Raw genomic sequence first — 288358 nt, forward strand, 5'->3', positions numbered from 1 at the left:
ACCAACAGTATCATTCCACACCCATAAACCGTGATAGTTATTTGTTATACTTTTGTAATTATAAATTAATAGAATTTCAATCATCGGGAGAACAATTATACTTATCTTCAAAAGCCTAATACGTACAATAATTTTTGAAGGGCCCCTGTACTTATTCGAAGTACTTTCCTTAGTTGACAATTTAAAAATATAACACTAACCAACAGTATCATTCCACGCGCATAAACCGTGATATTTATTCGTTATACGTTTGTTATTATAAATTAATATTATTTCCATGATCGGGCGAACAATTTTACTTATTATCAGAAGTCTAATACGAAAGCTCAACAAATTTTCGAGGACGATTTTACTCAGTCTAAGTGTAACGTAGAAAGACATTTTAGAACCATAACTAGGACACTTACTTTAATACAGACGCATTAACAACTGGGAAGAAGTCATTTTTTATCGTTTATACTAATTATCGATTGATACTGTAAGGTTACATGTCGATGAATATCATCTAATGTTGGTGTGTTCTATTTTACTTATGAAAGAGAAAATTTATGTTCCAGACTGATTTTTGTAATTTCAAGTGAATGTAATTTCGGTAACCAATTTATTTGAGATACTGTTGTCTGAATCATCCCAAGGACTTTTTTACTTATTCACAATAATCCACATGATTGACAATTTGACTTGACCAGATTGAGTATTCTACTTATTCAGAATATACCGCTCAATTTCCAAAGTAATATTCAACGTTATATACAAAAATATTATTTGTTTTTCAACTGAACACTAATATTATTAATAACGTTATTAAAGTACTCTTTTACTTATTCGAAGTACTTTCCTTAGTTGACAATTTAAAAATATAACACTAACCAACAGTATCATTCCACGCGCATAAACCGTGATATTTATTCGTTATACGTTTGTTATTATAAATTAATATTATTTCCATCATCGGGAGAACAATTTTACTTATTATCAGAAGTCTAATACTAAAGCTCAACAAATTTTCGAGGACGATTTTACTCAGTCTTAGTATAACGTAGAAAGACATTTAAGAACCATAACTAGGACCCTTACTTTAATACAGACGCATCAACAACTGGGAAGAAGTCATTTTTTATCGTTTATACTAATTATCGATTGATACTGTAAGGTTACATGTCGATGAATATCTTCATATGTTGGTGTGTTCTATTTTACTTATGAAAGAGAAAATTTTGTTCGAGACTGATTTTTGTAATTTCAAGTGAAAGTAATATCGGTAACCAATTTATTTGAGATACTCTTGTCTGAATCATCTCCAGGACTTTTTTACTTATTCACAATAATCCACATGATTGACAATTTGACTTGACCAGATTGAGTATTCTACTTATTCAGAATATACCGCTCAATTTCCAAAGTAATATTCAACGTCATATACAAAAATATTTGTTTTTCAACTGAACACTAATATTATTAATAACGTTATTATAGGTCTCTTTTACTTATTCGAATTACTTTCCTTAGTTGACAATTTAAAAATATAACAGTAACCAACAGTATCATTCCACACCCATAAACCGTGATAGTTATTTGTTATACTTTTGTAATTATAAATTAATAGAATTTCAATCAACGGGAGAACAATTATACTTATCTTCAAAAGCCTAATACGTACAATAATTTTCTATAATTTTTGAAGGGCCCCTTTACTTATTCGAAGTACTTTCCTTAGTTGACAATTTAAAAATATAACACTAACCAACAGTATCATTCCACGCGCATAAACCGTGATATTTATTCGTTATACGTTTGTTATTATAAATTAATATTATTTCCATCATCGGGCGAACAATTTTACTTATTATCAGAAGTCTAATACGAAAGCTCAACAAATTTTCGAGGACGATTTTACTCAGTCTAAGTATAACGTAGAAAGACATTTTAGAACCATAACTAGGACCCTTACTTTAATACAGACGCATTAACAACTGGGAAGAAGTCATTTTTTATCGTTTATACTAATTATCGATTGATACTGTAAGGTTACATGTCGATGAATATCTTCATATGTTGGTGTGTTCTATTTTACTTATGAAAGAGAAAATTTATGTTCGAGACTGATTTTTGTAATTTCAAGTGAAAGTAATATCGGTAACCAATTTATTTGAGATACTGTTGTCTGAATCATCTCAAGGACTTGTTTACTTATTCACAATAATCCACATGATTGACAATTTGACTTGACCAGATTGAGAATTCTACTTATTCAGAATATACCGCTCAATTTGCAAAGTAATATTCAACGTCATATACAAAAATATTTGTTTTTCAACTGAACACTAATATTATTAATAACGTTATTAAAGGTCTCTTTTACTTATTCGAAGTACTTTCCTTAGTTGACAATTTAAAAATATAACACTAACCAACAGTATCATTCCACGCCCATAAACCGTGATATTTATTCGTTATACGTTTGTTATTATAAATTAATATTATTTCCATCATCGGGAGAACAATTTTACTTATTATCAGAAGTCTAATACGAAAGCTCAACAAATTTTCGAGGACGATTTTACTCAGTCTTAGTATAACGTAGAAAGACATTTAAGAACCATAACTAGGACCCTTACTTTAATACAGACGCATTAACAACTGCGAAGTAGTCATTTTTTATCGTTTATACTAATTATCGATTGATACTGTAAGGTTACATGTCGATGAATATCATCTAATGTTGGTGTGTTCTATTTTACTTATGAAAGAGAAAACTTATGTTCGAGACTTATTTTTGTAATTTCAAGTGAATGTAATATCGGTAACCAATTTATTTGAGATACTGTTGTCTGAATCATCCCAAGGACTTTTTTACTTATTCACAATAATCCACATGATTGACAATCTGACTTGACCAGATTGAGTAGTCTACTTATTCAGAAGATACGGCTCAATTTGCAAAGTATAATTCAACATCTTATACAAAAATATTATCAACTGAACAATAATATTATTAATAACTTTATTAAAGGACTCTTTCACTTATTCGAAGTACTTTCCTTAGTTGACAATTTAATAATATAACACTAACCAACAGTATCGTTCCACGCGCATAAACCGTTATATTTATTCGTTATACGTTTGTTGTTATAAATTAATATTATTTCCATCATCGGGCGAACAATTTTACTTATTATCAGAAGTCTAATACGAAAGCTCAACAAATTTTCGAGGACGATTTTACTCAGTCTAAGTATAACGTAGAAAGACATTTAAGAACCATAACTAGGACCCTTACTTTAATACAGACGCATTAACAACTGGGAAGTAGTCTTTTTTTATCGTTTATACAAATTATCGATGGATACTGTAAGGTTACATGTCGATGAATATCATCTTATGTTGGTGTGTTCTATTTTACTTATAAAAGAGAAAACTTATGTACGAGACTTATTTTTGGAATTTCAAGTGAAAGTAATATCGGTAACCAATTTATTTGAGATACTGTTGTCTGAATCATCTCAAGGACTTTTTTACTTATTCACAATAATCCACATGATTGACAATTTGACTTGACCAGATTGAGTACTCTACTTATTCAGAATATACGGCTCAATTTGCAAAGTATAATTCAACATCTTATACAAAAATATTATCAACTGAACACTAATATTATTAATAACTTTATTAAAGGACTCTTTCACTTATTCGAAGTACTTTCCTTAGTTGACAATTTAAAAATATAACACTAACCAACAGTATCATTCCACGCGCATAAACCGTTATATTTATTCGTTATACGTTTGTTATTATAAATTAATATTATTTCCATCATCGGGCGAACAATTTTACTTATTATCAGAAGTCTAATACGAAAGCTCAACAAATTTTCGAGGACGATTTTACTCAGTCTAATTATAACGTAGAAAGTCATTTTAGAACCATAACTAGGACCCTTACTTTAATACAGACGCACTAACAACTGGGAAGAAGTCATTTTTTATCGTTTATACTAATTATCGATTGATACTGTAAGGTTACATGTCGATGAATATCTTCATATGTTGGTGTGTTCTATTTTACTTATGAAAGAGAAAACTTATGTTCGAGACTTATTTTTGGAATTTCAAGTGAAAGTAATATCGGTAACCAATTTATTTGAGATACTGTTGTCTGAATCATCTCAAGGACTTTTTTACTTATTCACAATAATCCACATGATTGACAATTTGACTTGACCAGATTGAGTACTCTACTTATTCAGAATATACGGCTCAATTTGCAAAGTATAATTCAACATCTTATACAAAAATATTATCAACTGAACACTAATATTATTAATAACTTTATTAAAGGACTCTTTCACTTATTCGAAGTACTTTCCTTAGTTGACAATTTAAAAATATAACAGTAACCAACAGTATCATTCCACACCCATAAACCGTGATAGTTATTTGTTATACTTTTGTAATTATAAATTAATAGAATTTCAATCATCGGGAGAACAATTATACTTATCTTCAAAAGCCTAATACGTACAATAATTTTTGAAGGGCCCCTGTACTTATTCGAAGTACTTTCCTTAGTTGACAATTTAAAAATATAACACTAACCAACAGTATCATTCCACGCGCATAAACCGTGATATTTATTCGTTATACGTTTGTTATTATAAATTAATATTATTTCCATGATCGGGCGAACAATTTTACTTATTATCAGAAGTCTAATACGAAAGCTCAACAAATTTTCGAGGACGATTTTACTCAGTCTAAGTGTAACGTAGAAAGACATTTTAGAACCATAACTAGGACCCTTACTTTAATACAGACGCATTAACAACTGGGAAGAAGTCATTTTTTATCGTTTATACTAATTATCGATTGATACTGTAAGGTTACATGTCGATGAATATCTTCATATGTTGGTGTGTTCTATTTTACTTATGAAAGAGAAAATTTATGTTCGAGACTGATTTTTGTAATTTCAAGTGAAAGTAATATCGGTAACCAATTTATTTGAGATACTGTTGTCTGAATCATCTCAAGGACTTGTTTACTTATTCACAATAATCCACATGATTGACAATTTGACTTGACCAGATTGAGAATTCTACTTATTCAGAATATACCGCTCAATTTGCAAAGTAATATTCAACGTCATATACAAAAATATTTGTTTTTCAACTGAACACTAATATTATTAATAACGTTATTAAAGGTCTCTTTTACTTATTCGAATTACTTTCCTTAGTTGACAATTTAAAAATATAACACTAACCAACAGTATCATTCCACGCCCATAAACCGTGATATTTATTCCTTATACGTTTGTTATTATAAATTAATATTATTTCCATCATCGGGAGAACAATTTTACTTATTATCAGAAGTCTAATACGAAAGCTCAACAAATTTTCGAGGACGATTTTACTCAGTCTTAGTATAACGTAGAAAGACATTTAAGAACCATAACTAGGACCCTTTCTTTAATACAGACGCATTAACAACTGGGAAGTAGTCATTTTCATCGTTTATACTAATTATCGATTGATACTGTAAGGTTACATGTCGATGAATATAATCTAATGTTGGTATGTTCTATTTTACTTATGAAAGAGAAAACTTATGTTCGAGACTTATTTTTGTAATTTCAAGTGAATGTAATATCGGTAACCAATTTATTTGAGATACTGTTGTCTGAATCATCCCAAGGACTTTTTTACTTATTCACAATAATCCACATGATTGACAATTTGACTTGACCAGATTGAGTAGTCTACTTATTCAGAAGATACGGCTCAATTTGCAAAATATAATTCAACATCTTATACAAAAATATTATCAACTGAACACTAATATTACTAATAACTTTATTAAAGGACTCTTTCACTTATTCGAAGTACTTTCCTTAGTTGACAATTTAAAAATATAACAGTAACCAACAGTATCATTCCACACCCATAAACCGTGATAGTTATTTGTTATACTTTTGTAATTATAAATTAATAGAATTTCAATCAACGAGAGAACAATTATACTTATCTTCAAAAGCCTAATACGTACAATAATTTTCAATAATTTTTGAAGGGCCCCTGTACTTATTCGAAGTACTTTCCTTAGTTGACAATTTAAAAATATAACACTAACCAACAGTATCATTCCACGCGCATAAACCGTGATATTTATTCGTTATACGTTTGTTATTATAAAGTAATATTATTTCCTTCATCGGGAGAACAATTTTACTTATTATCAGAAGTCTAATACGAAAGCTCAACAAATTTTCGAGGACGATTTTACTCAGTCTAAGTGTAACGTAGAAAGACATTTTAGAACCATAACTAGGACCCTTTCTTTAATACAGACGCATTAACAACTGGGAAGAAGTCATTTTTTATCGTTTATACTAATTATCGATTGATACTGTAAGGTTACATGTCGATGAATATCATCTAATGTTGGTGTGTTCTATTTTACTTATAAAAGAGAAAATTTCTGTTCGAGACTGATTTTTGTAATTTCAAGTGAAAGTAATATCGGTAACCTATTTATTTGAGATACTGTTGTCTGAATCATCTCAAGGACTTTTTTACTTATTCACAATAATCCACATGATTGACAATTTGACTTGACTCTTTTACTAATTCGAAGTACTTTCCTTAGTTGACAATTTAAAAATATAACAGTAACCAACTGTATCATTCCACACCCATAAACCGTGATATTTATTCGTTATACGTTTGTTATTATAAATTAATATTATTTCAATCATCCGGCGAACAATTTTACTTATTATCAGAAGTCTAATACGAAAGCTCAACAAATTTTCGTGGACGATTATACTCACAAGGAAAGGTACCCAACCCGAACTCACCGATTTTGATGATTTTCATATATGTTGTAGAACATAAAATAATAAGAGACACGTATTTTTTTTTATCGGCTAATTTTCACTTTTAAGGGGTAAAAACCTCCCCTAAAGTTAATCCCCAAAAAGCGTTTTTTTTAAATATCTCTGCTTAAAATTAATATTTTTCAATGAAACAAATTGGAGGTTATTTCTTACAAAAAGAGCAAGTATTTCATGGTGATTTGAAGAGTAAGGGTAGCATCCCCTATTTTTTAGGGGTCGAAAACATATATTTTTTGGCATAATTTTATAATAAAAATGTTTAAACCGACTAAAAAAAATTGGAAAAAATGTTTAAACATCCTTAATAACAAAATTTAGTTGACGTCTTTCGGTGTTTTCATAAATATTATCCCTAAGGGGGTAAACCACCCCTAACACAAAATAACTGTAAATATGTAATTCAATACATAATATTTCGTAGAAAGTTTGTATATAGAGGTTTTCGAGGTCGCTGATTACAAATCTGTTATCAGATTTTGAAAATTCAAAATGGCGGATCCAATATGGCGGACGGAAATATCGAAAAAAAATTTTATATAATAAAAAAGTTTTAAACGACTAAAAAAATTGGAAAAAATTTGTAAACATCTATAATAAACAAATTAAGTTTTTCGGTTTTTTCATAGATACTTCCCCTTAGGGGGGTAAAACACCCCTAACACAAAATAACTATAAGTATACTTCAATCCATAATATTTTGTAGAAGGTTTGTATATAGGGGTTTTCGAGATCGCTCTTTACAAATCTGATATCAGATTTTAAAAATACAAAATGGCGAAACCAATGTGGTGGACGAAAATGTCGAAAAAAAATTTTAACTTTCAAAAAAACTTGTTTACAAATGTGTGATCTTTGTAGCCTGTACATGTGAACTAAAGAGCCTTAAACCCTAAACCCCTAAAGAACAAATAGGCTAAATGGTTGTGCTTTTTAACCAAACGACTCCAAACCCCTAACCTCCAGACAAGCCGAAGGCCTATGCTTTACCGTAGACACGAGTATAGACATATTACCGATATTTTATTCTATCATTTTGTATGTAACAAATAACGTCTCGTTTTATGTTTCAATCAAAGATTATTTATTTTTCTGCTTTTATAAATTAGCATAATTTCAAAAGTAATTTCATAAATTATAAAGTATTTCATAAATTGCATAATTATATAATTTTATAAATTCAAAAAGTCCACACTTTTTTGCAAATGAAAAAACATAGGTTAATAAAATTAGTTTATCAAACTCTTTTGCGTTTTGTAATAAAATTTAATGTTGTCAAACTTGGGAGTTTTTCATTGTTACAATTATTTCGTAAGCCGAAAGTTTTTTAGATGAATTCTCGAAGTAATGATTATTGTATCTATAGTAAAATATTTACAGTCTGGAATTCCATAATAATACTATTTGCTACGATTTAATGAATTTATCAAAAAATCTAAATTTAATAATAAATATTATTCTAATTATTATTATTATTTTTCATTATCATTGCTATTATCAGTATTACTGTTATTATTGCTATTGCAATTATGCTTATTGTAGGAATATAAGGATCCGGACGCGATAAGGTGGCACGAAGTAAAGAAGCAAAGACAGAGTATTAAGTAATAGAGCGTAGCGTAACTTTATTATTAAAGTAAACTTAAACAGAGCGGGACAAGAGCCGAAGGCGTGCGTGCAGCTCGACTATCTCGTAGAGAGTGAGGCGGCGAGCGGAGAGCGCCGCCGAGCTCAGCGCCGTATCACGTGGTTTTGGTGGCGAGCGCTTCTAGAGTCGCTGCGACGCGAGGGATCTGCCGTCGGTGTCGGGGGAGATCGTACACATATTCCAACACTCCCTCCCGATTGTCCTCGACATCGTTTCCAGGCTGACCCTTAGTTATTCTGTAACATGAAAAATCTGTTAATTTCCTAGCAATAATCTGGATAATTTGTTATGGCTATCAGAGGGCAAAGGCTTGGTAAAAATATCCGCTCTTTGCTCCTTTGATTCTATCCATTCTATTTTTACATAATGTAACTTGACACACTGCTTAACATAGTCCTCATACACTCCAGCCATGTGTCTCAACTTATTACTTCCATCCATCTTTGTGCAAGCGACTGCTGCTTTATTATCACACCATAAGATGATTGGAAAGTATGTCATGTTTGGAATCACTTTCAGAGATAAACTTATGCTAATTGATTCCCTACAAGCATCACCCATTGCTACGTATTCAGCTTGACAAGTTGACAAAGCTACGTAGCTTTGCTTGTGGGTTCTCCAGGCTATTGCATCTCCGTACAGCGTAACTACATGTCCGCTTGTCGTGAGCGAGTCTTTACAATCTGCAAAACTTGCATCTGAGAATGTTTCCATTCCGTCCTTCAGGCCTTTGTAGGTCAGCTGCCAATTCTTTGAGTAAGCAATGTACTTGAATACTCTTGTTACCATTTTCCAGTCGTGTTCAGTCGGATTTTGTTGGTGTCTGCTTAACATATTGACTGCGTATGCCAAATCTGGCCTGGTGCCGGACATCAAGTACATGAGAGATCCAACCACTTCTCTGTATCCACGCTGGTTTATAGCTTTGTCATTTGTTGATTCTTCCTCTCGTTGTTTTCGTTGTCTGTTCAGCACTTGATTTGTTACCATGGGGGTTGATTGACCTTTAGCTTGTGCATATCCAAATTTCGTTTGCATCTTATTTATGAATTTAATTTGGTCCAGTTTTATGGTCCTTTCCTTACTGTTTCTTGTTATAGTGATTCCCAAGAACTCTTTAGGTTCACCCAGGAATTTCATATCAAACTTTTTACTCAGTTCTTTCTGTATTTCTCTCATCTTTGGCTCGTCATTGCCTGTCAGCAATATGTCGTCAACATACAGCAGCATGATTATGCGGCTTTTGTCTTCGGCGTATATGAACAGGCATGGATCTCTACTGTTCGCTTGGAATTTTAGTTGTTTAGCGAATTCTGAAAAGTATTCATTCCAATTCTTTGGACTAGTTTTCAAGCCATAAAGAGATTTGTGAAGCTTCCAAACTTTCGTTTGTTTCTGATTTTCGTATTCTTCAAAACCGTCTGGTATTTCTAGAAATATATCCTTTTTTATAGGGCTGTGAAGAAACGCTGCTTTTACGTCCAGTTGCCACAGCACATAGTCGTGTTTATTAGCAATAGTCAGTACAGCTCTTACTAGTGCAAGTCTTGACACTGGTGCGTACGTTTCACAAAGATCATACAAATTTGAATCCTTGAAACCTCGTATGACAATTCTTGCTTTGTAGTCGGGGTATTTTGTTCCACTGTCTTTACGTTTGAATACCCATCTCGAATCCAGGATGTTTAACTTTTTACCGTCGCAGCTAGTTCTACTGACTACTTCATATACTCGGTTTTTCTGAAGTGCTTCTCTCTCTTTGTTTATGACTTCTTGCCATCTATCTGCTTCTGGTGATGATACAGCTTCTCGGTAAGATTTTGGATCCCCATTAATACCTGTCAGTAGTGTATACAATTCATATTCACTTAGGCCTTCAATTTTATCCTGCATTTTTTCTGATTCTGACGTACCAAGCGTCATCAGTGCATCTGGGTCGTATATGTTTAGACCTTCTGTTTCACCCTGTGCTTTTTCAGCTGATACAATTTTCTTACTTTGAGTCTGCTTCCGAGTCACTGGTCTGTGATTTATTTTTGAAATAGGTTTCATGGCTGTTTTCTGATTTTCTTTACGTGGTCTACCCTTTTTCTTGGGTACCTTAATCACCACTTCCGGTTGATCTGGGCTTTCTTCGTCGAATTCAAAAAGCCAGGTTTCTTTATTCAGAGTATCGTTTGTTATTGTCCAATTCTTTATATCTTCGGGCTTGTAAATATCTCCAAATACTTTGCTTTCGATGAATTGCACGTTCCTGCTTTCGTATACTTTACCATCTTCTGGGTTTAGTAACAAGTATCCTGTGTCAGTATATCCTACTAACACTGTTTTATTCGAGAGCTTATCGAACTTAGTTTCCTGTTGTCCTTGGACCTTGGTAAAAGCTACACAACCAAATCTCTTAATCTGATTTATGTATGCTTTTGATTCTGGGTTGATCATTAGCAAAGGTGATTTAAGACCAATGGACTTGTGAGGCGTCAAGTTATACAGGTAGGCCGCTGCTTTTACAGCCAGATCCCAGGCATTTGCTGGTAGTCTAGAATCGTACATTAGGGCCCTGGTGATTTTCTGTATGGTTTGATTGTAGCGCTCTGCTATGCCGTTTAACTGTGGAGTGTATGGACAAATTGTTCTGAGTTCAGCACCATATTTATCCAATACCTTCTGTGTCTTTCCGCTGGTAAATTCTGTTCCTTGATCACAGTCTAGGTAGCAGAATTTTTCATCTCTTCCGTATATATTTCTACATTTCACGACAAAGTCATCTATGCATTCGGCGGCGTCCGACTTTTGCTTAACTGGGTAGGCCATGGCAAAGCGTGAATAATTATCTACTAATACAACTATGAACCTACAGCCTTTCGGATGAGTAGCCGGTGTAATCGGTCCCATAGTGTCAGCACTGACCCGTTGCAATGGTTTCTTGGCCATCTCTTTGTTATTATCGAATTTCGGTCTATTCATTTTCGCTACTTTGCATATTTCGCAATCTTTCAAACACACACCATGATCATTTTCTCGGAATTGTTTAATGTCGGGGTATAATCCTTTCAGAAGCTTTACTTTATTCAGAGCCGTATGTCCTAATCTAATGTGCCATAAATTAATGGTATTTATTACGGTAGATTCGTCACCATTTTCTTTCCTTTGATTTGCTGAATCTATGACTGACTTTTCATCAGCGAATGTCACCTTTTTCTTAACAATCTTTTCATTGCTTTCATGGGCAATTAGCGCACCCGAGGGCATCTTTTGTATGTTATCTAATTTTGGCTTTAAATCGATTATCCAGAATGGATTCTCAAACTTTCCTTCTAGAATCTTTTCTCTCGTATTTGGTTCGTAAACGTTTATCGTTTTGTTATCTAAATACACGCACAGGCCCTGATCTGTAAAGCGTTTGAGTGACAGCAGGTTTTTTCTCAAATTTTCTGCGTATACAACATTATCTAGTTTTATTACGTTACCGTTAGATAGTTCGAATTTAACTTGGCCTTGATTGGTTGCGATTATGTTAGATCGTTTGTCTTTATTGGCACAGCCTATTACGCGCTCAGTCTTTTCGTGCAGCTGAGTCAAGATGAGTTTAGAATTTGTCATATGATCTGTCGCGCCTGAATCTACGATAAATTTTTGCGTCTCGTCGTCCCATTCATTCAGACTCACATTCATGCATACTGAATCAGTATTGGTCGTACCTTTTGCAGGAGTGCCAGGTCGTCTGAAAGGTGACTTTGATCGAGATCTGCTATGCTCTCTCCTCTGCTTTCTCTTTGGAGAGATACTTCTGTTGCGATCAGTCGCTCTCTTTCGTGGTGGCCCTTTCCGTGGTTCACTGCAGTCTACGGCGATGTGCCCGAACTTATTGCAGTTAAAGCACTTAGGCTCGTCGTGCTTGCAGTCCTTGGACAAGTGCGCCGTGCTACCACATCGCTCGCACCGTTTGTTGGGCCTTTCCCTACTTTTGTATCGTTCGTCAGAGGAACGGTTTCTTTCCTCTGCGAATCCGAGCAGGGCTGATTTTTCTGGGGTTCTCTGTTTCGAGTTGTCAATCTGGAAAATTAAATCTTTTAGTTCATTGTAAGTATATTTCCTACCCGTACCATGGCTTGCAACGTTCTCTGCCGTAATGATCTCTGGGTAGGCTTGCTCTACTGCGTTGAACAGTAGACTTTTCTTTGCCGTATCGCTCATTTTTTCTATGCCTTCATTACTTTCATACTTTCTTACGAGGTCTTCAAACCTCAAGCAGAAGTTAAAGGCCGTTTCTTTATCTTTGTTGAGCTTTAAGTTGAAGAGTCGTTTCTGGGCTGTATGAGCATTAATTCTCAATTCATTCTTTTTAATTTCTTTAATCTTATCCAGTAATTCAACTGGATCTTTTATGTTCATCGTGTATAGGTGATACTTATCATCAATTCTGTTCAGAATTATCTCGCGTATGATATTCTTATCGTGTTCGAGTTCATCTAGACAGATCAGACTTTGATTGTTCTTTTCGAAGACGTAGAACAGTTTTCGCGACTTTAGCTCTGAGAATAAGAAATCCTCAAAGGGGGCATATTCCGAATCTAATTTTAACTTGTACATTCGCGTGATGTTAATCTGTTTCAATTTTGCGTCATTTATACTCGTGTTACCTGAGTTCATTGACTTGAACAAATTCAGCTTATTCAGTTGCGTTAAGTCTTGATCAGAAAAACGTCTACTTACATTCAAATCGTCGAGCGCGATTCCAAGACGTTCGGCGGATTCAACGCGCCAATCTTTATATGGCGACTGTTCTCTCCTTACTTCATTTTTCTCGTTCCACTCGTACGAGTCGGCCACTAGTGTGGACGAGCACCTGGGTTCAGCAGGTCCGAGCTCCCTTGGTCCAGGAGCCAAGAGCGTGAGCGGATTGCGGTTGGCTGGTCGAAAGCCACGTCCGCGTCCTCGTGGATGCAGCTTGATCGGTTCTGCCGGGCGTGTACAGCTGACGATGCTTGGCTTGTTGTTGGCTGAAAGAGTTGGCTTCTCCTGCCAATCTTTTACTGCCTGTCCATCCTGCCCTCTGAGCTTCAGACTATCAACGGACCTCATCAGTTGCTGTACATCTCCGCTGATCTTGGTTGTGAACCTTTCGAAGTTTTGATTCATCTTAGCATTCTCCTCCACGAGGGACTTCATTCCTTCTACCAGCCTTTCGCTGAGCTTGACTTGAGCCAGGGTGCTCTCACGCAACAGCTTGGTGATCTCATTCATGCTGTATGTCTGGTCGTCATCCCTGGGCGTGGACGTAGTGGCTCCTGCTCTCCCTGCGTCGCTGTAGTGGCTTACGGGTCCTCTCAACCCTACCACTCGGTCCTCTGTAGCTTTCAACACTTCCAGGAGTCTGGCTGCTTCTTCCAAACTGAGGATGTTCATGTCTGTAAATATACAAAAAACGTTAGTCTGCGGTTGAGAGGATACCCCTGCAAAGCTCCCTATACTTTGTGCACAAGTATCGGGCCACCTTGCTGTCGGTCCAGTCACTTTTCGACAAAGTTCCCAAACTGACTTAGTCTCTTTTTGCGGAATGTGTGCCTAAGCACGGCTCCCACAGTCCGAGACCCACTAAGCACGAGAGCAGGTTTGGCAGATCTGTGTGAGGGTCTAGTTTTTGAGCGTGGGACACTGACTAAGTATCTGTACGTGCGCACGTACCAAGTCACATTCGTGGGTTCGTGTTAAACCTCTCACAGATCCGCACAGACTTCGTGTCGTACGTTACGTTGGCTAGTAGCCCGTCAAACTTTCCGTACAAGTGTAGACTTACATATAAATATTGTTATTTATGACTTTACTTCATTACCTAGTTGGAGTGTTTCGTCCCTAGAATTCATTAACCAAACGCCTCCGCCGTAGAGTTGAAGATAGAAACTCTCATTTGGTTCTTTGTCCTTCAGGTCGTAGTACTCCAGAATCTTGGCGCGTATGTCATCCCAGTCAGTACTTGTGCTACGTGCTGTCGAAAGATTTTGTAATTAATATTCAAACTTAATTTATTTTGATAAACCAGAGTCGTTGTGTTGAATTAATTCTTCGCTTAATTTATTGCAGAGTGAGCTCGCGCACCAGCAGCCCCACCTGCGCGGTGTCTGTAAACAGTGCAGCTCGCAGGCAGACTTACACTAGATGCGAAAGCCGACGTTCACGTTTATCGCGTTAAATTTCTTTATAGATGATTTTCTGCTAGTTTAATACGTTAAATGATTGCTTAGTTTACCCATGCATCAGCAGCCCCACCTGCGCGGTGTCTGTAAACAGTGCAGCATGCAGGCAGACTTGCACTAGATGCATAGGTGTGCGTTTAAGAAATTCAAAAATTGCCGCGCAACAAGTGAGCGGTCACGTGAATTCGTGTGTGCTTGCGCACAATCTTGTATTGACTTCGCTTTACGTTTGAGTTGACTCAGCGCGAACTTTTTGTGCACGTATGTATGCGTGCGCGTCCGTGTATCGTTTCCGCTACGTGTGATTGTAATGACCGCAACTCTCCCTCCGTTTTCATGCACGCGCGTGTTAACCTATTACGAGCCAGGTTAAACTAGCGTCGTCTTTTTCTGCGTGCGCCTGAACTTGCGCGTCGTCGTCGTGAGCCGAGAGCGCGGCAACGGCGGCTCTCCCTCCGTTCCGTATAGCTTACGTGCAGGAGAGAGGTGAGGCGGCCATGTTGGCTCGGTTGCCTAGCAACCCCCTTTTCTTTCGCCTGTTGCTTCGTACCGGGAATTTTTACCGCGCGTTTCTGTTCGTTTGAACTTCTCGGAAATGCGTTTTTGTTTTGGTCGACTTTCTTTGTTTAAGCGCGTTCGTATTTTCGAGTTCTGACAAGCCGAACTGATGCAACACTGATTCGCGCCTTTCTCTTTTCCGCGATTTTCGCGCCTTTTCTTTTCTAATGCGGCTTTTTATCTCGCGATTTTTATTTTTCACTTCACTTTTCTTATACACTCGCGTACCGCTGATTTTACTTCACGAGTTTCATAAGCACGTTTTTATTTTATGCGTACTTACGTGCAGTTTGCGGGTTTGCCCATTTGTAGGATTTTCCGGCCATCGTGACTTTTGCCTTTGTTTCTCAGCTTAGGTCGTTCTCGTGTCTTTGTACAGGTGTCAACTCGTCTCGACTTCTCTTGGCTTTTCTTCTATTTTTTTTTTTCGTGTCACTTTTCACTAATTCGCGCAGTGGAAGCGTACTGGGCCCATAACCTGTAGGAATATAAGGATCCGGACGCGATAAGGTGGCACGAAGTAAAGAAGCAAAGACAGAGTATTAAGTAATAGAGCGTAGCGTAACTTTATTATTAAAGTAAACTTAAACAGAGCGGGACAAGAGCCGAAGGCGTGCGTGCAGCTCGACTATCTCGTAGAGAGTGAGGCGGCGAGCGGAGAGCGCCGCCGAGCTCAGCGCCGTATCACGTGGTTTTGGTGGCGAGCGCTTCTAGAGTCGCTGCGACGCGAGGGATCTGCCGTCGGTGTCGGGGGAGATCGTACACATATTCCAACACTTATTCTTCTTCTTCTTATTATTATTATTATATTACTATGATAATTTTTGTTATTGGTAAAAATACATAAAAGAATATTAATACTCGAACTTCATTTGCAATTAAAGAACACCTTGTTATTGAAAGGGAATTTTATATGCATTCATTAGTTTAATGAATGTTATCGTACATTCAATGATAATTCCACAGATAAATGTCTTTCACTCATAAAAGTTGTTGACAATATGTGCGAATAAGTATGTTCTTTTTTTAGATTGTTTTCATCGAGTGTTTACCTCAGCTGCCTGTGTTATTTTTTAGGCAGTGAGTGAGTTTTGTGGGTATTCTAGTTCGATGCCGGAAAGTACGAATAGTACGTCTTTTTGTTTGTCAGTGGTATCATACAGTTGTAGAAAATTTTCTTTAGTGATTTTTATAGATTTATATTATTCAATTTCAAAGTGAATAAAAGTTGAATAAAACCAAAAATAGAGTTTTCCGAACATCACAAAGTGGAACGAGAATTCTTCTCCAATGCATAAATTAATGATTTGATTCAATTTACATTCACTCGTTTTATTTTGGTAGAAATGTAGCAGTCGTGCCTTACATGCAAAAACACAGCTTGTATACATTTTACCGCTTGTTTTCATTTTAGATTGAAAAATGAAAATTAATCCGTTAAACGTTCTAAACTTATTATTAGCATACTTTCAAGCGTTAAACATACCAGATAGGGTCACGAATTATCACGAAACAGAGTTGGCCGAAAAAATAAAAGAAATTTTAATAGATGCAACACATGATTTCAACGATGTAGAAATGATTACTGATGACTCTTTGGATTTTCAAGAAGAGTATAAAGACCATACTGCGGAAATAATTGAAGATGAAGTGCAACATCATTTTCCTGATCCGGATATAGCACCAACAAATCAATGTACAGCAGATAATGAAGAACTAGATTTTGAATACAAAAAAAGAGCTGTAGAATTTTGGAGAAGTAGCAAAACGAAGCAAAATTTAAGTCTCAAAACAGTGCAAAACAGATTCAAAAAAGTATCATCTATTAGTCAGCTACGTCGTTGGGCTCATTCAATTAATAAAGGTGGCATGTATAGAGAAAAAGTAGCACAAATTTGTCAGTATTCCCTGGATAATTTTCAAGCAGCTCTCGACAGTGGTTCAATTATCCATGATGAAGATATAATTCGATGGGCCTTACAAGCTAAAAAAGAAATTGGTTTTGATGATATTAGATTCAAAGCTTCTAAACATTGGTTACTCAAATTTAAGCAAGCACACCGAATAGTTTCTAGGAAAATAAATAAGTTCATAACAAGAAAAACACTAGAAAGTAGTGCAGAACTTACGGCTAAAGCTGAAGCATTTATCGATGACGTTAAATCGTGTATACCAAGGATTGGACTCGAAAATTTGTATAATACAGATCAGAGCGGATTTCAGCTAGAAATGCATTCTGGAAGAACATTAGCAGTAGAAGGAGAAAAGCAAGTGCAATGTCTGGTACAGTCAATTTCAGCAACAACGCATAGTTATACTATACAGCCACTAATATCAGCTACTGGACAACTGTTGTCACCGCTATTTCTTGTTTTCAAGGAACCAAGTGGCAAGTTTGGCCCTACTGTACAACAAAACATATTTAGACCAGAAAACGTGTACGTGGAAGCATCCAAATCTGGAAAATTAACAACAAGTAAGGGAACTAATAACAATTTTTACATTGTAATATCGTTGATCAGTTAATTAGTAAGTCGTTTAATTGCAGATCACTTCAAAATCTGGTTGGAAAAAATATTTTATCCCTATGTAGGCCATCACTCAATACTATTACTTGATTCTTGGAGTGGTCATTGTGACAAAGTTATAGAAGAAACAATGCCACAAAATAAAATTATTAACATAAAAAAATTCCAACTGGAACCACAGGAAAAATACAACCACTTGATGTCTATGGATTCCGTATTTGGAAAAAATTTGTCCGAACATTTTCTGATAAGGTAATGTTAATGGATCATGATATGAATTTACATGTGAGAAATAATATAATTAAACTTCAATCATTGGTTCACAACCAACTGTCTTCACCGAGATATATAGATTTGTTTAAATATTCCTGGTATAAAAGCGGTTACGTCAATGAAAAACCAGATAAATTTGATAATCCTATAGATTTCAGTTTTGGAAAGTCTTGTGCAACACATTGTGAAATAGAAGGGTGCACAAACATTGCAATTGTACGATGTGGTTGGTGCGAAAAAGCATTGTGCTTTAAACACTTTTATGAGGACTACCATTATTGTAAAAACATCGTAAAATAATATATTTTATGCTCAATACAAAAAATGCACTATGGCAAAAGATAAAAGATTGTAGATTATTATTATACTCTAATATTATAAACAAAAATACATTATAAGTTGAATTTACAATAAAGGAATTTCAATAACATTCTGATAACAATTTCTACGGAAATTATAAAACTGCTTCACATACAGAATTTTCTTGTTTACAAATTTAGGAATTTGAGGTGGTTTGGTTAAAAAGCACAACCATTTAGCCTATTTGTTCTTTAGGGGTTTAGGGTTTAAGGCTCTTTATTTCACATGTACAGGCTACAAAGATAACACATTTATAACAAGTTTTTATGAAAGTTAAAATTTTTTTTCGACATTTTCGTCCACCACATTGGTTCCGCCATTTTGAATTTTCAAAATCTGATATCAGATTTGCAAAGAGCGATCTCGAAAACCCTTATATACAAACCTTCTACAAAATATTATGGATTGAAGTATACTTATAGTTATTTTGTGTTAGGGGTGGTTTACCCCCCTAAGGGGAAGTATCTATGTAAAAACCGAAAAACTTAATTTGTTTATTATAGATGTTTACAAATTTTTTCCAAATTTTTTAGTCGTTTAAAACTTTTTTATTATATAAAATTTTTTTTTGATATTTCCGTCCGCCATATTGGATCCGCCATTTTGAATTTTCAAAATCTGATAACAGATTTGTAATCAGCGACCTCGAAAACCTCTATATACAAACTTTCTACGAAATATTATGTATTGAATTACATATTTACAGTTATTTTGTGTTAGGGGTGTGGTTTACCCCCTTAGGGGTAATATTTATGAAAACACCGAAAGACGTCAACTAAATTTTGTTATTATGGATGTTTAAACATTTTTCCAATTTTTTTTAGTCGGTTTAAACATTTTTATTATAAAATTATGCCAAAAAATATATGTTTTCAACCCCTAAAAAATAGGGGATGCTACCCTTACTCTTCAAATCACCATGAAATACTTGCTCTTTTTGTAAGAAATAACCTCCAATTTGTTTCATTGAAAAATATTAATTTTAAGCCGAGATATTTAAAAAAAACGCTTTTTGGGGGTTAACTTTAGGGGAGTTTTTTACCCCTTAATAGTGAAAATTAGCCGATAAAAAAAATACGTGTCTCTTATTTTTTTATGTTCTACAACATATATGAAAATCATCAAAATCGGTGAGTTCGGGTTGGGTACCTTTCCTTGTAAGTCTTCTATCTTACCTTCGGCATTTCACAGGCTGAACACAATTCGCCGACCTTGAACTCTGCAGGGCAACGTCGCTTGTCGAAGTGTGCCGCCTGGCAGTCTTGCGCTACTTGCGACAACTCTTTTGCCTGCTTGTGCAGGGCCAGGAGCTTAGCGAGCCGTTTTTGTCACTCGCTGATCCCCTTTCGCTCGATTGCCTGTCGGTCTTCTTTGTGCCTTAATGACGCAGGTGCGTTTAGCTGCTTGCTAAAATTAAGCATCGCGGGCGTCAGTCCAGTCACCGCGTGTACTGCCGTATAATACTAGAACGCAATTTCGTTCATGTGCTCTTCCCAGGTACGATGGTTACCTTCGGCGTATGTTGCTATCCCTCTATCTACCCTTTCTACGAGGTTTGTCAGCGGATGATACTGTGCCGTTGTCGGAATGAAATACTTTGAGTGCCGCTAACACAGCTCTTTCGTTAGCTTTCTATAGAGGCACGCACTCGATCCCTTCAAGTGAAAAGATCTTAGAAAATCAGGGCATACTCGTGCTTGTGCGTTGTCTGTGGCATGGGACCCATGATGTCCCCGGCCACCATCTGCCACGGTCTACGAACCACCCGCTTCCGCATCAAGCCGGGGCGCGGCCTTAGTTCGACCTTGCTCTGTTGGCATAGTTGGCAGCGTTGCACGTATATCGATACGTCTCTGTACATGCGTGGCCAGTAGTATAGTTCTGCTACTCTTTTATAAGTATTTTTGCGGCTGAAGTGCCCTGCCGTTGGCTGATCATTCTTTTAATATTTTTTCTTGTTGTTCTTTGGGCACTACCAGCTTCCATGCCTCTTTGTCTTCTCTAAGCGCGTCTACTATATACAGGATCCACCTTGTACTTGCCCCCCCCCCCCCCTCACAATTTTCTAATCCAGAAAATTTGTAGGATTGTCGCTGACCTCTTTAAACTTAGCTTTGTACCATTGTTTTTACGATGGTGGATCCTGGCTTATCATCGCTATTTTGGGCTCTGTCTCTTTATACATCCGAGACAGGGCATCTGGCATATGATGGTCTGCGCCCTTCCGACAGTTAATCATGTATTTGTGACCCCGTTACTCCAGCGCCCAGCACACGAGTCTCCCGGTAGGGTTTTTTAAATTGCAGAGCCAGTGAAGGCTGCTGTGGTCTGCTATTACTTTAAAGTGATAACCCTCTATATATTGGCAAAATTTTTTCACCGCGAATATCACAGCTTAACACTCTCTCTCTCTTTCTCTCTCTCTCTCTCTCTCTCTCTCTCTCTCTCTCTCTCTCTTTCTCTCTCTCTCTCTCTCTCTCTCTCTCTCTTTCTCTCTCTTTTACTGCATAATTGCGCTCTGCAGATGTCAGTACTCGGCTTGCGAATTCGAGTAATCGCTCCTTTTCATCGACCTCTTGTGTCAACACTACCCCGATTTCCCTGTCGCTGGTGTCTGTCTAGATCACAAACTCCTATTCAAAGACTGAACTGTGCAATACCGGCGCCTAGGTGATCAGGGCTTTAATCACGTAAAATGCTCTCTGTTGTTCTTCGCCCCATATGTACGGCTAATCTTTTCTCGTCAGCCGCGTCAGCGGTTCTGCTAGCGTGGCATAATTTTCTAAAAATCGCCAATACTACGACGCCATCCCTTAAAACCGTCGCAACTCTTTCAAGTTTTTCGATACAGAGTAGTCAATTATCGCTGCAATCTTGTCGATATCTGGTCTAAAGTCGTTTCTGTTCACTAGCACGCCGAGGTATTTTACGTCATCTCTGCAGAATACGCTTTTCTCGCGGTTGTTTCTTCGCGCACTGTTAACCCCGCGTCTTTTATTCGTTTCAGCGCACATTCGAAGACCCTCATGTGCTCCTCGAACGTTTCCGTGACAATTATCGCGTCATCTAGATACGTGAACGCGTGTGGCTGCAGCTTAGGCGTAATAACGTGGCTCCGGCTTTGGATTATCCAAAACAATCCCAATCCGGGCACTGTAAATGCCGTATATTGTTTACTCTCCTTGCTCAGCGGTATTTAGTGATACGAGCTATTGATATTTATTGTAGATATGTAGCGTGCCTGCTGTAATTTTCGCAGTATAGCATTAATCTGCGGTGACGGGTACGCGTCAGTAGAGAAGGGCAAGCCCAGGCAGACAAGTAGGGGAGGTAAAGGAGGGGAGGGTGGCGCCATGGCTCGTCGAGGCAAATCTAGTTGGGTCTCGCGGTGGGGGGTGATGACGCAAGAGCGAGTGAGTCCTGGCGGGGCCCCTTGGGGTGGGGATCGTGGCGGTCAAGAAGGGTCTTGGACCGCGTGTAGTACTTTTTTTGTTAGTGTGTTATTATATGCTAAAATGGATACTTGTTTTATGCACCCGTGGACTATGATTTGCGCTGGTCCTACCTCCGCAGGTAAAACAGTGTTTGTACAGAGATTTTTAAAGCATCTTGATGTGTTGGCTAATGTGAAGTTTGATAGAATAATATTTTACTATAGGGAATGACAAGAAATTTATAGAGTGGAGAATGTAGAGATGGAATTTTGTGAAGGATTACCGCGGAATGAGGACTATTCGAACGATCCGGAAAAACGAAAATTGTTAATAATAGATGATTTGATGCGCGAGTCAGCGAATAATGGTACAATAATAGATTTGTTTAGTAAGGGAAGTCATCATCGTAATGCATCGGTTATTTACATATGTCAGAATATATGTCACAAAGGGCGGCACGATATATCGCTGAATGCGAATTATGTGGTTTATTTAAGAATCCTCGAGACCGTGCCCAGATTCAGCATTTGGCTCGTCAACTATACCCCGAAGATTCCAAGTTTTTGCAAGAAGCTTATTATGATAGTACTATAAAGCCGTATTCTTATTTAGTTATTGATTTAAAGCACCTGAGGTGTTACGTTTCCGTAGTTGTATGTACATTTGTGAGTGTGGATTGAACGTATTAAAAGGTGTTGTATGTTTAAACGTCACGGAAAAAAATAAGCTGAAAAAGTATAAAATAATTCTGCGTAATTTAACAAAAGTTAGAAAACGAAAAGAAATTCTTGGAAGAGTAAAAAGCGCATTATTGTACAAAAAGGAGGGAGTTTTCTAGGCTTTCCGTTGCCACCTATTTTGGATCTTTTTCTAAACGCATAAAAAATGGAAAGAGCACGAAAAATGGTTTTGATTCCTCAAGAAAGTTTACAAAAAATGCAAGCAAGTGTAAAAACAGCATCAATAAATACTTTGCCAGCAGCAGCCGGCGTACAAGAAGTTCCAGAACAGGAGAAAAAAATTAACGAGTAAATCTATTCAAACACCTGGAGATAAATTTTCACGGCTTGATAGCGAAATGCGTCAGATTTTGGATTCAGGAATATATACGGCAGATTGTGACAAGTTCAGAGATTTTCTAGAAATTTTACAGAGATATCTATTTTTTATCGATGAAAAACGCCGGTTTGACGATAAGAAAAATTTAGCAGATGGTACAAGTGATGAAAAAGATCAAATGAGCGATGAGTACATTCTTGAAAGTGTGCCAAAATTATACAAAAATAAAACAAAACTTTTATTAAATCATTTGAAAAATAATAGTAACCGGATAAGTTGGAGTGCAACTGGTGTTGTAAAAATTGACGGAGAAAAAATAAAAAATTCAAACATAATTGACTTGGTAAATGATGTAGCCAGAGCACGTAAAAATATTAAAGCCGTGGATCGACAACAGTTTGGTGAATTACTTTTTACAACCCAGATTCCGAGTGAGTTCATTGGAAATAGTGAATTTTTTAATCTCAATGGTTCTCTGTCTCGCAGTGGTTTTGAAAACGAACTCGAAAAAAGTTGAAAAAAAAAGTCGTCGAGAAGAAGACGAAGACGATGACGAAGAGGATATCGATGATTTTCAAAACAGTAAAAGTGATTCTTCGTTAATAATGGATACAATTGTAGCAAAAAAAAGCAAAACGACGTCAGCAATAAAAAAATATAGTTCTCGAACATCTACTCCTATAACTAAACGTTGGAATGAATTACGTTTGAAATGACATAATAATGATGTAAGAAATTGAGAAACAATATTTTGATCCGGGGCATGTGGTTGGCTTTACAGGAGCTATAAATTTAATAAGTGCGAATAAGAAAAAGATACCAGCATCACGAATCAAGGACTGGTTGACAAGACACGACACTTATACACTTAACAAACCTATTCGAAAAAAATGTCCACGTTTGTACTACGATGTTTTGGGATTGGATCACGTATGGGAAACCGATCTCATAGTTCTGTCATCTCTGAAGAGTCACAACGATAATTATTCATATTTGCTAGTAGTGATTGATGTTTTAAGTAAATATACTTTTGTCGAGACGTTGCGTGACAAAACCGTAATAGAAGTGACTAAAGCATTTAAACAAATTCGAAATAAAAATAAAAATCGCTGTCCTTATATGTTGCAAACGGATGCGGGAAAAGAATTTGTTGGTAGAGAATTTCAAAAGTTTTTAAGTGAAACGGGTATACAATTTCGTGTAGCGCGTAATCCTGATGTAAAAACCGCAGTTGTGGAAAGATTCAACAGAACGCTAAAGGAACGAATGTTTCGCTATTTTACCTATAAAAATGCGAAACGTTATATTGATGTACTGCAAGCTATAGTTCAGAGTTATAACAACAGTATACATTCAACGATAAAAATGAAAGCTGCTACCGTGACAGTTTACAATGCACCGGAAGCTAGAAAAAAATATGTTGGAAAAATCTTTAAAACAACAGGTTATACGGAAAAGACCGAGATATAAAGTGGATCAGTATATTCGAATTAGCAGAGAGCGTAACATCTTTGAAAATGGTTACGAAAAAGGCTGGAGCGAAGAGATTTTTAAAATTGTTAAAGTAAAAAAACGTAAAAACTTGTTCATCTATGAACTGGTTGATTTAGAAGGTGAGGAAATTGAAGGATTTTTCTACCCAGAAGAATTGAGTTTGGTGCACAGTGAAAGAGTATCGCGAGAAGAATATAAAATAAATGAAATCTTAAAAACACGCGGTAAAGTAGCTAAAAAGGAGTATTTCGTAAGCTGGATTGGTTATCCCGACAAATTTAACTCTTGGATTCTCGCAAGTGACGTAACAAAGCTGTATGAATCAATCGGAATTCACAGTAGTGCTCATTTACGTTATAAAGATACGTTAATATCACCTGCAGAAGGGAAGGATAATTTTCATTTCCAGCATGGTGTATATAAATCCGTACAGGCTTTGATTGATGCAATAAAAGAAGGCTTTAAAGAACATCACGACAATCAAACGGCTAAAGAATTGCTTTACGATGAAAAAGGAGGTTACGTTACTCTAAGAGAGTATCCGGAGCTTGTAGAAAAGAAAAGCAGACTTGGAAAGCCTGTACAACATATTCTTGGTTTTGGAAATGGTACCTTTAGAATTACACTGGAGTCGGAAACTAAACCTTATAGAGATTATGTAGCTAGCCAACCTGCTACTTTCAAGGGATTATAAATACGGTAGTACTATTGTTAAACGATATCCACCTGTTAATTATATACCACTTTTGAACAGTCGTTTCCAAATTATAGATATTGATATAAGAGATCAATTTGGGAGTTCAATACCATTCGAGTTTGGAACGTTGACCGTTGCACATCATTTTAGAAGAGAATTTTAAAAATGAATTACTACGACACATATTATAGTGTACAGAGTGGTGGTAGGGGACGCGGTATTGCGAGTGTGTATGTAGGCTCGCGAGGGCAGCGCGTGGTATTGGTTCCTTCCTGGGTGGACTATTTCGACTAGCATTACCATTTTTGGCGAAAGGAGCCCGAGCTGTCGGCCGAGAAGCCTTGAGAGAAGGTATAAATGTCCTCGACGATGTGACATAAAATAATATGTCATTTAAGGATTCCCTCAACAATCGCCTAGCCGAGTCTGGACTGAAACTAAAACGTAAGGCTAATGAGAAAATAAGCGAACTTATGGAAGGCTCCGGCTTTAAAGGGATGATGCTCAAACGAGCGTCACAGTTGCACTACGTCAGTCGTGCACGCAAGACCGCTAATAAGAAGAAGAAGAGGTGAACTAGCAAGAAAAAAACAAAAGCTGTAAAAAGACTAAAAAGTGGTAGAAAGAAGAAGAAGAATTATTATTATTATTATTACTATGAAGGGGCACCACCAAGATCTCTGGCACTTATGCTGTAACCCCATTGTACCACCCTTCTTCATGGCATCCCCTACGCAGGTAAGCCTGCCCTTCTCCAGAAGGTCAATATGGCTCCCGCGTCGAGTGCCCTAATCTCTTCATACGTGTGGGGAAAAGCTCCCCCAAGCACTGATCTCTCAGCTGCGCAAATTTTGGGCAAACAGTCAGTACATGGGTAGGCGTTTCTTCCGCCCCCTCGCACCACCTGCATATACCTCCTTCCCCATCTTCAGACCGTGGTACCTTAAGCGGATGTGCCCGGTCACTATCTGCGTCAGGAGTCGGGAGTTATTTCTGCTGCCTCCTGCGATGCACTTGGTCCAGCCGACATTGCTGCAAGACAAAGCTGCAAGTCTATCTGCTGTTTCATTACCCCTGATCCCGGTGTGCTTTGGGACCCAGAGCAGCCTGACCTTGTTGTTGTGAGCGGTCAGCTGATTTACAACCACTTTGCATTCCCAGACCAGTCTGGAGGTCGTCCTATGCGCCATAAGTGCTCTAAGTGCCGCCTGACTGTCTGAGCAAATGGTGATAATTATATCCCTTGCGCCGAGTTCAATGTTCCTCTGAGCGCAGGTCAGTATAGCGTATATCTCGGTCTGGAAGACGGTAGCATACCGCCCCAGGGAAAAGAAGGTTCCCCTTCCATCCCTTTGGCAGTAGTACCCCGAACCAGTGCCAGTCTCTGCTCTAGAACCATCTGTGTACTAGACGCCCCCAGTTCCTGGTAGACTGTCCCTGCGGGCCTTCCATTCTTCTCTTATCGGTATCACGACCCCGTATCTTTTTCCTAAGAAGTAGCGCGGAATTCCGGCAAGAGACCCACCCCACCCGGGAGCCGGGTTTGCCTGGTGCCTTGTGTCCGGCGTAGGCCAGACGAGGTACCAGGACGGCCCTGTATAGCCACAGTATAATCCGGGGACTTAGTCCCCATGTACTGCCAAATGCCCTGCGACATGTCCAGAGAGCCACCAGGAATTTATCGCACTGGGCCGTGAGATGCTTCTCCCAGGTTAACTTTTTATCCAGAACAATGCCGAGGTACTTAACTGAGTCCTTTACCTGTAGGGCGACTCCAGAGAGTTTGGGCGCTCTGTAGGCATCTAACTTGTACTTGCGGGAAAAGATCACCATTTGACTTTATCCGGGTTAACCGAAAGTCCCGTCGAGCAGCACCATCTCTCCACTTTCCTTAATGCAAGCTGCATGGCGTCCATGGCTGCGTCAATTTCACTTCCTTTTATCAGTATCAGGAAATCGTCCGCGTAGCCTTGAGCATAGCAGCCCCACCCATTCAGCGCTTCCTGTGGCCCATTTGCCGCCAGGCACCAAATGGTGGGCGACACCACCCCGCCCTGCGCGCATGTTGCCGGAGACCGTTACGGTTCCGAGACTCGAGATCACAGTCCTACGTGTAAGCATGCCTTGAAGCCATTTTATTTAATGGCCCAGGCATCCCATGCAGTCCTGCCTCTTTGACAACTGCTTCGATAGAGGTGCAGTTAAACGCTCCCTCTATGTCTAGAAATACTCCCACCATTACCTCCCCCCTTTCCAGCTGCTCCTCAATACGCCAAACCGCCGAGTGTAAAGCAGTCTCTGTAGAGAATCCCGCCCTGTACCCATGCTGGTTAGGGTGAAGAGGAAGCACAGTTAGGATATCGTCTTGAATAAATCTATCCACCAATCTTTCTAGTGTCTTAAACACAAAGAAGTTAAGACTTATAGGTCTATAATCCTTGACGGTGGTGTGACTTGACTTCCCTGTCTTAGGAATAAACACAACCTTGGCCGTTTTCCATATTTCAGGTACATGAGCCAAAGCTACACTTGCTCTGAAGAGCTTTACTAAGGGGCCAACCAGTTCCTCCAGCCCCTCTTGAAGGAATGCGGGATAGATTCCGTCGATGCCCGGCACCTTGAAGGGTTGAAAGGTCCTTATGACCCACTTGACCTTTTCCGGTGTGACGACCTTCGCCGCCAGATCCCATGCCGCTCTCTGCTGCCTAATCCTACCCGAGCTCTTATCCCCCATCTCATGGGATAGCCGAAAGCCCGGGAAGTTGGCTTCCAGAATTAGTTTTAAATACTCCTCTTCCGAGGTTGTGTATTATCCTGTAGGCAGTCTGATTTCTTCAAGCCATACCTCAGGATTTTTCGCAAGTATCCGGAGGAGCCTGGCCGCGTCAGGATATCATCGCAGTAGTCCCTCCATCCCTTGATTCTCACCGCGTTGATGCGGATTTTATATAGCCTCTAGGCTTCTCTGTGTATCCGCCAATCGACACTATTGCGAGTATTCTTGGCCTTGTTAAAGGTCCTCCCCGTTTCACGTCGCAGATCCTCTAGCTCCCGGTTCTACCATGGGGTACCCCATGTTCCCTTTGGGATGGCCCAGGGACAGCTTCTCTGGAAAGAGATGTTTACTATCTTACCTAGCTCAAATGCTCAGTGATCAAGCTCATCCGTTGTTCCAAAGCTTGGTTTGAAGGATTGAAGCTCGTTCCTAAGGTTTTCCCTAAAGAACACCCAGTCTGTTTTCCTGGGATTCCTAAAGGCCCTTGTTTCCAAGCATCTTTCCTTCCATTCGAATTGGAATGTATCTGTGGTCGGACAGTGAAGGTTCGTTAGATATCCGCCAGCTGCCCACCCACCCCTCCATTCCAACTGTACACATAGTTAGGTCAATCACCTCACTTCTGTGTAACCGAACTGTGTGTAAACCGAATTGTAGAAGGTAGGTTCTCTGCCCCTGTTCATAATACACAGACTCGTCGTTACCAGATACTGAAGCAGTGCGTCGCCCCTGCCGTTACTATCCGAACTGCCCCAAACTATGTGATGAGCATTAGCGTCGCATCCCAGTATAAGAGGAATGCTTCGCTGTCTGCAGTGTTCAACAAGATCTTGTACCTCCCTTGATGGGGGCTCTTCCTGAGAGTCATATGGGAATTAGCCAGAGGAAGAGAAGAAGAATACAAGAGGAAAAAAAGTGAAAAGTGCAGTGAACAAAAAGCGTAGGAAATCTACTAAAAAAAAATAAAGTTTTGGATATTTTCGATTAAATCAAAAATTTTAAATGTCTTTCTTACATCATTCAAGCTGCGAGTGCTTAAAATCGGAGCTTGATTTGTTTTCACTACCAATGACCCAGACCACTATCGAATCATCATTATGTGTGGAATACAAGCCTGTTTCATCACTCTCCGATCAAGCACCTTTAGAATTTTTAGTCGCCGCAGCAGGCGAAGAGTATATAGATTTAGCTCATACTATGATCAAACTAAATGTTCAAATAACACCCCACAACAAGGAAAGGGATGCGAGTGTCGCACCTGTGAACAATTTCTTGCACTCAATGTTTAGTCAAGTGGACTTTTTTTTTCATTCAAAAACTTGTGACGCCGTCTAATACACTGTATCCTTATAGAGCGTACATTGAAACTTTATTGAATTACGGACCTGATGCAAAACTTCGCATCTCTCGACGTCGTTATGGGGAGCGGATACAGCCGGAAAAATGGATGAGAAGCCTGCCACTGATTGTGCGAATAAAGATCTTTTAAGTCGTAAAAAATTTACGAGCGATGGAAAAGTCGTTGATCTTTTAGGACATCTGCACATTGACGTATGTAACCAGGATAGATTTCTTTAAATGGTGTAGAAATGAGAATCTGTTTGGTAGGTGCAAAGGACGCTTTTTGTTTGGTCATAATTTTGGTATTAATTATTTATCACTTTATATCGATGGTCAACAAGTGCCGGGTAAACCGTTACAGCCAAGCTTCTCCGCAGCTGCGCCTCTTTACGTAGACTGTTACCACACTCTTTATTCTGGTACTGGAATACACTTTGCAAATGAGGGAAATGATATCGATAGAACAGAATATCCCGATGGCTTTTGTTTGTTTGCATTCGATCTTACCCCCGACATGTCTGCTCATTGCGATACGCATTGGTCCTTAGTCCGTAATGGAAATGTGCGTATCGGAGTGCGTTTCGATAAACTATTAACACACACCGTAAATTGTATCGTTTATGCTGAATATGACAATATTTTAGAGATCGATTCTATGCGTCAAGTTATTTTAGATTACAATTCATAAGATGTGCGTAACAGTAAGAACGAACGAACGAATCACAGAACTCTGCAACCTCCCTCTTTTTCGTTAAAGTTCTGCGTTGTATGCAGGAGGGAGAGAGGGAGAAACCGTAAAGAAGGGAGAGGGTCTGCCTATATAACCTCTCCGGATTTTGAAGACTGTTAGTTAATCTCTAGTATTTGAGAAAGAAACAGTAGATAGCTACAATAGATTTTATTATTGATATCCAAGCTTTTCACGATAAAGAAGGGTTATTTTTACCCAAGGAGATTGCTGTAATTGTAGTTGACCGTAATTTTATCGCTTATTGGATTGTGAAACCACCGTGTGATTACAACGAATTACCCAAGGGAATAATTTCGACTAATTCTTATCTTTCGTGTTATCATCACGGTATAGAATAGTACGATGGTGAGGCCGCGTTGGAGGACATTTACCCGTCGTTACGCTATATTGCCAGAGAAGCACACATAATTTACACACGTGGCTACCAGAAAGATAATCTTCTAGAGCGTATTTTGGGGAGACATATTACAAACCTTGAAGAATACAGCTGTCCATCCTTTAGAAACTTATCCAGTGTGGACGATCATATTTTCATGTATCACGGAGGAAAATCTGAATACCTTACGTGTGCATTGGCTTACACATTCAGAGTGCGCTCATGGTTGAGAAAGGCCTTATACGGTCACAGCGCAATCGACACGAACGAGCAGAGAAAGAAGAAGACGAGCCCAATTGAAAAACCTCCTCGAAGAGCACTCGTGGATGGTGCTACATCTTCGTCGTCGTCGTCGTCGTCATCAGGGTCGTCTGTAGCACCTCGTAAAATCAGTGTCAACAACAACAACATCAGCAAAATTACTATTTCAGTTACTGCCACACCTGCCGAGGTTATCGAATCTTGTTTTGCTGTCATTGTTGAAGAAGAAGAAGCTGCTGCTGCTAGTCGTGCTCGTGGTACTGGTGGCGGTGGTAGTGGGGCAAATAGAAAAAAAAGAGAGGGAGAAGTAGAAGAAGAGCCCTACTACTCGAAACCTTACGATGAACTCACTACAGATTCAGCAGGCACTGAGGGGCATATGAGCACAGACCGTCAGTCTTCCCAGCAGACCGGTTACCCAGGGTGTGGACGAGACCGGTCGCTATTATTGCTAATACTCAAGAACATCATCTACCTGGTGCTCACTGGATAGCAATTTTTGTCGACAAAAACGGTCATGGCGTTTATTTCGACTCCTACGGTATACAACCAACCGTATCGTATCACCTTGACGGATTGTGACAAAATTGTAGACTATTTTCGTGGTCTACAAGCCGGTTGCAGAGTTTCAATTCCAATGTGTGCGGCAATTATTGTGTGGATTTTTCTAAACTCTTTTGTGGCGACACAGGAAGTAACGACAAATTATGCATGGTAATTTTCCGAAAAATTATGAAAAGTATAAAAAAAATAAATTTAAAAGTGTATCAAACTCATGTTCTTATTGCATTCAATCTTGTAAATCCGAATCTTGTAAGAAAACGAAAAGAATCTGACTTTTGTTAATTTACATTACTACGTATTCAAAATTTATGAGTGAATTATATAACCGCATGCATTCTAGATTTAAGAATTTCTCATGTATTACGTATATGTATTTTTAACAATCAACTGATTAAATACATTTTTTTCAAAAGAAAAAATTGTAGTTGTGTTTCAAATTATTTTTACGTGAAATACGTATGTTTATTTATTTCCTCCTCCTACCCCGTCTTAAATTTTATTAATATTCTTGTCAAGAAAAAGGTTAAAAGACAGAAAGAGAAAAACAACTTTGATAGATTTTTCGTTTACTTTTATCATTATTATTTTTATATGAAATGTATATATTATTAACGCAAAGTATCTGATGGCCAGATTGGATGATGCATTCCGGCGAGATCATTCATGGCTGTGTCAAATGCGACAAGCATTGGATTCACATGAACCATACCTACACCTTCCTTGTCCACACTGCTTAGAAATAAGTAAGCTGAATTGTCGAATAATCCTTTTTGTGCAAAAACGCATCTTAGAATACGGTTTACGGTGACCATAAAAAATATTTCAGCAGAACGAGGTGACCAGTGGAGACCATTTGTCGATATGGGCATGACGAAACCAAGTCCAGTTAAAATTGCTCGTGGAGGTAAGGCAAGAAATCGAGCTTCTAGCAGATAAATGCTACTTTCCTCGTTTGACTCAATCAGAGTCACACATGTACCATTATCTATTAGTCGGCATCGTTGCGGGCATCCTTCTTCGGTTACTCCTCCTAACCATCTTCCCATTATTTTCACTGCAATTATCGTGTTTCCCTAAAATGAAAAAAAAATTCTATCACTATATTATCGTAAAAAATAAATTTGGATTCCTCATTCTTCTTCTTCTTCTTTTTCTTACCGTGGAGTTTTTCCTTGTGTAACACTGGTGAATCAGATTTTTCCATTGAAATTGTAAAACTTTCTTCACAAAAATATAACAACGACTGTGTACTATAATAATTTAACATTTTTGCCTCCAATTTTACGTATGTGGCATCTTCTTCTATTAATTGTATATGGAAACAAGATGGTGGTTGAAACGCAGACACTCTCACTTCATGAACTGTATGAATCAAAGGATCCATGTCCCGTGCAAGAACTCCACGAGGATTCATGATGCAGGAGTTGCTACTTCTACAAACTGTCTACGTATGACAGATTTTACTAGAGCAAAAAAAAATTTGGTTTCTCCCCCTCTCTCACTCTCTCTACATCTATTGTTGCTATAGCGAACAAAATAATAGGGTGAGAGAGGAAAGGAGGGGGAGGAAATAGTGAAGAAAATCATACATGCTCTATACGAATTTTCGGTTCAGAGCGCCACTACAGGCGTTGCTTCTATAGTGGCGCATGTCTCCTTGTAAAATATTGGTCAATTGCAGTGCGAGAAGCGACTCCGCTGGTCATTCACCTGCGCCGGGGTTAAACAGCTTACCTGCGCGTCGCCTGAAGGATGCTACTATTTTATAGGATTTAAGAGATTGAGTAAATAAAATTGGATATAATTTTTATTGTTAGTTTTTATTCATGTATATAACCATATGGTACAGAATATCGATGATTAACAAATTGTCTTTTTTTTCAAAACAGCGCGACATTTTTTCGTTTGCTTAAAACTAATAATGTCATTGACTGATGTTCGACCTATATGGAAATTCCTAACATATATACAATTATTCGCGCCCTGATCCTCATTTACCTCCTCCTCTCCCTCCTGCTCCTCTGCGTCTATAATATCGAATTCGTGATTTTCCATCATCTCTAAAACAGAGTCGAAATTTATTTTTTGACTATTTTCGTAGTTGAGTCGGATGCCCTTTACTTTACACGTATCAAAGGTTTCGCCTTTGGGTGCACGCACTCTATAGGCGTAGAATTTCGGACCACCCGAAACAAAGGTCTCGATGTAAGAGCCCTCTCCGTACTCTTCCAGTTCATCCGTTAATTGGCCTAACAGAGACCCGATTTCTGGTTCGTACTCATCATGCTCACCCTTTGATACGTATATGACGGATTCGGTATCATAATACAGTACCCGCTCGCCTAAATTTTCGAGATATTCATACAATTTTAAACATCCTTGCACAGATGTGTAAGCGGCTATCACTACATTCGTATTTCGCGCCGAAGTAGCTACTTCTGTTTTTAACTTACTGGCTGCATATATTACATTCTCGTTAACTAAAACTATTCTACCTACTTCCTATTCCGGGCTAGTTAATAATTGTAAAAACTGCTCACTCGAATTAATTATTTCGTTGTTTGGCAAATTACCTCATTGTCCAAATTTCCCCCATAAACTATTTAAACAAAGTTTTGCAACCGAGCGCATGCCCGGATTTTTCTCTATTTTTTGAGGATCTAGATCTATACCCTCCTTTTCTTTATAATAGGCGATGTAAGCCGCTTTACTAGCCTCATCCGTGCAATTACGTGGCCAGCCCGAGCTCTCCTGTTTTAACTTTAAAAATAAGTTAAAGTAATCGGTAAACAATCCGCTTGTCGCGTCGTCTTGATTACCGACTTTAGGGTCGTACTGCGTTATCTCGTATTGCCAGATAACGCTGATATTTAAAATTGTATAACCGAGTTTTAAACTTTTTTTAATCTCGTCCGATACCCATGTACCGCTTAAGGCGCGAGCTTCCGGCGTTACGTGTGTACATGGGACTTTGCTCAAAATTTCACAAGTTCTGCATAAGGGAAAAAGTAACCGATTATGCAGACGATACGGTAGCACAGGATGAAAGAGTTTACGCGGCGGTAGAATCGTACATTTAACTAAGCCCTCAACACGGTCAAAATGTTCAAAATTTGGCCCAGTTAGTTCGAGACAGTCGGTGCTGTTATATACGCGCGGGTGTTTTATCGGAAACTTGCCTGTTTTACATACTTTATATAAGGTCGCAATGTTACCCGTGCGACCACCGTAAAAAGCATCTCGCAGATTGAGAATTTTATTATGAGCGATCGGGTGATTTTCGATTAAGCGCTTAAAAGCGTTTAAAGTAGCTATATTCGAATTAAAGTCATGCTCCCACATTTCAACCAAAATAAAACCATTTGATCTTATTTTAGCTGAAATTGCTACGGTACTCTCATACTTTTGATTGAGAGTAGTCCGATCTAGAAGAGGCGCATCGCGCCTCGTTGGATAGCAGATCGGACAGCCATGAAATTGGTACACTGTACCGGTTTCTGGATTTTGAAGATCCGCTAAAAACCCGTCGACTTTTATGCGACCGAAAAGGGTGTACTCCCGTCCACGCCCGGCATGAATGATTTCCCTGCCTACCTGCTGCTCAACCCATAACAACCACTCTACGGCATTTTGGCTATGTCTATCGACGCGCACATAACCTTCGTTGCTTATAAGACCTATCAAATTATCTTTTAGGAAATTACGGGCATAAGCAAGAGAGCACGAGCTAGCCAAAGTCACGCTTTCCGTGAATGGACACAGATTAGCGCAATCTAAAAATATATGTCTAAATTTTAAACAAGCTAATCGTAAGACAGTTACATCTTGCACACAATAAGAGACTATTTCTCTTCACATATTGAACTCTTCTCTAATTGATACTTCATTGTACCAATTAAAAAAGTGTTCACGCTCCTTGTAGCTCATCGCATCCGGTGCCTAATATTCGGCTGCCGGATAAGGACCTTCGTAATCCGCGTTATCATCTATATTAAACAGATGCGGGAAATATCCTTTCTTTGCTTCTTCCGGCAGACCGAACGAAGCTGTCAATGCGGCAAGTTTCATAGGCATAAAATTTATGCTATCTATGAATTTCGTTTTACCGAAACTTATTAAAATTATTTTTCGTCCTAATATTTAATTTTTCTTAATTACATAATTAAGCTCGGAACGCTACCGGATTCTTTCACAATTCGATTCTCTACAATGTCACGTAGAACGAATTGTGAATCAAATCGCTTTTGCGTTATGCGCAATGCAGATGATGTTTTTAAAATTAGTTTTTTTCCGCAAAACTAAATTTAAAAAGCTAGAAATCGGCTCTTTTGTGAAAACATGGTGGCGAAGGCCACAATAATTGTAAAATTGCATCGTTTTCATTTAAACACGACGAGCATGCAAACTGCGCCACGCATAAATTTACTACGTGTAGGTAAACGCTATTTTCACCCTCTTCTCTTAGAACGGTGTTTTGCGTCGTCTCGAAATCATAGAAGACGAAAAGAGTTTCCGGGTGAAAATTTGTTGTTGTCGTAACTACACCTGAATTTTTTTTAGAGGTCTAATTTGCATGTAGCAGTTGGCATTTTTCTCATGACTGCTTTACAATTCGTACAGTACATATTTTTGCAATTATGTTTATTCGAGTCAATGTCATAAACATAATGACAAAAAGTACAATACTTTACGGATTGACAAATTGAGCGTCGCGCATTTTTCGATTTACTCATCGTGTACGAGCCAGGAGCCTTGTGATTTGCGAAGCACTGTGGGTTTTTAAACTCACGGTGGCAATCGTCACAAGTTATGGCCGCACCGGACACGCTGGTGAAGTATTGCACGGTATGCAAAGATTTTCACATTTATGATGAAAAGGCCGCGTATATACTGTGTTACAATCTTCACAGTAATATCGCTGATGCTTTTTCACACATAACGCAGTCAAGTTTAAAATCCTCTCTTAAAAAAACGATGGCCTTTGTTGTGAAGCATTTAATACGTGATTATGATTGGTTGCTGGTTGGTTGCCTAGGCACCGAGATCAGAACCGCGCTTTAAATTCATCCTCCTCTCTTAAAAAAATGATGGCCTTTGTTGTGAAGCATTTAATACGTGATTATGATTGGTTGCTGGTTGGTTGCCTAGGCACCGAGATCAGAACCGCGCTTTAAATTCATCCTCCTCTCTTAAAAAAATGATGGCCTTTGTTGTGAAGCATTTAATACGTGAATATGATTGGTTACTGGTTGCTTGCCTAGGCAACGAGATCAGAACCGCGCTTTAAATTCATAACCCTCAAAACAGTCATAACTCATAACCCTGGTAGAAATGTTTGAGGTGTTTAAAATGAAATGTGGAAACCTTGATAACAGATAAAATATATGTAATATAACTAGCAAGAAATTTTAGTAAAAATTAATCATTACCAAGAGTGTGTAGTATTACAACATGTGTATTGAAAAGTGGCACCCTAACCCTATTTGAAGTAGTAATAAAGAGTGTGAATATTATTTAGTTTTTTTTTTTAAATATCAGTGAGAAGTTCAATTAAAAGAATAAAGAGTTTGAAGATATACTGTTTCTCTGTGCCCAAAGTCGCCCACGGTGAGGTTTGAGAGGTGAATTTAAAGAAAAGTTCAGTATCTGAATCAGTAAGTTTAAATCTATCATTATACAATGCTCTTTGAATTGTAAAAAGGCTACTAGACAACTAAAATATGACACTGCCACTTCCTATGCTACCTAGAAATATGTAACCTAGATGATTCTGATTTAACTGTTTTTCTGGTTTCTAGCATATTTTTACACGGAGAAAGTGATAAATGTTTTGGCTTTTTTGTCAAGGTTCGCCATTCCACTCGACCCAATCATCGGCATTAGTCCCTAGTAATTCCATGCACGCCTCAATTATTGCACTTGCTTCTGCTGCTGCGACTGGCGGCGATAGTGCAACACGGCCTGTAAACCACAAATATTTTAAAATGTGCTACACGTTTAAAAACAAAACAAAAGAAAAGTTTATCAAGAATCATAGAGTTTACTTACGGTTTCGCTCTGCAAGCACACGCAATGGACCTCGATTACGTGTGTAGTCCCAATGGTGACAAGCTTTACACACTTGGCCGGCTAGTCGAACCAGCTCTTCATTTTTTCTATACAGTGGGTAGCACCGGCCTATTTGTCGAGGCCGTGCGTGGCTGAACACTTTTTCTGTGATTTTCAGCAAGCCACGCTCGCTTGCTTGTTTCACGCACTTTTGCCACTTTTTTGCACAAACAATCTCTCCACGTAATAATTGTTGTCCAATAAATAGTGAACGAGACGCCACACAATTTTTCGGAGAGACATTTTTAGTCTTAGACACAGAACGTAGTTTGCACTGCGCAAGCGAAACTCAGAGTGACCTCTAGATTTTCCCGAGATCTCGTCCACCCTCGAAAGAATTTTATTCCTCAGTGTAAAACAGTTGACATTTTTTATACACTTTCCACAATACAGGTGCATCAGTGCCCTTTTTTTACATAATACAGGGATGCCCTGAGTATCCCCTCTTCTGGACCTGTGGCTCACCTACGCTACCACCACCACTCTCACGCCAAGTCAGGTCATCCCTTGTATTGGACCGCACGCGCCCCCCTTCACCCTCTACTCTGAACCGTTTACCACCAGTATCCGGGATTTTCTCGCAGTGACACATCCGTACACAGTTTACCTCTCGCTCTATCCAGTTACTCGATCTTTGTGGAATTTTTTTTTCATTGACGTCCTAACTGGAAAAACTCTCCATTTTTTTAACCTTGTGCATCGCTGTAAATTCACTGTGCAGTTCAAGATAGTGCTTTATTTACTTTATTCAACAACAACATGGCTGAAGCTATCTTACTTGCAAACCTGGAAACGCAAGATGTTGTTGCCGAAGAATTCAACAGTGAAAGAGCAAAAAATTACAGTCGTCCGCTTCTGTTTGCCTCTAAGTATCTTCTAAACAAGTCAGGATCGAAGAAACTTTATACCGTCTTGGAATACGATGATTCCACACGAAAATACCAACCGATTATTGAACTAAAGAATACTCAATATTCCAGAGGGCTCAGAATCGATATCGAAAGCTGGCTTGAAGTAGAAAATAAACTAGAGGATATTTCGATGTATTTGAAATGAAACAGTGTTGCGTTATGTATTCAACAACAAGAACGTATAAAGCTGAAAAAATGGACATTATTCTAACTACTTCATACAGGATGAAGTCAGTGATGTTCGTGCTCCAACAACAGCTACAACAAACTCAAGAATCTCTTTACGTCCAAAAGAAGAAGAGGGCCTTGATGCCATCAATAATACTGCAGAAGCGGACATTTGATGGATTATTGAACATTGTAGTGTGTGTAAATGAGCGTTATAGGCGTTTAGAACGCGTATTGAATGAAATTAATGAGTGCAAAAATTTGTTACGCGACGAACTTGCTGAAATTTTAACGTTGTATGACTACCATAATACTGAACGAAGCTATGATATTATTAAAAGCATAGTTATTGACAAAAGAAAACATTTTAAAAAACTCTTACCGAACAATTCTTGTTTTCTTGATAATTATTTTGAAATGATTTTCACCGAAATGATAGTACTTCATAGTGACGTTTTTCACGATGAAGTTTACAATATTTTCTGTAATCAAAATGCTCAAAAAATATAAATAAAAAATTTATTTACATAATTTTGCTTTTAAAAATTTTTAAATTTCACCATCCTTCTCACAACTACCCGATTATTTAAAAAATGTTCTATTGAAAACATACTATATACATCAATCTTTAGTACAAAAATTAATTTTAACAAAGCTTGTAAAATAAAAGCCTTCAGTTTTATTTCTCCGAGAAACACACATAATAGCATTTCTCTCATTGCTTTTTCTCATAGCTTTCCTCCAAATCGCACAAAATTTCACCCTGTCAAAAAAAGGGTCTATCCCTCTATACATCATGTAGGAAAAAAATTCTGCTGCAGCTCATTGCTTTAACGCCACTTACGTAGCTCGGTATGCTATATAAAAAAAGGGTCAATGCCAATGTCGTAGCTAGCCAACAGATAAACGCACTTATTGTCCTTTTCATTGTGAAAATGACCTCCTGTAGCGCGGGTGCGATCCCTACACCCGCACGGTCCCTACAGTACCCCCCGCCGGGGACGCGCCGCCGCACGTGCGACGCTCTTACGTCATCACCTCCCACCAGAGAGGCCCAACTAGACTTGCACCGACGAGCCATGACGCCACCCTCCCCTCCTTTACCACCCCTACCTGTCTGCCTGGGCTTGCCCCTCTCTACTCGCGTCACAGCGCGTGACTGTGTTGATTTTCCTGAAATCAAAAAAATATCAATATTTCCCGTTAGCTTTTCGCACCATCTCTACTGGGCTCAAAAATACACTATTTGATGGTTCAATTATTCCTGCTGCGAGCATAATTCTCACTTGCTCGTACATTTCTTCGTCTAGTTTTCTCGAGACCGAGAAGTATTTCTGTTTTATCGGTCTCGTTGACTGCATGTCTATTGTATGTTCGCTATCGCACCCCTTGATCTCGTGTAAGAACTTGTAAAAGATATTACGTAATATCTTATGTAAGATCTTGTACACAAACTTGTATAAGATCTTAAATTTATATTTGATTAATATATGCGTCTTGGCAGAGGACATGGCTGGCATCGCATAGAGGAGCAAACAACACCCGAGAAGAGACGCAATCCCAAGACTCCAACGTCTTTACAAAACATCTAAGAAGCGGGCAGTACAATAAATTGTCACATGTCCGAACGGGACCTGTGAGATAGATAAAACAGCAGTCTGTAATCATTTCAATAATTTAACTGCTTGCAGAGACGGAGGAGAGGAGTGGTCTGATCTATTCGATCGGAAGAAACCATCTGCAGCGAGTAACGAGGCTCTTAAATACATCCTCTGGGACCGACGGAATCACCTACTAGGATCTGACAAAAGCTGATCCTGGAGCCTACGTACTCACCGCGATGTTCAACACCATCCTGCGTCTAGAAACGTCACCAACTTTTCTTGAAAAGAGTCGAACACCATCTTTCTTCACAAAAAAGGCCTCGGACGTCTCAAACTGGAGATCTATTTCCCTCGGAGACACGGTAGCCAAGCTCTTCGCTGCGATGCTGCCAAGCGGTGACAAATATTGTGGGACAAACGATGTCGCAGATGCGGTTAAGACCTCAAACGCTCTCTCATGTGCTGAATCACTGGCGCCCTCACTCGGCGGCGAGACAGAGCCGGCACAACAAACTGCAGGACAGGCTGGTAAAAGCAGCTAGTAGTTGCCCCTGGACTGTCAAAGTCAACCATACCTTCTAGGGCGTCCATGGCTTAAATGCGACCCTTAGATCTTCCATTGTCGTTCACGATGATGTCAACCGTCTCATCGCCGTCGCTGTCGTCACTATGCCGTTCGAGAACCACCTAGATTCTTTCAACGGCGCCCACCAGGAGATAAAAGCCGAATATGCATCTCTGGCTAATCGACTGACGGACAGTGGCTTCAGCGTCACGGTGGAGGCCTTCATAGTGGGCGCCCTGGGCGCGTGGAACTCAAGAAACAAACAGGTCTTAAGCCTCCTTAACATCAGTCAGTATTACGCGGCACTGACGAGGAGACTTATGGTGATTGATGCCATACGATGGTCCAGGGGCATCTACGTCGAACATGTGAGTGGCATCAGACAGTACTAGACTGTACTATCGATTAAAAAAGTCTGCTTGTATCTTATTTATTTAACTGTGTAGCGTCCTACGAGTGTAGTTGTCCCCGTCCTAATTTATTAGTATTGTCTTGTGTAGTGTTTATAACTGTGTGCACGTCTACTACTAACTTGTTTACTTATTAATTTATTTATCTTATTACTCTTATATTTATTTATTATAACCAGAGGTCGACTGCTCAAAATAAGCATGGTCTGGCAGGCCAAGCGCCATGTTAATGACCCCGTTTTAGAGGCAGTTATTTGATAAATATAATTTTTCTTATCATGAACGTAAGATCTTATATAAGAACTCATGTAAGATCTTACGTAGATTCGTAGGTTCATGGTTGCAAATCTATGATATGATCTTGTGGACAAGATCTTATACTAGATCTTATCTCAGATCTTGTGAAATAATTTCAATAGGGATATAATGAGAATTAACCAGTTCAAAAAGATTTTTACACGGAAAAAGAAAGAATAATTTTAATATCATGTAGATAACTTGTATCTGATTGTATACTAAATAAGAAATTTTTTTAAGAGAAAAGCTTCCTCCTGGATCTTTCGCTTTCCTCAGTGTCAGTGGCGGGTTTGCGTAACACATGCTACAAATTCGTAAACGATACTTGTAATCTAATAATAAGTGAAACATTTTACACAGCATGACGGTATCTTTGCACGAGCTCTTTAATAGTGTCACTTAGGTCAGACGTATCAAGTGGCGCGGGAGCGCCACGAAGGCGAGTTTGAGAAGCAGACGACGCCGCGGCGCCCGTGACACTATTTACTTCTATATTGGTATCTCGAATTTTCAATTAAGGAAATAAATTATTTATCAGTCACGTACCCAGCTAATTTTGATAAATGTTTATACTGGTATGCCAAACTATGATTTTAAACCAAAATATCAGCAATAAACCAGCTTTAACATAATAAACAAGTATGCAGGTGAACAAAAATGCTGAAATCACTTGCTTAATTTTTCTTCAGCCCAAAAAGTGGTAAGACCGTTAAGTTAGCTGCGTGCAGTTTGACCGAGTGGTTAGACTGTGAAGTTGGCCGTACAAGCTATTGAGCCTACATTGTCTGCTACTCTGCTTGAATTATAAATGTGTGCTCCGTAGTATTCGGTGTTTTGGTGTAAAAATCTTTCAAGGAAGGTGTCTAGATAAATAGGGTGGCTGATGACAACGTCTAGGTGGTGCGCTCCGTGGTTTTTGGTGTTTAGGTAAATAAATCATACGAGGACGGCATCTACCCTGGTAAAAAATAACTTATTAAATCCGATTCGAAAGATAATAGGGTTTAATTGAATTTCTTAATCGGAAATTATCGAATTAAATGCTATTTAATCGATTAAAATCTATTTAATCTGATTATAAGTTTTAGTCGGTCTTAATCGGATTTAAACAGTTGTGTTTTTAAATAAAATGTTATATTTGTTGAAAAATACAACTGATTGAATCCGATTAAAACCGACTAAAAGTTATAATCAGATTAAATAGATTTTAATCGAAGGTGTCTAGATAAATAGGGTGGCTGATGACGACGTCTAGGTGGTGCGCTTCGTGGTTTTTGTTGTCTAGGTAAATAAATCATACGATGACGGCGTCTAGGTGTACAGGGTGGCCGATAACGAGTTCTGGGTAGTTCGCGCCGTGGTTCTTTGGTGTCTAGGCGTAGAAATAATTCGAGGGTGGTGTATATCAGAACAATCAGTGATCTCATGTTAGTGATAAAAATGTTACAAAAAAGCTTTGATCTAAAGGTGCTAAATATGCTTATATTTTATTTCTACGACGTCGAATATGAAATACTCAAAAAAATTTACTAAAAAGGATTGAAATCTCTAAAAAAAATTAACTTTTAAAAAAGTAAAAAGTTAGGCAAGTTTGATATATTTCGCAACAAAATTACAGATTGAAAAGTACTAAGATCAATCAAACAAAGTCAAGTTTATTATATTTAATCGTGATGAAGCAAGGAACAACTCTCAAGATAATTACTACGTAACTTGCCATGCCCGTTTCATTGTACTTATGGTGTTTGTATGACGTTCTAATACATAAAAGGAAATTTTAGTTGTTCACCAAGAAACAAAATTAAACGGGCATGGCAAGTTACGTAGTAATTATCTTGAGAGTTGTTCCTTGCTTCATCACGATTAAATATAATAAACTTGACTTTGTTTGATTGATCTTAGTACTTTTCAATCTGTAATTTTGTTGCGAAATATATCAAACTTGCCTAACTTTTTACTTTTTTAAAAGTTAATTTTTTTTAGATCCTAATATACTGTAATTTTAGGTCTATTTCTTGTAAAAATTTATTTAATTAATGTAAATTATTGAATATACAGCAAAAACCTTTTAAATTAATAATATACATATATACATAAATATATCATTTTGGTAATAACAATTTTCACCAGTCACTTTGAGCTTTTATTTTTCCACTATGCTTTTTTTGCCGAGCTCTAGAATTCTGAAACCAAACTTGAGTGACTCTTTTACTAAGTCCTGTAACATGAGCTATACGCTCTAAGTCTTGCCCATCTGGATTACTATCTAATTGAAAATTAGCTTGTAGGACTGATAACTGCTCTTCAGTAAAAGTTGTTCGCACGCGCTTAGTTTTGTTTCCTTTGCAGCTATGTTCAGAATCACAATCCTCTGATGATGAAGTATTATTTCCTTCGACAGCGTCTAAATAATGAGCTTTACATAATAATTTCGCGTCAATTAAAGCAAATTGTTCTCCTGTTGAAAGTTGACGAGAACAAGCATCGCAAGCAAAACAAGCCAAATGATAAACTCGATCTCTTGCACGTCTGACCCAATCTCCTGAGCCAATACTGCGACTACACTTCGCGCATCTAGCACCAAAGTTTCTGAAAAATTTAAGGTTAATAAATTAGTTTTGAATTTGAATATTTTACAAACGATATATGTATAAATACTTAATAAAACTTGCAATTTTGTAAATATTAATAAATTTGTTTCAACACGTGCATGAAAAATGGCCTTTTTCATGCATGATAAACCAATGGACAATCAAGTTTCTCAAGCAGCGGGAGGAAAAGTACTTTTTGTAAAATATGCAGGGTTTCCGCGTTTCTTAGACCTAAAAAGCGGCTCCAAAGTGACCTTTTTTTGACTGCTTTTTGAACAATTTTTTAATAATGTGCGACGTTGCAAACGTCGCAGCCGTGTCGATACGGGGGATCTCAGTCGATGCGGCCAAGCCCTGAGTGCGCGGAAGAAACAAGCGAGTCGGCTTGTTGTTTTCGGTGCCGGCCTGTCCTAGCTAGCCTAACTAGCTAACGTTAACGGTTAGCTAGCCTTGTCCTAGGCTAGCTAACCGTCAACGTCGGCGCGAAAGCGAGCATCGTTGGGGCGAGAGCAAGCCTCGTCGGCACGCGCGCTGATTGGTTCTCCGCATGTCGCGAACCAGGCCCGACGGGCGTGAGAGGAGAGTGAACGCGAGAACGAGCGAGAAATGCGCCAGTCCTCTCCCGACTGTCAACGGAGCAGGTCGGTGTCTGGGAGAGTCCGTGTGTTCTCCTTTGCTCGTCGACCCGAGAGAGAGAGACTCTGCGTGACCACGTTGTAGGGAAGGGCTGGGCGAAATACAAGTGCAATAAACTATAACTATTGTGTGTGATTATTTTCCCTTGACCGAAACGTGACGATCGCGCCAAATTCTATGTTAAAGAAAAATCCTAGCGCATGCTAGGTTCTAGGTGTTGCGCACCTGTGTTGGGAGACACAGCGTCGCAAATGATTGAAACATGTACTGACACATATACGAATATCGTTATATGTATCATATATAAAACTAATTTCTGCTTATAGGCACAAAAACGCGGAAATTAATACATGCGTTACAAAAACTATGGTGTGCACCCAGAGCTAAGCAGGTTTTTTGACCTTGTGTGGATATTGTAGAACTCGTCTGCGGCTCGTAAGTCGTAATGCAATCTTCACGGCTACTTGACACTTAACCAGGGGACATTTCACCAGGTGACATTTCACTAGGGACATTTCGCCAGGATGACATTTTGCCAGGGCGAAAATAAAAGTTTGTCAAAGAAAAATAGCTTCGTTACCGCAGTTTGTTTCTAGTACTAAGTTGCTTTAGTGACTCGCATGCTTAAAAAAATAAACATCCATTACCGCCCTGGGTTTGTTTTGCAGTTGGTTCAAGTACCGAGTTGTTTTAGTGACAGACTCGCATGCTTAAAAAATAACCATACTCACCCAATTACCGCCCTCGGTTAGTGTTGTAGTTGGTTCCAGTACCGAGTTGCTTAACCCAATAACCTAATAAGTAAAGATGGTGGGTAAGTACGCTTCGCGACCTGCTATTTTTATTTGGGTTGTTCAGTCGACTTGCCCGCCATCTTTACGTGGGTTATCGGGTTAAGTGGTTAAGGAAAAGTGGTTGTGCTGCATTTTTGTTCTAGTACCGAGTTGATGACTTGATGACGCGAGAATACCTCAACATCGCCAACTCGGAGTTGCACTAAAAAAAATCTTTCTCGTAATCTCTCAATTGGTATAGTAAAATATCAACCTACAGAGTTGTCCAGGTGAAGAAATGCGTTAAAAAAGCATTATATACGATTCCTGGCGAAATGTCGCACCTGGCAAAATGTGATTCCTGGCGAAATGTCGCACCTGGCAAAATGTGATTCCTGGCGAAATGTTGCACCTGGCGAAATGTGATTCCTGGTGAAATGTCGCACTGATGAAATGTCGTTCTGGCGAAATGTCATCTTGACGAAATGTCCCTGGCGAAATGTCGCCTGGTTAAGTGTCCTTAGGTGAAGTGTCCAGATGCGATCTCCACACTCGGTCTAAAAAAAGCCTATTTTACACTCCTGGTATACAATATACTATTATTCAAAGCTTCACTATAGTAGTCACTTTGTTTCCTAAAAAGCAGCTTTTTATTCTCTCGTATATTTTTTGTCCCGCAGTTGCGGGAATAAAGTGACTTTATTCCGGCAAATGCGGGAAGAAAATATTGCTTCTAAAAATTTTTTAATTTTGTGAAAAAATTAATAAATTTGTTGAAAGATTGATAAATTTTTTGGAAAATTAATAAATATTTTGAAAAATTAATAAGTTTTATTAAAAAGTTAATAAGTTTTATTAAAAAGTTAATAAATTTTATTAAAAAGTTAATAAATTTTATTAAAAAGTTAATAAATTTTATTAAAAAGTTAATAAATTTTATTAAAAAGTTAATACATTTTTGGCGATGCCGGGTGGCGCCCGGACAGGGCCCTACACTGAGAAATCCTTCGGGCAGTGGCTGCACATAGCATGAACAGCAACTGTACTATGAGCTTCGCCCGGCAGCTCTCCCAATTTCAGGAGCGCTACTGCCCCGCTAGCTGTTATTCTGTCGAAATTCGACGGTTTCAATGCGACAGCAGCGCCTTACGAGAGAAAAGAGTACTAGACAGGAGCATTACTGCACTATTTTTGGGCAGCAACTGCCCTAAATTTGTGGAGAGACAGTGCCTTTACTGCACGATTCACTCGGGCCAGGGCAGCAGCCGCCCCAAGAATTTCTGAGTGTACCATAGACAAAAGGGGAGCCTCACTACCCTTTCCTGGATGCTTTTTGAAGACGACTTGCGCTGTGGTAGAAGGCCAGAACTCAGGCCTGCGAGGCATAGAATTTAGAGAGAAAGATGAGTTGAAGAGTAGATAAACAAAAATTATTAAAAGAAACAAGATAATACGTACACTTACGAAGAAAAACTTTAAGACTTCAGACACCCCAAAAAGTGTCAATGAAACTTATTCCCCTACCTAGAAAACAGACGACAACATCAGTCTGGAAAACACAAGCACAGGCGCCATGGATGCGGCTACTTTGAGCACAAGGAAATAAATACTCTAAGTTTGAAATAAAATCCAGACATCAGAGGAGAATAGTAAGAAGAGTTATAAGCAGATGCGAGAAAAACTAGACACGGTGGACGCAGTAGTGTCAGTTGCGGCCAGAAGCTGGTCAAACATGAACAAGTAGCACTAAACAAGAGTAAGGAAATGAGTTTTAAACTAATGCTGAGCCAAATTGAAACTCCAACGGGGCTGCAGCTTATCGAGAAGAAGGGCAAATCGATGCAGCCGGTAATAACGTTGATCCCGACAAAATAGTCAACAACAAGAATGACGTTGGTTAAATCGGGAATGACGCCAAGCAAACGGAAGAAAATGTCTCCAAGCAAACTGGAGGGGCATCCAGAGAGTCACAAGAAGAGAATGAAGAAAAATAATTAGGAAGCCTCTGGGGCAGGCTGATTTAAATCCTCGATGCAGAAGCTAACAGAAGAAGGGGAAATGCTGTAGCAGGGGGTAATCTCTCTCTCTCTCTCTCTCTCTCTCTCACTCTCTCTCTCTCTCTCTCTCTCACTTTCTCTCTCTTACTCTCTCTCTCTCTCTCTCTCTCTCTCTCTCTCTCTCTCTCTCTCTCTCTCTCTCTCTCTCTCTCTCTCTGCTCCTAACCTACAAATCTGCGTGGTTTGGCTTGGCTTGTTTTCTCACTTGCATAGCGTCTCTTTCTCTCCGCAATCAACATCGTGGCGACATCTGCTGCATCGTGGGAGAACTTTCAAGGCGTCTTCACACTGATCGAGGTCGGTACTTCCACGCTCTTTCCACTAACGCTCCATCTAGCCGTAAGAGTCACAACACCTACTCTTTCACTCCGTCGATAACTTATCATCCTCCTATAAATATCTGCTTTACGGACTGCCAGTAAGTTATCGACGAAAAATGAGTGCAAACGGTGAGAAGAGTGTGGAAGTGCCTTTTCAATCATGCAGTAGCTGTAAACAACCCATACAGCACAAAGACCACAAAAAGTGTGAATTTTGTGGTGTGTACTACTACGTCAAGTGCCAAAACACCATCAATAACGAACGTTCCTCTCCGCGGTGTCTTTACATAGGCGTCCCGCAGGGTTCCGTCTTAGGTCCCTTGCTGTTCGCATTGTACATTAACGACATCGGTTTCTGCCTTGATTCCGAAGTTTCCCATCTTATCTATGTGAATGACTTGCAAATTTACAGTCAATGCCACCTCGAGGAGCTCGATTCTTTATCAAACAAGATGAGTGCTAATGCCGAGAGGATAATGGGCTGGGCTGCGCAAAACAAGCTTAAACTGAATGTTAATAAAACCAAAGCAATTGTCCTGGGCTCCCCTTACTACATAAATTTACTTCCCTTAACAGCTAACACTTTCATTAATATCGGGGGTGTCCAGGTCAGCTTTGAATCCTCTGTGCGTAATCTGGGATTGGTGCTTGACTCTAAACTCGCGTGAAGGGAGCACGTTACACAAGTGTGTAAGCGTGCTCACTCACTAATGTACAGGCTCTACTTTTTCAGAAAGAGTACCAATCTCAGGTTACGCAAGCATCTTGAGCAAGCGCTTGTATTTCCGATCATCGACTACTGTTCTCTTGTATACTGTGAACTGACGCAGAGGCTCGTGAATACAGGAATTCGGTACATCTATGGTGTAAGGAGAGATGAGCACATCTCCCCGTACAGGCGGGAGCTGCAGTGGCTAACCACTGCCGGACGCAGGAAGTACTTCACAGCTTATTTCTTACGTAAAATGTTTAACTCGGTCGTACCATCATACGTACTGGCTTTTTTTGACTTCGTCACACTCCGGCCTGTGAGGGGCGAGGTGGCACCTCTGGAAATTCCTGATTTCGCGACGGAGACGCTGAGGAACTCGTTCCATATTAGCGCTTCATACTTATGGAATAACCTGCCATCACACATCAGAATCACTTCATCCGCCGTCTCTTTCAGAAAACTTGCTAAGGATCACTTTTTTCAACTTGAAAACACATAACTTGTACACACTTCACGTACACGCACACACCTACTTTCTCGATCATTCCATCTTCACTATCGCCACACATTCACACTATACATACTCTAAACATGCCTCAATCTATTGTTTTTTGTTATTTTCTTACTTTGAATGCTGTAAACTTACAATCGTACAATATACTACCGCTCAATCTCCTTCTCGATCCCCGCACTCTCCACTTACTCTTACCTCGTGGTCGCGCCAGAGTAAGGATCACTTACACTCGTCTCCTACGGCTCCCGCTTCCGGATGGACCTCCTCCCGTCCTCGCACGTTGTCTTCCTCGGCTTCGCTCTCTGGTACTCTCCCGTCTTCTCCCTCGTCAACGTGACGCTAGACCTCGAGGCTATCGTTTTCTTCCTCGGCTTCGCTCCTTCCCTCTCGTCTCTCTCCACACCCTCCACACTCTCGCCCGCTTGCGAACGACCCGCTCAGCGAAGATCTCTACTCCCACTTTCTCAAACTCCACGATAGACTCGTCTTCTTCTTCGCCAACTCTTTGCTCGGAGGGCAGTAAACTCCCCGACTCGTCCGCCTCCCTCTCACACTCCACATCTACTGCGGCGACGAAGGTCTCGGTGTTGGCCGACGTCTCTATGGGCATCAGGCCACTGGGAACCTCGATCATCTCCCCGGACGGCATCAGCTGATCTCTCGCTCCTGAGGGTGGCGGTGCAAATCTCGCTGGCCCGCCTGCAATTCTAGCGGTTGGTTGCTGAGTGACGATCGGCCGCATCCCACCGGCGCAGGGCCTTTCCTTCTGGACTCGTCCTCCAGCTGGTGCGGCCGCCTCGGGGTTTTCCTCGTCGCCGTTGAGTAGCAGGTCCTCCATCTCGCTCTCTTCGACGGCTGACAGGCCACACAGGCCAAACTTCCACACCATCGGAGTACCCTGCAAACTTAAAAGAGAATCAGGCGCTAGTCACGATTTGCAAGAGCTTCGACGAGGTATCCACCGTCGTAGCTCCGACACATCCACCTTCGCTATCCTCCTACTCGCGTCCTGTCCTGGTCCCGGACCTAGTCGATAGACGGTCGGCCCCAACACTTCCTCTATGACAAACGGCCCTTCGTACTTCAGCACAAGCTTAGCCGAAAACATTTTAGACGCGTCTGATAAAGGGTGTGTCTTACGCTCTACTAGATTTCCCACGAAAAACTTCACGTCCTTTCTCCCCTTATTATACTCCCGTGCTTACTTCTCGTGCGCGTCATCTATGTGCTTCGAAACCAGATTTTTATCCTATCCTCCCAGTCTCTCGGCTCTATTCTACTTACTCCCGCTCTATCCTCCATCTCTCTACGTAGACTAGCCACCGGCTTCGGATGCCTCCCGAAATTTAAGAACGCCAGCGAAACTTTAAGAGACGACTGTACGGCCGTGTTGGCCGCATACCGAAACTCGTATACGTGTACGTCCCAATTTCGATGATCCTCTTTAACGAAGCTAGCTATCATTGTTTTTAGCGTACTGTTACTTCTCTCTACCGGATTAGCCTACGGATGATACGGCGGCGTCGTTACGTGTCTAACCCCATACTCTTTCAACACAATCTCCAGGTATTTATTATCAAACTCCTTCCCATTATCCGACAAGAAGTACTCGGGCGTCTCCCATCTGAACAATATTAACTCCTCGAACGCGCGCTACTGTTTTCCCGTCTGCTTTTCGAATCGGTTCAACCTAAACCCAACGCGTAAATAAATCCTGAAAGACTATTAAGTACTTATTTCGCGACTTACTCGGCGGAAATTTCATTAAATCTGCAGCCACGACTACCCACGGTCTCTCCACGATTCTTTTCCCTAGCAATCCTTGCTTTCCCGTCTGCGATACCTTATACTTCTGGCACGTTTCGCACCCTCTCACAAAATTATAAACATCGTGATAGAATCCTTTCCAATAATACTCTCTCGCTACTCTATCGTACGTCTTCTCCACCCCTAAGTGCCCTGACGACGGCGTGGAGTGCGCTTCTTCCATAACTCTTTCGCGATGCTCTACGGGCACGACCATTCGCCAATTCTCATCTCGATCGACGATTGGGTCCAGCATCGGGTCATTTCGGAATCTATACAACTTCCCGTCCTTGACTCTCCAGTTCGCGTATTCACCATCCCCAAAAATCTGCACAACTGCTTAACATTCCTCGGCGCCGGAAAATTCAACACTGGCTCTACCTTCTCCGGATCTGGTCTCAATCCGTCCTTATCTAGTACGAACCCTAAATATTGAATTTTCTCTACACAAAATGAACACTTTTTCTTATTTACAATTAACCCCGCCTCGTTCAACTTCCGCAACACGCGTTCCACATACTCCAAGTGCTCCTCAAATGTTTCCGTCGCGATTACGAGATCGTCAAAGTAGCTAAAAACGTATGGCTCCAACTCCGGTCCGAATAAGAAATCGAGTAAACGCTGCAGGGTCATAAGCGCGTTGGCGAGTACGAACGGCATTCTTTTAAATTGCCAGAGCCCCGAACCCGGTACAGCGAACGCCGTGTACTTTCGACTCTCCTTCGCTAACGGAATTTGAAAATACGCTGCTTTAAGTCGATTTTCGACAAGTATTGCGCCTTCCTCAACCTGTCGAAAATCGTGCCCATATTCTTCATAGGGTATGCATCTTTCCTCATTCGCTTGTTCACGTATCTATAATCAACACAAAATCGAAACGTCCCGTCGTCCTTCGGCACCCGCAACGGTGGACTCAAATAATCGGTCGCGGATCTCTCAATAATATCCTCGCCATATAACCGCTTAATCTCTTTTATGAACCACTCCATGACACTGGGCGACCGTCTACGCCAAGGGTCTCGCACCGGAGTCGGATCTATCATGAAGATGTGATGCTCGGCCATCCAGGTTATCCCCGGGCCCTTCAGCTGCTCGGCGAGCACTCTATCGATTACCCTCAGGACGTTACCCCTCTGCTCCTCGCTAATCTCCATAATTCCCGCGCACTCCGCAAAAATAACCGTATCCTTATTTTTCGTTGCTGACACAAAACCATGCCACGGTCCCTACCACACTTGCCAAAGTTTCTTCCCGTGTCTCGTATCAACATCGAACTCGTCGCAAAAATCCATCCCGAGAATCGCGTCATGATCGAGATCAGGTACTACTTTAAAGTCTATGCCTCTCGCATGCGTATCTATCTCTACTGAAGCGCGCATAATTCCCTGTACTTTGCTCATTTTTCCGGTTGCGGCACGCACTCGCTTATTGATAGGCTTAAACTTTTCTTTATATTGCTCAGCCACACGCAGCGAGATCATCGATAAAGTCGCACCAGGATCTAGCAACGTGAGGGATCGCTTCGCTCCTAAATTCAAGAACATATAATTTCGATTATCAGCTGCTACTCCGACCACGTCAACGTCTCCTTCCTCTCCATTTCCTCCGGACTCTAATTCGCTCGCGATACTCACAGTCAGCTTTGACCCTTGCTCTCCCTTCCCCTCGTTTTCACGTTATTTTTGCTTCGCTCCACGACTCAGTTCCTCAGCTGCTGTTTCTGCCGTCGTGCCCTTCTCTAGCACGTTAATAGCGTTTTCAATTACCAGTAGTCTCGCGAAGGCCTGCTCCTCGTCATCACTCGAGTAAATCAACTCCGGGGCTGCTTTACGTAACTTTCTCCCGCTCGGAAGCTCGCGCTCGCAAGGACTCTATCCCTTTTCGCGAAAACTCGTCCTCGGCCCACGCTGGAACGCCGTCGACGCGAGGCACTGACTCCGCAAACGCGCTATTGGAATCAAGCTGCCACAATCCTCTTTGCTTCAACAGCTGCTTGATCTCTAAGGAGTTAGACGTTCTCTGGAGTACGTTAGCCGTAGCACTCCCTTTCAGTGCGTGTGGGCCTGCCTCCGCCTCAGACGCCGAAGACGAATCAGTTGATTGTGCCCTAGAGTTGAAATGCACGATTTTCCTATTCTTTCTAGCACGCGCCCATGAACTCTCTTCCTCGCACACTCGTCTGCGCACCGCTTGCTCCACTAGCTTCCTTCACTCCATTAAAATTACTCGCACGAGCGTTATTCACTGGACTACTCGCTTCTGCTCGCGGCGTACCTCGGTTATCGCGATTTTGCGAGCTGCCTTTTAGCGACGCGGCCGGCGAGTTAGGTCGCACGAATTCGCTCGGGCCTGCGTTCTGAGCAGCCACTGCAGCGAATGTGAGATCGGGCTTAACCTCACTCGACACACTTGCTCGTCTCTCCCGTGGCTCCACTACACTGCGACTTGCTCGCGCTCTTCCCCTTGCTACTCCTTTTCCCACCCGCTACGTCCTCGACTCCAGCAGCTTCGTCTTCTTCGTCCTCCTGAACCGCGGTGACTTTAGGCTTACGCGGTCCCGTGTATGCGGCGCCAGGCACTCCCATCTTGTTGGCGGTCGGCGGCGGAAGGTAGCGCGTGTCGAGATCCTTCTGTCGCTCATACAAAAGTACACAATGCTCTATGTCGTCCAGCGACTCGGTCACCTTATCGCCTATCGCGTGGCGGTACTTCATGTGAGTTATCCCGTAAGCTAACTCCACTTGCTCGCGCTCGGACGGAGGGTGCTCAATTTGCTCCAGGAACTCTTCCAGATCGTCCGCTTTCTCATCCCCCGCAAACTGCGCGATTCTCCAACTCTTAAGAGTTTTCACGGTCTGTAATCTCCGATTCGCTAGCCGCGCGCTGTCTATACTGTAATCGTCGCTTTCTCTCCTATCGTTGTCTACACTACGATACGCCGGCCTAGTCTTCTCTCTCACTCCACCTATATTTTGCCTCGATTTTTCCTCCCGACCCCGTCTCCCGTTCACTAAGCTGGCTCTCCGACCGGTCACTCCACTTATAGCCCGCAATATACGCATCTCTATCTAAATCACTACGTCTCGCCGCACCTCCATACTCTCCAAATTCGGCTATAAAGGCACGCTTCGCCTTGACGACCGGACTGAGCTTGGAGTCGAGCTCCGGATTTCGTCAAATCCTCAGCTGGCGTATACCATCGCGTATTTATATTCACCTGCGCTAATATGGGGTTCGCCGGAGTTGCAAGCCCCTTTGTCTCGCCTCTCACTCTAATCGTTGCACCATTTGTAGCCCCTCCCGAAGCCAGGGTGAGCCGCTGTTGTGGTCCCGCAAGCCCTGGTTCCTGTTCGTCATGCATCTCTCGGCCCTGTAGCATATGCACCGAATAATGAATGTACTGGCACACGCGTGCTTATCATCACCCGACGCATCGTGTAGCTCAAATTCCCCTCTCAGTCCCTGTGCTCTAACATCCACTGAGATGAAGCCCTAAAAGCGCTGCCGTCGCTCGACTCTCCTGACTCTGGCAGCGGCGCTTGTCCCGCGTCATCGATAACTTCTCGCTTTCGACTCTCTCGCACGTTGAGCTGCGCGGGCTGCTCTACTACCAACTATGCCGGGACGTCTACTATATACCATGACACTTAATCAGCGGTCGGATTGCTTTCATGAATTATCGCGCGAACAAGTCTGTCCCGCAAAGACTCGATGACCCCCGGGATACTGCAGCGCCTCTCCGTCAACTCTGCTATCAATACGGCCGGCGGCAGTAGCGCGACTTCGAACTTAATCATCCGATTATGCCGATCTTTTAACACTTCCCTCATCGCAACATCGTGTCTCACCATGATCTCGAATCTCTTTTTTGCTCTCAGAAGCTCCGCGTAGCTTCTCCCTTCCCTCGAACTCCACTAATCTCTCTCTCTAACCGCTCGAATTCCTCGCTTAAGTAAACTCAGAAAAGGTGGAAGCATGCAGTCACAGTATATGTATATAAAAAATATTTTGTATACTTACTCTAGCCGCCACTATACTCTCTCAAGCTATTCCCAATTCTCTCTACACAGCACACTTACACTAAACTCTCACACCACGGAACTCGGCCTCTAATATTTCAAACAACAATATTCCGATCGCGATCTAACCTGGCCCCACGTTGGGTGCCATTTGTGACAAATCCGCAAACAAATTTTCCCTTTCGTTATGCGGCCCCTTATCCGCGTCACTATAATTTATAATCCTCCAGATCCCGGCCTGGATCTCAGAGAGGGGACCGCTGGATCAACCCGAATCAGGATATTCGGGAATGTCAGAAAAGGCGTAGATGCAAATACAGTTAACTCTCTTTCTTTATTTCGGTCTTTAGTTACAATTAATTTCACCGCGATACAACACTACAGCTCTAACCTTCTTCTTCTCTCTCTCTCACTCTCTCTTTCTCTCTCTCTCTCTCTCTCTCTCTCTCTCTCTCTCTCTCTCTCTCTCTCATTAACGCATACACACTCTACCACTCAATCTCCTTCTCGATCCCCGCACTCTCCACTTACTCTTACCTAGTGGTCGCGCCTGAGTAAGGATCACTTACACTCGTCTCCTAGGACCTATGGACCTCCTCCTGTCCTCGCACGTCGTCTTTCTCGGCTTCGCTCTCTGGCACTCTCCTGTTTTCTTCCTCGGCAACGTGACGCTCGATCTCTCGACCTCGAGGCTGTAGTCCACTTCCTCGGCTTCGCTCCTTCCCTCTCATCTCTCTTCACACACACCACACACTCGCCCGCTTGCAAACGACCCGCTCAGCGAAGATCTCAGGCATCAGAAGGCACTCTAGCAAGAGTTGGTCTTTGAAATAAAGGACCTTGATATGCTCACCTCTGAGCAGGATATAAAAGATGCCCTGCGAAGGAAGTTCACTAAAGAATTCGGAAAAAATAAACTGGTGGACGAGACTGCGACAAAAACGTTGCTAAAAACCTACGGAGATACGTAGACTGCTGTTATTTAGCTGCCAGCCCAGATGGCCCGACAAGCAATCTCATGAGAAAGATCAAGTTGGGTTGGGTAAACTGCAGAATAAGGGAGATAAGATGAAAGAGACTACCTGCGCGGAGAAGATGAAGTAGAAACTAGCGGGCCACACGCAGCCTTACGGCCGCGGTGGCTTGCCGCCTTGCATCGCTTCGCGTTTTGCGTGTATGGCACGACCGCTGACGCTCGCGCTGCGCACTCGCTCGATCCACCAGTGCTCACGCTCGCCTCAATATTGCAATCAATTAGAGCTTTTGGGCCAGATAGGACGTGTCACATCGAAATTGTTATTCAACTATATTTACCTAAAATCGTTTCTAGGGTTGTTATTTATGTATAAGCGTTTTGAAAAAATGTTTGTCACAGTAAAAAGTTGTGTTTTTAAAATATCTACAACTTTTACATTTAAGGTTTTTATGTAAAATGTATAGCCCCAAAGTTTTATGATAAATATTTATTTATTGCTATAAAAATCGATTTTTACCTGTTAACTCGAATTAAAAGCATTTTCACGCTCAACTGTCAGTAAAAAAAGTTGTATTTCCTCGAGATTTACAACTTTTCTATCTAACTTTTTTTTGTAGAATGCATAGAATTTGAGTTAGAGCCAAAAATCGTTTTTAGCGATTTTTGGATGTGACCGCATTCTGCGTATACATGCAGAATCAAGCCCAAAATGAATTTAGCTCCTCTCTATTACGAGAGGACTTTGCATACAAAATTTTAGCCCGATTGACAGAAGGGGCAACAGTTGTAGGATTCGCAGATGATATCGCAGTGGTGGTAGTAGTAAAAGAGAAGGATGAAATCGCAGAAATCGCTAAAGAGGCTATTCGAATAATTCATAAGTGGCTAATTGAGACAGTTCTAGGGCTTGCTAGCCATAAAATGAAGGCTATCCTTATATCTAGCCAAAAGAAAATGGAGACGATAACGTTAACGGTGGATAGACATAAGATTGTTTCCCGACCAACTATTAAATACCTAGGCATCACTGTAGATGCAAAATTGACATTAAAAGAACATCTAGCTAGTGAAAGATAGGTCAGCAAGAGTTAATGCTGCTATATCACACTCAATGCCAAATGTAGGAGGGCCAACGCAGAAACATAGGTTACTCTTAGCCAGTGTCATCACATCGATTATTTTGTACAGGACTCCAGTATGGGCGAATGCCATGTTGGTAACAAGTTATGTACGAAAGATATAAACAGTGTATAGGAGAAGTGCGTGAAGGGGCACGTCGGCTTACCGTACGGTATCGGACGATGCGATCTGCATCATAGCAGGCATGCCACCTATTGACCTTTTAGCAATGGAAAGGAAGGACGTACTCGAGGTAAAGACGCAAATTATTGATAACACGCAGAATAAAATCTGGGACCCTGCAAGGAAGTAGACAATGACTGAGTGGCAAAAAAGATGGGATTCCAGTAATAAGAAGCAATAGACACATGGCCTCATACCAAGAATAGAGGACAAGATACAAAGAGAACATGGAGAAGTCAATTACTACCTCACGCAGTTCTTGTCGGGGAACGGATGCTTTCGAACTAAGAAGTAATATTTATAAATTTTATATATTTTAAAATGCATTAGACCTGTAGTTGGTGGCACAAGCTTAATGTCTTGCATCGCTTCCCAAAGCGTTTTGCGTATAAGGCACTACCGCTGATGCTCGCGCTTCGTGCTTGCTGTCTGATGTTTGTTACCTCATTATATTTAAAAAGAATCAGTTAAAAAAACATTGATCTTTAATCTCTTTCGTATAAAATTAAAAAATGTGTTGGACATGTAATCTTTTATTTGCAAAATTAATTTTAAATATTATGGAAAACCATTATTATTTCAAAAAATTAAAAGAAATTATTGCTTCCTCCTAGACGAAGCTTTGTAATAGTAAAATTTGGAGTTTCGTCCAAACTTCTAGGAAATACTTCTTGGTGTGTTAGAAGTTCAACTTACGTGTTTTTAGAAAATGTCCGTATGGATGTGTGTGTGTATTTATACCTTAATATTTCTAGAACTACTTCGTCAATATCAATTAAATTTGACATGCATATCTATTTTTGGATTCTGAATTCGGAAAAACAGTTATTTTTTATTTTCTCAACTATTTATTTTTTATGGCAATTTTTTGATTTTTGAAAAACACAATTTTTTGTTTTTTGATCATCCTAACGTTACAAACAATTCAGCTTAAATGCATTCGAAAAAGAATAAAATTACCTACTTTTTCATGTTTGGTCTTTGGAATCGACCGCTTTGTTCGGCAGATAAAATGAAAAAAAGGTGATTTTTTATTAAATTTATATCTCTAAAACTAAACATAACCTCACGAAAAAAATCATGTCGATGGGTCACATGTCAAACTATATACCATTAAAATTTCAAGCGATTAAATTACGTATTTTTTAATAATAAATCGAACACTGGAAAAAATGAGTTTTTTTTGTGCCTCGATTACGGACGTAAAAAGATCTTGTCGCACTTGAGATTTTGGGAAAAATTATATATTTTATGTTTTTTGGCTAAGTTCATTGCGCAGCTTTTGTATCCCTCTAAAGCAATGTAGTCAAATGCTTCAGAATTTTATTTGGTAATGTACTATAAAAAAGATATCTGCTGCTAAAATTTTAAACGATTTCGTCAAGCGGTTCTCAATTAAAAAGCTTACCAAAATGTTAGAGAGCCAAAGATGACAATTTTGGCAATTTCTCTGGGTTTTCAGCACAAATTAATTAATTCATAGCTCCTCAGGAAAGCGTTTTTTGCTATAGACATAAATATACTTGTTTTTGTAAAATTTTTTCACCTTTTTAATTAAAGTACCCTTAAAGTCATATATATATATATATATATATATATGTTATACCTATCTTATAAGCCATTTAAACCTTAATATTGTTGAAAGTAAGCTTTTAATCCGGACTCCGACCACCAAAAAATTCATGGAGATACCTTTTTACAGTGCAAAAGTATGGGTCCTAGAATGGCAGAGACCCTGTATCATTAACTAAAAATAAAGATATCCATAAATTTGTGCTAAAATTTATATTTCAAGCCTGTGGCAAACCTTAGCAATTGCTTGAAGCATTTCTAAAAAAATCACAGAGGTGGAAAACGTCAAAATAAAGAAAGTCACAGTCGGAGAAAACTGTTCCTCAAAGTCCATCATTGACAAAAATTCAAACCTTAGTGATAAATTATTTAAATACATGTTTGCTTATAGAAATAAACTGCGTCACTTGGATCATCGCCAAAAAATTCATAGAACTTGATTTTATTGTTACAAATATTCCTACCGAAGTCGAGAAATCGTAAATCTATTATATTTCTTACAAAAATTAACCTAATTATTCACTGACTTTGAAAAATTATGATCGAGTCTATGATTTATGTTATAATTTTTTGCAAGAGATAGTTGAGCAGGCCTTTTCTATGCTCCACAGTGCAGACATGGCCCTACATTTCGAGCGCCCATCTCGCTAGGCGTCCGGTAGGATTATGGAAATTGCATAGTAACCGCAAACTACTGTGGTCCATGATAACCTTAAATTAATATCCCTCAATGTAAGGTCTGAACTTCCGTATAGCCCAGATGACAGCGAGATATTCTCTCTCTGTGACACTGTAATTCCTCTGGGTTTTCGACATTGTGCGGCTAGTGAATTGCAAAACCCGCTCTTCTCCGTTGATTACTTGGAAAAGTACCGCGCCGAGACCGGTGTCACTGGCGTCCGTCTGCAACATGAACTGCGACTCAAAATCTGGGCAATGAAAAATCGGTGTAGACGCTATCAGCGCTTTCACTTGTTGGAAAGTGTCTCGCTATTCCGCCCCCCCCCCCACTCGTATTTTCTGCCTTTCTTCGTCAGGCGATGGAGCGGTTCAGTGACGGTCGCGAATTCTTGCAAGAATTTGCGATACCACGACACCATTTCTAAGAAACGTCTCAGCTGTTTTATGTTTTTCGTCGCTGGATACGCCACAATAGGCGCTATGTTCTCTGGATCTGGCCTAAAACCATCGTGATTAACCAGGACGCCGAGGTACTTCACTTCTTCTTGGTAGAAGATACTCTTGTCCTGGTTGATCGCCAATCCAGCCGCGTTCACTCGCTTGAGCACTTTCTGTAAGTACTCAAGATGCTCTTCAAACGTCTCTATCGCGATAATGATATCATTGAGATACGAGTACGCGTATGGCTTTCTGGAAGTCGACGCAAAAACGATATTGCCCATTCGCTTTGCGCACCATCACTACCAGGCTTGACCAAGCACTGTCAGAGGGTTCGATGATTCCCGCAGCAAGCAACTTTCGTACTTGTTGAAACATCTCCTCCTCTATTTTTGGCGACACGGGATAATATTTCTGTTTCATTGGCCTGGCCGATCCAACGTCTATCCTGTGCCCAATAAATTGCGTCCGTCCGATCGTACAGTTGGATTTAGGCAGGATGCTGTCCAGCATTTTGCGAATCTGCGCATGCTCGTCGTCACTGACCTACTCGAGCCCAACCGCGGCGATATCTATCGCCCCTGCTGTAGCTATCGTAGCCACCTGAAGTTGGACAATCTTTCGCTCCTTCTTCAGATACAGGACATTTTCATTTGGATCATATACTGCGCCGAACAGGTATCCGAAATTCATCCCAACTAGACATTCGTTGGTCGCTTCGGAAATGATCGCCACCGTTACGTCGCGTTGTACACCCGCGACGTCGAATAGCAAGTCTACGAATCCTACGATTGGCAAAGTCAGACTATTTGCATACTGTGCTTGACGGCTATCGCGTTTTCGCAAAGGTCGACCACAGGCGCTAGCGATCTGGAGTCCCGATGACCCCATCACTGTCATAGCGGTGCCTGGGTCGTAGAGAGCCCTTACTCTAAACCCTTCGATGCCCACTTGTACCCATCAGCGTGACTCATCTTTATTTGTCAATATCGTCGGCTGGCAAGATTCGCTGGACAACAGTGCGACCATGCGATCAAAATCGCCTGAGGTTTCACGCGAGGTATCGGCTACGTCCTTCTACACGTGCCTCTCCTCTACGGGAGACTCCTCGCGCGACGGTTCAAGAGGAGAAGTAACCTCGCCTACTCCTCCTTTTTGCCGTTTCCCTTACCCGAAGGACAGTCTCTGGCAAGGTGGCCTTTTTCGTGGCAGTTGAAGCATTCTATTGGCCTCCTCTGCTCCCTTTTGTCCGATTGACCGGAACCCTCGCTAGACTTCTGGCTTTTGCGCTTCGGACTAGGAGACTTGCCTCTCTCTTTCCTAGGTCCGGAGCGTCCTCGCTGAGGGGCTGACTTCTTGCTGCCTCCTCCAGCGTTGACGTGCTTCGCCGGTTGCGCTATCGCCGTAAGCTTCGCATCTAGTAGCTGGCTTAGGGCGTCGACTATTATGGGCAGTGCGTCGGTCGGATCTGCCAATCCTACGGCTGCGAGCGGCGTTTTAGCGGGACTTTCGCGTCTCGCTCTTAAAGGCGCATTCGGGGACGATTGCTACTCCGGATTTTGGAGGTGCTCGATATGAGGCTTCGCAGGCCTCAACCTCGACCGCTGCCTCGAGTAATTGCTACACGGTTGTAAAATCTTACCGCTGAAGTCCTCGTTTGAGAGCGGGCAGCATATTATGGTATATCCGATCCAGTTGCTGGCTAGCGTCTCGGGGTTCCATTCTCCGCATAATGCCTTGCAGGTTGTTTACATAAACCCGCACGCGTTCGCCAGGCCCCTGCGTTCTCGAAATTACTTCGCTCAGTAACTTCTGCTGGTAGCCCTGCGTCTTCCCGTACCATCTCTTAATACATTCGCAGAAATCGTCCCAGCTGAACCATTCTCCCTGTTCAGAGAGCCGGTTTTGTAACCACTCGCACGCATTGTCCGTCAATATCTATTGAAATGACGCTAACATCTGCGCGTCTGACAGGTCGTCCAGCCTTCTGCGTCCTTCCATGCGCTGCAGGAAGTTCTCGACACTCAATAATGAGTTCCCGCTGAACTTAATCCCCCATTTGTTCACCGCCGGACCGATGGGCCTGTTGCTCTGTTTTCGCGACCTATCGTAGCGCTTGCGTACGCGCGTTCGTCGCATTCGCATTCCTCCCCCCTCCCTCCTAGAAACTACTGAAAATAGAGAGGATTTGCCGGGATCTAAGGGTTGGAGGCTCCACCAGCCACTACGACTACGTATCTTCGCGTAAGCTGCTATGATTCATGTAATTTATACTGTATATGTCTTGAAAATTCACATGATTGGCTTTCTGTGGAGCGAGTGTCACGAGTTCTGTGAATTACTCTCGCTTGCTGGTAGCTTCACCCTTGTACTAGACGCTATTTTAGTCGGCCATTGTGACATCATGGCCCCCATTTTGCACATCAGTGCCTCATCGTCGCGGTATTCTTAGCTATCAACTGACTTAGTAGGTCATTTTGAGCTACAGAATTTTGCGCTGATATTTCGTGACGCTGGGCGTATTGTGCGCTGCAACGCTCGTCTTCACCGTATCCCCTGTTTTGCAGACGATTGCTCGTTGGTGCAGCGCTTTGCTGAGTTCTGGTGTCTGATCCGCCAGTCACTGCTGCTGCGCCTATGTCTGCGCGTGGTGCTGTGACCTTCACAGTGCGTACCTTTCCGTTTTTGAAAACGATTTTATATCGGTCTTCGCTCGCCGTAGTTGTTGGCGTTGTCGTCGTTGTTGTGGTTACTGTTGTGACCAGATTTTCTGTCGGCACCTCTGTCGTGACGATTCTATTCGGGTCTTGACTCTGCGCCTCTTGCGCCGGTAACCTGGTTTGGTCTTATGGCGCCACCACTGGCGCTTGTGCCTGTCTGCTCTCCTAAGCAACTGGCGTTTCTGCAAACGCATCTCTCATTGACAACGCATTTAGTAGTTCTAGATTAGGCCAAATAAGCACGAATTGCTTCTGGCGCGGGCACTCGTAGCACCGCTGTGCTTTCACTTGCAACGCAAAGTTTGTGCTTCAGGCATATACGTACTAACACACCCGAAAAAAAAAAATACGAAAAAACACTAAAATATTTTTCGCGGAATTACGCGTATATCTCGATCTACGAGTCGAGAGTGTTCTCTTCTTGAAAATTCTTGAGGTCTTCTTGGCTAAAAACTGGGCGTATACTGTTCCGCGTGTTCTCATAGAAGTGTCTATATGTCTCGCGCCCGCCGCATTCCCGTAGAATTGCCTTTATGTAGCGCCGCAAGCGCTTCCACTCGATCTCACACATTCGCGCTGCTGTGCGCTTCGCTCCACTATAGCGTGCGTGGACTATACTTCGCGGCTACACGCGTTCGTCTTGCTGCCTTCTGCTGTTTAATTGTTAATAATTAAACAGCTTACAATTTCGCGTATACGCTCTGCTTTCACACCAGACGTAACAAAAAAAATAATTATGCAACTCTCTATCCTAACGAGAGTGCTCTAAAATTCTCCCGACAACAATTAAAAAATTATTCGACTCGTAAAGCATGCAATACTAGTGTACGCTTCAAGTTTCACTGCTCCCAGTTATTTAATTCTACGTCGTGTGACAATATCGGTAGATATTTGTTCTCGGGTTGGTAACAAAAATCTCCGATTATTATTCACAGACTTCTCGCGAATTGCGTTCGAATTATTCGTATACGCCGCACGAATATATTCAAACGCCGCTCATATCCGCTTGATTTAAGCGCGACGTAAACAAGGCGATGCTCGTGTTTACGTCGCTTGCGCGACTTTCTGAAGTCACAACGATGTCTCGCTCGCGCTGAAAATCGCGAAAATTATAAATTTTACGCCTTCCTTCCTAAACATCCCACTAACTGGGCGCCAATGTAACAGGGTGTACTTTTACGATGAACGAAACGCTAAATAACAAGATCGCGTTCCCTCGTTACGACGAAGAACTCCTCGATGCCCGCAAAACACCCACATTGCATGCAGCTATCACAGCTGCTTCTTGTTGCTGGGTTTACGCACCGTCTGGTGCGTGCACGGCTGCTCAATTGCGTTAAATAATTATAAATGACGCCCGTGGAAGCGGTGGTTATCGCAGGAAGGAATTGGGATCGGAAGTGAACGAACGAGGTCGAGAAATAATGAAAAAAGCACGTAAAATAATAATACAAGGTTATATTTTACTAGCACGTCAAAAACGTAAATTTACAAAAATCAAAATCGAGTTCGCGAGTCGCCGGAATATTCGTATCCGTGAACGCGTATATCGCGAGAAGGTCGCGTGCGCTGGATCACCCTTGTATGGATGATACACACTCGCACTCACGGGATCACATTCACTGCGCGTCTCACAAACCTTATTACTCTTGTGTACAGGACAATTGACCCTGGATGCGCTCGCTGGAGTTGCACTGCTCGACCAGGTAGACAGGACTGGACTCTGCACTCACTTGCACACACACGCGCTTCGAGTTGCTGGGCACAGCACACGATAATAATCACGAGCGAAGTCGCGTGTTTACGAGTTGGAAGCCGAGAGCTATCTGAGCGCGCACCTGAAGGATTAGCCCGCGCGCTCGCTCTTTCTATCTTTCTCTATGCGGCGATTTCAGTCATAAATACATAATGGGTGATATGAACTCAGACCTGTTATCTGGTTCAGATGACGCTGCCACCATCAAGGGTCTATCTGAGGAGATATCTCTTCAGATTATCCAGCATGGACATACGCTTCATACCCCATCTTCTCACACTAGGATTAACCTAATCATGACCCACGAAGACGACACGATCCTGGACTCTAGGAATGAGTGGCTGCCTAGTTTTGGCAAGCATTGTGCCATAGATGTCTGGCTCGACATCTTCTCTCCCACTCCAGTGAAAGAGACTTTTTCTTACCGTGACTACAAGAGCATTAATACATCTACTTTTGTTGACCTCTTGTCTTGTTGCGACTGGACAGCCATGAATTCCATTGAAACCGATTGATAGCGATTGATGAATTGGCACCGTTAAAAACGTTAAAAAATATGCTCCTTGGTCTTGACCAGAGTTGAGGATTCTTATTGATAAACGCAATGCAACACTCAGGCGCTATGAACGCACGGGGAGAGCGGAGCTTTTTGATGCGGTTCTTCGACTCACCAATGAGGTCGACATGCGTTCTGCTCAAGAGCATGAATCCTTCCTTTGACAACAACTCTTGGACGCTCTTGATGACAACATAAATATTTGGAAGGTTATGCGTCATCTTGGTCTTCTGCCTGGGCGTAAGGAGGAGGAGTTTTTTGGTTTTACACCGGGTGAGCTGAATGAGCACTTCGCGGGAATATCGGTATCATCCCTCAAAAACATAGACAATGCAATGGACACTACTTTACTTGCAAGCGAGGAAGGCTTCACCTTTATTCTAGTCAATATGAGCGACGTTGTCCTTGCTATTTTACACTTTTCCTCGTAAGCGAGGGGTGTTGACGGTGTCCCATGCCGGGTGGTCGTCAAGGACCGCCCTCCCAATAATTGGCAAGTTTATTCTTAATTTATTTAACTGCTCCTTCGCTCAGGGAGTCTTCCCAAGTATTCGCAAGCAGGCACAATTGATTGCTCTAAGGAAGACCAGTGCTCCTTCCAATTTCACCGACTTTCGTCCAAGTGAACTTGGGTACTTGGCCTCATTTTTCAATAAGTACAAGCTAAGACTCTTCGACAGGGGAGTTCCTCCGGAACTAAGCATATCTACTGTGAACACCGAGACCGGGGCTAGAGCCTTCCAGGTCCAGGGTGTTCGTTTCTGGAACTCTCTCCCTTCTACCCTGCGAAATCTACCATATCTCGTCTCCTTCAAGGGGGCACTGCGACGGCACCTGCCGGCCGCCGAATCGTGACGACTCTGAACCCTCTGGCGCAGCGTTTGTAATCTAGTCTGACTCGGCCTATCAGCCGTAATAATTTTTCAGTATTATGTACTCTGATACTAAAGGTGGAATACAGATAGGTCTATGACCAACCTCACATGTACAGCGTAAGATAGAAAGACAAACAATTGGACCTTCTAATATGCTGTAATTATATTTTTTTATTCTCTATTTGTTAGTTTTTATGTGACATAGTCTTATGTGATCGCAACGAATTTGTATTATTTTTTTGCTTTAAGCAAATAAAGTTCTATCTATCTATCTATCTATCTCTTTCCTTTTGCCGAATTTGCACGAGTTTTTATTTGCGCGCGGGAATCGACGCTGTTTTGTCGTGGCGCAGCGGTACTCATACCGCTACGAGTTAGCCGCGATACTCAACTCGTTACAATATATATATATATATATATATATATATATATATATATATATATATATATGACGTTTCACGTCAACCGGACCGCCAGTGCACCCAAAATTTGGGTTAACCTAACAAGACGTTTGAGGTCTCAAAATGATCGTCTGGTCAAGGGCTTTTGAAAAAGTTCTGGCCTTTTCAAAAATCCAATGTGGCGCATAAAATATGGAGCCTGAAACCCACGTTTTCATAGCACATTCAACAAAAACAATAGTAAAAATGTTCTAATTTGTGAAGTACCCTACCAAAAAGCATGTACAACTCATGATAGGACATAGTATTGACAATGCTGACGGAATTCCAAAATCAAAAATGGCGGAATCAAAATTGTGAACATTATACCTCCACCAAACCCGTGTTACCGCAACAAATGATTTTTGATCAGTTTAAAGTATCGATATGGGGGTTTTCAGGGTCACTGAATCTTATTTTAACCTCGACATTTCAAAATTCGAAATGGTGGATCCAAAATGGCGGACATTATACCATCACCAAACCAATTTTACCGCAACAAATGATTTTAGATCACTTTAAAGTATCGATACGAGGGTTTTTGGGGCCACTGCACCTTATTTTAACCTCGAAATTTTAAAATCCAAAATGGCCGATCCAAAATGGCGGACATTATACAACCACCAAAACTATTTTACCGCAATGAACGATTTTAAATCAGTTTAAAGTATCGGTATGGGAGTTTAAGGGGCCGCTGAATCTTATTTTAACCTCGAAATTTCAAAATTCAATATGGTCAATATAAACTGGCGGATATTTGTCATAACCCACCCGCAGGCTCTCTCGCGAAAAGCCCCTGCTAACGCGCAACCCGCCGAACACGCCACGCACGCTGCAGCGCTTATCACCGCGGCGCGCCGCTAGGCGGCTGCGCATTACCCACAAGTGAAGTAGCGTCGCGGAGGGCACATAAGGAGGCCGGGTCCAGCGCTGTACCTCGCCCCTCTTCCAACAGCCTAATGCTGCAAGTACACGGCTCGTATCCAATGACAACTTGTGCAAAGACTTCAGCAAATAAAACTGTTTTGTGGCAAAAGAATTTATTGCTTTCAAGTGATTTATTTCATCCCTCTTTTTTACCTACACCCCCAACCCCTTCCCACGTTTAGCAACCCATAGAAAGGAATATTTTCTTCATCGGCGACTTTTTCTCCAGCAGTCTTTTTCAGGATAGTTGGTGAGCAAGTCCATCAGCGGCTTTATTCTTGGGCGACTTTTTCTCCAACAGTCCTTTTTAGGATAGTTAATAGGTACATTAATAGATACATTGGCGACTTCTTCTTCAACATCCTTTTTAAGGCAGTTGTTGAGTAAGTCTTACTTTATCGGCAACTCCTTGTTCAACTGTACTAGCCGTAATTTTGTTATTTCTAACATTTTTTTTGTTTTGGTTGTGCTTTCTCATATCCTACAACAATGTCTTCTCCTGCGAAAAAATATCGTATCGATAGATGAGTTAATCCATTTGATATTAATACAGGACACAGCAAATCTCTTAGGAAGATCTCCAAAGAATTTCAAGATGTCTATCCTTATTATCCAACATCTTCACTGATTTGTGATACATGTAGAAAATCCTTTTACAAACTACATGATTTGTCATCTCCAAACGTCAGTATGAGTGTTGATTTTGAATCAGAGACTGACTCACCTTCGGTTTCAAACACGGATGCACCTATGCAAGATGATCTTACAGATATTTTAACTTGACTTTAAAACAAATTCCAATCCCTGCCGGAGAACGATCCATTACGTGTCAGTATTCTTACTATTTTGCCCGAACACTGGGCAATACGTAAAATTATGAACCAATTTGGTGTGTCTCACAGAATGGCTCGTAAAGCAAAACAGTTAAGAGAATCAGATGGAGTTTTGGCTTCTCCTGTTTCAAAACGTGGAAAAACATTACCTGCAGAAACTACTCAGTTGAAGATTTTTACGAAAATGATCTTAACAGCAGAATTATGCCAAATAAAAAAGATACCGTCAGTATTTATTTATATGGTGACGTTAAAATAAAAGTGCAGAAAAGATTATTACTTACTGATATTAAGAACCTTCATAATCAATTTAAAGAACAGTTTCCTGAACATCCGATTGGGGTTACCAAGTTTGCGGAACTGAGACCAAAATGTTGTGTCTTTGCAGGATCCTCTGGTACACACAGTGTATGTGTATGTACGATACACCAAAATTTCAAGGCGATGATTGACGCAGTAAATATAGAAAAAATCTCAAACAATATTCTGAAGAATTATAAAGATTGTTTGAATTTCGTTCTATGTGAGGATCCCAAACCAAGTTGTTATTTGAATGAATGCAAATTTTGTCCGGACATTCAAAAGTTTTTTAATTACGTTGAGAACATTATTGATGAGCACAATATTGATCAAGTCATCTTCAGCATGTGGCAATCAACCGATAGATACACTTTGATAAAACAATACCTAACATCGCAAGAATTTATTGAAACTTTATGTTCTAGCCTAGAAAAGTTGATGCCTCATCACTTCATCGCTAAGGAACAATCAAAGTTTATTTCTGGGAAGAAAAATAATCTTTCAGGTGAAGAGGTTCTTGCTCAATTGGATTTTGCTGAGAACTATGCTTTTACAGCTCAAGATGCTGCACAGGCATTTCATTTTAATAATGATCAAAGTACGATTTTTCCTGCTGTTGTTTATTATAAATCTTAAGGCAAGCTAAAGCATTTCAGTACAGTATCTATGTCCGACTGTACTACTCATGATGCCACTGCAGTATGCATAATGCAGCAAAAGCTTATACCTGAAATTCGCAAGGTTTGTCCCACAGTAAAAAAGGTAATATATGCTACTGATGGTGCTAAACAGCATTTTAAAAATCGTTATCAAATGAGTAGTTTAATGAGTCATAAGAGAGATTTTGGCGTTGATGCTGAATGGCACTGTTTTGCAACAGCACACGGAAAAGGTAGTTGCGATGGAGTTGGAGCGATAGTAAAGAGAGAAGCTACAAGAGCGAGCTTACAAGCTACAAAAAATAAAGCAATTCTAGATGTTAAAGCTCTTTATTAATGGGCTAATGAGCGATCATTCAATATAAAATTTTTCTTATACACCAAAAAAGATCACGAACAAACTCGTCAATTCCTAACAAAGAGATTTAAAAACTGTCCACCTGTCACAAACATACAAATGGGGCATGGATTTATCCCAGAAAATAATGAAACGTTGAAAGTCATGCATTACTCAAATGCCAATGAACCTAGGAACAGAGTAATTTATGATATCGGCGAAAGCCATTTATCACCAGTAAAAACTCCACGAACGAGGAGCCAGAATTGATAAGAGTGCACAAAATGTCATTACCCCGATAACATCGCGTGCCGGGCATTTTGGGGTCACGCATGCTGAACGCTCATGCCGTCATTGTGACGTCCCCAAGACATCTTTCGTTGGAATTTTCAACAATTTTTTTCCCCTGCCATTCGGGAAATCATAATGTTGACATTTGGCGGCACAGCGTGCCAGCACGCGTTCTCACATTGCGACGGCACGAAACTTTGTCAGAATGACGGCCATGAGTGCCGGCTGTATGACACCGGCACGAACAAAGGCAAAATGTCGGCATTTTGCGGTCACGCTGTGTTGGCACTCATGGCAGCATTATGACGACATTTTGAGAAGCTATATGACGGCATTGTGCCTTCGACCCGTATTAAAAATTTATTAACATTTGGCGCTGTCAGAGTGCTAGCAGAATGCCTGCTGGGAGTGTTGCTCGCCATGACAGCATTCTGTCGGAACGAAATTCCCGCAGAATGCTGGCTTTGTTAGCTGCGAAACTTAGAACATTTTCAGCCGCACAATTCACGAAATAAAGCTTTTCAATGTATTATATTTTAAGGCTGTTGATTTTATTAATTTGGGCTATTATTTATCCACCGGACTTTGTTCCTTGACAATTTTTATTAATTATATTATTATGACTACTCTTTCATGACTACCGAATTTATAGCAGCCTGCCAGTTTCGCGGCTTACACGAAATAAGCGGCGAATATCGATGTTGTTATCGCGTTGATAATAATTCTGGTTATTGTTTATTACGATTACTTGCAACTTTATTAACATCAACAGCTGCTCGCAGTACATAAGGACACAATTAGCTATGACTTGTAACAAGTGTTCATGGTCGAGTGGTAAAGTGCCAGTCTGCTAACCGAAAGGTTCAGGGTGGCCCATTCCGTGCAGTCTCAGTGCCGTCATTCGGCCGACATCATGTTATCGGGGTAAAGATTGATTCATTTGGCTAAATTATAATTTTTTTCATCCACGCAGGCATATACATATACACAGAACAATAGAAAAATGTAAGTGCAAAAACCGCAGACAGATAATTCTAAATCTAATAGACCGGAAAAATATAAGATTCATGTGCACAAATACTGATTCCGATAATACATTTATAACCATTTACCTCACAAACCCCCATATCGATACTTTAAATTGATCTAAAATCATTTGTTGCGGTAAAATTGGTTTGGTGGTGGTATAATGTCCGCCATTTTGGATCCACCATTTCGAATTTTGAAATGTCGAGGTTAAAATAAGATTCAGTGACCCTGAAAACCCCCATATCGATACTTTAAACTGATCAAAAATCATTTGTTGCGGTAACACGGGTTTGGTGGAGGTATAATGTCCACCATTTTGATTCCGCCATTTTTGATTTTGGAATTCCGTCAGCATTGTCAATAATATGTCCTATCATGAGTTGTACATGCTTTTTGGTGGGATATTTCACAAATTAGAACATTTTTACTATTGTTTTTGTTGAATGTGCTATGAAAACGTGGGTTTCAGGCTCCATATTTTATGCGCCACATTGGATTTTTGAAAAGGCCAGAACTTTTTCAAAAGCCCTTGACCAGACGATCATTTTGAGACCTCAAACGTCTTGTTAGGTTAACCCAAATTTTGGGTGCACTGATAGTCCGGTTGACGTGAAACGTCCCATATATATATATATATATATATATATATATATATATAGCATGAAAGGGCCTTTATCATATGTAAAGTTGAGTAGATGATTGTGCATTTCGAGTCATTCACAATGTAGTAAAAATTGTTGGTTTTTCATTAATTTTTTTTATTTTTAATGATATAAGGATCTGGAAATATTGGCCATAAGCTTATTTTCTACATTAATTATGAAATATGTGACAATCCGAAACATGGGCTTTATGATTTTCATTTTTTGCAGCTTGAGCTTTTTTAACCGCGCTAGGAATGCGCGAATATCCATTCTACTTTCAGACATGAAAAACAAATATTCTATACCTTATGAGTTGAGGAATAGTACATTCCCACGTAAAAAGTCCCACATTGTTTTCACGAGAAAACTATGTGATTTCTATAAAGTTTTCATGTTGTTACTACGTGGAGACTACAAGGAAATTATGTGGAAATCATGTGTGATTTTGCTGTGATGTGACGTCCTGCGACGTATTGCATTTAAGAGGGAGTGAGAGCTAAAGCTTCGCAAATGCGCCACGGGATATTTATTATTTCAAATGCCAAAAAAAACTAAAAGTCGGATTGACCTTTTCTTTCGGTAGAATGATTCACTGATCTTAACCCTATGGCGCTGCGCTCATTATATTGATGAAATTTCGAATTAAAAAAAGTAAAATTCGGGTTTGAGGTTTACGCTGCAATCGCGTAAACATCCGCTCGTATTTCACAACTTATAGAAAAACTAAAAGTCCGATTAACATTTTCTTTCGGTAAAATGATTCATTAAACTCGAACACTATGGTCCTCTGGTCTTGGTCTTTCGTGGCTAGCTTTATTTATAAAGTTACATGAAGTAAAAAAACAGGATTTTTAGCTGCGACGGGGTAACCGTCGAAGTAGGAATCTCTCTCTCTCTCTTTCTCTCTCTCTCTCTCTCTCTCTCTCTCTCTCTCTTGCTCAAGCTACTCTCTGTCAGAACTGCATTAGAATCCACCAAGAGAAGGTATTCATTAGGTTTTGAAACACAGCCTGGAGCAGACTCCCCGGTAGTGCCGAGAATCAGAGTAGTTTTCTTTCTTCTATTATTCGCAACGAAATCTTTTTAGAATACGAGACATCATCCGAACGAGAGAAAGGAAGTATAGTCGAGAATATATACAGAGGTAGAGAGAGAGAGAGAGAGAGAGTGAAGTATTTGTTTAAGAATTTCATAGTTATACTGCCGGGAGTAGGCTTGCTTGAGTCGCGGAGCCATTGTGTGTAACCGTCGGAAGTTTCGTTTTTCGCGAAAGCGTATCGAATGGATTTCAGTTCGCCGCCGAATTTTAGCCGATGCTTTGTTGTGAACCGCATACCTAGTTAGAAATAAAAGACTTGTGATTTTGAGTGCCAAAATAAAGTGTCATAATTTTTCTTCCGATTTTATCTACTGCCAAATCTACTCAGAGATAAGAAGTATTTAATAGCCGGCAACGTGTTAGTGAATTTTGTCTAAAGTGAAATTCGTTCGACCTAACGCCCGTTTGATAAATACGGTCGGGCGATATTGATGCCAGTATAAATGTGTGAATGGAGTAATCTCACGCCTGATTTTCCCAGAAAAATCCACATCGTTACATAACCCCCACATCCCCTTAAGCAATATCAGCGGAGTCGTTGCGAAGCCAAAAACTGACGACTCAGATTAATAAGTAGATCAGCGATGTTAATGAGTATCCCCTGTATACGCCAAGCGACCAGTTGTAATCATACACTCGATCTGGACTCTTGTACGACGCTCCTATCTGTCAACAAGAGTTATCCGGGCTTAAGTCGCGATTCCGATACCTATAGAACTTTATCTTGAATAAATCGTGAAGGTCAATTAATTGCCCAAGCAAATTTTTTACGAATTAAGCTAGATGGAAATGACTTAAAAACTAAGTGGTAACCCTGCAAGAAATTTTCTTTATAAAAAACCGTGAACTGTAGTTATTTTTCGTGAAATTAAGTGATTTTTTGTACAATTTTGTGAAAACTTGTAAAAAAATGTTATTTATTGTCAGAATTCGGACATTTTGCACAACAAATTACAACATTTCACGACAAGTCACAACAAATTTATATGATTTTTCACAAAAAATCACAAATAGTCACAAAAAATCACCACAAGTTAATTGTTTACGAACAAAATAATTACAACATTTTACAACAATTTACGAAGTTTACGATTTTTTACAAAAAATCACAAAAATCAATTTTTTACAAATAGTCACAAAAAATAACAACAAATAAAATAATTTTTCAACTAACAAAATAATTAAAACCTTGAGTGGGTTGCTTAAGGGCTCTCAATTTTTACCGACCAAGTCAGTAGTACGATTACACGGTAGAAAAATATTTGAAACTAATTAAAACTATCAACCGTGTTTTAATAACTTTTAACCTTCATTTACATCTTGGAAGTAAACAGAAGAGTAGCTCAGTGGATAGAGTGAAGGACTGGCAATCGAAATAATTATGGTTCAAATCCCCACAAGGAATTTTTTTCGACTTTTATTCGTATTTACACGACAAAAAAAATTTCCGGCAGGATACCACATTGTTCTCGGAAGTTTTCCACGAGGTTCCCATATGTGTTTTACATAATTCCTACATAATACCCATATTGTCTACTAATAATAATATTTTTTATTTTTTGTTGGTAAATAAAGTTATTAAAAATAGGAATTTTCGAGCTTTGCTGCCTAGTTTAGGTACTACCATCTGGATGATAACGTCAAAACTAAGCGCCTTAGCTAAAAAATTTCTATTTTTAATAACTTTATTTTTAACAATAAAAATATTAACCCATTAAAAACCAGGCAAAACCTGGCAGAGATATCGAGAAACGAACTGTGCCATCCTTTGCATAACAAAAAAAAAATACCCGTATTTTTTCTTTTGTCGATCACAATTGTTTATAACAAATTATTTAAACAAACATCCCAAAATGTTGTAATTTTGCAAAACTGAATGCGGATATCGATTCTACGGGCAAAAACACGACAAAAACCTATGTAACGTTTTTTTGTCAGAGTTCAATTTATTAGTCTAAAACAGGAACAAACTTTTCACATGTAAATCATCCTTCTCATCCGTCTTAGATGTAGACCTGCGGAATACCGTAGTGTTGCATGCTACAATTGGATGAGCTTATTTTTTTTCAAAACCTTCCGTGTTAGAGATCACGTTTGAGTGGCAAGCTAACGATGGTACATCAATTGAAAAAAAAATTATCTTTCGAAACGAGACTTTCGGAATAGAACTTTTCATAAAAATAGATCACATTATTCTGTGTCGATAAGAGGTAAAAAATGGACATAGTGTCTTTTTATGCGACTTATTCAAGCATCTTTAGCGAACGCTACGGTGATTTACAATAAACTCCATCCGGATGAAAAGAAAAGTTCCAAAGATTTGTGAATATTACATTCGGAACCTATCATCAGTACGTATTCCAAGGGAAAAGAGTTCAAGAAGTTTGTGAATATTACATTCGGAAGCTATCATCAGTACGTATTCCAAGGAAAAAGGGGAAGCCTGAAAATTCTTCAGAACACATCATGAAACAAGGAAGTATGAAAAAATGCGGGATAGGTACGTGTTCCACGAGAACTGAATGGTTCTGTACGAAATGTTGCAAACCTCTTTGCAGAAAACACAAAGAAGATGACGGCAATGAGCCATAATTGGGTTCATAACTTGGAAACTCTGACAAACAAACGTTACATAGGTTTTTGTCGTGTTTTTGCCAGTAGAATCGATATCCGCATTCAGTTTTACAAAATTAGAACATTTTGGGTTGTTTGTTTAAATAATTTGTTATAAACAATTGTGATCGACAAAAGAAAAAACACGGGTATTTTTTTTCGGTGATGCAAAGGATGGTACAGTTCATTTCTCGATATCTCTGCCAGGTTTTGCCTGGTTTTTAATGGGTTAATTTTAGTTTTAGCAGACCACCCTAATAGCACACAATATTTTAAAAGATTTGTATATTTTGAAAAATTTTAGGACACCTAACATTTTCAAGACAATTTAAAACTATGAAATAATCATTTTCATAAAATATATGACCCAACGATTTATAAAATATTTTCAAAATATGTGGTTGTAAATATTGTAAAGGAAAAAATATTTTTGGTATATTCTAAAAAAAATATTTTCGTTTGATTTGGGCATAATTTTGAAAGAAATATTTTATCGAAATATTCGCATAAATCACTATAAATATATCTAAAATACATTTTTAAAGATTTTGTAAATATTACTGGAATACATTTCAATTTCGTTCGAAAAAAATATTGAGATAAAATATAGATTACAAAAGATTAGACATTCAAAATTTTTAAACTGAGATTTTGAAATGAAAAAAATTTTTAAAATAAAAATGTTCAATTAAAATATTGCGTCAAATTTGTGGTCAAAATATCGCACAAGGGATATTTTTATGATTCCCAAATTTAGATTTTTAAAATCACACCTTTCTAATATTTAGGAACTCAAAATTTTACCTTTCGTTTGTGACGCATTTTAAAATATTTTATAAATATTATGCGGATACCTTTTTTATTTGGCAGAAGTAACATATATTGATAAAATATTTTTATACATTTTTATCATCTTTCCAAGTCATATTACTCAGCATTATTTTGCAATATTCATAAAACAATTTTTTGAAATGTAAAATTATGAGATTATAATACATTTCTCAGAAATATTTCAAAATATTTTATAAACATTATAGAAATGTAACGGACGGAGTGGAGACGAGTCGGAAAGCGAAAAAGAGTAGACGCGGACTTGAACCGTGGACCCCAAAATTAACAAGCAGGAGCTCTAACCGTTAAGCTAACATCTACGATGCAAGCCCACGTGAAAATATTATATGAGATTTCATTACGAATTTCAGATATATGAGATTTCATATAGATCTCATTAAACTCTCATGTAGATCTCAATGACCTCTCTTAACGAATTTCAATTTTCACGTAGGAGCGCATGCTATGCATCGTAATACGGCTGTGCGGACTCTTATCGCTGACTCGTCTTGCAGCACGCGTGTGTATCTGTGAAAGGGCTAATTTTTTTTATTTTAGTCAAGATGAGTAAGAGACTACATTCGGGTAATGCATGTTTATTTATTCTGCTTCCTACCTAAGAAAGCCATGTAGGTAATAGTAATTTTTAGAGTTTGTGTATCAATTATGTGTATACACATTCAGAAAGTGTGTTTCGATTCAAGTCGAAAAGTAGTGTTTTTGTAATATGTACGTACGGGCAGATGTATGTATGTGACAATGTGTGTGTTCGTTCGTAGACGCCTATATTTCAGCTTCTACTCATCAGTGGATTTTAAATCACCAAATCTTATTTTCTTTGTTTTTACTGTAGCATAATGTAAAAATAGTCCGTTTTGCTTTCTCGAAAGCTTTGTAACAGCGCCAATTATATAGAATTAAAGATTCTTATAAATTTTGATATTTTTGAGGTTCCTGCGTCCGAAAATATACGTTTTATCCAGTTATTACAAAGGTTATTTAAGTAAATTATCTGCTATATACCTTAAAGAGAATATCTATCAACCTATCTTTTTACTGCGGCCATACTGAAAAAAATCGCGCGATTACTCCTGTGATTGATCACGCGAATAATCGCGCGATTAATCGTGTTAATTTATCGAACTTTTTACAACGCGATTAGTCGCACGATTAAACGCAGGATGGATCGCGCAATTCACCTAAACAAATTTTCGAATAAAATAAAATTGTTTGAAATACAAAATTAGTTTGCGGGGTGACCAGTATAGGTTTTACTATCCGGATTTAAACACCTAAATTAACCACCTCGCTTTGCATTTCAAACAATTTTATTTTACTAAAAAAATTATTTTAGATGAATCGTGCGATTAGTCACGCAATTAATCGCACGACTGATCGCGTCGAAAAAATTTCGATAAATTAACGGGATTTATCCCGTGATCAATCACTCGAATAATCACACGACTAATCGCGCGATTTTTTTTTCAGTAGGGGGAGAGTTTGTATTATTGTTTATTTTGAGAAAATATCGTTTATTTTACGTTTATACGTAAAAATTTTAGACAATAAGACGATTAATCTTTTTAAGTCAACTTTTACTTAGCCTCGCATATTACAACTTTTTTTAAATTCTTCTCAAAAATTTAAACCGATGATCTGAATTTTTTTAATTATATTGACCCTTTTAAGAAGTATGTAACGATTTAAAATTAAAATAAAAAAAGATCACTCCAAAAAGGCGCAATTAATTTGCAAAAAGAAATTAACACATTACAAAAAACTGTATTAGCGACACCCTATTTTAATATTAAGACATTTTTAATACCAAAAATATTTTTTTTTAATTTATACACTTGAAGAAATAATTTACAAAAGTACATAGTAAGTATACGATTCCGAAATCATTGTTGTGGTGCATGAGTGACATTTTTTAAGCGATAATTCTAAGTTTATCCACAGCGTAACGAGTAGAGTGCCAGACTGTCGCGCAGAAGGTCACTGGTTTGAATCTTCGTCACGTCAAGGTTTTTTAATTCTTAATAATGTCTTTTCGATTGTTCGTAATGTCAAGTGAATGATCTTTTTTGCTATAGGCATTTAGATATTTTTTTGGAAAAGCTGGTTTCAACTTTAATTTTATCTTAGCTCGTATAGCACAAAAAGAACATTTACTTGACATTTTTATATTTATAAAATTCACTACTTTCGTTAGTCTTTTTCTTGCCAAGGTTTTTACTGTTAAAAAAAGTTTTTTTAGGGATATTTTATATCGTTTACAAAGCATATTGTTCTTGAAATCTTGATCTATTTGATAGACAACAACTTTAAGTTAAGTAAGCCCTTCATTAATCAAAAAAAATGTTGTTGCTTCATTATGATTAAATATAATAAACTTAACTTTGGTTGATTGATCTGAGTTCTTTTGTATCTGTTATTTCGTTGCGGAATATATCAAACTCGCCTAACCTTTTACTTTTTTAAAAGTTAATTTTTTCTTTTTTAGTGACTTTAGTCCTTTTTAGTAATTTTTTTTTTAATATTTCATATTTCTCCTAAAAATAAAATATAAGCATCTTTAACACCTTTCGACCATGGCTTCATTGTAACATTTTTATTACTATGACATAAAATCACTGATCGTTCTGATACACTACCCTCGAATGATTTCTTCACCTAGACACAATAAACAACGGAGCGCACCACCTAGACCTCGTCATTGGCCACCCTGTACACCTAGACACCACCCTCGAATTATTTCTACACCTAGACACAAAAAACCACGAAGCGCACCACCTAGACCTCGTCATCGGCCACCCCGTACACCTAGACACTGCCCTCGAGTGATGTATTTACCTAGACACAAAAAACCACGAAGCGCACCATCTAGACCTCGTCATCGGGTATCCCGTACACCTAGACACCACCCTCGAATTATTTCTACACCTAGACACAAAAAACCACGAAGCGCACCACCTTGACCTCGTCATCGGCCACCCCGTACACCTAGACACTGCCCTCGAATTATTTCTACACATGGCAATAAAAACTACATATAAGCGAGCATGCAGAAAACGGATGAGAAAGCAATATCCATCTGTATATAGCTGTGAGGCCAACTTCACGATTCAAACACTTGTTGTGGCTAACTTAACGGTCTTAACATTTTTTTATTTGAGTTGAGCATTTTGTGAATGACACATTCGTGTATTTTATCAAAGGTAGCTGTTTTTATCAATATTTTTGTTGAAAATCATAGTTTGGCATAATAAAACATGATAATTTAAAATACATTAGAGACAACAAAGAAACGCATTTATTTCATTGTAATGAAAAATGCGAACCCCAACATAAAAGTAAATAGTAGCGCGGGCGCCGCGGCTTCGTCTGCTTCTCAAACTCGCGATCATGGCGCTGCCGCGCCACTATATATATTCGAATGAATCCTTTTAAGGATGAAAGATTAGCTTAATATATTTCAATTAAATAGATACCAGCAGATTGCGAATACGCGCAATACTAATGATTTAAATGCAATCAAGATTTTTGTTGGAGGTTAGAAAACTCAATTTTAAAGTATATAGGGTTGCCCTGTCCTAAACCGAATCGCGGCCTTTCTTGCCAATGCGGCGCTATCGCGCCTCTTGATTCATAATATATGAATTACGAAAACTTGCATGTCCCAAAAACATAAGTGAAATGTTCATTAAACCTTGCGAAAATAAAATTTACATATAATTTTCAAACTATTTCTGTACATATTTAAAATATTTTTATAGATTTTGCAAATATTAACAAATGTTCGTCTAAGGTTGGGCAGCAATTTGTCAATGAAATATTTTTGTAAACTTAAAAAATATTACAAAATATAAATTAAATAATATTTGCAAAACATTTTTAACATATTTTAAAATATGTTAAAAATGTTTTGCAAATATTATTTAATTTATTTATTTATTTAAATACCATATACATATGCCTTTAAACGGCATCCTATAGAGGCAAACACAGTTGCCTGTACATAGGGATGGCATACATGAATATTAATACTAATAAACTTAAAACTACTATATAGAGTCAAGATAACGCAATCAACGCTATCATGTCCTTATACTTTTCCATAAAAAAGTTAACAATATTAAAATATATAACATCCAAAATAATTCTTTCCTATAAACATCTTTAGTTTTCTTTTAATAAAGACTTTACTTATTGATAGGTCTTTGAGATCATTCGGTAGAGTATTAAATACACTCACAGCCACTTAATAGCTACTTTTTTTGCTTACTGTTTTATCAATTTTAGGCAATGGTAGATTCTTGTTTCTTGTATTATTTGTACTTCTTACATATCTGTCTCTTAACTCGTTATAATGATACACTATACACTCTAGTTCGAAGATTTGCCTTATAGGTAGAGATTGGTTCTGTGTTATATAACAGTTTTTATTTAAAATTCAAAGTATATTTTTCTGTATACCTTGAATTAAATTCAAATAATTATTATAAGCCCCACCCCATGCAATTATACTATAGTTTGTAATACTTTGAAAGAAGGCATAATGTAGTAACATTAGCGTTTTACCATCCATAACTTTCTTTAGCTTCGCAAAAATAAAGATTAAATATATTGTTGATTTTATAATATAATTTATGTGCTTATTCCACTTCATGTTATAGTCTATTATTAATCCTAAATATCTATAACTGTCTACTCTATTTATTACATTATCACCAATTTTGATGTTTAAGGTGCTAGGCACACTATCACAGTAATTGACATATGCAATATATACGGTTTTGTTTACATTGAGCGATAATTTATTTAGGTTAAGCTGTATTGCCACCTTACAAAGATATTCATTTATTCTTTCTTGTGCAGCTGACCACGAGTTATCACATGAAATGATAACTGTGTCATCTGCGTAAGATAATATAGTTTCATTTTGCATATCTATCAATAGGTCATTAACGTATAATATAAAAAATCAAGGGCCAAGTATGGTTCCTTGTGGAATCCCTATCGTAATTTCTTTGTACTCACTCTTGCAGTTAATTATTTTTACACATTGTTTCCTATCAGATAGATAGCTGATGAGTAATTTTAATGCTTCTCCTCTTACACCGTATCTTTCTAATTTGTCCAGCAGTATACTGTGATCTACAGTATCGAAGGCTTTAGCCAGGTCTAAGAACGCTGTTATAATCGGTTTACTTTTATCTAAGTTTCTATATATAATATTTGTTAGACCGTTCCTCTCTTTCTTATGAAGCCAAATTGTTTATCAGATATTATTTTGTGCTTCATGATAAAATTATAGAGTCTATAGTATATGCTTTTTTCAAATATTCTGGCAAGGTTAGAGGTTAGCGATATTGGTCTATAATTGCTAATACAATTACTGTCTCCCGACTTATATGTAGGTACAATATCCGCTTGTTGCAATGCATTAGGCTAGATTGATTTCTGTATGCTTAGATTAAATATATACTCTAATGGTTTTAATAAATGTTTAGATAAAGTTTTGATAGTTATTGCACTAATATTATCTACCCCACCAGCCTTCTTTTTCATTGCAATAATTATATTTTGAATTTCATACATATTAGTTGGATTAATACAAATTGAGTAGTTATTTCTAACTGGCAGCTTCAATTACTCTAAGTCCATTTTTTTAATTTGATTGCTTAAATGTATTCCTACATTACAGTAATATTCATTCATAGCGTTCGCAATAGTAGTCCTTTCCTCAATTTTCTGATCATTAACTATTATACTATCAAGTGATTCTCCTTGCTTCTTTTTTTTCTCTAATTTATCATTTATTATGCTCCAAAGCTGTCTTGAATTACCACTACATTTTCTAATAGCATTATTTTCGTATTTATACTTAGCATCTTTAATTACCTTGCTCAAAATTTTTTCATAATTTTTATAGTCCATTTTCAGTTTTGTATTTGTTGGATTCTTTTTCCATATGTTATATAACATCTCTTTAGTTTTGCAGGATATTAATATTGCTTTGGTAATCCATTTTTTCTTGGGAACTGAATCTTTTTTGTTTTTATTGGAATATTTTCTATCAGTCGCTTTTTCAACACAGCTTTGGATCATACTTATTAATTCGTTTATAGCTTGATTAGGATCGTTTATTTGTAACAATGAGACCCACTCAACTCTTTTTGCGATATTTATTAACTTGCAATAGTTAATGCAGGCTAATTGATTGAAATCTCTTTGTATTTTGAATTTGTTAATACTTATAAAGAGTGGGTAATGATCATTGAACGAAATATTTAACTTAAAAGACTCCAACTTAATATTTCTCACTTTGGCGAAACAATTGTCTATACGCGTACCGTTCTCACTGTTCTGAGATGGTCTTGTGATTCCTCTAAATAATGGAGTATATTCATTTTCAAAAAAATTATTCAGAAATTCTTGAGCAATTGTCTTTTCAGCTAAACCAATTTTGTCATAATTTATATCCCTTATGTCAATATTGAAATCCCCAAAAATACATTGATTTTTTATATTAACCTGTTTAGACAGAAATTTTCCTACGGAATTAGTAAATTCAGATTTCGATATATCATGACACCTGTACATAGCAGAGATCCTAATTGCCTCACCTGACTCTAGAAAAGTATCAGAACTTACAACACTTAATCTATAAATTACTTTTATTTTAGTTATTTCCTGTATATTTTTTTATATAACATGACTCCATCAGCCCTATTAATTTTACTATCATTGTAATAGCTTTTATAGCCCTGTAATTGATAGAAATTGCAAGATCCATGTTTCCGTACATATTATTATAATTGGTTCTACTACCAAGCTTTCAATAAATGATTCTAATTTCTCGTAATTCGTATTTAGACTTCTTATATTTACACACAAAATTAAGTTCTTTTTCGTCGAGATACTCTTGTTGAGTGATCTGATGTTCTCTGCATCACGTTCTATGTTGTATATATCTTTAAAGTTGAATTCTTGGGCCATTAGTTAATCCTTATTTCTTATTTTATTTGTTATACGTGTGTTAACTGAGTTGAGTGATGCAAAAAACATTCCAGATGCTCGCATAGCTATAGCCTTGCTTGAAGTATTTTCTGCTATACCGATATATCTCAGTAGTACACTCGACGACATCTAACGGTAAATATGTATAAGCATATGCTCTTTCAATCGCTCCTGCTTTTAACTGGATTATCTCTGCCTTTATCTGCCTTCGGGCTCTTTGTTTATAGTTTCTTGCACGCACTTTTTTGCAAGCTTCGGACTGTGCTAATTTTTATTGGCCGGGGTTCGACGCTCGCAGAGAAATCTTCATCGTACTGTTCATCGACAAGGCATCCGTGTGTGAAGACCCCCTGTAGCCATCTTGGCATCACTTCTGGCTTTTTGACACGATTTTCCTGGAACGAACTGGGAATTCCAGCTTGACTGCACATTGACTTCGTCCACTTGAGTCTGTATTTTATCGTTTTTCGGCTTTTCTTCGCATTTAATTGCACTTTTTGTGTTGTGCCTCGTCTGCGGATTGTGATTTTAGCAATGTCGCTCAATGGAAGCTTTTTATCCGTGTGCTCCTCGGACGGCAGAGTCATGCCGATAGATGATTCGTTGGTTACCAAGCGTAATCCGAGATTGAGCAGTTGTATCGGTTGCGCATATGTGAACTGCGTGCGTTTTGGTCAAGGTGACCTTGACTGTGCAAAATGTAACCGTCGCTTCCATGAGAAATGTGCTGGCTTGTCGGGTTGTGTTAAGTGTAGCGATGACCTTGACAAGGTGGTCTGTAACCTCTGTCTCGGACCTTCGACTTCTGTTTCCTCTGGCCATCTGAGCATCGGGGGATCGCGTGTGCCTGCCTCGGTCCCAGTGTCGGCTGCCGTCGGAGCGTCTGAGTCAGTGGTGGCGTGTCCTGCCCCCGCCCAAGCCTCAGTTTTCGATGATAAATTTGAGGAGCTGAAGAGCTTGCTGCAGGGTAGCTACACCAGCATCAGGGAGTCCCTGACTGGTATTGACGACAGGTTTGCGCGCCTGGATTCTCAGCTGGAGCAGAACAGGACGGAGAGGCGTGCTATATGTGAGGAGGTTGCTAAGCTGGACGCCCGTTTGAGGGCCCTTCAGGAGCGCCCATCTGCTGTTCTGGCTGATCCGGCTGTCGTGTCTGGAGACGGTCCTGCACCGCTGCCCGATGGCCGAGTTGTCCAGGCTCTTGCCTCTCTTGACTCTGCGTCGGAAGTTCAGGACCAACTGTACCGCTCACGCAACCTCCTTCTGTACGACGTTCCAGTTGGCGAGTCTGACTCTGATTTGGCGACTGTCAGGGTGATCTTGGGCAAGATTTCCAGCCTGGATCTTGATAAGATCAGCGTTAGGAGGTTTGCCAGGCCGACCTCTCGAGGGACCTTCCCTCCAATAGTTGTAAGGTTCAGCACCAGTTTTGAGGTGATCCGTATTATCACACATAGAAGTCTGCTTCCATCTGGGATTTCTGTTGCCGCAGACCTTACACCAGCCCAGCGCGCACGTCGTCGTCAGCTGCTTGAGCAGGCAAGCAAGCATAATCTCGACCATCCTGACAGGCCCAAGACTGTCAAATTTGTTCAGGGCAGTTTAGCTCTCATTGACGCCAAGAAGAGACAGGGGTTTTTTCTTGCCAACAGGCATCAAAGCTAATTGTTGTGTTGCGGATAAAGCCAAGCTCACCATCTACTACCAAAATGCCCACTCACTGGTAAATAAGCTAACCTATCTTCGTTCAAATCTTCTTCAACTGGCTTATTTACCGGATATCATCTTTTTTACAGAGACTTGGCTGCAACCCGCTGTATTATCTGCCGAGCTCGGACTGGTTGGCTATCGGATTTATAGAAGGGATCGTGACCTTCAGGCTGTTGGGGTCACAAGAGGTGGTGGCGTTCTTGTTGCTGTAAGGAATCACATCAACTCCTCTGAATTATTTGTCGAATCCTCACTCGAGCAAATTTTCATCAGAATTTCCCTTCCAGACATCACCATGATCCTGGGTGCGGTCTATCTTCAGCCTAATTCCGATACGACACGATACCAGGAGTATGTCGATGGGCTGGAGATCGTCGCTGAGGCCAATGCTGATTGTCAGCTTGTTATGGTGGGAGATTACAACCTTCCTTCCGTCAAATGACACTCAAATCCACTATAGTTTGCTCAGACTGGCTATGTGGGTTCGGGTCATCGCATGAGGGCTGAACTCATCTGCGGCTGTTTTTCATCTTTGGGACTGTCCCAACTTATTCCACCACATCCATCGAAGGACTACTCGTTGGACTTATTGTTTGGATCTCCTGATTTCATCGATCTCTTTGAACGGAATGAACAGCTTGTGCCTACCGATGGTCATCACGTTCCGAGTGCTTTTAATGTTAATATTTGTTGTGATAGTGATTTTGTACCTGTGTCAAAGCGTAACTTTTTTGCTGCCGATTACGAATTAATTGTTAACCATTTTAGTGATGTGGACTGGGATTCGAACCTTTCTAGTGACTGTCTCGATGATATTTTATGCGGTTTTTATAATGTTGTGGGCACCTGTATTAGCAAACAGGTTCCTCTGTCGAGATCGAGTCCTAGTACATATCCTGTATGGTATGATCGAGAACTTATACGTACTATTAGAGATAAAAAGTTGGCTCATAAAGCGTGGAAGCTCACTGGCGAAACCAGCGATGAAATTGAATTTAAGAGGCTCCGCGCCGTTTGTATCCGGATGTCGAGATCTCGGTACCGGGATTATGTTCAATCTGTGGAAACCGGCCTTAGGTCCAACATAAACGCGTTCTGGTCATTTGTCAGGGGTTTGAAGGGCGAGGCTGGTATTCCATGTACAACGTATCTTGATGATTTAAAGGCTGAATCGGAGCCTGAAACGGTTAACTTGTTCTCCTCCCATTTCAATTCAGTTTATAACTGTATTCCATCTAGCCCTTTGAATCGTCTTCTTGACTCGCACGAGCTTATTTCCAAGTGTGTAAGTGTAAGTGTCTTGGCGGAGGATCTGCGCCCTATCGTCCGTGAGTTGAAATGCATGGCGAACCCTGGTCCGGACAATGTACCTAATGTTTTTGTTAAGCGCTGCTGGCCAGTCTTGGAGAGGCCCATAGTCGAGATTTTTAACAAGATGTTGGCTAATGGGTATTTTCCTAAGGCGTGGAAGCGTTCTTATATTTTTCCGGTGTTTAAACACGGCGATAGACACGATGTCAAAAATTATAGGCCTATTTCTCTCATCAGCTGCATTCCGAAGCTTTTCGATGCGTTTTTGACTGACGTATTTTCCCAGCGACTACTTTGTAAGATCACTGCTCTGCAGCACGGCTTTCTGCCTGGCCGATCGACCTTAACTAACCTCTTGATTTTTAATGACTTTGTCTCTGATGCCCTTGAGAACTCGGTTCAAGTGGACTCTATCTATGTGGATTTCTCTAAGGCTTTCGGTAGAGTTGATCATGGCAGGTTGCTGGCTAAGCTGTGGAACTTTGGTGTTCGAGGTTCCATATTTGATCTATTGTCATCTTATCTTTCAAACCGCTATCAGTCAGTCAGAATAAATAATAGTGTGTCTCCAGCTGTCTTGGTGTCGTCTGGCGTACCTCAGGGCTCTCACCTGGGTCCTTTACTGTTTTGCATCTATATTGATGATCTTGTGAAGCAATTTCGCTTCGCGAATGCCCTGTTGTACGCTGACGATGTCAAGATTTGTATGCGTATTCATTCGGAAGATGATGTAGAGAGACTGAGGGCTGATCTTAATGCTTTGGGCGGTTGGGCGTGCGAAAATGGCCTGGTTATAAACGCGGCCAAGAGCCAGGTTGTGTCATTTTATAGGGGCAAGACGCAACTACAGTTCCAGTACGAGCTTGACGGATCGGTTATTGCCCGCACGGAGGTGGTTAGGGACTTGGGGGTTTTATTTGACTCGCGCTTAACCTTCGGACCTCATGTTGATTACGTGGTCTCTAGGTGTCGTGGGCTGATCGGATTTGTGAAGAGAACTACTCGTGACTTTTCCAACATATCCGCTATTCTTTATCTTTATAATACTCTGGTCATGCCTACTTTAATTTATTGTTGTCAAATTTGGTCTCCATACAATCAAATTGCTATTAACCATTTAGATTCCGTTCAACATAAATTCATTCGTTACTTGGCCTACAGGTCCGGCCAGCCCATTGCGCCTATTGATCACGATTATTCACTCATTGCGACATCGTTGGGTATTCCTTCGATACAGTCAGTGCATCGGTAACATGATGGTCTGCTTACGTTTAAACTTTTGCGTAAATTTATGATTTGTCCGTCGATTTCCGATCTTTTCTCAGTGAGACAATTATCCTATAATTTGCGTAGCCATAGACCTATACACGAGCATCTGGCGCATTCGAACTTTGGGTTCTATTCGACCTTACCCAGACTAAAGTGTGCCTGGAATTCTCTCCCTCAACGTATCACTGTCATTGAGCAATTGTCGGAATTTAAAGTGAATCTCAAGTCATTAAATCGGCATTTAGCTAGGTAACTTGGTGTATATTATCTTGTTGTTTTATATTGTTCGTTCTATTCAATATTTTATGTACATGAATTCGATATTTTTGTAAAGGCATTCTTGCCCGTTGATTTATAAATAAACAAATAAACAATAAACAGTACAGGTTGTATCGTATAATCAGTAAGGTCAACTTCCTCAGTAGTACATGTTGTATCGTATAATCAGTAAGGTCAACTTCCTTATCTTATTCTGTAGAATACTGCATGCATAGCTATCTGTTGCCATATGTTCAGTATGATATTGAGTTTTGTACTTATTATTGCTGAAGATACAATAAGGATAATTTAATTTATTACCCGAACAATCTGTAGTCTTATGATTACCTACACATTTTAAATATGTGTAATTATTTGTGTACTTAAAGCCATTTTGCCCATATCTACCGCAACTAAAACATGGTTTAACGTTGTAATAGTCATGCACCGTACAGTTTTGATAACCCACGAAGATCCTGTTTTTATTTTCTCTTACATGTTGATACAATTCAGCAGGGATTTCTAATATAACTGATTGTAGATGAGTTTTAGAGTTATCATATGAGTGCAATACTCTACACTTCTTGTTAAATTTAGTAAAATTCCTTTTATTTATCTTCAATTTTTTTATTGTCTAGGTTTTCAAAATTATTTATTCCAACTACTTTCACCTTTGAATTCTCTATTATTTCGTTTATAACATCACAACTTTCATCAAGCTTTTTCTTTAATACATTATATGCTTTGCTTGCACTTTCTTCTATTAAACAATCTACTATTATTATTTGCTCTTTTTCTTGATTAGTTTTTTTGCTTGTATACTCTTATCTTTAATGAGATAGTGTGCAACCACCTCGTTTATCTCGTCAATAGAAAATTGTTTAGTATCTTTATTTTTAACTATGATTTTTAAGATTCGTTTTGGCTTGTTATTAGGCATGGCACTCGAAATTACTTGAGCATAGGTTTTGTTTTTTGAGCTATTTATTTCACTTTTCTGCTTATCAAGTAATTCTCTCAATAATTTATTTTTTTCTATCAGTTCTTTAATTAATTCTTTTAATAGGGGCATTTTCACACTTCAAATTACTGTCTATTTTTACACTATTCTCATCATCATCATCATCATCACTATCAGCTTCAGACTCACTTAATTGATCACTTTTTCTCAGATCGTGTGCTAGTTTAAAGTGAGCAATGATTAATTTAGCTTCATTACTCAGCACATTCGTATTGACTTTTGAGATTAGGTCTATTTGGTTATGTTCCGAACATAATCCTAGAACTCCACTAATTTTTACTGCCCCATCTATTTTAGCAAAATCACTAGTATGAAAAGGCTCCTCACATATTATACAAATAACCGTTTTTACTTCCACTTTTGGATGACATTTATAGAACATTGCTGTCTGTGAAGTCACCGAGCCTGCGCTCGATGACTCCATCTTGGTATATATGTAAAATAATTTTAAAATAATTTTAAAATATTTTTGTGCTGTGATATGGGTATTTTGTGGGAATCAAGTGAAACGCATATGGGAAATCATGAAAAACTTCTAAGAACCATGTAAATACCACATGGTTTCACGTCATTTCATCTAGCTTCTTTTATAAAAAATTTATAGCTTCAATTAATCATGTGGGAGCCATGTAAAATTCATATGGGAACCATGTAAAGGCTTCTACTAGGATCCTACAGCAAAATCGCACATGATTTCAAAATAGTTGCCTTGTAGTTCTTACATAAAAATCACATAGAAACCACATAGTATCCACGTGAATACCAAGCGGGATTTTTGACGTGGGTTGTGCAACTAGAGGGTAAAATGTTTGAGCACGGGTGCAAATCATCCGAGGCTAAAAAAGCCACCCCCCTTCGGCACCATGCTTCTTATAGAAGGGCATGCATTTTTGTGTAAGGAAAGCGGATGGCGGATCGGACATTTTGAGTCGTCAACTACACAAATAAAAATATTTTAAACTAAGTCAACCAAAGGCGTAAAGTGGGTTTTATTTTGACTTAGTATGGAGTTTCCAGTACAAGCCGAAAGCGAGGGCATTTATGACCCGGATACGAGTACAGAAACCACACAAGGTCAAAAAGCCGACTTAGACCTTGGTTCATTTCATATTTTCTGTCACATAAGTATGAATTTTGGGGTTATTTTGGCATATTAAGTGAAGACCGGATGTAAAGCTTCGCAACGCCGCCACGGGAAATTAAGTATTTCCAATACAAAAAACAAAACTAAAAGTCTTCCTACTGAAAAAAGCAGATGACAATGAACTGATTATTAGCTGATGATCAGCTGATAATCTGCTGATAATCGTGCCAAAACTTCAGCTGATTATCAGGTGATATCAACTTAGTATATTTATTTAAGCTGATAGATACAGATATGCGTTAATATGAAATAAATTGCTAATGATAATCAGCTGATTATCAGGTGATAATCATAACAAATTTTTAACCTTCAGTATATTTTTCGAAGTCTTTTTAAATAATTGAAATTTATAAAATTCATATAAGAAGGGCCTAATATGGTGTTATCATCCAGTTGATAACACCAAAACACTGGCTGTAAGCTGCAAAATTTTTATTTTCTTATTATTTGATTCAAACAAAAAAATTGTTGAATATTAATAAATAACAATTTTGCAGCTCACAGCCAGTTTTTCGGTCGTCTACGGGTGTGTTCCCTAATCATTGGTCGGTTGGTCATTTGCTCATATCCGAATCGTTCGGTCCACAATGTTCCACGTTCCGCCATGTCTCAAATTGCACCACTGCAGCACTATATATTTACAAATTAACTATCATATTAATTATTAACCAATTAACTATGAGGCTGAATTTATAATAATCATTACCAATGATTTTGTTTTTAAATGTTTTATTAGTACCTATTTAGTAAAATCGGAGTAAGAAAAGACAAATTATAATAGTTAAAAAACATTCCAAAACAAAATCATTGGTTATCATTATCATAAATTCAGCCTCATAACAAATTTTGTTAATAACAAAAAATTGTTAATAACAAAATCATAGTTAATTTGTAAATATTGTGCCGCATTGCTTGGCAGTGTTGCAATTTGAGACGCAGCGGAATGCGGAGCATTGCAGACCAAACGATTCGGATACGAGCGAACGAGCGAAATTATATTTTAATTTTCAAAGACTTTTCGTCAGGATTTTTAAATATATTTTAACTATTTTCATTCGAGAGAGGATGTACTAATACTTACTTTATAAGCAATATCGAGTCCAAAGTTGAAAAAGTAGAAGTCGTCAAAATCTAAGTTGCAGTTCTTTACTGAAAATTTGAGTTGTGCGAGTTTTCGTATGGACCAGCGATATCTGATATGACCTTTTTACACGTTATTTTAAAAATAATTAACTTTACTAGTTTCGTGGTCTTTAGCGTGTTTCTCACCAATAAAAGACATATTCTTTGCATGATAATAAGTTATTTTATATTATAATGGGGTGTAAATGCAATCAACGAATAAACGCTAAACAATCGGATCGAGCTCCCTCGTTGCAGCGGAGAGCTCCTCGACGCCCGCGAAACACCCACGTTGAATGCGGCTATCACAGCTGCTTTGTTTTGCTGGGTCTACGCACCGCCTGGTGCGTGCACGGCTGCTCAACTGCGTTAGATGATTATAAATAACGCCCGCGGAGGCGACGGCTATCGCAGGAAGGAAGTGGGATCGGAAGTGAACGAATGAGGTCGAGAAATAACGAAAAAAGCACGTAAAATAATAATACTAGGTTATATTTTACTAGCACGTCAAAAACGTAAATTTACAAAAATCAAAATTGAGTTCGCGAGTCGCCAACAACTTTGCGACTTGCCTCGTCGCCGGAATGTTTGTATTTGTGAACGCGTATATCGCGAGTAGGTCGCCGAATCACCCTCGCGTGGATAATACACTCTCACACTCATACGATTATTTTTACTGTGCGTCACACAAACCTTTCCTTTCTTGTTCCTTATCACGGTTGACTCTGGACTCGCTTGCTGCAATTGCACTGCTCGACAGAAGCGAAGTTGCGTGTTGATCTTTCTAAAGCCGAAAGCTATCTGAGCGCGCACCTGAAAGATTTGCCCGCTCGCTCGCTCTCTCTCTCTATCCCTCTCTCTCCTATTGCCGAATTCCCATGTGTTTTCCTTCGCGCGCGCGATTCCACGCTGTTTCGTGGCAGCGCAGCGGTACTCATACCGCTACGCGTTGGCAGCGGTGCTTGACTCGTTACAATATATTATATAAACTTTTCTTGAAAAATTTGTTTTTGATTTCGATATATTGTATTAGTATATGAATATGTAACTAGTATATCAGCATTAACATTGATCTATGTTTTGTCAGATCCGTACATTTAGCAAAAGATTTGTTATCAGCTTTGATATACAAAGTTAATTTAATCATACTTTGCTGTCAATCAATTTTCAAGTGAATGATTTTTCCAGATGCACCTTGGACTGCTTAGACACTGAAAAAACGAAGTGATCAAGTGTGTGTGTGTGTGTGTATGTATGTATGTATGGGTGGTTCTTCGAGAAATCGAAGATGAAAATTTTAATTTTTGCTCAAACTGTACATATATGTTCTATATGTTGTACCTGACTGTCAAAAAAAAATTTCAGCGCGATTCCTTCATTTGCCTTCGGGTTCTAGCTGGTTGAAGTTGAGGTTTTAAGCAATTTTTGCATTATTTGCCTATTTTCAATGATTTGTAGCTTATAAGGGATGCATTTTTAACTAAAACTATCCAGATCCTTTTTTTGGGGGAAATTTTTATGTTGTCCTGTCTTTCACAGGCGACGTCGTCGAAAACCATAATTGAATGAGGCAGTACGTCGTCAAGCACCACAAGGGTATCATGTTCACTGAAAGGGAAGTACCGTATGCCAGGTAAAGGTCGCAAAAGCTGCTCGAGAAATGTCTACTTGGGCTGTTTTAGCGACTTTGAATAAATGTAAACGTTTTTAAACTTAAGTCCATTGGGATGCGCTATGAGAGCGAGCAGTGTATTGGTTTTACCACAATTTGATGGTCCACATAATACTGCCCGAATATTGTCAGGCAGTAATTTTCCGTGACGTTTTTGCACTTCCTGCTGCTCTGCTAGGGTATCGAAATTCGACACTGGCAGCTTGATTTTTTGTTTCTGGAAATCCATGTGAACGCTTTATCAGCAGGAGAGCAACTATCGCTGTAGCTATAAAAAACGCGTTTATAATGTATTAAGATCAGTCGAGAGCTGTTTTCTCATGCGTTATGATCGTACATAAGCAGCAACGGCAGAAAGGTCATGGTTAATTGAATACGCTTATAAACAAGCTTCCAGTAGAGCTGCATCTTTCAGGATATCAGTACTGGGGACCTGGTACTAAACTAGCAAAGCGATTACCACGTGGAGATCCTGGAATCAATACTCTTGATAGAGCTTGCAAAGAGCACGATATTGCCTACTCACAGGATCGAGAAAACGTTGAAAGAAGAAACGCTGCAGATAAGATTTTGTTTGCAAATGCCTGGGAGTGAGTCCGAGCGGCAGACACGGGAGTTAGCGAAAAAGCAGCTGCTCTCACCATAGCAGGTGTCATGAAAGCAAAATCTATGTTTAGAATGGGTCTTAAACGGCGACAAATAAAAAAAGAAGCCATCTATTTCACTGGCTTAAATAATTAAAGCTGCTTCTACTTTTGCTATTCAAAGCAACAACTCTTACTCAGTCATTCGCAGCGCTCTAAAAGGTGCTCGTCAAGCAGTGAACAAGGCTGGAGGCAAGAAAAATGTACGCATTCAACGTATGCTGCCAGTTCCATCTAAAATTGCAGGATTCCTACCATTGCTCATTCCGATATTTGCCAGTTTAAGTGCAACAGGTGCATTAGCAGGTGGCGCTGCTGGTATTGCTAAATCAGTGGACGACGCTAGTGCTGCAAAACTACAGTTCGAAAAAAGTCAGAGGCACAACAAAATGATGGAAGCTATTGCGCTCGGTGGTAAGGGTCTCTATTTGAAACTTTACAAAGAGGGCTATGGTATGTACCTCAAACGTAGGTAAGGCTTGAGGAAAAAAAAACTTCAAATTGCCACAATGTGCATTAACTGACGCTGATCTTCTCAAATATGTCCGCATCCTAAAAATTCCATATTTTTAGGGTGTTTATATGCGAAATGCGCTACCAGCCTGTGGACCGAACTATCGCGAATCAGCAATAGTCAATCTTGATGATAAAAACAAACTTGGCACGCACTGGGTCGTCTATCGAAAACGAGGCATCAATGTAGTGTATTTTGACAGTTTTCTAGATTTACAACCACCTCAAGATCTTATAAAGTATCTAAACGTGAGCAGGGTCAAATACAGGCAATAATAAGTTTCATGTGGGAGAAGAAGTGATAATTTTGCCTACAGGCAGCTACGAACTTGAAGACATCGAGAAGAGCCTAACACCAAAAGGCATAACACTCAAACTCAAGCCGAATAACAACACCCTTCGTTGGATAATCAGGTGTAATTGATCAATTGATTTCCAGCCAGAAGATTCTATTGGTAAATTGTTGGGGTACACGAGCCGTGTATTGTTACCAAATACTGATCACGAATCCGACCTGCTAGTAACCATTCTCCATTATCAAAGTAAACGCTTTACGTGCTAAGTGTAATATTATGTCTGGGACATACATAAATGAGCGTAAGGTGCACACCATACACGAATTCTTTCCAGCTGTCTCACTAGGCTACAAGATTATTGAAGTTCCATAGCCTATTATTTACCTACCAGTCACTGTCAAGACTATAAATAACTTGCAGCTGCACCTCGTCGATCAAGACGGTCATTTAGTTAATTTTCGTGGTGAAGTCATAACAATTAGATTACACATCAAATCAGTCTGAGCATTATGGGTATTGAGCAGTCAGTCGTCGACGAGTGCTTAAAGCGATAACACGTCAAAACATACAGTTTCTAAATAGTTTAGGTCTAAAAGAGTTCCTTGGAAAAAAATAAGTTGCGTAATATTTTGCTGCTTTCAACGAAATGGAAGAGGTGCTAAGCATACAGTCACCTGTCGTTTTTGAATCTATTGCACATTACACGATTCATGCGCATCAGCCCTATACTTTATCAAATTTCAACAACAGTGATGAAATTCGCATTGGTGTACAACATTAAGATCTATGTGTGCTACCTTCGCGCAGTTCACTACATATATGCGGATAATTGCAAAAACCAGATAGGACTGTCCTCACTGGTACAACGTTTGTAAACAACACTATATGCCATCTATTCGAGCAAATTTGGTACGAACTTAACGCCATAGAAATTGATCGATGCAAGAATGTGGGCTTGAAAAGTCTCATGAAAGGATTCGTATCATTCAATTCTAGTCAGAGCTCAGCGATTGAAAATGCCAACTGGCTCGATATCGCAGAGACTCAACAGTTGCACGATAATCGCTACTTTGATGTATCAATTCTACTTACAAGGAAAGGTACCCAACCCGAACTCACCGATTTTGATGATTTTCATATATGTTGTAGAACATAAAAAAATAAGAGACACGTATTTTTTTTTATCGGCTAATTTTCACTTTTAAGGGGTAAAAACCTCCCCTAAAGTTAACCCCCAAAAAGCGTTTTTTTTAAATATCTCGGCTTAAAATTAATATTTTTCAATGAAACAAATTGGAGGTTATTTCTTACAAAAAGAGCAAGTATTTCATGGTGATTTGAAGAGTAAGGGTAGCATCCCCTATTTTTTAGGGGTTGAAAACATATATTTTTTGGCATAATTTTATAATAAAAATGTTTAAACCGACTAAAAAAAAATTGGAAAAAATGTTTAAACATCCTTAATAACAAAATTTAGTTGACGTCTTTCGGTGTTTTCATAAATATTACCCCTAAGGGGGTAAACCACCCCTAGCACAAAATAACTGTAAATATGTAATTCAATACATAATATTTCGTAGAAAGTTTGTATATAGAGGTTTTCGAGGTCGCTGATTACAAATCTGTTATCAGATTTTGAAAATTCAAAATGGCGGATCCAATATGGCGGACGGAAATATCGAAAAAAAATTTTATATAATAAAAAAGTTTTAAACGACTAAAAAATTTGGAAAAAATTTGTAAACATCTATAATAAACAAATTAAGTTTTTCGGTTTTTTCATAGATACTTCCCCTTAGGGGGGTAAACCACCCCTAACACAAAATAACTATAAGTATACTTCAATTCATAATATTTTGTAGAAGGTTTGTATATAGAGGTTTTCGAGGTCGCTGATTACAAATCTGTTATCAGATTTTGAAAATTCAAAATGGCGGATCCAATATGGTGGACGGAAATATCGAAAAAAAATTTTAACTTTCAAAAAAACTTGTTTACAAATGTGTGATCTTTGTAGCCTGTACATGTGAACTAAAGAGCCTTAAACCCTAAACCCCTAAAGAACAAATAGGCTAAATGGCTGTGCATTTTAACCAAACGACTCCAAACCCCTAACCTCCAGACAAGCCGAAGGCCTATGCTTTACTGTAGACACGAGTATAGACATATTACCGATATTTTATTCTATCATTTTGTATGTAACAAATAACGTCTCGTTTTATGTTTCAATCAAAGATTATTTATTTTTCTGCTTTTATAAATTAGCATAATTTCAAAAGTAATTTCATAAATTATAAAGTATTTCATAAATTGCATAATTATATAATTTTATAAATTCAAAAAGTCCACACTTTTTTGCAAATGAAAAAACATAGGTTAATAAAATTAGTTTATCAAACTCTTTTGCGTTTTGTAATAAAATTTAATGTTGTCAAACTTGGGAGTTTTTCATTGTTACAATTATTTCGTAAGCCAAACGTTTTTTAGATGAATTCTCGAAGTAATGATTATTGTATCTATAGTAAAATATTTACAGTCTGGAATTCCATAATAATACTATTTGATACGATTTAATGAATTTATCAAAAAATCTAAATTTAATAATAAATATTATTCTAATTATTAGTATTATTTTTCATTATCATTGCTATTATCAGTATTACTGTTATTATTGCTATTGCAATTATGCTTATTCTTCTTATTATTATTATTATTATATTACTATGATAATTTTTGTTATTGGTAAAAATACATAAAAGAATATTAATACTCGAACTTCATTTGCAATTAAAGAACACGTTGTTATTGAAAGGGAATTTTATATGCATTCATTAGTTTAATGAATGTTATCGTACATTCAATGATAATTTCAAAGATAAATGTCTTTCACTCATAAAAGTTGTTGACAATATGTGCGAATCAGTATGTTCTTTTTTTAGATTGTTTTCATCGAGTGTTTACCTCAGCTGCCTGTGTTATTTTTTAGGCAGTGAGTGAGTTTTGTGGGTATTCTAGTTCGATGCCGGAAAGTACGAATAGTACGTCTTTTTGTTTGTCAGTGGTATCATACAGTTGTAGAAAATTTTCTTTAGTGATTTTATATAGATTTACATTATTCAATTTCAAAGTGAATAAAAGTTGAATAAAACCAAAAATAGAGTTTTCCGAACATCACAAAGTGGAACGAGAATTCTTCTCCAATGCATAAATTAATGATTTGATTCAATTTACATTCACTCGTTTTATTCTGGTAGAAATGTAGCAGTCGTGCCTTACATGCAAAAACACAGCTTGTATAAATTTTACCGCTTGTTTTCATTTTAGATTGAAAAATGAAAATTAATCCGTTAAACGTTCTAAACTTATTATTAGCATACTTTCAAGCGTTAAACATACCAGATAGTGTCACGAATTATCACGAAACAGAGTTGGCCGAAAAAATAAAAGAAATTTTAATAGATGCAACACATGATTTCAACGATGTAGAAATGATTACTGATGACTCTTTGGATTTTCAAGAAGAGTATAAAGACCATAATGTGAAAATAATTGAAGATGAAGTGCAACATCATTTTCCTGATCCGGATATAGCACCAACAAATCAATGTACAGCAGATAATGAAGAACTAGATTTTGAATACAAAAAAAGAGCTGTAGAATTTTGGAGAAGTAGCAAAACGAAGCAAAATTTAAGTCTCAAAACAGTGCAAAACAGATTCAAAAAAGTATCATCTATTAGTCAGCTACGTCGTTGGGCTCATTCAATTAATACAGGTGGCACGTATAGAGAAAAAGTAGCACAAATTTGTCAGTATACCCTGGATAATTTTCAAGCAGCTCTCGACAGTGGTTCAATTATCCATGATGAAGATATAATTCGATGGCCTTACAAGCTAAAAAAGAAATTGGTTTTGATGATATTAGATTCAAAGCTTCTAAACATTGGTTACTCAAATTTAAGCAAGCACACCGAATAGTTTCTAGGAAAATAAATAAGTTCATAACAAGAAAAACACTAGAAAGTAGTGCAGAACTTACGGCTAAAGCTGAAGCATTTATCGATGACGTTAAATCGTGTATACCAAGGATTGGACTCGAAAATTTGTATAATACAGATCAGAGCGGATTTCAGCTAGAAATGCATTCTGGAAGAACATTAGCAGTAGAAGGAGAAAAGCAAGTGCAATGTCTGGTACAGTCAATTTCAGCAACAACGCATAGTTATACTATACAGCCACTAATATCAGCTACTGGACAACTGTTGTCACCGCTATTTCTTGTTTTAAAGGAACCAAGTGGCAAGTTTGGCCCTATTGTAGAACAAAACATATTTAGACCAGAAAACGTGTACGTGGAAGCATCCAAATCTGGAAAATTAACAACAAGTAAGGGAACTAATAACAATTTTTACATTGTAATATCGTTGATCAGTTAATTAGTAAGTCGTTTAATTGCAGATCACTTCAAAATCTGGTTGGAAAAAATATTTTATCCCTATGTAGGCCATCACAAAATACTATTACTTGATTCTTGGAGTGGTCATTGTGACAAAGTTATAGAAGAAACAATGCCACAAAATAAAATTATTAACATAAAAAAATTCCAACTGGAACCACAGGAAAAATACAACCACTTGATGTCTATGGATTCCGTATTTGGAAAAACTTTGTCCGAACATTTTCTGATAATGTAATGTTAATGGATCATGATATGAATTTACATGTGAGAAATAATATAATTAAACTTCAATCATTGGTTCACAACCAACTGTCTTCACCGAGATATATAGATTTGTTTAAATATTCCTGGTATAAAAGCGGTTACGTCAATGAAAAACCAGATAAATTTGATAATCCTATAGATTTCAGTTTTGGAAAGTCTTGTGCAACACATTGTGAAATAGAAGGGTGCACAAACATTGCAATTGTACGATGTGGTTGGTGCAAAAAAGCATTGTGCTTTAAACACTTTTATGAGGACTACCATTATTGTAAAAACATCGTAAAATAATATATTTTATGCTCAATACAAAAAATGCACTATGGCAAAAGATAAAAGATTGTAGATTATTATTATACTCTAATATTATAAACAAAAATACATTATAAGTTGAATTTACAATAAAGGAATTTCAATAACATTCTGATAACAATTTCTACGGAAATTATAAAACTGCTTCACACACAGAATTTTCTTGTTTACAAACAAATTTAGGAATTTGAGGTGGTTTGGTTAAAAAGCACAACCATTTAGCCTATTTGTTCTTTAGGGGTTTAGGGTTTAAGGCTCTTTAGTTCACATGTACAGGCTACAAAGATAACACATTTATAACAAGTTTTTATGAAAGTTAAAATTTTTTTCGACATTTTCGTCCACCACATTGGTTCCGCCATTTTGAATTTTCAAAATCTGATATCAGATTTGCAAAGAGCGATCTCGAAAACCCTTATATACAAACCTTCTACAAAATATTATGGATTGAAGTATACTTATAGTTATTTTGTGTTAGGGGTGGTTTACCCCCTAAAGGGTAGTATCTATGAAAAAATCGAAAAACTTAATTTGTTTATTATAGATGTTTACAAATTTTTTCCAATTTTTTTAGTCGTTTAAAACTTTTTTATTATATAAAATTTTTTTTCGATATTTCCGTCCTATTGGTTCCGCCATTTTGAATTTTCAAAATCTGATAACAGATTTGTAATCAGCGACCTCGAAAACCTCTATATACAAACTTTCTACGAAATATTATGTATTGAATTACATATTTACAGTTATTTTGTGTTAGGGGTGGTTTACCCCCTTAGGGGTAATATTTATGAAAACACCGAAAGACGTCAACTTAATTTTGTTATTAAGGATGTTTAAACATTTTTTCCCATTTTTTTTAGTCGGTTTAAACATTTTTATTATAAAATTATGCCAAAAAATATATGTTTTCAACCCCTAAAAAATAGGGGATGCTACTCTTACTCTTCAAATCACTATGAAATACTTGCTCTTTTTGTAAGAAATAACCTCCAATTTGTTTCATTGAAAAATATTAATTTTAAGCCGAGATATTTAAAAAAAACGCTTTTTGGGGGTTAACTTTAGGGGAGGTTTTTACCCCTTAAAAGTGAAAATTAGCCGATAAAAAAAAATACGTGTCTCTTATTTTTTTATGTTCTACAACATATATGAAAATCTTCAAAATCGGTGAGTTCGGGTTGGGTACCTTTCCTTGTTAGTATGATTTTAGGTTTTGCTGAAGATTATCGCAAAATCGTTGTTAATGCCAAACATGAGCTCATTCTCGCAAGATCAAATTCTGATGTAAATTCTGTTGTGCAAACGCAAGTAGTTGCGGCGAGTTCAAATGTTTACGAGGATTATCAAGTTAAAATCACCAAAATTAAATGGCTGATGCCATATGTGGCGCTCTCGGATAAACATAAAATTAAATGGCTTAATCATCTAGAAAAGGATTGACCTGTTACCATGAGTTTTTGTAGCTAGAACTATATGATTATCTATTACTACCCAGTACATCAAAACACGTATGGACTGTTGAGACTACTAATCAGCTAGAGAAGCCTTGCTTATTCGTTATTCTCAGCTTTCAGATAAATCGCAAGGGACGAAGAGTGGCTAATGCCAGTCACTTCGATCATTGCAACATTAGTAACGTCAGACTCTTTCTTAACTCTCAACACTATCCATATGGAAATCTCAATCTTAATATTACTAATAATCAGTATGCTCTACTATATGACATGTATGACAATTTTCAAAATGCCTACTATAACAAAGAGGTAGAACCAATGCTGGAAAAAACTGACTATCTGTCGTGTGCTCCTTTTTGGTCATCGATTGTTCAAAACAAAATGAGTCATTGAATATGTGTTCTATGTACAAGGATTCAGAAAGCCTGTAATCAGATTTTTCGTCAAGGAATTTGCCATAGTTCTACTCAATTCGTACTTCAAGACATTGGTGTCTTTTTTCAAGCCGCCCACACCTTGGCGCAGACTCACAGCCAAGTACAAATCTGAAAATCTCTGGCTGGAACGTAATTATCATGGACTATCTTGGAATTCAGGAGATGAGGCCTACGAAAAGCTTGAAAATGTGTTAAAAACTGTTCTACATAACGCGAGTGCTGTGTATGTCAAAGGAACTGACAAGAAGCAATGGCTTGAGAAATTCAATTTTCACGTAGTCGATATGGGTGAAGTGGGCTTTCCCTCATTACAAAGGCTGAACTATGATATTTTAGAGGCTCTTTGTCCACATCACAAATTAGTATTTAAGGCAAACTGTGCGTACAGAAATGTATTGTTGCTGAAAATATTTTATCACAATAATACACTATTGCTGAAGAGATCACTTAGACAATTTTATCGCACAAAGCATCTATCGTTTATGACTTCGGAAGATATCACATTTTTGCCAAGAGAATTTCTCATAACGCTTGCTGCTAATAGCATCAAGCAAGTTGGGGATAAACTACCAAACATTTAAAGCTGGACTCAGAAATTTAGAATTGGTGAAATTATAATGCCAGTAATTATAAACAATCTACAGACGTCGACTATGTTTTCTATTAAATAATGTTGTAAATAAATAAATAAATAAATGAATTTATTTTACTTGTTAATATTAAAATTATTTAACCCTTCACTATACCTAATCCATGAGCATGCTATCATTTATTTATTTATTTATTTATTTATTTATTTATCCAGAGTAAGTACAATAGATTGAAATACATCGATTATACAAAATCATTACATAAAAGTAATTCAGCAGAGGAAAATTTCCTGTTCGCCAGTCCGGAATACAAAATGACTTAATAAAACTAAAACTAAAATGTGTAATTGCTCCGCTGTGTTTGAAATCCAGTAGTACAATCTACTAGAACAACCCAGCGTTGCAAGTCTTCTTTCAAATCTTCTCTCATTCACCAATATCTCACTAGCATAGATCTTGCTGTCGTGAAACTCTGAGTTGACGCATTTCTGATTCTTGCAAAAATGATCCTCTCCATGATATTAAGCCTTGCAGGACATGTAAGACCAACAGCACAAGTTACTCTATAATATGGGAACATTTCTTTATGTTGATTTGCAGAGTCATATTTGCACGGCGCTGTGAAAACTATCTCGTCTATAATTACGATGTCTTTATGTGGTGGCTGTCTTTCTAGCTTATCCATCGAGTTTGTGAATATTTGCTTTCCCCTCATTCCTCTGTCGAGATAAAATATTACTTTATTTGATCCTAGGTAGTTAAGATCACCATATGACATGCGAATATTGTTTGACTGCAATATAGGCTGCCCAGGTGCTGCCGCCACCTCTGATAGTAAAGCTTTCGTATTATTATTCTCAACCATTTTATCAATCTCAGTGAATACTGATTCGATTGGTTTTTTTATCTCCTTAATATGTTTTATACTATCATCTTCTACCTTTTGCTCCTGTTTAACAAAATGTATGTGTTTTGTAATAGAGGGTTTGGGTACGTCACAATTTTCACAGTTTTCTGCCAGCATAAGTTGTTTGTTTTGTTTCTCTGCATTTCCTAGAGTAGACTTGTAAACCTTATCTTCTGTTGTTGTAGTCCTAATAATCTGTTTCTTTTCTGTTTTGAGTTTCCACGTATTTATAATCTTATTTGTTATCTGCTCGATAGCTCTTTTATTTTCTGAAGTTAGGTTATTCATTTTCTTCCAATTGTAGTTAGATATTCGACGATGAGAGCGATTATGGTGCAGTATACACATGTTATTTGCGCATATGTATGTTCGTATGTTAAGCTTCAATTTATCAAATGGACTTCCAATATGGGATATGCATATTCAATAATTGTCTTTGTTAGAGGTGAAAATTCCTTATTTTGTATATTTTTGCAGTTAGATTGTATATGTTGTTCTAGACAACACTTCGAGTTAAAAAAGTAATTTATTCTTCGACAATCAATTTTTATTGTTATGGACGAATTAGTTTTATTTTGCATTATAGGCTGTTTTTTTTTATCCACTTTTTAATTTTAACCTTTCTGATGTTGTTGTTTGTTAAATCCGTAAGTTCTTTTGGTAATTTGTATACTTTTGTGCCCAGTGGTTTTATCTGAATTTAAATAGTTATCCTGTAGTTCTATATAATGGTACATCAGTGATTCATATGTGAAAGTTTGTTCCAAATTAAGTGGTTGATTATCAACTAAGAATTTATTCTTGTTTACTATTTTGAGTAGTTTGTTCTGTAGACTTTGAAGACATCCAATTGTGCTTGTATATGTACCACCCCAGGCTATGATGCCATAATAGGTGATGCTATGAAACAGTGCATAATATAGCATTTTCAAATTCTCGGTAGACATAATTCTTGAAAGCTTGTAAAACAAAAAAGTTAAATATTTAGTTTTGTTATATATGTAGTTAATATGAATATCCCATTTCATGTTGCTGTCGAAAATAATGCCGAGACATTTAGCGTCATCAACTCGTTTTATTTGTTTACCATGAATATTTAAGTTTAGATTTTTTGGGATACTAGTAGCGATATTACCAAATTCTACGTATACAGTTTTTTCTGTATTAAGTGACAATTTATTTAATGCCAGCCAGTTGACTATATTATCAAGGCGGTTATTCATTTTTGCTTCAACATCTTGCCAATCATTACCTGCAGTTATAACTGCGGTGTCATCAGCAAAAGATAAAATTGTGTTGTTTGGCATGGTAACTAGTAAATCATCGATGTAGATGATAAAGAGTAATGGCCCAAGAATAGTACCTTGAGGTACACCCATGCTTAGAGTATTGAAATGGCTTACTTTGTTATTTACTTTTACCCTTTGTTTTCTGTTGCTTAGGTAATTTTTTATAAGTTCATGACTGATTCCTCTAATTCCATAGTTATATAGCTTGTCAAGGAGAATTTGGTGGTCCACCGTATCAAACGCCTTGGCTAGATCAAGGAAAGTGATTGCGATAGGACTGCTTTTGTCAAGTTGATTATAAATCTGATCTGTTATTTGGTAGAGGGCATCTTTAATACTTCTGTTTTTCCTAAAACCAAATTGCTTATCTGAGAACAAGCTACATTCATCAAAGAAATTTAGTATACGTTTATGTAACAATTTTTCGAAAATTTTTGCAATATTAGATATTAGCGAAATTGATCTGTAATTGTTTAGTAGATATTTTTCTTTAGCTTTGTGTAAAGGAATAATTTCTGCAATTTTTAGAGCTTCTGGCCATATTGCCTTTTCCAAACTCAGATTAATTATGTGAACCAGAGGATCACAAATATACTCGTGATTTGTTTTTAAAGTCAGAGTATTGATGCCATCAATTCCACCATTTTTATTTTTCATATTATTAATTATTTCATGTATTTCTTTATAGTTTGTTGAGTGTATAAAAATACTTTTGTTGTTCATTGGCGTCTTTATTTTCCTTGTAACTGCTTACCTATGTCGCAAAAGAAGTTGTTCATATGTTCGGCCATCTCATTTGCATCAGTGTTTTTTTTGTTGTTATTTATAATATAATTAATGTTATTGCACTTTTCAGGATTCTTACCCATTTTATTATTAACAAATTTCCACAAATTCCTTTGATTGCACATATTCATTTCTATCTGTTTTTTATCAAATTCTTCTCTTGCTTTGTATATAATTCCATTAAGTATTTTGACATAATTATTATATGCTTCTTTTTTTGTTAGATTCCTCTTTTTTATTGCACGATATCGTTATTGCTTTCATTATCCAGTCTTTTCTTGGTTTCATTTTATTCTGATTATTCTTTCGCAGTTTATATTCGGCCTTTTTTGTGCACGTTTCGATTTTTAGAATTAGGTCATTTGATGCCAGATTTGGATCTGACATTAATAAGATGTCTGACCAATTTACCCTTTCTGCAGCTTTCCTTAGCTTGTTGTAATTTATCTTTTTATGTTCTTCATGACTAGAATTGTTTTTAATGCCCTTTAGTGATATCATTATTGGGTAATGATCATTGAAAGGGACACTGAGTGTGAAAGTTTTGTATTTTATCTTGCTTAGTTTAATAAAGCTATGCAAGAGCCCTTATTTATATTAGTAGTCGATGGTCTAGTTATGCTGGTTATTCCCGGGTAATACCCATTCTCTAGAAATACTTGTAAGAATTCCTGGTCTACCACATCTTGATTTAAAATATCGCAATTAAAATCTCCTATTATTAAGTTATTTTTATATTTCTTGTTAAGTTTTATAAGGTTTTTGATGTTTAATACAAATTCTGTTTTGCGCATATCATGCGATCTATAAATTGCTGATAATATTATTTCTTTATTATTTGTTAAAGTAATTGTAGAGTTGATAATCTTGAGATTGTTTATTTGAATAATTTCTGTTGTTTCAATTATGTTTTCACTTATGTATATAGCTACTCCATTTGATTTATTTATTCTATTATCATTATAGTACATTTTATAGCCTTTTATATTAAAAATTTCATATTTTTCAAGATTCCAAGTTTCAGTACAAACAATAATACAGGGTTTTACTTCTAGGCTGTTTAAAAAAACAAGTAGTTTGTTATAATTTGCATTTAAGCTTCTTATATTAATACACAAAATTATTTCTTTATCATTTAACAAGTGCCTATTTAACATGTTTATATTATCAAAATTGTATTCTTGATTAAGGATATCCTTTTGAAAGTCTATATCCATAACCTTTTCTTAGTATTCTTGGATGGAACTGTTTGTATGGGCGATGTTAATGACCCTGCTGATGTGGCACTTGCTAATCTTGTTCCTGTACGTGTTACCATTTGTCGCGAAAATGTGCGCTCTACTTTACCGAAGAATCTTTGGTGAGTAGGCTGAATTGGATAGTCTGTCATTTCAATGAATTTTTTTATTTTATGTTTTAGAACTTCATAATTATCACTATCTATGGCACTATGATTGATGTTGTAATTTGTCTTATATTTTTTATTGCTAAATTCACAGTTTGGTCACGTATTTGTTTCACTATTGCACTGAGCAGCTTCATGCAATTTATTATTACGGTATCTTTATTTTTATTAATGACATTTTTAGTTTGTATGGATTTATCCTTGGTTAAATATTTGACAATTGTATTTTCTAAGTTAGTGTTGTCATTTTCATTTATTTTCTTGACAACTAATTTAGACACTCTTTTGGGTTTGTGTTTGCTATTGTTTATTGAACTTGTTTGTAATGCCTCAGAAAATGATTTAACTTTGTTAAAATCAGTGTTATTGATTCTTTGTTTTTCTTTAATTAGTAATTCGTTTAGTAGTTGATTTTTACCTTGTAGTTCATTGTATAATTCTTTTAGTAAACTGTTTTCGATTTTTAGTTTTTCATTTTCACTATAATCATCAATAGTACTGTTGTTTTCATCGTCTTGTTTCTTGCTGAGTTCGATGTCATTTAATATTTCACGTTTGACTTCTTCTCTGTTTTCATACTTCAGCCGTGCGATGAATTCGCAGGCCTGCTGATTAAGTGTGCCATATGGTAGCTTAGAGGATAGAGCAAAATTCCGGTGCTCCTGGCAGATTACAAATGAGCTGTTTAGGAATTTCACAGGACTTCCAGAGTTATAATTTGACACAAATTCGTTCGTGTGATAGAAATCACCGCAAAGTATGCACACTACTGCACTTGCTTTATTGGTTGGATGACATTTAAAGTACGTATTATTAAGAGCGGCATCGGGCGGCTCATTACCTCCCGACGCCATCTTCATGAATTTGAAAAATAAATAAATAATGTAAAAGCAATTTTACGATTCGCATCGCTGACGTGCAGCATGTGAAAGAGAGATAGCTGCTGTTTATTCACAGCACTACATATTGTAGTAAAGAAGATGTGCATATGCTGCTGTGCTCTCAAAAATACGAATATTATGCGTAGGTAAGCAAAACATCAGGTGTCATCTGATAACCCTAACTGCGCGCTCGCTGGCTGCTCACGTACTCTGACGCACGACTGCATCGCCCTGCGAAATTTTTCCAGGACATTTCTATGGGCTGTGTAATTCTACAGCGACAGCCTCTGACCTTAAGCAACCTCCTAGAGACAGCACGAACCAGGAGTCTGCTACCGACATTACCCGTCCTATCTTCTGACATGAGCGACCCCCCTACCCAAGCTCCGCCGGTCCTGGCTTTCTCACCTGCACAGGTAAGTTGAAAGGGTCGAGTGGTGAGGGAAGGTGCAGAAACCCTCTATACTAGATACTTCGTTTAGATATTAATTTTATCTCATCTAGATTATAATTTGAAAAACCGCTGCCAATTCATTGGCACGTAGCTTCCCTCAACTAAATTCATAGGTCCAATAAATAAAATATTGTTTTAATATACAGTATATCTGCCTGCTAATTTTTTTTCAGTTTTCGATTTATTACTAAAAAAATAAGTAGTCAAATTACTTGAAATTTTAATGGAATATAGTCCGACATGTGACCCATCGACATGATTTTTTTCGTGAAGTTATGATGTTCAGTTTCGGAGATATGAATTTAAAAAAAAATCACCTTTTTCATTTTATCTGCCAAACAAAGCAGTCGATCCTGAGCACCAAACAAGAAAAAGTAGGTAATTTTATTTTCTTTCAAATGCATTATAGCTGAATTGTTTGCAACAATAGTATGATTGAAAAAAACGCAAAATAGTGTTTTTCGAAAATCAAAAAATGGCCATTAAAAAAAAATAGGTGATAAAATAAAAAATAACTGTTTTTACCGAATTCACGATCCAAAAATATGTATGCATGTCAAATTTTATTGGTATTGACGGAGTAATTCCAGAAATATTATGGTATACATACACACACACACACACACACATCCATACGGACATTTTCTAAAAACACTTGATTTGAACATCTAAGACACCAAAAAGTATTTTCTAGAAGTTTTAAAGAAACTTAAAATTCTACTATTACAAAGCTTTTTCTAAGAGAAAGCAAAAACTGATGAAATTACACTAGATATTAGAATTCAATTTTTATATCAAAAAGATAGATAATTTTATTCTTTTTCATTTACATACAAAACAATTTACTTTGTAACGGCCACACGATCATTTAATTCAACTGAATATCCATGAATCGCGGCCTTGTAGACATAAGACTGCGGTTATTTGGGCGATAGCCCTTCTCTCTCTCTCTCTCTCTCTCTCTCTCTCTCTCTCTCTCTCTCTCTCTCTCTCTCTCTCTCTCTCTCTCTCTCTCTCTCTCTCTCTCTCTCTCTCTCTCTCTCTCTCTCTCTCTCTCTCTCTCTAGCTTTGGTCGTCTGTTCCAGGTGAGTCTCGCTAGATAGTAGCCAGCTGAGCTAAAATAGCTCTGTCGTGCGGGTCGCCGACTCCCAGGCGCCTGCCTCACTGGAGCCGCGCAAGAGTGACGCGGTCACGGTCTCTCAGACGCATGCTTCACCTGAATCATGTAAACCGCATGTGCAGACCGCTGTCGCTCTCACACCCAAGCCTCGACTTGACGACTCGTCTCAACTGGAGCCCGTGAACTAGCGGAAGACTCGCGAGAAGGGTGCGCCATTAGGAGACAGTAACCTCATGGGTGGCTTTAACATTCTTATCCCGGTAAGCACGATGGAGCTTTTCTTTCAGCGTTTCGACATGCTCCAGGATCAGCTTGATGCGTTAAGGGCTCTTGCGAGCAGGGGTTCGGCGCCACGTGGTGTCTTCTCCACCCCAGTGGAAGGGGGCGCCACAGTCGATGCGGAGGAATTAAATACCCGTATCTCTGCTCTTGAGACCCAGTTATCCGATAACATCAGTGCGTCCAACAAATTGTTGGACGCGAACAAGCTGCTCCTGGACGAAAATAATAATCTTAAGAACGAGTTGCTATATACGCGACAAATGCTGGAGAACGTCCATCGTGCATGCCGGGACCCCGACACGGTTCCGAAGCCTGTTTCGGACTGTGGTTTGCTCGCTTCGGGCGCTCATGTTCTCGAGTCTGAGGCCGCTGAGGTAGTGAGAGCAGGTAAATGCTCCTCTCCACAGACGGCTTCAGCTGGAGGCGCTCCGGGGTCGGGAGGGGGCGTAGCTGGGGTGTGCGAGGTCATTATTCATGGTTTATTAAAAAATAGCAATACACTCAACGAGAAAATCTCGAAACTAGCTGCCTTCGCACTGCTCAGCGCTGTCCTCCCTACTCTGAAAAAGAGCGATATCGTGAATATTCGGGTTTTGCGCCTGCGTCGACCAGAAGGGGTTCGGAGGGCCGATGTTAACGCAAAAAATCCGGCGAGGCGTCGTAGCGCTCTTCCCTCAATCGTGGCCAGGTTTGTTGGTCCGAGGCTGGTCAGGGACGTTATGCGAGCGAAATGCGCGCTAGCTACCAACTACCTGACCACGGACGACGTCAGGCCTGGTGTCTTGGGCCCGGAGGCTGCTGCCTGCCTGACTGGACAAAAAGTATTTATTAATGAGATGCTGTCCCAAGAAAAATTTTTCTTTTTAAAAATTTGAGGCCCATTGCACAGGGACTGGGCTTCAAATATGTCTGGCATGCGGGCGGCAGGTTCCTGGCTAGGCGCAGGGGAGGGGCGAGCGCGCGCACGTCTTTGCGTCTGCTGCCGATTTGCAAGCCATTCTCACGGCGTGTCAGTCCGGCTCGAAACAGACACGGCGTCAGACCGCACACACGACTGTCACAAAAAATGACCAAAATACCGACACTACTTCACGTAATGGACCTGAGCTGGACCAGACAAACAAATCGGCAGCAACCTCGCCAACATCGTCACCATCATCGGCGTCTGCAATATCTGCACCGTCATCATTGCAGTCGTCACCATCGTCATCATCATCGACATCGCCCTCGACGTCAACTGCGCACTCCACATGATTGGCCAGGCCTCTCGACAGTGCGCCGGGGGCTAGGAGATGCTTAAGGGCGGGCTTTCTCAATGTAAACTCAATTAGGGCTCGCATTGAGATAGTCCGGGATTACTTGACGGAGCATCCGTCGTACGACGTCTTTGGCTTCGCGGAGACATGGCTGGGTCCGATTATGGATGACAGCCTCGTTGACGTCGCGGGATATACTATCATCAGGCAGGACCGTAATGTTAATGGAGGCGGTGTCGCCCTATTTGTACGCAACGGGTTCAAAATTACAAAGCCTGCTTCATCTGACACTTTGGGTATAGGTAAACCTGGAATTCCAGAGTACCTTTTCTGTAGCGTACAGAGGGGCGACTCACCTCCAGTATTGCTCGGAGTTATCTATAGACCTCCAAAAATTCCGATGCAAAAGGACTCGGACCTTTTTAGTGTCCTGCGGGACCTATGCGGTGATTTTAGTCATAAAATCATTATGGGTGATCTGAACTCCGACCAACTATCTGGTTCAGATGACGCTGCCACTATCAAGCGTCTATCTGAGGAGTTATCTCTTCAGATTATCCGGCATGGTCCCATGCATCATACCTCATCTTCTCACACTTGGATTGCCCTAATCATGACCGAAGAAAACAACACGATCTTGGACTCTAGGAATGAGTGGCTGCCTAGTTTCGGCAAGCATTGTGTCATAGATGTCTCGCTTGACATCTACTCTCCCACTCCAGTGAAAGAGACTTTTTGTTACCGTGACTACAAGAGCATTGATACATCTACTCTTGTCGACCTCTTGTCTTGTTGCGACTGGACAGCCATGAATTCCATTGAAACCGATCTGGAGGGCGCTTTAAGTGCCCTTAACAATAATCTAAAATTAGCTATTGATGAATTGGCGCCGTTGAAAACGGTTTGCCCGCATAAAAAGTATGCTCCTTGGTCTGGACCAGGGTTGAGGATTCTCATCGATAAACGCAATGCAACACTCAGGCGCTATGAACGCACAGGAAGAGCGGAGCTTTTCGATGAGGTTCTTCGATTCACCAATGCGGTCGACATGCGTTCTGCTCAAGAGCGTGAATCCTTCCTTCGCCAACAGCTCTCAGACACTCTTGATGAGAACAGAAATATTTGGAAGGTAATGCGTCATCTCGGCCTCCTACATGGGCGTAAGGAGGAGGAGCTTTTCGGTTTCACGCCGGGTTAGCTGAATGACCACTTCGCGGGAATATCGGCATCACCCCTCGAAACTATAGACAATGCAATGACCACTATTTTACTTGTCTACTCCGATCCCGCGCGTTATTCGAGATAAACCTCGAGATCGTATTTAAGCAGCATCTTGAGAGGGCGAGCAATAAAGCAGCAAAAGTCGGTGCTGAACTATCGCGACTAATGCCAAATGTAGGTGTGCCAACGCAGGGCCGAAGGGTACTCCTAGCCAGTGTAACTACATCAATTATGTTATATGGTGCTCCAATCTGGGCGGACGCTATGTTGGTGAAGTCCTATGCACGAAAGCTGTCAACAGTTTATAGGAGAAGTGCATTGAGGGTCGCGTTTGCCTACCGAACAGTATCAGAAGATGCAGTGTGCGTTTTTTTTAAGTATGCTGCCTATTGACCTCCTAGCAACAGAACGAAAGAATATATACGAAGAAAACCGGCGTGGTGACAATACTTAAAAGGAAGTTTGGAAATCCACAACGGAACAAACCCTAGCTGAGTGTCAAAGACGGTGGGACTCCAGTGGAAATGGGCGATGGACGCACCGCCTCATAAGATGTATTTTTGGCTGGTCCAGTAGACGACACGGGGAAGTGAATTACTACCTTACGCAGTTTTTAAGCGAACATGGGTGCTTTTGAGCCTACCTACACCGCTTCAAGATAGAGGATAATCCAAATTGCCCAGTATGTTTGAAAACAAACGAAGATGCGGAACATGTCTTCTGCAACTGTTCGCGATACGAAATAGAACGAGAGGGACTCGAGCGGTACCTTCAGGCTAGGGTGACCCCTGAGTCAATGATGACAGCTATGCTAGCTTCAAAAGATAGCTGGTGCGCAGTAAACAACTACACAAGGACTATTATCAAGAAGGTTAGAAATGACGATGAGAATAGAAGGGAAGAACATGGCAAAACAGCTAAGTAAAACTGTTGCTAGACGAAGGCCACTAGGTAATAGATACAAAACTTTCCTCAAACTGATGCAGAGGAACATAGGTCACAGAGTTGAGCTCTCACTCCCCCTGCCTGATGCAGAGGAACGTAGGAGCTAGGGTTGAGTACCTTTAAGTGCTCCTCAGACCGATACTGAGGAACGTAGGTAACTGAGTTAAGCCCAGACTCCCTCACCCGATGCAGAGGAACGTAGGTGTCGGGGTTGAGTCTGTCTAGAGGATGGCCGATCGATGCTACTCGAAGTAGACGACCGGACGATGCGGCAGGAAGCAGACGGCTGGACGATGCAGAATGAAGAAGACGAGTTTGATCCAGAACCCCTAATCACCTTGGTGGATGGGGGATGTACAGAAATGTCAAACTTTAAAGAAGAAGCCAAAAAAGGCTAGTTAACGGGCCCCACGGAAGTATTGTTCAACGATAGTACCTGTGGGGATCCGGTGTCGGAGGCCCACTTGTGCAGAGCTTGCTCTGCCCACATAAAAAAAAAACACATATCCATTCGCACGGACATTTTCTAAAAACGTATGATTTAAACTTTAAACACCTCCAAATGCGTTTTTACGAAGTTTTAGCGGAACTGAAAATTTTACTATTACGAAGATTTCTCTAAGAGGAAGCAAAAAGGCCATTTATCAATTTTGAGCATGTTTAATGACCTGTAGGGGGTAGTCTTTACTTGTTAGTTAACGAGAGCAAGGCGAAATAATTTTGCTGTAGATCAAATCAAGCAAAATAGTCACATAATTTATATTATTATTGTATCAGAGACTAGCTAATGAGCAATATAAAACTGTAATGATTGGAATAATATATAATACACGCAAGCCTTTACAATGACCTATGTACTTAGAGTCTGTTTACTAATTATTTTATTTTGATGATTATTACATCTATCCATTCTTGAATTTACAAATCATCTACTTACATTACGTAGTCCTGTCTGCAATATATTTGTGTATTTCGTAAAAAACAGGAGTGTTGATCATGAAGCGGTTTGGAGCAAGCACAGCATTTGAGACACTTTGAGTGCCACGTACGTCCTCCTACGCATATTACTGTACGCTCGTGTACATTTTCACCACATCCACCGCAGTCCATTTCCATTGTTCCATTATCACTTGATTCAGTATTACAATCATTATTAATAGCAGAACCATTGTCGGTGTTTCTGAAGGTAAACAATTTTTCAGTTTTTTTGTTATCCAATGTTTTATCTGCCTATAATAAAATTATTGTGAAATAATAATATTATTATAAAATGTTTGTTTGTACAATACATAATTATTTATTTATTTATTTTTGTAAAATACAATAATATTACACACCTATATGTAGCATAAATAGTGGATGAATACTAGTTAGTGCTATGATAGTACATTATGCAACAAGGGAATAATGTCATGGATTTTTCTTGCGAGTGGGTTCCAGCAGAAGTTCACGACTTAACTGTGTAGCCACTTTGTTGAAATGTGGAACTATTTTCCTCATTCACCTATTGTTAATAAGAAACAAAGCATTTCTAGGCAGAGACCAAGAGATTTAAATATTCAAAACATTCGACATTTAAAATTTTTTAAATTTCCTATTTATTCAAAATTTTTCAACTTATAAAAACATTTTAAAATTTTGTTAAAATTTTTAAGGAACCCTTTTTGATTTAGTGGGGAAGAAAGAACTTTATTTCCGCAAATTTACTTCATCCTTGCTTATTCACTGTTAATCCCGCTTATTGTATATTAAAGGAAATAAAGAGCCTATATAGTCCTGCTGTTACATACGCTGCAGGTACATAAAGTGGCTATTATAGTTGAAACGTGATTAGAAGATTGAAGGATATTCATGGCATAAATAGTCCGATACGATACGGTCCGTTTTTGACTTCTAAAAGGCAGGTTCACAGGCCGGAGTTTCACGTGAATGTCAAAGAAAGCCAAAACATAGGATGACACAGCCAAGTTAAACATTTTTTTTTTTAGAAAGCAGGCAATAAAGTACTTCCGGCGTCCAGTGCTAGTGAGCTATTGCAATTCTTGCCTGTATGGGAAGATGTGATCATTCCTCTTTACACCATAGATGTAACAAATCCCTGTATTTACAAATCTCCGTAATTTCATGTCAAGTTCTTGTGTTAAGTCATAGTACACAAGTAAACAGTAGTCGATTGTAGGAAATAGGAGTAAACTTCTGGCCACATCCACTACCTCCTGGACCACCTCTATGGTGGACTTTTCTCTCCAAAATCCTTTTTGTTTTTCGGAAAGCTCACCTGGTTGCAGCGCTACATGTAGCCGTGGTCTTATCATCTTTTACAGGGGTTTTCCGGGAGTATTCAACATGCACAGCAATATGTACGACGTTGCCACGCCTGTTGGGCCTTAGTTCTTGCCTATTAGCACTAGTCTCGCCTTCTTCCAGCTGAAGTAAAAAATTCCTACACGGAGGAAAAAGTTGTATATACAAAACAAGAGTTCTGGATGGCTTCACGCCACCACATTAAACAACTCGGCTGGTATCCTATTCAGTCCTAGCGTCTTCTTGCTTTTTATAAATTTTATCGCTGCATCAAGTTCTGATCTTATAAAAAGCAGGATCTCTAACTTCGGGGGTTCTCGCAGGCTATCCGGTCATTATGGATGGTCTGGGCAGAGGGTGCGGACAATTTCGTCCATAGTCGCTGGGCTCATAAGAGCGTCCTTAGCAAAAGCATGCAAGTTAAACGCAGTCAAGCAATTTTGTCCGTCCACCAATATGCAGAACGTCTATTGCCCGCTGCATTTTTTATTAGCACCGCCTCTTTGCAAGCTTGCTGGATCAGATGCATAACCGCGTTGACTACTAGTTCTGCTCGCTCTAAAGCAGTCGCACTATCCGTCATCTTCATCAGAGTTCGCCCACCGCGTTCTAGGACCTGAGACAGCTTCTTAGCGTCCATGTTGTCGACGTTTCACTTGCGGTACTGGCACCCTGGGATTACCTCAAGTGGCTGGTCCACACGTATGCGGAACGTAATGAATTGGTAATTGCTGGCGGTAAAGTCCTTGGTCACCTGCCGATCCCTGGTGGTTTTCCTGCATATGGGCCTTCTGAAGGTTAACGTGGAGCCAGTCTGGACACTATGTCCATGACTCATCCACCTCTTGAGTCTGGATGAGGTTCTCCCCACTCGAGAGCTTTCCCGTTAAAGTCTCCGGCCATTATCAGCTCTTCCTCTTCATCTCTGACCGCGTCCTCTAGAGCGTCTAGTTTTTCCTGCGAGCGCCCGATTTCCTCATTTGGAGTAAAGAAGCAGCTGACATAGGTCACATTGCCGCTCCTCACCCAAAGGAAGCTGCTACCAGGTCCATGGCTATTCGTTAACAAGAAGGATGTCAGCATCTTTTTCGTGACAGATCTGGCTCCTCCTATGCTGACACCTGTAAAGGCGTTATCATACTCATAATTTTCCGTCCGCTTTCCTTGTTTGTTTGGAGAATCTATGCTAAAAAAATTCTTCATCCTGATATGTGTCCGACCACCTGAATTCCTCCGTCTATGTGGGCAACTGACATGGCCTCAACACATAACTAAAAGCGATGCTAGATGGGTATATCATATGAGGATATAGCACGCGCTACCACCCTAGGATACCTCCGCTCTCTCGAATTTTACACCCCGAACAAGATGTTCGGCTCTCTGGAGAGTCTATGGCAGGCGTCAAGCAATACCACGCACTCGCCTAAGTGGAGTGACCGATAATGGCTAGATGCCGGTATACATTCGTTTCTTATTTTCGCTCTGATTCTTATGTGCCGTTCATTTATTCACTCGGGTTAATTCTGCTCTCGTAAGCCCATTACCTGGCCGGCTGCGTAGATGGAAAAGCTGCCAGTCCTTGTGTAAAGGTGCAAACAACAAATGGGAATAATAATAATATACAACGTTTTGTTTAAAGTTAATACAATATATCACTTATGTATGAATTCAGTTTTTCAAGAATTCGGTGATTAAAATTTGCATATCTCAGAAGTGATGCATTGTATGAACTTGACACTTGATATCCAAGCCCCCACAATGTGGGCAATATATTTCTGTGATTTAAAGAATTTACTACTACTAGAAGGTATACTTTGTTACAAAGGACTTGCGTAAAATGCGTGAATTTTGAACAAACTAGATCTTTCGGTTCTAATAAAGTCACCAAACTTTATAAATATCTACTTCTATCTACTATTATATTAAAGTGCTTAATGTACCTGTGTGCCGTGAAGCCATTTACATCTTTTCTCAACACTGACATGTATTATTTGTGAATTATTATTTGTAATACAAAGCGCACTACTTACTACCGGATACACTACCGGATTTCTTGTAAGCAAAAGCATCATACATTCGGTTAAAAGTTTCAAATCCGTCAATGATAGGCTCTCGTACATCATTATCGAAGGAGAAAGGTATAGATATGTATTTATTAATGCACACTGTCCTACGGAGGACAAAGAAGAAGAAGCTAAGGATCTTGCGACGCTGTGCCTCCCAACACAGGTGCGCAACACTTGACGCCTCGTACGCGCCAAGATTTTTCGTTAATCTCGGGATTTAACGTAATCGCCGACGTTTGGGAGAACGTGGGGGAAAGAAGGAGGAAGTAATCACACAATTTATTAAATTGTATTGCACGTATATTTATCCCAGCCCTTCCTTACAACGTGGTGGCCGTAGCCGCCCACACACAATAGCCACGCAGAGCTCGCCGTCACACCTCTACTCTCATATACACGCGCGCGCCTCGAAGCTCTCGCCTCTGACGTCGCGCAGTCTGACCCGTCTGCTCTCTCTCTCTCACACACCCGAATTTCGGCTCGGCGCGACCCGCTCTAGTAGCGACACGGCCGGCGCGCTCTCTCTCTCCCGCTCTCTCTCTCTCCCGCACGTATACTCGCGAGCACAGCGCGCGCTCACGGCAGCGTTGTCGGCCGAACCAACGCGGTCCCCCCTCTCTACTCTCGAGCACGCACACACGTATCTGCGCGCTCACTAACAGCTCGCGCCAGCGGTCCCGGCCTGGCGATGCCTGAACCGACGCCGGCGTAGCTATCTGCTTTCCCCTCCCTTCTCTACTCTCTCCCGCTCTTCTCGGAGCTCGCGCGCACCGACTTTGCCTCGCGTTGGCAGCAAGCCCGACCTGCTGCTACCGAGCAGCGAAGATTTCTCGGACGCCCCGATGCTTCTCTCTCTCTCGCTCTCGCACTCATACACTCTCCCGCGTTCCTTCTACGCTGCTCTGTTCTCTCCTTTTCCCGCTCTCGCGCACGCTGGTCCGATGCCCCGCGTAGATGACGTCGAGGTGTGCGCCCGCACCGCACACCGCTCTCTCGTCTCGCTCACTCTTTCTCGTACACACCCGCGGCTTTCTCTCTCTCTCTCTCTCTCTCTCTCTCTCTCTCTCTCTCTCTCTCTCTCTCTCTCTCTCTCTTCTCTCGGCGGCCTAATGGCTCGCACCAAGAGTATCCCGAGCAACCCAAGAATTCTTACCTGGTGTAGGAGAGACGAACACCAGTCTCTCGTCCCCCAGTGGAAGCCTCGCTAGCCCAGGAGGTGCTGGCTCCCGTACTCTTTCTCTCTCGCTCTTCCTCTCTCTCTCTCTCTCTCTCTCTCTCTCTCTCTCTCTCTCTCTCTCTCTCTCTCTCTCTCTCTCACTGCAGACAGGGGAATGAAGGCCTGGCTCCCGTTCCGGCTTCCTTCCTCTGGCTGAATGGCTGGACGGTCGTCTCCGGGGAGGGATCTCTTCCTCAGGGCGATGGTCCAGGTCATGGCGCTGCTGCTCTCTCTCTCTCACTCTCACTCTTCTCGTAATTCCCTCTCGCGCGCTCTCGTCACGTCGAAGTGTTATCGACAAGGCTCGGAAAGGAACTGCCGAGCCGCTCTGCCGCGCGCGCTCGGCGTCTCGCCGTCGGCCGTCGGGCCCGGCTGATAACGTAGCCCGATTGGCTGCGCGAGGCGCGAGACGTGCTAATTGGCTGCTCGTTTCGCGCCAGCTCGAACCGGCGAGCTCCCCCCTTGGGTACGTCGGCCAGCGAATTCCACGAATTCCCGGGACGTAACTCGCGTCCGAGAAAACGCGGGCCTCGCTGGAACCGATCGCCTTTTCTTCCTCGCATCGAGTGAGGTTGCCGCGCAAACAACAACGCGCGATTTGCTCGGCTGCGACGTACAATGTCGCAATCTCTATTACGAAACTTTAGAGCAGGTAATCGACCAGTTCGCGTCTTACGACACAAGAATAGTATCAGGCGATTTCAATGCTAAAATAGGTAGGGAGGAAATGTTTAGGCCTACTATAAGTAAGGAAAGCCTGCACGAAGCCAGCAATGATAACGGTATTAGGGTCATAAATTTCGCGGCGGCAAAAGATCTTATAATCAAAACTACGTGTTTTAAGCACAAGAACATACACAAGGCAACGTGGACATCGCCGGACGGGGCCACACAGAACCAAATTGATCATTTCCTCATTGAAAAAAGACGTCATACTAATGTTCTTGACGTAAGGGCTTACAGAGGGGCAGATAGCGACTCGGACCACTTCCTAGTAGTAGCCAAATTAAGAGCTAAACTAGTAGCGAATCAAAATAGTAAGCGAGCAAACAAGGTAGAAAGCTTCGATATTGAGAAACTACGAGATAGAACAGAGCGAATTAGGTACCAGATAGAAATTAATAACAGGTTTCAGGCACTTGAAGAAGCAAACACATCGCCGGAGGGGAATGACGAACCGAATAGCTTATGGGGGGACATCGAAAAAACGGTAAAAGAGGCCGCGAACAAAGTACTGGGTAAAAAGAAAAAGCCAAAGAGCAAACCATGGTTTGACGAAGAGTGCGAACTCTGGTTTGAAAGGCGTAAAAAGGCTAAATTAGATAGCTTACAAAATAGAAGCGATAGGACCGTAAAAGAGTATTCTAACGTAAGGAAACAGACGAGCGCGATCTACAGAAATAAGAAGCGGGAGTATCAAAAGAATCTTATTAAGAGAATAGAAACTAACAGCAAGGAAAATAACCCCCGCGAAATGTACAGAGGGATTAACGCCATCAGAAAGGGTTTTAGGAGTAGAGCGCAATTGATGAAGGACGAAAACGGGGACCTCATAACAAATGACAACGAATTACTGTCGCTGTAGAAAAATTATTTCGATAAATTATTAAACGAGCACGAACATAGCGAAGAATTAGGGGACGAAATTCACACTGCTGAACCCCACGTGGAGGAACCGAGCTACCAAGAAGTAGAGGCCGCGATTAAAAATCTAAAAAACATTAAAGCCGCGGGAAATGACTCTATACCAGCTGAGTTACTCAAATATGGGGGCGTCGAGCTCACTTTCAAAATCTATTAACTAGTATGTGCCATCTGGAAAAATGAAACAATACCCGAAAATTGGAAGGAATCTATCATTATACCGATTTTTAAAAAGGGGGATAAGACAGACTGCAATAACTATAGGGGTATTTCACTTTTAGCAACGTGCTACAAAGTTCTGTCAAACGTAATACAAGCTAGACTCACTCCATTCGCGGAAGATATAGTAGGAGATTATCAGTGCGGATTTCGGCGCAACAGATCGACGAGCGATCAAATGTTTGCCATAAGACATTTTTTAGAGAAAAACTGGGAATTTTGCGAAACCATGCACGAATTATTTATAGATTTTCGAAAAGCGTACGACACTATTAAGTGAAGCAAAATGTATCAAATTCTAGTACTTCTCGGTGTACCGAAAAAACTCGTGAGATTAATTCAAATATGTCTGAACGGAAGCACGGGAAAGGTCCGAGTAGGCGGTAATGTATCAGAACCCTTCATGATACGCGATGGTTTAAAACAAGGGGATGTGCTCTCTACGGTGCTGTTCAACTTAACGTTAGAGTATGCCGTTAGAAAAATGCAGGTTAGCCAGCTGGGCGCAACGCTTAATGGAACAACGCAGATACTAGGCTACGCAGATGATTTAGATATACTGGGGGATTGTAGGGAAACGGCAGCAAGAAACGCGGAAATCCTCATAAAAGCGGTGGAGTATACAGGGTTAGAAGTGAGTGAATCAAAAACAAAGTACATGATTGTGGATAAGCTAGGCATCTGCAGAGGGGAGGAAGATCTCAGAGTTGGGAATTTTACTTTTAAAAAGGTTAGCGAATTCAGGTATCTGCGTACGACCATAAATGATAGAAACGAGATTAATGTCGAAATAAATAAGAGACTCCATTCGGTTAATGCTTGCTCCTACGCCGTGAGTAATTTACTTAAGTCGAGGCTGTTGTCTAAAAACGTTAAAATAAGAATATACAGGACAATAATACTGCCGGTGGTTCTGTACGGGTGCGAAACGTGGGCTCTCACTAAGCAGGCGGACAACCGTTTACGCGTCACCAAATATTAACAGAATAATAAAATCGCGCAGATTGTGATGGGCAGGGCACATAGCGAGAATGGGAGACGACCGTACGGCAGCGCGTGTCATGAAGGGCAGGCCGATGGTAACGCGACCTCTAGGTAGACCTAGACGTAGATGGGAGGACAACGTAAAAGCGGATCTAGTAGAAATAGGACGGGTGGGTGTCGATCGGAGAGGTGCATCTTGGGTGGGGTTGACACAAGATAGGGCAGCGTGGAAGGCTTGCGTAGATGAGGCGATGAACTTTCGAGTTCCAAATGCCATGTAAAAAAAAAAAATCAATTCACATATTACAACAGTTTGGCCGCCACCACCGCCACCGGTTAAAGAATTCTCCCCCTCAATTTTCCCCCTTAATTTTTCCCCGCAATTTCCCCCCTCACTTGCTCTATCTCACCTACTCTCTCGCATTTACTCTACACTGAAAAAAGATAGGCTCACCAGGATGGCCTGCTTATGAACCGGTGCGACGCGACAGGTTTCGGGCTCAGGGGTCCGATTGAACCTAGCGATATCTCGTAAAACAAAAGAATACTCGCAGAAAATAGGCTTGTGCAACGCTAAAAGTAGACAATTGTTCGTTGTCTTTCGATATATTTGCAATACATTGTTTACTTCAATCGAACCCATAGGGCCCCTTCTCGGTAAAGTACGTGCTCGCTTGTGGACCGCAGTACTCTCATAACTACTTGTGTTGAAATTTGAGGTTCTATTTCCCGACTGGAAATAGGAGGTGGCGCTGCCGTGGGCCAGCATTGGTTGCCCTACTGCCACCTAGGGACTGAACATGGCTGCCACAGTGGCACCACTGTAGCATGTAAGGGGACGCTGGCACGCTAGCTGAAAATTAGCTTGGCTGGCCGGTAGTTATTGATATTTATAAATTGCAAATAACTTCAGTTGATTTTTACTTACGCAACAAATAACGCATTTACCACGTTATATCATCACTCCCTACGAATAGTAGCGCTGTTCAAATTTCCCGTCATAAGTAGCACAACTCATTTCACGCACGCTAGACTAGCACAAGACAAACTTTCTCACAACTTAAACAACGAATTTCTATAAAAATTTCCCGATTTTTGCGAAACTGTCCCTAATGAACATTTTTAAATATTCACAATTTGCAACTTTTTACTGAATTTAAAATTGTTTTAACAAATACAATAAGTTTTTACAAACATGTTTTTTTAATTATTCACTTTTTTTAGAAACCTTCTAAAATTTCTGAAACCTTTTTAAATTTTGAGGTTTGTCTGTCTTTTTCCAAGGGTTTCATGACCTTAACCAACAAAATAACCCAATAAAAACGTAAAATACTCACATTTTAAGTAATATAAAGTCGCAAGATGTGCTTGCTCTTGACCGCATTTCTGAACTGTGCTACTCTTCGCGGCAAATCGTGAGTTCTGCTAGTTTTTGTTTGAAAATTTGAACTGTGCTAGTCTTCGTACGGAGCGACGATATTATCCATAAATAAACGATACAGCGATAAATTATACACTTTACACAGCAAAATTAGTTGATTGAACATGCGTATGTCAGATTAGATTTCGAGGTTATGACAGCCGTGGCTTGAGCGCGCAGTACGAATGTGCCACGTCAGCGAACAGACCGAACAGACGCAAACTTACACAAGACGACAGAATGCATCTGCGTTTAATATTTTACGCGCATGCGCAAACGGCGGCATCATTACCCGAGTGAGGTAAATCGTGCGCGCCCGCGGCGGCCTAAAGCCGGGCCATGTGGGGGCACCATTACATTTTTGATGTGGGCCAACCGTGGCAACCACAGAGGAGCCATCTCTTTTAGCGTGACAGCCCCGCTAACATTTCCAGGTGGGTTGCGAGCTGCGGCATAGCGGCGGGAACGCTATTATGCAGAAGGGGGCACTATACGTCCCAACACGAAAGGACATCAGTCCAGACCAGCAGAGGACAGCAGACGCGCCAATATTTTTCAGTGTAGCTCGAATCGACATCTTGTAAAATATTTTCGTGAAATATGTATGCAATTCGCAGATAGAATAGGGTTGGATGAGTAAATGAAAATAGAATTCAAGATATAGACAAAGGTTTAACAAGAGAAAAAATAGAAAGCTAGCTAAAGGTAGAGATCGCGACAGATATACAAACAATTAAAATGCAATAATTCGTAAAGCTGTCGATTTAAATGAAACATTTTAGAAAGACAGATACAGAGATCGGAAATAGAGATGAAACCTGAAAAGAAAGATATGCAATTCGGGATCAAGATGGTGTTAAAGAAAATAGTTAGAGTTGAAGAAAAAGAATCAGATTAAAAGTTTACAATCAGATTTCGGGATATCGATGGCTTTCGTGATAGACTCAGAGATAAATGTAGAGATGGAGATGAGTAATAGGGATAAAGTTTGAAATACAAAAGGCGTCCTTATAAAGTAAGGAACACAAAAGGCGTTCTTACTTCCGAAGGTGCGCATAAAAGTTTAGGTTACAGATAGAATATTAACATAAAATTTGTTACTTTTTAAAGAGTTTAAACAATTATTGTCGATTATTTTCAGACAACTTTTTTAAATAATATTTTTTTGTAAAACCCTACATTCATTTGGAAACTATATTTATTTAAAGCATATCTATTAGTATAAAAGTGCCCTTCGAAGCCCAAATTTTAAGTAAATCTGCGGTAGCTGAAAAATGGAAATTCTGAATTTTGGCCTTCGAAGAAATATCATACCTGATAATATGGCACATATAAACATGGTTTTATATTTCTTACATTATACCTGAATATATTTAATAGTTTAATTCATTTTTTAAACAACTTGGGAAGAATATAAAAAAAAATTGAATTTTCTATCTTTTGACTATTGAAGGTGTATTCGTCCCCTTAAGATACGGCTGCTTTTCCTGTTTCACAGGGTACGCAGCGCAGTCTCAGGGAACGTTGCTGTCCATTTCTTAGTAGCAGCCAGCAACTCGACCTGTACGCATCGGCTTTTGTTAGACCGCAGCGTCCCTTTACGAGCCGCAGCGTTCCCTGCCATCAATGTCCGTAGCTGCCATATACAGGGGTACTGTACCCGGCACTGAGCGCTACGGTCCCTCTCTACGAAGAGCATTGCGCTTCCGTACTTATGACGTTGTAGGTACAGCTGCGATTAGAAATTCTCCGCGTAGACCCACATAAAAAGTTTTAAAAAACACAGAGGCAATAGACCGGGTGTCAAAAACAAAAAGAAAATAAAGAAATAAAGACGATGAAATTTGTATAGAGATAGTAATAGAGAAGCAGTTTCAAAACATAACAAAATAATAAAAATATAGATTTTAATATAGATGAAGTTCAAGCTATAAATGTTAATATGGGTAGAGATGTCGATTCCGACAAAAACTTAAAAAAAAAAAAACGTAATGACGTAGATCGGAGATAGATATGAAATCTGAGAATAAGGAGATAAAGACAGAAATCAGGATAACGATGAAATTCGTGATAGATCCTGAGTCGTAGTTAGATGTATATGGATATCGATGTAGTCAGAAATAACGATAACATTAGACATACGTATGAAAAAGAGGACTGATACATAAGTAGATAGACAAAGTTCAAGATAGAGATACAGGTAAGTCGTTAAGATATAAAAATGTCGATCTACATAATAAGTTAAAGAAAAACAGAGAGATAATTGGAAACGCAATAGATACGGCATTAGAAATTAAACTAGAGATAAAGGTAACGATAGATTATCATTAAGCGACAAATTAGTTTGAAAATGTATAGCAAACAGAAATAGAAATCGCGACAGAGATCAACGTAGGTAAAGAAACCAAATCGAGAATGAAGATGCAATCTGTGAACAGTAAGATAGAGAAAGAAATAGGGATGATAAAGCAAAAGGTTCAAATGAAAAGCTCAAGATAGAAATACAATAAAAATTCGGGATACCATTGGCATTCGTGAAAGATTCAAAGATAAAGTTAGAGATAGCGATAAAGATAGGAACAGAGTTGGCGTAGATTATAAGTGTAAAATATGATATTTAGATATAAAGTACAAGAGAAGGATAAAGAAAAAGGATAGGATAGATTTTAGAGTTGTTAATGGATAGTCAGAGAGATGAACGAAGAAGTAAAATACTAATAAAGAGGTAGATACATAGTTAAAGTTTAAAATAGAGATAGAGGATTAATAAAAGGATAGATATAAATAAAATTTTGGATAGAGATCGGTAATCTGGATAGAGTTAGACATGAAAATAATATAAATTCAGATCAATATTAACGAAAGAAAAGAGATGGTGATACAGATAATGATAGCGATGGGATCAGTGATAGAGGTAGAGAAAAATATGGTGTCAGGAATAAGAATAGTAATATAAATAAACTCTAATCAAATTAGACTTAGAGACATCAAGGTAAAGTCAGAGATAAAGACAGCAATAAAGACGGATACAAATATTATAAGGCGTAATAGCTAGTACAAATCAGAATTAGGTCTGAGTCCGACATCAGGATAAGGGTACAAGTAATTCAAATATGAAGATACAGATGGAGATACTGATTGAGTTAAAGTAAACGATATAAATTAAAAAAAATTTAAATATATAAAATTTAAAATATTTAAAAAAATTTTTATAATAGTTGTAAGCTTGAATTTTGTCATAAATATTATATATTATATTTAAAATTTTATCAACATTATAGCTTCATTTTCGAATTACATAGAAAATTTCGATTATCAAAATTTGCACTTGGGGGTTGGTGAGCGAAGCCAGCAGGGGGAACCCCCCTTATTATATCTAAAATAGGAGATGATTTATTTGTTTATTATAAATTTATATATATTTACTTCTACTATTACATTACAGTATACTTAAGGTTTCTGTGTGCCGTGAATCCATTCACATCTTTTCTCAATAATTGACATATTTTATTAGTTTCTTATTAATTTAATATTTCATGATATATGATATTTTTTTGTATATATGTTATTTGAATTATCATTATATTTACTTTTATCCTTGAAACTTGAATTTTTCGGAAGTAAAATTGTGAAAATTTTTTTATCGTTACCCTGGATAATGCTACATATAATTGACCATAACTGAAAACTGGATTTGGTGAACAGACACAAACTTTGTTAAATGCTAATCTAGTTTTTTTGCAACGTTTACAAACGTGCATCAGTGTTTGTTCGAGAGGACAGAGGCACAAGCAGCAGCAGTACGTCCGGCCTTGTGTAAATATAAACATAGCCTAAAACAGTGGTGATTCGGAGTAGCATGGTGCGCACAAACTCTCGCGAATCTGTCTATTGTGCGTGATTGCGCATGATTATGCGTTTATCAAAGAACCTTCGCGCTATTGCTAGTGTACCGCTCGACAAAATTAATGTATTTAATACTTAGGCGCCGAACACCTGCCAAGACTCAACGCAAGCACTTGCGCGGATCATTACAGACACGACGTGTGCATCAGCGAATATCTTTTGACCCTTATTTCATATCGGTGGACTGGAAACTGGGCACGGGCTAATCGCTTCAGGACATGCAGGACTGCTACAACAGAGTCTAGCAAGCTCAACACCGTGATCCACGGAAAATCTATAAGCTCTTCTTCAACTTCACGAGCTCTCACCGCTCGTGCTCGACGACGATCCCGTCCTCCGCAATGCTGACCTCCACGTCTATGGTTATTTGACTTGTACTTCAGCCTCCTCAATGGTAACTGTATGCTCTCTCAAAAATCTCATACGCTTGTTTCTTCGAAATGAGTCGAAAATTAACAACGAGGTCTTCCTTCTTCTTCCGTTACAGCAGTTTCAATCTCGACATAAGCTGGCTGCGACGCCACACTGAGAAATTCTTCGGGTAGTGGTTGCACATATCATGAACAGCAACGGTACTATGAGCTTTGCGCGACAGCTCTCTCAATTTTAGGAGCGCTACTACCCCGCAAGCTGTTATTAAGCCGAAATTCGGCGGTTTTGATGCGGCAGCAACGCCATACGGAAGAAAAGAGCACTAAACGGAAGCACTGCTGCACCATTTTCGGGCAGTAACTGCCCTAAATTTTCAGGTAGACGAGCTAGTGCCTTTAGTGCACCATTGACTCGAGCCGGGCAACAGACTCGATCACGCCCCCCCCCCCCCCTTCCGAATTCGGCCAGTCCTCACATATATATTATCTATCTAGTATCTAGTATTATATTAAAGTGAAGACTTTCACATTTTTTTCCAATAACTTAACATCTAGGATATAATTTTACAGGTTTTAAGGACGATCAACAAGCCGGAGACAGCCGGAGAACAGCGTTTAGTGCCCGAATTGTAAGTTGAAACTTGCTCAGGTTGAGCCCTGACCTTTGTCCAGCGTGCCGCGGCGGTGAGTCAGGTGTGAGTGAGAGAGAAAGAGAGTGTGTGAGCAGCATTATCGAGAAGGCGTAGTTCGCGAGAGATCGGGAAACGCGGCCGGATTGCCGAACGACAAAGAACCGCGTTGGCTCGATTCGAGGAATTGTGCGTGAGCGTTGGGCCGAGGGAAGGGAGAGTCGCCGTGCGGTCGCAGACGAGCAGGCCGTAAGAGCAAACCGTGTGAGCGAGAGAGAGTGTGTGAGTGAGCGCGAGAGCGTGCACGACTCGAGCGCGAGCGAGCCGCGACGTCGGAGAGGTGTGCGGAGGCACCGAGCCTCAAGAGAGGTAATAGCCGAGTTCAATAATAAAAAGAGTCATAACGAGAATTCAACGTGTTCTGATTTTCCGACCCTTACACACCGCTGTAACCCGAACAGCGGAATCCTCGCGGAACTCCCTCCGAGATCTACTCAAGAAATAATAGTGTCAAGGCTTCGAGACAGGGTTGAGATGCGAATTCTCACCCCACGTCACAAATAGTGCGTATTAATCTAATCACGCGCCGCAAGCTTATGTCACTGACGTAACTGATTAAGGCAGAGCCCGCAAACTGAAAATTTATGAATTTTCTGCAGTTGCAATATATAATAAAAAACTTAATGAGAAACTTCAATTAATCTAATTTTTTTCATTAATCGAACTACATTTCTTACATAGTTTGATCACATAAAATGAATTATGATTCGAAAATTATCCATGTCGAGTCCATTAACTGTGTTTTGTTTGTAATTAAAACTGTTTATAAAACATACATTTTATTTCTAGACTATATTTCAGATACTTCTAATAAGTTTGATTGAAAAAATGTAATGTAGTAAAGTAAACGGTTAGCCGAATTTGATTTATTCTAAATTACAGTGCATGTCAATAATAGTATGTAACATAATAATTTCGATTAAAACAAAATTACAGATCTAAAAAGAAATATGATCGATCGAATAAAGTTAATTATAGTATATTAAATAATATAAGTAATACAATATTATAGTAATATTACAATATTATTTTATTTATAATATAACAAACACAGAATTGTTATGATCAATTAAGTTCTGAATCAAATAATTGCTAACTAAAAACTTAAATAATATATTGATCAGATACAAAACATTCTTGTGTACTTTTTACGTATCTTACCATGCCTGTTTCATAAATATTAAACTGAGCCCATTATTAAACATAACAATTTTGAGTTTCCGTAATATTATGTTTGCAAAAATATTGTTATAACTTGACTTACTTTAATTAATCTCACTTTATTTTTAATATGTAATTTTGCTTTAATTGACATACATACCATTATATTACATTTGAAAACTCTTTACATATTATGTTATTAACATGCACAAAAAAATAATCAAACTCGCGCAACCTTTTAATTTTGTGTGTATATCATTACAATATCATTTTTTTTTTTAGATTTTCTTTGGAGCTATAAACATTTATACCTAACATCAACTGAGGGACGTTAGGAGGAGGAGACACTCAGCGCTCAAGACTATCAAGCCGAAAACGGCGCGTTAGACAACGAGAGCCCGAGAACGAGTTTGCGACGGAACGTCTCATCAAGTTTGAGGACGAGGAGAAGGTGATAGTCGACCGCGAGGAGCCGACGCGGCCCCCATAGATCGGCAGTTCCGAAAGTCCGACCAACCTAACCGCTCGAGCTTAGCATACCCGTGACACCCGTCCACAAATCCAAGCCTACCGCTGCTGCCCGCCAGCATCAACAAGACCCTCACGTCCTAGATAATCAAGATTGCTCAATAGCAACAGCAGCAGGTCCTCAAAGACAAGATACGCAAGATAATAAGGCTCTCGAGAAGTCGTAGTAATTCTGAACTTTAATGAAACGCATTAGGCGCGAAAATCAGTACATGCGTTACAAAAAATATGGTGTGCACCAAGGGCTAAGCGGGCTTTTTGGCCTCGTGTGGTTGCAGTACTCGTCTGCGGCTCGTAAACGCCCTCGTCTTCACTCGTACTGCAAACTCTACACTCGGCCTAAAAAAGCCTACTTTACGCCCTTGGTACACAATATACTATTAAAGCCCTATATATATGTTAAGGCTACCTTATTTGCATTTTAAACCTTAAAATGTGGAAATCTGAATGTTCGGCCCGGACTCCGTGAACCTTAATATAGTAAATAGATTTTTATAGTAAAAAAAGTAGCTGTAAAGTTTCACAATAGGTCTGACTTTCTACGAGAAGTTATGTAGAAAACAAACATGATATAATGTCTAAAAAGTGGTTTTATATGCAAATTTGACACTTATAACCTAGTACATTTCATGTCTATCGATAATAACAAAGTTACGCAGCTACTTAGCTTTAAGTACAAGTAAAAAGTCAGTACACAATAAGAAGTCTACCACAACCGAAGCTGGGCTTGGTTCGTAGCAACATATCATGGTATAATTTTAATTTAAAAGTGATGAAAATGAATATTTAACTTTTATACCTATGCTTATAAATTGGATTGTTTCATCCAATTACTATTAAAATAGTCATAAAGATGGCTGCTGGAACTAGAAAAGTATCTACATAATTCTCAATATGACAGTGGACATACGTTTTTTGCAAAAAATAAGAATATCAATTGGTAAATTATAGATACACAATAATCTAGTATTGATATTTAAACTTTTCAGTCATCATACATTTGTAAACTTTAAATACTATCCCTGTTGGAAAAAGTTGATAGAAGTCGATAAGATTTCTTATTGGCTTGAATTGTGAATCTTAATTCAATTTTTTGCTGTAGGGCTTGATAAAAAGCGATATAGGTCGATATAAGTCGATATAGGTCGATATAGGTCGACTAATCTCTATACGAAAAATTACAATTGAAATCTATAAAATTTCAAGATGATCTTAAGTCTATTGATTTTAATTGTAATTTTTTATATAGAGTTTTATCAGCCTATATCGATACATATCGGCTTAAATTGTTAAATGTTTGGCCTTGCGATTTGTTGTTTGTCATGACATATTCTAATCGTACTGAGAACTGTCGTCTTGTCATTTCAAAAGATTGATTGATTTTAATTGTAATTTTTTATATAGAGTTTTATCAACCTATATCGATACATATCGGCTTAAATCGGATTTTATCGAGATATCATGCAAAAAATGGAATTAAGATTCACTATTCAAGTTGATAAGAAATCTTATCGACTTGAATGGCGAATTTGATCGATTTCTATCGGCTTTAATTGGCTTTTTCCAGCAGGGATCTTGCGCCACAAAAATTATTATTTTATACTTAAAAAAACTATTGAAGACAAAAATATTGAAGTTTGTACTGATTATGTTATATACTGATATTATATCATGGTATGTTGTGCTACGGGCTAAGCCCAGCTCTTGAAGTTGTGAACTATTTGTTGCTTACTGCTCTTTTACTACTCAGCCGTGTAACTTTATTTGTATCAATAGACTTACAATTTCCTGAGTTACATCTGTCAAATTTGCGTATAAAACCACTTATCAGCCATTATATCATGTTTGTTTACTACATAACTTTTAGTAGTAGGTCAGACCCATTCTGAAACTTTACAGCTACTTTTGTACTATAAAATCGTACTTTTATATTTTATTGAGGTGGTCGGAGTCCGGATCAAACATTAAGATTTTCAAATTTTAAGGTTTAAAATGCAAATAAGGTAGCCCTAACAGATATATAGGACTTTAAATGTATGTTTAATAAAAAATTCAGAAAATTTCAGAAAAAAAGTACTCAGGTAGTTTTAGTTAACAATGCATCTCTTATGAGTTACAAATCATTGAAAATAGGTCAAAAACGCAAAAATTGCTTGAAATTCCAACTTTGACCAACTATAACTCGAAGCCAAGTGAAGGAATCGCGCTGAAATTTTTTTTTGGGAATAAGGTACAACACGTAGAATATATATATATATATATATATATATATATATATATATATATATATATATATATATATATATATATATATATATATATATATATATATATATATATATATATATATATATATATATATATATATATATATATATATATATATACAGTTTGGGCGAAAATTACTTTTCATCTTCGATTTCACAGAGAACCACCCATACCATGCAAGAGAAAAAAGTATTTGCGTGTGTTGTAATTCCATCTTTTAGCAAAATCTTGCGCGATACTGGCTACGGAAGATTTACCGTTCTTTTTCATATCTATATGTTTCGTGTCCAAAGATATAGCAATGTTGTAAGCAGCCATCATGTCCCTAATGTAGCCAGACTTGATTAGATGCTTCTCGGAAAGTGTACGCAGTCCACGGCCAATGTTGGTGTAAGGCGTACTCTCTGCGAATAGTTATTAATTCGTAATTGTGTTTATGTGTACACGATTAGATTTTTCATTTACTAAATTTACATATTGTTTCCCGCTGCATTCTCTTACTGTGGCTCTTCTAGTTATTGTTTTATGCAGGATATTTCGTGAGTCTGAAATGTAGTACTTTTGTATGTAGCTACTTTTCGTTTCAAAAGAAGAGCTAAATCTTTCCACGCAGATCAACATTATTTTACAGGTAGGTATAGTTCTATTTTATTTAAAAAAAAAATTATAATAACAAGCATCTTATTTTAAAAGTAACTAACCTTAAATATAATTTCAGATTTATTTGCATTAGCTTAGACAACTAAATGTTTTAACTAAATTAAAAAATTTGTTATATAAGAATTTTAGTTACATTTAGGTAGATAGTACAGCATGACAGGTATTGATATTTATACAATTTTTACAGACCATGAATAAGAACATTGTCCAACCAGCCTTTGCGGCAATTCATTTTTATGATAACACAAAAAACCGCTGCCAATTCTTTGGCACGTTGCTTCCTTCAGCATTATGGATCGCTTTAATATCTAAATTGTTTTTACTTCATTTATATATCTATAAAGTTTTTGTACTTTTCTGTTTGAAAGATAAAATTATTTCGAATCAATTATATATACATAATCAATTATAATTCTGGAGGTATACGTGGGTGCCTTACGCGCGAATTGACATTCGTCACGATAACGCGCTCCGATTGCTAAAGAGAAACAAACAGAAAAAGGAACTCTGCACGTTGGAGTTAAAATTCCTCCTTCCCGTTTTTCTCTGAATATGCTCCATGAAATGACAAAATTAAAGTTGTCTATAGTTATGATAACATTCAATAATCATGATTTTAAAGAAAAGTTCAACATTAAGCTATGTCAGCCCGGAGCCCTCCCCCTTTTACCGTCAGCAGACCCGAGCGCGACTCTCTCTCTCTCTCTCTCTCATTCTCTCTCTCGCTCTCAATACCATACCGGCCCCGAGCTCGAACGCACGTGCGCGACTCTCGCTATACCAGCCCGTAGCCCCCCTCTCCTTTTACACTATAGTAGCTCCTGAGCTCTGACGCAGTGGCTCCCGCCGCTGCTGTACCGGACCCGCTTCTCTCTCTCTCCCCTCTCTACGCCATGCTCGCGCGCGTTCTCCAAAGCCGCCGTCTACTTGTTGCTCGCGTATACCTGCTGTTTGGCTTTTATTGCCCTAGCGCCGACTCTGATCCTTTCTGCGTTGTAATAATATGTAACATGTATGATTTCTTACTCAAAGCCTACTCTAAATTTCAGCTTTGGGGTTTATTGATGGGATTTGTACACATTAAAATAGAGAAATTTTTGTTTGATACACTTTTATATTTATTTAATAAAACAGTAAAAATTGAATACATTATATATTTATGTGTGTGTGTGTGCGTAGAACAATAAAGCATATTTACAGCTTAGACACTAACGATAGGAGATGAATAAAAAAAGTTATAGAGGAAACATAACGTCGTGCATCTTTTGCGATTCTGGCTAAGCCAAATGCATAGATTTCTGTTAAAACTACATTTAAAACGTCGACGCTTACAGTGGAAAAATTTAAGTTTGTCTTAACAATTTCGTCGATTTTATATTTATGAAGGGCGTAATATTGTTTGAACAAGTTTACATTTTTCAGAATATCACGACATAGTTCAGCCTCTTCTCTTTTCAAAGCGTCTTTTATATAATATTAAATTGAGTCCACGCCGCGATTAACTAATCCTGATAGCTCCTTGAGCTGTTTAAAACGCAAATCGATGCACTCTTTTACCTGTCTTAAGCCAGCGAACGTTTGTTGATGCATAATTACACTAGGCGGACTCTCGTATTTTTTCTGATTCTTGCACGCAGGCTCTGCAGGTGGATGCTGTTGTATTTCCTCGTCATCACCGTCGCCGCCGATACTGCTGATGAACTGCTGACCATTGTGGGTTGTCATTTCTGCTGTAGGTGGTGATGTTGGTGTTGGCCTCTCGTCGATGCTGATGGCCCTTGCTCCGAAGTTGTTTGTGAATGTAACATCGTAATTTGGAAGAAGGATCTTGCTAGGATTTCCAAAATCCTGGTAGAACGTGAAGAAGTGATTCAGATATGCATCCATAGCCTCCATCTGATCTTTGATCACTTCCAAGCTGTGTGTGTCAAGTGCCACATACTTGGCTAGCGATCCATTGGCACAAATTTTTAATACTGCTCTGTAGTAACCGTCGTAATACTCTAGGCTTATGGTTGCGCGCATGTCGTACGGGTCGCTTCGATGAGGACTGGCCACAATTGAGTGTATCCACGTTCTGATTTGATAGGCTCAACGCAGTGCGCAAAAAATTTTCTTGTTCTCGAATTTCTTGATACCATGACTGGTGCACAGCAAGACGATAGGAAATTGCATATAGAGTTCATCAAACAAAGGCGCACTGATATCTTCTAAATTGATGATTCTTCGAGCCACTACTTTTTCGAAAACTTGGCTTTTGCCCGGCCACGCACGTATATACGGCGCGCGTCTTTCACCAAGTTGCACATATTACGGCGCAGATTCTTAAAGGATATATCTTCGTCGTGCCACTCTAGACCGTGTACATCGAGAGTGCAGTAATTATTCGTCTGCCGCATATCCGCGGGTAATTCGGTAAAACTGCACGGCGCGCGAATGATCTAATGACCAACTATACGGCTCTGGAGAGATAAAACTCCGACTTCTTTGGGAATAAATTTTTTATTTATATCCCGAAAGCCTTGAATATCGATCATGTAGTCCGTCATGATGATGATAATGCTGTTGCTGCTCCAGTACATTAGGTGCTGGCTGTTTCGAAAGGGAGACTAACTGCAGGCTGTCAGCGCAATCGCCTTTTGAAGCACGTATCGAAAAAAATTTTTTTGAGGCTCTGCGATCGCGTGTGCGTGCGCATCAAGCGCTAAAATTCGTTACGATTTGGCGGCTAGAGTCGATTTCCAGAACGTTGTCGTTCTCTGCTTAAACGATACAGTTGATAGCAGTGAGAAAAGCCGTCTTAAATCTCACTTCTATGCGTATGCTACCCGAGCGCACGAGATTCCAATGTATGGCACAGTGTGCCGATAAATCAGGAGTGAGATCGAAGGCCGTCAAAAAATTGCCCTTGTAATAGTTGTAGCGATTGATGCCAAAACCTTTGTTGAGAAAATGCACGCCTGTGCCTGTGTAAAGTGTTTGAAAAGTGTCAATGAAGAGTTTGTCAAGACCCGTAAAACGTGCCTGCAAAGGTTTGCATGGAATTTGTACGCCGTCGACGTAGAGAGAAATATAATTTATAGAAAGGGTTTAACGCGCGGTTCCCGTTGAATGCTTTGTTTTTCACAAAGCCCGAGATTATTCTCTTCGGCAGCTGACCGTGTATGACGTTGTCGATCGAATAGCCCAATATTCCCGAGTATAGAGTAAACGACTTAACTTCGACTCTAGTTATGGGATATTTAGTCGTAGTTTTCGATAACGCTTGCGCATGAGCCAGTAAAACTCCAGGACTGATTTTTACTCTGCGAACGTATGAGTGTAGCTTCTTTGATGCTGAGTTTGAATTTTCCTTTGGCTGTCGCTTCCATCAGACAAAAAGCATCCATACTCCTTACTAGACGTACGCGCATTTCTACGCCATTAATCAGCATTTTATGCTGATTAAAGATGTCGTGAAGTAGATGTCTAATCATGTCAAAGTATCGTCGATTCTGTGTAAAATGGAGCGTAAAAAGATCCAGCTCGCTGGACATGCATTCCGTCGAGTGAGAATGTAAAAATGCCATTTTTACCCCAAACTAAATAGGTCTAGGACCGAAAATATCCGTAACACTTCTCAAACTCTGCTGCTGCTGCTGAGCACTTCTCTTTTTAGGCCTCTTTTTCGTTTTTCTCGTGACTGTCTTCTTCTGTCCTGCCGTATGTTGTTTGCGTTTTTTGGTAGAGCCGATTGTACTCGATGTACGTGTCTTTCCCAACTGACGCCTTCGATGCATTGCGCGTGATTTATGACCAGAGCCTTTTATTTTAGTACGATATTTGAACGCCTCCTTGAAATTCGAGCCGTTGTTTGTAACGTCGTCCAATACGTTGATGCCTGTGCGCACAGCCTCTTTGCCCATAGCTCTGACACCGGAAGCTATGTACGGAAGAATTTTGCGAAATATACCTCCGAGCCACGCACCTACACCTCGTTCGCGCTGAACCGGAATAGACGTGTCTCACTCCTCCACCTCCTACTTGCTTGTCGTAGTAGCGTACGTATTGACTCATCGTGACATAGCGTTGCACTCTCTCTCTCTCTCTCTCTCTCTCTCTCTCTCTCTCTCTCTCTCTCTCTCTGTAAGTATAGATAGACGTGCTTTACATCGCTCTCCCTAAAGCTAGGATTTTGTCTGCCTTTATTTGCCTCCGGGCGTTATTTTTACAGACCCTTGCATGCGCTTTTTTGCAAGCTTCCGAGTGTGCCATTATTTATTGGCCTGGGATCGGTGCTTGCGGAGAAAACTCGATCTGAATATTCACATCAGCAAGGTAGCAGAGAGTGAGACTCTTGCGGCCATCTTCGCTTCACTCGACATTTTATTCCTGGACTTGGCTTTTTCTTCCTGGACTGACTGCTATTGTGCTGGCGACCAGGATTATTGGATGCTCTTCCTGTCCCAGCTTCGTCCAGTGACCCTGCCTACCCAGTCTCAAGTTTGTGTGTGGTGAAGTGACTTTAAATTAACTTTGCGCAAAATACATGCTGACCCGATATCAGCTGAGGTGCTTAGTGTAATTATAGTGTATATAGTTGTTTAATTATTAGAAATTTAATATTTTTCATTTTTATTGTGCGTTAAATTGATGTGGTTGTGGTAGTTGTCAGATAATTAGCGCCGGCAGTGTGTGGAATTAGTGCGTAGCGAATTTAAGTGGCTTTGTAGGTTAGGTTTATTCGACCACGTGGCGATCGAGTTTCGTTATATTTCGTTTTTGTTCTTGCGCAGCTTCATAGATTGTGTTTGTAGGTCGTGTTGGTGTTAGGAAAAATTCTACTTTCTTGCAAAAGTGCTGTAAAAGCTTTTTTCGCAATTTTTTTGCGTTGTCTGTCGTAGATTGTTACAACACCATATTAGCTATTACTTGACAAGTTATAAATTTTCTGCTAGATGCCAAGGTGTAGGAGATGTAGTAACGGTGTCGTAAACAAGCGTATCACGTGCCTTACATGTAAATTGGTATTTCACGAGAAGTGCTTAGCTAGATTTGCGTTTTCTAAAGTTTGTAAACCGTGTTGTCTTGCGACATACAACACGTTTGTGGATACATCTACTGTAAATCATCCAAATCCACCTAGCCTTAAGGAGCGTGAGAATTTATTCGATCTAGGTCGCGATTTACATTCTGAATCCGTGCTTAATATCAGCTCGATTAGCACCAGCTCGGTCTTATCAGTGAGAGACGGTGTTGGGCAGCCTCACGCTGCAACGAGTCTAGATCTTCCGTCAAACTCTACATCTTCCGCCATGGCTACATTGCCACGTGACTGGGCTATGATGTCGCTTGATGATAAACTAGCATCAGTCTTCAATCTCGTTGGCACGGTCCGCTCGACTACTGACATCCTCGTTACCAAAGTTGATGCCCTGGCTGTTAAGGTTGATGATCAGGGTAAACGCATTGAATTACTAGAATTCGAGAACGATTCTCTGTGATCTGAGGTAGCTAGCTTGAAGGAACGGTACTCTCGAGGCACAGCGAAGCCTGAACTTAAGGTAGTCGGTATACCGGCATCATGTCAACTGCCACCTTCTCAGATCACCGAACACTTGTTCGTTAAGCTAGGTCTGACTCCAGCGGATCTCAACGATATTTTTGATATTAGGGAACTACAACATAGGCAGGGATCAGGGTCGTCCCAAAATACTGGCCACAAATCGTTGGTCATCGAGTTTAAATCACTCTGCGTACGTAACAAGGTCCTAAAAACGAAGCGTTCGTATGGAATCCTAAAAATGTGCGATATTGTTCAAAACGGTAGTAGCGATATTATCAACATGTACGAGATGTTATCACCGTTTGCTCATGGTTTACGAATGGCTGCGAAGACACGTGCTCGTGAGAGAGGGTACAAACACGTGTGGGTTCATGATGATAATGTTCTAGTACGTAAGGATGATAACTCGGCGATTTTAAACATTGTAACCATGAACGATATTGAGAGCATACAATGACGTTTTACCGTAAATTCGAACCGGGTTGATGTATTACCTTCAAATTGTGTTAGTAGCCCAGCAGAGCAATTTTGTCAAACTCTACGTATTGCACACATCAACGCAAATTCCATTAAAGCACATTTAGTTGAGATTGAAGCTTTTTTATTTCTTAAACGTATTCTTTGTATTTCTGAGTCGTGGCTAACACCTACTCATGACTCCTCCGTTTTTGATATCAAGGGCTACAACCTTATTCGTAACGATAGAGGGTTGAAGAGAGATACATCTGGTTCGAGTCTACGAGACTATATTCAAGGAGGTGGCGTCGCGTGTTACATTCGAGATGATCTACGTTTCACGGTTGTCGATGCCCCGCAGATCAGCCATATTAACGATACTGAGTATCTATTGGTTAGTATTAATTCTGTAAATAAATTATTATTAGGTATAATATATAGACGGCCAAAAGGGAGAACCTTGAATGATTTCTTTTCTACTGTGCAAGGATTCTCTCACTCGTACAGTAGTATTGTATTAGCAGGTGACTTGAACTCCAATCTGCTTGTTGACGATTACTATAGCTCTAACCTAAAACGGCTGGTTTTTGAGCAGTCCATGCACATTGTTCCCTTTGGCGCAACGCATCACTGTGAGAACTCACACTCTTGGCTTGACACTTTTATTGTGGATTCACTTGATAGGGTGATCACATTTGAAAAATCTCTTGCCCCGTTTATTAACGGTCATGACTCTCTTTTTATTGAGTATGAGTTTGACACTCCTAAAAAGCGTGATTTGGAAATTGTCTCAAGAGATTTTCGGAAATTTTCTCCAAAGCAATTCGCAAGCGAATTGCTGGCTAGCCTTACAATTCCCGAGGCTGCTCATGCTGATGTGAATGAGGCTTTGGATCTCTTCCAATCTACATCAGTAAAGCTATTTGACTTATACGCACCGTTCACCACTCGTAAAGTGCGTAAACAGCCATCACCGTGGATCACCAAGAACATAAAAGATAAATGTAAGGAACGTGATCATGAATTTAAGCTGGCAGTACGTTCGGGAGACAGCCGTGTGTTTCGACACTACAGAAAATTAGACAGTAATGTGAAGAGTGAAATTAAAGAGGCTAGGGATTCTTACATCATTCAAAACTGCTCAGACGTATCTAAAACTTGGAGCATATTGCGTAAATTTGGCCTGGTTGGTAATGTTCTCAAATCTCCACTTCACTTCTTCTCAAAGGATGAGTTAATTGATTATTACTCTTCGGTCACCACTATCCATCCCCCATGTTCTATTGATACACTCAGGGTTATTAGTGATTCCGTCGACTTGGAGGTGGGTAAGTTTGAACTCTCCTTACTTCAACCTCTTGAAGTCTATCAGGCAATGCTAAAATGCCTTTCTAAGTCAAAAAGCCGCAGCTGTGATGGTCTTTCCTTGACTTATTTTGAAACAGTTCTAGCTGATATAACTCCATTTCTTACTGATCTATTTAATCGATCAATCACATCAGGTATCTATCCAGAGCTATGGAAAAAGTCACAAATTGTGCCCTTAAGTAAAGTCGCAAGCCCGAAATCGACTACTGAAACAAGACCCGTAGCGAATCTGGCCCATTTTGCTAAAGTCTTCGACTCACTAATAACACAACAAACTATCGCATATCTTGAAAATGAGTCTATTATCTCCCCTCGCCAATCAGGCTTTAGAGCAGACCACAGTACTGAAACAGCTTTGCTGAGGATTGTTGAAGACATTCGACGAGGAGCCGATCGAGGATTGATGACCTTGCTGTTGCTTTTCGATTTCAGACGTGCCTTTGATTCCATAAATCACGTACTACTATTACAAACAATGCGTGATATAAATTTATCAGCTAATGCTATAACGTGGTTTCATTCATACATAATTGGTCGTTCCCAAGCAGTAGTTGATTTAGATGGCACAACTTCGGCTTTTAAAATGAATACCTCTGGTGTTCCTCAAGGGTCGTCTCCTGGGCCTATAATATTTCTTATTTTTATAAATCTTATCACCTCAGTTTTACGCCACTGTAATTCAACGTGTATGCTTTTTGCGGACGATCTACAAATTTACATCCAGTGCCACCCTTCTGACTTCGAGTCGACAGTTTGTAAGTTGAACGAAGATGCGAACGCTGTTGTCTCTTGGTCGAGAGACAAGGGACTGATGCTTAACATCGCTAAGACAAAAGCAATCTTGTTAGGTTCGGTACAACATCACATGCGATTGAAGAAGGATCTGATTCCACCTATTGTGGTTGACGGTTGTGTGATACCTTTGTCTGATACAGTCAAAAACTTAGGCGTTTACTTCTCAACTACTCTCACATGGAATGCGCATATTAGTCAGGTATGTGCGAATGCTCACTTTGTTTTGTATCGCCTTCGATTTAAGTGTTATAATTTATCATATGCTCTTAAAGCTCAGCTAGTGAGCACTCTACTCATGCCAATTTTTAATTATGCGTGTCTTGTCTACTATGACTTACCGGATTATCTTGGAGTAAAACTTCAAAGGTTGTTTAATTCAGCAATACGCTTTATTTTTCGATTAAAGAAGGACTCTCCATTAGCACCCTACTTTGCTAGATTGAAATGGCTTTCCTGAACACGTAGGCGTGAGTATTTTTTAGGAGTAAAACTGTATAAAATTTTTACACGCCATAAACCGCGGAATTCCTAAAATCGCGGATGATACACGTAGATTGGCTCGTAATCAGTCATCGGCTTTCTCGATTCCGACACCGAGGACAGAACTGTATAAGAACGCTTTTTCTATCCAGAGCATGTATTTCTGGGACGCTATTCCGTGCGCAATTAAACTATGTAACACCGTCGAAACTTTTAAAGTTCGTTTATACGAGTATCTATTAAGCCTCGAACAACGTTACGTAGCATAAGTGTTTAGCGTTTAGTTAGCATACACATTTGTATTACTACTTACGATTTTATCCATAATATTTGGTTTTTCTTGTAATTTCTCACCGTTATTTTTATTGTACTTTTCTGGTTCTAGTTGCGAACGAGAGAGAGCAAAATTACTCTTATAATCTGTATATTTTATGCTATAATCTTATACTATGTACATTCTTCGCCTTAACACCTGTATCTTTCTGTATGTACTTTGAGTTCGCCATACGGTCCTTGACCTTGGCGTTAATAAATATTATCAGTCAATCTCTCTCTCTCTCTCTCTCTCTCTCTCTCTCTCTCTCTCTCTCTCTCTCTCTCTCTCTTTCAGGAAAAGCACCAATCTCAGGTTGCGCAAGCACTTAGTGCAGGCCCTCCTGTTTCCTCTTATAGACTATTGTTCTCTCGTATACTGTGACCTGACGCAAGAACTCGACCTAAAACTTCAGAGGCTCGTGAATACAGGAATTCGGTACATCTATGGTGTAAGAAGAGATGAGCACATCTCCCCATACAGGCGGGAGTTGCAGTGGCTAACCACAGCCGGATGCAGGAAGTATTTCACTGCTTGTTTCTTAAGAAAAATGTTTAACACAGCCGTACCATCATACGTACTGGCATACTTCGACTTCCGCGTGACACTCCGGCCTGTTAGGGGGGAGTTGATACTTCTGGATATTCCGACATTCGCGACGGAGACGCTGAGGAACTCGTTTCATATCAGCGCCTTATACCTATGGAACAACCTACCATCTCACATTCGTAACACTACATCTATCTCAGGTTTCAAGAGACTAGCTAAAGAGCACTTTTTCGAACTTGAAAATACAAACACTTGAATTTCTTGTACACATTCACGCACATGCACACACTCACACACTCTCGCATAACCCATCTTCACATTATCATACTATCACAATACACATTTTTGCTATACTACTACTCCTGCTGTATACAATTTATCGTACAACATATTGTACGCAAAATAAAACTAATCTAATCTCTCTCTCTCTCTCTCTCTCTCTCTCTCTCTCTCTCTCTCTCTCTCTCTCTCTCTCTCTCTTTCTTTATTTCTCTGTCTCTAGCGATTACGTTTAAAGTAAAGCGTAACCGTCAGCGTTCCATATTCGAATGGTATTTGCACTCCGTGCTGATCCCTTATATTTATGACAATCGAGCGAAAGCTGTGATTTAAAAGTGGAATATAACGATATTACTGCCGAATTTGTACTTTGCACTATCCACGGAAACTATACGCAGTAGAGCAGCTTGAGTGTCACCTACAGTGTGTGGCTCGCATACATCCGTGTACACGTAGAGCTGATCGGGAATAGCTCGGGAAAGCGATGCTGGTCTGTTTCCTAGCGTGACTACACTGCCCATTGACAACGCGACAAAGGTGCTGTTTTTTCGCCGAGTCTCGGAATCTGCGAAACCGAAAATACAGCAAATTTTTTCATCAAACGTTGTCTGATGCTAATCAACGCAGGCATACTTGCGCTGTAGCATGTAGTAGCCCTTTTGAAAGGGTGCAACTTTGAGACGCAGATGTTCGTGAAAGGTGGCTTATTTATTTATTTCCTTGGCTAGTTGCTCGATATTGTCGTAAATACTGTGCGGAAAATAATACGTTTCCTGCTTTGCGTTTTCCGACTGTTTAAACGTGTAAAAGGCGTGTGATTCTTGAATGCGCGTGACACTGCTTGGCACGTGAATTTCGACGAGCGCAACGGACCAATTCCCGCTGAGTCTGTGCTCACGCGAGAGCTGCGTTGTAAAGCAGCTGGTGGCGTTTTCGTTGTAGTACATCATACAGCTGTTGCTAGGCAGAACTAGGTAAAAATCGTTTTGGTCTATTTTAAAATTTTTTGTACCTCAGAGGCTTTGATCCACGAGTTGAATTTGTCTGGATAGCCAGCCCAGTTGACGAGTAGCTGCTTCTTCGAGCCACGACCCTTTGTACAAATTACGCGTTCTACTTTGAATTGCTCAGCAGCATCAAACATGCGTTTTGTGCCAACGTGAGCTAGCTCCTCGAGATAGAAAAAGCCGTTAATCTTCTCGCCGTTTAAATCTTCCAGGATAAACGTTGGTAACTGCTGTCTGTTGGATATGCGCTTAATCTTGAAAACTTCCTCGCTAAAATTTTTTTCGTATCCCTTCTAGAAAGTATTTTTCGTGCGACTAATGCGTACGTAAGATCCGGGCTCATATTTATTGATTACACCTGACGCCATCTTTCTGAGATTCTTGTAAGTCGATTGCAGATGAGCTCTTTTCGCTGAATTTTCGCGCGCTTTCGCAGCATTGTAGATGCTCACGTCACAGAGATGCATCTTTCTACCGCTGTGTTGCGTATGATTGTAAGCGTCAATGATTTTCTGTGATTATGAGAAAAGTATCGCCACATTCGTTCACGTATAGTACGGTTTAGTCTTTCCACCACAGCCGCTTTGATATCGGGGTTTTGAGCTGTACGGAAATTGATGTCGCGTTTTTTCAAAAATCCCTGATACGTCGAGCCTACAAACTCCTTACCCTTGTCGGATTGTAGGAGTATCGGGACGCGTCTGTCGCTGCGTTCGAGTCACTACGAGTAGATAACTGTATTCGTCATTGTGCTCTTTGATCGTGGTTAATTGAAGCAAATCGCACTCCTATACGTCGTCGATGTTGCTCACGTTTTAATTTAATCGCGGACTATTTACGCTTATCGGGTCGGTGAAAAGTATAGGCGTCTTGATTACTAAGCCACTTGTATATACGTTATTTCTTTCGCGTGTCAGCTGCGCTAAATAATTTGCCGTTTAGATTTACACGCACGGCATTGCGCGCACCCGCGTAACCAGCCTCGTGCGAGACATCGTAGTATTGCTGCTCGTACGACGACGACATGCTTAAAAGTTTGCGAGACGTAGCCACTTGTTCTTTGCTCGATTTCTCGTCAAAGCAGGCGATGCCGGTGATTCACTGCTGCTAGCGTTGTGTATTTCCATTAACGCGTCGATGCTCTCTTTACTAGGCAGTCGTCGTTTCGCCGTATTATTCGGCTCTGTCAAATTTTTACCAATTTTCACTATTTCCGGGTTTCCAATCAGCTTTATCGGTGTGTCGACTGTATTGATAAATTTGGCGAAAGATAAACGGTCGATGGGCACTTCCGACTGATCCAGTGTTTTTTTCCTGCGTGCGACAACGTCGCTAATCAGTTCTATAATGTTGGAATCTAGTATTGGCCGGCCGTCTATACTGACTCTGCCAGTGCTATCCCACTTGAGACGATCGCCGGCAACGGTTTTCCAGTGTTTCAGCAGAAGGCGATTTTTTTGAGCGTAACTCTTGGGCACACTGACGAGTATAATTTCTTCAGTTATTGGTGCCTATGTGGCCTCTATTTCGTCGACGTCGCGCTCGTAATCGTGTTCAGCGTTACGTTCGGAATCTTTGAAAAACAGATACCGCCGTAGTACTTGTAAATAGTTTTGACATTTTTCACGCTCATCTGTAAATTTATTCGAATGTAAAACTGTGTGCATCTCGGAATCGAGTCTCGAGAGATTGTCGCCACACACTTGAACAGAGTTTTCACATGACTCGTTTACTACTAGCGCTGCTGCTGCTGCTGCTGCTGGCTGAACGTTTTGCATGCGCGAAGACATATCTTCGGGCACTATAATAATTTTTCTGGCACGATCCATTTAAGTCTTCCGCTGCTACTGACTTTGAATTAAATATCTTCGAGACAAGAGCCCCGATAATAGGTGCGAGTAGAAGCGGCAAAAAAGCACCACCATGCTGTACGAGTACTCGTTTCTTTTTCTGCCAATCGCTGACAGAATTCTTATTATTGCAAATCGTCAATTTTCTCAGCACGTTTTTGTGCTTTTTGAGTCGTCGTTTATGCAAGTCTTTGATTTTGATTACACCTTGCAAGATATTTAAAGCCCACTCGCATATGCAACGCACGAGTCTCTTGTCGGCTGTGCATAAAAGAGCCGTACGTTGTTGACCGTCCGTGTGACAAAAAGTGTTCAGTACAGCTACTCGTTTTCTGTTGAAATGCTTGGTTTCCAGCGCAGCCACAGGTATTCAACAGCCAGCCTGTCTATACCGAGAGGTCTGCACACCTATTTTGTATTTTTACTTTTTACTGAATTTCGGCACGTAGGCGTACCGAATATCGTCGCTTGGGAATATACACGTGCGAACCCTATAATCGTCCACGGCCGCTTGAGTTAGATCGAGAAAGAGATACGAGTCAGGTCCGCGCATAGCATCCACGTAAGCCTCCTGCAGAAACCTCAGATCTTCCGGATAAATTTGTCGCGCGAGATGCCGAATCTAAGCTCTGTTGTGAGGATTTTTAAATATAACAAGATACTTTGAATTTAAACTCATGTCGCGCTGAGACTTTCCCCGGTGAAAAATATTCTGCGTCACCAGAAAGACCGACAAATTCAAATGATGAGACGAACGCAAGAACAAATCTAGAACTATATCGTTCGATGATTCTTGCATCAAGTCGTCGAGAATCAGTAATTTTTTCATTCCCGTATCTACGGAGTATTCGCTTCGCTACGGGAGTCCCTCTTGAAACTCGATGGGAACAGCAGCACTCCCACCAACTTTGAATTCACTGCAGTACGACACTTGCCACTCGGTATAGTAGAGCAGAATCCTGTTGAAGCGAGCATCGCACATCTCCGACAGATGCTCGAGAAATTTTTTCAGAAACCAGCTTTTTCCAGCTTCTGTCGGTCCTGCTATGCACGCCGCAAAAGGAGGCTTCCAACGCGTATCTATCTTTTCGACTAAAGCGCTCTTTTCCGAAAAGCACTTTTTATTAATATTCTTCCTCTACCGCAGGGGGCGGCGGCAGCAAGCGCGAGCGCGGGCTCCGTATACGCGTGTACTCTCGTGGGACTGGTATACGCGTATACTTACGCGGGCCGCGTATACTCACGCGGGCCGCTTATAAGCGTATGTTAGCGGCCACGAGTATCATCCGTGGACGAGCCGTCTATACGCGTGCATGTACGGCTCGCCTATAAGCGTGCGATGATGAGTGGGTAAAGGAGAGAGAGAGAGAGAGAGAGAGAGAGAGAGAGAGAGAGAGAGAGAGAGAGAGAGAGAGAGAAAGAGAGAGAGAGAGAGGAGAGAGAGAGAGAGGTTTTATGGAGATATCTGTTTGTGGTAGAGAAATGAAGACTGCTCTATGTATTCACTCATATCACAAGACGTAATCTGCAGATTTGATCCGGATGAAGGGATGCTGTGAATAATCATCTGTGCAGATATGATCCGGTTTTTAAAGATATCTGTTTGTGAATGTAAAATGTCGACTGCTCTATGTATTCACGCATATCATAAGACGTAATCTGCAGATTCGGTCCAGATGAAAGAGATGCTGCGAATAGTTATTTGTGCAGATATGATCTGGTTTTCGAAGATATCTGTTTGTGAATGTAATATGTCGACTGCTCTATGTATTCACGCATATCTATCATAATATATATATATATATATTATGATAGTGTTAATATATCGCTACAAAATAAACTTAACCATTACTTTTCTAATATTAAACAATTTATTATTAAGTATATCTAACATTTGGATTTTAAATATAGTTTCGGTGGCGATTATTTGGCCAATATTTCTAATTTTAATATAATTATGTTGAATTTACATTTTATTTACAATTATCAATATAACATATGATATTTAGTTTCAAGTGATAACTTAGTTATTTAATATGTAATTTAAATTTTAGTAATGTACTATTATTGGAGATAATTTAGCCGATCAATAGAAAAGTAATATTTTAACAATTTATAATTAATAGGGATTACGCAGCCAATCAATATAAATTTAGATTAAATCAGGATCTATTGTATTTCATACGGTACTAAATTCTCTTGAATTCCCTTGCAATTTGGATAAGATCTCATTGTTATAAAAATATCTGGTTTTCCGTCGACTTGTAGTTAAGTCATTGAATTTAAATAATTTTGTTGTATTGATTTAGGACAACCGAATAATAATCTAAAAAGTGAGTGGAAGAACTCAGAGTGAGTTCCGACAAGGAAAGGGATCGAGTGAGTGAAGGGTTCTTTAATTAAAAACACACTATTTCGCGGTAAAAGAAAAGTGCACTTGCTGTGGCGTAAAAACCCTCAGGAATCAGAGGGAAAAGCCTCAGCAAGTGTAAGCTTTATTGAAAATAAGAAAAGAAAATTATACAAATTAAAGTAAACAAGTGACTCTAGAGAAGAAAAACGTATCCAAACAGACGCACGTAGAAACGCAAAGACGCGAGGTACCTTTGACGCACGCAGAGAGCTTGCTTACCGCAATATCGCAAAGAAATAAACTCCAGCTGAAGAAGACGCTGAGCTGGCCTTGCTGTAGTCCGCCGCTGCTTCTGTCCTAATCCCTGAGGTCTGGAAGCTGGGCCTGGAGAGCGAGAAGATGGTCCGCAACCGTTTACCAAGCGCGCCACGACCTCTCGGGGAACCAGACGCTTGGCACGAGAGCAACAAGGTGTTGCCGCAGCTCGCTCGCCCTGGAAGGAACCAGCGAGCGGGGCCGGCGGCGCGCCTTCCTGCTAAACCAATGAAGCATGCGCGCGCTACTCAACGTCGCAATGGAGAGCGCGCAGCGGCTCGAAATTCATAAGCCTAAACTTACATCTATTCTACTTATCTAATTAAAATTGAACTGAACAACTACCTATATAAAATGATGGTAACATTTTTACAATTCGAGGATTATCAATATTTGCCCGATTGGAAACGTAATCCATTATTTCTTTATACATTTCAATTCTTAATTGTGCTTGGTAAATACCTAAGTAATATAATCGACAACCTTCGATCCTTATCCAAACAACAACAATGAATTGTTGTGATAAATTTTACAAATTCGAATAAGGATTAAAATCACTACGTATGCTTAATATATATGAATAAGACTGTAGTGTAGATATATTATTATTTTTATATTCTTTTTTGTACATTTTATATAAGGTTACCATCCTGGATGACCAAAAAGAAATATCAAAGGATATGTCATTGGTTCAAGATGTTTTCTGAGAATATTTAATTATTGTAGTTTTTCAGTTTTTGAATAAATATGTATATCACGGTCAAACGGAGGTTAGCCATCATTTCCTATATACAACAGCAACTTCATTTCATGTTGCGAAATACGATTTATTTTTTGTATGATTATCACGTGTTAATGACATTACTATTTCAGGAGATGTTATATTATTATTACGAGCATTAATATTTTCTTCATTTTCTACTTTAAACATCATTTTATATGCTTTTGCATAAGGATTGTTTAAATACAAACAAGTACATACAAATTCTAATATGTTTGAATTGGGTTTATCAATTTTATAGTTATTTGCTTTATATTTATTTGCAATTTCATTGCCAATAATATACAACTGGCCATAATTCGGGCCTTCTTTTTCATTCGGATGCAATAAATATGAATTGTGATATACCTGTCTACATATCTTTAATACTTGTGGCCCCGGATTGTTATACTAATTTGCGTTATACTAATACGTATACTAATTTGGACCCAAAACTGGTAAATGCAAATGAATCATTGTAACCTCTTATATTTTTCTTAAAATTAATACTTTTTGTATTATTTTGAAATAATAGATCCTTCAATTTTTGAAGATATGATGTGTCATCAACAAAAATAACCTTATTTTTATGACAACAATGATTGTATTTGTTATCATAGGATATTGCTCCTTTCAAATGTTTTGCTTTACAAAACTCACTTTCGTCATCTTATATAAATATATATATATATATATATATATATATATATATATATGTGTGTGTGTGTATATATATACACGAGTGGTTCTCTGTCAAATCAAAGATAAAAAATTGTTTACTTCTTCAACCCACAGTAAGTATGTTCCAGAAACAGTTCTCAATGCAACTAAATATTTTAGATTTTTAAATTACTTTTTACCAAAAAGTAATTTAAAAATCTGATAGTAGTAATTTAAAAATCTAATCTTTAGTCAATTTTGTAAAAACCCTCAAAAACTGGTAAAAAAAATTAGATCTATTTTACGGTAGAAATGTTCTTCGAACTGAAATCATTCAAGTTACCAAAAAAAATGTCTGTCTGTCCGTCCGGATTTTTTTCGCATTTATTCTACAAAACTTGATGTATTTTATGAAAAAAAAAACTGTTGATTGGTAAAAACAGGTACATATGATAAAAATATATATTTCTACCAAAAAACATTTTCAAGTTTTGGTCCAGGTAGATTAGACGCTGTGAAAACAATTTTAAAAAAAATTATATTTCATCTATTTTGTAAAAACCTTCTAAAACTCGTAAAAACTGAACAAATTAAATTTATGTTACGGTAGAAATGTTCTTTGAATGTAAATCATTAGGTTACTGAAAAAAGTCAAATGTATTAAATTTCAATTAGTTATTAGCAATAAAAGAATTTAAAAAATGTCACTCTGTCCGTCATATATATATATATATATATATATATATGACGAACAGACTGACATTTTTTAAATTCTTTTAATATATATATATATATATATATATATATATATATATATATATATATATATATGGGACGTTTCACGTCAACCGGACCATCAGTGCACCCAAAATTTGGGTTAACTTGATCATAATTTTTCAAAGCCAGTGGATAACTAAATTAATTTTTGTAAGAGATATAATATATTTACGATTCCTCGACTTCGGTAGAAATATTCGTAACAATAAAATGAAGTTCTATGATTTTTTGGCGATGATCCAAGTGGCGATGACGCAATTTATTTCTATAAGCAAACATGTATTTAAATAATTTATTAATAAGCTTTGAATTTTTAGTCAATGATGGACATTAAGAAACAACTATCTCATACAGTGACTTCCTTTATTTTGATGTTTGCTACCACTGTGATTTTTTTAGGCATGCTACACACAATTCATAAGATTTGCCACAGGCTTTAAATATGAATTTTAATCATTTTAGCACAAATTTATGGATATCTTCATTTTTAGCCAAAGATACAAGGTCTCTGACATTCTGGGACCTATACAGGAACTTTTGCACTGTAAAAAAGTATCTCCATGAATTTTTTGGTGGTCGTAGTCCAGATCAAACTCTTACGTTCACCAATTTTAAGGTTTAAAGGGCTTATAAGATAGGTATAACATATATATATATATATATATATATATATATATATATATATATATATATATATATATATATATAATGAGTAATGAACAAATAAATCTTCCATTTTGGATATATATGGGCAATATGCAACAGTGCGCTATCCATTATTGATAATAATAAACAAAGAAAATATGTCAGTTATTGTGAAAAGTGATGGATGTCTTCATGGCAAACAGGTACATCAATTGGCGCGGTAGCGCCAAGAAGGCGAGTTTGAGAAGCAGACGAAGCCGCGGCGCCCGCGCTACTATTTACTTCTATGTTGAGGTTCGCATTTTTTATTACAAAGAAATAAATACGTTTCTTTGTTGTCTCTAATATATTTTAACTTATATCATGTTTTGTTATGCCAAACTATGATTTTCAACAAAAATATTAATAAAAACAGCAACCTTTGATATAATACATGAGTGTGTCATTCACAAAATGCTCAAATCAAATCAAAAAATGTTAGGACCGTTAAGTTAGCCGCAACAAGTGTTAGGATAGTGAAGTTGACCGCACAGCTATATACCGATGGATATTGCTTTCTCGTCGGTTTTCTGTATGCTTGCTCAGATGTAAGTAGTTTTTGCTACTTACATCTAGGTGTAGAAATCATTTGATAGTAGTGTATCAGAACAATCAATGATTTCATTTCATAGTGATAAAAATGTTCCAAAAAAGCCATGGTCGAAAGGTGCTAAAGATGATTATATTTTATTTTTAGGAGAAATATAAAATACTAAAAAAAAAAAAAATTACTAAAAAGGACTGAAATCTCTAAAAAAAATCAACTTTTAAAAAGTAAAAGGTTAGGCGAGTTTGATATATTCCGCAACGAAATAACAGATTAAAAAGAACTGAGATAGATCAACCAAAGTCAAGTTTATTATATTTAATCATAATGAAGCAACAAAACTTTTTGGTCAATAAAGGGCTTACTTAACTTAAAGTTAAGTTATATAATGATCTCGAGATACTCACTACGTAACTTGCCATGGCCGTTTCATTTTGTTTATTGGTGAACAACTAAAATTTTCTTTTCATGTATTATAACGTCATAAAAACACCATAAGTACCATAAGTACCACTCCGTACTCCATTACACTCTGAACTAGTGCGTCGAAAAGCTTTATTCTCATCTTCCAGTTATCTTTGAAGATTGCCTCACCTATCCCCCATATCGTGCCTAACGCAGCAATTGCCTGTCCTTTCACTTTCTTGATTTGTTCCTCTTCCTTTCCGTTTTCTTTCATAGTGTAGCCTAAATATTCAAATTTCTTCACCACTTCTATCTTTTCTCCATTCCACTTCAACTTCTTCCTCCGTTTCTGAATATTATAATCTTTGTTTTCTCTGTATTCAATTCTAGACCCCTTTTCCTTATGAATCCCTTAAATCTTTTTATTATTTGTTTTAGTCCACTCGCGTTTGATGCTAAACGCACCACATAATCTGCGTATTAAATCGACCATAATTTTCATTTTCCTAGAATGATTCCGCCTTTCTGTATCTTACTTATCTTTCCTTCCAAGTCTGTTATTGCCAAATTAAAAAGTAGTGAACTTAGCGAACACCCCTGACACACCCCATTTTGCGTATCGAAGCTGCCTATATTCCTTTCTCCTATATTCACTACACATTCCGTCTTTTCATAAATCTCTTTAACCCTTTCTCTTATCTTCCTGCTCACTCCCAGTCTCTTCATCATTATCCATACTTTCTTCCTGTTTATTTTGTCGAATGCTGCTTTTATGTCTGCAAAGCAGGCGTACACCTTCCTACCTTTTTCAGTTTTTCGCTCAGTCTGTCCTCTTCTTCTAGCTTTTTCTCCATTCTCCCTCTTATCAGTTCTGCGTATATTTTATATTTTGTATCAATTAGGGTAATCCCTCTGTAGTTTTTGCATTCACCCTTATCTTTTTTTTCATACATTGGTTTCACTGTCCCTTTACTCCATTCTTCTGGTAGTTCCTCTCCTTTCCATATTTTTCCCAGTATCTCCGTCAGCTCCTCTACCAGACCCTCTTTCTCATATTTCCATGCTTCGTTCTGCATTCCATCTTCTCCTGGTGCCTTTTTCTCCTTTAGCTTTGTGATTATTTCGCTCACTTTCTCTACTTATATCCCCTTTTCCTCCTCTTTTACCCCCCTTCCTGTTGACTCTTCTATTTCCCTGATCCCATCGCGCTGCATTTCCCTCTCTCCCAGTTGTCCTTTAAAGTGTTCTATCCACTTTCAGTCTTCTATCTCCCTATCTACCTGTTTTCTTTTCCCTTTTCTCCTTTTTTTAACTATATTCTAGAATTTCTTGCCCGATCTACCCTCTTTTGCTTCTTTTATCTCTTTCATCAGTCCCTCTTCTTTTTAGGCACGATCGCGACACGGAAGTGCCTTATAGTTTCATGTGCGAAAAATGTGTGAGATGCGATATCTCACGCAATTTTCGACCGATCGGGCTGAAATTTTAGGAGAAGTCTCCTTTTGCAAAAGCTAAAAAACTATTTTTTTTATCCCGATCCTCTATGTCGTTTTGAAATGCGGGCACAATTTGTTCGATTTTTAAGCTTTTTTTTAATAAAAATTTTCCTGTGATGCGATTATCTCGGAAAGACTTTAATCAATCGGGCTAAAAATTTGTGTGCGAACTCCCCTCGTAATACTAAGCTGACAGATTTTTTAGCTCTAAGTCGAATTCTAAGCATTCTACAAAAAAAGTTAAATAGAAAAGTTATAGATCTTTGAAAAATACAACTTTTTTCCATTAACATCAAATCATGAAAATGCTTAAAACTCGAGTTTACAGCCCAAAATAGATTTTTTACAGCTAAAAACCAATTATTTGCCATAGAACATTACGGATTTACGTTTTACATGAAAATGTTAAATATAAAAGATGTAAACATTTTCAAAATACAACTTTTTACCGTGGAAAACATTTTTTTAACACTTTTTCACATACACAACCCTAAAAGCGATTTTTTGATACATACATTCAATAATAACTTCGGTGCAACATGCCCCATCCAACCCAATTATTTTCAGCAATTTTACTTATTATTAAAAGCTGAAAGTTATATTTTTTGCCTTTATCTCATACATATTATGACGGTAGCTCGGCCGTCATTATTATTTTAAGTTGTTTGTTGTTTATGCTACTATTCACCGTTTCCGTCGGCTGTGCAGAAGGCACTAGATTCTACCGACTATAATCTATCCGCGCACAGACGTTTGAACACGCGGCGGTGATAGTAGTACTCAGGATGTGGATTCAAAAGGAGGAAAAGTCAATGAACTGTTTATTGGTGCTTGGCTTACACAAGCGCGCCAGATGGGCGCATGCCAGCTACCAGCATGTAGTCGAGGTGAGGGAGAGAGGAGGCTTAAAGTCGCCCGAGTAAGCGAGAGTTGATAAGAACTAGTACTTACAGATGTACGTGGCCGGCATGGCTGTTCTAACCCACGCGAAGATGGTCTCGGACGGATTGTCCTCGGTTCGGTTGACCTCGCAACCCTCGCACACAATAATCGCAATCGCAGAGTGTCTATTCGCGAAACGGAGCGGAGCGAAGACAGACTCGGAATGGCTCGCTAGCGCGAGCACAGATTTACCTATGCCCTCTGACACACTGTTGTCAACTCTTGACAGCAGTGTGCGAGCAGGTGGCAACATTGTACGTTGCTGAATTTAAATCTCTCTCGATGCTTATTCTCTCTCTGTCTCTCTTACTCTCTCACATGCTGCGCCTTTAGTAGCTGTAACAACAGAAGTATTATACAGAATGTTGATTCTGTCCCGGAGAGACGTCGTAACGTGCTCAACGTGCGTTAATTGCACTGGCAACCGTTACAATATATACAAAATTAAACCACTTTTTTAATTAAATTTTAAAAAATGCATAATACAATCCATGTAACTTGGCATCATATAACGACGTACGCTATATTAATTAAATCTTTTAAGCTGAATCAGTACAATTCACTTTCAAAATTCAAGTGTATATACTGAACTAGAAAAACCTAAACTCAATAAAGAAAATTGCTTAGATTGAAGAAAAGCTCTAAGTAGCTTACTATATCCCTCTAAACTATGCTAAATACCTAAACAATCAATTTTCTAATATTCTAATTGAAATCCTACAAACGAAATATCCTTTTGTTTACTTCCTCTTGAAAACTGCGATACAAAAGTGTTGTATTATTTATCTGAAATGAAAATAGAATAAAATTAAAATAAGATATATTTTAAGAATATCTACAAACAAAAATAAATAATTTATACAAATACAAATAAGTTACTAATTTTGATGATAGTGTTGATTACCACCAGAAGAATACCAATCGAAACTTTGCCAACAATATTGAAAAAAAACAGGATAATACTGTATAAGCATCGTCAGGCATTACGAACGCGAAGCGCGAGCGTCGGGCGGCGTGGCGCGCTAGTTTTCCTGTACATGCTCTTTAATTCTTTAATGGCTCCCATCATTTCTTAATTATTTTTTTGCCTTCTTTATTTCTACTTTCTTTTTTCTTTTTTCTTCATCCCACCATCTATTCCTTTCGTTCTTCTTTCTCACCCCTCTTTTGTTTTGTATCGCGTTCCTTATTTTCACTTTCAGTTCTCTCCATGACGTCGCTTCTCCTCCCTTCTCCAGCCAGCTCCTGTATTCTCTAATGGCCTTCTCTGTCCATATCGCTCTACAAGTTTCCTCATTTAACACTTCTACTTTTCTCTCTGTGTCTATCTCTATTACTAGCGCCCCATGGTCCGATTCCATTCTGTCTTTTACCTTCATCCTTTTTATCTTTCTCCTTCCTTCCTTATTTACTATCTCGTAATCTATTACCGAACATCCCATTCCTCCCACATATGTTATTTCCCCTTTCTCATCCCCTTCTATGTTATGGTTTAAAATGGACAGCCCCATCTCTTTTAACCTATCTAGCAACTCTTCTCCTTCCTTGTTTATTGTTCTAGCCTTAGATTCTCTCCTTTCCTAATTTCCCTCCTTATCCAGACCTCCCCCCAACGTTCCTCCTGTCCCTCCTGTCCTTGCTCCTCCTCCTGCCCTTTCTAGCATTTCCTCTATCTCTTCATAATTCTTATTTTTCTTCTTCCTCATATATGTCGAGCCTATCCACCATTCCTCTCATTTTATCCTAATCTTCCCCCCTAAAAATTCTCCTGATCTCCCTTCCAACCATTCAACTTTACCCTCTTTTCTACTTTTCCTGACTGCCATTATCATTCCTCCCTTCAGCCTACCTCTGCTCCCTCCCTTCTTTGCCTCTCTTACCTCTACCTCATATCCTTGTAGCCTCTTCCTTATATTTCCCTCTCTCCGCCTCCTGTCCACGTCTCCTGCAAGCATATAACGTCAAATTCCCGTAGAAATCTCCATCCTTCCTCGTCCACTCCTTTCAGTCCTGCCACGTTCCAGCTCAGCACCTTCAGGCTTTCTTTTTCTTCTCTTTCTCTCGGCCTTTCTTCTTTTCCTTATTCTTGTCTTCTTCCTCTTTTTCGAAAAAGCTGGTCCTCTCTCTCGTTCCATATATACTCCTCGTATCCCACCGTCAGTTTGTTCCTTCCTACTTTCACCGGTCTCCCCTCTCTTCTCCACTCTCTGGCCAGTCCATTCAGCTTCTCTCTATTTCTCAACATTTCACTATATAAATAAGTGTTTTCAGCCACTATAATAATTAACCCTATTGAACAATCTCACCTGAGATTTCAACTGAGATCTAACATGAGATTTTTCAATAGGGTTCATATCAGCTGTGTGCACAATATAGAAAACTGAGGAAAAGCAATGTGTAACTATATTACGTAACTTGTTAACTTGTGTGCGGCTAAATTCACGATCTTAACACTAGCTGTGTGCACAAGTTAACTTCATGATCTTAACATTTGTTGGGCTGAAGAATCCGAAGAAAGTGATTTGAAAATTTTTGTTTAGTAATATTTAATTATTATATTGAGAGCATTGTTTTATGAATTTGATTATACGCTAAAAAAATTAAGATTCAATGATGTTATTACTTGTATTTGATAATTGGAAATTTGACAACCTAATATAGAAGTAAATAGTGTCACGATGGAGCAAGATGGTTTATGGCGTTCGTAAGGTTAGCATTTGGCGCAGATTCCTTTATAGTTTCAGTATCTCTTTTATAGTTATATGTTTTAGAACGCGCATTTTATGAACATCTGCAGAAAGCAGCACGTTGATGAGCTTCTGGTGATCTAGGCCTAGGGCTCTTGCTTTTTTTACAAGCTCAGCATTGAGCTCGGCAGTGTGCATCTCGCGCTTCCTGGCTTTGATGTTACGTACCATCGCATGAGAAGACATAATGACGGTAAGGTGACTGGCCAGATTGGCATTGACTGCTTTAAGTCGTTCTATGGTCTCAGCTGTCGCAATATCCCTGCTTTGGACTGTGAAGTCTAACGCAGAGAGTAAGGTCTCCTGGATGTAGTAAGGACCAGTGATAACTACGACCTTATGTGAAATATGTTGCTGTCGCTTGATCTTCTGCGTACGCTTACACTACTGTGCCCGCATCACACTCGTCTCAAACAATGCCCCCTCCCAAAAAAAAATATATATGTATTTGTACAGGAATTTGTAGCATTGCATACAGGAAAACATAATTTTGCTTTATCGCTGACTTAGACTTTTGATTTATATATCTGGGGCTACAAAAACCTCAAGTTTCAGAAAAATGTTTCATAATGATAAGACAAAATCGCATGGTGTACTTTACTCTGAAACGTAAATTTGGAATAAATTTTGAACAAATGCTTAAAGAAATTAATCTAAATGTCTTATCCGCAAGTGAGTGATATCTTTTATATACTTATAATAGTTATCCATTGAAAATTCTAATCTAAACATGCCACTTTGTGAATTGCCAGATGTAATCAGGCACGATGTCCCTAATCACGAGGGTCACGATACGAGTGATATAGTGGAAATGGCGCAGTAGTAGAACGCGTGTTTAGAAATTTTAAAAACGTCGTATCAATCATCGATTTCGATTCTTATTATGTCTCACGCTATTACATGGTGCTTAAAGAAGAGTTTGGAGGTGTAGGACCGTGAGAAAATCAATAGTTTAAGACTAGTCAATGAAGAAAAGCTCATGCATTTCCAGCGATCCTGTTATGTAGAGTCGAAATGCAGAAAATATTTGATCCTAGTAAGAAGTTGTAACGCGGTAAAACGTACGTTGTTATGTCGGTAATCAAGATAAGAATAAGAGTAACGCAACAGGGCAGCCATAGTCCTACAACTAAACCATGGCTTAATAGTAGAGTGCGCGACTAGAGACCTCAGTAGCGTGGAATCGATTCCTGATCACTTTTTTCTAATCTAAATTCTAAATCCTGTATGCGAAATACTAAAATAGAAAATGTATAAAAATGTTTTCGTAAATTCCATAAGTTAATTTGAATTAAGGTAACAATACTGTACCGTGAATATTTGATTTCCTTTAATTGAATCAATACTTTGCGTAATCATCTCATTTCTGATATCATGAACATAATTTTCTTCAAAATTATAAATTATTGCTGAACGTTATAAAAACTGAAACAAAAAAGTATCTCAACAATATATATATATATATATATATATATATATATATATATATATATATATATATTTAATAAATTATTTCATGTTACACATTTCGTGTTACTCATAAACAAGAATAACTATAGGTTTTGGGGTTGAGCCTCAGTAGTGTTTTCGTTAAGCCTCAAACTCCAATGCAGCTTTTAGCCTTTCTCCAAATATTAGTATTGTTTCAATTTAATCTTTTTAGGCATTTTAATAAATATGAACCTATAAACTAGATAGTTTTTTGTGCTATCGATTTTGTACCCTGATGATTGGGTACCCTCCTGAAACTAAGTCACCCGGAGAAGCCGCACCATACAGACTGCTACGCTGCTAAAAAATTTAGGCAAGATCCTTGCCTAAGTGAATGCATAATCTGCGTAAGGATAGACCGAGTCATGAAAGAAACAAGTAGACTGGCAGAACACTAATACGGCTTTAGGAAAATGCGTTCTACCCTGAACGCTGTCAACTTAGTGATCGACACTGCCTGATCAACGATAAAGGGGAAAAGATGAAAAGAAAGATGTAATAAGAAATAAAAAGGAAAGAATCCAAAGAAGGATGAAGAGAACAGCACAGAAGCCTATAAAGTCACAGGAGGCATCCGCTGGGGGTCAGTAATAGACCCACTAATATGGAACATTATGTTCGATGGAGCTCTGATGCTAGAGCTCCTCAAAAAGGCAATAATATAGGATTTACGCATAGCATTGCAGTGATGGTTATTAAATTTGCAGATGACATAGTAGTGGTAGTAGCAAAGGATAAGGATAAAGTAGCAAGAATTGCTAACAAGGCTATTCATGTAATTTAAAAATAATTGATTCAGACAGGGCTGAAGCTTGTCAGCCATAAAATGAAGGCTATTCAGGATCAACCATTTAATGCCTGGGTATTCAAATAGCATCTTACTATAACGTAAGATAAAACCGCAAGAGCTGGTGCTGCTCTATAACGATTGATGTCAAATGTAGGGTGGCCTATTATTTGTATTGCAAGCCACGAGGTAAAGTGGCTTTTGAATGCAGACAGCTTTGTATAGAGCAGTACTGTCGCAAAGTACTTCATTCTTTCTTTAACTTTTTACCAGCCCAACGTTTGGTTGGATTCAACCCAACCTGTCTATCTGCTTCCGTAACCCTATGCTATTGCAAAATCTAAGAGACCTGAGCCCACAGAGAGCTCTGTTAACCTCTTGGTTTCCACGTAAACTTCGACTCCATGACTAGGTCCCCAAGGTTAGTTATGTGTCGACAAAGGGTACGGCAACACCATTTTGCACCTTAACACCAGTCAAATAAATCATTGTGGTTTGTACACTGAAAAACCAGCAATGGAGAATTTGTACCGTAATGTTCGAAACATAGCATGCGACTCGGTGCTGCCGTCGTGCTGCGCGACGGCATAGTTTGTCTTCCACTTTCAGGTGAAATTGCCCTAAACAGTACACTTACTATACCGCCGAAAAAGTTCATCAACTCTCAGGGAAGCTTGTTAGAGCACAAAGAACTCACTGACACAGGGCGTACATGCGGTTACTCCCTAGTCGTTTGCGCGGAACTAGCAATCTACTGACTTTTTGAAAGTTTATGTAAGTGATAATAGTTATTATTTATATAGACAATCTCTAGTAAAATCGTTGCTAGGTTTCTGAGTAGAAACAGGCTAAAATTGTTCAACATCGGTAGCTTCCCGCAAACGGATCTCGCAAGAAACCCGGTACTGCCGACATGAATTTCGTATGCCGTACTAGCTAAAAACCCAAGAATGTGTGAAAATATTTATTGACATTATTGATAACATCTTATGTGCGAAAAAATATATTATGATGATATCCTGATAATATCTGAGAAATATTTCGCCAAGAGAAAGTAAGATTACGAAACGCAAACAGATGATGGCTAGGTCTTCAGGGTCGCCGATGACGGAATTCAGGGCCCGCATATAGAAATGCATTTTTCGTCGATATCTCGTAAAGGGAGGCTTTTCGTGAAAAACAGATGAAATTTTTGCTCCGTACATGGGGCTCGAACATTGAATTTCCATTCAGATAATATAGTCAGATTTTTCAATTTGAGGTTAGGAATCCGTTTTCCGTTTTCGAAACGATGCGCCCTTCTTACAACTCCATAAAGCTAGAGAATGACGTCTACAAGTGAGCTTTTCACAAGAATCTGTGAAGCGCACTTAACTTAATTAATAATGAGCTTAAGCCCACAAGTTTTCTTACGCGCAAGGCACTTGTTTCTTTTCGCACCAGGAGTAGTTGTTCTGTCCTACGTACGGCAACTATCTCGCCCAAGCGTCGCGAAGTAATTTTTCTCCCGAAAAGAGGGGAACTCGTGTGCCGACAGTGAAGGGAAAAATGCTGCACCGTCGGAAGAACAAATAGAGCGCTGCTGGTTTACCAGTGTACTTTCGTTTTGTATCCTATACTCTGACACTATAATTGCAATAATTTCTATCTCTAACTTGATTTCTTCATACATACTTTTATCTTTTCCAAAAAAAGCTTAATTCAACTAAAATGGCTCGCTAATTAATTATTAGGCAACCTCGTAAATCAACGATTTAACTCGATATAAGCCATCCATCATCAAATAGTTGAAAACATTCGAAGTATAGTTACCGGAAACTCATTGATGATTGATACATTAGCTGACATTTGCATAGAAAATGTGTATGTATTTCTCTACTAAGACCTAGACATCATCTACGAAACTCCCAAGTAACTTGCTTTTTATTTTCAAGCTTACATCAACACATCACAAGTCTATCAAAAGCCATAAAGTCCGCTACCTTTATTAATTTTTTTCATGGAATACCTAGTCATTGTCTACGAGTCCCTGGTAAAGTGTCCCTATAAACGCTTTTCCAATTTAAATACCTGGATATGTCTTAAGGGGATGTCGGAGCAAAAGTTGCGTGCCGGTACCGCTAGTGTCAGGTGGCAACTTCACATTTCCAAGTTAAATAGTATTAATATTAGAAAAAATAGACAGTTTTAAAATGTAAGAAGAGCAGAGCGCAATTGCTATGATTACTAGGTACTATTTTAGCTCATTACCCTTAAGCATAAGCCCTTCGCTTATGCAAAAGTCTTGAAATACAAATGTGCTTCTCGTGCTTGGGTAAGCGTCATCTGATCGCTTGACTGCTACTAAGTACCTAACCACTTACAGAGATGGCGCCATGGGGATTCAACGCTGCATCTCTTGCATGAGATTGATTACAGGCTGAAAAGAGCGAGTCTTATTATTTAAATAAAAGAGTAATCAAGTGTTACTATTGCCTCAGGGAAGGTAATAGCGTTATACTATTGCACAATAGGCTCCGCCTTATGCGGTTCCTTCGTGTCTCATTGTTCGAGAGAGACCGGAGTAGAAGAAAAGAAGTCAGGTTAATTTTGAGGTTAGCACGCTTCAAACGCTAACGGTCGCTGCTGATTTATCAAGAAATATCCCTCGGTTTTACCGGGCGGATTTTAAGTTAAAAAATGACGACAGAGAAAATGGATAGTGATGCAGATGCTCACTCAGAAATAGATTTTGGAGCCAAGAGAAAGTTAAATGAGATAGATGAGAATATTGACCGAAGGGAATATAAGAAACAAACGATAAATGAGATAGAAACCGGAGAGAAAAGTTTTGATAAAGATGGATATTCTGAGAATTGCAAGGGTCCTTACCAAGTATGGATTAAAAATCTTAGTCCATCAAATAAAGTCTTTAATATTTATAAAGTGGGAAAGATAGTAGTAAAGTACTACAAAATAGTGCAAGAAGTAAAAAAGGACGGACGCTTTAGAGGTATTTAGAGGTATTATAGTGTTCAATGACAGAGAGGAAGCTAATAAAGCATTGGAGGATACAATTTTCAAGGATAATGATATGACTACATTTGTCCCAGGATTCAAAAAAATGAGAAAAGGAGTCTTGAGAGGCATCCCAATAGATCTTTCAACAGATGATTTGAAAACGGAGATCATGTCTTCTCTGGAGGTTATAAATGTTAGTAGAATGAACAGAAAGAATCCTAACAGTACAAACGATGATGATAAATGGATACCAACTACATCAGTAATGGTCACCTTCAAAGGAGATTTTCTTCCTAAAGAAGTTAGTATTTGCCTTGTTAAAACCAAAGTTGATCCGTACGTAAGAAGACCTATGCAGTGCTATAATTGTTTTAAATTTGGCCATATGGCTAAAACCTGCAGAAACCAGAAACGTTGTTCTATGTGTGGAGAGTTACACCATGATGAGGGTTGCTCAGGTGTAACCCCCAGATGCGCAAACTGCAAGGGTAGTCACAAATCTATTGACAGCAGATGTCAAATCTATGAAAAGAATAAATTGCTATGCGAAAGAATGGCTTATGACAATTTGTCATACGCTGAAGCTCATGCACGGATTTTTGGTAAATCCAATGCTCCAAGACTGAATAGACTAGACTTTCCTAATCTGAGAAATAGAACAAATAAAGAACCAGAAGTATTCAACAATCAGACACAATTACAAGATGGGAATCAGAATGCATCCCAGATTCAACCCAAGGATAATATGGGACAAAACATACTCTCACCAACAATAACAACAAAATCGACTTCGACAACGATGCCAGTAAGGAATTATTCAAGAATGAATGCACAGCAATTCTTCTACACGAACAACAATACCAATACCAACAGCCAAACGAGTACACAACTGAAGGGAGAAAAAGAAAAGGACAAACCAGCCAACCTACCATCTACAAATCAGCCTTTGAGAAATTCACTACAAACATCACAGACAACGCTATCTCGAATGAGTACTACGGAGAAACTACATGCTAGGTTAAGTAATAGTACAAATAATCTTAAGCCCCTAAATAAAAAATCATCTTCACAAAACCAAAAAACCTAACCTTTGGTATACAAGTAAGCCAGTTAGATCTATATATCATTAAATTTATTGATTATTATATTCCAGAAATCGTTTATTGTTTTTGTGTTTTTAGACTCTACAAATTTTAAATTCATGGACAAAAATTTAAATCTTAAAATTTTACAGTGGAATTGCCGAAGTATAACTAATAAATTAGATTTCCAGAATGTTGCAGGTAAATGTGATGTAATCCTACTAGTGGAAACTTGGTTAAACTCTAATTCCCCATTATTTAAAGAATCTCATTTTAATCTGAAAGGATTTGAAACGGTTAGATTTGACCGAAGTTTTAACAAAGGAGGAGGTTTAGCTGTTTGCATTAAAAAAGGTATAATTTTCGAAAAGATAGAATTGGGTTTTAAGGGTAACTCACTCGAGGTAGGAGCAGTTACTGTTGACTCTAATTTGGGAGAAATATTGTTTACCGTTTGCTATAGAGCTCCAAATACTGATAATAATATTTCAAAAGTAGAATGGTGTAAGCTTACCGACACGGTTAAACAGTATGGAAGCAAACACTTTATTTTGGCGGGGGATTTTAATGCTCACCACTCCGTATGGGGGAGTTCAAAAGAGTGCTGTAATGGAAAAGTAATAGTAGAGAATTTGGACCAGGGTAACTTTATTTTACTTAACAATCAAAGTCCTACTCACGTAAAAATTTCGAATTCTGGATGCTCTTACTCAAATATTGATTTAACGATTGTTTCACCGGGACTAGCTTTAGTAAGCGATTGGCAAGTTTTAGAAGATAGGTGGGGTAGCGATCATTTCCCAATATTTTTGGAAATGAATGCGAATCCAATTTATAAGCAGAAAGTAGAATACAGGTACAAATTAAAAAAAGTTAACTGGGAAACATTTTACGATATTTTGGAGGAACATAAACATTATTTTAATAGTTTGGAGTTTACTAACTCAGACATTATTTCTAAATATAATAATTTTGTTGAATTCATTGATAAGACCATTATAGATTCATATTCTAAAGACGATGACAAACCTATAAGCACCAGTAATATTAGACTCAGAAACAACTGCTCGTCTAGTAACCCACAATGTATTTGGTGGAACGAAGAATGCTCTAAAGCGATTCGCCTAAGAAAAAATGCTCAACTATCTATTAAACACCGGTTTACAATAGAAAAATTCATAGAAGTTAAAAAAACGGAAGCTTTAGTAAGAAAAACTTTAAAAGAAGAAAAAATGAAATCGGTCAGAACTTTTTGTGAATCAGTTAATCCGCGAACAAATATTCGTAAGTTTTGGAACAAAATTAAAATGTACAAAAATGGTATCAATAGAATCCAAAATTCTACAGGAAATAAAAAACAGGAAAACAGTATTAAAGACACAATTGAGAGTTTGTGTTCCTCAAAAATGAATGTAGACAGGACTTTGAGAAACATAAATGGGATGGAAGAACAAGAACATGATAGTTTTTTAGACTTTCCATTCTCTTTTGAAGAGCTTCAATTTTGTTTAAATAACACAAATACAAAATCTTCCCCCGGAATAGATAAGATAGATTATGAGATCATCTCAAACTTACCTGAATTTTATCAGAGAATTCTACTCGAGCTTTATAACGACATATTCCATTGTAAAGTATTTCCAGAAGATTGGAAATCGTATTTAGTTAAATTTATTCCGAAAGGAACCTCAGACAAAGTGAGACCCATATCACTGGCCTCTTGTATGTTAAAGGTTATGGAGAGATTAGTTAAAGAACGATTAGAGTGGTGGTGCGAAACAAATGGTTTTTTAGCACAGTCGCAAATGGGATTCCGAAAGGGTAAAGCTTGTACTGATAATCTAAGCATTTTGACATCGGATGTACAAAAAAATTTCTTTCAAAAAGATACAGTAGCATCTCTTTTTTTAGATGTAAAAGGCGCTTATAATGATGTAATTCCAGAAATTCTTATCGACGACTTAATAGAACTGGGAATACCAAAGAAAGTAGTTTGTTTTATAAGTCACTTAATATTATAGCGAAAAGTTTTTTTTTGTACAGATAGCGAAATTATTGAAAGAACTATAAATAAAGGACTACCTCAGGGAAGCGTTTTAAGTCCTCTTTTATATACAATTTACACTAGAAAGCTTGAAAAAATTATTGATATATCTTGTAATATATTACAATTTGCAGATGATATAAGCATATATAATAAAGAATCTAATTTAAGTGTTGAAGAAAAGACACGCAAACTGGAGACGGAAGCATCTAGAATTGTATTGTTTTTAAGAGAAAGAGGACTTGAAATCGCCCCCGATAAATGCGTACTTGTAATATTTCATGATTCTAATTATAATTATTATAAAGATATCCAAATCAGTATTAATAATATATCAGTGGGTACTTCTGAACATGTAAAGTTCCTAGGTATGTACTTAGATCGTAGACTTAACTGGAAAAAACACATCTCATATGTCACTGACAAATGTACCTCTACAATGAAAATTCTCAGCTGTTTAAGAAGAACATGGTGGGGAGCGGACCCATCATCCCTTTTGCATTTATATATAGCTTTAATAAGATCAAGAATAGAGTATGGTGGATTCCTCATCTCACCATGTTCAATCTCGGATTTCAACAAATTACAGAAAATACAAAATACGGCAATTAGAATTGCACTCGGCTATAGGATGAGCACGCCGATTAATGTAATGGCTGCAGAATCAAAAATTCCGTATCTAAATATTAGAATGAAGGAATTAGGATGTAAATATATTGTTAAATGTCTTTCAAATGACAATAATTTATTAATTAAAAATCTAGAAAATTTGTTAGAAATAAGTGAATCATACGCATATCAACATAATTATAAGAAATCACTTATAACTGAATGCTACCAAGAATTCCGTTTTCTTAATTTGTCAATCATAAGTTCAGAAACACACGTAAAATATGTAGGTAAATTTGAACACTCTTTATATATGCCAAATATTGATTTGAATAGCGGTAAAAAGATAAGCAATTCCAAAGTTCCAAACAGTAAATTCGACAGCCTATTCCCAGTAAAACCAAACTTAATCCATATTTTTACTGATGGATCTAAATTAAATGAGAACAATGCATCATCTGTAGGCTTCGCCATATGGAGTGAAGATCAAGACTTTAACAGTGCCTTTAAAATACTTGATAAAGCATCAATATATACGGCTGAATGTAAAGCACTTATAAATGTAATAGATAAAATCACAGTTGAACGGGATTGTGAATTCCTTGTGTTCTCTGATTCACAAAGTGCCTTATTAGCTTTAGCAAATAATAAAAATAGGTGTTCTCCATTAATTGCAGAGCTTAGACAGAAACTTGCTTCTCGAGCTGAAGAAAATGTTAAAATTAAATTAGTTTGGATCCCAGCTCATGCGGGCATTAAAGGGAATGAAACTGTAGATAAAATGGCTAAGAATGCTGCAATTGATGGAAAACTTCTAAACGACCCAATACCTTACTCAGACTTCTTTGCAAATATTAAGGAAACATGTAAAAAAGAGAACCAAGATATAATTACTAATTTAGGAAAAAAGAAAGGAATTTTTTACTTCGAAAATTTTGGTGATATTGAAGGTAATAAACCTTGGTTTAACAATACAAGGTTATCCAGAAAAGCTATAGTTTCGTTTAACAGAATAAGATGTGGTCATAGTTCTCTCAACTCGAGTTTATTTAAACATAAGATAACAGACACAGACAAATGTAAATGTGGTGAAGCAATTGATACGATAGAACACATTTTTTGGAATTGTAATTTATTTAATGAACAAAGGGAAAAAATGTTAAAAGAATTAAGAAAAGAGTGCCAAACAGGCCCTTTCTCTGTGATAAACCTATTAGCTATAAAAGAAAAGAATATTTTGTATGTTTTAGGAGAGTTTATCGACAATATTGAATGTAAAATTTAAATTTGGTGCCAACTCGAAGATACTACTATACATGTAACGATTAAAGATGTATTATACTCGCCAAAGTATTAAACTATTGTATTATACACACATCATGTAAAATAGGGCAATGTAAAGTACTTAAAGCCAATAAAATTAAACAAAACAAAAACATCTCTTGCATCATTTCTAGTAGAGATTTCGCTATTTATTTTGAGATTCTATCGCAAAATAATTTTATAGGAAATTTGACTCGTATATAATATGTTGCTAATACCCGTTAGCAAAAAATAATTTTCTTGCGAAAGGTTTCCAATTTCTTAAATCTAAAATATAGATATAATAATTGAATTTAATTTTTAATTTACGCTCGAACACGCTGCATCAAGTGAAATAATTTACGAGTGAAGAAGAAATTACTTACTTTTGTTGAAGATACATGCTAAATCAACGGGTTAAATTAGAAGGACAAAGTCTTGGGTAAGAGGTATAGTTCGTTATAGGTTTCTCCTGTATAATCCTGGATAACATTCATAGTGTAGTTTAGACTTTATACGTGTATTTCAAAACGAGATCCCTGCGCCAATACTCGCCGTCCTTCTACACCATAGCTACATTACCATTACTGCTAATATTGTCGTATAGTTTATATATTTAACAAATGAATAATGTTTTCCGAAGTTCGGCTACCCAAGTTCGTTGAATTATACATAAGATCCTTAACAAAATATTATGTTGCAAGTACCTTCCATAGGTGTACTAAAACGCCTAAAGAGGTAAAAGTAGTTACTTATATGGCAAAATGGTATTTAACATATTTCATTTTCATTAGTAGGAATTGTATATCATCCATTTCAATCAGAAAAATTTTTCGTCGATATGCACTGACAGATCAGTTTTTTTGCTATATAATTATTTTACTTTTTTGTCAAATATTAACCCAGTTCAAATTCTTTGAGTTTTTAAGACAATTCATTAATAGTACATTACGATACGTGAGACTTAAATGGTTCTTGTTACCCGAGCGCAGCGAGGGCGCTAAGCGCCGTGTAAAACTTGAATCATTAAAGTCAAGAGTATCGTATAAAATTTTATAGCACAGACTGCTAAAATCCGCAATTTGTTATTCTTGAAAATGTTGCTAATGCAGAATGCGATTACGAGGTAGCGTGTGCTTGTATGTTTGTTAATAAAGGAATATTAATTTTAAAAATTTATCTTTCAATATTTATAGTTAGGACATATTGAAAAGAATACGTTTTGTAATTTAATACTTATGTTATAATGCATTTATAAACTCAATAATAGAACTTAATTTAGACATGAAATCAATCTTATTTGCCATACCATGCTCAAACAATCTAATTTTGACATGCAGTATGGTTTATATTTATAAAGAGTTATGAAATGCAATAATAACCATTAACCATCAACAATGAGGACACCGCGCAAGTCGGCTCAAAATGCATAGAAGAAGCTTCTATAAGCCTACAGATAAGGAAGGTAAATCAGAGGCGAGTTTGACAGGAGAAGAGCACAAGAAGACTCGATATACTAGAGCAGAGAATTTTTACTCTGGTTTTCTAATTGGCCCTTCCTGCAACGTCACTTGCATTAAAAGCTCCAAATAAGGCAAGGAGCTGCATCTAAGCCTCCTAATTGGCCAAACATCCACCCCGCCGAGAAGACAAAAATCATAGATCGCCTCTGCTACGAGAGCATAAAAGAGCCCAGCAACAGGTCTTCATGTCCTCAGTCTGCTTCAAAAATCGTCGCCACGCGAAAGCTCTGCCCGACCCCGGTCTGGTATAACCTCTTGGAACTTAGAATATTTTTGACAGTTCGGGAACTTATAATATTTTTTATTATTTAAAACTTAGAAAAATATAGGTCGTGCAACACTTATAAAATTTTCCACTTTATCCTAATAGCATACTTACGTTGTTGTTTATCATTCTTGACAAACCGAAATAATTAACAAAACGTTAGATAGTTGCGAACGAGCGTTATATTCAAGTTGTTTAAAATTGAATAAAATAAGAAAAAACGAAATCGCGAGTGTATTTTGAACCTGGAAACTCCTGACTCCTTGCGAACCAATCCACCCTCGCATTTACTCCGCTTCGGAAGCTGAGCCAAAGCTGCTGATAGGACTTGCTAGGAGCAGAGCGAATCAGCAGCAGAAAATATAGAAAGGTAGGTGACACATTACTAAACAGGCTGCACGCCTTTATTGCGCATCACTTCTCTCTTTCTCTCTTTCTCTTTGCGTTTCATAAAAAGTTAACCGCACCACTCGAAAGCGTAACGAAATATTAGTCTGCGATACAACCATAGCGATAAGAGTAACGTCTTATTTCATCGACTGTCAAGATATAATTAATTTAAATTATTCACCTCAGTGCGGGATTCCAATTAAAAATATACAAGGGCGATAGTAGTTTCAAAAAACTTTCCGGCGGCTGCTGGAGGCTGTTCTTTCTATCATATGTCGTCCTCCGTGCTCATAAAGCAAACCAACCCGTAGAGTTACTGTCCGGTGACAACTTTCAATAGTTTAGGACATAACAGTAAGAAAACAAAATTTTGAAGCTTAATATCTTTGAAACTAATTGGTTTTATAAAGAGCCCAAAGAAAGGGATCAAGGTGCTATATAATGCTCACTAAAACCAAAATTTTTAATTGATTATTGCCTTTTTACTCCAGTTATCGCGTCATGTAGAAAAAACGACTCATAGTATACAGGGTGAGAAAAAAATTTTTTAAAGCTTCATATCTTTGAAACTAACTGGTTTCATAAACAGCCCAAAGAAAGGGATCAAGGTACTATATAATGCTAACTAACTCCAAAATTTGAACTTGATTATTGCTTTTTTACTCGAGTTATCGCGTTACGTAGAAAAACTACTTTTTTCAGTTTTTGATGTTTTTTTCAAGATTTGTCCCATAAAATAACTTTAAAAAAAAAACATGATGATTGAAAGTTATTACGACTATATTCCACTTAAATTTTAAGATTCAACATTTAGTTTTCAAGTTAAAACAATTTTAAAAAATTGCGCAGTATATTTATGGTGTATAATAAAAGAACGACGAACGATAATATTAATTTTCGGCAGTAAAAAAATAGGTAATTTTATTTTCTTTCAGGTACATACTAAGCAATTTACTTTTATTAACTTTTCCAATAACTTTATTAGAAAAAATTGAAATATCAAAACTAAAAAATCACTATAAAAAAACGCGTACTCCTAAGTACGCCAGAGTAACTTTTGACGAGTCTTTATTGGGGTATAATAGTGAGTGAAAAGTATTTATTTAGAAAATACCTCAGCATATCGCAAGAAGGTGAGCGCGATCGAGAAAGAATCTAAACCAAAAATACCTAATTCTGCCTAAGTCATGTTCTTCGAGTTAAAATTAAGAATCAAAAGCATTACTCAAACTAATCCACCCCTCGCTCCTTGGGTTTGAATAAATAAATCTAAAAGCAAAACCCCAGAGCCTACATACTCTTACGCGCTTCGAGTTGAAATAAAAAATATATCATTTAAATAGTACCTTGGCAGAGAAAGGCGAGCGAGAGCAAGAAACAAAAACAATAACACTAGCTCATGCATACTTTATTTTAATTATATTGTTTTGAGTTTTTCATTGCTAAGCTTATCGTCCTCCAGTTTGCCGCACTATACACATTTTAAATTTTCAAAGTACGGAGGTTTAAAGGTTTGGGTTTGGCATTTTTTTCTGCGTAGTTTGCCTTCCTCTGATGTGCTACAGTTTTTTGTTTTAATTTTTGGGATGCGTTGGGTAAATGTATTTGAGGATTTTGATTTAGAGTTTTTCATTGCTTAGCTTGCCTTCCTATGATTTGCGGCAGTATATTACATTAATTTCCGGGGCGCAAGAATAGTGGGGTTTTAAATATTGGGTTTAGGATTCTTCCTTGCATAATTTCCCTGTTGGAAAAATATGACGCCATTAAATGACGTTATTAGGCGTGTTACAAATTACGAATTTTTAGGAATCATTTCACGTGTCAAGAATTTGAACAAAAAATCATATTTTCATTTTTTTTTTTAACCTGAAAAATACAAAAATGACTTCATTCTCTGAGCAAGCTCATTTTATTAAAAATTAAGACTTACGATTAAACAAAAATTATAATAGGTATAACACCACAATCAAAGATTTAAAAATGAATTGTAACAGGGCTGACTTTCCCGACCGAAGCGTGCACAGGCGATGATATCGCAATCCCGCGATGCGACGGAGAATTCTTTTGACGCCTGTGATCTACTCGCGTTGCAACGCAGCTCGCTGCGAGAGCTGCTTCGTGAACGTCGTGCTCGCACATGTTCTATCCCTCCGCACTCTCCTATACGGAGCCGGCTACTCAGTGGAGGCAGCGGTATTTGCGGTGAGGACGTAGGACGACTCGTTTCAAAGGGGGATGGTGTTACAGACACACACGTCTGCAACGCGAGGTGCGAGACGAGTCAGCGATAAGAATCCGCAGAGCCGTACTACGATGCATAGCATGCGCTTCCATCGTAGACGTTAGCTCAGTGGTTAGAGATCCCGCTTGTTAATCTCGGGGTCGGCGGTTCAAGCCCGCGTCTACTCTTTTTCGCTTTCCGATTCGTCTCCTCTCCGTCCGTTACACAGAAGAAAACGATTCAGGGAAAATGAACGAATCCCGATTAAGATAAAATAAAGATATAATATCGTCGCTCCGTACAAAGACTAGCACAGTTCAAATTTTTAAACGAAAACTAGCACAACTCACGATTTGCCGCGAAGAGTAGCACAGTTCACAAATGCGGTCAAGAGTAGCACAACTCGCGACTTTATATTACTTAAAATGTGAGTATTTTACGTTTTTATTGGGTTCTTTGGTTGGTTAAGTTTATGAAAACCTTGGACAAAGACAGATAAACCTCAAAGTGTTAAAAGGTTTCAAAAATTTTAGAAGGTTTCTAAAAAAAGCGAATAATTTAAAAAAATGTCTAAAAAGTTATTATTTGTATTTGTAAAAACAATTTTAAATTCGGTAAAAAGTTGTAAATTGTGAATATTTAAAAATGTTCATTTGGGGACAGTTTTGCAAAAATCGGGACATTTTTATAGAAATTCGTTGTTTCAAGTTTGAGTTGTGCCAGTCTTCGCGGGAAATTTTGAGTTGTGCTAGTCTAGCGTGCGTCAAATGAGTTGTGCTACTTATGACGGGAAATTTGAACAGTGCAACTCTTCGTAGGGAGCGACGATATACTGTGCGACTAATCTTATTTCTACACAAGTATGCACCGTGTCACATCAATGTCGCCTTGGCGTGAAAAGTATCTCGCAAAGCATACGCGCGCGTGAAAAGGAAGGCCGCTACTCGGTGCCGCTGCACCAAGTAGCAAAGCTGTAACTGCTGCTACTGCTGAGGTAATACAGATAAAAGGGCTTAGCCCTACTTACTCGTAGTCGTCGTTCTCAGTTGGCGCGTACCAGACACTCAGAAACACTCTGGGCCAGTGATGTTAATTGCTCACTAGCAGAAGCTGACGTTCTCTAGTTCGATCGCTGGTCGACAGGCCGGGTGGTCCTTCCCTATGGTAGCAGGAGTTGGCCGAAGCGTCTTCTTCTCGCGATCACACACTCTCTCACTCTCTCGTACGCTATCGGTTGTCGCTCGGTGTAGTCAGTCTCACACATAAGAGCTGACGCGTTCGCATCTATGGCCGCAAGCTATCTGTCTGTCCGACGGATTGTGACTCATACGCGAGGCTCCGACTCTCGCCTTACGCTTGCGCAACGTCGCGTTTCAACAAATATATATCCACTTTATACAATGCCGGTCACCCATCCATTTATAGAACCAATGAATCAATGCTTGACTTTTTGATCAATTATCTACACTTCTATACTCAAAGCTACTAGTACAGTGTGTGATGATGTATTCTGTCAAGTAGGTTAAAATCATACTGTCGTTCTTTTGTTTTGGGTAAAGGTATAAATGGACACCTGGACACTTTCGCTGACAAGTATTTACAGCTATAGACTCGAAAAACTACAAAGCTCACTACTTCCTGACTATTCTATTGAATAGGTAGGATTTGAATGATTTATGTAGTAGAAGAGACTGTAAAGAAGTTAATAAACCTCTCACTGTTAGTAAATAAAAGAGAAAATTGCCGTTTGCTTATTGCGCATTTTTAATAATAAAATTATACGTCGTATGATGTAACACCTGGGGGCCAAGTTATTGCAATAAGTTAATTGCAATATTAAAAACCACTGCCAATTTTCTGGCATGTAGCATCCTCCAACTGAATATATAGTTCCAATAGATAAAATTTTGTTCAAATATACAGTATATTAATGATTTTTATAAAGTTATTCAATCCTAATTATTTTACTAAAAGAGCAATTATTTAGGCAAAAGACTATCGTAATCAGAAAGATTTAATAGTCCCTAAAATCTTAAGGCGCACGCTCTTACCGCTGAGCCAACCACGCACTAAATAACACTACTAGCTGTTAGACGGGCGCTGCTCCTGTCCACCACCCGTCTTTTAAATATCATAGGGTCCTCATAACCTCATAAAACCATACATTTTTTCAAAACATTCTGAACTTTAGTTAGCGACTTGTAAGGTTTAACAAAAATAGTAATTTTCAGTTATACAGGGTATACAAGGTGAGAGGCAAAGAATTTGAATCTTAATATCTTTAGAACTAATCGGTTTCATAAGCTATAAGATATTATCTATATTTATTATTATAATAATACTAAACTAGCAACGAACGCTCGCTTCGCTCGCGATTTACGAATTACTTGTAATGATATTTAATTATTTGACGTGTCATTATTAAATATACTATTAAATATTAAATTTACACTTTATGATAATTTCTGACCAATTAAAAGCAAGATTCCAAAAATGTTCCACCAGGATTAACTACCGTCAAGTACAAATAAATATATTCAATACAGCCAACATTCAATAAAAGTTATAGCTACACAGGACCTGTTTTAAAATAATAGAATAAAATGGAAATAAATTTTAATTATTAAAAAATGTTTTCAAACTTTGTAATTATTTGATGAAAGTATTATTTATATTAACAGAATATAAGAATAAAATAATATTAATTACAAATTTTTTTATTTACATTTATAATATAATGTAAATTGTAGGATTATAACAATCATAACATTTATATTCTGTACTAAAATGTGATACATAAGATAATATTTACTTTTATATTAAATGATAACGATATCTTAAATCCCTAGTGAAAACCACTGAAGAAAACAGTTATAAACTGCAGATGACAGCAGGAAAATTTCGGAATTGAGACACAGACAACAATAATCTTCTGCTCTTTTAGTTATATTTAGTTTTCTAGAGTTTTCTCCGTTTGGCTTCAGTTTTTTTTCAAGTATAAAACTTTACAATTTTGTAAATGAATAAAAAATGAATACAACAGACAATAACTAATAATTTTTTGAACCAATATTTTTCATAAAACCATATTGGTGTTTGGAGATCATGTCATTATTTTGGATAAAATCATATAGCCTGTTATAGATAATTCTTTCGAAAATTTTAGCTACATTAGATATAAGTGAGATTGGCCTATAATTGGTAATGTTATGTTTTTCCCCTGCTTTATATATTGGGACGATCTTGGCCTTTTTAATGCATCTGGCCATATAGCTTTTTCAATGCACAAATTAAAAATATGCGTAAAGGGTACCGCAATATAATTACAAATCACTTTCAAGGTTTTAGCATTTATTTTGTCCACTCCACCATTTTTTATTTTTAATGTATTGATTATGTTTTTTAATTCATTCGTGTTTGTAAGTTTCATAAAAATTGACTTTGCATTAAAATCCGGTAGTTTAAATTCAGCATCATTGGGTTGCACGATATCATTACTCAATTTCTGGCCGATCTCACAAAAAAACGTATTCATGTTCCTAGCTATCTCAACTTTCTCTATAACTTTATTGTCATTTATCTTTATATAACTTATGGTTTCATTAGATCTTTTTTTGCCAAGTTTTTTGTTTATGATTTCCCAAAGTTTTTTGGGATTATTGGCATTTTTTTCGACTAGTTTTTTTATCATATTTAAATTTGGCGTCTTTAATAACTTTCTCTAAGATTTTGAAATAGGTTCTGAATTCAGTTTTAAGTTGTTCATTACTGATATCCAACTTCCATAAGTAATATAAGAAATCTTTGGTTTCGCACGATGTAATTATGGCATCAGTGATCCAATTTTTCCTCTCCACCTTTAAGCTCCTGTTTAAGCTTCCTTTGATTCATTTTGGATAACTCTATACATTGTTTAATCTCATTCAACAATTTATCTGTGGCCAAATAAGGATTCTGCATTGTGATAATTTTATTCCAATTTCTCGTTTTAGAACTATTTAATAATTTTTTATAATTTAAAACTATTGTTGGTTTGTTATGTACTATTTTTATTTTATTGAGAGCTATAAATATAGGGCAATGATCTGTTATAGATAGTTTAAGTTTATAAGTAAATGTATTTAAGTTATCAATTTTTATCAAAATATTATCAATGTAAGATCCTTTTTGCAATGCCCACAGGTGGCCTCGTAATTCCAACGAATCCAGGAATGTATCCTTTATTGAAGAATTTACACAGGAATTTTTGGCTCACATGATCGCATTCCAATATATCAATATTTAAATCTATTACTAAGTGATTTTTAATGTTCCTCTTCTTTATCAAATATTTATTTAAATCTAATATAAACTTAGTCTTAGTTATGCCATGGCATCTGTACATGGATGAGACTTCAATATTGCTATTATTACTTAAGTTAATTTTTGTATTTACAATTATAATCCTACCCTGTTGAACAATTTCTGTGCTCTGACCTAAGTTCCTATTTACAAATACTATAACTTGGTCATTCCTATTAATCCTACTATCGTTGTAGTAAAACTCGTATTCATAGTTGCTTCCAATCAGTTAAAAAAATGTATGATTTGCCTGCTCAAATGTTTCAGAAAGAACAACAACAGACGGCTTAACGATCAAACTTTCAAAAAATATTTTTACCTTGTCAAAATTTGCATTAATGCTTATTACATTTAAGTGCATAATTATATTATTTTCGTTGCTAATCGCCTTGTTTAGGTCGCCAATACTACTGTATGTTTTTTCTTTCTGCATTGAATCCTTTTGAATTATATCTAAATAATCAAAAGTATCCATTTTATCAATTTAAGTTTTACTGTTTTTTACCTTTTATTTTTCGCTAGAGCAGCTTGTTGTTGTGGTGTTTTGGCCATCTTCAATTGTTGAAGCTGTTGCTGCTTGGCTGCCTCACTCCTATCTTGTTTATGTTTTGTTGATTTAGGTGGTTCTTCTAAAAGCTGTTTCCTTGTGTTGTCTGTGGATGGGTTATGTGTCTCTGTTGCAGTATCACGTTCTCGATACACTTGATGCACCGCTGGTAAGGTAAGTCTGATAGGATAATCAGTGGAGTCTATGAATATGCTTATTTTTTTCTTAAGGAAAAAATAGTTCTTAAAGGATGTTGCATTGGTTTGTTTCACTAGCAACGTGATTAGTGTCAAGCTTTGTCTTGTATTTGCTGTTTGAAAATTTACAATTTAGACACTTAATGGTGTTGTTTGTGCAGGTACTGGTCTGTTGCTTTTCTGCGTACTTAAGGCATACAGAATTGTTAATGCATTTGTTACCGTTGTGCCCAAATCTTCCACAATTGTAACATGGCTTTATATTTATTGAGTCATATACTTTGCAGTTCTGGTAGCTAACAAAAATCCTGCTTTTGTTCTGCTTGATGAATTTGTATATCTCAGCAGGAACCTCCATTAGCACTGTAGTTAGGCTACTAAAGTTGCTTTTGTACATATGTAGTACTTGCCCCTTGTCTATAAAACTTCTAAAATTTCTCATGTTTATATCGTCCTCTATGTCCTCCATTTCCATGTTACTATAGTTATCGATTCCGACAATTTTAATTTTAGGATTTTTCAACGTATCTTTCCTAACCTCACATATACCTTCGAGGTTATGTTTTAATACAGATTCAGTTAGCATAGCACTTTCACTGTTTAAGCAGTTAATAATTAGTTTTTGTCCTGCAATTTACTGACTAGCTGTTTCAAAAGTAAGTTTTCATTTTTTATTAGCTTATACTTTTCTTCAATATTGATGTCGAGTTCCTCCGTTCCTGTAGTTGAAACTTCAAGTAATAATTCTCATCCTACTTCTTCTGTTTTACTCAATTTTATTTGAGCAATCAGGAATCTTGTTGCTTTGTTTAAACTATCCTCATCTATCTTTGAGGTTAAGTTTCTGTCGCTGTGTTCTGGGCACACTATTAGGTATTTACTAATAATTTTAATGTCAGTTGTTTTTTATGCCAAACAACTGAAATGATATGCCTAGTCACATATGATGCAAATCAATGTTGTTGCAGTTTTCTGGTTGTGGCAAGCAAAATTCGAGATACACTTATCGGGAGGCATCCGCACTCCCGCCATGTTGATGACGTATTTGATGACTACATTTAAGTATATTTATGTATATCATTAATAACATGTATTTTTTAGCAGCAAGGTAAGTGAGAGAGCAGAGGGCTTTACGAACACAGAGTGAGAAAGAGCCACGCGCGTGAGGGCGTGTGTCGCCAAGAGTGAGAGTAAGAGAGAGTGGGGCGAGAGAAATCTTGTGCTACCCATGCTGTCACGACAATTAGCATTGTACCGCCGAGCCGATTAGACGCATTCTTTTTCGGAACCGCTTAGCATTGTGCATCGCGTGCGTGCGTATCCTGGAGGATTGTTGCTGCTTCCGAGGCGTGTCCCCAGTGTGCCGCTGGGTAGAATAACTATCAGTGCAAGTTCGCTCAGCGTGCCGGTTACGAGCGGTGCAGCCGGTTGCCGCTCGTCTTCCTGCCTAGCATGGGCCACGGTCACCCGCTTTGCACCACTCCAGTCAAGGCTACGAGGCGTCCCTTGCGAGTCTGCACGAGTGCGAATGTAAGTACCTACTTGATCGCTATTCTCACTCTCTGTATTGTTGGCTCTACTTCGTATCTCTCTTGCCTCGGGCCTTTGAACTTTTTTTTGCGTTACTTAAAGCCAACTCTTGATTTAACTCGCTCTTGTCATTTCGTTCCTGACTCTACCTTTTTCCCGCGCTTCTCTCATATCTATTTTTCGGGACTAAGCTGCGTAGCATTAAACTCACGACGCCTCTGCAGACTCACGTGTTCGAGGACAAGCACGTATAGCAAACTGTGCTACAGGTCAGGCTTCGTACAGCCTACAAGAGGCCTGCAACAAGCTGCTACAATTTTCTCTTGCTACACCGTCGATGGATGGATTTTCCATCAACGAATATACACGAGAATAAATAAATCCGTTATAATGCAATTTTACAATCTATTCCAAATAAGTTAGAAGAAGTCTTAGCATTATTAAAAACAATTTTAATCTTTCAGATTTTACTTTTCAATAAATAATAAAATAAAAGGATTTAAATTTTATTATTATAATAAATATTTATTTTGAATATTTATTAATTTAGTTATTTAATCTACTTGAATTGGAGCACGACCAGTAGAAAACCTATTAATTATAATTGATCAAATTCTATCAATTATTTATTTTTTATATTTTTTTATTAGACCAATATTTGTAAAATGAATGGATTCAATTATTTATAAATAATTTTTTAGCTTATTTAATGTTTATGTTTCGAAAACATAGGAAAGAAGTAAATTCTTCTAATAATTTAATAAAATATATATTTAAATTTAGTTATTATTGAAATATATAACTATATAAAATAAAATTTATAAATTTATCTCATAATAGTACATTACGATACTAGTGAAATAAGTCGTACTTTACGGCACGGCGTGTATACATATAAGCACCCGAGCACAGCGAGTGCGCTTAACGCCGTGCCATGAAGGACGACTTATTCCACGTGTATAGTACGATATTTTATAGCACTAAATAGAATAAATCCTCTGACACGCTTATCCGTGGAATAAGTAGCCCTTTTTTGTAGCGTGAAGTTAGCGTGCGAGCGTAGCGAGTGCGATTATCACGGTGTATAAAAGGGCTAGTTATTCCATGGATAAGCGTGACATAAGTGAGGATTTATTCCACACAGTACTATAAATAAATTAAACTATTATTTGATATTATTATTAATCATTAATTAGTTTTTATTAATTATTAATATAAAAATAAAATACCTCGTTTGATCAGAACGAGGTATGACTCGACATTATTTCAATAAATCGATCGCAGATATTGAATAAATTAAGAATACCAATTCTATAATTTACTAATTAAAACACTTTTAAAACATTCGTTTAGTTATTAAATTACTTATTAAATTACTGCACTAATAACTATAATTATTAAATATTATTTGTATGCATACTATTATTTCCAGTACGGTTTCGGCTTCTTCTGCGATTTCTCAGAAACTGTCCCAGTAGTGGGTGTTTATACGTAGGTCAACCTTTGCAGTTCTGGTCTCAGATTTTTATGTAAGAGGCCTAGTTGTTTTTTCAGACTTGGTTGTGGCTTCATTTCCTTCTTCATGCCTTCCAGGCATGTGACAAAATTGCGCACAGGCTCGTTCGCGCCTTGGTATCTTCTCTCTGCGTCCGAGGCCAGGCATTATTGTGTAGGTAAATATATATTAAGTTGAGAGGCGATGGCTCAGTAGGCAGAGTGTCAAGCTAGTAATCCGGAATTTCTGGGTTCAAGCCTGACTCTCGGCTTTTCTGACATCGGGACACCTCTATGTTTACATACGTTTGTATGCGTTATACACATAAGTGTCTTATAACGTCAAAGCTCCAGTGGTTCGGATCCCACTGTATATAGTTTCGTACTGTATAATTAAACTGTAGGTCTAGTCGAGATGCATGTGCGCTACATTCCGATGTGATGCACATGCACCGCGACTATAGGGAACCTCTTTGGCCGGTACCATTGTATGGTATCGGGCAGAGGGAAGAGCCATATAAGACTCTTCGTGAAGACTTGAGAAGGCTATAATATATAAAAAAATATATATTAAAATGTCGAACAGGCTTTGTACGGAGCCCGAGATTCGTTAAGAACTGACTGTGCGCGCAATACACTGCTTATTCAAACCCTTGCAGTGTTTCCTAATTTAGATTTTTGTTTCACACATACAAGCAATGTAGAACGAACGTATATAAAAAAATAATTAAAAAAAAAGTTGGAAAGCGCCTGTCTGCTCGGAATGTTGTTGTAAGTAAATGAAGATTTTTTATAGACTGAATAATTAATGTCTCATCCAGTTCACTCTTTAAGTTGAATGTTTTTGTTATGTATTTTTCATTATTAGGTATGTCAATGTTCGTGAGATTTATAAACCATTTTTCGCAGTTCGGCTTTTCCTGCTTGCGCACTAAGTGCTTGCGTTTCCTGAAAAAGTAAAGCCTGTACATTAGTGTGTGAGCACGCTTACACACTTGTGTAATATGCTCCCTCCACGTAAGCTTAGAGTCGAGCACCAATCCCAGATTATGCACGGAAGATTCAAAGCTGACCTGGGCACCCCCTATGTTAATGAAAGTGTTAGCTGTTGAGGGTAATGCGTTTATGTAGTAGGGAGATCCCAGGACAATTGCTTTAGTATTAGCAACATTAAGTTTTAGCTTATTCTGTGCAGCCCAACCAGTAATCCTCTCAGCATTGGCACTCATCTTGTTTGATAAAGAATCGAGCTCTTCGAGGTAGCATTGACTGTAAATTTGCAAGTCATCCGCGTAGATGAGATGGAAAACATCGGTATCAAGGCAGAAAGCGATGTCATTGATGTACAATGCAAACAGCAGTGGACCCAGAACGGACACCTGCGGAACGCCGATGTTGAGACGCCGAGGAGAAGAACGTTCGTTATTGTCACCAACGACGGCCTGCTCTCTACCAGAGAGGTAGGAGGCAAACCAGCGGATGACTTGCTTTGAGAAGCCGAAGGTGGATAGCTTTCTCAGGAGCCTGACGTGACACACAGTGTCAAACGCCTTGCTAAAGTCAAAGAGAAGGAGTAGTGTTACTTTCTTTTTGTTTATCCCAGCTCTGGCATCATCAGTTAGCTTAATTAGGCCAGAATGAGTGCTGTGACCAGTGCGGAAGCCTGTTTGAAGGTTGTCTAGTAATAGCCTTGATTCAAGGTATTCTGAGACTTGCCTGTGCACTAGCCACTCCAGAGCCTTGGAAAGAAAGCAGAGAAGTGAAATCGGACGGTAATCACTCAGGGCTGTTGGTGAACTGACTGTGTTGAGTGCGCGCACAAGTGACATTTTCCAGGCAGATGGGAAGCAGGGTTCGCTAAGGGACAGGTTGAAAATATGACTTAGTGAGGGAGCAAGAACCGGCAAAGCTTTTGAGATGACAACCTGTGGGATGCCGTCGCTCCCCCTGGCCTGAGTGTCAAAGTGCGACACCGCAGCCAACACGTCCGATTCCGTTATAGGTTTGAATTCGAAATGTTCCGGGAGGTCAAGACTTTCCAGGGTAACAAGATAATCCTCAACAGCAGGAGCCAGCGGATCATTTGAGATCGCGCTGAAATGCGTGTTGAGTTCATCTGTGGTGAGTCTAGATGGTAAGGGGGCCTTGGTGGCAGAAATTCCAAGTTTCTCCAGCTCTTTCCAGATCTCAGCAATATCGGTCAAGGTGGACAGGCGTGAATAGTAATAATTCAGTCTGGCCTCCTCGACTTGTTTGTGAGCATAGTCTCTAGCTAATCTGTAAACGCGTCGATCTGATTCGAGCCTGGAGTCCCTGAAACGCCTGTAAAGTCTATTGCTCTCGGATACAAGGCTACGAAGAGCCGCAGTGTACCACGGGTGACGTTGTCGTCCTGGTGTCACAGTCCGCAATGGAGCGAGGTGGTTGATGGCGTTAGTGAGGTTAGCGTTGAGTAAAGATATGCAGTCGTCAAGTGATGAAGTGGTGAGAGATGACCAGTCACATTCGCTAAGAAAGTCTCTCAGCTTCTTAGCGCTGATTCCTTTAAAGTTTCTGTATGAGTATGTATTTGGTACGTAGCGTGGAATCTGTACGTCGAGAGTGGCCGTGATAAGGTCGTGTCCGTTGATGAAAGGTGCGTCTGTCTTCCAGTATGACTGCAGGCGATCCTGCTCGTCGATTAGGCACAGATCAAGCCAGGTGTCAGAACCCTGTTTATGGTGCGTGGCACCATAGGGAACGGACGAAAGAGAGTTCTCATCAATGAAGGCCCTGATGAAATTGGCATCTTCAGATGAGGATAGTTGGTCAGAGTTAAAGTCCCCCATTATAACCTTCGTGGAGTAGTTGTGCATGTGAGTTGTTAGTTCGTTAATAAAGTTAGAGCCTTGGAAAAAAGGAGCATGAGGTGGACGATACACAACCCCCACGAAGATGGGAGAAACTCCCTTGGCCGATATCTCACAAAAGAGGTATTCAGGCTTGCCTGGCTTGCCGGACCATTCACCGTCGGATGATGAAATAACACTAACCGTCAGAGATTTGTGTATATAGAGGGCCACACCTCCACCGTTTCTTCGTTGCAGCGTACGAACAATCTCCCGTCCCTGACGAACGTTCGGCAGCCCTACCTCCTCTTGGCTTCCAGCCTAGCCCGTGAACGCAGCTTGTGGACGTCGGTGGGGAGTAGCTCATTGATGTTTATGAGCCCTTGGTGGTCAGGGCTCAGAGCTTTGGCCTCCTCCATCACGGTTGCGTCCAGCTCGTTGGTGTGGAGCTTGCGTTTACGAGCTTTGGCAACGACGATTGCTCGTGCTAGTGCACTCGACGAGAGGGTGACGGCCAGTGGTGGCAATCTGCCGTCACTCCTGGCGGTGTTCCGGGGTGCATCGAGCCTACCCATGACCCTGACGGATGCAACATCTCTCCGCAGGACCGTTGGGTCAAGTGCGTTTATGACTGCAAACGCGAGAAGATGCAACGAGATCTCACGGGTGTAGTGCAAGCCCGTGATGACAACAACACTATTTGAAGTCTGCTCCTGCCATCGTTTGACCTCAGCCAGCTCACTGCGGAGGCTGCTAATTTACGCAGCGCTGCTGCTGTTGTTGCTGTTGTTGTTGTTGTCCTGCTGCAATGCTGGGCTCCTCGATGAGAGATCTTGGACTTGTGCCTGCAACTCGGTGATGGTGGACTCAGCATTAAGTATGCGAGTCTTGAGTGCAGGCAGCTCATCGAGGGCCTTTAGGCGCTTCTCCAGCGGGCTAAGACGTTGCTCATTTCTCGAGATCCTCTCCGACACGATGTTTTGTGTCTGGATGGCTTCCGCATGAGCATTGCGGATGTCATCGAGAGCTTCACGAATGTCCTTCAATGCAGCTTCGATGGTTGGTGGTGAGCGAGCTGGTGAAGTACTTCGTGAAGTGTTGGCTGATGGTGGTGCCGATCTCGTCTTCTTCATCCCCGGTTGTTTTGGGGTGGTCTTAGCCGCTGTTGTCGCAGTCACCCCCGCCGCCGATGTTGACCTGGGTCCCGCTTTGGCACCCTTGGCGTCCACACAGGGAGGACAGGCTATAAACTGCCTATCGTTTACCACGACTGTCTTGATGTTGATGGTGTTCAGACATTTGACGTGGTAATGGAGCTTGCAAAAAGCACACCTTTTCGCCTCCTTGTGCTGAATAGGCTGTTTACAGCTGCCGCATTGCCGAAAAGGCACTTCCCCGCTCTTTTCGCCGTTTTCACTCATTTTCGTCGATAACTTACTGGCAGTCGGTAGAGCAGAAATTCGTGATGTGATGTTGAGTTATCGACGGAGTGGTAGAGTCGTTGTTAAAACTCTTACGGCTAGATGGAGCGTTAGTGTAAAGAGCGAGAAAGCACCGACCTCAAACAATGTGCAGACGCCTTAGAAGTTCTCCCTCGATGCGGTAGATGTCTCCTCGATGTTGATTAGGAGCGGAGAGAGACGCCGTGCGAGCGGGAAACCAAGCCAAGCCGAGCCGAGTAGATTTTGAGGTTAGAAGCCGTGCAGAAAGTTTGTGCAGAAAAGATGTTGAAAATAAATTGCAACCTTCAGCGATTTATATGTCGTCGTAAAGGTTGCAAAAAAGAGCGTGCAACAATCTACAACAAAAGAGGGCCCGAAGGCAAGAAGCGGCAGAAAAGCAGTGCGAAAGTAGGAGCAGAATGAAAAGCTGTCAAAGCGACTCACCAGAGAGAGAGAGAGAGAGAGAGAGAGAGAGAGAGAGAGAGAGAGAGAGAGGAAGAGCGAGAGAGAAAGAGTACGGAAAGCCAGCACCTCCTGGGCTAGCGAGGCTTCCACTGGGGGACGAGAGACTGGTGTTCGTCTCTCCTACACCAGGTAAGAATTCTTGGGTTGCTCGGGATACTCTCGGTGCGAGCCATTAGGCCGCCGAGAGAAGAGAGAGAGAGAGAGAGAGAGAGAGAGAAAGCCGCGGGTGTGTACGAGAAAGAGTGAACGAGACGAGAGAGCGGTGTGCGGTGCGGGCGAGTGTGTGAGTGCGAGAGCGAGAGAGAGAGAAGCATCGGGGCGTCCGAGAAATCCTCGCTGCTCGGTAGCAGCAGGTCGGGCTTGCTGCCAACGCGAGGCAAAGTCGGTGCGCGCGAGCTCCGAAAAGAGCGGGAGAGAGTAGAGAAGGGAGGGGAAAGCAGATAGCTACGCCGGCGTCGGTTCAGGCATCGCCAGGCCGGGACCGCTGGCGCGAGCTGTTAGTGAGCGCGCAGATACGTGTGTGCGTGCTCGAGAGTAGAGAGGGGGGACCGCGTTGGTTCGGCCGACAACGCTGCCGTGAGCGCGCACTGTTCTCGCGAGTATACGTGCGGGAGAGAGAGAGGGAGAGCGGGAGAGAGAGAGCGCGCCGGCCGTGTCGCTACTAGAGCGGGTCGCGCCGAACCGAAATTCGGGTGTGTGAGAGAGAGCAGACGGGTCAGACTGCGCGACGTCAGAGGCGAGAGCTTCGAGGCGCGCGCGTGTATATGAGAGTAGAGGTGTGACGGCGAGCCCTGCGTGGCTATTGTGTGTGGGCGGCTACGGCCACCACGTTGTAAGGAAGGGCTGGGATAAATATACGTGCAATACAATTTAATAAATTGTGTGATTACTTCCTCCTTCTTTCCCCCACGTTCTCCCAAACGTCGGCGATTACGTTAAATCCCGAGATTAACGAAAAATCTTGGCGCGTACGAGGCGTCAAGTGTTGCGCACCTGTGTTGGGCGGCACAGCGTCGCAACGTGATCTAAGAGCAACTGAAGGGGGAAACCGCTTACCCCTTCCATGTAGCGTGTTCTCAAAAATTCTGGTTTGCTCACTCGCTCTAGAAAGTACAATCATACACTCAAGAAACATGTTGCGCTTTCCTGACGAAGAAGATTCTTCACCGCCTAGCTCACAAACTTGGGATATAGTGTATTACCTTTCACCAACCTCACCGTCTTGGCATGAAGGAAATTGTTATGCTTTGCATCTGTAGCGAGTATACTGTATAGTAATAAAATACCTCGGCACATCGCAGGAAGGCAAGCAAAATCAAGGAGGATTAAAAACACTCAAATGCTACTTTCCCACGCGTCTTCAGTTTTAGACGAGAGAACTATTTTTTAAAAAATGCTCCGGTAAATCAGTGGCAGGTGAGCGAAAGCGAAAAAGGTGAAAACAAAAACCAAAATTACTTTAACCCACCTACCCTGTGCGCCTTGAATTTTGTCAGAGAATATCTGTTAAAAAAATCCGTCGGTCAATTAGAGAAAGGCGAACGAGAGCGCGTAAGATTAATATTAAATAATAGCACTCAAACCCACCTACCCTACGCGCCTCCATTTTCACAAAATAATTTTGCTTCCTCCTAGAAGAAGCTTGGTAACTAAAATTTTGAGTTTCGTCAAAAGTTCTAGATAATACTTTTTGGTGTGTTAGAAGTTCAAATCAAGTGTTTTTAGAAAATGTCCGTATGGATGTGTGTGTGTGTTTTTTTTTTTTTGTGGCGTAAGCAGATCAAGCTCTCCACAAGTGGCCCTCCGACACCGGATCCCCACAGGTAATATCGTTGAACAATTCCGTGAGGCCCGTTAACTAGCCTTTTTTTTGGCTTCTTCTTTGAAGTTTGACATTTCCGTACATTTTTAATCCACCAAGGTGATAAGGGGTTTAGGATGAAACTCGTCTTCTTCATTCTGCATCGTCCTGCCGTCTTCTTCCTTCTGCATCGTCCAGTCGTCTACTTCCAGCAGCATCAACCGGCCATCCTCTGGACAGACTCAACCCCGACACCTATGTTCCTCTGCATTGGGTGAGGGAGTCTGGGCTCAACTCAGTTACCTACGTTCCTCAGCATTGGTCTGAGGAGCACTTAAAGATACTCAATCCTAGCTCCGACGTTCCTCTGCATCGGGCAGGGAAGTGAGAGCTCAACTCTGTGACTTACGTTCCTCTGCATCAGTCCGAGGAGCATTTTGTATCTATTACCTAGTGGCCTTCGTCTAGCAACAGTTTTACTTAGCTGTTTTGCCATGTTCTTCCCTTCTATTCTAATCGTCATTTCTAACCTTCTTGATAATAGTCCTTGTGTAGTTGTTTACTGCGCACCAGCTATCTTTTGAAGCTAGCATAGCTGTCATCATTGACTCAGGGGTCACCCTAGCCTGAAGGTACCGCTCGAGTTCCTCTCGTTCCATTTCGTATCGCAAACAGTTGCTGAAGACATGTTCCGCATCTTCGTTTGTTTTCAAACATACTGGGCAATTTGGATTATCCTCTATCTTGAAGCGGTATGGGTAGGCTCAAAAGCACCCATGTTCGCTTAAAAACTGCGTAAGGTAGTAATTCACTTCCCCGTGTCGTCTACTATTCCAGCCAAGAATACACCGTATGAGGCGGTGCGTCCATCGCCCATTTCCACTGGAGTCCCACCGTCTTTGACACTCAGCTAGGGTTTGTTCCTTTGTGGATTTCCAAACTTCCTTTTAAGTATTGTCACCACGCCAGTTTTCTTCGTATATATTCTTTCGTTCTGTTGCTAAATGGTCAATAGGCGGCATACTTGTAATAAAGCACACTGCATCTTCTGATACTGTTCGGTAGGTAGAAGCGACCCGCAATGTACTTCTTCTATAAACTATTGACAGCTTTCGTGCATAGAACTTCACCAACATAGCGTCCGCCCATATTATGGCACCGTATAACATAATTGATGTAGTAACACTGGCTAGGAGTAACCTTCGGGCCTGCGTTAGCCCACCTACATTTGGCATTAGTCGCAATAGTGCAGCACCGACTTTTGCTGCCTTATTGCTCGCCTTCTCAAGATGCTGCTTAAACGTTAGTCTGGTGTCTATGGTGATTCCCAGGTACTTAATGGTCGGCTGAGAGTTTATTTTGTGTCCGTCCACTGACAGCGTTATTGTCTCTATTTTTTTCTACTGGATATAAGAATAGCCTCCGTTTTATGGCTAGCAAGCTCAAGTCAAGTCTACTTTAGATAATCGTGGATTATACTTACTGCCTTGTTAGCGATTTCCGTCACCTCTTCCTTTTGCTTTGCTACTGCCACTACTGCAATGCCATCTGCAAACCTTACAAATGTTGCACCTTCGGGTAGCTCTAGCCTAAGTACGTCATCGTACATGATGTTACACAATAGTGGGCCGAGCACTGACCCTTGTGGGAACCCTCCGGTTACTTGATAGGTTTTCGTGCCGCTCTCTGTGTCATACAAAAAGGTTCTGTCTTTCAGGTAGTCAGACATAATGCTTCTTATATATGCAGGTACCTCTTTTTTCCGTAGTGCCTCCTGTATCTTGCCCCAGCTGGCTGAGTTCAACACATTTTTAACATCCAGTGTGATAGTGGCACCTTTTCTTCTGTTGCAGTTCTAGCGGTGTCAACTACTAAGCTTATGGCATCAAAAGTAGAGCGTTTTTTCCTGAAGCCGTATTGATATTTCGCAAGTCCGCCTTGATTTTCAATGATTTGGTCCATTCTAACGCCGATTATGCGCTCTTAGATCTTGTCCGGGGTGTCCAGCATGCAGATTGGTCTGTATGAGGAAGCTTCTCTAGGTGGCTTATCTCCTTTTGGTAGTAGCACCAGGCGTTACTTCTTCCAGTTCTTAAGAAACGTCCCTTCTTTAAGACATCAGTTGTACAAGTTCACAAAGACATCAGGGCGTGCCTGTATTGCTTGTTTCAATGCAATATTGGGTATGATATCCAGGCCTGGAGCCTTGTTGTTCTCTATTCTTTTGCATGCAGCCAGTAATTCCTCTGTGGTGATTGCTGAAATGATTTTGTCATTCGCCTCCGCTTCAGAAATAGCTGTTACTTCTAGTTGAAGGGGAAACAGTGTAGTCACAATACGATCTAGCATTTCCGGGCTTTGGGGAGGGGGGATATAACCTCCCTTTATCTTCTTCATTACCACTTGGTAGAGTTGCCCCCAGGGGTCCAGCTCGACCTCGTCCTGTAACTATTTCAGGCACTGTCGTTTATTCTCTCGGATTTTCCTCTTGAGTATCCGTTCAGCATTCTTCATTTCTTTATTCAGGGCATCTACTATTTCTTTACTACGACCAGTCTTGTAGTATTTCTTCCTAGCCCGCTGTTTCCGTCTTCTGGTTCGATGACACTCTTTGCGGGCCGCGACAATTTCTTTATCCCACCAGTATACTGGCGGTCGTCTATTGTTGAGAGTTCTTCGTGGCATCGTTGCGTCGCAGGCTCGGGTAATATTTTCCATTACCCGCTCGACCTTATCAATTGCAGATCCAGACAGCTGTATTTTTTCTAGAACCTGCTGGAATGTCTCCTTACTCTTTTTGTCGTTGCCCTCCTGTTCAATCTCTGTTTTGATATTCTTATCTCAATTATTAATGCTTAGTGGTCACTATTTGTGTAATGATCGCTCACCATCCACGATCTAACTGAGCCAATAAGGCAGCTGCTGACAAACGTGAGATCTATGGTGGACCCTGCGTCTCCTCTTTAAAATGTGTAAGAACATCCCTGGTTAACTAAAATTAAGTCAAGGAGGACGAATGCTTCCAATAGCGCTTGTTTGTTCGTCCTTTGGCTGCCCCATTGTACTGCCCAGGCGTTGAAATCGCCTGCTATCATTCCTGGTTTTCTGCCTACAACATCCTGTACTATTTAGTCCAACAGTTCTCTGAATTGTTCTATTGACGTGTTGGGTAAAGCATAGCACCTGTAATTGTGTACGTCTGCGACCTTAACGCGTACGAATCCTTTATTACGCCTTGTTATTTTTTCCTAGAAAGTGGTGTCTCCGCATGCCCATATCGCCGCTTTACTAGTACTGTCCATATCCCACGATGGTTTGTCCAGGTCTCTGTATTGTTTACAGACAATGGCTATGTCGATTACTGTCTCGCGGACATACTGGCTCAGTAGGTCCTGTGCAGTCGCGCAGTGATTCATATTCAACTGCACTATTTTTATTTTCTTTGTCTGTCAGTGGCTTCTACTGCAGCTTGGTAAACTGGGCATGCATAGCTACCAGTTGCATGGTCTCTCTTTCCCCCTGTGCCTCTTTTGCAAAGTACACAGTTGGATTGGTTCTTACACTCTTTTGCTTTGTGCCCATCTTTTTCACATTTAAAGCAAAGCTTACTTCTGTCTTCAGATACTGTGTACTTTCTACCGATATGGCCAAAACCTAGACATTTATAACACCTAAGCGGCTCGTCTTTGTGGTTAGCTACCCGGATCCTACAGTTGACCCATCCTATTCTGATCTCCTGTAGTTTAGTGATCTTAGCCGCTATTTCAGCTGGTACCCGTATCACTGCAATCTGCGTGTCAGCACACGTCTTTCACAAAGATCTTACTTCGATGGTTTCTTCTTCCTGGAGTGCTTTTATTGTGGCGCCTTTCACTAGTACCGCTTTAACTGCTTCTTGGAAGTCCGAGGTTTTGACTTCTTTTGTGCGTTTGAGTTCTATCAGAAGATCGCCTGCAACTGTTCTGCGTATTTTATTTATGCTATTTACCAGTGTGTTAAGTGACGGAGCCGCTTTCATTTTGGACAAAATGTCTGCATAGCTCTTTCCTTTTGCAGCCTTGATAATTAAAGCATCCGGTCTGGGAGGTCTTGCCGGCTTCTGTCTATTCTTGCTTTATCCTCTTTGCTTGCCTTTTTCTCCTTCTTCTTTGACTTTCTTGTGACGACTTCTTACCACACTGTCTTTTCAGTTTGAGTAACTGCTCCTTTGTTTCCTCCACTTCTATCCTGTGGAGTAGTTAGGACTTCCTCTGTTGTACCCGCCTTCCGGGATTTGAGACTTGGGGTTGTCTGGGTTTCCCTCCCCTGTGTTCCCAGGCGCTGGCATTGCAGTAATTTATCTTCTGCGATGCAGAGATTCTTATAGCTCGCTCTTATGGTTCAGGCAAGGTCCTTAATTTGCTTGTGCACATTGTGTCTGCTCCTGACATACTCCATCAGTTCATCGATTCTCCTGCCAAGGCGATCCAAGTGGGCGTTTCATTGCGTGATGCATGCAGCTCTCTTATCTCTGCATCAACCTCCATTTCCATATCACCTGCGTCTCTGCATGCAGCAGTGGTTAGGTGATAAACCTCTGCGGCTTGCAGGTGAGTTTGCCCCCCCCCCCCCCCCCCCCAAATCCATGGAGCCAGCGTCGACCACCGGGGCTTTCACCCGATCGGAATCGACGGTGGGACTGGGCACTGTGGTTTGACCCGCTTGGTGTAGTAATGTTATTAACCCACTATCCAAGTTTCATTTATCTTCGGGGTTTCTTCCCCTAGCCTGTTTGGTCTACTAACTAGTTTATTTTATGGCTGTTTTTTGATTTTTCAAAAACACTATTTCAGAACACGTGCATCAAAAAGATCATTTTCGGTGCCTATTAAGAGGACCAAAAATTATCCGAGCGTCAGACAAAAAGTAGAGAAAGAGTACCTGGTCATAATACATGTATAAATTAACCCATTTTTGCCTCCTATAAGGTAGTTTGAACTGTTACAATGCCGCTACCCTAAGCGGGTCTTGGGCGTTGTCGTCCAGTTCGGACGGGTGGGTGCCTATCACCACTACACAGCGCGTCCTTAGGTTGCGGATAGAGGAACAGCCCCTGAGAAAGAGGTTAGCTGCGAATAAATTGAATAAGCAGCCGCGGACAGCCGATAGGAACAGGCGTGGGTGTGATGAGCCCACACTGTCGAACGCATTCATCTAGAAACACTATGCAAGCACCACAACAACAAAAACACTTCACATTAACTCTTATCTCTCAATCTATCTCTTTCATCACACATTACAAAAATGGGCAAAAATCCTGCTGCCGAGGAGGATGCGGGAGCGATGACAACTGCCCCGAAAGGGGATGTGTAGAATGATTCGTCACCTGGTCTTACGCGGTAACGATGCCAGCGAAGGCGCGCTGCCTTGCAGGGGGGCGTTAGGATGCGAGAATGAAACCGTAGTGTGTCTGACGACGAATTGACACTGTCCTCGTAAAAGTCGGAAAGCTCTCATACTTAGTTCTAGAGAGGTATGGGGGTTATCACCTCTAGAACGGTGGACTCACCTGCGATCGGAACAGGATCCGAAGCGCGCGGGTTTAACATAACATCATGGCTCAAAAAAATCAAATCCGAACCAAAAGGGACTTAAGGGTCGGAACTTGGAAAGTTCGCAGTCTATACAGAGCAGGTGCGTTTAAAGAACTCGTAAAGGAAGCTGATAGGTACAATCTAGATTTGGTAGCAATACAGAAATCGCGGTGGCCAGATGGCGGAGTACTAGCATCGGGTAACTTCACGTACCTGTATGGGGCCGGGAGTGGGGGATCTCTAGGCACCGGATTTTTCGTAAGCAAAGGCATCATACATTCGGTTAAAAGTTTCAAATCCGTCAATGATAGGCTCTCGTACATCACTATCGAAGGAGAAAGGTATAGATATGTATTTATTAATGTACACTGTCCTACGGAGGACAAAGAAGAAGAAGCTAAGGATCTCTATTACGAAACTTTAGAGCAGGTAATCGACCAGTTCGCGTCTTACGACACAAGAATAGTATTAGGCGATTTCAATGCTAAAATAGGTAGGGAGGAAATGTTTAGGCCTACTATAAGTAAGGAAAGCCTGCACGAAGCCAGCAATGATAACGGTATTAGGGTCATAAATTTCGCGGCGGCAAAAGATCTTATAATCAAAACTGCGTGTTTTAAGCACAAGAACATACACAAGGCAACGTGGACATCGCCGGACGGGGCCACACAGAACCAAATTGATCATTTCCTCATTGAAAAAAGACGTCATACTAATGTTCTTGACGTAAGGGCTTACAGAGGGGCAGATAGCGACTCGGACCATTTCCTAGTAGTAGCCAAATTAAGGGCTAGACTAGTAGCGAATCAAAATAGTAAGCGAGCAAACAAGGTAGAAATCTTCGATATTGAGAAACTACGAGATAGAACAGAGCGAATTAGGTACCAGATAGAAATTAATAACAGGTTTCAGGCACTTGAAGAAGCAAACACATCGCCGGAGGGGAATGACGAACCGAATAGCTTATGGGGGGACATCGAAAAAACGGTAAAAGAGGCCGCGAACAAAGTACTGGGTAAAAAGAAAAAGCCAAAGAGCAAACCATGGTTTGACGAAGAGTGCGAACTCTGGTTTGAAAGGCGCAAAAAGGCTAAATTAGATAGCTTACAAAATAGAAGCGATAGGACCGTAAAAGAGTATTCTAACGTAAGGAAACAGACGAGCGCGATCTACAGAAATAAGAAGCGGGAGTATCAAAAGAATCTTATTAGGAGAATAGAAACTAACAGTAAGGAAAATAACACCCGCGAAATGTACAGAGGGATTAACGCGATCAGAAAGGGTTTTAGGAGTAGAGCGCAATTGATGAAGGATGAAAACGAGGACCTCGTAACAAATGACAACGAATTACTGTCGCTGTGGAAAAATTATTTCGATAAATTATTAAACGTGCACGAAAATAGCGAAGAATTAGGGGACGAAATTCACACTGCTGAACCCCACGTGGAGGAACCGAGCTACCAAGAAGTAGAGGCCGCGATTAAAAAACTAAAAAACAATAAAGCCGCGGGAAATGACTCTATACCAGCTGAGTTACTCAAATATGGGGGCGTCGAGCTCACTTTCAAAATCTATAAACTAGTATGTGCCATCTGGAAAAATGAAACAATACCCGAAAATTGGAAGGAATCTATCAATATACCGATTTTTAAAAAGGGGGATAAGACAGACTGCAATAACTATAGGGGTATTTCACTTTTAGCAACGTGCTACAAAGTTCTGTCAAACGTAATACAAGCTAGACTCACTCCATTCGCGGAAGATATAGTAGGAGATTATCAGTGCGGATTTCGGCGCAACAGATCGACGAGCGATCAAATGTTTACCATAAGACATTTTTTAGAGAAAAACTGGGAATTTTGCGAAACCATACACGAATTATTTATAGATTTTCGAAAAGCGTACGACTCTATTAAGTGAAGCAAAATGTATCAAATTCTAGTACTTCTCGGTGTACCGAAAAAACTCGTGAGATTAATTCAAATATGTCTGAACGGAAGGACGGGAAAGGTCCGAGTAGGCGGTAATGTATCAGAACCCTTCATGATAGGCGATGGTTTAAAACAAGGGGATGGGCTCTCTACGGTGCTGTTCAACTTAACGTTAGAGTATGCCGTTAGAAAAATGCAGGTTAGCCAGCTGGGCGCAACGCTTAATGGAACAACGCAGATACTAGGCTACGCAGATGATTTGGATATACTGGGGGATTGTAGGGAAACGGCAGCAAGAAACGCGGAAATCCTCATAAAAGCGGTGGAGTATACAGGGTTAGAAGTGAGTGAATCAAAAACAAAGTACATGATTGTGGATAAGCTAGGCATCTGCAGAGGGGAGGAAGATCTCAGAGTTGGGAATTTTACTTTTGAAAAGGTTAGCGAATTCAGGTATCTGGGTACGACCATAAATGATAGAAACGAGATTAATGTCAAAATAAGTAAGAGACTCCATTCGGGTAATGCTTGCTTCTACGCCGTGAGTAATTTACTTAAGTCGAGGCTGTTATCTAAAAACGTTAAAATAAGAATATACAGGACAATAATACTGCCGGTGGTTCTGTACGGGTGCGAAACGTGGGCTCTCACTAAGAAGGCGGACAACCGTTTTAGGGTATTTGAAAATAAAGTCTTGCGAAAAATATACGGGCCGCAGAAAGATGAGGAAACCGGGGAATGGAGGAGACTACACAATGATGAGTTACACAATCTGTACGCGTCACCAAATATTAACAGAATAATAAAATCGCGCAGATTGGGATGGGCAGGGCTGGTAGCGAGAATGGGAGACTACCGTACGGCAGCGCGTGTCATGAAGGGCAGGCCGATGGTAACGCGACCTCTAGGTAGACCTAGACGTAGATGGGAGGACAACGTAAAAGCGGATCTAGTAGAAATAGTACGGGTGGGTGTCGATCGGAGGGGTGCATCTTGGGTGGGGTTGACACAAGATAGGGCAGCGAGGAAGGCTTGCGTAGATGAGGCGATGACACTTTCGAGTTCCAAATGCCATGTAAAAAAAAAAAAAAGGTAGTTTGAACTTAGAATAATCTGAGAATCGGAAACAGAGTGGATTCTTTTTCTTCATTTTCTTACTAATGCTTTAAAATGTCAATATCTTTTTAAAAAGTTTCCAAAATTTTTTTAAATGTTTCAAAATTTTCAAATTTTTACAATTTTTGAGAATTTTCAAAATTATATATACTGTTACCAGTGAAGAGTGCGACGAACAGTGACAGACCTCGGGCTTAAACCGAGATACTCTGGCTTGCAGGGTAGACGTTTTGTCGTCGCGTCATGGCCGCCACCGCATTGCACTCTTCTACTCGCTCTCTTATAGTAATTAGACACCCGTGCCGTGTATCCACACGTGACACGTCCGGGGCCCAGACGGATCGACGCCCCCGTCAATGAAACGCGCGCAGCACTGCAGAATTTTTCTATTATCGGCACGTGTCGCTCGGATCTTCGTGATAACTTCATTCTTCACAGGACGCAACACACATATTAGACGCATTATTTTTATTTATCCTAGTAGATAATACAGGTAACTGTGAACAGACAGTCCACTTGTAGACGACATGGTAAGATCCCACTTCATAGACACCAGAAAATGTTACGAGTAAAGAGTGCAACGAAAAAGTGACGGACCCCGTGCTTGAACCGAGATCCTCTGGCTTGCAAGGCAGATGTTCTGTCGTCGCGCCACGACCGCCACTGCATTGCACTCTTCTACTCGCTCTCTTATAGTAATTAGATACCCGTGACGTGTATCCACACGTGACAATACATATACCTACATACATGCAACTCTAAAAACTCTATTCCCGATCCACTTTATAGGCGATAGAAATAGCTTTTCTAATATACTTGTTATAAAAAATACGGTAAACAATAAAGGGCTAATGTGCTTATCCAGACTCAGATGATGTGTGAGCGCTTGTGTCCGTCTCGGGCTCAAACATCTTCCTCGCTTGGAAAAGCCCATTTTCGCCCCTAGTTGTACAATGTACTATTTTGAGTTTTCTTCAATCATCCCATTGTTACAAACAATTCAGCTATTCTGCATTTGAAAAAGAATAAAGTTACCTACTCTTCCTCGTTTGGTTCTCGAAATCGACATCTTTGTTCGGCAGATAAAATTAAAAAGGTGATTTTTTAATAGAATTCATATCTCTGAAACGAAACATTGTACCCTGACGAAAAAAATCATGTCGATGGTTCATGTGTCAAACTATCTTTGATTAAAATTTAAAGTGTTTTGACAACTTATTTTTTCAGTAATAAATTAAAAACTAAAAAAAAAGAGTTTTTTGTTCCTCGATTACGGACGTAAAAAGTCCTTATTGCACTTAAGATTTTGGGAAAAAGTAGATATTTTATGTGTTTTGGCTAAGTTCATTGCACAGCTTTCAAACCCCATGGTTCTTAAGATATCAAGGTTTCAATTTTTTTTTTTGCAAAATTGTTTGATTCCTTATATCTCTAAAACAATGTAGTAAAATGCTTCAAAACCTTATTTAATGATTTACCATAAAAAAGCTACCTGCTGCTAAAATTTTAAACGATTTCGTCTAGCGATTTTCAAGTTAAGAGCTGAAATGTAAAAAACATTTTTCTCAAAACTTTTGCTTCCTCTTAGAGGGGTGTCGTTGCACGTCGTTAAAGTCCCTCCCTTGTAAATTTTGCGAATTTTTTTCCACTCACCCGCTCATGATACATTTCTTTTAGACCCCTCGTTCTGATAAGTGCCATAGTATTTTGTTAAGAAAATTGCTTTTTTAACAAAATAATTAGAATTAATAATATCAATTGGTAAAATTTTTTATTCTTTTTTTTAGTTCAGTCAGTTCATTATTATAAAAAATAGATCAGATCCAATATTATAAAAAATTACATTTTTTAACACACCCCAGCATAAAGTTAGTACTTTATCCCCGGCGAGTTGGGAATAAAAAGCTACATGTATGTATATAGAAACGGAGGATTCAGAGGAATAACAAGAATCAACGACGAATTTAACATCGGCTACTATATCTATAGCTATGGGGAGCACTGAGCTTATTCCTCGCTGTTATAATATATGCGACAGCAGAGCATACGATTGCCCTTGTGCGTCTCGACTTAGATTTTAGCGTTTTTGCGTGTGTGGATTATTTATTTGAAAACAATAAAAAAGCATTAACATACTGTATATTCAAACAATATTTTATTTATCGGAACTACAAATTTAATTGGAGGAAGCTACGTGCCAATTAATTGGCAGGGGATTTTTTGCTTCCTCCTAGAGGAAGCTTTGTAATAGTAAAATTTTGAGTTTCTTCAAAACTTCTAGAAAATACTTTTTGGTGTGTTAGAAGTTCAAATCAAGTGTTCTTAGAAAATGTCTGTATGGATGTGTGTGTGTTTTTTTTTTCTCTCGGAGAAGAGGTGTTAGGGAAAATCTTAGAAAGACCATAGCGTGACTTTGTTTATGGGGTCGTCGAAACAGCCCCATCCGCAATGTCCGCCGTGTGTCGGATTCACACCAACTAAACCCATCCTTTTTACGGCCAGATGAAAAACACCCAACCGTACCAAGGAACGCCCTCTTTGCTTTAATCGACCCTCGGTAAAGGTGCACCTAGCTCCATCTTTTGTGCCTTTGTTCCCCGCGGTACGACCGTCGAGTAGTGCTTCGTGGGGGGGAAGGGGGGGGGCAATGGCTTTTACGCCCTCTTCTAATTGATGTGGTCATCTTCACGTTTCTTCTTTCTGCGTTGTCCGAGCGTCTGCTTCTTTCCGCATCGTCCGGTCGTCTGCTACGCGCGGCATCGTTCGGCCATCCTCTGGACAGCCTCAACCTCGACACGGCTTAGTGACATTCGTCGAGCTATATTTCTATTCCGCTGTTTCGCCTTGTCTTTGCCTTCTTTTCTCTTCGTAATTTCTAAACTTCTTGAGGATAGTCCTTACGTAGTTGTTTACTGCGTTCCAACAATCCTCCGACGTCAACATAGTTGTCATCATTGACTCAGATGTCACTCTGGTCTGGAGATAACACTCAAGTTCTTCTCGCTCCATTTGGTATCGCGAACAGTCACAGAGAACATGCTCCGCATCTTCGTTAGCGTCCAAACAAGCTGGGCAGTCCAAACTGTCGTCTAATTTAAATCGGTGCAGATAAGCCCGGAAGCATCCGTGCCCGGTTAAAAACTGTGTGACGAAATAGTTGACCTCCCCATGTTCTCTTCCAGTCCAATCCTTTATTTTTGGTATAAGGCGATGTGACCATCGCCCTTTGTCACTAACATCCCATCTTGTTTGCCATTGTCTTCTTTCTTGCTGCATCCCAGATATCCTTCTAAGTTTTGTCACGTGTTCTTCTTTTAGTTTGGAATACTTCCTGACTTTCCATCGCCAATAGGTCAATCGGCGGAATATCAGCAATAATGCACACCGCATTGTCCGATATTGTACGGTAAGCGGACGCCACTCTTAGTGCACTTCGTCTGTACACAGTGGTTAGCATTCGGGCATACGATTTCACCCGCATCGCATCTGCCCATATTGGGCCTCCATATAGCATAATCGATGTGGTTACACTGGCTAAGAGTAACCTTCGCTTCTGAGTTGGGCCTCCTAAATTTGGCATCAATCGTGATATAGCAGCGCCGACTTTTGCTGCTTTATCGCTGACTATTTCCAGATGTTGTTTGAAAGTTAGTCTTGCATCGATGTGATGCGCATCTCATGTCCATCTACCGTCAGTTTAATTTCCTCCATCTTCTTCCTACTAGATATAAGAATAACTTCCGTTTTGTGGCTGGCTAGTTCCAAACCCGTCTCTGTTAGCAATTCGTGTATTATACGGGTCGCCTCTTCCGCTATTTCTGCCACCTATTCTTTATGTTTCGCTACTACCACTACTGCTATGTTGTCAGCGAAGCCCACAACTGTTGCTCCTTCAGGTAATTGTATTCTTAGTACCCCATCGTACATGATGTTGCACGTCGGTGGGCCAAGCACTGACCCTTGGGGTACGCCTCCTATAACTTTATAGGTCTTGGTACCGTCCTCCGTGTCATATAATAGAATTCTGTCCTTCAAATAGTCGGACATCATTCTTCTTATATATAAGGGCACATCCTGTTTCCGGAGTGCTACGTGTATTTCACTCCATTTAGCCAAATTGAATGCATTTTTGATATCCAATGTAACTATGGCGCAGTACTTCGTTTTTTTCTCCCTTTCATCTTTTTCCCTCTATTGCTGTTTGTACAGTGTCGATCACTAGGCTAACTGCGTCCAGGGTTGAACGATACTTCCTAAAGCCATATTGGTGTTCCGCTAATCCACCTTTTCCTTCTATAAAATTATCCATTCCGATGTAGATTATGCGTTCCAGGATCTTACCCTGGGTGTTCAACATGCAGAGCGGTCTGTATGATGAGGAATCCTGGGGTGGCTTCTTACATTTTGGCAGTTGCATGAGACGCTATTTCTTCCAGTTTGTGGGGAATGTTCCCTCTTCTAGACATGCTGCACTTGACATTGTACAAGTCTACGAAGACCTCTGGATGAGCATGGGTGCCATGCTTCAATGCAATATTGGGAATGCCATCCGGCCCTGGGGCCTTGTTGTTTCCTACCCTTCTGCAGGCGGCTAACAATTCCTTAATTGTGATCGGTGGAACAGCCTCTTAATTCGCACATCTTTCGATGACACTTGGCTCTTCCAGTTGCCTGGGGAACAGTAGTCACTATCCGGTGTAATAGTTCCGGGCATTTTGAAGGAGGTACGTAGCTTCCTTTAATGTTCTTCATTACTATTTTGTAAGGTCGACCCCAAGGGTCCTGCTCAACCTCATCCTGTAGTTCTTTGAGGCAGCGTCGCTTGTTTTCGCGGATTGTATTCTTAAGCTTCCTCTTAGCGTCCTTCATTTCTTGTCCGCGGGCATCTACTATTTCCTTGTGTCTTCCGGTTTTATAGTATTTCCTTTTGCCCGCACTCTCAACCTCTTTATCCCACCAATAATACTGGTGGTCGTCTACAATTGGGCACTCTTCTCGGCATGGCCGCGTCACAGGCTCGTGTGATATGCCCCATCACCTATTCCGCCTTGCTGTTCGCCGTCCCCGAGAGTTGCAATTCTTCTAGTACCAGTAGAAACATCTCCTTATCATAATCCTTCGTTTTCCAACCAACTCTGTTGGTCCTTGTACTCGCGCTGGAACTCTGCTCTGATTATCTTACCTCCATTATTATGGCCTGGTGATCAGTATTTGTATAGCGTTCACTCACGGTCCACTTGTCAATTGAGACAATAAGGCAACTACTAACAAAGGTCAGTTCTACAATAGATCCTGCGTTTCCTCTTCTAAAGGTGTTAGTGCTACCCTGATTAACTAACACCAAGTCCAGGAGAGCAGATGCTTCTAGTAGTACTTGTCCTCTTTGGTTAGTCCTTTGACTGCCCCACTCTACGACCCATGCGTTAAAATCGCCTGCGATAATTACTGGCTTTCTTCCTACAATATCCTGCACGAGTCGATCTAACTGCCGCTCGAATTGTTCGATCGGTGCGTTAGGCGAAGCATAGCAGCTGTATACGTGTATTCCTGCTATCTTTGCACGAACAAATCCTTCCTCGCTGGTCAACATTTTTTTCTGGAATGCCACGTTCCCACATACCCAGATCGCTGCTCTGCCACTGTCGTCTGTTTCCCACGATGTCTCGTCCAGAGCCCTGTATGGTTCATATATAATGGCTTCGTCGATCTCCGTCTCATGAACGTACTGGTTAAGTAAATCCTGTGCTGTCTGGCAGTGATTCAAGTTCAACTGCACTATCTTTATTATCTTCGTTTCTTCAACTTCTCTACTGCCGCTCGGTATACTGAGCATGTGTAGCTACCAGCAGCATGGTCACTTTTCTCTGTAGCTCCTCTTTCTTGGCAGAGAACGCAGCTCGGTTTGTTTTTACAATCTCTTGCATTATGTCCTGCAACTCCACACTTGTAACAGAGGTTACTTCGATCCTGTGGTTCTGTGCAGTTTTTTCCGATATGTCCAAATTCTAGAGATTTATAGCAGCGAAGTGAACGTGCATTCCGCTTTATCTCTCGTATTCTGCATACTACCCAGCCTATCCTGCTTGTCTGCTTTGCGATCATCTGCTGAGCCATTTTTGCTGGTATATGAATGACCGCTGTCTGCGTATCGCCATATGCCTTGCGCACAGACTTTACTACCGTTTCCTCCACTGCATTTGAGTCGCTATCTTGAAACTCTCTCCGTAGCGCTTCCACGATGTTCTCTTTAGTAGTTAGAACATCAAGGTCCTTTACTTTAAAGACCTCTACATCTTGAAGGGTTCTTACGGTGACAACCTCTTCTAGCACTTCTTGCACCGCTTGTCAAAGTTCCGTTGCCTTCCCTTCCGATGTTCGTTGGAGTTCCAAAAGTAGGTCAGTAACCGCCGTTTTGCGTATCCTATTTACGCTATCCCCTAGCATCTTCAGTTTTGGGTCTGCTCTCATCTTTCGCAAGATATCAGCGTAGGACTTCCCGTCGGTAGCTTTTATTATTAGAACCTCCGGTCGGGTTGGTCTTGCTCTTGGCGGCTTAGATTTTCTAGTGCCTTTCTGATCTACAATACCATTGTTAATCTTATCGTCTTTTTTCTTTATCTTCTTTTTCTTTCTTGTTTCCACCCTCTGCCAGGGTGGTAATGTCCCTGTTGTGGGCGGTGGGCACTGAGTAGTGCTGGAAGTCGTCGCTAGTGGCGCATGCTGGCCATGCTTTGGCATTTTGTCCTCTTCTTTTCTTTTCTTATTGGTCCCGTTCTGTGTAGGAAACCGTTCATTCCTCTTCTTTGGCGTTTCTACCTCTTGTTTTTCTTCTGAGGTCAGCGAGGTCCGTGAGCTATTTGACATCATCAGTCCAAAGTTAGACTTGGTCTTGCTCGACGCTTCTCTAACGCTGATGAGCCGTTTGCAGAAAGACATGACCTTCCTCATGTCATCCTTAACACTCTTGCGAATGTTTTTGGCTGAACCTACTACAGCATCCGTCTTGTCCAGATGGTTCTGAATCTTGTCCATCAATTCTTCTTCCGCACGATCTGCTGTCTGAATTTTAGACCATACCTCGTATATTCCCCTGTTTATGACACCATTACACCCTGATGCGTCACTTGAGGCTAATCTTCCTTTGAGGGCCGAGTGATTCACCTCTATAACCTCCTGTCTTGTTTGAGTAAATTCGCTCCTCCAACATCCATGGAGCCTGCGTTGGCCACCGGGGTTTTCACCCGATCGGAACCAACGTCGGGAGTGGGCTGTAAAGCTTGACCCGATTGGGGCAGTGTTTTAATTTACTCACTGTCCATGGTTGATTTATATTCGGTGTTTCTTCCCCTATCCTGTATCCTAGGAAGGAGCCATTTAACAAGGTGCTGTCATACGGGCCAGATGAGCCTTGTTTATTTTAACGAGATTGCTAATCCTCCCCCTCCTCCTTCCCCACCTCTTGTTTGGTGGGGCTCCGGGCTTGGGACTGGCGTAGCAGAGTTGTGGGTGTGTGTTTGGATATGTGTGTGTATGTATACCGTAATATTTCTGGAACTACCCCGTCAATATTAATTAAATTTGACATGCATATGTATTTTTTAATTCTGTATTCGGGAAAACAGTTATTTTTTATTTTCTCTACTATATTTTTTTAATGGCCTTTTTTGATTTTTGAAAAACACTATTTTGCGTTTTTCTCAATCATCTCATTGTTACAAACAATTAATCTATAATGCATTCGAAAGAGAATAAAATTACCTACTTTTCCTCGTTTGGTGCTCAGGATCGACCGCTTTGTTCAGCAGATGAAAAAGGTTTTCTTTTTTTAATTCATATCTCTGAAACTAAACGTCATAACCTCGCAAAAAAAATCATGTCGATGGGTCACGTGCCAAACTATATCCCATTGTAATTGCAAGTGATTTGACTACTTATTTTTTTAGTAATGAATCAAAAACTGAAAAAAAATTAGTTTTTTTTTGTACTTCGATTATATTTTATGTGTTTTGGCTAAGCTCATTGCACAGCTTTTAAACCCCTATGGTTTGTAAGATATCAAGGTTTCAATTTTTTTTCAAAATTTTTTAATTCCTTATATCTCTAAAACAATGTATTTTTAAATCTGGCGGCAATTCGGAGGCCAGCGATCTTTCTCCAATCTGCCAATGCATTTATTTAAGACGTATTCTCTGATAAGACTGGAGGCGCACAAGGTGGATGGGTTTTAGTATTTTTATTTTGGTTTTAATATCGGGCGCTTTGCGCGTGAGGTAAGGAGATTAAAGCATTTTTGTTTTAGATTTTATCCTTGCTTTTCCTTGCCTTCCTCCGACGGTATGAAAGTACAGCGCCACCAACACACTCGGCGCTTCAACCGCCCCAAACCTTGGTAGCCTGTCGCTCCCAACCTTGAAGCGCCGCGCGCTCGCCTTAGTACTCCAGCCGCTCCAGAAATGTTTTAACTACGAAGTTTCGACTGTAGCAGTACAATTATTAATTTTATAATATAATTGTTTAAAATTATTATTATTAAAATTTTTTTTTTTTAAACAAATATTTTGGATTGTTATTAATAAATCTTAATTATTAATATTTTAGTAAATTTTGGTGTATTTATTTATTTAATATTAATATTTTAAAATATAGTTATTTAAAATCTAGATGATGTAAATCTCCCCCTCTTTAACAATGATTAAAAATAAATTATATATATATATATATATATATATATATATATTATGGGACGATCCATGTCAACCGGATCAGTACTGTGTCCAAAATTTGGAGTGACCAAAAAAATCGCCCGAGGGCTCATTTTGAAGCTTAGGACATCTACTTTCAGATTCCGTGTGCGCCTTTGCAAAATCAAATATGGCAGTTCCAACATGGCGGCTGGAAACTCAAGAAAAATCGAGTTTCCAGATTAAAAAGCTTGTAAAAATAAAAATTCGCAACCAATCTAGTTATTTTTTGGCTCAAATTGTAGCTGATGGACGCACTTTGAAAGCTGGGGTGGTGGGTTGGCACAATCCAACATGGCGGATCCAATATGGCGACAAAAAGTCTAATAAGTTTGACAAATTTTTATAATCAACCGATTTGCATTAAATTTGGTACACGGGAGTTTTTAGGGTCGTTGATTACAAATCTGAGGTCATATTTTTGAAATTCAAAATGGCGGATCCAAAATGGCGGAGGGGTTTTTTGAGAATCAACAGATTTGTATGAAATTTGGTAAAACTCGTCTTCGTGGCGCTCCCGCGCCACTTGATGTGGGGGTTTTTGGGGTCGCCAGTTACAAATCTAAGGTCATATTTTTGAAATTCAAGATGGCGGAACCAATATGGCGGTCGGTTTTTTTTCATATGTGAATTCAGATTTACATAAATTAAGTTTTTAAACTATAGTATTATAAGTTAACTAATTAATATTCCAATGTCAAAACATCATTTTTATTTTTTGCAGTAGAGTACCTTTTAATTATAAGTCTATTATCGGTAGTGGGTATAAAAGCATGACTTGTTTGAATTTTGGGGACAGCAGGCGGATTAGAAAATAGTCTGTTGAGTTTTTTAATTGTTTTTTCATGCTCTTGTTTGGTGTAATAAAAGAACTTAATATTTTCAAACTTTGACTGTGCCCAAGTGAAAAGTGTGCTTGAGTTTAAAAGAGCGTCATTTGGTTTAGCCTGTAAACTGTATCGCGTCGCTGCAGATTTTAAACAAGCTCCAAGACCATCGCAAGCACATTTTCCATGCGACGTAGCGTTGCAGTGCCATTCAGCCTCAACACCAAAATCAAGTTTATGATTCATTAAATACCTCATTTGCGTTCTGTTCTTAAAATGCTGCTTCGCACCATCGGAAGTATAATATATTTTCTTGACTTTAGGACATACTTTTTTTATTTCTGGTATTAACTTTTCTTGCATCAAATATACAGCTGCTGCATCATGTTTTGTGCTATCTGAAAGTAATATATTGCTTTGATTTTGGATCCCAATTTCAGAGCGATAATAAAATACGACCGGGAATACTGTACACTGGTCGTTGTTGTAATGGAAAGCCTGCGCAGCATCTTGTGCAATGTATGCGTAATTTTCTGCAAAATCACAATAGACCAATACTTCATCTGCTCGTAAATTTTCTTTTTTTTTAGATATAAATTCTGTTTGACTTTGAGATATAAAGTGATGAGGTATAAGTGTTTAACAATTGTTCAACAAAATCTTCTGCTGACAAACATTGTTGTACAAGAGTGCATCGATCTGTAGATTGCCAAGTACTGAATATTATTTCTTGAACATTATGTTTTTCCAATAATTCCAAAACCAAATCAGAGAATTTTTCCATATCAGAACATCTTGTGCAATTCCGCAAATGGCAATCAGGAGTCGGCGTTTTGCATAAAATGTAATTTATGCAATCCTTATAATTACTCAGTTCAATTGCAGAATCTTTTGTTAACATTTTCAGGTTCGCAGCATCAATCATCGTTTTCACATTCTGATGTATAATACAGACACAGACGCTATGCGTACCTGAAGTACCAGCAAGTACGCACCATTTAGGACGAAGCTCGGCAAATTTAGACAGACCCAAAGGATTTTCCGGATACTTTTCCTTAAAAATTCTGTGCAAAATTTTTATATCGTAAAGCAGTAAATGCTTTTGTTTCCTTTCCTTTCTCTCATTATTTCTTATGGAAACAGTATCCTTTTTGTTCGGCATAATCCGACCAATTTCCTCAGATTCATAGAAGTCGATTACTTTTGAGACTGTTTCTTCGTTTAAATTTTTTCCTTTCTTGAAAGGAGGAATTGCTAAGACGCCACCAGACCTTTTCAAGTTCTTCGATTCACGTGCCATCCTAAAGGAACAATTGAATTCTTCTGCGGTTTCACGGATAGTCCAAGAGCCTGGTGCAATAGTGAGTATACTTTTTCGCAGAGGGTCGTTTTCAGGTAAACTTTTGAATTTATCCTTTAATCCATTTAAAAGCTCTTCTGAAGATTCCTCTCTCGAAATGCGAGGCTTCTTGGTAACAGAGACATATGGATCGTCTGGTATCTCAATGTCACTAGCGGTATTCTCAGTAGACTCGGTTTGAAGAAAATCCTCAGCAGTAACATCAGAGGCATTACTTTCATGAGAAGCATCCTTATGTTGGTCGTAAATTCTTTTCCTACAACTGTGGCATATTTTTGATGCTGGACTTAACGTTGGAAACATTTGTGAAACAGACTTACTAATAGTACGTAAGTTTGTTCCAATATGACCTTCAAGCTCCAATGGGTTGATACATCTTTTAGAATGTACCTTTGCGTTGTTAACATTCGCCATGTTGTATTGTATTATTGATGCTTCGATTTTTAAAGAACCCCCCAATCTAACTATCCTGAAAAGGACTGTTACTAGTGAACCCAGATGTTGAGAAGTCACATAAAACCTCAGAAAAAGGACTATCCTGAAAAGGACTGTCGCAACTGAGAATACTGGGCACAAATAAAACTTAAGAGAAACTCGCCAATTATCCTGAAAAGGACTGTTGGAGAGTAACCACCGATGTTCCACACGCACCTGAATTACAATATCAATAACTATTCTGAAAAGGACTGTTATTGAGTGCACCCAGATGTTGTGAAGTCACCCAATACCTCAGAAAAAGGACTATCCTGAAAAGGACTGTCATTACTGAAAATAAAGGGGTTAAAATACAGGTGGAAAATAAAGGTTCGAAATTTACCACCACTATTTTGCACACACTTGGAAATAAATTTCAATGACTGCCAAAAATATCAAAATTGTCAACCATACTCATATCCCAAACAAATTTATTTATTTCTGGTTGGTCATCCGTCATCTCGTGGATGCAGATGAACTATCGAGATATTAAGTTTATGCTATACAGTTTCTTGGGGTCATACGAATTAAGTATACTGGGTTTTAGGCATCGCTGATTGCGAAGATCATATTTTATAAATTCAAGATAGCGGACGGTTTTTTAAGAATCAACAGATTGGCACCAAATTTAATATACGGGGATTTTTGAGGTCGCCGGTTATGAATCTGAGGTCATCTTTTCCAAATTCAAGATGGAGGATGCGATTTTGAAAAATCAAACGATTTCCGTCAAATTTAATATATGAGGGTCACTGATCACGAATCAGGCGACAGATTTCCAAATGCAAGATGGCAGATCTAGGATGGTAAACGAGATTACTAAAAATCACAGCACAGTGTGTTATGGCAAAAAATTATTTAAATCTGAAATCGGATTCATCATTAGCCACCCCAAAAATATCCATTTACCAAATTTGGTGCCAATCGGTTGATTCTCGAAAAAAACCGTCTGCCATATTGGATCCGCCTCTTGAATGAAGAAAATCTGACCTCAGATTCGTAACCACCGACCCCAAAAAACCCCATATACCAAATTTCATACAAATCTGTTGATTTTAAAAAAACCGACCGCCATATTGGTTCCGCCATCTTGAATTTCAAAAATATGACCTCAGATTTGTAACTGGCGACCCCAAAAACCCCCACATCAAGTGGCGCGGGAGCGCCACGAAGACGAGTTTTACCAAATTTCATACAAATCTGTTGATTCTCAAAAAACCCCTCCGCCATTTTGGATCCGCCATTTTGAATTTCAAAAATATGACCTCAGATTTGTAATCAACGACCCTAAAAACTCCCGTGTACCAAATTTAGTGCAAATCGGTTGATTATAAAAATTTGTCAAACTTATTAGACTTTTTGCCGCCATATTGGATCAGCCATGTTGGATTGTGCCAACCCACCACCCCAGCTTTCAAAGTGCGTCCACCAGCTACAATTTGAGCCAAAAAATAACTAGATTGGTTGCGAATTTTTATTTTTACAAGCTTTTTAATCTGGAAACTCGATTTTTCTTGAGTTTCCAGCCGCCATATTGGATTTTCCAAAGGCGCACACGGAATCTGAAAGTAGATGTCCTAAGCTTCAAAATGAGCCCTCGGGCTATTTTTTTGGTCACTCCAAATTTTGGACACAGCACTGATCCGGTTGACATGGATCGTCCCATTATATATATATATATATATATATATATATATGGGTGTTTCTCTGTAAAATCGAAGATATGACAATTTTTATTTTTTCCTAAACTGTATATATATGTTCTATATGTTATACCTGACTCCCAAAAAAAATGTCTGCGCGATTCCTTCATTTGGCTTCGAGTTCTAGCTGGTCAAAGTTGAGATTTTAAGCAATTTTTGCATTTTTAACTAAAACTACCTTGATACTTTTTTTTGTGAAATTTTCTGAATTTTTCAATAAAATACTTTTAAAGCCCTATATATATATATATATATATATATATATATATGAGTGTGTGTTTTAAGGCTACCTTATTTGCATTTTAAACCTTAAAATATAAAAATCTGAATGTTTGATCCGAACTCTGGCAACCTCAATACAGTAAAAAGATACCTTTTCATAGTAAAAAAGTAGCTCTAAAGTTTCAGAATGGGCCTGACCTTCTACTAGTAGTTGTGTTGAAAACAAACATGATATAATGGCTAATAAGTGGTTTTACATTCAAATTTGACACTTATAACCTAGTAAATTTCATGTCTACCGATACAAACACATGTTGGCACAAAATTTATTTCCACTAGAGTTTGATTTTACAAATTCGGCATACACTTTCACACTTTAGTTATTACAACGTCACAATTCTATAACACTTTTTAACGCATTCATCATAGTAGAACACTCTTTACCAACTTTTCTGTACTGCATATTTAATTTGCGAAAAATGTACTATGATCCATCATCTATGCTATTTTACTTGAAATTTTATGAAACATGTATTAGTACAGTGCGACTTAAGTGTAACAAAAGTATAATAAAACTATTACATCTTCACAAAACAATTTTACTTTTTTCACGGTTATGTCACTTTTTATGAATTGTTTAAGTTTGAAACGCCATTAATATTTAATAATTACGATACGTATATACTGTAAATATGGCTCAGAATTAAGGGTGGGAACTTGGAATGTTTACAGTTTATGCAGAGCGGGCGCGTTTGAAGAACCCATAAAGAAAGCTGATAGGTACGATCTAGATTTGGTAGCAATACAGAAATCGCAGTGGCCAGAAGGCGAAGTACTAGCATCGGGTAACTTGACGTACTTGTATTTAGCCGGGAGCGGGGGCTGGCACCGGATTTATGGTAAGCAAAAGCATCATACATTCTGTTAAGTTTCAAATCCGTGAATGATAGGTTCTCGTACATCATCACCGAAGGTGAATAGTGTGTGTATATATATATATATATATATATATATATACACTGTCCTACGGAGAATAAAGAAGAAGCTAAGGATCTCTAATACAAACTTTGGAGCAGTTAATCGACCAGTTTGCGTCTTACGACACAAGAATAGTATTAGGCGATTTCAATGCTAAAATAGGGAGGGTGGAAACGTTTAAGCCTACTACAGGGAAGGGAAGCCTGCATAAAGCCAGCAATGATAACAGTATATAAGGGTCCTAAATTTTGCGGCGGCAAAAGATCTTATAATCAAAACTACGTGTTTTAAGCACATGAATATACACAAAGTAACGTGGACATCGCCGGATGGGGCCATGCAGAACCAAATTGATCATTTTCTCATTAAAAAAAGACGTCATACTAACGTTCTCAACGTAAAGGCTTATAGAGGGACAAATAGCGACTCGGATCACTTCCTAGTAGTAGCCAAATTAAGAGCTAGATTAGTGGCGAATCAAAATAGTAAGCAAACAAACAACGTAGAATGCTTCAATATTGAATAATTACGAGATAGAACAGAGCGAATTAGGTACCAGATAGAAATTAATAACAGGTTTCAGGCACTTGAAGAAGCAAACACATCGCCGGAGGGGAATGACGAACCGAATAGCTTATGGGGGGACATCGAAAAAACGGTAAAAGAGGCCGCGAACAAAGTACTGGGTAAAAAGAAAAAGCCAAAGAGCAAACCATGGTTTGACGAAGAGTGCGAACTCTGGTTTAAAAGGCGTAAAAAGGCTAAATTAGATAGCTTACAAAATAGAAGCGATAGGACCGTAAAAGAGTATTCTGACGTAAGGAAACAGGTGTGCGCGATCTACAGAAATAAGAAGCGGGAGTATCAAAAGAACCTAATTAGGAGAATAGAAATTAACAATAGAGAAAATAACCCCTGCGAAATGTACAGATGAATAAACGTCATCTGAAAGGGTTTTAGGAGTAGAGCGTAATTGATGAAGGACGAAAACGGGGACCTCATAACAAATGACAGCAAATTATCGTCGCTGTGGAAAAATTATTTCGATAAATTATTAAATGTGCACGAAAATAGCGAAGAATTAGGAGACGAAATTCACACCGCTGAACTCCTCATGGAGAAACGAAGCTACCAAAAAGTAGAGACCGCGATTAGAAAACTAAAAAACAATAATACCGCGGGAAATGATTCTATACCAGCTGAGTTACTCAAATATGGGGGCGTCGAGCTCACTTCTAAAATCTATAAACTAGTATGTGCTATCTGGAAAAATGAAAAAATACCTGAAAATTGGAAGGAATCTATCGTCACACCGATTTTTAAAAAGGGGGATAAGACAAACTACAATAAGTATAAGGGTATCTCACTTTTAGCAACCTGTTACAAAATTCTGTCAAACGTTATAAAAGACTCACTCCATTCATCGAAGATATAGTAGGAGATTATCAGTGCAGATTTCGGCGTAACAGATTGACAAGCGATCAAATGTTTACCATAAGACATTTTTTAGAGAAAAACTGGGAATTTTACGAAACCATACACGAATTATTTATAGATTTTCGAAAAGCGTACGACTCTATTAAGTGAAGCAAAATGTATCAATCTAGCACTTATCGGTGTACCAAAAAAACTCGTGAGATTAATTCAAATATGTTTAAACGGAAGCAAGGGAAAGGTCCGAGTAGGCGGTAATGTATCAGAACCCTTCACGATATGCGATGGCTTAAAACAAGGGGATGGAAACAAGATTAATGTCGAAATAAATAAGAAACTCCATTCGGGTAATGCACTCTTCTACGCGGTGAGTAATTCACTTACGTCGAGGCTGTTGTCTAAAAACGTTAAAATAAGAATATACAGGACTATAATACTGCTGGTGATTCTGTACGGGTATGAAACGTGGGCTCTCACTAAGCTGGCAGACAACCGTTTTAAGGTATTTGAAAATAAAGTTTTGCGAAAAATATACGGGTCGAAGAAAGGTGAGGAAACCGTGGAATGGAGGAGACTACACAATGATGAGTTACACAATCTGTACGCGTCACCAAATATTAACAGAATAATAAAATCACGCGAATGGGATGGGCAGGACACGTAGCGAGAATGGGAGACGATCGTACGGCAGCGCGTGTCATGAAGGGAAGGCTGAAGGTTACGCGACCACTAGGTAGACATAGACTTTTGAGATTTTCGAAAATAACAGAAAAATGAAAGAATTTTACGTGTTTTGGTGGGGGGGCCAAGGTGGGGGGGTGGTGGAGGGGTGGTGGGGGGGTAGTGGGGGGTGGGGGGGGGGAGTCTTGACAAAATGACTATATAATATAGGAAGATATATATATATATATATATATATATATATATTAAAATGGTTTGCTTAAAAAAATTTTGATCGCAGTTTTTCTTCGACCTTTTCTCAAGGCATTTCCATGCTAAACAATGCTTATTTCGGCTATTGTATCGGCGTTTAAACATCTAAAATTTATCGTGGCAATCCTATGCTTAAACAGGTTCCATACTGGGAAAACATGTCTCGGCCTATATTATGAAAGTCCAAACTTCAAACTAAACCCACTCTAAAGGTAAAAATCATTGAACGTTCCTAATGTTGAGAACCATGAATCAAATTGGTTTATATCACAGATTATTTCAACCTCTGCACGTCGCGTTACTTTTTTTAAAAGTATGCTAATACCCTTACGAAAAAATCCTGCATGCAAATTTGCATATATGACTGCATAATTCTATGCATTTTTAACGACAAAAGTACCTACATAAAAATCAATAAATGTTTATGCACTACTGTCTGCATTAATGTTTGCATATTGCACTATATACGATTATGCATGTTGTATCTTATTATGCCTGTATAGTGGATTACCTGCACAAATTTCGCGTGATTTGTGCATGAAATTGCGCATGTTTTTATGTACGAATCTCTGTATAAAATTCTTCAAAAACTATGTTCTTAGCTCGATTTCTATAATAATAATATGTGTATAAGAAATTTAGTGAAAGACATTTTTATCATTTCATTTATTGTGCACATTGTTCTGCATATTGTTTCACATATTGTTCTTTCGATACAACCCTCACAAAAATGACATGCAGAAAATCATGCAAAAAAAACTGTAATTAGTCCTGCACACATGCGCTCTGCAGAATTTAATACATGTATTTCGTATCGATTTCCTGCAGAAAATCATGTAGTGTCAGATAATATGTTATTAATACTGTAGGAAACTTTTTGGGGATTTCTATACCTTACAGAAAAATTTCACATAATTTCCTACATAATAAAATATAAAATTTTGTTTTCTGGCTCCGGAAAAGAGCACAATAGCTACTGCTTGACATGATTGCAGGTGATAGCTTTTTGCAGCTCTCATATTTTTTATTTGCCCAGAATGTTCAGATAATTATCGACTTAAGAGGCGAGCCATTAAACAAAATTTTATATTTTATTATTTAAAAAATTATGAAGGAGTTTTCTGTAAGATATAGAAATCCCTGAAGAATTTCCTGTAGGATTACTTAACTCATTTTTTGGAAATTAACAGCATCATTTTCTGCAAAAACCTCTGCACGATTTTCTACAGAAACCATTGCATAATTTTCTACAGGAACCCCTGCATAATTTTCCGTAAGAATCTCTGCATTATTTTCTATAGAAAATTGATAAGAATCGTGTAGAGATCTCTGCAGGGTTCACTAAGAGTTTTCTTGCATGATTTTCTGCATTAAGTGTTGTAAAGAAAGAAAAATATGTAAAATTAAATGCATGCAACGAATGCAATGAAAAGAAGTTATTTTAGTAAATTTTCTATACATATTGTAGAAATTGAGACATTCATAAAAACAAGCACAATTTCATGCACAACTTTAGCGAAATCTGGGCAGATAATCTAATATACTGTTATGTAGTACAACATGCACAATCCGAAGCATAATCGTATATAGTGCATTGTAAAAATATTAATGCAAACGGTAGTGTATAAACATATGCTGATTTTTAGGTAGAATCTTCTGCAGTTACATATGCTCTGAGTTATGCAGCTGTATATGCAGATTTGCATACAGGCTTATTTTCGTAAGGCTATGTTTTCAAATTGAAAATCTAGATCTATATTTACTTTTTTATCATGTTCCATATGGTTTAACCATCAACAATTTTAGTAAATGACATGTAAATGGTAACTACTATTAATATTTCAGCTAAAACCAATTAACAAAAACAAAAATAAACACAGGCGAAAAATCGATTAATTTTCTTGAAAATGCATTTTTTTTACGTAAAACTAAGTAAAACAACTAATTGATGAATAAGTAAAGTTAAAACTCAGTTATAATGGTAAAAATTTGAAAAAAAGATTTTAAAAGAAAGATTTATGAGTCAAAATGACAAAATTAAAGTAAATCATTTGACATTTTTTTTAGTTATATTTAGCATAAATACCTTTAACTTTACTGTACTAAAACCTTAATTATTCCTGCTGGCCCATTGTGGCACTCGGTGCAATGTTTTGTAAATGTTTTCTCTGTCCGTAGGATTCCAAGTGTACAAATGGTTCTTTTAGGCTCAAATTTCAGGAGGATACTTTGTACACCTGTAGTTTTGGCAAGAATGCAGAAATTTGAATTCGAATGTTTAGAAAATGTTTTATACCTAAAAAGGTGGCATAATAAGCGAAAAAAAAAGAAAAAATTCAGTATTTTTATCGCAAAGCTATTTCTAAGCATTCAAATCAAAATCCCTGCATTTATACCAAAACTGCAGGTATGCAAAGTATTCATCTTGAATCTAATTCCAAGAGAACCATTTGTACACTTAGAATCCTACGGACAGTGAAAAAATTCACAAAACATTGCACCGAGTGCCACATTGGGCCAGCAGGGATAATTAAGGTTTTAGTACAGTAAAGTTAAAGGTATTTATACTCATAATTCGTTTTTCAGGATTTAAAAATATAAATATAAATAAATAAGATGTAAATAATGTTGTTAAAATGTTTTTAATAATATAATTTTCTTAGTCTTTAAGTACTAGTTTTAAGTTTTAGTATTAAGTTTTCGATCTTCTTAAACTCATGTGATGTATTAACATACGTTTTGGAATAGTATATTGTGTACCAAGGGCGTAAAGTGGGCTTTTTTAGGCCGAGTACTGCAAAATCCACGAGGCCAAAAAGCCCACTTAGCCCTTGGTGCACACCATATTTTATGTAACGCGCGGACGTATTTTCGCATTTTTTCGTACGTGTTAAGAGAGACTGATGTAACTATTTTTTGACACGGCAACCGTGCTCTTGTCTTGTTCAAACATTACATAAAATAAATAAATAATGCAAATTTATCAAAATCAACTTTTTTTTTAAATTACAAAAAAAAAATTTGCGGGCAATAAAGACTTTTTAGCGGGCAATAAAGGCCATTATTGCCCGCTGTTTGAATATGCGGGCAATAAAGGTTTTATTGCCCGCTAAAATAACTTTTTTGCCCGCCGGTCAAAAAAGAGTCACTTTAGTCCCTATTAATAGGTACGAAAAACGCGAAAATCGTTCGCGTGTTACATAATAGTATATTGTGTACCAAGGGCGTAAAGTGGACTTTTTAAGGCCGAGTATCTTTGCAGTACGAGTCGGCCCAAGGCGAGTTAGCCCGAGCCGAAGGCGAAGGCGTTTACGAGCCGCAGACGAGTACTGCAACAAGGCCAAAAAGCCCACTTAGCCCTTGGTGCACACCATATTTTTTGTAACGCATTTACTGATTTCAGCGTTTACACAAACACACATGTGTAGATGATCATATACAAACACACACGCAGACATACACACACATTCACACACACGTATATTTGATGTGAACTACTAACTATTTTCTTTAAAATATTTTTCATGATACGTTTACGAAAAAGGCCACTTTCCATGCATGTAGAATGAATGGAAAATCAAGTTTTTTTAGCAGCGGGAAAAAACTACTCCCTTGGGAGGAAAGAGTCTTTTTGTAACACATGTACGATTTTCGCGTTTTTTGACCTAAAATTAGGGACTAAAGTAGTCGTTTTCCGACCGAGCAGGATTTGCCAATGAATTGAACAGCGGGCGTAAAACTACTTTTACGCCCGCTGCTCAATTCATTGGCAAATCTTCTAAAAACGCGAAAATCACCAAGGGCTAAGCGGGCTTTTTGGCCTCGTGTGGTTGCAGTACTCGTCTGCGGCTCGTAAACGCCCTCGCCTTCGGCTCGGGCTAACTCGCCTTGACTCGTACTGCAAAATCCAAACTCGGCCTAAAAAAGCCCACTTTACGCCCTTGGTACACAATATACTATTGTAGATGTTAGTACCTATTTACGGTGCTATCATCTAGATGATAGCACCTATATGGCGAATCTTTTTTCAATTATATTCAATGCAGTTTACAATATTCGTATCCAAAATATAAATCCACTTTAGCAGGTGCTAAACGTTTACACAAGTGCTACAAGAAGAGCAGTAAAAATTTTGCTGCAGAAAAGTCTGTATAAAAATTTTGCAGAAAGTAAGCAGAACTTCTTTGTAAGTGTTAATGATTTAGAAGTAGTTATTATACTTCTGTACAAAAATTTGAAAACTAAAACTTTAATTTTTTCTAAAAACACTTGTCTTGTACATATGTATTTAATCAATATTTGCTTTATGCTAAACATTTTGAAAAAATAAAAATGTACTTAAGGCTGCAGTGGTGCTCAATCAGGATTTTTATTAGAAAATTCCTTTTTTAAGATATTATGCAGTGTTATCTAATGTCAAAACCTTACAATTCATAGTATCAAACATTAGAATGGTGATATAAATTGTTTAGAGTACAAAATACTCTCAAAACTGTAAGAGAGAGGAACACTGCGCATCTATATAGATATACTGATAGCATGGGATGATATCTTTGAATTGTTGAATCTTAAAAAAAAGCCTCGCTTGCCCTATCCAACTTTTTCTCCATGATTTGTACTGCTATTTTACATCATAAGCTAGTTTTTAAAAATATTCTAAGAAAACTCTTAGAATACTAATAAATAATGTCGCTTGGGGGGTAAAAAAATACCACGTTGTAGAGGACACTTAATTAAACATGTAAACAAAGTTTAAGCGATATCCTAAGAAAATAAATATTCCGGTGAACTACATTAATAAATTTCTGTAAATGTCGCATTTACAAAAAGTCGAGATCTAAAACAGATCTTTTTCTTCAATTTTCTAGTTTTTGTATAAAACAACATATATTACGTGATGTGTTTTATTTTATCACGCACATAAATTGTTTATTGAATCTTTAAAAAGCATAAATTCATGTGTGTGTCAATTCATTTTGTGTAACGTTCACCGATGGCTTAGCTGAGCTTGGCCTGAATTAAAATAAATATTTCTCACCTAGGCCGTAATGTCTCGTATCAATTTTTTATTTCTGGATAAAATATCTATGAATTTCTAAATGCCACAAATCTTTGTTATTGTAATTGATCACTCTAAAATAATGTGCAACAAATTAATACATAAATGTGAAACTTTTTATTGAAAAAGTATGATAAAAAAGATATTAAGAAAAAAAAGTATACAGAAATATTGCTAAATTCAGTCCAATCAACTATGATAAATATCACATGTTCAAGTAAAACCATTTGCATGGATTGGTTTTAGATTAGTTTAAAATTTAGTTAAAACTAAAAGACGATTTTGTTTTTTTGATCAAAGAAAGATTGCTATAAAACATTTCAGTTACTTATTTGTGATAATTTAAACATGTCAGTAATTTTTAATACTTTAATGTTGTATATTATTCATATGTTTCTTATAATAAATAACATTGTATTAGTATATTATTATAATAGCTATAATTAATATTTTGTTTTTTTCAACATGCAAAGTACTTTACACGTTATATCTGACTTACATATTATACAAATTTTAAGTATTTTTACCAATGTAAAAGCAAATGAATAACTGTACCTTTATCTTGCTATTCGTAATATATAAGCATTTTTTGCTCATTTGCAAAAATTCTGAAACCACATACTCTCTATAATATCATAAACATATAAAACACACACACGCGAGCACGCACGCACATAGACACACACATACACACATATATATATATATATATATATATATATATATATATATATATATATATATATATATATATATTACAGAAATATACCTTGCCTCAATCGAAGCTCAACCAATACTGATATCATTAGTACAGGATCATCTGTGTAGAAAACTCTACAAACACAAACGTGCAGCAAATGTATACACGAAACCTGTCCCCTCTGCAACTTTACAGTCAAACTACCCTCAGGGCACAGAATTGTACAGGTCAAATAAAGGGGTTGTACCTTTATGAAGAGGAGGATCTCACTAGATAGAAGGACGTTTCTGACTTGTACACAACAGTATAAGCTCCGCCTTCGTACCCGCCCCTTATCTCAATAGACTCTACCTTAGAGAAACACGTATGCACATACGTACGTATACACATGCATACTAATAAAAATGCTTTGTTGAAATAATAATTCAGTGAAAAGTAATCAACGAAATTACAAATTCAAGTAGCTTAGTTTGACAATATTTTATTTATGTTTAGAAAGACTTTATTAATCATTTAATCCTTATTTGTTTCTGATTTGCTATTGTGTTTAGTTTTACATCACAATTAATCGATTTAATTGTATTCTAAAAACAAAACATTTTATGCATTCTTAGAAAAATCAGCTTTCAACATGAATAAATTGGAACTTTAAAAATTTAGGTAAAAACAAATGTATTATGTGTTTCAGAAATATTTAAGTTTTATACATGCATGTACTATATTTCGGATTGAAAAAACATTTTTTACTTAAATGTTATCCCATGTATACCTATCTACATAAGCGTATCTTTGTATTATTGTCTATATCTTTACATGGAGAGAAATGTATCACTAAATATTCCTACAATTTTCATCAAAATTTACTATACTGTATAGTAATGAGGAGACAAACTCGACTTATATTAAATTTTAGTATACAGTATAGTAAAATTTCAGATCACCAGATTTTACTATACTACATAGCAATTTTTACTACTTGTGTTTGTTGGGTGTGGCAGGCGAATTTTCATTTATTCATTTGTTACATTTAATCTCGAAGTCGCATCGCATAGAAATTCATGATATCCTAATTTACATACATCGCAAGATAATTAACAACCACAGCGAGTCAAAGCGAAGCGCAATTTTTACTATACTAGTATAGCAATTTTTGATGAATGTATAGTTACTATTCTCACAAACATACTATATTTTCTGCATAGGTTGAGTTTGTCTCCCAATTAGAAGAAAATATAGTAATTTTTAGTGATACATTTCTCTCCGTGTATTCTTTGTATTATAATACTTATTTCACCTATAATAATTATAAATTAATCATTAAAAACATTGTCGAACGCTTGCACTTGCCGTTTCGTCGTCTTACTAAAAGAAGGCAGATGACAATCAGCTGATTATTAGATGATGACCAGCTGATAATAAGCTGAGAATCGTGCCAAAACGTCAGCTGATTATTAGGAGATATCAGTTTAATATTTTTATTAAATCTAAAAGTCATCATTTATATGTTTATATGAGCGTTTATATGAGTTAAAATGTTAATCATATTTGGCTGATTATCAACAACGTTTTAAAAAGTATTCAAGGTAACGAATGTTTTGATGATTACCACCTGATAATCAGCCGAATATCATAAACATTTTATCACATGTAAACGCTAATTGATAATTTTTAGGTTTTATAAAAATATTAAACTGATATCTCCTAATAATCAGCTGACGTTTTGGCACGATTATTAGCTGATTATCATCTAATAATTAGCTGATTGTCGTTTACCTGTTTTTTGTAGGGTTATATTCTACGATTATTCTAGAGTTAAACATATAAGGCTTACTTTTTAAGATCCACATTAATAAAAGTTTCAATGGAAATATTTATTGCCTTGTTAATAAAGACACTGCTGTAAATGAAGCAATTCAATCAAACATTATTATATATCTATGCAGTCAAATAAATGTAATGCAGTAATTTGGCCTTAAGATTTTTTTTCGCTACAAAAGTTTACGTATGTATAGTGATTTTTACGACCATAAGGTGGTGGCAAAATCCCTAAGATAAAAATAAAAAAATTATAATTCTAAATCACGCATTGTTTACAAGATTTATACTTTTAAAGTGATAATTTGGGTGTTACATAGTACGATATAAGATGCCGGGGAGGAGAGGGGGGGGGAGTGTGCTTTAGAATTAGAATTATAAAAAGTGCAACTTATTCTTGAGGCTTATTATTTCTTGAAAACGTGAGTTTTTGTCATAGTTAGGACATTTTATAATATTTATATCACACTTTTTCAATAAGACCAGCTAAAAACTCACTCGCTAACGTTCACTCGTTATATTTAAACATTGATTCAACTTGTAAATATATATAACCCACAAATTTATAATAATAGAAATATGAAAATTTTATTTTGGAATCAGAAGTATTTACATCATAACATTGTGGGGATGTCGTAGCCAGAAATCGCAAGTTGTGGAGTCTGCTGCTTGAAACTTCGTAGAAACGCATTTGGTTTTAGAAAATGTCCGTGCGGATGGCTGTGTGTGTGTATGTACGTATACCGTCATAATTCTGGAACCACGCGATCGAGCGTGATAAAATTTGGCATGCATATATGTTTTTAATTCTAAATTCCGGAACTTTTTTTTATGATTCTGATCATTTTATGGCCATATTATAGCCATTTTTCGATTTTTGAAAAAATATTTTCGCTTTTCTTTTGATAATATGATCTATACAATATATTCAACAATAATGTATCTAAAAGAGCATAAAATTGCCTACATTTTATCGCAAGATTTTCCAGATTGACTGTTCCGTACAATTTTTAAGATAAAAAAGGGGATTTTAAAAAAAATTTAATATCCCTAAAATTAAAAAGTCAAACGTTTTAAAAAAATGTATGACACTAAAAAACGATTATGTTTATGTGCTGTAAACCATTTTAATGACTAGTTTTCAAGCTAAAAATCAAAAACTAAAAAAATGGGTTTTCTATGTCTTACGATTACGGGAGTAAAAAGGCTTTAATTAAGTTGAAATTTTGAGAATTTTTCCTTTGATCACCTAAGCTAGGTTCTTTTTGCAGCTTATAAAACCGTTTTGTTTAAAAGATATCAGTATTCAAATTCTTTGTCTTTCACCCTGTATACGCTGTATAACTGAAAATTACTATTTCTGTTAAACCTTATAACTCGCTAGCTAAAGTTCAGAATATTTTAAGACAATTCATGATTTTATGAGGATATGAGAACCCTATGGTATTTAAAATATTGAGGTTTAAATTTTTGCATAAAAAAAATGATTTGATATTGTGACGGGAACTCCTTATGTAAAATAATTAAGATTAAAAGTATTTTAAAAATCATTAATATACTGTATATTTAAACAATATTTTATTTATTAGAACTATAAATTTTGTTGGAGAAAGCTAGGTACCGAAGAATTGGCAGCGGTTTTTTTTTTCTTTAAAAATATAGATTTTTTCACTGCACAGGCGGGATTGTAAAAAAAAAATTTGACATACAAAAATTTTGCATAACTGAATAAACTATTATTCTATTTCCATTTTATACTCTTTTCAACTCCCTTTAAAGCGGTTTATCAAAGCGTCTACAACTCACTTGAGCATATAGCATATCGTCGGTCCCTACGAAAAGTAGTACGGTTCAAATTTGCTACAAAGACTAGTACGGTTCAGATTTACCGCGAAGACTAGTACATTTCAGATCTTTCCCACATAAAAAAATCCAATTGTTTTAAAGAAAAACATATAGTTATTTTGGTTAAAACTAATAGAATTGCAATATTTTTAATGTTGCCAAAATATTTTTAGAAAAATTTGTATTAAAAACTTTAATTAGAAAAAAAATTAATATTAAATCTCATAACAACTTTTTAAATTTCGAAATTTTCTAAAAATTTTTTGGCAACATTAAAAATATTGCTATTTTATTAATTTTAACCAAAATAACTATTTGTTTATCTCAAAAACAATTGGATTTTTTCATGTGGAAAAGATCTGGAATGTCTAGTCTTCGCAGCAAATCTGAACCGTACCAGTCTTCGTGGCAAATCTGAACCGTACTACTCTTCGAAGGGACCAACAATATATTCTTTTTGTTCTTGTTAAATTCTTATTATTTTGTATATTTATGTTAGATATATGCAAATATACACACATTTTCTTGTAAAACAAATTCCAATAATATAAGAGTATAATAAAATAAGCGTTGACTACAATCAATGTAGAAAGTTATAAAAAGCGTATGAGATAGTAGCTATATTTAAGAGATTTTCCCATTTTCTCGAGACCATTCCAAAAGTTAGAGCATACACCATCAAGACCCACTGAGAGAGCGAGAGAGAGAGAGAGAGAGAGAGAGAGAGAGAGAGAGAGAGAGAGAGAGAGAGAGAGAGAGAGAGAGAGTTGTTGATGTCGCAGAGAATTTACGATCGCCCAATTTAGGCAGCTCGAGTATATATTTACTCTATCTAAATCACTAAAAATAAAATATAAGCATCTTTAGCACCTTTCGACACTATGGCTTTTTTGTAACATTATTATCGCTAACATGAAATCACTAATTGTTCTGATATACACTACCCTCGAATGATTTTTACATCATGATCCGAAAACCAAAGAGTGAACTAACTAGACCTCAACAGCCACCCTGTACCCCTAGAAGCCGTCCTCGTATTATGTATTTTCCTAGACATGAAAATTCACGGAGCGCACCAATTAGACTTAATCATTGGCCACCCTGTACACCTAGACACCGTCTTTGAATTATTCCTACACCTAGACGCCAAAAACCACGGTGCGAACTACCCAGACCTTCTCATCGGCTACCCTGTACACCTAGACGCCGTCCTCGTATGATTTATTAACCTAGACACCAAAAACCACGGAGTACACCACCTAGACCTCGTCATCGGCCACCCTGTACACCTAGATACCGCGTTCAAATGATTTTTATACCTGGATACTAAAAACTACGATGCGAACTACCTAGACCTCGTCATCGGCTACCTTTTACACTTTGACGCCGTCCTTGAATGATGTTCACACCTCGACACAAAAAAACACGTAGCGCACCACCTAGAAGTCGTAATCAGCCACCCTGTACATCTATAGCACTCATAATCCGCGCCACTTAATATGATAAAAGTGTGTGGGAAAGCAATATCCAACTACTCTGTACAAATAGCGAGTTTATAAGTGGCAAACTTTATTGTCCTAGCATTTTTGGTCTGAAGAATCTGGAGAATAAAGAGATAATTTGAACATTTGGGAATTACATATCGGTTTTCTGCTTCCTCTCAGAGGAAGCTTTGTAATAGTAAAATTTTAAGTTTCGTCAAAACTAGAAAATACTTCTTGGTGTATTAAAAGTTCAAATCAAGTGTTTTTAGAAAATGTCTGTGTGAATGTGTGTGTGTATGTGTACCATAATATTTCTGGAACTACTTCTTCAATATCAATAAAATTTAACATGCATATCTATTTATAGATTCTGAATTCGAAAAAAACAGTTATTTTTTATTTTCTAAACTATTTTTTTATGGCAATGTTTTGTTTTTTGGAAAACACTATTTTGCGTTTTTTTCGAGCATCCCATTGTGACAAACAATTTAGCTAGAATGCATTTGAAAGAGAATAAAATTACCTACATTCCCTTGTTTAGTCCTCGAACGGAATCTACCGCTTTGTTCGGCAGATAAAATGAAAAAGGTGATTTTATTCAAAATTTATACCTCTGAAACTAAACACCATAAACTCACGAAAAAAATCATGTCGATGGGTCACGTGTCAAACTATATCCCATTATAATTTCAAGTGATTTGCCGCCCAAATAAGGGGAAATTATAATAAAGGCAAGCCACAATGAGAGGGAGGCCTAATAAGGGGGCGGCAAAATGAGGGGAGCCAGTAACAGTAAAATTACGTTAAAATCGTTCATTATTAACCCAATAAAGAAAGTTGGGTTAAAAATAACGTGACAAAAGGCATCATTTTAACCCAATAACCCAAATTGAGGGAGAGCTAATTTCTGAAACGGCTATACTAAGTGCGTTGTATAATAGACCATGTCTCGTCATTCGGAAGGTGATTTTAACATCTGGACATTGCCAGTGGACCACTAGAAGTGGAGATTTTCATTTGGTACATTTCGTGTATACTAAGTGCGTTGTATCATAGACCATGTTTCGTTATTCCGAAAGTGATTGTGACACCTAGACATCGCCTACTGGAAGTGAAGATTTTCTTATGGTTCATTTGTTGTATACTTAGTGCGTTGTATTTAAGACTATGTCTTGTCATTTAGAAGGAGATTTTGATACCTGGACATCGTCTACTGAAAGAGAAAATTTTCTTTTTGTACGTTTGTTGTATACTTAGTGCGTTGTATCATAGACCATGTCTCGACATTCGGAAGGTTAATTGGACAGCTTGAGCATGTCTACTGGAAGTGAAGGTTTACTTTTGGTACATTTGTTGTATACTAACTGCGTTGTATCATAGACCATGTCTCATCATTTAAAAGGTGATTTTGACATCTTGAGCTTGTCTACTGGAAGTAAAGGTTTTCTTTTGGTACATTTGTTATATACTAACTGCGTTGTATCATCGACAATTTCTCATTATTCGGAAGGTGATTTTGATACCTGGACATTGTCTACTAAAAGTAAAAATATTCTTTCAGTAAATACCGATTATTGACCACGTTTCGACATTTGGAAAGTGAAAATTTGGAATTTTCGTCACCTGGACATCGTCTACTAGCAGTCAAGATTTTTTTTTCGGACGTTTATTGTATACTAAGTGCGTTATATCATCGACCATGTCTCGACATTCGGAAGGTGAATTGGACATTTTGAGGTTGTCTACTGGAAGTAAAGATTTTCTTTTGGTACATTTGTTGTATACTAACTGCGTTGTATCATAGACCATGTCTCATCATTTAAAAGGTGACTTTGCATCTTGTCATTGTGTACTGGACGTGAAGATTTTCTTATGGTTCATTTGTTGTATACTCAGTGCGTTGTATCATAGACCATGTCTCGACATTCGGAAGGTGATTTTGATACCTGGACGTTGTCTACTAAAAGTAAAAATATTCTTTCAGTAAATTCTTTAAATACCGATTATTGATCACGTTTCGACATTTGGAAAGTGAAAATTTGGATTTTTCGTCACCTGGACATCGTCTCTTAACAGAAAAGATTTTTTTTTCGGACGTTTACTGTATACTAATTGCGTTATATCATCAACCATGTCTCGACATTCGGAAGGTGAATTGGACATCTTGAGGTTGTCTACTGGAAGTAAAGATTTTCTTTTGGACGTTTGTTGTATACTAAGTGCGTTGTATGATAGACCATGTCTCATCATTTAAAAGGTCACTTTGCATGTTGTCATCGTCTACTGGACGTGAAGATTTTCTTATGGTTCATTTGTTGTCTACTTAGTGCATTGTATTTAATACTATGTCGTGTCATTTAGAAAGTGATTTTGACACTTGGACAACGTCTACTGAAAGAGAAAATTTTCGATTTGTACGTTTGTTGTATACTTAGTGCGTTGTATCATCGACCATGTCTCAACATTCGGAAGGTAATTTTGAGATCTTGACGTTGTCTACTGTAAGTGAAAGTTTTCTTTTGGTACATGTGTTGTATACTAAGTGCGTTGTGTGATAGACCATGTCTCATCATTTAAAAGGTCACTTTGCATGTGGTCATCGTCTACTGGACGTGAAGATTTTCTTATGGTTCATTTGTTGTATACTCAGTGCGTTGTATTTAAGACTATGTCTTGTCATTTAGAAGGTGATTTTGTCACCTGGACATCGTCTACTAGAAGTCAAGATTTTTTTTCGGACGTTTGTTGTATACTAATTGCGTTGTATGATTGACCATGTCTCATCAATTGAAAGGTCACTTTGCATGATGTCATCGTCTACTGGACGTGAAGATTTTCTTATGGTTCATTTGTTGTATACTTAGTGCGTTGTATTTAAGACTATGCCTTGTCATTTAGAAGGAGATTTTGTCACCTGGACATCGTCTACTGGAAGTCAAGATTTTTTTTCGGACGTTTGTTGTACACTTAGTGCGTTGTATCATAGACCGTGTTTTGTCGTTCAGAAGGTGAAGTGGACATATTGAAGTTGTCTACGGGAAGTAACGATTTTCTTTTGGTACATTTGTTGTATACTAAGTGCTTTGTATCATAGACCATGTCTCATCATTTAAAAGGTGATTTTGACATCTTGACGTTGTCTACTGGAAGTGAAGGTTTTCTTTTGGTACATTTGTTGTATACTTACTGCGTTGTATCATCGACCATGTCTCGTCATTCGAAAGGTGATTTTGACATCTTGATATCGTCTACTGAAAGTTGAGATTATCTTTTAGTACATTTGTTATATACGAAGTGGTTTGTATCATCAATCATGTCTCGTCATTCGGAAGGTGATTTTAACACCTGGACATTGTCTACTAAAAGTACAAATATTCTTTCAGTAAATACTTTAAATACCGATTATTGATCACGTATCGACATTTGGAAAGTGAAAATTTGGATTTTTCGTCACCTGGACATCGTCTCTTAACAGAAAAAATTTTTTTTTCGGACGTTTACTGTATACTAATTGCGTTATATCATCAACCATGTCTCGACATTCGGAAGGTGAATTGGACATCTTGAGGTTGTCTACTGGAAGTAAAGATTTTCTTTTGGACGTTTGTTGTATACTTAGTGCGTTGTATCATAGACCATGTCTCATCATTTAAAAGGTCACTTTGCATGATGTCATCGTCTACTGGACGTGAAGATTTTCTTATGGTTCATTTGTTGTATACTTAGTGCGTTGTATTTAAGACTATGTCTTGTCATTTAGAAGGAGATTTTGTCACCTGGAAATCGTCTACTGGAAGTCAAGATTTTTTTTCGGACGTTTGTTGTATACTGAGTGCGTTGTATCATAGACCATGTCTCATCATTTAAAAGGTCACTTTGCATGATGTCATCGTCTACTGGACGTGAAGATTTTCTTATGGTTCATTTGTTGTATACTTAGTGCGTTGTATTTAAGACTATGTCTTGTCATTTAGAAGGATATTTTGTCACCTGGACATTGTCTACTGGAAGTCACGATTTTTTTTCGGACGTTTGTTGTATACTGAGTGCGTTGTATCATAGACCATGTCTCATCATTTAAAAGGTCACTTTGCATGATGTCATCGTCTACTGGACGTGAAGATTTTCTTATGGTTCATTTGTTGTATACTTAGTGCGTTGTATTTAAGACTATGTCTTGTCATTTAGAAGGAGATTTTGTCACCTGGAAATCGTCTACTGGAAGTCAACATTTTTTTTCGGACGTTTGTTGTATACTTAGTGCGTTGTATCATAGACCGTGTTTTGTCGTTCAGAAGGTGAAGTGGACATATTGAAGTTGTCTACGGGAAGTAACGATTTTCTTTTGGACATTTGTTGTATACTAAGTGCTTTGTATCATAGACCATGTCTCGTCATTCGAAAGGTGATTTTGACATCTTGACATCGTCTACTGAAAGTTGAGATTATCTTTTAGTACATTTGTTATATACGGAGTGGTTTGTATCATCAATCATGTCTCGTCATTCGGAAGGTGATTTTAACACCTGGACATTGTCTACTAAAAGTACAAATATTCTTTCAGTAAATACTTTAAATACCGATTATTGATCACGTTTCGACATTTGAAAAGTGAAAATTTGGATTTTTCGTCACCTGGACATCGTCTCTTAACAGAAAAGATTTTTTTTCGGACGTTTACTGTATACTAATTGCGTTATATCATCGACCATGTCTCGACATTCGGAAGGTGAATTGGACATCTTGAGGTTGTCTACTGGAAGTAAAGATTTTCTTTTGGACGTTTGTTGTATACTGAGTGCGTTGTATCATAGACCGTGTTTTGTCATTCAGAAGGTAAAGTGGACATATTGAAATTGTCTACGGGAAGTAACGATTTTCTTTTGGTACATTTGTTGTACGCTAAATAGATTGTATAATAGACCATGTCTCATAATTTAAAAGGTGATTTTGACATCTTGTCGTTGTCTACTGGAAGTGAAAGTTTTCTTTTGGTACATGTGTTGTATACTAATTGCGTTGTATGATTGACCATGTCTCATCATTTAAAAGGTCACTTTGCATGATGTCATCGTCTACTGGACGTGAAGATTTTCTTATGGTTCATTTGTTGTATACTTAGTGCGTTGTATTTAAGACTATGTCTTGTCATTTAGAAGGATATTTTGTCACCTGGACATTGTCTACTGGAAGTTGAGATTATCTTTTAGTACATTTGTTATATACGATGTGGTTTGTATCATCAACCATGTCTCGTCATTCGGAAGGTGATTTTAACACCTGGACATTGTCTACTAAAAGTACAAATATTCTTTCAGTAAAGATGTAAAATACCGATTATTGACCACGTTTTGACATTTGGAAAGTGAAAATTTGGAATTTTTGTCACCTGGACATCGTCTACTGAAAGTAAAAATATTCTTTTGTAGATTTGTTTTATAATAAGTTCGTTGTATCATATACCATGTCTCGCCATTTAAAAGGTGATTTTGACATCTTGACATTGTCTACTAAAAGTGAAGATTGTTTCGCGCATCATTACGATTAAATATAATAAACTTGACTTTTTTGATTGATCTCAGTTCTTTTCTATCTTTAAATTTGTTGTCGAAAGTATCAAACTCGCCTAACCTTTTACTTCTTTAAAAGTTAATTTTTTTTTAAGATTTTCATCCTTTTTAGCAAATTTTTCTGAGTATTTCATATTCAACGTCGTAAAAATAAAATATAAGCATCTTTAGCATCTTTCGACCACATCTTTTTTGCATTTTTTTTTTTTATCACTAACACGAAATTACTGATTGTTCTGATATACACAACTCTCAAATTATTTCGACACTTAGACACCAGAAACCACGGAGCGCATCACCCGGACCTCGTCATCGGCCACCATGTTCACCTAGACACCGCTCTCGAATGATTTTTACACTTCGATACTATAAACCACGTAGCGCACCACCTATACCTTGTCATCGGCCACCCTGTACATCGAGACACCTTCTTCGAATGATTTTTACACCTAGACGCCAAAAACCACGGAGCGCGCCACATAGACCTCGTCATCTGCCAGCCTGTACACCTAGACACCGCCCCCGTATCATTTATTTACTTAGACACCAAAAACCATGGAGCGCACAACCTATACATCGTCATTGGCCACCCTGTACACCTAGACATCGTACTTAAATGATTTTTATACCAAGACACCAAAAACAACGGAGCGCACTACCTATACGTTGTCATCGTCCACTCTGTACACGTAGACACCGTACTTGAATGATTTTTATACCAAAAAACCGAAAACAACCTGAACCTTGTCATCGGCTACCCTTGCAAGCTAGTTACTGTTACTGCTCCGGAACGCAGAGTATGCACCGGCAACCGCTTAATTCTAATTATCGTTATTAATTATTATTTATATTTTCTTGAGAAAGCAATTCCCATCTGCTTATAGCTGTGCGGGCAACTTCACGGTCCTAACACTTTTTGAGGCTAACTTAACGGTCCTAACACACTGGTGAAAAAAGGAGAGATACTGTTTTGAGCATATGTGATGTATAAACTCATTTATTATGAAACAAAACGGCTTTTTCACAAATTTTTTTGTTTGAAATTATTGTTTAGCTCAGAAAACATTCTAATTTGCCAAAAAAACTTACCAACAGTAATGATAAGTATTTTTTTTGTATAATGAAAAATCTGAACACCAATATTGAAGTAAATAGTGTCACAGGCGCCGCGGCTTCGTCTCCTTCTCAAACTCGCCTTCGTGGCGCTACCGCGCCAATTGATTGTAGATGTTACATAAGCTCTACCAAAAAATGAAATTAGTTGCTGCTATTGTTATATTTTAATTTATTAATTATTAAAATAATTTAAAATTATTTACTTATTAAAGCAACTTATTATTAATTTTCGAATAAATGTAGTATACTCGGTAAAAAGAGGTCTTGTAGAGCTACTATTCTCAAAGTAGGAAATTATGGAACATATTTTGGAAGTTGTAAAATTACTACACAAAATTGTAATTTTACTATTTTAAAATGAATATTTTACTAAATTTGTAGTAAATTTACAGTTTTTTAGTAGTTTATTTACGAATTACATCTAATTAATAAATTCAAAATTTATATACATATTCTATACCATGAATTTGTAAATATATTTAAAAGGGCGCTACTAAATTTGAGATTTAGAAGCAGCTTTTATATTAATTGAGAATGTAGTTTTGTACTCTGAATTTAATAATATTTAAATATTTTTATCATTTAATTTATTAAATATATAAATTATAATGCACAAGGGCTACCAATGGTAATAAAATTGGTAGCTGCTATTTTTTTTTCTTTGATGCTTACTATATAAAATTTTTATAATTAAATACTTATATTTTGTTATTTAAATAATTTGTTAAATATATAAATAATAATGTACAAGCGCTACCAACGGCAATGAAATGAGTTTCTGCTATTTTATTTGTTGCATGCTTACTATAAAACATTTTTGTAATCAAATACTTATATTTTGCTATTTAATTGATTTATTATATAAAAATGATAATATACAAGCGCTACCAATGGCAATGAAATTGGTTGCTGCTATTTTTATTTCTGTGATGCTTATTGTTTAATTGTTAGGCAGAACATTTATACATAACCATATTAAAAATAATAATGTATAGAAAAATAAAATTGATCTAATATTTCGTCGTTAATTTTTAAAACATCAATATTATTCGGTGCTAATATTACTTTTTGATATAATGTTTTTATCATTGGGATCAATCTTACTTCCGTAAATTTCATATATTAAATTTCCTCTAGATAACATATCATTGGATATTAAAGTTACGTGGTTTTGTTTTTCAAATTTAAGTGTGCAATTTTGTTCGCCTACGTTTAATAACCGAGATTTAAACGATTGATCATTATTTGCGACTCTAATATTATTAATTAATTTTATAATTTTAAATTTATTCCATATAGAACCTTTTTTGACACATGATTCTAGAATTTGAGCTCGACTTCCACGTCGTACAACAGGTAATATTTGACGAAAATCTTCTGATACGACTATACTATTCCTCCAAATGGTGTATTACTGAATTATGGTATCAAACCATATTTTAATACTTTATTGTTTTTAGAAATTTTCCATAATTTGAATTAGGACTTACATTACTTGTTGATAATTTTGATAAATTTAATGGTAATTTAAATGTTGTATGAACTGTTTTACCTCCATGTAACAAATTTGCGGCTACACCAGTCCAAGCTACAGATATAACTGAAATTTGATGATAATTAAGATATGAAATTCTTATATTGTGTAAATAACTTTTTTTCCTGATGCTCCGGGACCATCCACGAAAATTAATTTTTAATTTTTTTCATTAGAATGTATTGCTTTTATAACCTTGCCAAAAATATCACGTTGTCTCTTATTAAGTGTCTTAATGTTCGAATCATCTTTAGGCACGACCGCGACACGGAAGTGCCTTATAGTTTTGTCATCGAAAAATGTGTGAGGTGCAGAGTAGATCGTCCTAGTGAAAATGTCAGTGGTGGAGGCATCATCTTCATCGTTAAGGCCAAAGTTTTAATTTAGTAGCTTGCTACAAGCCACCTCATGTTCATCTTACTCAAAATCACTGGAATGAAATTATAAACAACGATTTAATACGTCAAGAATCCAGCATCTTAGTTGGAGATTTCAACTCTCACCATATCAACTGGAACTGTGACTACAATGATAACGATGGGAAGAAATTACTAACAGCCTTAGATGATTCCAAACTCATCATTTTTAACCTGAACTCTCTTACACACATAGACGTTGCAAGAAGGAAGAAGTTCAACATCGATCTCATTATTTCATCTAGCTCCTTTTTTGACAAAATTGATTTTCAAGTTTTCGACTTGTCTCATGGATCTGACCATTTTCCAATAAGCATTAAGGTCTGCATTGATTGCTTTATATACCAAAGAAAATCCTTCAAGCTTCATTCTAAGAGAACAGACTGGACTAGATGTTCGGAGCTGTTAGATGAATACCCAGAGTTTTTTGATCCGGCTTACATGAATGCCTCTGCAACAGGCAAGTACAAATTTTGGTTTGAAAAAGTCACCACAGCAGTCAAAGCTTGCACTCTCGAAAAGAAAAAAGTACTGAATTCCAGATTTTGCAATCCTGTCGCTTGGTGGGACGACGAGTGTAATAAACTCAAGAGACTTCGCAAAGCTGCTTTTAAGAAGTGGGAATACCCCGGCTAACAGCTGATCATCAAAACTACATTAAAGTAGATAATACTCTTCGGAAAACTTCCAAGAAAAAGAAGAAAACCTGCTATCGCCAATTTGCTGAAACCATTAATTTCAGGAAGAATCCTACATATGTATGGAGCGAAACTAAAATAATCAAAAACAAATGGGTTAAGACGCCGACTCCCAATCACGATAAAGCTCTTTTTAAATCTCAAGCCGACTTTTTTTTGGAAAAAATTGCTCCGTACTGCAATCAAGATAACACCATCAATCCTGAACCGGAACTTTCCGGATTTCTAATATCAACGATTCGTTTTTTGATCATCCCTTCGACTTTTATAAATTCAACATAGCACTCCTGTCCAGAAACAAGCACTCAGGTTGTGGTCTAGATGGCGTAGACTACTTTACCCTGCTAAATTTACCAATCAAGTACAAACTAGAACTTCTCGACATATACAATTAAATGCACTTGTGCCAAGAGTATCTCCACCAGTGGCAGGATACCTATGTCCATTTTATAAAGAAGCCTGATGGATCTGGTCTCAGGCCTATTGCAATGACGTCCTGTTTAGGCAAGATTTATGAGCTTATAGTTAAAAACAGGCTCCAATGGTACTGTGAGCATAATCAAATCCTCCCTCCTTCTAACTCTGGTTTTAGGAAGGGAAGGTCATGCAATGACAACCTAACAAATTTGACTCTCTATATTGAAGACGGTTTTGCGAAGGAAAAGGGTACACTGGCTGCTTTCCTGGATGTTCAAGGTATTTGACTGTGTAAATCCAGTGTTGCTACTAAAAAGACTAAAAGAAATAGGATGCCCAGATTCTATTCTTAAGTTTGTTCAACACCTGACGTTTCGACGCTCCATTTATACTGAGTTCAACATGAAACAACCACGTTTTGCATGTAGAGGTGTACCTCAGGACGGAGTCTTAAGCCCGCTCCTCTACCTGATCTATGTTGCTTGTATTACTGATGAAAGGGGAGTTGAGACGATCCGTGCCAACCTTCTGAGCTCAGGACTGGTCTTAAGTTTCAAGAAGAAAAAGTTGGTACACTTTAACAAGAAAAATATTGAACCTGGGAACAGCTCAATCGCTCTGAATGGGCATAAAATAGTTTTTGTAGAATCCGCCAGATTTTTGGGTATCATTTTTGACTTCTAGTTGACATTTAAGCAACAGGTCAAAGTAGTCTCAACTAAGTGTCAAAAGGCCCATAGGATACTTAAGTATATTTGTGGAACGTGGTGGGGAGCTCATCCCGAAACGCTTCAGATTCTGTATAAGAGTTATGTTCCAGCCACTATGGATTATGGAGTCTTCATCTACTATCTCAAAACAAAAGAGCTAGCACAAACCATTGAAAAGATTTAATATGCTGCCTTAAGGACCGTCAAGGAATATCGGATTTCCACGCCTAAAAATGTCATTCTAGCAGAGACTAAGGTAACGTCTATCAAAGACCGAGCACTCTACCTGGGCTGCAACTATATCACCAAATCTCTTTCTCATGAGAGCAACCCAGCCTGTAAAAAGATCAAACAGTTCTACATAAACCACACGAAAAGTAAACTCAAAAAAGGAGAGTTCTTGCAGTCTGTATAAATAAAGTCTGAAAAGTCACCAACAAGATCTTATACACTAACCAACACAACGAGGTCTACCTTAGTAGTTATAAAGCAAAATATCATCAGCCTAGTATCAATCTAGGCCTGGGTAAGATGTTAAACAAGTGTCATAATCCCAATCTCGTTCTAGATCTCTTCTACTTCGACGATACTCTGGTGAAGTTATTTACAGATGGTAGCAAAATGGGAGATTCCCTCTCGGTAGGTTCGGCCTCCGTAACTGAAGACCTTGGCTTTATCTACTCTAGAAGCTTAGACCTACACTCCTCAATTTTTACAGTTGAAGCCATGGCTATAATTGCCACTCTTAAATATGTTGCTGAATCAAAAAGTACAAAACACATCATCTTTTCTGATTCCCTAAGTGTTCTCCAGGCCCTGCAAAATAATAGCGCAGGCTCACTAAATCATCCTCTGATAGTCAAGGCTAAGAGACAATTACTCGAAATTTCAGAAAATAGTATTATTGAAAATTATACATACTGTATTTATTTTCTTGGTACGCCTAAATAAATAAAAAAAAAAATATAGGGGAGAAAAAAGGGCAGTAAATGTTCACAACTTTTCTATGATAATATAAATCAAATATTTGTCCCGGACCGAGAATAGTCGTGACCGTTTTACAAAAAAATAAGTAGGGTTGATCTTATAATTTAAATTCCAATAATCTATACATTGCTTCGGTCGGACATACGTACCGCGTGGCTAAATATTGTTCTATTTTATCGTAATTTAAAACATTAGTGATCTCATTTGAATTATTAGATGTAGTATCAGACTCGTTATTTAAATCATTCTCTTTTCTAGAACCTACTAAAGCGGAATCGGGGCCTTTATATAAATATTTAAACAAATATTAATTGAATTTACAGTGCTACATATCTCGACATTAATATGGCAATTAAATATTAGCAATAAATAAGGATTATATAGGACTACAAATTGATTATGAGCAGTACGATCCGATCCGTACTTTATTATTCGTCCATTATTTCGTCGACGATATATTGGGTATCCATTTTCTACATTGTAGTTAGTAGATGAAGCAAATGGTTTAGAAAACTTTTCATTACATATAAATTTTGATTTATCCATACATGGTGAATTTTTATTCTGAATTTCACATGGTCCATGTATGATATGTTGTTTAAAAAGACTATACAAAATAGGATAATTTATTCTATCTGGTATTTCAGCGTTAATAATACTGTCAATTCGATCAGAACTACGAAATTTATCTTTGAAATCTTAATATAGTAGTGCATGCATATGAGGTAATCCTCGCTTTTGAAATTCAATTACATAGATGTAACTAATAATTTTACCAAAAAAATTTTTTTTTGTAATTTATTCCAGAATGTAGCAACTTTAAGATAAAAAACTCGAGCTACTAAATCAGGTCTATCTAATGTATTTTCATTCTCATTTAAATTTTCTACAATTTCAATCCATTTAGGATTATAAGTCATAGTAACAAATAAATCAGGTTTTCCAAATGTTTGGACGACTGTCATTGCGTCTATATAATTTTGTTGCAAAGAACGCGGACTTCCAATAAATGTTGATGGTAAAATAACCATTTTGCCAATGTTGACATTAATTGATTGAGCTTTATTTGTTACATAATCCATTATTCCACGATACGTTTCAGTTCTTAAATTTGCTTGCTGATTTCTAATATAAAATAATCTCGTTCCTTCAACTGCACACCAAGAATCGACTATAATTATTGAGTTAATTTACCTAAATTTAAACAAGAATTAAATTCATTTCGTACTGTAACAAGGAACCACGTTCCTCGCCACGCCGGTAATCGAGGCAGGATAGAGAGTAACCAAAGAGGGCGGCGTTGGTTCAAGTGGTAGCACGCGCGCCTAGAGATCTCGAGAGGGCCGGATCGATTCTTGGTCCCGGCGTCTCCTTTTGTGATTTTCTCCTCTCAATTCAAATCTCACCCCGTTACAGTACACTTAAAGGAAAGGAATAATATAGCAACGCTGTAACTTGGGTTTTATTTTTAATTTTTGCATTAACAACAAATGTCTAGATGATAATCATAAAATTTGTATTAATAGGCTGTTTCCAAATAAAGATAATTTACGCATATCTTTTGAACAAGTACAGTATCAGACTAATTATTATGATTGCGGTGTTTTTGCTATAGCATTTGCAGTCGCTATTGTATATAAAATTTGCCCATGCAATGTTCAATTTCATATTAGTGAAATGCGAGATCATTTGATTAGAATGTATGATACATTAAATTTATCTTTTCTTCAATTATCAAAAGATTATAAAAATATAATTTATTTTAAAACAATTGCTCGAATTTCAATTATAAGAAACGTTACTCACGCAATAAAATTTGCTGAATTTGAATTATATTTTGATATAATTAATATTATATTATTAATTATAAAGAGCAATCATTAACTCTTTTAGAAGCCAAAACAAAGAAAAAGTAAATGCTAAAAATCAATCAAAAAATAATATAGATAATAAAATAATATGTTTAGCTAATAAAACAATTAATAATTGTAATCACCATTTTGAAAGAATCATACTGATGATATGGATAACAATGATATTGTAAATTTATCAAATCAAAATAGCAAAAAAACTTCATGAAAACGAAAATTTGATTAAAACAGTATAATATTTTATAATACCTTATTGATAATAGATCAATAGATGGGATATTATAAAATACACAGATAATAAATAATTGATTTGTTTTTTCATATCTAAAAACAAATCACTTTTAAAAAAGTGAAAGATTAGGCAAGTTTTATATATTCTGCAACGAAATTACAGATAAAGAAAGAACTGAGATCAATCAAATAAAGTCAAGTTTATTATATTGTAACGGGGTGTGAACTCGATCAACAAATAACTCCTAGGACGACTGGATCGCGTTCCCTCGATGCGGCGGAGGATTCCTCTCCTCCCGCGAAACACCACCGTTGCATGCAGCTGTTTCAGCTTCTTCTGGTTGCTGGGTCTGCGCGCCGCCCGGCGCGTGCGCGGCTGCTCAACTGCGTTAAATAAATACTCTTAAATAATGCCCGCGGAGGCGGCGGTATTCGAAGGAACCAGGATCGGAAATAAGCGAACGAGGTTCAGAAATGACGACGACTCACGTTAAATAAAAAGACTAGGGTTATATTTGTCAGTCGCGAAATAAACGTGAAGTTACAATGATAAATTATAATACGCGAGTCGCCAACAACTTTGCGACTCGCCGCGACGCTAGAACATTCGCGCTCGCATGCGTGTATCGACGTGAAGGTCGCGCGCCCCGGATCACCCTCGCATGGGTGATATCCACTCACCAGGCACTCTCTCTCATGCACTGCACGCCACACAAACCTTCTCTCTTTCGTCGAAGACGCTCGTAGTCCTGGACAAGCCGCAAGACTCCGTAACCACCCTGGACCGCTACGCTCAGGCTGGGGTCACCGGGCTCCGCGTCACACTCACACACGCAAAAATCCTCTCGAAGTCGCTGGACACAGCACAGCACCAACAATACCGCGAGACCTTGGAAAACTTAGCGAAGTCGCGTGTATGTTTAGCGAAGGCCGAGAGCTATCTGAGCGCGCTCCTGAAGGATTAGCCCGCGCGCTCGCCCTCTCTATCTCTTTCGCGCCTATTGCCGAATTCTCACGTGTTTATTATCGCGCACGCGACTCTACGCGATTTCGTCGCGGCGCAGCGGTACTCATACCGCTATGAGTTGGCTGTGGTGCTCAACTTGTTACAATATTTAATCATAACAAAGCAAAAAAATTGTTTTTTTATATCAAGGGCTTACTTAACTTAAAGTTAAGTTATATGATGATCCATTAAGAACAACTCTCAAGATACTTACTACGTAATTTGCCATGCCCGTTTTATTGTACTTATATTGTTTATATCACCGTCTTATGCATAAAAAGAAAATTTTAGTTTACCAGAAAACAAAATAAAACGGGCATGGCAAATTACGTAGTAAGTATCTTGAGAATTGTTCTTAATGGATCATCATATAACTTAACTTTAAGTTAAGTAAGCCCTTGATATAAACGAAACAATTTTTTTGCTTTATTATGATTAATTATAATAAACATGACTTTGTTTGATTGATCTTAGTTCTTTTTTTATCTGTAATTTCGGTGCAGAATATATCAAAGTTGCCTAACTTTTTACTGTTTTAAAAGTAAATTTTTTTTAGAGATTTTAGTCCTTTTGAGTACATTTTTTTGCGTATTTCATATTTGTTCTAAAAATAAAATATAAGCATCTTTAGCACCTTTCGGCCATGGTTTTTTTGTAACATTTTTATCATTAACATGGAAACACTGATTGTTCTGTCGCAAAATATTAATATGGTGGCTATGGCTAATAATGTATGTTAAAAAAATTTTGATAGGTGTAAATTTTCGCTGGCTACGAATATTATTATTACACTAAAACACCAAAAACTACGTAGCGCACTACCCAGACCTCGTCATCGGCCACCCTGTACACCTAGACACCGCCCTTAAATGATTTTCACACCGGGACACCAAAAACTACGGAGCGCAGTACCTAGACCTCGTCATCGGCCACCCTGTACACCTAGACGCCGTTCTCATATGATTTATTAACCTAGACACCAAAAATTACGGAGCGCACCACCTAAACGTCATCATCGGCCACTGTGTACACCTAGATGCCGTCCTCATATGATTTATTTACCTAGACACAAAAAAACCAAGTTGCGAACTGCCTAGACCTCGTCATCAGCCACCTTGTACACTTAGACATCGCCCTTGAATGATTTTTACACCTAGACACAAAAAAACCACAGTGCACTCCACCTAGACGTCGTCATAGGCTACCCTGGTCTGGCTACCGCTATTGCGCCACTTGATATTAAATACAAAAAAAAATGAAATCACACTCATAGTCCTGCTGGTCGGTATACGTGTGATCACATCAGTAATCCCGCTGGTCTGTTTATAAGTATGTGGGAAAGCAATATATGTGCGGCTAAATTCACGGTCTTAACACTAACCGTGTGCGGCCAACTTCATGGTCTGAACATGTTGGGCTGAAGAATCCCAAACGTATTTTAGTATTTTTTTGAGACATGCTTGTTTATTGTAAAAATAGCTGCTTTCTTGTCAATATATCGATTGGAAATCATAGTGAAGCATACAAATATGATTATACGCCAAAAAATTTAGATACAATAATGTAAATATTTGTATTTATTGAATTAAAAATTTGAAAACCCAATATAGAAGTAAATAGTGTCGCGGTCGCCGCAGGCTTTTCAAACTAGCCGTCGTGGCGCTACCGCGCCACTTGATAGCCCATACTTATTATTCAAATTTAACTGTCACATTAACATTGAAGTGTTTAACGGTATACTGTATTAAATATTTATTTAAATGTACATTTCTTAAAATTAATTATGTTTATGTAATTTTTAGTATTAGATACATTTAGAATTGTGCATAATTTTAAATATTTCGATATTTCAACACTAAAATATGTATATATGTATGTATATATATATATATATATATATATATATAGATATATATTTATTAATTTATGTATAAGAAAGGCTTCAAAATTATTTACAGTTTATGAATAATACTTTTCAAACTTTGTAAAATTTGTATTAACCATTTGTTGATTTATTTCCAATTAACCCCTTAAGAGTACTTCAGCAAATATGCATCATTCTGGTTAATTCCTGTTCATTTTCGGTATATTTCTTGCCGATTATTTTTGGTCACTTCTGTAGACCTAGACACCGCCCTCGAGTGATGTATTTACCGAGACATGAAAAATTACATAGAGCACCACCTAGACCTCGTCATCGGCTACCCCGCAGACCTAGACACCGCACTATGGGGTATTTCGACTTTTCGTGTTTCAAAATCAAATAGCTCCGTATCCAGTTGGTCGATCAATCTAAAATTTTTAGAGGATGATGTCTAAACTATAAAAAATCATAGAAAAATAAGCAGAAAGGTTGATGTTGACTGTATAGCCCAGGAAAATTCGTTAAAGTTGACGGTTTTCGCAAAAACCTTCCAAAAGTCACTGTAGAAAAATGGATGTTTTTGTTTAATGCCTGTAGACACTATTTTTATGTACTTTTTCATACTGAATTAAAATCTGTCCCTTAAAATTTTGTAAGATTTTTTTTATTTAGAAAATGAAAAAAAAAACTGTAAAATCGACAATTTGGTCTTTTATGACTCCGTAGGATTTGGTCTCATTCTATGCAGCTATAAAACTCTAAAAATACTTGTTTAGTTACATAAACTATATAGTAAATACATAATATGACCAACATTCACGCACAAACGCGCATGTTTTAGCGCAAAAAAGGAAACAAGTCTTTATTTGCAGGGTTTTGGGATTGTATACATCGCGATTCTTATGTTTGTGTGTGAATATATATGGGTGGTTTTCCGTGAAATCAGAAATGAAAATTTTAATTTTTGCCCAAACCGTATATATATATATATATATATGTTCTATATGTTGTACCAATTAGTTGTACCAATTTCAGCGCGATTCTTTAATTTGGCTTCTCGTTTTAGTTGGTCAAAGTTGAGGTCTCAAGCAACGTTTAGATTTTTTTCCTATTTTTAATAATTTGTCGCTCATAAAGGATTTTTAACTAAAACTCGTCTGCTTTTCAAACTCGCCTTTGTGGCGCTGCTGCGTCACTTGTATATGAATGTATAGAATAAATTGCGAAAAAGAAGAAAATACTTGAGTTATGATTTATGTGATTATTTTGTAAGTAAATTATTATCGTTTGTTTTTATACAGAAAACAAAATATATAGAATTCCTAACCAAAGAAACGTGTAAAGCATAAAAGTTGCTTTAATCACAAAAATGGTTTAAGGTTAAAGCATTAAAAAGCGGCTGAGTATCATTCATTCCTCCCAATTTAACACAAGATAAAATATCACATCATGAGCATTTCATCTTATAAAAGGTCATGGCCGGATGTTGTGAAGCCAAGATAGATGTTCTGTAATTGACTCATGAAACTCTACACGTCCTCTAAGTTAGTGCGCAAAACCCGCGCTGATCAAACTCAAGTATCATAATATAATCTAGAATTTTCGTACGCTTAATTTCAGTATGAAATCCGGCTACAATAGCCTCGTCCCGCAAAATCCCGTCCTTTGTACCCAGGGCGACAGGCGCTCGCCTACGATCGCCAGAGTCTCTCATCTCTTTCCGTCGTGGATTTCACGATTGCGGGGGGGGGGGGGAGGAAGGGGGCACGGCTAGATCAGCCCCCCAAGGTGGTATGGGAGAGGGGTGGTTCGGGTTTATTAACTAAACATACGTTGGGAAATCTGTACTTTATTAACCAAAACTGCAACACTCTAGCGCGACTTTATTTCTTATTCTTGAACTCGAGCAAAACACTCGTTTGCACTAGATAGCCAGGTTCTACAAGATAACCAAAGATAGCCAGGTATCCCGAGATAATCAAGATAGCCCCAACAAATCCAGACAACCTTCGGTTTCGCGCTACGACAGGAATAGACAACCACGCAAATTAGACAACCAGGCGACCACAACACCGTAATCTCTGCATTATGCAACTCTCACGCATACCGAGGCCCGAAACGCAACCTGCTCACTCACATACTCACTATTTCAACGCATCTACTACAATTAATTTTTGCAACCAGGTGCGAATACTGCAGACGCAACCTGGTTGCTCCGAAACGCAGTCCTCGCCCGCGTCCGACGGCTTACGGCAAGACTCGTATAATTTCTTATCTCTAACAATTCAGCACGTTTATTTAGATATTACAAATGACAGATAGCCGACTTAATGAATAATTCAATAATTAACGGATATAGCCACGGGCGCAAGGTAACGCGCACTAGATTTTAGCGCGGATAGAACGGTCGAAATTTACCGATACAACGAGAAGTGGATTCATCCTGACAGAACAGGAATCGAGCTCCTCAAAGTAGCATTGGCTGTAAATTTTCAGGTCATCTGCGTAGATTAGATGGGACACATCGAAATCTAGACAGAAACCAATGGTGTTAAATGGTAGAAAGGTGGAGAGTTGGTTGTTGTCACCAATGACGGCCTGTTCTCTTCCCGAGAGGTCAGATGCAAGCCAGCGGATAACCTGCTTAGAAAAGCCGAAAAAGGATAGCTTTCCGAGTAGCCTGACGTGACACACAGTATCGAACGCCTTGCTAAAATAAAATAGAAGTAGCAGAGTGACTTTCTTTCTATATATCTCAAGCCTGACAACATCAGTCAGCTTAATTAAGCCAGAATGCGTGCTGTGGCCAGTGCGGAAGCCTGTTTGGAAATTGTCAAGATAAAGTCTTGTTTCAAAAGACTCAGAGATTTGCTTGTGCACCAGCCACTCCAGCGCCTTGGACAGGAAATAGAGTAGAGAGATCGTAGAGACTTTCAGGCGGAGGAAAAGCGTGCCTCGCTCAGAGACAGGTTGAAGATTTGACATAGTAGAGAAGCGAGTATTAGCAGTGCTTTGGAGATTATAACCTGTGGGATGCCATCGCTTCCCCTGGCCTGGATGTTAAAGTTTGATACAGCAGCCGACACATCCAACTCTGTAATAGCCCTAAAGATGAAATGTTCAGGGAGGTCCAGACTCTCTAGGGTTCGCAGATACTCCTCAACAGATGGAGCTTGAATGTCATTACAGATGGAACTGAAGTGTTTGTTGAGAGCATCTGAAGAGAACCGAGCAGGTGAAGGTGAGTTAGAGGTTGTTATACCAAGATTTTTAAGCTATCTCCAGAGCTTTGCAACATCGGTCAAGGTAGACAGGCGTCAATAGTAATAATTCAGCCTAGCCTCCTCAACCTGTTTATGATCGTCGTACCTTGCGATTCTATAGAAGTATAGATCCGAAGGTAATCGACTTCAGCAAAAGCGCCTGTAGAGTCTGTTTCTTTAAGTCAAAAGGGCACGAAGGGCCGCGGTGAACCACGGGGGACGTTTACGTCCTGGTGTCACATTTTTTAATGGGGTGAGATGATTTATAGCGTTCGTTAGGTTAGCGTTGAGAATGGTAATGCATTCGTCAAGTGATGACGTGGTGAGGGATGACCAGTCACATGCGCTAAGGAAGTCCCTTAACTTCTCAGCACAGATTCCTTTGTAGTTTCTGTAAGAGTATGTAGCAGGTACGTGATGTGGAATCTGTACGTCGAGTGTGGCCGTAATAAGGTCATGTCCGTTGATAAAAGGAGTGTCCGTCTTCCAGTGTGAGAGCAGGCGATCCTGCTCATCAATTAAGCATAGGTCAAGCCAGATGTCAGAGTCATGTCTGTGATGGGTTGCACCATATGGCACAGAGGTAAGAGAGTTCTCATCAATGAAGGCCCTGATGAAGTTGACGTTTTCAGATGAGGAAAGTTGATCGGAATTAAAGTCACCCATGAAGACCTTTGTGGTGTAATTATGCATATGCGTTGTTAGTTGCTTAATGAAATTAGATCCCTTGATAAAGGGTGAGTGTGGAGGGCGATAAACAACTCCCACGAAGATGGGCGATACTCTCTCAGCTGGGATCTTACAGAAAAGAGACTCCGGCTAACCCGGCTTGCCCGACCATTCACCGTCAAATGACGAGATAACGCTGACTGTCAATGAATGATTTATGTAGAGGGCCACACCTCCACCGTTTCTGTTTCTGTCCCGTCTGTATAAAATGTAATCATCCAGTGGAGGGATGGATATTATCTTGTTGCTTAGCCAGGTCTAAGTTACAGATATTACGTGAAAGAAGGAACGAGTGGACAAGAAGAGCCTGGCCATCTCAATATGGCCCGTAAGGAAATTCGCATTGAAATGACAGACACTCAGACCCTCAGACAGAGACTGAGACTGCTTTAGATGCAGATGTGGATGAGTTGGATGATTTAGATCACTAGTGGTTTGGTGGGATGATAGGAGTGTGTTTTAGTGTGCGATATCCGTGTTGGCTGTTGATGGCATACGGGCTAAAAAAGCCTCAAGTTCTGCATCAGTAGAGATGATGATGGCCCGTTCACTGTCCTTGCCAGAGCGGATGTAGATCCTTCCGTCTCTCTCGAAGGAGCGCAACCCCCTTCTCTTCTTTGCCTACAGCCTGGCCTTGAAGCGCAGCTTGTGGATGTCTCGAGGAAGCAGCTCATTGATGTTGATAAGTCCCTGATGAGAGATTTCTCGCTTCCTCCAGTAGGGCAGCATCCAGTTTACTAGTGGGAAGCTTACGTTTCCTGATTTTAGCCACGATGATAGAGCGGGCCAGCGCACTGGAAGAGAAAGTGACAGCTAAAGGTGGGGATCTGCTGTTACTTTGAGCGTTCGTGTTAGTTGCGTCAAGTCTCCCCATGGTCCTGAAGGATCCCACATCCCGCCTTAGGACTGTGGAATTCAGTGCAGCCAGGACGGTAAAAGCCATAAGTTGAAGTGTTTTTAGAAAATGTCTGTATAGATGTGTGTGTGCGCGCGCGTGTGTGTGTGGGTGTGGATGTGAGTGTGTGTGTGTGTGCGTGTGAATGTATGTCTGAATGTGTGTGTGTGTGTGTTGTCACGGGGCAACTGGGCTTTAGCGCGAAGATGCTGTCGCGTCAACGAGGGGGATTACTCACTCCTTTTTATCTCCGCACGGCTATCTCTCGATGATGCTGAAGTCGGCGACGGACGTTAGCCGTTGGTAGAATGCCGACTCCGTACTATGCAGCCGGGTTGCCTCGGTGTACAACTGCGCGGCGTGCGAAACTCGCCGCGCTTTCTTCGCGTATAGAGTCTCCGGCCAGGCGAGCGCTCTGTAGCCGCGCCGCGATGTAACCGGCTTTACTCTACCGGGTTCGTCGGAAGGGCGCAACGGGAATACGGAATAAATACTCATACATTCGTGTACAATTGAAAGATGGCTATATTCTTCAAGATGTTGGTACAATATATCGCGCGTCGCGAGAGGACGAGTTCGCACTGGCGGCTCGGACTGGAGACGGGCCGACGACTCGGTGGCAGCGAGCCTCGGCCTCGGTGCCTGCAGCCGATTCGGTTGTTTATAAATCGCGCAATAGCTAACGTGATGAACTTACAGTTTGGACGCGCGCGTGTGGTTCTCGGTCGCCGTCGGCGTGTCCGTCGGCCGCCGACGGGGAAAAGTCCTTTGATGGCTGGGTAGGCATCCCTCTCGGCTGAAGCAGCGACGTGCTGTGGTACCCTGGATGCTCCAGGTGAAGGTGGCTCGGATGTGTCCTTCCAGCAGGTGGTCTCGGGCCGTCGCTGTTCCCTCTCGTCTCAGTCGCACGGGTAAACGCGGGTGACGTACCGGTAAAAGTCTCCCACACGTCCTTGCTGTGGTCGTGCTTTTGCCTATCTGTCTAGCGCGCGGATTCCGCGCGCGCTTGCCGAGTACCGCCGAACTGGCAACGTCGTCCTCACGCATGAAATGGTCGCGCGACGCGACAAGCGCGCAAAATACGAATTCGCGTTCGCTCGTTACAGTGTATACCGTAATATTTCTGGAACCACTCCGTCAATATCAATAAAATTTGACAAGCATGTCTTTTTTTGCATTCTGTATTCAGGAAAAACAGTTATTTTTTATTTTCCCAACTATTTTTTTTCGATGGCTATTTTTTTGATTTTTGAAAAACACTATTTTGCGATTTTTTTTTTTTAATCATCCCAATGTCACAAACAATTCAGCTAAAATGCCTTTGAAATAGAATAAAATTACCTACTTTTCATAGTTTGGTCTTCGGGATCGACCGCTTTGTTCGGCAGATAAATTGAAAAAGGTGATTTTTGTTTAAATTCATATCACCGAAATTAAACATCATAACCTCAGAAAAATCAAGTTAATGGATCATGCATCAAAACTATATTCCATTAAAATTTAAAGCGATTTGACTATTTATTTTTTTAATAATAAATCGAAAACTGGATAAAATAAGTTTTTTTTTTGTGCCTCGATTACGGACGTCAAACGGCCTTATCGCACTTGGGATTGTAGAAAAATGTAGATTTTTTATATGTTTTGGCTAAGTTTATTGCACAGCTTTCAAAGCCCTATGGTTCTTAAGATAGCAAGGTATCATATTTTTTTTTGAAAATTTTTTGATTCCTTATATCTCTAAAACAATGTAGTCAAATGCTTCAAAAATTTATTTGGTGATTATCCATAAAAATAGCTATGAGCTACTAAAATTTTAAACGATTTCGTCAAGCGGTTCTCAAGTTAAAAGCTTAAATGTAAAAACCGATTTTTCTCAAAACTTTTGCTTCTTCTTATAGGGGTGTTGTTGCACGTCGTTAAAGGCTCTTCCTATTAATTCGTGTCATACTGATATATTTATATATATATATATATATATATATATATATATATATATATACAGGGTGTCCCATTTTAATTTACCACCCCCTAGAACTGGTTAATAATTTGCTCTGAGAAAAAAATGTTTCAAATAAAATTTGTTGGGTTCGAAGGGGGACATCTTTTGGCTATTTTAGCTGTGACCTTGAACATGACCTTCAAGGTCATTTGAAAGTCAAGACCAAATTTTCATATGAAATGTGCATATTTTTATGGCGGATTCGGATTCTACTAAAAAAGAGAAACACTTTTTGTCCGAATCATTTTTTGAAAAAATCCCAAATTTTTGTTGTAAACGGCTTTAAAAAAGTTGAAAAAATCACTAGATATCTCTTATTGCCCCACCCTTTAAAAGAAGTTAAAAATTTTACATTTTATCCGAGGAATTAGAAACGTACACAATTTTACAAATTTAAGTCCAAGTATGACCTTAGCCATGAACTTGTCCTTAACCAACAAGGTCATTCGAAGGTCAGTCAATTTATTTAACGGTAATCCTCGATTTTTATTCCGGCAATTGAAGCTTGGCTATGACCTTGACCTCGAACCTTAAATTCATTTTAAGAAAGAACCATCACTTTAATGGAAAATACTCTCTTTTTCAAAGAAATGAAATTACCAAAAAATTTATTAACAGAACCAAAGTTCATTAGAACGCTAATCTGATTCATTTTTTATCACATGGGGGAAGTTTGCAATCTTCGGGGTGTGTTTGACATTCTCTGGGGCAAGTTTGCAATCTTCGGGGTATGTTTGACATTCTCTGGGGCAAGTTTTACGTCATCTGCGGAAAATTTGACATCATCTGGGGCAAGTTTACGGTCACAACTGGGACAAGTTTGACATCATCTGGGGCAAGTTTGAGCAGTAAGGGGGATGTTTTCAACTGAGAATCAAAATCAAGCTTAGTTTTTTTAATGAAAATTGTACATATTTTAAATCATATTCAGATTCTCTGATAAAGTACGCATCTTTTTAAGAAATATTTTTCTCGTAAATGCTTTATTTCTCGCTAAAAGACATTTTTTTGCTTCGTTATCGTTCTATTGGTAAAGCTTGTAAATTCTTACAGCTCCTCAAAGCTTCTCATCATTAGGTTTTCATTGACTTTCTGAATTTCAGAGCAGAAAAATACTTATAATAAATTATTTCTAGTAAGATTAAATATTCCCTAAAAAATCTACCTACAACAGATAATGGCTGACTACACGCCAGTAGAGATAGTCAACATGATCAAGATTCTGGGAGAATGTCACGACAATTACAAGGCTGCAGCGAGGCTGTACGCTGAAAGGTATCCGGACGCTCGTCATCCTACTAGGAGGAATATTAAACTTCTAACGATAAGAGCTCAAGGAGGTAACTTAAGAAGGAAGAGGCGACGGACGGGCCCAAGAGAGCATATTGCACTTGGGGTTCGTGCTGTAATTGCCGAGGATCCTCATATTTCGACGCGACAAATTCAGCGAATGCATGGAGTAAGGAGCCAGGTGATCCTGCCAGGCGACTTAGATTCTGTCAATGGGCGGAAACACGAATGCGCATAGATCCATTTTTCTTTGATCAGACTCTCTTTACAGACGAGGCAAAGTTCGACAATATGGGAGGAGTTAATCTTCATAACGCGCATTATTATGCAGAAGAAAATCCACATTGGCAGCGAGATCACCGTACACAAAGACGGTGGTCAATTAATGTTTGGGCGGGCATAGTTGGGGAATACGTTGTGGGTCCAATTTTTTATGACCGTAATTTAAACGGCGAGCTTTATTTAGATATTCTCGAGAACCAAATTCCACCTCTTCTAGAAAACATTCCGCTAGAAATAAGGCGAGACATGTGGTTCCAGCAAGATGGTGCTCCCGCTCATCGTAGACTACTTGTCAGGAGATTTCTGAACGCGACATACCCAAATAGTTGGATTGGAATTGGTAGTCCAATCTGTGAATTCCCTGCGCGATCGCCAGATTTGACCCCATTGGACTTCTTTCTGTGGGGGGCCGTGAAGCAGAGAGTTTACGCGGAAGCCCCGACGACGGCACAAAATATGATGGAGAGAATTGTTGCAGCATTCCAGGCGTTCACCCCACAAACATTAATAGATGTCCAAAGAAGTTTTCGGCAGAGAATACAAATGTGCATTCAACAAAATGGGCAATTGATAGAGCACTTGAGGCGTTGAAATTTCCGTGACTAGCTGAACGAAGGGGTCTTGCCTCAAGTGGCTGGACGTGAAGGTCTTGCCTTAAGTGGTTGGACGTGAAGGTCTTGCCTTAAGTGGCTGGATAGGGTCTTGCCTTAAGTGGTTGGACGGGGTCTTGCCTTAAGTGGCTGGACGTGAAGGTCTTGCCTTAAGTGATCAAAAGGATACCTCTGTCTTTGTTTGAAGCTAGTAACATTCATCTAAAACAGCTTATTTCTAGGACAAATTCTCTTTTCAGTTAAAGGGAGAGCTACCTATTGATGATCAAAAAATGGTTAAGACAAAAAGTGTTACTTTTTTGGTAGAACCCGAATCTGTGATAAATCTTATTCAAATGACCTTGAAGGTCATGTTCAAGGTCACAGCTGGAATAGCCAAAAGATGCCCCCCTTCTAACCCAACAAATTTTATTTGAAACATTTTTTTCTCAGAGCAAATTTTTAACTTCTTTTAAAGGGTGGGGCAATAAGAGATATTAGTGATTTTTTCAACTTTTTTAAAGCCATTTACAACAAAAATTTGGGGATTTTTAAAAAAATGATTCAGACAAAAAGTGTTTCTCTTTTTTAGTAGAATCCGAATCCGCCATAAAAATATGCACATTTCATATGAAAATTTGGTCTTGACTTTCAAATGACCTTGAAGGTCATGTTCAAGGTCGCAGCTAAAATAGCCAAAAGATGCCCCCCTTCGAACCCAACAAATTTTATTTGAAACATTTTTTTCTCAGAGCAAATTATTAACCTGTTTTAGGTGGTGATAAATTAAAATGGGACACCCTGTATATATATATATATATATATATATATATATATATATATATTGACGACGCGTTCGTATTCTATAATAAAAAACAGAGGGGTCTGCAAACTTTTGGATAATGAACTATCCAAAACTTATATATTAAATTATGTATCAAAAACCGCCTCATACATTAGCAGGCATTACTGTATATTTAAACAATATTTTGTTCATTAGACCTATAAATTTAGTTGAAGGAAGCTACGTGCCTATGAATTGGCAGCGTTTTTTTTTGTTAGCAACTACTTCACGGATCGACACAAAAAATACATCTGTGTATGGATCTTCTTCTTCTTTTGGACTTTCTAGAGGAATTTTCACACTTTCAAATTCAATTTCAACGTTCTTCTATTTTAAGAATCAGTTCAAGCACAGCCTTAAAATCTATCTCTATTTCCTCGTTCTCTACGTTGTCTTCTTCTTCTACGATTTCTACTTCTACGTTTTCTTATTCTCCTACGATTTTTACTTCTACATTTTCTTCTTCTTCTACGGCTTTTTCTTCTTCTTCTTCTACGATTTCTACTTCTACGTTTTTTTCTTCTACAATTTCTACTTCTACGTTGTCTTCTTCTTCTACGCTTTCTACTTCTACGTTTTCTTATTCTTCTACGATTTTTACTTCTACATTTTCTTCTTCTTCTACGGCTTTTTCTTCTTCTTCTCGACGACTATTAAATTTTACAAATTTTTTATACGGATCATCTAGTCTTTTGCACCCGAACACAAAACCGATAATAAAATTGGTGTACGTTTCAAACTTGCTTTCGTTAACTTCACTGTCTATTACAACATTTTCATTATTTAAGAAACACGTAACTGATACTATACTTTTTTTATTGCAATGAAAACAATCTGTAGTATAACTAATTAGCTGTGAAGCTGCGCTCTCTCGTAGACTTCGTGACGAACTGAGACGATGTTGCAGCGCTCATCCCTTGGACCACGCTTATCGGCATACCGCAGGATCGGTTAACAGACAAGCGTGACTGAGTCTGACACACACACACACACACAACACATCTACGTTTTTTATCACTTTACTACAAACGATATATAAAACGTTTATTTCGCTGTTGCTCTATTTGACGTGTGCAATTTAAGGATAGAATGCACCCCTTTTCCGCTGTATAGTATGCAACAACATGGGTTGGTTTATTCAATTTTCGGTCAACCATAGCTATTCCCTGTGTTCACCGTAAAAACGAGTTTTCAGCCCCATTTTACAGGCAGAAGTAGTTTTTAGCTTCTTTAAAACAAAGCTGTAGTAGCGGTAATGATCCTTCCACAATAACAATTCAATAACTGCATTGGATACATTTTTCGGAAAAATTATTGGATAATCATATTTTCGTCGCCTGATCTAAAATTTTACGCTGATGATCTTTGGGAAATGTTGTTCAATGCTGTGCAAAGTGCTAACGATTTCAATATAACTGACAGATTATCAATCAACTGTGCGGTAGTTGAGAGTGTGACAGGAAGTGGTCGTGTAGAGCTGACAAAGGTAACTGTGAATAAAATATCTATCCTCTGTATAAGAAATGATGACAATCTATGCCTACCACGTAGTATGGTTGCAGCTTATGCTTATGCAGTAAGAGGTCAAATACGTACAGGTAGCTTGCATGATTATTGGAACTTAATACGTCAAAACCGTGGAAGAGTTCGAAAAAGAGCTGCAGAAGAACTTTTAGAATTATCAAATGTACAGATACCACCTGAAGGAAGTAGGATTAAGGAAATTCATAAATTTCAAATATTCTTTGCTACACGTGTTACAAGTATAGTTGTCTATAATTTTTCGACCTTTGGGCGAGGACATCCACCTCTTTACAACGGCAACCGATACGTCATAGACACACACGGTTGTATTGTACATACATTAAGAATAATGTATTATGAGCGATTAAAGCACTATCAACCAATCCTTAATTTGATTGGAGCTTGTGGGAGTAACCTATATTGTGTATACCTTGTAATGGAAGTTATTGGCTCGCTGAAGATCATAGATGTTCTAATAAATGTTACAAATGTATGACGATACCATCATGCGATATGACCGAAAATTCGAGGACATGCGCTGTTTGCAACCGATCATTTTTTGGCAATTCTTGTTTTGAAAATCATCTAAGAAAAGGATCATTTAACAAAAATAGCAGTGTCTGTGAGAAAATAAAATGTTGTCAATCTTGTTTTAAAACGATACGTCTAAACAAAGGTAAAGAGCATGAATGTGGGGTATCTTTATTTAATACACCTGAAAATCAATCGTACGTGGGTCCACTTCCACCGTCAGATACACCAGGTACAATGCATACAAAGGTCAGAGAACGATTTTTTGAGTGGTATAACATAAAAATATTAGAAAGATACATATTTAACTTTTAACAAGAGATTATTAAATATTGCAAACAAGATGTCAAAATTTTACGATTAGCGTCTCTGGATTTTCGAAAAACTTTTATCAAATTTAATGTGGACCCGTTCGTAGAGTGTATAACAATAGCATAGTCTTGTATGCTTGTATTCCGAAAAAGGTTTAAAAAAAAATCAAATAGGTATCATACCGCCACGAGGTTACCGAAAATGTGATAATTAGTCTGAAAAAGCTGTACAATGGCTATATTGGATGGAGCGACGTGTCCTTAATTGTTTTATCGAACATGCGGAGCGGTGCAGAGAGAAGAAACTTGCTGAAGGTATGATTGTAGATGGCTATAGTGACCCTTAAGACGACGAAGATCATAGAGGTGTAGTACTCCAATTTCATGGTTGTTTTTGGCACGGTTGCCCACGATGCTACAGAATAAACAAAGATTCATCTTTAATAAGTGGTGAGACAATGGACGAGAGATATGAAAGAACGCGTGCCATCAGTGCCAAGATAAGATCAAGCAATTACAGACTCATTGAAAAGTGGGAATGCGATTTTAACGTCGAAATTTTGTAAAATAAAGAACTTCAACATTTTATACAAGTGAACACTTCAAGTATAAAGCGAAAACCATTAGATCCGCGGGAGGCGTTTTTTGGTGGTCGTACTGGAAACACTGTAAAAGTATATGATTGTCGTAGATCGGAAAAGATTAAATATGTAGACGTATGCTCGCTATATCCGTACATCTGTAAACGTGGTAAATATCCTATAGGACACCCAAAAATATATGTTGGACAGGTGCTAGATGCTCATAGGTCCAAATAATGACATTTCTTAAGTGGATGGTTTAATTATTTGTGACGTAATAGCACCACGAAATTTGTATCACCTTATATTACCCATGAGAATGCAAGAAAAGCTGATATTTCTACTGTGTTGTACATGTTGCGAGCAAACGATTCAAGAAAATTGTCCTCACGATGATCCAGAGGAACGTGTTTTACGTAATACGTGGGTTTCTGAGGAAGTTTAAGAAATTGTCAAAATAGGATACATCGTTAAAGATGTGTAAGAAATTTGGCAGTATGAAACGACACAGTACGATCAAGACGAGAAAAAGGGTGGAGTTTTTGCCGAATATATAAACGAATTTTTTGCACAAAAAATCATGGCTTTAGGCTATCCTCCAGAGTGTGTCACTGAAGAAGATAAAGAAAGATATGTGCAAGAAGTAAAAACGACTGAGGGTATAAGTTTAAACAAGGAAACGATATGTTTTAACGCTGGATTGAGATCGGTTGCAAAAGTATGTCTCAATTCATTATGAGGAAAGTTCGGTCAACTTGAAAATATGACAAAGACAGAGATCGTGACAATACCGGAAAGGTTAATGGAATTACTTACGTGTGCAGAGATGGAAGTTAATGGGGTTTTACCGGTCAACGATAACACACTGTATGCCAACTGGCGTTACGAAGCTGAGGCTCTTAAACCATCACCAACAACAAGCGTTGTTATTGCTGCATTTGCAACAGCACAAGCAAGTCTCAAGTTATTTGACCATCTCAACGCCTTGGGATCTCGTGCACTGTACTACGACACAGATTCTTTTTTTTTACATCAGTACAGATGGTTACGATGACTTACCGATTGGGTCACAGCTAGGTAGTCTAACGGATGAGTTGGCTGACAAAGGTATCGTACACATCATTTTTATCTGGAGGCCCTAAGTTTTACCTTACAAATATAAAACCTCAGATATGTGTGAAGGGTATGTGTGTAAAGTTAAAGGAATCCGGTTAAACTATACACCAAACACCGAAATAGTTCTATTAAATTCTGCCATTCGTTAAACTGCTTTTCATGATGTTATATCACAAAAAGAAACAAAAACATGTAAAACTGTGTACGAAAAGCGACTATTCATTGTAACGGATAAGAGCTACCCATATGGGTACAAAAAAAGCGCGAAAGCAACTGACGCATTTCCAGATGGCTTAATTGGTTTATCGTTGAGCCAGCACTAAGATAATTGGACGGTTTTGCTGGTAGGGAGTTTTTTTCATAATAATATAACGTGGTGGTGATAGCGGCCAGATTTATATTTAAGCAGCGACGGCGAGCTTGAAAAATCATCCTTATTTTACGAACAGTATAAGAAAGAGCTCTTGACAAAGCAGAGTAGAAACTTACGAGTCTTACTTTCATAGAATTATTTATTTCATTAAAAAGTATGTATAATTCATGTTGTATTATTGCTTTTTCTATAATTATTTTTAAATAATAGTACTGTTTTTGTTGTAAGATGAATTTAGAAGCTCTTAACAAGATTGCTAGTGGGTGTTTTTTACCTACAAAGAAGGTTTTCGAACTAGAGGTCGATCACCAACACATAGTAACACCATTCAAAGAAGTAAACACGCGTTATGGATCGAAAATTGTGGCTATTCTGGATGACGAGTTTCAAATTTTCCTTCCTTCGCGAGTATCTGACGCACTGACAAACATACGAATTTGTATGAAAGTATGAGCAATCGAGCCAACAAGTTAAAACTGTTCTTAAATCATGAAGGGGGTAATGTTATTGTGTTTAATACTGCTTAGACAATATTGTAAGACACTGAAATAAAAAACAAAAGAAAAATTTATATATGAAAGTTTGTTTAATGCTTAACCCATAGATGGCGCAACAATAAGCTAGGATAAAGTTTACATACCGTGAATTGGTCGATCAGTGTACCGTCATCGAGGCTTATTGGTGAAGAAATATCCCCACCACATCACTCACAAGTGTGGAGGTAGTCTAGACGCCGGACACCGTTGCTAATTGCTATCAATAATAACTTCTCGAGGGAAAAAGAAATCAGTATGTGTAATGCATACACGATGGAAACATCCATTTACCTCGATTCTGTGTGGACCTACAAGAGGTTGTAAAACCAAGTTTGTAAAAAAGTTGATCAAAAATATTGATTGTATGTGTGATACACGAATCGAGCGTATAATTATATATTACGCTGAATGTCAAGCAAGGTACAAGACTTTTATTGGTAAAAACGTGGAATTTCGCAAGGGCTTACCACAGAGTTAAGACTACGCCAACGATCCAAGACCAAAACTAGTGATTATTGACGATTTGATGCGGAAATCGTCATCGTCAGGCGGAACAATCGTTAATATTTTTTCAAAAGGGTCACATCATCACTCGGTCAGGCTCTTTATCATCTCAACAGTAAACAAAGAAAGGCTCTTTTACAAAAAGCAAATAATAAACTAGTAAGACATATCTGCAAGTGCGCTTTAAATATACTAGTTGGAAACGTACCTCTCGATAAAAGTCACAAATCGAAACTGTGCAAACACGTCAATATAATACGCACATTGGCCGAACCTCGTGTGAGTTTATGCAAAAAGAAAAAACTTATTGTCCAACGTGGTGGTTTCTTACCTGCACTTCTCGCACCTATCATTGGTACAGTTTTGGCAAGTCTTAGTCATAGTCATAGTCATATTGGGCGAAGGTAAACTGCGCGACCTCTGCACAGGGACGTGCCGGTCGAGCACTCAGGCGAAGCCCATTGTGCTGTGCCTCCTTTACCATCAGTAGTTACTTTATAAAACCTTGTTTATAGCTTCGGCAACTCGGCAAATTGATGCCAAGCTTTTTAACCTTAGCTCCTCAAACCCCAACATGGAAACCCCCCGCACCCTCTGTCTTGTCCCTGCAAAAGCTGGGCATTCACACAGCAGGTGGAAGGTGGTCTCCGTTTCATACTCGCACCACCTGCAGTTCCCGGAGTCCCTCAGTCTCAGGTTCCACAGGTGGTATCCTACCCTCCAATGTCCCGTCAGCCAGCCAATGGCCAGCCTCAATCTATTCCTGCTTAGGCCCCTAATGGTCCGCAGCCACTCCTCAGGTGGGCTTCTGCCCATCAGAGCCCTAGCCTGCCTTTGCCCATCGGCATTGGTCCATTTGTCGCTCAGTTGCGTGTTGAGCCAGTCTTTAATTGCTCTATCAACCTCGCAGGTTGGGACAGCGTTTGCGCACCTTCTTGCACGAATGCCGTTCGCGCCCCTACCCGGTAACCTGTCTGCCTTTTCGTTACCTACCACACCCGAGTGTCCCGGTACCCACACCAGTCTCACCATGTTGTGTTCTGCCAGTGATTCCAGCGCCTGTCTGCACCTTAGTAACTCTTTTGAGGAGATACTAATACTGTCCAGCGCCTATTCATATTGTTCACGCTGTTGCATTGCCCCCGATCAGCCATCTCGTTCGAGAGCACCGCTACCCGCATCTACCTCTATATTTACCTTATAGGAAGAGCCGAGACAGACGGAAGTCGAGGTTATGGAAGTCGATCCCGGCCTTAATGTATTTTTCTTGAACGGGACGACATGTGCCTTGCCGCCTCTACAGAAGGGTCTGATGTCAAGGACCTTCAGTGCCTCGACCTCAGTCCTCTCCAGCAGCACCCGAATGGCCGTCTCCTCCTTCTTTTTTCCCTCGGTGCCCACCGTAACCGTTTTGGTTTCGGCGACCACCCAGGAGTCCGGGGTGTGAGTGTGGTGTTCTGCCTTTTCAAGCGTTTCACCATGACCTCCGAAGTATGCACTCCGGATGCGTAGATCATCGCTCTGACCAGCTTCTGCAGGTCTCCCATCCAGCCTTGAGTTGGGTTCCCTACCCACACGACTATTTAGTGGCATTACTAACAATAAGTAACCACTCTTTGTCCTTTTGGTCCTTGCAGTGGAAGATTTGTGCACCCCTCTGGAACCAATTATCCAAGAAACTTGGAAAATGGCCTCCGCCTGGGGCGTCATCAATCTCCCCCTCCAAGGCCTCCAGGACCTTCTTTCCCTGGTCCTCGTCAAGGCGCTTTTCCGGGTACTTGACTGGAACGATGTCCACCTTTAAGTCAGTAGTCACTACTCGGCTGTAGCTCTTTGGTACGAATAAAAGAGAACTTAATGATAATATGAATGGAGAGGCAACACCTGTTGAAATAAGGAAGAAGCAACATCTATCTGATACCGCCATTACCGAGTCTATACTGGCTCGTTATAGATCTAATGCAACAAAATTTTTACGACGATTACATGATAGCGATAAAATTACGTGAGATCCTGATGGTGCTGTTAAGATTCATGGTGTGCGAATTCGCAATGCCAACATTATTGACCTGGTGAATGATGCAATGCGTGAGAGGAAAACTGCGGCGACACCGCCTTGACATTTACAGTTTGCCCGTGTGATTCGTGAGTCATGCATTCCCCGGGAATATATTGGTAACCGACGTGTATTAAAAAATACCGCTCGAGTGTCATCATCCAGACATCCAGCTCAGAGGGCGCTGAGGAGTATGCATCGCCTTAACAAATCGCAGGAAATATCGCTAGCGTTAACAGTGTCGAAGATCTCATCAACGGGAAAGGATCTAGTACACCGCAGCCAAGACAAACAAGGAGGAAAATTTCAGCAACTCCAGATCAGATTATAAAATGGCAACGGTTGAGCGGGAGTGTCAAGAGAAAGATAACCGACAGAGAAAAGAAATAGTCGTGAATTCCCAAGACAAGAATAGCGCACTAAACGCCTTGATCGATTTACTACCGTTCGAGATGCATGTACCTGCTTACAGATTTTGTGGACCCGATACTAAATTGGCTGAGCGCATCAAGAGAGGTGAGGTTGAAATGAATCCATTGGATGAGGCATGCCGACAGCATGATTTAGCTTACGCTGACAAGCAAGGTAATCGACGTCAAGCTGATAGAGTTTTGGCGGAGTATGCCTTTTCTCGTATGCTAGCGGAAAACCCAGAGCCCGATAAAAGAACTTTAGCTATGATGACAGCATGTTGCATGGTGAGCAAAATTACGTTTAAAATGTTTTTTTCGCGCGTTTAAAAAATCAAAGAGCAAACCAAAAAATGAATAAAAAAAATTGAAAGATAAGAAGGTGATTAAGAATTCGAAAGAAAAAGAAAGTGTATAAAGAAAATAACAATGAATGCATCTTTTGAAAATCTGTACTATAATCCCCTGCATTCTTCCACGTACGCTGGTGTTGACAAGCTTTCACAAGCTACAGGCAAGAAACACAAGCGCCAAAGTGTCGTTGAATGGTTAGAGAGTCAAGACGCATAAAATTTACACAAACCTGTCAGACACCATTTTATTAGACGCAATTACAATGTTCGAAACATGGATGATTTATAGGAAGCTGATTTAATGGATATGAAATCGATAAAAACTTATAATGATGTTTATACCTACGTTTTTGCAGTCATTGACGTGCTTAGTAAATACAGTTGGCTCGAACCTGTCAAGGATTAAACTTCAAAAAATGTTGCTCATGCTTTCCAGCGTATATTCTCAACAAGCAAAAATCTCCAACCTATTTGTCTCCAAACGGATAAGGGTAAAGAATTTTTCGGCCGTGAGATACAAGAAATGTTGAAAGAGCATAGTATAACATACAGATTCGTAACAAAAGAGAGAATTGGGAGATACTTTACACACCAAAATACACGACTATACATTGATATCTTACCAAAAATATTAGAATCGTATAATAACGCGTAATATAATATCGTATAATAAACATTCAGCGACGAAGATGACACCTGCATCTGTGACTCTGTTCAATGCTGACAAAGCTCGGGAAAATCTAAAAGAACGATATCAGCATCATGGTAGCAGACCGGTTAAATATAAGCCTGAACAGCTGTTACGAGTAAGTCGTGCGTAGAACGTTTTCGCGAAAGGATACGAGAGTGGTTGGACACTAGAGATATTCAAAATTACTCGAGTTTCGGAGACGCGTCAACCACCGGTGTACTATCTACAAGATCTAGCGGGTGAAGATATCGATGGGTTTTTCTACGCCAAAGAATAAAGCAGAGTTCGAAAAAATTTGAATACAACAATTTTTGAGATTGAGAAAATTTAAAAAACCGGAGGTAAAGGACTAAGGAATATTATTGTTAATATTGATTCACCCAGAAGTTTATAAAGGTGTAAAGTCCTTGGTGAGTAAATTGAACAATTTAGTTTGTACAAAGATTCAATTAGAATTCAAAATTGAGCATGGAGGTTATGTATCAATCAATAGAGTCTGTGCTGAGACTACATGTCCAGGATTGCAACATAAAGTATGTTTAATCGAAAAATTACAAAAAATCTTAGGATTTGAAGCAAGAAATCTTGTCTTTGAGAGGAATGACTCAATCAAGGCTAATAGACCAGCCCACCTTTCCAATGCCTTACCATCCATGCTTATGATCTATACCGACATTTGTGAACCTTACATGACTGGAAATATCCAATCACAGCTTTTAAGATCGGTTTCGATTAATATGGATAGATACACCTATGGCTGTACGAAAATTAAAAGTTTCTCCCCACCGATGTACCTACCTCTATTATTCGGCTCATTTCAGACCTTTGAAATTGATATAAGGGATTGATGTAGGCAACCGATACTATTTGACATTAGAACTCTGACAGTGACACTTCATTTTAAAAATTTGGCGATTAAGAACTGCAGAATGGACAGATACGAAGCATACTTCAACACACAAGCTGGGTACGGCTACAGCGGCGGTGTCGGACGGATATACATTGGCGCCCCTTATCAAAGAGGTCATGGTCGTATTGGCTCTTTTTTGGCTGGTATATTTCAACGTGTACTACCACTGACACGTGACGCCAAAGCTGTTGGTAAGGAAGCACTGCGTTCGGGGATGAACATAATGTCTTATGTTACAATGAATAATACCCCCACCAAGGAGTCGTTTCGCAAGCGTATTAGAGAATCCGGTAAAACTCTCAAAAGGAAAACTGAAGAGAAATTGGATAAGTTGATGGAGGGGTCAGGTTATAAACGCTTGCGTCACGGTCAATCGTTTCAGTTGCCAATGCTTGGTGGACCTGGTAGCATCGTGAAACGTAATAAGACTACAAAAAAAGAGAATGGTTTCTAAAAGACGCACAAGAGTTAGAAGAGATAAATTGAGAAGCGCCAGAAAGCAGAAGAAGAAGAAGAAAAGACAGTAAAATAAAAAAGAAGAAAAGGACAATGAGAGACATTTTTGATAACTGAAAGAGAGAAAAAATGGCGTTTTTACATACCCACTTGTGTGAGTGTTTAAAATCGGAGTTTCTTTTATTTGAAATACCATCTACCCAAACGACGATCGATGGTTCGCACTGGATGACCTACAAACCCATATCATCACTGACTGATGATTCACCTATAGAATTTGTGCTACCGGGGAATAGCGAGGAATATATCGATCTAGCTCACACGATGCTCAGCCTTCGGGTAAAATTAAAAAGCAGCATGACGGAAGACGATGTAGTTGAAGCTCAAGTTGCAACTTTTAGATCTAATGTATCGAAAGTTGGTTCAGTTGATAATTTCATGTACTCTATGTTTAATCATGGACGAATTTTTAATCAAAAGCCAGTATCACCATTGACTAACGCCTACGCTTATAAAGCGTACATCGAAACTTTACTAAACTATAGACCTGCTGCTAAAACTTCACATTTAACGAGTGTCTTGTGGTGTGACCGCAAAGCCGATAATATGAATAACATTGATAATAATACCGGACTTGTGGAACGTCAAAAATTTGTATCAGCAACACGGACAATTGACTTGAAAGGCCATCTTCATTGCCATCTATTTAATCAAGAAAAACTGTTGTTAAACGGTGTTGAGGTGGGAGTGCGACTTGTAAAATCTCGAGATAGTTTTTGTTTGATGGATGTGCTGGGCTGTTTCTCTGTACACATCGAAGAAGCAAATTTATTAGTTAGACGCGTCAAAGTTATTCCTAGTATATTATTGGCTCATGCTCAAGCACTTCCAAAACAAATGCTAAATACCCTATCACAAGGGTAGAGGTTAAAGCTATAACGATGCACAGTAGAATTCATGGTGAAACTTTGGATAATATCATATTAGGACAGCTGCCAAAGCGAATTATAAGAGGATTTGTAGATAATAAAGCTTTCAATGGTGATCGAGGACTCAATCCTTTTAATTTTGAACACTTCAAAATAAATTTTGTATGTTTATATGTTGACGATGTACAGATACCATCGAAACCTTTACAACCAGATTTTAAAACAAATAAATTATACATTGACGCATATCACACCTTACATTCAGGTTCGGGTATACATTTTCTCAATGAAGGTAATCAAATTACGCGAGAATAATATCCTGATGGGTATTGCCTATCCGCATTTGATTTAGCACCCAATTTGTCTGCTAATGATAACACTCATTAGAATTTAATTAGGCATGGCAGTATTCGATAAGATGTACGGGTCGATGATCCTTTGGCTGATACTGTAAATTGCATCATTTACGCAGAATACGACAATATCTTGGAAATAGATGCATCGCGTCAAACGATCATTGACTTTAGCAGTTGACATTTTTAAATGCAGATGTTGCTTTCTCATATTATATATACTAGATAATAATATAGCTCGTGAGTTAGTGTTGTCTTGTCTCTCGAATGCTGTGAAAAATCTTGAAGAAAAATGGACATCATCATTGATATTCAGTTTTTCAAATGTCCGAAACTCCGTAATGTAGCAAAAGAAGTTGCAATAGTTGGCCTCTATAATAATTTCAGTGCTCATTGGTTAGTCACATCACCGTTTGGTTTACAAGATTTAAATGAAAATATCCGGCGGCAAAATGAATGGTTGACTAGAGAGAAACACGGATTGGACTATTTCGTAGGTAAAGTGAATTTGAAAATGCTATATCAAAGACTGAAAGACATTACAAAAAGTTTGAGGAAAATTTATGTGAGAGGTAGCGTGAAATGGGCTATGTTATATAAAATTATTGCACGTAAAATTATTAATTTGGAAAACGATAGCGTCTGTCCTTTTGATGATTTATCCTCCGATGCATATTGTATACATCACATTGTTAAACCCTTCAACCAAAGATATAGATGTGCATTAAATAACGCTCATCGATTGAAAAATTGGTTGCGTTTACAAGAACACTGATACTTGTATCCTAAGGAGTAAATTCGTAATGGACAGCCTTCAAATATTGAAAATTCTATCATGCATACAATCGTACACTGTAGGTGTATTTCCTGCGGACCAGATACCTTGTGTGTGGTCTGAACCGGCTGCGTTTGTTGTAAACACTGACGATCATACTAAATGGGGGATGCATTGGGTTGCTGTACACGTGAACAAGTCAGGTAATGCAATGTATTTTGATAGTTTTGGTATGCCACCGTTTGTACCGGCTCACATCAATCGTTTGCGAAAAAATTGCAAATATTTTCGTTGGAATGAGGTTCGCCTGCAGGATGCGTCATCTGATGTTTGCGGACAATATTGTATTATGTTTTTACATTATATGTGTAGTGGATTAGCTTTTAAAAAGTTTTAAGATTTCTCCGATAACTTGAATAACAATGATAAAATAGTTAGAAATTTTGTGAAATACGAGAAAAACGCCGACAGAGAGTTCGTTGGAAACGGCGGTTGCAAAGTCAGATGTTTACAAAGCTGGAGCTCTAAAATGTCATTGTTGAAACACACACCTACCGGTATTCTTCTACTTACATTCCAAATAATTTGATACTTGTCATACATTGGTAATGTTCACTTTGTTTATGAAACGTTTATGCTTTTCACCTCCGCCTTACATTGACCAAGAGTATATTCAAGCTCGACTCCAGAGCGCTGCACAGCATTCATTCAACAACAGTGAAGTGAATTAGTTAGATCGGAAGGTAAAAAAACATAAAAAAATAGAGCATCAAGAAGCATCCATTAACCAACAACCACGCCAGAGTTTTGCGCCTTATACCCGCTCAACAAGTCTTATTCGAAGAAGGCTATCGTCGGTCTCGAATATAATTTCTTGGGTGATCTATACTCCAAACCGAAAACTCCAGTTATTTTTTTGAAGTCTCAGAGGATTCGGATAAGCAGAAAATTCGTGGTACCGGATGGTCGATAAAGTTTACACGAGAACATCACGACAAAGCCATTATTATCAGAGAAGAGAGTACACCAAATCAGGCGAAAAGAGCAAGAAGAAGATTTCGGCGAAATATCGTGCTGAACAAGGTGGCATTTGAGTGCTTAAATGAATATATATCAAAGTGTATTGATGTACGTATTGACTGTTTATTATATATATCGAGTAATATAAGCTTTGCGATACAAAAAATTGTAGAATACATTGTAAATAAAAGTAGACTTGACATGGCTGAGGCGCGAGCCACACATTACACACCTTCTATTGTTAAACAATATGTGAATTTATTTGATGACATAGGATTGACCCGTATCGTCAATAGTGTTGATTCGCGCTCTGAACAGTTTGAAAATCAAACCACGCTTATTAAAAATAAGATTTAATATATACTGTATGAAATTATTTTATTACAGATGTAAAATTTCATAGATTTTTTAAATAAAAAAAACTTTAAGCCTGAGTTTATTCGTCTTTATCTACCATCCATACAAAAACCCCTCCTTTTCTTCAATCTCCATTTACTCGTTCATATATAATATTTATTGTCATTAAAATTTTAATAATAATCTAAATATTTTTATATAAAAAAATGTAATACTAGATTCAAAATCTTTAATTCTTATGTTGCCCTCCTTTCCCCCTAACCCCCCTCCATGCCCATAGTACAATAGTGGCAGGGAGGGGGGTCTCCCATCCTCTCCAACGAAAACATGGGTATCAATTACATATAAACATTCCTCGGGTATAACATCACCAAGGCTCCGACGAGCCCCAGCAATATGGCAATGTTTGGATTTGCCATAGTGCTAGGATAACTACTCAGCTCGCTGCAGAGGTTGTTGATTTCCTTAGAGGCAGAAGCAATGCTGCTGTTCTGCTGCTCTAGGAATAGGTGCAGTGATCAGCGGCAGTCCTGTCTTGACTAGAACGTACCGTATTGTTAAAGCGCTTCAGGTAGAGACGGTGCCAAAGTACGGCTCAAGGAATCTATGTACGGCTAGGGTAGGCTACAAGGGTACCGAAGGTGAGCGGAAAGTCATTATGATTGCCGCAGCATACTTTCCTTCGAGAAAGCGTGCCCACCAGAGGAAATGGTCGCATTAATTAGAGAATCGAAGCCGAAGGCACCAAGCTTATAATGGGTTGTGAGGCAAACGCACATCACACATGTTGGGGCAGCACCGACTGCAATTCTAGAGGAGAAAGTCTATGAAGTTCTTGGCAGCAACGAACATGGACTTTCTCAATACGGGCAGCAGACCCACGTTCCGAAACGCCGTAAGAAAGGAGGTCATAGGCATTACCCTGGCCTCCAGGAACGTGTGGTCTGAGGTTATGGACTGGAGAGTGTCGGAAGAAGTCTCCATGTCGAATCACCAGCATATCGTGTTCAGACTCGGCGGACAAAGTACGCTCGATCATCTCATAAGATACCCTAGGAAAACAAACTGGGTAGGATACAGAGAAGAAGTTAAGGCTTAGATCAGTTGCTTCCCTCACATACGGGACGGCGGAGGACATCGATCACTGCAGTAGGATCCTAAAAGTTCTTACGAGAACAATTGTGAACTTTGGATGAAGAGGCCATCGAAAGACGCTCCCTGGTGGAATAAGTCACTGGAGATACGCAAAAAGAAAGTAAGGCGGCCATACAACCGGTCCAAGCACACAAAGAGTGACAAGGATAAACGGGCGTATAGAGCGGAGTAAAAGGGATATAAGAAGGAGATCGAAAAGGCCGGGGTGAAGGGTTGGAAGCGATACTGCAAAAGCCGAAGCACATTATCAGGCACGGCCAGGCTGTGCAGTGTTGCAGTTCCTTAGAGGCAGGAGCAATTCTGCTGTTCTGCTGCTCTGCGGGGCTCCTTGACGACAGCTCTTGATATTGTACCTGCAGCTCAGAGATGGAGGACTCGACATTGTTTAGACGAGTCTTGAGCGCAGGTAGGTCGTCAAGGGCTTTGAGGCGGCTTTCGAATGGTCCAAGCCTTTTCTCAATTCGAGAGACCCTTTCTGACACGGTGTTTTTCGCCTGAAGGGCCTTATTCTGGATTTTTCGGATGTCATCCAGCACCGCGAAGATATCCTTTAGGGACGTCTCGATAGACGTCGCCTGTGTTTTTGCAGGCGATTGAGTTCTGGAACCTGCAAGCAATGTGGGTGCCGATTTGTTCTTTTTAGGCACACCCGTATTAGGCGTGCCCTTGGCAGATGTATTTGCCGCTGATGCTGCCGCTGCCACTGATTTTGTCCTCGTCTGCGCGGTCTTGGGCGTGCCGGTGGCGTATTCATCCGCACAAGCAGCACAGGCGAGTGTCGCAATATTCTTTACCATTATAGATCTAAAAGCGACACATAAGGTGTGGAATTGCTGAGCACACATGACGAGCAACTCGGTGTTCTTCTCACCAATTCCGCTCATTTTCGATGATGATGAGTCTCCGTCAACAACTTACTGGCAGTCAATAACGTAAAGAATGTTGTAGGATAGTAGTGGGTGGTAAGTTATCGACAGAGCTAGAGACTTGATACTCTCGAAGCCAGATGGAGTGCTAATCGAGAAGGTGAGATTGAGCTCGGATGATGATTGAGCACCCGTGTCCGTCTTGGGCGCCTGCAGCTACTTTCGCCCCGCAGCGATTACTTTCGCCCCGCTACTATTACTTTCGTCCCGCTGCGATTACTTTTGCTTTGCTGCGATTACTTTCGACCCGCTGCGATTACTTTTGCCCGGGGGCCAAATGTGTGTTTGTATATATATGTGTGTGCGTATGCGCCTGCGTGCATGTGTGTGTGAGCGCGCGTGTGTGTGTGAGAAAACTCAATTTTTGCTTTGCGTATTCAATCACGAAAAAGAGACTTCGATGCACTAATTTTAAAAAGCACTGTACACAACAAGGGACAACTTTTTTTTAAAATAAGCCAACTTTCGCTCCTAGTTGTGTAATGTACTATTTCATAACACGTGCATTGAAAGAGCTCTTTTTGCTACCAGAAAAGTCCAGCAAAAATCAGGTTTTACAAGTGTTTCTGAGCAGCGGAATAAAAATACTTTCTCCCCGCTGCTGCTGCCCGGGGGGAGGGGCGAAAGTATTTCTCAGCGGGACGAAAGTACTTTTATTCCTGAGAACGAAAGTACTTCCGTCCCACTGCTTGAAACGCTCATAAAACTCTTGCTTTGCTTCTTCAATTGCGAAAAAGAGCCTTCGATGCACTAATTATAAAAACCATGATACACAACAAGGGGCAAGTTGGCTTTAACCACTTTCGCACCTAGTTGTGTAATGTACTATTCTATAATTGTTCATACTACTGTTTTATACTGAATCAAAGGCTTTTGCAAAGTTTAAAAGAATGGCAGTTCCAGAACTTGATTTATAAGCTTTAGAATCCAACTCTCGCGCCAAGCACGAAGATGAGTTTTAGCAAAAACAAATGTAAAATAAAATAAAAAAACAACTACGCAAGTGTAAAAGTCGAATTTCGAAGGGTAAATGGCGGCTGAGGTAGAGTAAAACAACTGTTGGAGTCTAAAAGTAGAGCAGAAAGGAGCAATTGGACGTCTTACCTCACTCATTGTGGGCGAAAGCTGTGAACTGCGCTGTCTATCTAATGAATCAAGTCTAATTGGTTGAGAGGGTGGCAGAAAAACAGCATGGTAGAAAAACGGCATTCGAGCTGTGGACAGGCAAGAGACCCAATCTTCAACACGTCGAAGTCTTCGGATCGGTGGCGTACTCATATTCCCAAGAAGTTCACCAGCAAGTTCGATGCGAGTGCCACTAGACAGTATCTAGTAAGCTATAAGAATGACTCTAGCATCTACAGAGTTTATAATCTCAACACCAAGAAGGTAACCGCATCACGCAATGTGACCTTCTCATGCATGATCGGGACTGGAGACTATGGAAAGGACAGCAAGTCATTAAAAGTCAACCTTAGAGAAGAAGAGGCAACCCATGGTCCAGATCAAGCTGGCCAAGCTGTAAAAAAGGAAACTGAAAGGGACCAGAACGACGTCGGAGTCGAAGGACAAGGTGCACGACCATCTGACCAGCAAACTATAGACGAGAAAGCTTAATTATCGACCTCTGCTTCGCCAGCGTTCAACCTACGGGATCGTTCCAAATTTAATCGCCCTAATAAGTATGCCTCTTACAGTGCCGAGATTAAAACCTTGTTCATTTTAGAGAAGCAACTAACGGTATTTGAAAGACAACTACGACAATGGTACAACTACGACAACTACGCGCGTGTTTTCCGTAACACGTTTTCCACTTATGCCTTAAGTAATCTGTTATGGTAATAGTTTTTTGGTAACTTTACATATACAGATTTTATAGCTCAAAATAATCAAACCATCAACGATAATCAATATTTTATTACATTAAACTACTCATAATACTTTTTACACATTGGATATTTAAAATATCATTAATTATCATTGTTTCAATAATAATGGTGAGTGAAGTTGTCATTAAGACCTTCTTTTTCCTTAATTTTTATTTAATTTAAATAAAGCATTACATAATATCGTCGCTCCCAAAAATCATATTATTTTTGAAAAACATATTTTACTTAAGACCTTTGAATTTTTCAGAATAAAACAGACTGGACCATTGCATGAATGAAAAAGTCAAAAGTCATATGTATAAGAATATTATAAGAGTCATATATATAAAAAAAGTATAATACTTCTATTTATTATTATATTATCATTGTAATCTAATAAGTCTAAAAGCACTTATTCGCTTATGCAAAATGCACAAAAGTCTACGAAAAATAATGAAGAACGTATATGAAATGCGATTTCATGTACGCAAATGAGAGCCTTGAGACAAACCATTATTATTAAAACAGAACTTTTACAACATTCGTATCAACAAATCAGTTTGGGGCCTATGAAGTGGAGCGAAAATAAGGTTTCCCGAGCGTCAGACAAAAAGTAAGATAAGATGCCTTGTCATAATACATGTATAATTTTATCCATTTTTGTCCCCTATACAGTAGAACAAGCGTATAATTATCTGAGAATCACAAATAAATTAAAGCGAAAATGCTCATTTTAGCCCCCAGAGGCAAAAACGACCATTTTAGATTCATTTGATTTGATTTTATTCCATTTTCTTAAAAAAAACTCAAAATGTTCGAGAACTTTGCTGAAGTACTCTTAAGGGGTGAATGGTAAATAAATCAACAAATAGTTAATAAAAATTTTACAAAGTTTGAAAAGCATTATTCATTAACTGTAAAAATCACATCAATATAATTTGTTTTCAAATATGTACAGTTAAATAAATATTGGGTTGGGGAAAAAATAATTTCGGTTCTTTCTAATACATGCCGTTAAAGTTGTATATCTATAGTAGTGCTTATTCAATGAAGTCACACTATAGCATGTTTAGAAATTTAAAGTCCATAGAATATTCTAGAGAGTGCAAGTAGCGTCATTCGTTTACTGATTAAAAAATAATTGCGCTTTGACAATGAAGATTTCAGAAGGCCACTTTCGTCACATTTTGCTTTTTACTTTCAAGAAGGAAAAACTGCAGCGCTGGCTCATCGAAAATTGTGCAGTGTTTATGGTGATGAGTGCCTAAGTGAACACCAGTGTCCGAATTGGATTTCGTTCCGGAAACTTCAATCTTAAAGATAAACTTCGCCCTGGTCGGCCAACCGTTTAAAAAGTCGATGAAATTTTTGAAAAAATCAAAATAGACTGACATATTTTATCTCACGACATCGCTATGAAACCAAACATTGATTATAAAACAGTTTTGAACTATTTAGATAAGACTGAATACAAAAAGAAGCTCGATATTTGGGTTCCACACAAATTAACGTCAAAAAATTTAATGGACCGAGTTTCCATTTGTGAACCCTGCTGAAACGAATCGAAATCAGGACATTTTTAAAACAAATAACTACAGGCGATGAAAATTGGATCGCGCACGACAATAATGTGCTAAAGAGATCGTGTTTGAAGACCGAAGAAGCTTCACAAACAGTTGCGGAGCCCGTATTGACGCAAATAAAGGTGTTGCTGAGTGTTTCATGGGATTGGAAGGGTATTGGTCATCATAAGCTACTCGAACCTGGACAAACCATTAATTCGACTGTCTACTGTCAACAACTGATGCGATTGCAGCAGGCGACTGAAAGAAAACCGTCCAGAATTGATCAATAAAAGAGGCGTTGTCTTCCATTACGACAATGCTAGACCGAACATATCTTTAATGACTCGTCAAAAATTGAGAGAGTTTGGTTGGGAAGTTTTGATGCTCCACCGTATAGTCTAGATCTTGCCCTGTCGGACTATTATTTGTTCCGGTCTCTGCAAAACTCTCTTAATGGTGTAAAACTGGATTCAAAAGAAGCTTGCGAAAATCACTTGGTTAAGTTTTTCGCCCAGAAACCTTAAAAGTTCTACAGTGACGGAATCATGGTTTTGCCAGAAAAGTGGCAAAAGGTCATGGATCAAAACGGCACATATATCGTTGATTAGTTTTCAAAATTTATATTGAAAAATTTACCTTGAAAAATATGAAAAAAATCGAAATAACTTTTTTTCCAACCTCAATGTTTAACACAGTATACTGTTGAATACATTTCAACGTTAATGTGACAGTTTTTCGAGTAACTCGGAGAACTCGAGTAGATCGAAAAATTCGAGTAGCTTGACCCGACTCGAGTTTTTCGGGTACTCGCACACCCCTAGTATGCAGCAACAGCAGGCAGAGTATGCGGTAGAAAATGAGAAACTCAAGAATAGAATCAAGAACTTAGTATAATATTTAGTACAAGAATTAGTTTAAGTTAGTCAAGAGACCACTGCCTCGATAATGCAAACAGCGAATACGCAACCGAGCAAACAGGTGCACTTTCAAGATACGTTTAATATAAGGCACATCGAACCAGATGCGCATAGCACCCGTAATTCAGGAATAAATCCAGCAGCAAGTGCTTTTCTACCCGTAGCAGGGGCGAACGCAAACTATACGTAAAACGCGGCTCGTCAACAACGACAAGACCGGCAGAGGGATCCTAGGAAGGGGGGGAGAATTACTTTGGAATAATGAGAACCCATTTCTCGAAACAGGACAGATTCCAGTTTACTCTAGCAACCTATTCGGGACCGGGTACTCCCACCCGTTTCCATGGAGCAGCTCACGCCGAGATATCGAAAAAATATCCAGAGAATGGAATATCAAGTTCGACTGGCACAAGAGTAGCTGCATCGAAGAATTCATTCAACGTGTAAGCGAATGTAGAACGTCATATCATCTGGACGAGGAAGATTCACTGAATGTCTTGCTGCACATAATAACAGGACCAGCGTTAATCTGGTGTAGACAGCTGCGATCCACATGGTTAACCTGGAATGATTTTTGCCAAGCAGCCAGGAGAAGTTACGAAATGGACCAAAATATACAAATGCACCTCTTAGCAGAAGCACAAGCCCGCACACAGGGGAAGAAAGAAGAGGTCATAGACTATCTTTGCTGTACTGACCATGCTGAGTCGTCTAGACGTACAACCGCGAGAGGAAGTTCAGCTTAGCATGATTTACAATAACATGCTAGCTGAGATTTAAAAACTTGTGCTGAAAAATGAGATCATCAATTTAGATGCGCTAATAACGCTCGCCAGAGCAGCCGAAAAATTGATCCATGATCGAAATCACTATAAAGCTCCACTCCCGCCAGAAGTGTGTCTGATGCTACAAGTGGCCTATAAAGAAGAAAACAACGCACTAAGGTAGAAGCAGTTGCTCGAGAAGCAGCCGAATAGCTTGCGCTGAGTAAGTGGGAGGAGCGGATGCGCCAACTTTTCGGTCTACGGCTTATCATCGCAAAAAGAGCGCAATGTGCAACAGAACAACAATCAAAGTATTATAACGCGAGACGCCGACAAGTCGAATTCAAAATCCACGACTTGGTCTGGAAGCGTAATCGCATTTTGTTATCAGCTGTTCAAGGCATCAACGCCAAGTTAGCTCCGAAGTATGCGGGACCGTTTAAAATCACTGCTTGCCTGGGTCAGGAAGTCTACAGACTCGAAAGTAGCACTGGAGAGGTGTTTGAGAAGATCCATGTCATCGACTTAAAATGCTACTTAGATGGAGAAGAACCACCCACAGATGAAGACCTTCAAGAGGAAATTACTAGCGAAAATGCGCAATTGAATGATCATGTTGTAAACGTGGATGCGCCACGTAAGCGCGGTAGACCTAGGAAAACGCTCCTAGTTGTCACTCGCTGTACAGTTAGATTCACGCGTGCGAAGAAAGCTAGCAGCCCTCCGACGGTTGACGCTCCTCCGGTAGAGATCAGCAAAGTGAAACGCGAGCGACCGAAAGGCTCAACGTAAAAGCCAACTCCGCCAACAGATGTTTCGCCACGACGCATGCGATCTCGCGCGAAGAAAAACTAAAATCTGAGTGGGGGGTGAGAGCGAGAGCTTCGTGCGCCAGACTTAGTATATGTGCGATAGATCCGTTCTGGCTAGCTGATGGTACAGACGGCTTTTTCGCTAGATCGCGTTACTTTTGACTTCGATCCTCGAGAAGCGCTAGATCGAATCGTGTGTGTGTTATCTGCTCCGATAATACGGCCACCTTCTGGTTCTTCGTGCGACATTGCCTTGAACCCGTTCACCTTGCAACTACGCCACCTCGCCTGCGAAGGAGACGTCCTGGGGCTTGAACCGATTTCCGAGAGCGAGTGGAATCGACGAACCGTAAGTGTCAGCTCTCTACTTCTCTTTCTCTCTCTCTCTCTCTCTCTCTCTCTCTCTCTCTCACTAGCTTTTTCCCGATCTCTAGCTACGCTGTTCATCTGCGTCTCGCACACCCGCGTATGTGCTCGTGTATCATATTTTGGAGCACAGACAATATATTTAATCTCTTTTCAATTTAACGCTTGTGTTCGACGTCGGTCAATTCTGTGAACCTACTTCCCGTCTCCTTTAGACAACGTTCCCTGCCCTCCACGGGCACGCGTATCGCATCACGATACACGTGCATGTAAGCTGCAGCTAGCCATACTCGACCTTGGCCGGTTCACTACCAGCCTCGAAGACATCCTAAGGAAACGAGACCTTGTCTTGATTATCACGAGGTGATTCTACCGACGGTAGCTAACGCCTGCGCGACTGCTGTCAAAAACTCCACCCCGTTATAATTTAGAAAAATTTACTTAGAAATGTGTTTAATTTAATTTATCTTAAAATGTGTACTTACTTATTCAGCAGAATAAATAGAAAGAATATCATTATCGCAGATAGCGTTATGAAGCCCAGCACCTCGTAAACCAGTCCGCATGCCACATCGTCTTCGTCAATCATTCTCCTGGATCTGAGCCCAGCGAAGCAGTTAAATCCGAGATAAACACGTAGCCAGGTCCTACCGGAGGATCGCAAGAACAGCGAAGCAAGACAGAAGCGACATTAGGAGCAGCAGCTGACGTCAGCTGCAAAGCACCATGAACAGCCTGCAGCGCAGTCTTCGTATGCAAGCGGCCGAGGTAAGATGATCGTTGCACAGGCGGAGGACTCGGGACGGGCGGCCGGAGGCACGGCAAATCCGGCTACTTGATCTTTGACTACCTCAAGTTCAAGGCCCTGATACTGAGGATGCTGGACTTTGATCCCAAAACGTGGATCACGCCTTACTACGCGCTGCAGCACAACTTTTTCAAGAGAACGGCCGACGAGAGACCAACTCGAATATCGCCGCTGCCAACAGTGCCAACATCAGTCTGGCGGTCGTATCGATGAACCAGGATCACGGACTAGTTAGCATGTCTGGATAGGGCAGTAGCAGCGGCGGAGGCGATAGCAATAGCAGTGGCAGCATCAGCAACGGTGTCGAGCCGCGGCAGCGGCAGCTACCAGCCGATGGAGTGTGAGTCGTCATCGCGACACACGCTAGACCTAGGAGGTAGACGGCCAACGGACAGCTCGAACGCGCTAACGAGCTCGGCGCCGGCCTCCATCGATGCCGACAGGGACAACGGCGGCGGCAGCTCCCTCATACAAAGCTCACTTAGCCTGTAAAACAACTTGATTCTTCCTAGCATTCCCCACCTGCCCGTGGCGATAATAGGCTCGCCGATGAGCGACATCCACCACCAGCATCCGAGCTTCTACAACCAAGCGAGCTACGGTGCTGCTTCCAAGGGCCATCGCCAGGTGGTCTTGCACTCGGAAATAGTCGTCGCCGGTGCCAGGCAGCGTGCCGATGACGATTGCGAAGATAGCCCGGTGGTGGTTGTCTGCGTGCAGAGACCTGTTGCTATCCACTATTCCGAGGCAGATCACGCAGCCTCAGCCACCACCACCGCCTCTTCCACCCCGTCCTCGTGGCCTCCGTCTCCATCCTCGTTCTCGTCGCGATGATCGACACGATGGTAAAGCCAGGCACTACTGGCTGTGCTGCTGCTGGAGGCTCTTCTTTCCTGGACTGACGATCCTCTCGTTTACAGCTCTTTACGGATTTAGACCACCGCCTTGTTCGCGGAGATCCAAATCAAGGTTTCAGCCAATTGTTTTCAACGTTCGGCACTGACGATCGAATGCAAGGAGAACTATTGAAAAATAAAAGAAAGAAAAAACAAATAAACACTCCGGAGGATCTATCGACGAATTTTCTCTAGATCTGTAACGAAACGAAATACCTAATCGAATGCGTTATGTGTATTGATTTGTTGCTTTTTGTAAAACGATTGTTAAGAACCGTATGTTTTTCCAGTAAATTACAGATTTATTAAAATTATATTTGCAAAATTCTAGTCAATTATTAAAACGCGAAACTATAAGTACCAGTCTTATGAACTATCCGTTCTACTTAAAATCGTATTCTCGAATCGAAATGACAGTTATGCTGAAGATACTTCCAAACAACGCAGAGACCCTTCCTGAACTGACGACTAATAATTCGAGCGAACCTGCTATACAAAGTGAAAAAACAAAGAAATTTATCGCCTAAGTATTCTTCGATTGTGAACGCGCTTGTGAATGAGCTTTCAGTTGCAAAGAGTGAATTTATACTTAATACATGTACCTCATTGTTCTTGGGCAAACGCGAGAAAATATGTCAAAATTTTTTGAGAGTTAGAACGGGATCGTGCGCACACGTTACTACAAGGAACAGCTAGAGATAGACCTACGCCGACGAAATCGTCTCGTGAGCCCACGTGATGATTTGGTAGACGAACCGAAACCCGAAACTCCGAATTGCCATCGTGAGCACATGAGGCAACCCGGAACACCCGAGCGACACCGAGCCTCGTCTACGTGAGCACACGTAGGCGACACCCGGTGCCACCGTAAAATCCTAACCTACATTCCGACACATTGCTGCGTGTGCACATGACTCCACCGTACCTAATCAATTCCTAACCTCAAAATCCGCCACCGACCCGTTGTACCGCCACTGAACCGATACACCGCAGCTGCGAACACCGAATCATTCTTGTAACGAAATCGCGTATATATTCTTGTAAATTATTAACCGCGTTAGCTTAAACAATTCTACTTGTGAAGGCGAAATATTTTTAACAAGACGCATAATTGATTTCTGTTTCAGCCGGAATTTAACAACTAATTCCAAATGCTATTGTTTAATTTATGAAATATATTTTGTTATTGTTGAGAATATAAAAACAGACTCTTTTTTGCTCCTTTCCCCTATCCTGATCCTGGAACCGACTGACTATCCAGTCTCTTGGGGAAAGTTAAACCGTTACAAGCGGTTAAAGCGGTGCTGGTAGAAGAAGCTACAATCAAGAGAAGGAAGTAGTAGAGGAGACATCCATAAAGACCCTCCGGAAAATCTATGAAGATACGCAGACCACAGTCTTGCCCGTATTGCCCAAAAGAGACGCAGGGTCCATTGGCGACCTGACGTTTGTTAGCAACAGCCTTATTGGCTCAGTTGATTCATGGACAGTAAGATGAGCAGTACACACATAGTGATCACGAGGCCATAAAAATGGAGGTAGGAATATTAATACAGGGACCCTGCGCGAGTACAACGATCAATAGTTACTTGGAAAACGAAGGATTATGATAAGGAGATGTTCCTGTTAGCACTAGAAGAAATGCAACTGTCTGGAATGGCAAACAGCAAGACGGAGCAGGTGATGGTAAACATAACCCAAGCATGTGACGCTCCTATGCCCCGAAGAGTGGCATACAGTAGACGACCACCAGTATACTGGTGGGACAAAGAGATTGCAAGTGCACGTTGCGAGTGCCATTGGACTAGAAGACAAAAATAATGGGCAAGGAAAAAATACATGGAAAAGTTAACTACTACCTCACGCAGTTTTCGATCGGGCACGGACAGATGGAAATAGGCATCTTTACCAAGGGTCGACAAAGGCAAACCCTTTGGCCCCCCAAGGTTGGTCCTTTAAAACCAACTAATTGATTTTTTATTTTCTTGTAACGGTTTTAAAATATAAAACGACAAAAAAAGCATTCAAGTCAGCCCCCCTCTCCCCTAATCATAATGGAATGCAATAAATTAAATTTTATTTACATTATTTTATTATTGTGATTTTTAAATTGTTTATTAATTTACGAGACACGGACTAGTGAAGTAATTATTATAATTTAAGAACTTAATCAAAATGCGACAAAAACTAACATCGTGTTATTTACAATAATTTTTATATACTACTAAATCATAGTGCTTGGAAAAAAAATTATATCTCTATATATGTGAATAGTTTTTATACATTAACCGTTTAAAGAAAGTAAATAGCTCAAATGGTAGAGCAATAGATTTCCACGCCAAGGTTCTGGGTTCAAATCTCTATCAGAGAAAATTTTTCCTTTTTTATTTTGATCCTTATTTATTGCTAATTATCAATTTTCTTAATTTATAAATATTGTTTTAACATTTTTTGTACGCGATTATCACGTGATTTTCTTGTGATTTTTACGTAGTAATCACATGATTTTTTTCAGTAGGGTATTAAATAACGTTATAAAATGACGCTATTAAATGACGTCATTGGACGTGTCACAAATTGGAACAAAAAATAACGTTATTTTATGACCTCATTTTCTGAATATTTTGACTTTATGAAAATTACATATTTGTGTAGTATCTAAAAGTCCTAAATATTTAAGAATTGATAAAAATTAGTGGCCTTATAGGTGCTACCATCAGGATGGTAGCACGGAAAATGGGGGCTAATGACTGGAAAATTAATAATTTTTACATTAACATGTGTTTGTATCGATAGACATAAAATTTACTAGGTTATGAGTGTCAAATTCACATGTAAAACCACTTATTAGCCATTATATCATGTATATTTTTTACATAACTTCTAGTAAAAGCTCAGGCTCATTTTGAAACTTTACAGCTACTTTTTTACTATAAAGAGGTATCTTTTTACTGTATTGAGGTTGTCGGAGTCCGTATCAAACATTCAGATTTTTATATTTTAAGGTTTAAAATGCAAATAAGGTAGCTTTAACACACACACACACACACATATATATATATATATATATATATATATATATATATATATATATATATATATAGGGCTTTAAAAGTATTTTTATTAAAAAATTCAGAAAATTTCACAAAAAAAGTATCAGGATAGTTTTAGTTGAAAATGCATCCCTTATAACCTACAAATAGTGAAAATAGGCAAAAATTGCTTGGAACCTCAACTTTGCCCTGCAAGAACTCGGAGCCAAATGGAGGAATCGCGCTGAATTTTTTTGGAGAGTCAGGTACAACATATAGAATATACGTGTACAGTTTAGGCAAATATGAAAATTTTCATCTTCGATTTCATTCGGGTGGTTCTCTGTGAAATCGAAGATGAAAATTTTAATTATATATATATATATACATGGATTCATTAAAATTACTTTAAGATTGGTCCAGATGAAAGAGATGCTGCAAATAATTATTTGTGCAGCTATGTTCTTTTTTAAAGCTAATATGAAATGATGAATCCTGTATGTATTTATGCACATCACAAGATTCAGTCCGTCATTAATTCGATTTGATTTGATGCACCAGGACATTTGAATGATTAATAAATAATATCATTCAACAATAAATGTGTAACATTTGTATTTTCCTCGGTTGAGTAGTCAGTCGGGATCCAGTATAGGTTCAGGGGAGAAGGGTGATTAAAGAGTTTGTTATTAAAAGTTAACAAAGAATAATCATATATTTGATTGTTAAATTAAGAATGTGTGTGCTGGATGTTATGGTCCACCTTTAACAAAAAGATATAATTGCAGTGGTTGGGAAGATTTCGCCTGTACAATTCAAGTGATTTCAATTGGCGTGGTTACAATATTTCGGTGCGGCTATCGAGCTACGGGGCAATTACATTTATGATCGTGCTGCATCGGTATTATGGTACGGTATCGGGTTTACGGAGCGATAACAGTGATTTAAGGTTAGATTTGCATTTGGTTGCGACGAAGTCGTATGCGCACGGCTACGTCGATCCGAATGCGTCGCGTGATAATGATTTTGGTTGCCCTGTGTGCGCACAGTGGCAGTCGAATGGATATCACGGTGTTTTGAGTTTAGCCTCGGACTCGCAGAGACGTGCGCACACGTCTCTGCGGAACCTCGTCGCTGGCCTTGTTCGTCCTTTCGCCCTGTGTGTGCACAGTGATAAAGGAGACGAGAGACGTCAGCGTAAAGGTTGTTTCGGAGGAGAGAGGTTAACCTCAAATTTACCGAGACGTGAGCTTACGATTTGGAAAATCGTCGGTGAGCGTCTCGCTACTTCCTCAACCCTGTGTGCGCACAGTGGCAGAAGGAGCAGAGATACGTCGGGATTTATGAGGTGGGTTTCGGCGACTCTGGTTATCGTCCACGTGTGCTCACGAGGATGATACTCGTTGTTGTTCTAGTCTCCTGATTATCTCGTGTGCTCACGACGATAATTCGGAGTATAGGGGTATGGTATTACGAACTAGCCGTCACGTTTGCCCACGAGACGGTTTTGTCGGCGGTTGTTTAACTCTGGCTCTCCTTGCAGTATCGTGTACTCACGGTACTGCCTGGATTGGAAGCTCGAGCTGAATTGCCAGCGACGCCGCGCGTCCGGCCTTGTAAAGCCCCGTGGCGTGTATGTGTGCGCTGTTTTGCGTGTATGTCGGGCAAGTGTGTTCGTGGCGCCCAGTGTGCGCTGCGCCCGCCGCCTGGCGCGTTACGGCTAAATTGCTTGTCTGGCCGCCGCGGCCGGTGCTCATGCGAACTCGTCTTCTGGTTATTTCGCGCGCGCACTCACTTTGCTTTGTGCGGACTCCTCTTTATGTCGCGTGGCTAACTTCGTTTCGAGCCTGTTGCGGCCGCCTTCGTGTATATTTGTCAACAAGAATCGTGTCGCATTGCATCTCCCCTTCGTTTCGAAGCGTGAAATTTCACCACAGGGAAATTTTGCGCTAAAAAAAGGAATGTATGCAACTCACTATGCATCCCTAGCTACTCCGACATGCCGCACCTCCCCGGTCCTCGGCACGAGGCGTACAAGGCGCTTGATGCCGCCGTACTTCACGACGTATTTCTTCACGCTGATCGGCACGACGACTTCGTGGCCATTCGGCAACTGCACCAGATGACGTGGAAGGCTGGCTGTAGAGTTGCGAGACGGTGGTGGTGACGATGGAGGCGTGGCGATTTGCAGCGGTGTTGGCGGTGCGGGCGGTTGTATTGCTGGCACAGGCGGCTGTTGACGTCCCGTGCATGCGTGCTGCAGTTGGCCTTACGGTAGTTTTGGCGGTCTTCAGCCTTGTTTTTAAGTGCAGCAAGAGAGGCAGCTGGACATCGCTGATAATCCGCGGTTTGGATCTTGTTGGACGCGGTATTTTCCTTGCCGGTATCGACTGCGGTTGCGGCGCGATTGGTATTGGAGTATAGGTTGCTCCTGACGATAGCTTGCCAGGATTATACTCCAACACCTTCTGCGGCAGCTCGGCCTCGTAGAGCGCAAGTATCTTGTCGAGGGTTTTGATATTGAAGTTCTCCATAGTACTGCTGGTGCGCCCTTCATATTCTCTATCTATATATTCGCAAACTATAATTGTATCAATTTGTGAGACTTTCTCAAAATTTCGCGTGTTTACAATTTTTTTCGAGGAAAATCCTCTCAGATTGGATTTCGTTCAAACTCCATACAAAAAAAAAATTTCCGCTTATTCAAAGGTTTGTTTTGGTCGTACCCGGCTCGGCATTTTCGGGGTTTCTATAGTGGCTTTTGTCTAGTGAGACTTAGGTCTGTTTACATAGGTGCCGGTCTTGGTTTATCCCTAGAGTCTAGTGTCTTTTTCAGCCGCGTCTACGTCCCGTAATCTGTATTTCTTAACTAACAATAAGCTAAACGCTATTAATTCGCATATTTTGAATGTATAATAACGCTATCGGTTTATATTCTACTATTAACAATAAACCAAACGCTATATATAATTAAACTATTACCTTCTATGTCTTCATCGGAGCTACTCCGATTCCCTTGTCGGTGATACGCCATCGTTATCGTTGCGCGCGGTACCTGTTGTCCCTCCACCTTTGTCTTCTCTTCTCTTGATTGACCGGACTCATAAATATTCATTGACCACATGACCTAGGTATTTTTATTTTTTTTTTTCAAAAATAGCTTTTATCCCAATTTGGTTTCAGTGTGGCTTCACGAAGACGGTGGATAGTTTCGCTGATCAATTGAAAGTGCTGTTCAAAATTTTCTGTAACTATGGCTATATCGTCGAGGTAGCAGAAAACATTTGGTTCAAGGTCTGGTGTGATAACTGCGTTCATCAATAACATAAATGCGGCTAGTATCAAGTGCAGCCCAAATGGCAGGACCTGAAACTGTATTTAAACCCTCCCGGGAACCGTGAAAGCGGCGTACTTTTTACTTTCTTCCGACAGCGGTATTTGCCAATACCCATTTTCAAGGTCGATCGTGGTAAGGTATTTCACTCCCCAGAGCTTGTTCAGGGTTGCGTGGACTTATGGTAGCGGGTGTGTGTTCTTGACGCTGATTTTATTGATTCTCTCGAAAAATCGTCGTTTTCCATCTTTTTTCTTTGCAAGAACGATGTTGGAGCTCCAGGCACTATCCGATGGCTGAATCACGTCTTCTTGTAACATTTCCTCGACCGCCTCGTCGATGATTTGTTGCATGAAGAGGTTGCGTGGCCAGTAGCGTTGTTTCATTGGATTAGACTCTATTACCTTTATTGTATATTCGATTAGCGTTGTTAGTCCCTAAATATCTTTTTTTATTATTTTTATTTATTATGTATTTAACCAGAAACGGAAATATAGAGATATATACGAGCTCCGCATTCCTACTAAAATAAACGAGGATATCTGACCGCAGGGCTGGCATGAATTATTACAAGAAAAAAAATATTAAAAAACTAAAAATTATCCTCCGAAGATAGTAGCCTCCATAATACTTTCTTGCTTTAGTTTTAGCATCATATGCATATAAATGCCTTTCATTTGTAACAGTTTATCTAGAGAGGAGAAAAAATAATATTAAATATATATTTTTAGATATCAACAATTGGATTTTATCAATTCCTTAATTATTTTCAGTTGACTTGATTTTCCTATTTCTAACACTTTTAAATAGTTTGGTAGTGCATTTAACACTGAGATTACTTTAATATAACAGTTCTTATCACTCATTCTCTTTTTGCTAATAAGTACGATAATGCTTTTATTTCTAGTAATACTAGACGAGTTGAGGTATTGCATTTTGAGATCATTGCAATACAATTTCAAGGTCTCCAGCGTAAACAATTGTTCGAGATTGAGAGGATTATTTTGCATGACAAAATTATTTTTATTTATTATTTTTAGCATTTTTTTTTGTTGTATTTTTTGTATTAAATCTCTATTATTCTTACATGCTCCACCCCAGGCTATGATTCCATAGCTTAATATGATATGGATAAAGGCATAGTATATAATCCTCAAAGTCTCAGTTGGCATTGTTTTTGCAATTTTATAAAAGATTCATACAAGATATTTAGTTTTCTTAATAATATATAACATATGCATATCCCATTTTAAATTGTAATCAAAGACTATCCCAAGATATTTGTAGTTCTCAACCTTTTACATCTATTTGGTAAGGAACGCTGTCAACATAGCTACCGAAAGTCATACAAACAGACTTATCAACATTTAATGATAGCTTATTTACCGCAAGTCATTTGTGTATTTTCAACAAATAATCATTCATGTTATTTTGGGCTTTCGCCCAGCTATCCCCTGTTGCGATAAAATTTTTGCTACGTTTGATATCAATGATATAGGCCTGTAGTTTGTGATTTTATTTTTTTCACCTGCTTTGTAAACTGGCGCAATTTCCGCCTTCTTGAGTGTATTAGGCCAAATACCTGTCTCAATGCCTAAGTTTATAATATAAGTTAGTGCATCAGCTATATAGTCGCGTATTGATTTCGAGGTCTTAGAGTTTATCATATCTACTCCACCACTTCTAATTCTTAATGCATTGATTACAGATATTACCTCACTCTTGCTCGTTGGGTTAATGAAAATAGACTTTGGATTTATAGCCGGTAATTTGAGTATCGCATTTTCAGGATTCACAATTTGCCCACTCAACTCTCGACCAATCTCACAGAAAAAACTATTCATATTATTAGCTATTTTTGTCTTGTCAGTTACTTTCCTGTCAATAATTTTTATATGATTTATGGCTTCTCTGGATTTCTTGTTGCCGATTTTATTATTAATAACTTCCCAGAGCGTTTTTGCGTTATTTATATTCCTTTAATTTGCTTTTTAACGTATTTAATTTTTGCATCTTTAATCACTTTATCTAACAATTTAGTATATTTTCTGTACTGTAATTTAAGTTGGTCATTATTTATATCCAGTTGCCACAAATTATATAAAAACTCTTGGTTTCACATGATTATATTATTGCGCTTGTGATCTAGCCCTTTCTTCTATCTTAGTAAGGATCCTCTATCGACAATATTTCGCTCCAGTTTTTATTCCTAGCAAAGTTTGTTAACTTTTTATAATTTATTGTTAAGTGACGAAGTTTCTGGATGAACACTCAGAAACATTAAATTAAATGAAATAAAGACAGCAGGAAAAATCCAGAAACTTCGACGCTTAACGAGCGTAAGAAGTAACCCTAAACCAAAACAAACTTCTCCTCCATCGGCTGAAAGCGCGCGTGCACAGTCGACGCTGCAGTTTAGCCGTTGACCGTACTTAGGCCCATAAGGCCTAATGAGTAAGAAAGAGAGCGCGACTAAACTGAAGTACGAAGGAGAAGTAACGACCCTGCGTGGGAGAAAGCTATGACGCTTTCTTCAAGCTTCGCCTCCCCCGATTTTTCATTCCTGTGTGTGCGATCCAAGAGTAAGGACGCTATTCAAGAGTTCGATTTTATAGTTATATTTCTGAGTCTTTAACTTGGAGTTTAGTCTTAATTGTGATTCCGTCTTGATCATCATTTACCGAAATTGTGTCTTATTCCATTTGAAAATTATTTGAAGTCTCCAGAAACAAATAAAGGAATTTTTGAAACAATTGAGTCGAAGAGATTACTTGATTTGAGAGTTTTGATCGTCAACCTTTGGGTCATCCTCGTCAACAAACAGAAGTAAGTCGTTCTCGTTAATAATTTAATTTTCCTTGATGTTTTATTATCACGCAAACAGCTCCGCCGCGACAATCAGTGCGAAGTACTGATCTCCCCCGTATGGGAGAGTAAGCTATCATCCGCATAATCATACAACATTACTTTGTTAGTTCGGTAAACTTATTATTACCCTAACATTTATAAAGGTTTCTGATTGTTTTATTATCTTTGGAGTCTCATTTATTGCAATAAAAATTGGATAGTGGTCTGTTATTGAAAGTTTCATTTTATATGTAATTGACGTTAAATTATTTGTTTTAATAAATATATTGTCGATACAGGAACCTTTTGCAAGTTCAACTGGCGGCTTAGTGATACCAACCTACATATCTTTGAAGAGATCTTTTTCGTACTGGATCAGTTCATCTACTTTTACCTGTTGATGTTCTGGAATTTTCTGGATGCTGATGTCGTTGATTGATAGGACTGATATAGTGGATTGGTTCGGCTGTAATTCCCTCCGCGCTACTATGAGGCGGATGTTCGTTTCATAGTCCGTCAGTTCAGCTGTTGATCCATCAACAAGGGTAGTGAGAGTTTCTTGTTTTTCATGGAACAGTCACAACTATCCGTTTTTCTGTCCAATTATCCCGGTTTCTAGCGTTACAAATGAGCTAACTGACCCTGGATCGACAAGTGCCAAAACAGTATCTTTGTTCATTTGTACGCTTAAGAGGTATCTGCTGTCTCGGGACGGTTTCTCGCTACCGTAGAGCTGTCCCTCTAAGCGTTTTCCGATCGGTCCGGGAATCCATGACAGTCTCTGTTGAGGACGCTATCCTTTCCGCATACGGAGCAGAACTTCCGTGGTTTATTTTTGCACTTGGTCTGGGAATATCTGCGTCGTTTACAGCACCGACTGCACTCAGCTCGGTTATAGTAGTCGGTTGTTACGATGTTCTTGCACGCGGATGCACTGTTGATCGCCGTTTTCTGTTCGCGTAGTCGAGTGGCGATATCCTCGTATTTTTCGATACGCTGTATTAGCTGAGGAACATCGTGGATCACTTCTCTGTGTACTCTCAACTGTGGTTCAGGTTTCATGTTGCAATATAGGTTGTATATCCTCCTTTACGTCTGATTAGGGTCATTAGAGCGTTGCAGTAAGCCCTTATGTTTTTGTTGGGTTTCTGCTTTCTCTCGGCGATTTACCTGGTTAGATTGCGTTCTTGAGTCTGCCCTTGAGATCCTCCCAGGTACCACAGTCACTGGCGTAGTTACGCCGCCATTACAGGGCTTTTCCTCGGAGTAGTTCAGGGGCTTCCTGCAGAAGTTATTCACTAGTAAATCTGTAGGATGCCTGTAATTCTCGGACCCTCTTAGGAAGGTGTAGAGGTCCCTTCCTTCAAAATGACAGTTCCACTTGCAAATTTGATCGAGGACATTATTCTCACCTGGTAACAATTCTAGAGGATCTCTGGTTTATGTGGACGTACACGCGCTTGACGTGGCTCTCGCCGGTCGCCGCACAGCCAGTGCGATCTCTCTCTCTCTCTCTCTCTCTCTCTCTCTCTCTCTCTCTCTCTCTCTCTCTCTCTCTCTCTGTCTCGGCTCCTGGTAGACGTTGGTGTTCCAGTCGACGCCTGCCTGGGCTCCTCCTGGAGTTTCTCGTTCATAATGTATTATAATAATAGTAGAATAAATAGGTTAGATGGAAAAATGGTATATACATTGATAAAAGCCTAACGGAGAGAACTCAAATAATTCGAATAGGGAAACTCAGAGTTGTAAATACCTGTCTCCGGATAGATACGAAAGAGAAAATAGTTTTTAGAATGTCATGAGATCTATATAAACTAGATATTTCTATTTTCTCTTTTTTTATTAAAGGGATGGCGTCGCTAAAAACACTGTTTTTCTATTACATATAAAATTTTAAATAAAGCTTGTAATGAAAAACCAAGCTTGTCACGCTCTAGTGTTATGTTTAACAAATCATTATACCAAGGAAAATTTCGACAGTGCTAGGGTCACGATTATTCGAAGGGTCGCTTAAATGCCAACTTCAGGGGGCATTGCAGAAAGAGTAATCCACTTTGTCCCCTGAAGTCTGCCAAGAGCGACCCTGCATCAATTCGAAAATGTTCGAATTATCGGTAGCTGCGCCGATGAATAAGAAAGTATCAATCTAAAACTTAAAAAAGAACCCTATGCACCAAATATAGTTACCCAAGACTTATTGTTAAATATAACACGCGAATACTAATATAGCCCATAAACTTAAATCTACCTACCCCATGCACAGCGAGATGCAAATAAAAAAATTAAAATACCAAACCAAAATCTCCTAAAACCATCTATAACAGGCATAGAAAGTTACTAAAAAAAATAATTAATCCTAAGCACATAAACCATACAAAAATCATAATCAAAATACAACATCCTAAGCTTGATCTCAATCAATTTACCAGCTAATACGCAGAGAGATAAAAATATTAAATTTTTACATATGTCGGCACGTTGAAGGGAGGCGAGCGAGCGGAATAGTAAGATTAATAATAAGATTAATTAATTCGTAATAAGATTCCTTGATCAAACTCTTGCCTTTAGGCAAAACTAAAAATCTTGCTGTGTGAGATTAATAGTCCTGTCAAAAATATCAAGGTTAATATAAACCTTGATATCAAGGTTGATATTGCCTTGATTGAACCTTGATTTCAACCTTGATATCAACCTTGATTCCATTTTAATCGAAACGAATATTAAACGTGAATTGCAGGTTTAACAGGATAAATATTGATAATGCATAAGTAAAAGCATCGATTGTTAAAATTTATAATCTATACGAATAACAATTTAAGAACAATAATTGAAAATAGCCGATCCAAAATGACTGACCACGGCATGCGTTTTTGTACTATATGGGTCTGAAAATGTGTTTCTTGTCGTATTTTTGACATCGCTAAACCATAATTTGACAATAAAAATTAAAAATGGCCGATATGGAATGGCCGACCACTGCATGCGTTTTTGTACTATATGGCTCTGAAAATTTGTTTCTTGTCGTATTTTTATTAATAGGAAAGTACGCAGAAATAAACGACAAAGCACATCAGTCCTATGGTTTTTAGGGTCGCTGAACACGAATCTGATATCAGATTTGCAAAATTATTTATTTAAACAATGCTGTTTATGAAAATTATTGCAAAATTGAGAATTAACTAGCACTAGTGTCATCCTGGGGGTTTCGAAGGACGCTTATCACGAATCTGATATCAGATTTGCAAAATGCACGAAGAGGATCAGATATATACCGTTTTTGCGGTAGCTAAGCACGAATCTGATATCGAAATTCCGTTTTTGTGGCGAAAAATATTAATTAATTCATATTAATACATATTTTATTTTAAAACTGTATTGACACATCGGAAAGAGGCGAGGATAAAATGTAAGGCCAAAATTGTTCAACTAACGTTTTCCACACGTCTTTTTTTTTTAAAAACATTCACCAAAAGACTACGTTGTCACATTTATACTCGGCGAGCGTGGGGTACTTTGGTTTAAGTATTTTGGGTTTAGATTTATTCCTCGCTTTGCTTGCCTTCCTCTGATGTGCCGAGGTAGTCTTTTGGTGAATGTTTTTTTAAAAAAAAGACGTGTGGAAAACGTTAGTTGAACAATTTTGGCCTTACATTTTATCCTCGCCTCTTTCCGATGTGTCAATACAGTTTTAAAATAAAAAATTTATCAATATGAATTAATTAATATTTTTTCGCCACAAATACGGAATTTCGATATCAGATTCGTGCTTAGCAACCGCAAAAACGGTATATATTTGATCCTCTTCGTGAATCGTATAAACAAGTGAATTTAGCAATAATTTATGTAAAAACAATCGTTTAAACAAATGATTTTGCAAATCTGATATCAGATTCGTGCTAAGCGACCTTAAAAACCTTAGGACTGATGTGCTTTGTCGTTTATTTCTGCGTACTTTCCCAACCCATTAAAGCCCATGCTAATACTGGTTGAGATAGCGAGATAGCGAGTTCAATTTGTTAGTGTAATGTAGGAATAAACAATTGCATGTTGGGGAGAAAAAGTGACCATGTCAAGTCCCAAGCAAAATCTATCTGGAATAGCAAAAAACAAACTGTGCCATCCTTTGCATAGCTGAAAAATAAAATATACGTATTTTTTCTTATGTCATTTGCAATTGTTTATAACAAATTATTTAAACAAATTACAAAAAAATTCATAATTTTCAAAATCTGAATGCGGAAATCGATTCTGGGGGTAAAATTGAGACGAAAATCCATATAACACTTTTCTGTCAGAGGCCAATTAGTTATTGTAATGTTGGAAGAAACATTCGGCCTCCTGAGAGTGTTTCAAAAAATCGTATAGAATGAAGCTAATTATTGTATTTATCCATCAATATTCACATGAATTATTGTAAATATGTTCGGTGGGATTGAATTATTGTTCATTGCCGTGTCCTACTTTATGACTTTTGCAAACAGGTATAGAACATTTCTCACAATAACATTCCGTTCTTGTCCGACATGTTGAAATTCCACATTTCCGAAGACTTCCATGTTTCATCACCTGTTCTTGGGATGAAGGTTCACTCTGTTTCTGTCGTTTGGGGGGACGTTTGGAAGATAACTTATCAATATAATATTCACAAACATCTTGAACAATATCTTTGGAACCTTTTTTTTCGTCTGGATGTAACTTATTGTAAATCACTGTTGTATTTGCTAAGGATGCTTGGATGAGTCGTAATACAAGGCACCATGTCCATTTCTTACTTCGAATTGTAGGCATCAAAGCATTACAGTGTTGATCATGTAGATCGACGCCACCCATGTGTTGATTATACATAGAGAAACAATGAGGAAAAAGAATAGATTTTTTCGATGATTCCTGCCATCTCTGCATTTCAACTTTTGGTTCATTCCCATATTTCGAAGAGAGAATCGATACTGGCTTTGAGTCCATAACTGTAATATAATTCAATTTTGAATTCACTTCATGCATTGAAATAGTGTATCCTCTTTCAGCTTTTTTTGGCATTTCGACTTTCACTTTCACACGATTATGCCGAACGGTTCCTGTCGCCAATAAACCATTTTTTTTTCAAATGTATCATAAGATCTGGGTTCGTGAAAAAGTTGTCAAAATAAATATGATATTTTTTCAGTTCTTCTCTTTGTGTTTTTTCTAATAAAGTCGAAAGTAACTTTATCACCATTCTAGACCCTAAACCAACGGCAACTAAAGGATTTCGTTCATCGATTCCTGATTTACCAGTGTAAATATCAAGATCATATATATACCCATCAGAAGAACAGAGTGCCCATTCTTTTATTCCAAATCTGATGGGTTTATTCCTTATACATTGCTTGATACCAAACCTACCAAAGTATTTTACCATTATCTCATCTATTGATTATAGTCAAAGAAACCAAATTGCATACAATTCTCACGAAACATATCATACAGAGTTCTAACCTTCCAGACTTTATCATTTTGATCAGTGTCTTGAAGTTTATAGAATCGTATGTTCTTTTTTATGGCAACGAAATTATTTCTAGACATAAGTTCCGCAATTACTGGACACTGAAGGATTCGCTTTTTTTACCAGTAATCACGAATACTTTTTCTAGAATTGAAGATAGTAATCATTATGATTGTAATGAATTTTTCTAGATCATCCATACATAAATCAAAATGATTTTCAGAAGTGGCTGCAATGATATAGTTTTTCATTGATTTCGAAAAGAAAACCTCAAATAACTCCAAAGCATTTTTGGATTGCATTGATGAAATAGGTGAAATATTGAAGTTGCTCTCGACATGAGGAGAAATATCATTCAAAGCATAATTTTTCCAACTGTACTTATGATTCGGTTCCAACAATTTTTGAGTACTTGTGTATGTACTTTTAACATGTTCGTAAGAACCTGATGGTAATTCATTTGATAATGTATCTTCATTTGGATCACCGTCCGAATCTCCATCTGAACTTTCATATACATTAGGAATGAATGCTACATCAATATGTTGAGCTTCATCACTATCAGAATCTTCAACTAAATCTGGTAGATCTCTAATTCTCCGTCTCGGCATTATCAGTGACGTTACCAATGTAGAACAAAATAAAATCTAAAAGTTTTCCGAAATTATTATTTCAAAGAATAGATCCAACGTATGAATGTTTTCAACCGTTAGCCCGCCACTCAAACGTGATCTCTAACACGGAAGGATTTGCGAAATGAAATAAACTTATCCAATTACAGTATAAGATCTCAAAATTTATCAGTAAAAAATACTGATATGATTCCACATACCATGCAAGAGAATGAAAACACTTATTTGTCAATAGTTTATTTCTACATAAAGATAACAAATTGAACTCTGACAAAAAAGTGTTATATATGAATTTTTTTGTAATTTGTTTAAATAATTTGTTATAAACAATTGCAAATGAGATAAGAAAAAATACGTATATTTTATTTTTCACTTATGCAAAGGATGGCACAGTTTGTTTTTTGCCATTCCAGATAGATTTTGCTTGGGACTTGACATGGTCACTTTTTCTCCCCAACATGCAATTGTTTATTCCTACATTACACTAACAAATTGAACTCTGACAAAAAAGTGTTATATAGGTTTTCGTCTCTATTTTACCTCCAGAATCGATTCCCATATTTAGATTTTGAAAATTATAAATTTTTTTGTAATTTGTTTAAATAATTTGTTATAAACAATTGCAAATGACATAAGAAAAAATACGTATATTTTATTTTTCACTTATGCAAAGGATAGCATAGTTTGTTTGTCGCTATCTCAACCAGTCTTAGCATGGGCTTTAATGGGTTAATAATTGCATCTCGCCATGCATGGGGTAGGTAGATTTAAGTTTATGGGATATATTAGTATTCGCGTTTTATATTTAAGTCTTGGGTAACTAGATTTGGTGCATAGGGTTCTTTTTCTAGTTTTAGATTGACACTTTCTTATTCATCGGTGCAGCTACCGGTAACTCGAAAATTTTTGAATTGATGCAGGGTCGCCCGATGGCTGACTTTAGGGGACAAAGCAGATAGCTCTTACAGCGATGCCCCCTGAAGTTGGCATTTCAGCGAACCTCTGAATAATCGTGACCCCAGCACTGAATTTCGATCTGACGTTTAGTTTTTCTCAAATCTTGGAAATACGAACAGATATTTACGCGTACTCATGCGACAGCGCCAATCTTAAATTCTAATTTTTAAGATTTAATTTTTAACATAAAACTTTTTAAATAAAGCTTGCAAATGAAAAACCGAGTCTGTAACGCCGTAGTGATAAGTTTAATGAATCGTTCTACCAAAAGAAAATATCGATCAGACTTTTCGTTTTTCTAAAAGTTTGAAAATACTCTGCAGCGATAAGATAATTTTAGTCGGGAGCATTTGAACAATTTTTTAAACAAAGGATACGTACCAGGATTCCAATCAATAACAAGACCTGCTACGTCTGATAATAGTAGATCTTGTATTCACAATATATCTTCATTAACACAAGTGCAAGAAAGACTTGTAAAATAGAACACTTGATTACGGATCACTAAATGTCGCCAATAAACCATTTTTTTTTCAAATGTATCATAAGATCTGGGTTCGTGAAAAAGTTGTCAAAATAAATATGATATTTTTTCAGTTCTTCTCTTTGTGTTTTTTCTAATAAAGTCGAAAGTAACTTTATCACCATTCTAGACCCTAAACCAACGGCAACTAAAGGATTTCGTTCATCGATTCCTGATTTACCAGTGTAAATATCAAGATCATATATATACCCATCAGAAGAACAGAGTGCCCATTCTTTTATTCCAAATCTGATGGGTTTATTCCTTATACATTGCTTGATACCAAACCTACCAAAGTATTTTACCATTATCTCATCTATTGATTATAGTCAAAGAAACCAAATTGCATACAATTCTCACGAAACATATCATACAGAGTTCTAACCTTCCAGACTTTATCATTTTGATCAGTGTCTTGAAGTTTATAGAATCG

The 288358-nt window shown here is 38.7% G+C and overlaps 2 protein-coding genes across 7 annotated transcripts; both read right to left on the minus strand.

Moving 5' to 3' along the window:
- Positions 1 to 8494: 8494 nt before the first annotated feature.
- Positions 8495 to 16066, minus strand: LOC116416735. Of its 2 annotated transcripts, none has more exons than XM_031926006.1 (4): positions 15581 to 16066; positions 14379 to 14531; positions 12244 to 13953; positions 8495 to 8778 (listed from the first exon to the last, which is right to left on the minus strand). In XM_031926006.1, the coding sequence occupies exons 1-4, from the start codon at positions 15621 to 15623 to the stop codon at positions 8774 to 8776; spliced, it is 1911 nt and encodes a 636-aa protein (XP_031781866.1). In that variant the 5' UTR covers positions 15624 to 16066; the 3' UTR covers positions 8495 to 8773. The 2 variants fall into 2 exon arrangements, with proteins under 2 accessions (XP_031781866.1, XP_031781867.1); XM_031926007.2 differs by having other exon boundaries at positions 13259 to 13953; positions 15581 to 16065.
- A 27217-nt stretch (positions 16067 to 43283) lies between these two features.
- On the minus strand, positions 43284 to 216010 carry LOC107980969 (LIM/homeobox protein Awh). 5 transcript variants are annotated; one of them, XM_031926004.1, is made up of 5 exons: positions 215869 to 215985; positions 215655 to 215707; positions 156698 to 156811; positions 112560 to 112852; positions 43284 to 43863 (listed from the first exon to the last, which is right to left on the minus strand). In XM_031926004.1, the coding sequence occupies exons 3-5, from the start codon at positions 156743 to 156745 to the stop codon at positions 43398 to 43400; spliced, it is 807 nt and encodes a 268-aa protein (XP_031781864.1). In that variant the 5' UTR covers positions 156746 to 156811; positions 215655 to 215707; positions 215869 to 215985; the 3' UTR covers positions 43284 to 43397. The 5 variants fall into 5 exon arrangements, with proteins under 5 accessions (XP_031781864.1, XP_031781862.1, XP_031781863.1 ...); XM_031926002.1 differs by lacking the exon at positions 156698 to 156811 and having other exon boundaries at positions 215869 to 216010; XM_031926003.2 differs by lacking the exon at positions 215655 to 215707 and having other exon boundaries at positions 215869 to 216009.
- Positions 216011 to 288358: the final 72348 nt, after the last annotated feature.

Source organism: Nasonia vitripennis (assembly GCF_009193385.2).
Source record: "Nasonia vitripennis strain AsymCx chromosome 3 unlocalized genomic scaffold, Nvit_psr_1.1 chr3_random0007, whole genome shotgun sequence".
NCBI lineage: Eukaryota > Metazoa > Arthropoda > Insecta > Hymenoptera > Pteromalidae > Nasonia > Nasonia vitripennis.

Excerpts from the sequence above, each read along its gene's own strand:
- LOC116416735 (XM_031926006.1), bottom strand. The coding sequence starts at position 15,623 with ATGGCCGGAAAATCCTACAAATGGGCAAACCCGCAAACTGCAC. Across the intron at positions 14,532-15,580 it reads GGCAAACCCGCAAACTGCAC|CACGTAGCACAAGTACTGAC; the intron begins GTAAGTACGCAT and ends ATCTTTCGACAG. Across the intron at positions 13,954-14,378 it reads GGACGAAACACTCCAACTAG|ACATGAACATCCTCAGTTTG; the intron begins GTAATGAAGTAA and ends GTATATTTACAG.
- LOC107980969 (XM_031926002.1), bottom strand. The coding sequence starts at position 215,905 with ATGATATCAGTATTGGTTGAGCTTCGATTGAGGCAAG. Across the intron at positions 215,708-215,868 it reads TGAGCTTCGATTGAGGCAAG|AATTTTTGCAAATGAGCAAA; the intron begins GTATATTTCTGT and ends ATGTGGTTTCAG. Across the intron at positions 112,853-215,654 it reads TTACGAATAGCAAGATAAAG|GCAGATAAAACATTGGATAA; the intron begins GTACAGTTATTC and ends ATTTTATTATAG.